This window comes from Amblyomma americanum, chromosome 2 (genome assembly GCF_052857255.1).
Source record: "Amblyomma americanum isolate KBUSLIRL-KWMA chromosome 2, ASM5285725v1, whole genome shotgun sequence".
NCBI classification, from domain to species: domain Eukaryota; kingdom Metazoa; phylum Arthropoda; class Arachnida; order Ixodida; family Ixodidae; genus Amblyomma; species Amblyomma americanum.
The window spans coordinates 173,872,122-174,160,479 of NC_135498.1; the positions used below are offsets into that span (position 1 = coordinate 173,872,122).

Sequence of the window (288,358 nt, forward strand, 5' to 3'; positions counted from 1 at the left end):
GGCGAGGTTCAGAACGTTGACGATCAAAGTGATGATAGACATCTTGCAATGAAATTGAGCGTGGGCACAAATCAGGGCTGGCACGTGAGAAGGACCTTCCACCTACAAATATGTGTGGATCAAGAGAGTCCCACATCATAGACTGTTAATGCAGCCTTTCAGGCTGCACTAGTAGACGGAACCGACTTCTATAATCCAAAGTGTATAAAAGCTTCAGCATATGCCTCCCTTCACTGAGTATGCCACATCTCGTGCTTTATCAGATAAGTAGAAATATTTAAACTATTCTCCAGAGGTGCGAAAAATATGAAAATTTTTTGAATAGCAAACTGAACAAAGTAGCCGCTCTGCATAGTGCATGTTCAAAATTATATGAAACTTTTTTTTCTGAATACTGTAAAAATATGCAAAAATATAAATCTAATATGCAGCCACCTCACATACCACACAATTGTAGTCCTTGCAAACAAGTATCCTCCATGAACGCTTTCAACACATTTCTCAGCCAAAGGGGCGAGCCCATACAACGCACAAAGTCTCAAGTGCACTGCTGAAATACTGGCATGACACACCATAGTTTTTACGCGATAGAGTATGCAGCTCGTTTGGTCTCAAAGGCGTCGGTTTGGTAGTAGTCGGCACCGCGTGTGGGAAACAATCGGAGGCTCCGTAAAAAAACCGTATCATGGTAATTTGTGGTTCTAGTGACTGATGATTGATTGGCGATGATAGGCGATGACGAGTGACGCAATCATCGTAAATATTTAGTTAATTAAAGAAATGAAAATTTAAAAAAGGGGGTTGAAAGGTGTCAGAATTCCCAGAATGAAAAATCAGTGCTTGATGATGCTAGTTACGAAAATATATATTCTTTAGTTGATCAATTAATTAATTGAAACAATTGAAAAATACGTTCAGCGGTGTCAAACTGTTCAAAATGGAAGGCCAATGTTTGCTGATGCTAAGCATCGGTAATGACATGGTCCTAATCAAAAAATCTTGTAAAACAATTCTTAACAGTCTCATCACCATCGGTTGATGCACCAAGCGGCATACGTTATCGCGTCAACTCATAAGCGCAGCATTGGCCGCCCGGTTGGTAGCGATCATGGAGAAAGGAAAGAACTCAAGAGACCTGGTTACGTCACATATTTTGATGCCAGCTACCCCCTGCGCCCCCCTACCCCCCTTCTACTATTCCCCTGTCTGAGCATGCTTGCGCATGCGCAGCAGACAGTACAGAAGACGACGCTGTTGCGCCCAGCGTTACTATTGGCTGCGCCGGCGGCCAAACTCTCCCAGTAGTCCTTGCAAAAGCGCGTGACTTCCGGCACATTTTCTGGCGTGCAGTTCGGATAGCGAGGGCCTCTCCTGAGTTGTCCTTCTTCCATGGTAGCGATAGTCTGCACTACCGGGTCCTCGGAGCGCAGCAGGGTCTCCAAGCCCTCCCAGGCCTTGAGGTGCTTTACGCCCCGCGGTGTACAATCCGCCGGGCCGTGAGGAAGGAGATGGAGAGCAGAACCCTCAGGTTCGAGATAGAGAGTACAGTCGAGCACAGACCTGTCCAGAGCGCTCGAACTCCGTGCCGTCTGCGCTCCGCTGTGCGCACAATGACGTCTATCGGCAGCGGCTGTATCGAGATTGTGCATGTTTTAGTGCCGTCTGAGCATCAGAAATGCGCTATGTAGATCGAAGCAGGCTCCGCCACTAGACGTCACTCTGCGCGCTGCGGAGCGGAGACGGCACGGAGTTCGAGCGCTCTGAACCGGTCTATGCACGACTGTACAGGATGAAATGAGGAAAAGCACCACTCGCCATTCACAACCTCACAAACATCCAGCTCCCCCCCTCCCCCCATGCCTCAAATCCACTCTCCGCTCACACAGATAGAATAAGTGAGCCGAATTTTTATTGCACATTTGAGATAGTGAACAGAAAGTGAAAAGGCAGCTATTCCATAGAAGGATAATGAGAACAATCGCACCCAATTTTCCTTTAGTAAAATCTGAGCGACCGCCGCGGTGGCTCAGTGGTTAGGGCGCTCGGCTACTGATCCGGAGTTCCCGGTTTCGAACCCGACCGCAGCGGCCGCGTTTTTATTTAGGCAAAACGCTAAGGCGCCCGTGTGCTGTGCGATGTCAGTGCACGTCAAAGATCCCCAGGTGGTCGAAATTATTCCGGAACCCTCTACTATGGCACCTCTTTCTTCCTTACCTATTTCACTTCCTCATTTATCCTCTCCCTTACGGCGCGCTTCCGGTGACCAACGATATATATGACAGAAACTGCACCATTTCCTTTCTCCAAAAACCGATTTCATTATTATTAGTAGTAATAGTAATAGTAGTGGTAGCGGTAGCGGTTTTGACGTCCGTTCGACAGTAGATTGGCGCAATAGAGGTAGAAAACCGGACTGACTGTTATTAAAGGCAGAATTGAAATCACAATTACCTCGGTGTTATCATGCAAAACGTGTGCAGGCGAACTAGTTGAGGGTAAACTGTATCTATATCGTTGCGTTTCAACCAAAGGAAACTTCTGTTTGCGAAATTTCATGCGTCCTATTACACCCGAAGCGCTTACTTTTAAAACAAGTTTTCAGTTTCAGTGCATACTGTATCGAGCATGTGAAGATATGCTAATGCATGCTTGAAAAATTCTGGGGCACTTACGTGGAGGAATGCGAAAGCATGTGTTTTGAGGAAAGGAAACGTTTTTGATGAAAGGGCGCAGTAGCTCTGAGATCACGACATCTCTGTGGACACCTAACACCGCGATATCACGGATTTTGAGTAGTAGTAGCAGTAAGTGGTTTTATTAAAATTATAATAAAAAGGTGGTGGTGGTGGTGGTGGTAGTGGTTTAGGGGACAAGAAGAGAGGATAGGGGGAGAAGTAATATACACAGACTATTTACACAATACGAAATGTGTCCAGGTTGTGCACGTGATTAGTTCATGATGGAGCAATGAAAACACACGCGCACAGCACTATGTTGACTACAACTGGAGTGGGGCGTCCAGTTGTTAATCATCCAAGTATATAGAACTCGCGACGCTCCCGTCGTTCCCCTCGCCACACGCAGCCAATGCGCCCGCGGAGGATCATTGCACGTTGTGACCGCGTAAGTGCGCGACAGCCGGTGATGCTCTCGATGAGCTCACCACCAGCGATGCTTGGGTTGCGGTGCTGCTTTCGGAGATGTTCGTGGATGACCGCACAGCACATCCTCCAGCGCAAGGGGCAGATCGCTGGGAGGTAGTGGATGTGCGGCGGTCGCGAGGTCGTGAGCTTCTTCCTTGCCGTCGATGCCGCAGTAACCGGGCACCCACTGTGCACGCACGGCGCATCCTCTCTGCGCGAGGCGCTCGATGCGCGAACGAATTTCCCGCACTAGTGGGGTCCTGCGGCCGTTGGATACCAGGCGGCTGAGGGCGGCGCGGGAGTCGCACAGCAAAGAGCACTCTTGGGCGGCGGAGGGCACAGGGTGAGCAGCAGGTCCAGCCCGAGCCGGATCCCCATCGACTCCACCGTAGAGGAGGAGCCCAGGAAGGTTGCGTGTTGCTGGCTGTGCAGTCGCAAGGCGGGGATGGTAGCCGCCGCGGCAAGGGAGCAGCTGTCGCGGGCCACTGAGCCGTCGTTTTACACGAGGAGATGGTCATGGAGCTCCTCGTGTATGAGCTCCTGCACAGCACAAAGGGGAGTGCTCCGCTTTCCCGCGATGCCGACGATTACCTCTGAGGCAGCAGGCCAGGTTGCGCAGGAGCCGTAGGGGGGTGGGCCTTGAGTCAATTTCTCATACTAGAGCAGCGCCGCGCCCATTCGTGAGCGCGGGTGCGAGTGCATACGCTGCAGCAGCGAGCCGCCGTCCGGTGAGCGGTGAAGCCGGTCGATGTGATCCAGAGCCCTGCGCGCTGCTTGAAGATCAAGTGGCAAGGCTCCTGCCAAGGTCAACGTTGCGGCGCACTGCAAGATTTGTAGCGGGAGCTACACTATGCTAATAATAATAATAATAATAATAATAATAATTGGTTTGGGGGGAAGGAAATGGCGCAGTATTTGTCTCATATCGTTGGGCACCTGAACCGTGCCGTAGGGGAAGGGATAAAGGAGGGAGTGAAATATGAAAGAGGTGCCGTAGTGGAGGGCTCCGGAATAATTTCGGCCACCTGGGGATCTTTAACGTGCACTGACATCGCACAGCACACGGGCGCCTTAGCGCTTTGCCTCCATAAAAACGCAGCCGCCGCGGTCGGGTTCGAACTAAAAAGGGGCTGCGGATCTTGTCAAGCCACAAAAGGCTTTTTGTTTCGCGGTCCTCAACATTGTAGCGTTGAAATAAATTGAATTGCATTGAATTTAATTGAACTACGGACCGGTAGCCGAGCGCCATAGTACTGAGCCACGGCGGCTGGTATGCACTAGACTACCAGTCGAGCCTTTCCGGTACACGTGGGAAGCCAGTTGTGCGCATGCGTTTTTACCATGGTACATGGGGGAGGCCAGTTTCGCGCATGCGCCGTGACCATGGCAACTGGGGACGAGGAAGGGGTGCGCCGCGCGCTTCGTCACCGCGGTCCGCCGCCCCATCCACCGCCGAAGCTTAATGTGACTTCACTCGGATGAGCTGTTGTGCGCATGCGCCGATACTATCGTAACCAAACAGACCCCACAGCTGCGCCGCGTTCGTCACCACCACATCGCCGCATGCCGCTCTATCACCCGAAAAACGAGATAATGAGCGCCAGAAGGCGAAGAGAGCAGCGGAGACACCAGAACAGAGAGAGGAGCGGCTTGCCAAACGGAGACGCCAGACTGCCGAGCGTAATAGACGGCGCATAGCCGCCGAGATGGAGCCTATGGGAGGCGTCAGTCAACGGGAACCACCCGAAGATAATGTAAAGGCCCGCCGTGTGACTGACCACACCATTCGAGTTTCCGAAATTGCATCTGCGACCCGGATATATGAAGCAGACTTTGTGAACAATCCATTTGGACACATGAGTAGTGTGTGCGAAAGACTGTCACCAAAAGGACTTGACACCATTGAGTAATCAAATGTAGGACACTTTGGGTTTGGCATTGCCAGATTGGTCGGATGAGACTGTGGCGAGTGTTTGTGGAACATGCAAGGGCTTTCTGGTCAAGCAGAAAATTCCACTCTACAGTGTAAAGGATGTCCCTCATTGGTAAACATACAGTGACAACAACAAACTCAGGCAGCGAAACGCGACTCCCGCTAGATTTATCCCGGCATAGCGGAGCTAATGCGCTGAAATTTTTTTGGCCAGACCTAGGCACACGCGGAGGGACTAGCGGTGCTGGAGCTCGAGTTTCTTCTGATGGAAGGGTTCTGAGGAAAGGGAACGTTTTTGAAGAAACGAATGGGCGCCGTAGCTCTGAGATCTATAATGTTAATAACTGATTTTTTGGGAAAGAGAATGGCGCAGTATCTCTCTCACATATCGGCTGACACCTGAACCACGCCATAAGGGAAGGGATAAAGGAGGGACTAGCAGATAAAATGGTGAAAGGTGCCGTAGTGGGCTCCGGAATATCGACCTTCTGGAGATCTTTGACGTGCACTGGCATCGCACAGCAAACGGGCGCCTTAGCGTTTCTTCTCCATCGAAACGCGGCCGCCACAGTCGCGTTCGGGCCCGGGTACTCCGGATCAGTGGGTGAGATCTAACTGAAAATTTAAAATTGGTGTTAGGGAAACGAAATTGCTCAGTATCTGTCTCGCATATCAGCGGACACATGAACCGCGCCGTAAGAGAAGGGATAAAGGATGGAGTGAAAGACAAAAGAAAGAGGTACTGTAGTGGAGGGCTCCGGAATAATTTCGACCGCCTGGGGATTTTTAACGTTCACTGACATTGCACAGCACACGAGCTCCTTAGTGTTTTCGCCTCCACCGAAACGGAGCCGGCTCGGTAAAGCTCGAACTCGGGGACACCAGATCAGTAGCTGAGCTTCCTAACCACTGAATCGCGGCGGCGGGTATGCGAGATTTCCTCATCTTTTACATTTTGCTTCCACATTTTGCGGACACCTTTTAACCGATGGATGGATGGAAAACTTTATTAAGGAGCAGGTTTGGACCCTTCAAGGTCTCAGGGAAACCGCACAGCCCTCAAATTACGCGCATGAGCCATGGCCACGTATGGTCATGGCTCTGGCACCATAACACTAATAGTTGAAAAGTTAACTATTCAGTAATAGCTAACCAGCCTACTAGCTAGCATGTCTTAGCTGTGTTCTGATGAACTACTCCGGTGGCTACACTATGTCAAAAAAGCGCTCTTCTAAATCAAAAAGCTTACTTTTCAAGAATTGTGTAGTCTTAGGTGAAACACCCTGTATATAAGCATGGCTTTCGGTAATTGCAGTCAGCTTGTAGAAAACGTCCAAAAAAACCTTCCTGTACTTGATAGAAATAATAGCATCAAGTCGTTTGAAAACTGAAAGGGAGCTCAGAGACTGAAAAATATCTGCCTCCATCGACACGCTTGAAAGACCGAACCGACTATCTCGCGAAGGAAATATCCGCAGCGCCCCGTTGGCTATAGTGAGTAATCAAGAATTGGTACGCTCCATTTGCCGCGTTACACCCCAGTCGTCGAACTCGCTTTATTTCATCAAAATCTACATCATCTTCAGCGGTCGGGGCTCTGGCGGCTCTGCTCAGTGATGGATGGTGCCGACCACGGACTGCGGTATTTTCCCTTCCGAGTGACGTTAAGCAACAGAGCGAATCAGTGCCGTCTCCTCTATGGCCCCCTGTACCACCGCATAAGTCGTCCATCTCCATGGCCGGCACGTCAGCACCGAACTACCGCTCTCCTGGGTCAGATGTGGCTGTGCCTATATCTCCTCTAATCTGCAAATCCGGTGAGCCCACCTAGGCGATTTTCCTCTATTCCCTTATACGTATACGTTTACCTTGGTTTGGCGCCCACTCCATTACCGCGCCTGATCGTCCGTTTTCTGCTCTCCGCATCGCATGTCCTGGAAATGTTCTTTTTCCGATTTTTATTTAGCTGGGACGTCATTGATTTCTGTTTGCTGAACTTTGTTCCCCGACACATTCTGATCCGTTCCTCTCTGTCACGGAACTCCGGAGAACACTCGGACCGAAAGAATGGACTTGGTGAGAGCTGTACCTACACAGACGCACATTTAATACACCCTACGTGGCGCAAACCCTAACACACAAAACTAAATAATCTAAAACAAAACAGAAAGACTACCAATACACAACGCACGGGAACACCCAGCCAACTACCGTTCTGCTTTCGTGCTCACGGTTTCAGGATGGTCAAGCGATGCATGGTAGACGGCGTCGAGGTGGCGTTCGAAGTGTTCAGGCTGACGTCGCTGGTAGCGTCGTTGACGGCGTCGTACGGGCTCCCGTTCCAAGTGCCTGTGGAGGTGCTGCTGGTGATGTTGGCGTTGTGGGCACCACGCAGGTGGGTGGCAACAGCGCTTGAGGCACCCCTAGCCGTAGCAGGTGGTAGGAGGTGGCTGCGTCAATCGACTCCCCGGAACGGGCCCAAGAACGGTAGGAAGTCCACGGTGCGACGCCGTAGAACTCGAGATCACCGTGGCAATAGCCGGCATTTCTCTCTTCCAGCCGAGGTGTTCCTGACCCGCCAGAACCTCCGATTCTCTGTTCTCCCCCACCTTCCCCCTGTGCCACGCTTTCCTTCGCGCTTTTATAACTTTGGCTTTGGTACACGTAATCCTTGTAGCCGTCGTCTTCGTCTTCTCTTCTACACCAATGATCTCCTCCCCCCTCACCAGATACTTCTTCATCTTCTTTATTCTTCAGTTAATACACGTCTTCTTATCGCCATCCTCGTCTTCTCCAAACCTTCGTTCATACTTCTATTTCAAACTACCTATTATATGCCACAAGAACCACCTCTCTCAAGAGTTTTTTCATAAAGAACTGCTCACGTCCTCACCTTAAAGCATTGCAGCCAACCGACCATCTTCTGTGGCGATTCTGGACCCAGCACACAACGCACCGCTGATGTGAAGCACACACCAAAAGCACACCACCGACACTGCACACCAAATTGCATTTACGCGGGCTCTGGAGCAGAACGCCGTCTCTTCGCCTCTTCAGTTTTTTTTCCAGATTTGCGACATTATAATGAAACCATTCTTTCTTTTTTGGTGACGGTGATGGAAGTGGACGGTGTGTAACATCAGTCCGGTCGGTCAGCCGCTGCCGCCCAGATGAAACGTCTTGGCCTCCCGAATGACGCAAGCAGCTAGGCCACCGTAGTGTACTCGGCCACCAGTGATGACTCTTCGGCTGACGACGGCTTCATCACAGTCATAAGCAAGAAGGCCAAATGGAGACTGCCCAAAGGTGAGGACTCGTCGTCGTCGAGTACGTCCAATCATTATGGAGCGAGGATCATCGGCACATACTGTCCTATTTGTGCGGGAGACTTCCACCGACAATCTCAACCACATCAATAGGCAAGCAACATCTGCGTTCCTGGAGGCCCGCGTCCCGAAAGCAATTAAAGATGTTAGGGTGAATCGTTTTAGGAATATCGTCGCCATTGTTGTCATGTACAGGAATGCGCTTCAGAGTTTGAGTAACATAAGAACGCTCGGCGGCACCAGCGTTCGTTCCCATGTCCATCTAGGCTGTGGCACTACAGCAGGCGTCATTTACGAGGTCGACGTAGCCATCCGTGACACTGATCTGCCCATTTTGATTCAACCAGCTGCCGACGGTGTATTCTATACTGCAAGCTCAGCGTCTTGGAAGGACAAAGTGCATCAAGTTGACTTTCCAAGGGGACTGCATTCCAACGTACACGAAGGTTGGACACTTTCGGCATGCACTTAGGCCTTTCGTCGCGAAGCCTCTCCAGTGCCGAAAATGTATGAAGATTGGACACGTAAGTAGCGTATGCAATTTCCCCATCGTGTGCCCACGATGTACTCAGCCACACAGCGGCGATTCTTGCCGGTCAACAGTCCTTACGTGTGCTTATTGCCGCGGCCCTCATGACGCTGCCTCAAAAGATTGTCCTCGCCTGAAAAGAGAAAGGGCCATACTCATACAAATAACAAGAGACAATTCCACACACAGAGAAGCTGCCGCTAAGTTGCGACGACGTCGTCGCCCTCGTCACAGACCTTCTGAAAGTGTAGCAAGCATTGCAAAGGATTGTTCAAAAATTTCCGCAACTTGTGCTCCCGCTCCGCATACTACTTTAAAAATTGGGAGCAATATGACTGGCAAGGCACGGGCGGTTCTCGCAGACGGGCCTGTGCCATACCTGCCTGAGCTACGCACACCCACAGTGACCAAGCAGGTATTGTGTACTCAGAGTCCCGAGACCATTGCTTATCAAGCACAAGTCGCAACTCCGGTCCAACACCGGGACCGCCAAGTGACTTGGCCATCGCTCCCGAAGCACCCAGCACCGCGCACCCAGTTTGTTGAGCCTACGGCTGGTCGGGTAGTAGGTCAGAAACCGGACCAGGTCGCAGACGAGCAAGTGATTTTAAGGATAAAGCCAATCGTGAATGCTCCGCGTGTGCTGCATTCCATCATGCACATGCCAGCTGCACAGAATGCACTTCAGATGCTGGATTTGTTGAATCCATTGCTTGCTGCTGTACATTAGGTGGCGCAACGCATCCTCCAGCTTCATCCTTCCGAGAAGTCCGATGCTTACGTTGTCATCAACATTATCAGCCTCAATGGCAAGCAGCCTTTCTTGACACTGAAACGTCTGCGCTACCTTGGGATGGAGGGCCCTCGATCTTTTCCACTCAGGTCGCAGCAGTCGGCAGCCCTCAAGGTGTGTAGGCTACAGCTACGGCGGCCTGTGACTTACCGTGCGTGTGTCAATACATGTCGTCCTTGGAACGGACCGCATTTCTTTACTTCTTATTTTTTATTACCCCCTATTCCCCCTCTCCCAGTGCAGGGTAGCCAACCGGAACATTTTACTGGTTACCCTCCTTGCCTTTCCTCTGCCCCTTCTCTCTCTCTCTCTTGCATGTACGCAACAGTAACAAACCACCGCCATTATGTGGGCGGTGTCCACAACACAGTCTCTTGTATAAGCACAACAACAATAACAACAAAAAGTTACATGCCAAATATAGTTAGAGCCATTTATCTGGCTCTGCTCATGAAGTCTCCTCCTACGTTATCTCGGCACTTAATATATTCCACCTGAAATGAGTATTCTTACAAGGCCAAACTCCATCTCAGGACTTTCCTATTGTTCATTTTGGTCTTGGCTAAGTATTCAAGCGGCTGATGATCCGGTTGGATTTTAAATCTCCCATACATATAAATGAGAAATTTCTTTACCGCCCACACCACCGCCAAGCATTCCTTTTCAACAGTGCAGTAGTTGCGTTCACTAGCCGACAATATTTTACTGGCAAAAAAAGACCGGATGTAGCATGCGATTCTCATCTTGCAAAAGAACGGCTCCTAATGCTCTGTGTGATGCATCAATACTAAGAGCAAATTCTTTATCCAAATTCGGAGCAAGAACGGGCGGCTTTGCAGTATGCCATTTTAACGTCACGAATGCGTATCTTATCCCATCCTACACTGTTGTTCCCACTGCACGTGGGCACCTCGGCTACATCATCTGCCTCCTCTACCACTACCGATCCTGCTACCATGGGTGCGTACCGTACGGGAAGTCTTTGTTCCTATTTTTTCAACATATTTTCATGGAAAACATTGTTGGTGTTACTGATCAATAATTCATAATCCATATCATTTTTCTTCTGCATCACAAGGTAAGGGCTTTTCCATTGCATTAGTAACTTATCGTGATCCGTGGGTAGCAGGATGAGAACCGTGTCGCCCAGATTCAAATTTCTGTGAGTGGCTTTCTTGTCATAGTAGCCCTCATAGCGTTCGCGTGCCCTTTCTATGCTTTGATGCGCAAGGCTGCATGTTTCCTCCAGCTTGTCCCTCAGCTAAAGAACGTAGGTGTATGTTGCCTTGAGATCTGATGCAATCTCTTTATTAACCCAGAGCTCGTTGAGTATTCTAAGTGGACCTCTAACGGTTCTTCCATACATCTCGAAGGGCGAGAAACCAAGACTCATTTGCGGTACCTCGCGGTAAGCGAACAAAAGAGCTGGGAGGTATATATCCCAATCAGTAGGTCTCTCCTGGCACATTTTCCTGATAATATTTTTGAGGGTACCGTTGAACCGCTATACAAGCTCATTAAACATGGGATGGTATGGCGTTGTTAGTAACTGCCTTACCGACAAAAGGCAGCTAACCCCCTTCGTTAGTTCTGACGTGAACTTAGAGCTCCGGTCAATCAAAATTTCTCTCGGGAATCCATAACGGAAACATCTCCACAAGACACTCCGCCACTTGGATACTGTCAATAGTCTTCTATGGAATAGCTTCCGAATAACGAGTGGCCACGTAAACCAGGGTAAGCACATGTCTATTGCCTCTGGCGGATATTTTAGAGATTGGCCCAACGATGTCAATAGCCAGTCTCTGAAACAGTAGGCCGATGACTAGCATCTTGCACAGAGGTACGGGGCCAACTTTTTCCTTCGGAACTGTGCGCTGGCAGACGTCACACGAGCGGGCAAAGCATTCGTCTCTTTTCTGGGCGATTCGTTTCCTTTTCATCTCGTTGCGCTGTCGATTCCAGGCCTCCTACAGCTTATCAGAATAGTCGCCGTCCATACTGTCGCCCCAACTGTGGTTGCGGTGCACGCCAGCTCTCCTTTTCAATCATGTGACATCTTACCACGCATGCGACGCAGCTGTCGAATCGAGCGGAGGCAAGCGCAACGACGAGGAACGCGGTGTCAAATGCTACCAAACGGCTGCGGCGGCGACCGGCGCGGTGTGACGTCATGCCAGATGGCGCGGCGTTCGCCCGAAGCACAGTAATCCTCCGCGGCGAGGCGCGCGTTGTGACGTCACGTGCCTCGATGGAGTACCGCCACGGCGAAATCGCGAGATTGCGGCCAATAGAGCTTTAGCTTTAAAAATTGAGGGCGGTTTAGTATTGCTAAGCACGAAATATTGTACGAAAGCACGGCTTTTTGCAGGTGGACACCATTACCCCGTACCAGACAGCGCGATCGAATGTATGCGAGCAGATTTCAGTGCAGAGTAGACTCACATCTACTCAATACTGAGTTTCATTCGACCCTCAGATCTACTCCTCCCTCAACAACTCGCCACTTACTACCACTCACCATCATCATGACAATAAAACTATATTATAAAACAAGTTAATTTGAAGCACGCTGGGTCCCGGGCCCTCGCACGGCCCCACTGTACTCAAAAGCATTCATGTTCCTGCGGTCCATAACGCTGGCCGCCCGGTCGGTAGCGATCATGGAGAAAGGAAAGAAATCAAGAGAGCCGGTTACGTCACATTCTTGAAGCCAGCTACCCCCTGCGCCACCCCCCCCCCCCCCCTCCTACTTGACCGCTGTCTCAGCACGCTTGCGCATGTGCAGCAGACAGTGCAGCAGACGACGCCGTTGCGCCCAGAGTTACTATTGGCTGCGCCGGTGGCCAAACACTCCCAGTAGTCCTTGCAAAAGCGCGTGACTTCCGGCACATTTTCTGGCGTGCAGTTCGGATAGCGAGGGCCTCTCCTGAGTTGTCCTTCTTCCATGGTAGCTATAGTCTGCACTACCGGGTCCTCGGAGCGCAGCAGGGTCTCCAAGTCCTCCCCGGTCTTGAGGTGCTCAATGCCCCGCGGGGGACGATCCACCGGGCCGTGAGAAAGCAGCTGGAGAGCAGAAGCGACAGGTTCGGCACAGAGAGTGCAGTCGTGCACAGACCTGTCCAGAGCACTAGAACTCCGTGCCGTCTGCGCTCCCCAGTGCGCACAATGACGTCTAGCGGCAGCGCCTGTTTAGAGATTGTGCATCATTGAGTGCCGTCTGAACATCAGAAAAGCGCTATGTAGATCGAACCAGTCGCCACCGCTAGACGTCACTCTGCGCGCCGACGGCACGGAGTTCAAGCGCTCTGGACAGGCCTGTGCACGACTGTACAGGATGAAATAAGGAAAAGCACCACTCGCCATTCACAACCCCACAAAGATCCAGCTCCATAGCTCAAATCCACTCTCCGCTCACACAGACAGCATAAGTGAGCCGAATTTTGAGTGCTCATATGAGGTCCTTAACAGAAAGTGATAAGGCAGCTATTCTATAAAGGGATAATGAGAACTATCTCGCCTTATTTTCATTTGTTAAGTAAAATCACATTGTTCGCCTTTTTGTGGTTTTGACGACCGTTTGACTGACCAAAAGAAGAAGTGACCGCCTGTTATTAAATGCAGGTTTAAAACACCACTACCTCGGTGTTATCATGCAAAACGTGTGCAGGCGAACTAGTTAAAGGTCAAGCTGGATGTATATTGTTGCGTTGCAACGAAAGGAAACTTCTGTTTGCGAAATTTCATGCGTTCTCTTACACCGAAGCGCTGATTTTTATTACAAGTTTTTAGTTTCAGCGCATGTTGTATCGAGCATGTGAAGATATGCTAACGCATGCTCAAAATATTCAGGGAAATTTACGTGGAGGAATGCGAAAGCTTGTGTTTTGAGGAAAAGGGCGCAGTACCTCTGAGATCTCGACATCTCGGTGGACACCTAACACCGCGAAAGCACGGGTTCTGAGTAGTAGTAGCAGTAGTGGTTTTTGAAGCGGAAAGCTTCTCAACTCTTGTCAACACAGCGCTTCGCGCGAGCCGGCGCATGTCGGAGCACGAGTGACGTCACGCATGGCGCAGGTGGCCGCCGCCGACTCCGTCGCCTGACCTTCCGCCGCTGTTTCTCTCTCTCTCGCTCCCTAGTCCCTACTGCGCATGCGCCACTAGTAGCACGAAGCCACAGGTGTTCCGCCGCTGCTCGCCTTTCCTCAAAATCCAACTTTCAATTTTAATTTTCTCTTTCTTCTTTCCCTCCCTCCTCTATCCCTTTCTTTACGTCGCGGTTCGGGTGTCCACCGAGATATGTGCGATGGTACTGTGCCATTTCCTTTCCTCAAAATCCAAACGAAATAAGTGAGCAGACCGCGTTTATATAAGAGTTCATTGGCATTGACAACTTTGCAAACGCCGTTCATTTTTGGAAAGGAAAGTCGCACAACCGGCTCCGCCGGTCAGTAGAGACCTCAATCTCGCTTTCATGTACAATGCGTTGGTGTCCAACTGCAAAAGATTGATTGGGTTCCGCACACTAGGCAGCGCGCCCTCACTGCCACCCTGGGATTAGCACGCGGTTAATGGTTGATATCGAGAGATTGATCACCGAATGAACGCTGCGGCCTAGCTATTGCTGCACTGCCGCATGTCAGCCACAATGCTGTCAGCGCTAATGCATTCAGGCAACCTGTCTCTTTCACCACCGCCGCATGTATCAAAGAAAGAATGAGGCGCCCGCATAACCAGAGAGCCAGTTATGCGCCCTTATTTTGCTCGAAACCGTCGCCGTCTAGAACATTGTCAATGCCAACGGCAATGAGCACAGTGAACGCCGACACCTTTTCGCTTTGTATATCCTTGATTAGCTGAGCTAATCCACATTATTTTTTTTAAATATTAAAAACGAAAAAAAAAAGATTTTTGCAAGCCGCGGCATCTGCCATCAACACTGAAGCACCTGAGCTGGGGCAGCGGAAAAAAAGGATAGCAGGCAGAACGAAGAAATCAAAAGGAAGAGGTGAAGGGACAAGAAGAAAGAGAGAGAGGTAATATACAAAGACTATTTACACAATATGAAATGTGTCCAGGTTCTGCGCGTGATTAGTTCATGATGGAGCAATGCAAATAGACGCGCACAGCACTATGTTGACTACAACTGGAGTGGGGCGTTCAGTTGTTAATCGTATAAGGTAGAAATCGCGACACTCCCGTGACGCTCCCGTTGTTCCCCGGGCAACACGCAGCCAATGCGCGCGCGGAGGGTCATTACACGTTGCGACCGCGTAAGTGCGCGACAGCCGGTGATGCTTTCGATGCGCTCACCACCTGCGATGCTTGGGTAGGGGTGCTGCTTTCGGAGATGGTCGTGGAAGACCGCACGCACGTCCTCCAGCGCAAGGGGCAGATCGCTGGGCAGACCGAACACTAATTCATAATTCATATCGTTTTTCTTCTGCGTCACAAGCTAAGAGCTTTTCCATTGCATCAGTAACTTATTATGATCCTTGGGTAGCAGGATGAGAACCGAGTCGCCCGGATTCAGATTTCTCTGAGTGGCTTTCTTGTCATAGTAGCGCTTATAGCGTTCGCACACCCTTTCCATGCTTTTATGTGCAAGCCTGCATGTTTCCTCCAACTTGTCCCGCAGCTAAAGAACGCATGTGTATGTTGTCTTGAGATCTGACGCAATCTCTTTATTGGGCCAGAGCTCCTTGATTATTATAAGTGGACCTCTAACGGTACTTCCATACAACATCCCGAAGGCCGAGGAACAAAGACTCATTTGTGGTACTTCGCGGTAAGCGAACAAAAGAGCTGTGAGGTATCTATCCCAATCAGTAGGTCTCTCCTGGCACATTTTTCTGATCATATTTTGAGGGTGCCGTTGAACCGCTATACAAGCCCATTAAACATGGGATAGTATGGCGTTGTTAGTAACTGCCTTACTGACAAAAGGCGGTTAACCTCCCTCATTAGTTCGAGCTCCGGTCAATCAAAATTTCCCTCTGTAAACCATGACGCCAACATCTCCAGAAGACCCTACGCCACTTGGATACTGTCAATAGTCTTCAACGGAATAGTGTCAGCCTTTGTAAGCACATATCTATTGCCTCTGGCGGATACTCGAGAGAATGGCCCAACAATGTCAATAGCCACTCTTTGAAACAGTAGGTCGATAGCTTGCATCTTGCCCAGAGGTACGGAACCAACACTTCCCTTCGGAACTGTGCGCCGGCACACGTCACACGAGCGAACAAAGCGTTTAACGTCACTCCGGATACCTGGCCAGAACTCCTTGGTGATTATAGACACCGTTTTGTGATCACCCAGGTGTCCGGCCATAATGGCGTCATTTCCTAAGCGTAACACTGTCAGCCGCATATCTTTCGGTAACACCAGCTGTTGGACCCGCCTTCCTGAGCTAAATATAGATTCCCTGTGCAGAAGACCGTTTACCAATTGATATTCGAATGAAGTACGACTCCTCTTTCTTTTCACTTTTTCCCCAACTCTTTCGAAGCAGGCTTTAAAGCTTGGGTTTTCTCTTTGCCTAATTGCAATTTCGCCCGGTGTTACGCTCAGACACATCTTAACGCGAGAACGGACGCTGCATTGCTCGGGCTATCACTTGAGCTCTTGTCTCCACTGCCGACGAAAAACTGGCTGCCTCATCACCTGCCTGAGCTGTCCTGGGCCTTTCCACTGTTGGGTGTTCCTCAACGTCAGGCATCTTCCACTCGAGATGGTGGTCCTCGACACTTCTTGCACACCTAATGTTTCCCAAGATGAGATCGTAGGTTGGTTGCTCTACGCATTCTGCCACTACCTGTCCACTATAATAAGGCATGGACACAGTAATCCTGGAATCAGAAAGGTACCTGACTGCTATCTACAAGAGTGACGGTCGACGCCTCCCCTGTAACATCCTCGTCCTTCACCAGGCTTTTCCGAACCTAAACTGTGTTGGTTCCGCTCTCTCAGATCCAATATAGGATGGTCCCCTATTTGCCCAACCACCACCGGCGTTGCTGCTTTCGACTTCGGTGTTCCACTCACCGCCTCATTTTCGAGCGTAGTTTGCTCTCCTTTTAGCTGTGGAATTTCAGGTGCCGTGACAAGTTCTACCCGAGAGTCGCAACGCTTGCCGCTCAGTCCTGCTTTCTATATCGGCACCCATCCACAGTATGTCCTCTCCTCTTGCAACCTTGGCACCAGTGTCTTTTGGGCGACGCTAATAGTACGACAGTCAACTGCACGGTGTCCCATCTTGCCAAAAAGGAATCACCTTACTGGGTCCTAGATACGCCACCATAGGTCTCTAGGTTTGTCGCATCTGTCTCGAAGACTTTTTAGCTCCCCCTTTGCCTTACTCATTTTTCTCAGCCCTTGAGCCTCTTGGCAATGGTCTGCAGTGCCGGCAAACTCTTCCAATGAACACAAATTTCTTTCAGGAATAGCGCCAGCTTTGGACTGCAGCATGCTTAAAACTGCTCTGTCGCCAGCTTGTTACGCACCCCTTCAAAACTCTTTTCTGCGTTTGACATATCAGGCTACCAGTCGAAATAATTGGTCAGCCTGCAGGGAAACACCGTAGTGGTTTCAGAATCCTCAGGTTTCGCTGTGCGAAATCTCTCGTGAAAACCCGTTGCCGTAAGCCTGAATCTTTGAGGAGTGCCTCCTTTACTTTCTCATAGTCCATGGACTCAGCGGCAGGCATCCTCCAAAACACATTCAGCGTCTCCCTGACTAAACACATTCTTAATGCCGTTGCCCATTCACTGCGCTCTCAAAGCTATCCGCTCGAATCGTTTCAGATATGCGCCCAAATCATCTCTTTTGTCATGAAAAGGAGCCCTCAGCTTTCTTGGACAAACTCTGGCCAGTCTTGGAGATTCTGTACCCGCTAAGGAACGCTGACCATAGTCCGTGATCTCCTCACAACCTCCCGCGATATGCGCCTGTTTTCACAAAAGAAGGAGGGAGATAAACTTTATTTTCACCGACCAATGTAGCAGTTGGTGTCGGGTTATAGCCCCGTCAAGTGGCCGTGAGCTTGAGGCGTTCGGCGACTTCTAGGGCTCATGTCATAACCCGGATCTCTGTGTCCAAGTCAGAACTCAGCAATGCGGCCTCCCACTGATCTGGATTCGAGAGCTGCCAACCTCGCGGAGGGGAGTCCTAAGGGCAAGCGCAGAGTATGTGGGATAGAGTGGCATGTTGACCGCATAGTTGACAGGCGGGAGAGTAGACCGCAGGGTATATGCGGGCATATATCGCGGGGATGGGGAAGGTGTTCGTTTGGAGTCGCCTCCGCGCAACCTCTTGGGGTTTGGTTAGAGAAATATGTGCGGGAAGATATAGAAGTCTACCTAAGCGGTAATGCATTTTTTATCATGAAATGTAACCATACGATCTCTCGCCGTCCGCAGGACAGGCGACAACACATCCCAGTCGACGAATCCTCGGGCATGATTGTGGGCCGCCTTGTTCCCTGGACGGGATGAGTGCGCATGGACTCAGATCAGCTGGATCGGGCGGAGTTGGTCCTTTGTGGAGCGAAGGAGAGATAGGGCGACGGAGGAGACCCGGAATTTGTCGAAATTACGAATCGCAGACTTAGAGTCGCTGAAGATGATTCCTGCAGAGGTGTAGACCATCGCCAAAGCTATGGCCGCCTCCCCGGTCTCTTCAGACGATCTCACGGGAATGGTGCACTCAACCAACGGCTGCCCCCAGTAGCTTACAACCGCGAGCGAAAAAGCATCGCGATCATGGTATTCGGTGGCGTCGACGTAGACCGCTGTCTGATCTGTTAGATACTTTTTATGCAGAGACTTAGCCCTGTCTTTGCGGCGAGCGACATGATACTCTGGGTGCATGTTTTTCGGGAGAGGGGTAACGATAAGGTTGCTGTGTATATGGGAGGGAAGCTGGGCCTTGTCGGCGTCTGTCGTTTCGAAGCTTATTCCAAGCTTGTCGAGTATGTGACGTCCCGTGAAGGTGTGGGTAAGACGCTCCTACTAAGCGGTGAGATGAGCTTCCGAGAGCTCCGTCACAGTATTGTGGACCCCTAATACCAGTAGTTTATACGTGGGGGTCCGGTGGGGGAGATGGAGAGCCGCCTTGTATGCCTGTCTAATAAGGCAGTCAACGCGGTCCTGTTTCTGGCAGCTAAGGTAGAGGTAAGGGAGGGTATATGCGAGGCGACTGATAAATGCCTGAACAAGACGTCGGGGGTCTGCCTCTCGCATGCCTTTATGTTTATTAGCAATGCGACGAATTTGACGAATGGTCTTCGAGACAGAAACTGTGAGTTTATCCAGAGTGTCGTTGTTTCTCCGACTGCTCTGGATTAGAAGCCCCAATACCCTAATGGCAGATACTTCGCGTATGGGTTGGCCACTAGCAGTAATGCAGATGGGAGGTTGGCCGTGGAGGCCGGGTTGACCTCGAATGAGCAGCATCTCGGACTTCTGAGGTGAGCACGAGATGTCGGCTCCGGCTACGTGGCGCTCAATGGCATCCACCGCTTGTTGAAGTGCGGATTCAACCTCAGCTTCGTTGCCTGCTGAAACCCAGAGGGCGATGTCGTCTGCGTATAAGGTACGGGATAGCCGGGGGATAGCGTATAATTTTGAAGGTAGCGTCAGGAAGGCGACATTGAAAAGAAAGAGGGAGAAAACGGATCCTTGGGGGTGTCATTGCTACCGATAGGTTATAGGGTCAAAGAGGAGAGAGCTCAAGCTAATTTCAACTGTACGACCAGAGAGGAAAGTGCGTATATACTCGTAGGAACGGAGACCAGGACTTAGTAGGGAGAGATTAGCGAGAATAGCTCCATGCGAGACATTGTCAAATCTTTTAATTAAGTCAAGCCCTAGAATAGCCTTTGTGCCTGCTCTGGTAGAGGGGCACACTATCTCTCTCTAGAGAGGGAACTGGCGAATAATGTCTTGCGTGGAGAGATTTGAGCAGAAGCGAATCATGTGGTGAGGTAGGAGATCATTATCTTCGCTTGAGAATGACGTGCTTCATCAGTTTCTTATCACAGGAAGTGAGAGAGATGGGGCGGAGGTGTCGAGAGGTATTCGTTTTCTTGGCTTCGGTATAAAAGTCACGCGTGCATATTTCCATGCTGCAGGGATTTCAACCTCTCTCCAGCAATCATTGATGAAGTCAGTGAGAGCCTCAATGGACGGGTCATCTAAGTTATGGAGAGTTGTTAGAAATGCCGCCCGGCCCGGCGCAGAGCTAGGGCGCCGCGGCGTGAAAGCGAATCTTACCTCAGCCTCCGAAATCTTCGCGTCGAGGGCAGGGTTGGCACCACCCTTGCAGCGGGGGAGGGGGGGAGGGGGGAGGGGGGGGAGAGAGTCCGCGGAAGTAGTATTGAGATACCGGACACGAAGTTCATCGAGAAGATCCTTGTCTGAGCCGGGGTGTTAATGGACTATGCGGTAAATGCTGTCTCGTTGGGATGTTTTGCAACCGTCCGGGTCTTAAAGGTATCGGAGAAGTTGCCAGGTGCGGTTAGCCCCAGCTAGCCACGCTGTTGTCACAAACTTGACCCCATTGCTGGGTAGCCAATGAGAGAGTGTGCGCATCATTTGTCTATCTGAGCTATTCGACGCGGAAGCGCTCCATTGTAGCTTTGTGTTTTCCTGTGGTTTTGCATGATTTCGCTGGCCTGCCATATGTGGAGGAGACGGCTGTCTGTACTGGATTGACCAACCTTGGCAGGTGATTCCTGAGTAGTAGCAGAGACGTATATCTGCCTGGAGATAGAAGATCGACTCGTCCAGGTTATTAATCCGGGTAGGGGCGTTCTGAGCACGTAGGGAACGAAACTTGTCCCAATCTGTGATTAGGCTCAGGCCACCTTTCCGACGGTACGAGGACGTGCTGAGGGTGGTCGCGAGAATATAGTGGTCTCTTCCAAAGGTATTTTCAGTGTTGAGCCACCGATCGATCAGCACGTTTTTGCAGAAGGTTAGATCAGGTGAAGTGTCAACAGACACGCTGTTTCCTACGCGGGTGGGAGTGTGAGGGTCAGTAACATGGGTGAAGCCGAGTTCCTGTGCCCGTAACCAAAGATTGTTACCCTTTCGGTTGGCGGCACGGTATCCCCAAACGGGGTGGTGGTCATTGAAATCTCCTACAATGAGGAGACCTGAATTGTGCGCGAGCTTGTTGACACGGGAAAGAAGGGGGTGAAGTCGCGTCTTTTGTCTTTTGGGGAGCTATAAAGGCTAAGCATGAACAGGTTTGGTCGCCCCTTTTACGAGGGAGGTGATCGAGCTAGACGCTTTCTACGCAAACGTCGTCTAAGGAGTGTTGGACGGCCGGCAGGTTGCGTTGAATCAAAATAGTTGTGTCGGAAGCGGTGACATCTAGGAGGGAGTATGGTTTATAGCCAGGCAGTTTCACTGGGCCATGAGGTTCCTGGAGCGCGATGATATCAGGGGGATCTCCGAATTTTGGACGTACTGCTGCAGGTTGCCTCGCTTGCGGCGAAACCCCTATGCAGTTTTATTGCCACACGTTAAGTAGGTGGCAGGGCGCCATGGTGAAGTGTGGTTGAAGCTAAGATGGATCTGGGGGCTGGAGCGAAAGGCAAGCGATCGTGTGGTTTAACCCTCCCGAACCATCACCTTGTTAAGATCATGTGGTTTAACCCGCGTCGTGGGGAGGGCGGCCGCTGCGTCTACCTTAGCTTCAAGACCTGTGATGCGTGTTTGGAATTGTTGCATGCGGGTGCTAAGTTGTTGGATTTTCTGCTGTATTTGTTGTTGGAACTGGTCCATTTGCTGTTGGATTTGTCGGGATTACTCAGAAAATTTCGCTTCGAGCTTAGCATTAATTTTAGCCTCTAATTTGTCTTCTAGGCAAGCCTCAAATTCCTCGAGGTAGGGAAAATTAACGGATCTTTCTGAGCGGGAGGTAGCTTTCCGCTTAGAGGGAGGACTCGAGGTAGTATCTTTTGGTTGCGGTGGAGTAGATGTGGGCGCCTGAGGCGAGGTGGTGGGAACAGGTTGTAGGGGCAGAGTAGGATTGTTTGAGATGATAGATCGGGTGCAAAGGGTGCACGCTTTAAAGAAGCGTTTTCTTGTTATAGTCTATAGTTGCTAGCTTTAAGGGCTGTTATTTCGTCGCGCAGGGCTTGCAGCTCTGAATCGCGAGACTGAGACTGCTGAGAGAGAAGCCGCGACTGCCCAGCTCACCTGATTTTTGACGGAGGACACTCGGCGAGAAAACCTGGCGTCCAGGGGTGAGAAGGACCGTGAGCGACTCCGACTGGAGCGCCGGTAAGAGGAGGAGGAGCGGTAGGAATCCATTTTTGCCGAGGTGTTCCCAGCCCCTTTGCGACGGGTCCGGGATCGGGAACGATGGGAGGCGAAGGCACTGTCTGAGTTCGCAGCGTGTTGCCGGCGTTGCAGTACGACAAGAGGAACATTGTAGCGGCGTTTACACTTGCAGGAACGAGTCTGGTGAGGACCAGAACCAACAACACAAGGGGGGGGGGGGGGGCTGGGGGGTTGCATTCATGGGCCTGGTCAGGGTCGCGAGCTCCGCAGTGAGGACACTTGGAGAGCTTGGGAGACGGGCAAACGTCCTATCGGAATCCCGTTTTGCGACAATTAAGGCAGGCTTCCACCTTGCTGTTGAAGATGTAGCAGCGCACAGCACTACCGGCGTAGGAGTCTTGGCGGGGGCCTTGGTCCCTGCGAAAGTGATGACAATAGATTGGGTCTTGCCAAAACGGCGGGCGTAGAGAATGCAGTTTACTGAATTCTGGGGTATCAAGTACTCCATGATTTCCTCCTGCGTCTCATCCACGTATTGGTGGTGAATGATACCTCGGGCGTATGCGCCTGATGGGACCAAATAGGTGGAAACTGGGTAGCTTCTAGGACCAAGGATGATTGCCTTAAGCTTCGTATAAGTGGTGACGCGGTCCCGGTTCAGGGTGCTAAAGGTAAGGGTATTGTGAACAAAATTTACCCGAAGGTGGTCCTCTGTGGTGTCGGATTATGTCAAACCAAGGCTTGAGGTGATTGCTCTGCGAAGAGCGTTCTCGCCCCAGGCACGCAGATTGAGGCCCCCGCTAAGGCGAATGATGACTTGAGAGTCTTCGAGAGGGAGACGTGGCAGTGGCGGAGCGCGGCGAGGCAGCTTACGCGACGAGGAGGGAGATGGCTGTTAGAATAACGCGCTTTGATGTGCGGGCGCGGAAGGCGACGCCGTCAGCGGTGGCTTGGGAGTGCGTTTCGAAGATGATGAAACTGCGGAGCCGCGTTCGTAGCAGTGGGCTACGTAGGTCCAGTCCGCGGGTATATACCCTTCAGGGGCTAGATCCTACCCCTTCACGGCGACAACGTCCATGCTTGCCGAAGCACTGGTCCCGGCTGTGAAGCGGACCTTATAGCCAGCGGCGGTAGGCTTAGCGAGGCTGGCGCTGGGCTCGGTGGAAAGAGGCGTCTATGTAGATCACAAAAACGAAGTGCCGGTCCCGAAAATGGGCTGGGAAGGTGCCGGGCACCTTCATGAACTTCGGGAGATAAAGTAAAATTCAGCGGAAGGTAAAAATTGAGGGAAAATAGGAAAAATGGCCGGACTCCATACGCACACGCATCAGTACAAGCCAGGAACGCCGACACCGTTTACACATAAGAAACTATCTCCCGTTCTATCGTCCTTCTCTCCCGTTCTTCTGCCTCGCGAGCTCTTTATCCTCCCGCTCTTCTGCCTCGCGAGCGTCTGCGCGTGCTTGCGCCCTTTCCTCTCACTGCCTATAAGCCTCCTCTTTCTGCCTCTTTTCCTCCTCGTAAGTCATAAAGACGCATCGCCTCTTCCTTGCCTAACCCTAGCTTGAGCGCCAGTTCTAAAATTTTTGCCATATCGATACTTTCTGCTGACGAGAGATCGCAAAAATCCGAGACAAAACAAAAAGAAACAAGGAAATTAATCCTGGCGCGGGCTCGCCACTTAACTTTGTCACGGATCCCTGGAAAACACTCGGACCGAAAGAATGGACTAGGCGACAGTTGTACCCACACAGACGCACATTTAATACACCCTACGTGAAACAAAAACTAGCACACAAAACTAACAATCCAAACACAAAACACAAAGACTACCAATAAACACGCCCGGGAACACCCAGTCTACTAGCGTTCGGCGTTCGTGCACCGAATGCAGCGTTGCATGGGTCCAGTAGCCGGCGTCGAGGTGGCGTTCGAAGTGCTCAGTCTGGCGTCACTGGCAGCGTCGTACGAGCTCCCGGTTTAAGTTTTCGCGTCCTGGGTTTCAGTTTGGTTATACTCGGATTGGATTTGGCCTTGTCTTTGTGCATCTATACTTTGGATTATCACGTGATTGTTCTATATAAGAAATTGGCTGTGGTTTAGCTCTCGTTAACCCTAGCTGAATTGCGAAAGCTTCGTTTCTTCGGCCCGTCGTCTGCGCAGCGTCTGATTCCGACTCTCTAGGGAACTGAAACCGGTGTCTTCCGCCGTTGAAGAGTCACCCCGGGACTTGGAACGACTTCTAGCCGCATCTTCGTTACGACGCTTCTCGAGTCGTGCGGCGCGTTCTTCTGGCGTCTCCTGAGCGCGTTTTCTCTTCCTCGCTTCGTTCTGTCGTTGTTGCGTCTCTTTCGCGCTCTCCATAACGACTACAATGCACTGAGTGCTGCTGCTGCTACTGCTGTTGCTGATAGGAAGAAAGAAAAGGAAAGTGCACGGGCCTGCCTACTGATTCAAGCCTAGCCACGCTCGCTGTCGCGTGCTGAAGGTAGGAGAGTTAAAGGATAGGAGAGCACAGATAGAAAGGCGCGTGCTAATATGCCCCGGGCTGATCATGGAGGCAGTGCAATACCGGGCCGACCGGTGCCAGAGTGCTTCAATCCTTCAAAAATAAGTTTAATATCTTGGGTCCAAGTACCCGCAGCAGATATTAAATCCGGTACAAGGCATCAGGTAATATCTACAATACACTGAGGCGGAGCGCATATACATATATACCCCCCGTGAGGCGACACCTCCTCTTCCTCTACCCCAGCAGAGCACATCTGGTGGAGCAAGCGTCGACGGCAGCGGCGTCGACGGCGGCACCTTCTGTTGGAGCGCGGCTACGGCGTTGTTAGGCAACGGCGACTGAATGTCGTTTGTCGGCCACGGCATACGGTATACGGCTGAAGTGAGCGACGAGCCGAAATGGCTCACTGGCTGGCCTTGTAAAGCTTTCACTTTAAAACCCATCCCGCCATGAATAAAACGTCATTAGTCATGTTTTGCTGAGCCTCGACTCACTTCTTTGGCGGCCCTCGAGGCCGACACCACATTGGCGATGAGTACGGGATCTGTTGGGCCCAGTGGCCTACCGTGAGTTGCCTGTCATAAGTTAGTTTAAAAGTAATGTGACAACGTCCCGTCGTCTTCAATTCTTTTCTCCACGGCCTATTTCTGGCTGCGAATTCAATTTCTTCCTCATGGGAGAACTTCGGCATCTACTTTCCTCCTCCTACATCGTCATCGAGGACCGGGCCGCTGCCAAAGAGGCGCGTTCGCCCGTAGTATTGAAGCTATGGAAAGCGAATGAGTGCGTTCATCACCGGCGTTTCTTAGACGGCGTTTCCTAGGGCGTTCGTGGAAATGAGCGGTTACGTTTCGAGACGCCTCGAGTTCAGCCGGTGGAGGAGGTCGCTAAGCCTAGCGCACCTACGTAGTTACCGCCATTGCGTGCAACCTGTTGCTGTGCAGACGAGGAGGAATAAATACCGTTGGCCGCCATTGTGTATAACCGGCAATCGTGAAGGCCGGGGGCTGCCAACGTTCATATTCAGTATTCAATGCGGAAGGAATGAAGAACCGCAAGTACGTTGTACTGGGTCAGCATTTTCGTTAGCAGCGATTCAGGAGGCCGCAGCCATTTTCATAACCGGCCATTGGAGGAGCCGGGAAGCTGCTGCCGTTTTCATGACCGGTCATTGAGAGTACGGGAGCCCGCTGCCATTTTTGTAACCGTTGAATTTAGGGACGGTTGTACTAGCTCTGAACAATATTATCAACGAAAAAAAAATTTCGAACGCGAGGCAAGTGTTCTCCAGCGTTCATGCGCCTGAGCCTTTAATTGAGAGACCGGAACGCTTGGCGATGCCTAGGGCACAATAAATACAGACATTTGAACTTTATTGGAACTTATCTTGTGGTTGTTCAGCATCACCTGAAAGCAAGAAGTCGTTGTTGATATACAATTTAGGGGACGAAGGGCGCAGAATTTATTTGGAACGTACTAAGACGCGACCGGAGATTGCGTCAATTCTAGCATAAGCGCCCGCAGAGACGGGAGACACTGCGCCGGATGTGTATCAGGCTGCAGTGACATTGCTTGCCCAAGAGTTTTCTTTGTTGACAAATTTGGTTGCAGAACGATGTAAATTTTACAACCGCGTGCAGCAGCCAGGTTAGTGGGTCACAGAATACATAGCCGCACTCCGAGATCTGGCGAACGCGTCCAATTTTCCGTTCGCAGATGAAGCAATGAGAGACAGGTTCGAGGCTGGCGTCTCATCGCTACGTGTTCGCGAACCTTTTGTTAAAAGAATCGAATATCTCCTTCTCTACAACTTTGAATAATACTTTGCAGTATGAGCAAAGGGCTCGCGACGCTCAAGAAGTCGCAGCACCAATACAAGAAGTTCGTTCACAGCGCCAAACAACGCCATCGTTACCACGAGATCCTCCGCAAATTCAAAAAGTTTCGTCTTTTCATCAAGCTCGTCCCCGACGTCAAGAAACCATGCCTCCGTTTCAAGACACCCGTTCTTCAAGACGTCCGGCGCAACAACGCATCGTAACATCATCTACGAGTAGACGCAACTACAGCAGTGTTGCTTTTCAATTGAACGCAACTTTTCCGACAATGTTCCGTCAATGAACGCGAACAGACGCAGAACGCGCAGCATGCCACACTGCTACTGCTACCAGTGTGGATCGGATCTCTATACTGTGTCATCTACATCTCCTGCACAGAGAAAAAAGTGTTTTCATTGTGGACGAGTTAAAAATTCAGTCAGTTTGCAATCGTCGTCGATCTTGGGGAGCGCGACAGCAGACGCAGCGATCGGACGCGTGGCACATCGGCTCCGTCGATTTTCGACTGGAACCGCGGCAATCTGATGTAACACCTATCAAACCTGTGCGACTGCATCTGTGAAGTCAGCAGGATCCTGGAGACACCGATCTGACCCAGGTACGCCCAATTTTCGGCCATTTCGAGCAACCCTCCGCATCACCACGTAGCGGTCGAGCTAAGCCTAACGGCTTCGGCTCCCCCGCCGCTGACTGCGGAGACGCCCGCCGGTCAACCGCTCAACATGGCTCTGCCTGAACAACGCGGATACGACCCCACGACTCTGTCGTGGTCGTCTGTCCCTGCAAGCCAACCAGAGGATGGCCCATCCACCATTTCGGCGCAGCAAGCTGCCCTTTTTCAAGTCGTTGAAAGCCGGCGCCGCCGCCGGCAAAACGCACGAGGAGCTGCACCGCCCAAGACTCCTCTCGACAAATCAGCAAAGGGAGACGCTCGCGCTCCGTCTTCTAAATGTCCACAAAAGTCATCTTCACCAGTCTCCAAGTGGACGCCGAAGCCGACGGTCAGGATGAACCCTGACGATTACGTGATCGTGCTGCGGCCACGCAGTACGGTCGCCCTCAAGACAGCATTCCAGCAAGGTGAGCTCGGCGCTGCCATTTCGGAACTCATCGGCAGACAGCATATGAATGCGATTACAATTTCTCCCAATTGGGAGCAAAACATTATCGTCTGCGGCACGCAGAACCCCGAGGTAGCTCAAAAGCTTCTGACGGACATCCAAATTACAACCAGCAAAGGATCGCTCCCGCTTCACGGACACCTCAAGCTCACCGGTGATGTGTGTCGTGGTGTGATTTCTGTGCATAACCTTGAAACCAGCGAATCCTTGAAACATAGTGTGCAGTGGCGCGGTGGTGATTTAGTCCATGTGCGCAAGCTGGGAAAATCGAATGTAGCTGTGTTGACTTTCGAGGGACGCAGCGTTCCGCGTTACGTCCATTATAATGCAGAACTGACTCCCGTCAAGGAGTATAAAAAAACGGTGCCAGCGTGCTACCGTTGCGGCACACTGGGGCACCGGGTGGACAACTGTCCCACCCCGGTCAAGGAAAGATGCGGCCTTTGTGGTCAAAACCTGGGGCTTGGTACTGAGGGGATGGCCCCCCACCTCTGCAATCCTATGTGCTTAATCTGCGGGGGCCCGCACCTCACCAGCTCCCGCGAATGCACCGCCAAATTCATCAAGCTGCCGCAGCCAGGGCCCAGGACGCCATCCAAGGGAGCCAATTCCGGCGCTAAACGGGGAGGGCGGCAGCAAAACAACCAGAAGACGCCACGACGTGGCGTGATGCCTCCCCCAGGCAAGACAGCAACGGTAACGCCACCACCCGGAGCAGCGGAGTTCCCAGCTCTCAGCGCTTCACATGGCGGCGCCGCCTGCAACCAACCCAAGGTAGGCAGCTGGGCGAGGGTCGCCTCCTCTTCTTCCCCTCCTCCCTCCTCCCCCACCAGCACCGCCGAGACGCAAGAACTCAAGCGCGAGCTCGCCCTTTTGCGAGCTCAAAACGAAAAACTAGCCAGCGAGCTTAACTCGCTCAAAGCCAAATTCCCTACTCCGCCCGCGTCGAGCGATGAGGAAGAAAATATCACAGACAGGGAGATTCCTACTAATGTGGAGAGTCGCGCCGCGGCCCTGGAGAGCCGGGTGACCGCAATTAAAACACAGTTGGCTGACCTCCCCCAAATTATCCACGATACCATTGCGCGTCAGGTGGAGAGTGTCATCGCACAGGTGACCCAAGCCGTAACTCACATTATCCAAAAATGGATAGAAGACAATCCGCGCGTCCTTAAAAGCGTAGGGCCCATCAGGGACGATAACCGCCCCTCCAAATTCAACAGAGTTATTCCCGATGAATTTGACTTCTCGGAAGACTCCTTTACGTCTGCGCCGGGCACTAGCGGACTGGGGAGTCTTAACAACGTAACCCCACCCTCTGCCTCCGACCATGGCCCCCAACCCTAAGTCGCGAGCAAGAGCAACTCAGCCGCTTACAATAACGCAGTGGAACTGCCGAGGTCTCAAGAACCGCACGAAGCGGACTCATCTCCGCATCTATCTTGAGACCTTTGAGTTTCTCGTCGCCGTGGTTGCCCTTCAGGAACCCGGCGCCGGTGCCAAACTCACAAACTACTCTACATTTCAACACAACCCGCAGACATGTATACTTGTTCACAAGCAGTATACTGCGCAGGAAGTCACGCTCCCCACAACACCGCCTTTCCCATACACGATGGTGTCCGTGCTGCCCCTAAAGCGGTCTGACCCACCTGTGCACATTCTAAACATTTACTGCCCACCTAAACTTAAGAACGTCACGTTCAATGAAATTTTCACCCAAGCAATGCAGGTGGCGGGAAGGGATCCCCTTCTGATCGTCGGCGACTTCAACGCCCCGAGCAGGCTATGGGGGTACCCCCGGGAGGACAGACGTGGGCGGAAGCTTGCGGAACTTCTTTCCACACTTGGACTTACTTTACACACTGATCCCGCCAACCCAACACGTGTCGGCAATTCGATTCAACGAGATACTTGCCCGGAGCTCACATTTACACGCAACATACGCCATGCCGACTGGCTGAATACAGAGGACACTCTGGGTAGTGATCACTGTATAATCATCACCACCATTTACATGCGTCCCCTGAAACGCCCACTAACACAAGCTCGTGTACCGGACTGGACGACTTTCCGCACATCTCTACCTATCGTAGATCCCCTCCAGTCGGGATACGACGCATGGTCCAAATCGCTCACGTCTACACTCACGCAACACGAGAAGCAGATACAGCTCACAGAAACACAAACGGACGTGGACAACCACTTGCTCCACCTTTGGTAGGCCCGCCGCAACCTCACCAAACGATGGAAGAAACAGAAACATAACAGACGCCTAAAGAAACGCATCCTCGAACTCACACAACAAGCAGCGGAATATGCTACTAAGCTAGCCGACACTAACTGGGTGGACCGGTGCAACGCGGCTGCGCGCCAGATGTCTGGCCGCAACACGTGGCGCCTATTCCGCGCTCTCATCGATCCAATACAAACACGCACGGGAACCCAACGCCACTTACATAGGGCATTGCACAACTTTACAGGAACGACAACACAGCTAGCGCACACGCTCAGGGATCAATACCTTTGCACCACTAAGAACCCCCGGCAGGCGGCGTACTCGTATGCAGGCGAAGAGAACACGGAGCTGGACAAGCCGTTCCAGCTCCACGACCTCCGGGCGGCCTTAAGCAAGATGAAGCGGGGCACTGCACCTGGGCGCGACAAGGTTACGGTCAAGCTTTTGGCCAACCTTCCCGACGCAGCCTACGCCGCGCTCCTCAAATACATCAATAGCATTTGGGACGGAGAGACTCCTCTCCCTCTCGATTGGAAATCGGCTCTCGTGACCTTCATTCCGAAGGCCGGCAAACCTATCGATGTGGAGAACCTTCGCCCCATCTCTCTGACGTCTTGTGTCGGCAAGCTGATGGAGACGATGGTGCGCGACAGACTCTCCGATTATCTCGAAACACAGCACATCTTCGCGGACACCATGTTCGGTTTTCGTCCTCACAAGTCAGCACAGGATATACTTCTGCAGCTCCACCACGACATTTTAGGTCCTGTCGAATGTCCCCACAACGACAAGGTGGTCCTGGCCTTGGATCTTAAAGGCGCATTCGACAACGTCAAACATGCAGTAATCCTGGACCACCTCAGTAACACCAACTGTGGCCACAAAACATTCCATTACATAAGTCAATTTCTTACAGACCGTCAAGCCTATATACGCATACAAGATGCGGAACACGGGCCATACACTATCGGCTCGAGGGGAACACCTCAAGGCGCGGTCTTGTCTCCCCTGCTCTTCAATTTGGCAATGCTTCGCCTTCCCTCCAAATTGTCTTCTCTGCCCGGGATACATCACGCTCTTTATGCGGATGACATTACAATCTGGGCCACGCAAGGGAACCTGGGCCACATGGAGTCCTGCCTGCAAGCAGCAGCGACCCTAGTCGACGACTACGCGGCCTACTGCGGACTCCAGTGCGCCCCAGCTAAATCAGAATTTGTGCACTTACGTCCCTCCCCTCGGGACACAACTCCGCTTCGCATCAGTCTCCCCTCGGGACCGATCCGGGAGGCCAAGGAGATCCGCGTCCTGGGCCTCTTCATACACCACCAACGCAGAGTCGACACCACCATAGCCAAACTTCGCACGGTGGGAGACCAGGTGGGCCTAATGGTCCGCCGGGTCTCAAACAAGCGGGGCGGATTACGAAGCAAGGATGCACTGCGGCTTGCCCATGCTTTCGTAACGAGTAGAATCCTCTACTCAACTCCCTACTTGCACCTGCGCAAACATGATGATGACCAACTGGAGGTCATCCTGCGGAAAGTCATCAAGCGGGCTCTCGATCTTCCGATCACCACGTCCAACCAGAGGCTTCTGGCCTTGGGCGTGGTGAACACATTTCGGGAGCTTCGAGAGGCCCACTTATGCAACCAATACACGCGTCTTGCACAGACCACGTCCGGTCGCCGCCTCTTGGACCGGCTACACATCAAACACGACTACCACATTGAGGAAAGGGAGAGAGTGCCAGAACCCTGGAGACGCGCCCTCCGGGTCCGACCCCTTCCCCGCAACATGTCCAGTGAAGACCATAGCGGTCGTCGCCAGGCGCGCGCGGAAGCGTTGGCGCGATACTATGGTAACCAAGAACATGTGTATTACGTAGACGTTGCCGGCCCACACCACGGGGGGTGGTACACGGCCGCAGTCGTACACAACACAAACACAGTTAACGGGCTCACTTTCAAAGCCTACAGCGCAACACACGCGGAGGAGATTGCCATTGCTCTGGCTCTCACGAATCCCAAGTCAAAACACATCATCACCGACTCGCGAGGGGCATGTCGGAACTACGAGTTGGGCTGGGCTCCCCCGCTTGCCTGGCGCATACTGGAATATAGCTGTCGATCTGAAGATCCAACTCCACGCAACCTGATTTGGGCCCCCGGTCACCAGGGCCTCCAGGGAAACGAACAGGCCGATCAGGCCGCCCGCGCACTCTCTCCCCGGGCTATCTCCCTGTCCTTGGAAGGGTACTCCCAATCAGACAATCTGGCCATTACATTCAAAGAAATCACCGATTACTACAAGGAGGAGCACCGGCGCTACCCGGCCCCTTGTAAGGGTCTCGATCGCGCTGACGAGCGCCTCCTCATCAAAATTCTCACTAACACTGTACTGTGCCCGGCGGTGCTTAAACACTTCAATACATCCTTTGATGGCACGTGCCGGTTCTGTGGGGAGGTGTCTGACACCTTCCACATGGTTTGGGCGTGTCAATCTAACCCATCTATCCCCCCCAACCCCAACCCCACCAGAGAGGACTGGGAGGCGGCCCTGCTCGGCTGTCAAGACCTGAAGAGCCAAAAGGCCTTGGTTCAACGGACGCGGGCGGCGTTGCTTGCCAATGGGGCCCCGGAATAGGGGCTCCACCTAGTACTGTGAGGGGAAAGGGCCAATAGGGTCCTACCCCAATCACCTTTCTGTAAAAAAAAATTTAATTGCTTATAAATGTCTTTCACCACCGTCGATCTTTTGTGAGAGCAGTAGAGGAGTACTCGCCTGAGGAAAATAATGAAACTGCTTTACATGTGGCGGAAGAAGAGACTACTACTCTTTATGTTACTCCTCATGGGGACGCACATCAGCAGATTACCTGGGAAGGCTCAGGGAATAGACAATTCATCCAAACCTTAATTATATCCCGTGAGTTCCAGTGTCTGACGTTACTAGTAGCCTTCAATGACGCTGCCCTAGCAGCAATTGTTGAGCATTCTTGAGTATTTAAGCTTGCCATGCAGTAAGACCTCTCATTATTTCTAAAAAAAATGGGCGGGGGGGAGAAGATATACTTCGGATGGGTATATTTCTTTGAGTGAAGTGTTCATTGTTCTTTCGGGGTGAGGTATGAGATGCTGTTTTCCGAATCAAAGCTTACATAGGAGTGAGCTAATTTCTGTGTTCATATATTTGTTCATGTTTTATTTGTATAACTTCGTATTCAAAATTTTCCATTCAATTTCAATTTTTCACCAATGTTTGCTTTTCCCTGAAGTGAGGGAGTATGTTGTGTCCTGAGTTTCAGTAACAGTTTGGTTATACTTGGATTGGATTTGGCCTTGTCTATGTGCATCTAAACTTTGGATTGTCACGTGATCGTTCTATATAAAAACCCATCCCGCCATGAATAAAACGTCATTCGTCATGTTTTGCTGAGTCTCGACTCACTTCAATGGCGGCCTTCCAGGCCGACACCGCACAAGTGCCCGTGGAAGTGGTGCTGGTGATCTTGGCGTTGTGGGCACCACCCGGATGGGTGGCAACAGCGCTGGAGGCACCCCTGGCCGTAACAGGTGGTTGCGTCATCCATTCATACCCTGGAACGGGTTCAGGAACGGCAGGAAGTCCACGGTGAGACGCCGTAGAACTCGAGATCAGCGGTGCAGTAGCCGGCGTTGCTCTCTTCCAGCCGAGGTGTTCCTGACCCGCCGGACCCTCCGCTTGTCTGTTCTTCCGCCCTGTGCCACGCTCTCCCTCGCGTTTTTATGATGATGTTGATGATGACGATGATAGGTAGGTAGGTAGGCCTCAAACAATGGTGGCACATACCCACTTCGGGGGAGTGGCCAAGGCACAGGCGGTTTGTTGCTGGGTACAGGAAAGTTTTGACGGGAAAAGGAGTGGTAATAGCATGCAGTCTGATAGATTGGAAGGCGCAAGGACAGGAGTACGGCTAACTTGGAGATAGAAGACGGGACAATGGCTTAATGTGCATAATAGTATACAATGCCTGCAATGTTTCAGTGTCCCGTGCCAGACGGTTTGCTCGAGCTTGCTGCTCCGGAGCCCGGCTCCCCAGGGGACCATAGGTTTCTTTATCTGTGATTCCATCAATATGCCCGGGAGAATCAGGGCATTTCCAGATGAGATGATCCTGGTTAGCTGTTATCCCGCATTTGTTATCCCTTTTCTATACGAGAAGGGAGGGGGACTTGCATGAACATTGCACATTTTATTCGCCGGAAAGAGCTTGGTAAGAAGTCGCGTTAAGTGAGCGGGAGTACATAGCCCTCGATGACTTTGTCGGCCCACTCCCCCGCCAGAACTTGCGTTCTGGGGTCAGAGCTAGCCAGCACGGCCTCCCACCGCTCGAGAGAAGGAGCGGTAACTAGGTCCCTCGGAGGTGGTTCTATTTTACAACCCTACAAGATGTGATCGTAGTTGGCCCGCTGGCCACAGCGTTTACAGTTCGTGTTTGCGGGATCGTAAAGAGAAGGTTGAAAAGCGCGCTCTTTAGAGATCGATGGTCCTTCCACTCTGCGGCGCTAGCGCCGCCTTTCTAAATGCAGTTGCCGCTACTCTCTGCAGATGGCGCCACATAAACAAGCCGAGCGCTTTGCCAGCATTTTGCCATTTGTGTTTTGATACTTCGTTCCGCTTTTTCCTCTCCCCCGTTTACAATGGACGGATGATCCCGCGCTGTTCCAGCCGCATCTCTCGCAGAGTGGTCGCCGGTGAGCGTAGCGACTGCATCCCTTGCTCGTAACCGTTCAGACCTTTCGGGTAACGCTGTTTCAGCGAGCAGAGGGCCTGTGCGACCCAGCACGTTCGTCTACAATCTTGGAGTAGCGGCCGCAGGGCAAGGTCCTCGGGAAGAACCGCTGCTCGGCGGCAACCACTGCTGTTGCTGCTGCGGACGTTCACATTTCGGCCGGCCGCCGATTGGCCTACACACTTTGGCGGGATCACGTTTGAAATCTCCACCACGATCAGCGGCGTCGCGCCAGACCGGGTAGCGGCGGTGGTGCTCCTGTGGGAAAAAAGAGCGGGCCCTGTGTTTTGCGCGTGATCGCCCTTGTGTTCGCCTCCGGGGATACCGTGGACAAGGCGCCGCCTCGGCCGGATTACGTGCGTGCGTTGTGGATTTGCGACCACAGGGCAGCTCGGCGTCGACGACCCATCGGTGAGTGCCGGTCTAGGCCTATTGTTAGCTCGGGGAAAATGCACGGCGCGCGTCTCACCCTCGCGCGGGATCGTCGTCGTGCCGGGCCGCGGCGAGCCGTTTTGCACGCCCGCTAAAAGCGAGGGCCCGTTTGTGTTGCGCTGTTCGTTGCCGGTCGTGCCTTTTTCCCTCTCAGTGCCGTACCGGCCGACGACGCTCCGTCGTGCCCTCATCCCGCGTCGGTGTTGCCCCCACGACGACGGCTTTCCGAAACAGGTCCGTGCGCTCCGTTCCTCTTTCGTCGTGAGCGAGCAGTGTTTACACTCAAGAGCGCCACGTTTGCCGGCGCACTGCGCTCGATCACGGCCTACTAATCGCTCCGGTTTGGCGCGTAGTACGCCTGCTCATCAGTGCAACGAGGTGATCCTGAGGCGGCCTGCGCGGAGTCGAGCCGAGGAGCCCCGGCCAATTTTATCGCCTCGTTCTCCGGCGGGATGCGATGGACTCGCTCGCTTCTGCCTCGTGTGCGCGCAGTAGTTTAATTTGGTGCTCGGGCGAGCGTGACAATGACATGGGGCGTGTGGGAATTGAAGTGCTGCAGTTACGGCCTTTGATAGCGGGCGCTTTTTCTTTTTTTTTTTTCTGCCAGCCGCTGCGGTCGCATCGCGGTTTTGCCTCGAGCATTGGCCTGTTCTCGGTCGACGAACTTCTTGCCGCTTCGTTTTCAGTTGGCTCGTTTGTCACTTTGCTGGCGCGCGCACTTGATTGTTTCGCCCTGGGCTTAATTTCGATCTGCGACAATGGTGCAGTGCGTGTGTGCGGTTGATTTAAATTTAAATGAGGCGAACGCAGACAGAGCTCTCATTATTTAGTTAAGTAAACAAAACATGGTTGCTTTCGTGTAACTTTTCATGCAACGTGCATCTGCAGTGTTTTCTTTTGTCGTACGAAATCTTTGGCTGTCTCTGGATTCCAACTTGCCAATTTTGAGATGCTTCGGCTCCCTTTGCTCCAACCCAAGAGAATCAGTTCAGCTTTTGTATTTTGCTCATGCCCATCTGTTAAAGACTGAAACAGCTTTCCTGTCACTTTGCATTGTTAATGGATCGTAATCATTTCATTTATATCATCAAACATTACCTTCAGTTACTAAGTGCTGTTCTTGTTCCCATCCCTTATGCAACAGTCTAGAACAGGGACCCGTCAGGTACCATAAACAAGTATGCTGGAATTTATGCACAGCTGTCCATATCTACGAATTTCTACAAATGTCTGGAAGGTCAAATATACATCCCACAAATTTAGAGCTGTAGGAATTCAAAAGCTGTTTCATCAGAAAGCTTTAAACTCCAAAAAGAGTGGTCAGTGTAGTTTACTGTACTTCTTATATAAAAAAAAAAGAATTGCCCTTCAAAAAAACATGCTACAGCTAAGCACGAAATTTATGATCACCTTTGTTTGGATTTATCAACTTAATGGAAGTCAGCTTTGTTTTACAAACATTGTGAGTGCCACTTTAGGAGGCTGCCTTCACCACAGCTGTAGTCCCCAAAATGAACAGGTGTGAGAAGGTAAGGTATGCATTGTGCCACCTGCAGTCTTCTCTTGCCTTTTTTTGAGGAACAGCACATCGAAGGCTAATGCTCCCTTGGCTTTTTGAATGCATTGCTTCATCTGTGGCTCGGGACTTGTAAACTGCAGAGCTTCTGCATTGTCCACTTGGCACAGATCCCAGAGGCTAGGTGACACCTCCACTCACTTAAAAATCGTGATCACTCAGTCCTTTTTGATGAAGGTCCTCATTAGTTTCAATAGATCTGAGTGGAATTTTCTTGGCACTATCGGCATATTTTGCTGCTACATGAACTTACATCAGCGATAACTGAAAAATAGTCATAGAAACTATTCTGACTAAAATCCTCACGTCTTCTTCTTTTGACCTCAAGCTATAGTAAGTGTCCCTTTAGTATCATGTGCTGTGTGCCATGAATGAAAGCAGAGTAGGTGCTCAGTCACCAAGGTTGGCTGCATTTCCCGCAGAAATAACTGCAGGCGCAGAGGAGAGTACAGGCATTTTTGCCCTCCTTTGGCTTTGTACATTATCGGTGTGCAGATATCAAAGTCATGCTGTGTATGGTAATTCACTTTCCTACACTGCAAGGCCTATTTTCAGGTAAAATTGTGCAAGGCCCGTATAATGCTCTTAGCTGCCTAATGTTAGTGGTAGCTATGGACAATTAAGAGGATGTTTCCAGAGTGATAAAATGCTCCACAACCTCTTTTCTAACCTTAAAATCTTTTGCCAAAAAAATGTTATTAGATCTTCATGTTAACTATTAGGGCCCAGTTTCATACTTTCTATAATTTTTAATTTATCCCAGTCGAGGGATGGATGCAGATTTTATATTAAAATGCATTATGGTTATAACATTTTATTCAGGGAAGAGAAGTCTTAAGTATTTATATACAGGATTGTGCTCGTCAAACTTCCTGCCGCTTCAATAATACACGCTGTTACTTTTGAGTTCTGTCCAGGTTGGCCTTAAATGTGTGCATGGACTACTGCTTAAAATTCAGTTCTTTAAACACAGTGCATTTGAAATAATATGGCACAGAGCTGCCTAATGAGTCCGAAAGGGAAAATTATACACTTGTTAAAGAGTGCTTGTGATGTGAATGTGTGCATAAAGTGCAGTTGAATACAGCCCTTTCCATATCATTTACTCCTCTTTTTTTTTGTCGACTGTTTCTAAACAAACCTCGCTCATTATTTCCTCTCTTTTCCTTCATGTGCGCCTTTACAGTGCAGAATATTTGGGCCATTTTTTATGTCCTTTACAGTTGAAATCTAGGTGGCAAATTTTAACGTCTAAATTTTTTCAATGGCAGTTTATCTCTGCATATTTAAATTACTATTAAAGAGCCAGTTTAGCATCATTGTTCTGTACTGCATAGAACAGTGGTAATTACTTAATCATCCACCAGGTAGAAATGAAGGTGTGGACGCTATACACGTCTGTCCGTGTTGAAGGAAAAACCCCAAGGTGGAGTAGATTGTGTCATAAGGAAGTAATTACTCTTTAGCATCCACCCAAGTGCAGCCATGTTGCTGGAAAGGAAAAATATGCAGATTTTGCGGAAACTTTGTAGTTAACAAAACTTTCTCCTGATCAAGGGTTCAAACTCAAGACCGCAACCTCACAGCACCGTCTCTCTACCAATTGAGCTAACGTGGATGGCTACCATATGGTAGGGCGAAAGCGAATTAACTGTGCTGGAACCCACTTGGAATTGTGGATCAATTTGACCTAGCCCTACAACACAGTAGCCATCCCTGTCAGCTCAGCTGTTAGTGTGAGACTGCCCTGGTGAAGTTGTGGTCCCGGGTTTGAATCCCATACCAGGACAAATTTTTCTTCAACTGTAAAGTTTCTGCGGAAGCTGTATTTCTTTCCTTTGAAGCCGTATGGCTGCCTCTGGGCGGGTGCTAATGAGTAATTACTGTCTTATTACAAGACATGTCTCAGAAAGCTTATAATTAATTTAAAAGTTGCATACATAATATTTTGTATGCGTAAGTATTTCTGGGTAGCATTTTATTTGAAAGGACATTTAGACGGAACAAGAAAGTAGTTGAAAAATATGGTTTCTCTTGATAGCTGAATGAATGCCACCCAGTTATAAACAGTAGTAGTTTTTTCTGCATAGACTGGACAGTCATAGTAGGGTTTTGAAAATTTTGTGAAACAATTTTTTTGTGCCGTTTTCATTTTTTGCCCCTGAAGTTATTATGACTGGTCATTTTTAGAATTATTTTGTGAAGAAAGGAATGATGCGCCAAACTTTTTTGCTAGAAGTGCTAGTGGCTCTTGTTCGTAAATAATAAAAAAAAGAAGGAGAGGGAGAGATGGGTGCTGGCCATGAAGACTGTCATGTATTTGCTAGAGACACCTGATCTGCTGCTGGCGCAAATTAACGATATAGGGTAGAAGATCGAGTGGCAGAATAAATATAAGAGGCATAGTAAGAAAGGATAACGGCGAGGATTATGTTTGCAAGTATATGCAATAATCGAATACACACGACATAAAACGAGCAAGGTGAAATGAAAATACCGTATATACTCGTCTATAAGCCACGCTATTTTTCATCAAACTTTCTCAGGTGTGGGTTATACACGAATCAGGCCTATAGCTACACATTAGCACGCTGTGGTGCCACTGTGACTACTGGGTTAGATAATTAAAACACTGGCAAAACATACGAACATGTTATTTCACCATTCATCGCCGCTTTCGCGCTAATCGCTGTCGGACGAGCTCAGCTCATCGGCACTCTTACCGTTGTCAGACGAGTTCGCCTCGTTGGCATGCTCCCAAAGCTGGTCACCCTGTGTGCCATCCATGGCGTTTGACAGCCCCGTGACTCTAAAACTCTTTTCAGATGCTGTCTACTGACAACGAACACCACGTGTGCAGAATCCAAGCGCACACTTGTTGGAGGAACGCTCGCTTCAGCCGCCCTGTCGGAGTTGTTCCATGGTTGCCCGCGTCCATCCACTCGATGTAGTACCGCCAAATTCCGTCTTGAATGGCGGCTTAATGCAATCATCGAACGGCTGCAGCACGCTTTTCAGGCCACTGGCCATTACGACCAAGTCTGTTCGGTAGTCTCCCAGCCGAGTCTTCACTCGGTCTGTTAGGTGCCCTCTAAAGCTGTCGAGCACAAGAAGGGCTTTGCGGCATAGTAGGCCGCCTGGTCGGTTCTGCCACACTGTTTTCAACCTGTCTATGAGCAATTCATCAGACATCCAACCTTTTCCTTGCACCTGGACTACGATACGTTGGGGCAACTTCTCTCTTGGCAGACTCTCTCTTAAAGACAACATAGGCTGGAAGCTTCCTTCTATCAGCGGTGATGCTAAGCATCACTGTGCACCGTTGCCACTCGGCGCCAGTAGTGCGCATGGAGACACTTTTTGCCTTTTGGCTTCCACCCTGCAAGTTTCAGGGGCATCGAACGAGACAGTGGTGTGATCAGCATTGCCTATCTGTGAGAGGTCGTACTCATGCTCCCTGCAAAGTGCGTTCACAAAGTGATGAAACTTCATTATTTGGTCCTCGTATTCGGCTGGAAGCTTCTGGCGCAACGTCGTTCGACGACGGATGGAGAATTAGTGCCGTTTCATAAAATGCGGAGGCCACCCGCTACTGGCTTAAAATCCGTAGGTCGAATGTTCGTGTGCTTAGCGATAGCGATTGCTTTCATGCGGATCATTTTTTTAGACACCATGAAGCCGTTGCTCCTACTAGTGTGAACTTACTTGGCAAGGTCTTCTTTAAGTTTTGGGAACTTGCTCTGTTTCCCACGGAAAGCCTGCCGGGTTTGGATAGTCGGGCGAGTTCTTGCGTTTGCGTACACCAGCGGCGAGCACAATTTCATCGACCTCAAACTTGTTCCCGGCCTCCTGTTCACCATGTTCCTCACCGTATTTTGCCACTTGGAAGTTTGAAGCCTGCAGTGTAGGACCGTCTGTGCTTGCCCATTGCTTTTTGTTCGTGTTCAAAAACACGCAGCCTGCGACATGACTGCACACACAACACAACAGATTCCGCAAGCAGTCCACATACTTCCCAATTAACGGATAACAAAGACCAAATGGCACTGGTCAAGGCAGCGTGAAAACCAGAAACAGAAAGCCGTGGAAACGTCGTGTTGCGCAACTATGATGATAATAGATGCGGTCTGGGAAAAACTATTTGGCGCCATTTTGTAGCACTTTGTGGGAACGACTAGACGTGTTTTCGGCGCGTTTTAATTTTTTTTTTCAAGTTTTTGCAGCCAGAAGGGGGGGGTGTGGGCTATACACGAGTATATGCGGTAATTTTCGCTAGGAACTAATTTTCTCGTGTTTTGTGAATTGTGTACGACTCGCAAAAATTGCTGTCTCGAATATTTGGGCTAAATGTTGAATTATAATTCGCAAAAAAAGTTTGAAAAAGAGTATGTTGTTGCAATTTTCAATATGTATTTGACAGAATTAACACTGCCAGGTGGAATTAATGCATACTCGGAGACAGTTCATAATGCATGGCATTTTGTATCCATTGTGCGCAGTGTCTCTATGCCCTTCAAGTTCACTGTACTCTTCAGTGAGTTATATGGTGTCAATGGGCCATCACGTGGGCTCTTAAATCTTACGTTACACCCACTACATTTTGTCCTTTCTTCTACGTTGTTTTGTATAAGCACAGCATAGCAGCGGGGAAGTCTCTCTCACATCAACAGGGGAGCGTGAAGGGAACTTTGTCACTTCTTATTTGTGAAATTTAATTCCTGCAAAATATTCTTAAGCTCCAACTTTAACTGCGTTAGCGTAGTTTTAAGCTTCTGAGAAATAAGTAATTTGCAGCAACTGCTTGCGTGCAAGTTCACTGTTCAGGGCAAGGGGTACAGCTGTCATGGCCTGTGCTCAGCAGTGTGACTTTTTTTGGAGGATTGTGTGCTGCATGACGAAGCCTCACATTTCCTACAGGAAATGGCTGATGGTTGAAAGTAACAGCAGCATTTTTTTTTTAACGACAAGGAGCAGGGCATGAGGGATACTTTGCTTTGTTTCTTTTTTTTTGCCTTTTACATATTTTTTCAACCCCGTATTTACTTTTGTATTCTGCAGGAGTTTTGCTAGTGTTTGGCTGGCCAATGCCAATGTGGTTTCGCTGGACCTCTTGCAGTGTTGTATGGCTGTATCATATCAGTGTGTTCGCGATGCCTGTCAGACTACAATTATGATACACAATGCCAACTACTCAACCTTGCTGCCTTAGCAAAAGCAATGTTTTCGGTTCACAAAAAATTTTTGGTGAAGAAAATACTGGAAAACAGCTGCTACAGTTGCATTTTGCATGTCCATAATCAGGCATTCACAGCAACTGATAATAGGCTTCGTACATTGTGTCAGTGTATTCGTCGCAACTGTAAGTTCTTGTACAAATGACGAGAAATGATTTGTCACATTTTAAGGCAGAATAATTTTCACGCCATTCCATATGAAGTAACAATTGTCAGATGAAAGTGTTACGTCTCCTTATTTTCCTTGCAAACTGTAATTATCATCCTGAATGCTGTGAGATATAAAGTGGCAGCAGAGCAGTGGTGTCAGGTAATGGATACTGTCCAGAAAAAATTCTTTTATTGTTGCTGTTGGAATATGCAGAGCAATGCTGCCTGCACTAAAATAATGGCGTTGCCCCGAAACTTTGCGCGTTTTTCCTCGTTTCCAGCTTGTCGCCTGTGGCACCCGGCCTTACTGTCTTGCCACGCTAGTCGCGACCCGAGCACTCTGTAGCGATCACAATTGCTCGCTGCATTTTCTCCGATCTTCTTGATGTGGTCGTCGGTGGCTTAGGTGCCTTGTCTGTAAACCTCGCTGCGTTTCAACTAATCCGTGTAGCGCGATGAAATATGTGTGCTTTTTTCCGTACTAACCCGAAAGAGAGCACGTATGCAGCGCAGGAAGTTCAGCTACAACACAATAATGTGTGCACTCGTGTCGTGTTGCAGTGCCTATACGGCACCCAATTCGAATCGTCTGTGCTGTATTGAATTTCCTTGCGCCTTCTTGTCTTTCATCGTTCTCAAAAGCGACGGCCAGGTAGTGGGCGATGTTTGCGTTTTTTTTCTTGCTCTGAGCGAGGAACAACGAAGAAGTTGACCTTTGGTGTGCGCCTGCGATAGCTTTAAGGCTGCAGTTCTGCTGACAATCCGGCGGCATTGGCAGCGTTCTGAGCGAACAATATCCGGAAAAGCAATGTACCTAGATCACGTGACCTTGTGGCATCATCATTACCTGCCCACCGGATTCGGAGCGAACTGACCACTGTAACAGGTAATGATTGGTTGCTTAGGAGGAGCAACCTGGGTTGCACAAGCCCCAGCTGTGGCGGCACCTACCATCGCAGGCCAGTGTCGCATCGATGAGGACTCCCAGGCATCTACGAAGTTGAGAATGACCAATTCCGCATATACGGGCATTAACAGTTTAATGCTATATTGTCATACTCTTAAGGCGGAGCTTAAGTGCCCCCTCCAATTTTGTTTGCGCAGTTACCTGTGTGATCATGACTTTTCCTTCGTTTTGTAATGCGATGCGGCATTGTCCTGTCTGTGATGACGAACTCACCATTGACCCTGATCATCAGGTTGTGCTAATTTAAAAGGTTATTACTGATCTTTTTGTTCATTAGGCAGCAAGTTAGCCCGATTTTTCAATATCACCTCTGTTGCACCTGACCGTTTGTTCCTAAATAGATTTTTTTTTTTCATTTCTGTCACATCATTTCCAGGAACTTTTCTAAGAGCGCAGGATACCGAAGACATAAATTCCACGCAGTTCTTCTCCCGAATGAAAACTGATTCCCTAGCTCTTTCTGCCTGTGCTGACGTTTGTGCAGCAGCAAAAGAAGCATTGATCGCAGAGAAAATTCAATATGAAAATCTTCCCGCCAGTCGATTCAAACTCGTGACATCCCCGCCAAAAAGGAGGGGTTGCCACCGTTCTTGAAATTGATGTCTGTAGCGCAGCCTCCGGGATCCGTGCGAGAAATTCGGCGTTGACGCACTTAGTTTACTTGCGCAATATGCCGCTGATGGCGACACTTGTGTGCTGTTCGTGTGTCTTTTCTAGCTTATCAAGCTTCCCTTTTCTGTGAGAGTGGTCTGTTTGGAATACCGTAGACTATACAGGCCAACTTGCACAGTATCCAAAAGTCTCCAATTTTAGGGCAGAAATGACCTCAAAATTTGTGCTTATGCAATGCACGTTGGTTGTTTTCTTGCATATTGAAGCCACCTGTGCATTTGGGATTGACCACTTGCAGTACATATATCAGGTGGATCCTATCCCACACACAGCTATTATTTGAGCGCTCAGATCAGCTATAGTCAGCTGTCATAGCTTTGCAGGATGAGCGCCTGCCTTTGTGGTGAGCCTTTATCGCATATTTCATCATCATCATCATCATCATCAGCCTTACTACACCCACTGCAGGGCAAAGGCCTCTCCCATGTCTCTCCAATTAACCCTATTATCGCATATTTATACCTCTTCTAACAATACATGCACCCGTTCATGAATGACTGTGAACTGCTCACTCACGCACCCACCGCTTTGGGCGGAAGCCACCGGAAGGAGGCCTTGTGAATGCACTTCCGCTGATGCAATGAGTTAGGCGTGGCAGCGACGGTTGACGATGTCGCTTATGCCCGCGATACCAGCGGCAAGGATGAGGCGAAAAAAAAAGGAAGGAGGGGGGGCCGAATAGTCGAGGCCAATGGTGGGCAAGGCATCCCTCCCCCATGCGTTCGCGCCGTTTCTATGCGGCTGTGATGGATCGACGGCCGCTTCCGCTTGTGCGTACGACAGGCGCAGGAAACACGCGCAGTTGGTCGCTGTCCGCGAAGCGACGACGGGACGGCGATGATGGCAGTCGCCTACTTTTGACGGCTCTGCCGGCGACGGGAACGCCCGCGGAAGTGTGCCTCGTTTTAACGTTAATTGGGTCAGAAAGCTAAACGTCGTGGTCTAACGTCATTCTAATCACTGCCACCTCGGTCGACCGAGTTTTCCCCATGGCGGCTCCCGGTTTTACGAAAACGTCCCTTGTAACGAAGCTGCTCTAAGCGTTTTTTTTTTTTCTCCCGTGTGGAAAGCGGTTTTCCCGCGCTCTGGTACGCGAGTCTCCTTTGCAACTGCATACAAGGGCTTGCGTGACGTTGAGCCCAGCACTTTTCTTTTTCTTTTTCCACTTGCCCCAGTACGCTTCTCACGCACTGCGTAACTTCCTCGGGTGCCTTCCTGGTCGACCCGCTCATGAGGCACCGGCTGCGTCTGCGTCGCCAGCAGCAATCAGCTGCCGTTGCAGCGTCCGATCATGGCGGACAGGCGTGCCATAGTAGCCGTTACGGCTGCGTGCTATCAAAACTGTATCCTATTCGCGTGCAGTTTGCGCTGGCATTCCGTACCACATACCGTGTGGTTGTGCATGCGTCTCGCGTCCGGTGAACGTTGCGGCGGCGTCGATGTGTGCTGCGCGTTCGCTGTGCTCTCGAAGACGGCTCAGCAAGGCTGCACTTCGGCGGTCACTGGTCCGCCAACAAAAGCGGGAAAGGGAGGCAAACAAAAGAGCCGCTTTTCTTTGCTCAGTTCACTGGATTAGCTGAAGCCCTTCACGAAAGGTTTCCATTGGTGTACTTCCAACGGGTGCTGTCCGCATTAATCGACCCAACATTATCTCAGTAACGTTTAGATTGACCGCCTGTGCAGTCGTCTTCGGTTACGAGACTGTCTTTGATCATAATGTCTAACAAGAACCTTTACCTTCAACCCTTTCTCAGGGGTGTAATTTGTGGCCCAGTATTTTTTTCCGATTTTCAGAACACTTTTCTTAGTCCAGGTGGATAATAATGGTTTTTGGGGAAAGAAAATGGCGCAGTATCTGTCTCATATATCGATGGACACCCGAACCGCGCCGTAAGGGAAGGGATAAAGGAGGGAGTGAAACAACAAAGGAAGAAAGAGGTGCCCGTAGTGGAGCGCTCCGGAATAATTTCGACTACCTGGCTAATCCAGGCGAACAGATCGCTCTGGCTGCTGTCGGAGAGGCAAACTCATCTCGCCTTGCTGGACTTTCTTCGACGGTTTGACTTCGCACTACGTGATCGTTGGCGTGACGATCAGCGCAGGTGACTGAACCGCAGGCGTCAACGGAGACCGAACACGCAACGATCGTCGCCTTGCTGCCTTCGGTGCCTCCATCATCGGGGTTTCGGCGCCCCTACGGCGGAGGATAAGAAACGCCCCGCTAAACAGCCGCATCACGAGCTATGAGCAGAGCTGGTTTTCGGCCCGTGCGCGTTAATAATAGTTAATGAATGCGGGCTCGTTTCGTGCGTGCAGTGCGCGATTGGGAGCGACTTCCGCGACTGCACCGGGAAGTGGCCGCGCGGTTTTTAGCACCGCAGCCGGTTTTGTCTTCACCCGAGTGGAGCGCTTGGTGCTGGGCCCTGCCGCGAGCATGTGTGCACGGTAATGTGGCGGCGTCTGTGGCACCGCGGATCCGTGTCGGCACGAGAAGTGCGCGTTGGTCGATTCGGTGCGTCTCAGCGAAATAAACCAGCACGAAGAACAACGGGGCACCGGAAATAAACGGCGGTGGTCGTACTCTGAATACTATAGCTGCTGATTGATGTTCGCCGAAAACTGCGCGAATGTAGACCTTTTCCCAGCCTATTTGATCGCGCGTACATTTTACAGCGATATAGCTGCCAGGCGCCTGTCCCTGGCTTTCTCTTCGGCGTGGTCGGCGTACCGGTTGGTGACATTGTCACATGACCTTAATGTCACGTGACCTTATATCACGGGATGCCCGTGTACTGTGCGATGTCAGTGCACGTTAACGAACCCCAGGTGGTCGAAATTTCCGGAGCCCTTCACTACGGCGTCTCTCATAGCCTGAGTCGCTTTGGTACGTTAAGCCCATATAAACCAAACCTTATATCAGGGTTAAACTGGGTCGCATAAGCCTACGGGTGGCTCTTTTCAACAGTCGCCTGCCAATGCAGGAGTGCATCACTTGACCACACTGCACCAGTGGGCCAGGGATATATCCCCAAAACTAAACGCCCAAACAGCTTTCGCGGACCATCGCGTTACACAGTCTTAACAGTCCTGTGAGTTTTTTTTTTTTTATTGTGTCGCATATGCATGTCCATTGATGATCAGCCAGTCGGAAAGCCGCAGCCCAGTCGTCCGCTGTCGTCGACGTCAGTCTCAGCGTCGCTGCGGCGTACAAAGTCAGCTCTCTGCTCTGTCATGCCGCTACTCGCGGCGCCGCTGAGGAAGGCCTCTTGGCCGTCGTGCAGGCCGAACCGGGCTGCAACGTGTGTACCATAACGACTGTGCCATGCTATCGCATGCACCGTCACAAGCGGACGCTCCCCCCCGCCGTTTGACAACCGCACGGCAACCACACTGTTCTGCTCAGACTTCATCGAAGAGTAATCAATAAACGCGACGAACTCGTGAGTACCCCCGTTGTCGTATCCGGGCTCAGGACAGCCTGGTGCCCCTTTCTGTTGTCGGCGGTCCTGGCTGCTGCTTTGGGCGTAGGGTATCTTGAGTCCAGCGGATCTCGCCGATGGCCCCATCCCCCACTCGGGCCCCCTCATGTTTGTTTCGCGGTAGCTTCCCTTTCCCTGTTACTGGTGGCAACCGGCTGCCCGTACAGGCCTCCACCAAAGCCACAGGCGCCAATTTCACTTCTGTCCCGTCGCCTTTGCCAGGAACGGCCAAGAGACGCACGGCGTTGGGCAAGCGCCGCTGCGGGGGCGCCTCGCATTGTCTCCCGCGTCGTCGCGCGCCGGGGACGCCACCAATCAGCTGGGCCCACCAAGCGTGAAGGACGACGGCGGGACGTTCCGCGGTGCCGCATCCACTGCCGGCCCGGCAGGCCTGCTTTCTCTCCCCTTTCCATTTCGTTCCTCCGATGAAAGTCGACTGGGAAGACAACGGAAAATGCAGATAATGCGGAAACTGAACGAGCAGGAAAAAACGGAAGAGCGCGGTCTACTCGAGGCGCGACGCCACCCACGCACGCGGTACAGTGCATGCACTCAATTTGCTCCGTGCTGGCACGCCCGCGATTTCGTTTGTGCTCCAACTTGCTCTGTTGCGAACCGCCTCCGGAATTCCGCCGCGCAGTATAGCGGATAGTGCTTTTCAATTAGCTGTGGTCGAAGTCGCGCAGTGTGAGTTTTGCGGACAAATCAGACTCAGTATCCTTCGCTTTATGAAGGTCACGAACGCAGTAAATCCTCTGTATGTGGTGGCTGTCTCGTTATAGGGATCGAACACATCTTACTGACCAAGGGGCTCAGGGCGTGTCATCTCTAGCTTTGCGGGGCTAAAAGTTCCAGTGTTCAGTTTTTGACTTACTCTCAGCCCAGTCACCAGAGATTATCCCCGAGTGACGGGCGGTCAGCACTGCGGCGGCTGTGTCATCATATGCTTTTCTCGGGCCGCATGGCTGTCATCCCAAGTGTCACTTGTTTCTGATGTGGTGCGACAGGGCAACGGAGTAAATTGAGGGCCATATGAAAACGATCAGGTTTACTGCGCGAGCTGTAAGCACAATACAAGCCCCCGCCCCCCCTCCATGCGCCAGTGCGATCTCGTGTTCTAGCGACCCGTCAGCAGTCGTAGAAGCATTTAGGACACCGTGTTACCGTTACCGGAGTACCGGGAGCCTGCCCACCGCCAATCCGCATGTGCTGATTGGCCCCAGTGCGGTAGGCGCGCGCGCAGCTGCCGGGTGCCTGGCGCCATCTATCGCTCTCGAGGCGATCTGCGCATGCGCACTGACGATTCCGGCAACGGTGACACAATGTGCTAAAAGTGTCTATTTGCCCCTATTGCGCCGTAGCTCGTCAGTCGATGCGACGGCGGTGCGTGAACGTGCTGTCGCGCAGTTCCTCGGGGAATGACTGCAGGTTGCACCGCCGGGTGTTTTGAGCGTATACACATACAGTAACCGTCAGGCATATAATTGGATAAGGCATAATTTTGTTTAAAATTCGCATGGACGATTTTTAGTGAGGTTGTGAGCAAAGGGGTGCAGGCTAGCAGCTTGGCTCGGCTCAGAAAACTGTACCGGTATGCATCTGTAATCTCAGCACGAGTTCCTCGGAAGCTGGTCCCTGTGAATGCAGCACTAACGCCAGCTTGCCATTAAATTCGCGGCATGTTTGATCATGTACTGGTGTTTTAGTTTTTCTCCGGTTCTCTCTCTGATACATTACTATGCACGCTTCTGCCGTTGAATCGTATCTCTACGAAATTGTCGTAGGCGCGCGGAGGCTGCTGTTGATAATAATTGGTTTTTGATGAAAGGAAATGGGGCAGTATCTGTCTCGTATATATCGTTGGACACCTGAACCGCGCCGGAAGGGAACGGATAAAGGAGGGAGTGAGAGAAGAAAGGAAGAGAGAGGTGCCGTAGTGGAGGGCTCCGGAATAATTTCGAACACTCGGGGATCTTTAACGTGCACTCACATCGCACAGCACACCGACCAGTGGCCGGCGGGAAGTGCATGTAACCTGTTTGTGGCGGAAGTTTCTTTGGGTCGGCTCTCGGTGTGCACCGACTAAAGTGTAACTCACGACGTGCGCTCACGTAGACGCATAGAGAGAGAGAGAGAAAAGGCCGAATCACTGACGTCACGAGCGGAGGTGCAAGTAATTTTAGTCTCCAGCATGGCAGAGCATGCACAGTAAAACGAGTGCGATCCCACCGTTAATGCGTGACACTCACGCTTTGATCGGTGCAGTGCAGTGCCTTGTGAGCGCAACACTGGCCGTCGGCGGTGCATCTGCGCTAATGACATCTCTTCGGGGTGCAACACCTTGCGGCTAGCGCTGAGTTCAGCACCGAAGTGCTCGCACGCAGGCGGGCATAGCGGCGGATCCGAGAGCGGCGGTTTAGCTTTAGCACATCAGATACGTGATTACGTGGGCGTATCCCAGATTGCAAGTTGCTTGCCGCGCATGCGCAGTGGCATTTGTGTTGGCACGAGGGGGCTCCCAGCTGCCACTGCGTGCGCGCGGCAGTTATGCAGTAATCCGCTTGGGGCATTGGACGGGCTCGGCCGGCCCGAACCGCGGACCGGGAAATTGTTGGTGCGCCGGGCATGGACCGGGCTTGAAGCAGCGGGTCCGAGAGCCCGTGTTCGGCTTTTGGCTTCGTATTGCACGGGGAAGTACTTCTTACCAGCGACAGGAATAAATCAGGGTTACGGTGCGGGCTCAGACTTAGTCTGTGTTTTCTTGTTTTTTTTTTTGTGTGTGTTTGCGACATTTCAGTTTTCCTCACACGAGAAAAATTACGAGCAGTACCGTATCTTTTTTTCCCCTGCTGCCCGGGACGTCTCGGGAATTAAGAAGTCAGCGGTAAAATCTCGCCAGAGAGTTCTTCGTTGGCACGGAATGATAGAAAGCTTACTGCGTCATTTGTGGAGCGATCTTAATCAGCGTCCCTCACGGCGCAATGTCCAGGTAACTTATCGCACGTGCACCTCCGGCCACGTTGAGCGACGCTGGACATGTGTCACTTTTCAATTAATGGCGAGCAGCACTGCGCTGCTGCTTCTGGTTCTGAGAGCAAAATCAAGAAGTCCATCTGGCGCTCACGGGGCTGTTGGAAAATGGCATTACTCTGTAGGGCAGCATTAAGTAATGAGACGGCATTTTGGTTATCGCCGGCCTTGCCTGAAGCCATTCTTTTATATAGAATGCTGTTTTATGTATAACATGCTCTTTTTGTCGACAGACGTTTCACCAAACTGCTTGCATTCGCGTCTGAAAAACGTCTGCCTGCCTCCTTTGCTTCTAACATTTTGTGGTCCCTTAGGTTCGTATTTATTCTCAGTGCATAACCTTTGTCCTTGGCTAACGTATAGCTACCCGAAGCTGTAAGGGTTAGCTGAACGTAAGGGTTAGCTGACCTGTGGCGCATCTTCCATAGCTAATAATAATAATAATAATAATAATAATAATAATAATAATAATAATAATTGGTTTTGGGGGGAACGGAAATGGTGCAGTATCTGTCTCATATATCGGCGGACACCTGAACCGCGCCGTGAGGGAAGGGATAAAGGAGGGAGTGAAAGAAGAAAGGAAGAGGTACCATAGTGGAGGGCTCCGGAATAATTTCGACTACCTGGGGATCTTTAACGTGCACTGACATCGCACAGCACACGGGCGCCTTAGCGTTTTGCCTCCATGAAAACGCAGCCGCCGCGGTCGGGTTCGAACCTGGGAAACTCTTCCATAGCTGCTCACGCATCTTTTGTGCGGTGTTACAAGTCTAAGCCACCGGTACGAGTAGAAAACTTTCGGCGTTTATAACTGCAGCTTGCACGCGTCGAACGTCCCTGGTTCTAACCTGGTCGAAAACTCACGTGAATGTTTAACATTCCTGCAGTGTATGCCGTTTGGGGAAACTGCTTCCGGGAAACAGTCTTTTATGCGCAATAAACCTGCTGAACCCGGGACGCTTTCATGCAGTCACGTGACGTGAGCGTTTCCCGTCGAGCAGCACACGCCGGTCACACACCTGTCGAATACCGGTGACCGACTTCAGTAGAGGCAGTAGTTGTCCCCATACTGCCGCGAGCTTCCTGTATTTTCCCGTAGCAGAATCGTCTGGTCGGTATGCATTCTCAGGCCTATGGGCAGTCTAGATCAATTTTCAAGAAAACGACTCGGCGAACATACCTCTTCTCTTCTTTTTTTTTCTCTCTTTGCGAAACCAGTTTCTTCAGTCGTTCATCGGAACTGGGCTCCTTTGCGAGCCCGTTTTGACTTGTTTTGTATGCGTCTACTTGCATGCAGTCAACAGTTCATCTCTTGCGCTGCTGCCGGGAAAGGGGCCCGGGTCATGCCTCTCGTTGGGCTTGGCGTACCGGGTCCTGGCTGAGTAAAAGGATAATTTAGCGGGCCCTTCGAGGCTGCTGGCCAGGGTCGCGCTTGATCTTTGCGCCTCGAGCCTCCATGGGCCTGGCCCTCAAAACGAGGGCCGTGCCGTTGCTCCAAATCCGCTATACCCCTACGTGAGGAGGTCTTGAAAAAAGCGTACACATAGTTTTAGCTTAACGGATACGTATACTAGCGTAGAGTTGTACAGTGGATGAGCCGCATGTCTACTGCGCATGCGCAAGCGCCACTTCCGCAGCGATGTGCAGGCACCGTGAGAACGACACGATCAATCAGCCTCAAATGCGAGATCGGGGCGGGGGGTGGGGTGGGGTGAGGGGTGATCATGGGCGGTAATAAGCGAGGCGCGAACAATGATCCCGCGTGATAACACACTCGTCGGCGCCGACGGCTGGCGGCGCGAAGAAAGTACGGGGAGAGCGAGAGCGTCGCGGGTCGAGAACGAGCGGCGAGGAACGTGAGTACGATCGACCGGCGCGGCCAACGACGCCTCTTGGAGGCGACGCGGAAGGGGGGAGGGCGAGACGCGAGACGCGGGCATGGAGGCAGGCACCCTAGCCGTGCGTGTCGTAGGTCTCCCTCGCGCCGGTAGGCGTGTTGACGATTGCAACGACGGTCCCCTTCCGCGCGCCCTGAACGATTGCTCCGCTCCAGCTGCGGCGCGCTTTGTGAGGCGCCCAGCTCCTGAGGAGGCGTTGCCGACACACGTGAGAGGGCGATCGGGTGGTGGCTCAAGCGCGCTTCGTGGTCACGTGAGGCCGCCGAGTTTCGTCCGCGGCCGGCCTGTTCGGTTTCCTGCGCTCTTTGACGAGCCTCCCAGTGAGAGATTTGGCCATCTGATGGACGGCGCTCCTTGTCTTGGCGGATACCATAGCAGGTGTCACCGCCTAGCTAAGCCACCATGGCCTAGCCGCTGCAGTTCCTCCCCCAGCACCTCTTTCTCTCGTCCTCCCTCCCTCCGTCATGCTTTCCCTCTTGGCGCGGTTTAATTAAGCGTCCAGTCAGGCAGTTACCGCGCCTCTCTTTGCTTTCCTCAAAACCAATCTTTCTGCATTCAAAATCCGTCAGTGTTGTGCGCTGCGGATGCCTATTGCTTTTAATAACAACAATAGTAATAATAGTGCCTTTATTCGCATCACAAATACACGATGCCGGAGGGCTGCAGTCAAAGCTGCCATATTGGCAGGTTGGCAAGGCCGCAGGTCTCCGCGCTTGCAGTCCACGTAACAATCAGCAAATGGCGTCAAATACATGCATAGAATCCGCTCTCAGTAGAATTCATGCGTACAAGGAAACGATACGAAACGCAGTCATATTTTATGGCACCGTCTTACAAAGTCCAGAAATACAAAGTACATACATGCAAATTGCGAAACGCAACATATCTAACAGAGTTTACAGTCACCATCAAAAGTATACTAATGGCCATATTAACAAATTAAGTTAACATAAACCCGCACAAAAGCTCGGCTCAAGCAAGGCAGCGTATAGTTCCGACAAGCATGTACAGCCGGAGACACACAAAGCGCATACTGCAATCAAGTTACGCCTAATTAAGTGGAACGTCAAGGATACTATTTTATTTCTTTTTTTTTTGTTTTCTGCGCACTGAACTAATTACGAAGTTCCCTGAAAGTAAGCTTCTAGACATTTTTTTTTTGGACAGGCGATAATCGCACCTTTTTGTTAGTTATTATAATGTATAGGTGAGATATAAACGCTCAGAGGGAGTACATGCATGCATTTGCAACGACGAGTAAAATCCTGTTGAGCAGAACATGAATTTTATGAAGATTGTTTTCCGCCGTAGTGGCCCGAGCTGAATTCCAGTAATTAAGTCTCGAACAAAACTAAGTAGCGCCATGTCATTACGCGGCAGTATATTTTCGTCGTAGATTCAAACCCCGACGTGCGCATTGAGGTGCACGTGCCACTGCCACATGGGTTTGTGTGTAGTGCTGCCCCGGCCTCCCTTGTAAATTGGAATGCTGTCAATTTGCTGTACCAAGCTCCGCGTCAATCATTCAGTCTGCCAACCTCGAGCGAACGGAGCCACATTCTTCGACCCACCGCCGCTGTTTTCAACCTCCAAGTGTTCCCCAATGTAGTAAAAAAAAAAAAAATGCCCTTAAAGCACTGAAGCTCTTGTTATCTTTTCCCGGCTGATGAGTAGTTATTGCCTGAATATGGCCCCGTACTATTGTTTATTACGCTGTCAGCACCTTTGCGCACTCGCTGCGGTCCCGCTTCCTTGGCATGAATGTAGAATAAGTAAGTGAAAAAAAAAATTAAGTGACCCCCTCCGGTATACGGTATACGGAGGATTCTCTATGCTCCGCTAGCTAGCTGCGGCAACTCATGTGAAGACTACCACGGGGTCCGTACTTTTCTTAGCCTCGTACAAAATGCGCACTATAGGGCACTTCGTACGCGTTTCTGCTTTCTGATTCCCCATTTCTCCTTCACCCTCCCTTCCTCCACCTCCATTGCTGCCTTTGGTTGAGACGCTTGAGCGCGTGCCCGGGCGTGCAGGCCTTGCAGCTATCGCTGTTACAGAAATGTTCAAAAACAAACAAACAAACAAGCTAATGAATAAATACATAGCATGCGTGTTGTCATTTGCAGGAGCACGCAAAGGCTGGCAGGAGTTGTCGCGTGCAGGTCTACGCAGGCAACCGTCATGCGAAAGCGGTCTAGCGGGGGCAGGGCTCACTGAGCAAGCGGGACGTGCAGAAAAACAAGTGTTGTCGTCGGCGAGACCGATTTGCCAGCGCGCGTCGTCGGCTCCTCGCAAGACTGATCTTGCGAAGGAAACGTGAAAGCGCGCTTTTTTTTTTCTGCCGCTGCCGCATCGGAATAAATGAGGCTAGTTTCCCGACGGGTCACACCAATGCAGAGTATAAGGCAGCCTAACATTGCGCATTTTCCTGGTGGGCCACTGAGGCAGAGGTGCGCGAAAGGTATGGACCTCCTGCATGTTTGTAAACAAACGAGGTGGCGCTGCAGTCGCTGGCGAGCTCGTTGTAGGCAAAGGGTGGGGGGTGGCGTCGCGGATAGGTGTTGAGCGCGGGTTTTCAAGGCTTGTAGGCGCGTTTCCAGTTTCTGCGAATCATAGCAATGGTCGATGCTTCCAACTTAGTAATTTGTTGAAGTACACGAGCTCGCGTTGGCCACGTGCGGCCTATAAAGAGAAATAGTTTGCCACTGTATTGTACATATGGTTAGTAGTAAACATGTAGAAAGTGTTCCTGCCGTTTATTTATGTGCTAGGCATTGAATAAAACAAGTTTTGACACTCTGCACTAGCCGGAATGATTTTACTTCGGGACAATAGTGAGAGGAAGTGCTGGCGTCGTTTCGTCGGAGCAGACATGCGCTCATCGTCTGCTGACATACGTACGTGTCGCGCTGCGCGAAAAGTGGGGACAGCGTCGTGTCCCTGGTCTCCTGTCTCGCTTAGCGCTGTTTTTAGCCGCATGACCGCGCACCAGCCAGGCCGACTTGTCCTCTTGTTAAGCTGGTCGATTTGGTGAAAATTTTTGATTTCTAGAATTATTTTCTTTCCTAGCCCTGAAGTCTAGTTTCGTGACGAAAAATTATAGCAAAATATTGAGTACAAATTTATAAATTACGCTTTTTAGAAGTGTGGTCATCAAAAATGGTGAGGTAATTTCTTTGATTTCAGTGCCGCATTTCTTTGACCAAAGCGAAAGCGAAGATGCCATAAACGAGGGAATAAACTTTAAGGTTCGTTTTGTGACCTCTCACATTTTCTGCGACTGGATCACTCACCTTCGTAATTCGCATGAAAATAAAATGATTCCATTTGTCGCAAACTATTCCTGAGACGTTGAGGAGCGTAATAAATCTCTCGATTTTTTTCCCTACACGTGCAGCACTGTGTTAGTTATTTCTTGTAAGAAACGTTTTCATGTAACTATGCATGCATGAGTACTGATCATATAGAAAAAGAACTAATCGCGTCATCGTACAGAACAGGGCTTTATGTACATGCTGGCATAAAAAAACTGCGCACTATCTACTCAATTATTTGAGACCTTGGGGGGACTTGACGACGGTGTTAATTATAATTACCCAGAACTGCACCAGGTATAGCTATAAATAAAAGGAATTACTGACACTAGCGTAGGGATTTCATATTTGCACCAAGTTTAGTTACATATCGCATGCATGAATAACGAAAACACTTTTCATTGCCGCGTCCCCTCTCAATCTTGCCACGTGTCTGTTAGTAGCACGGCTGCGGCTGCTTCTTTCCAAACAAGCTTCGCGATCATGTACTACCTCATGAAACATATTTCGTTTTTTTTTTTGGGTGGGGGGGGGGGGAAGGAAATGGCTCAGTATCTGTCTCGTATATCGGCGGACACCTGAACCGCGCCGTAAGGGAAGGGATAAACGAGGGAGTGAAAGAAGAAAGGAAGAGAGAGGTGCCCGAAGTGGAGGGCTCCGGAATAATTTCGACCACCTGGGGATCTTTAACGTGCACTGACATCGCACAGCACACGGGCGCCTTAGCGTTTTTCCTCTATAAAAACGCAGCCGCCTCGGTCGGGTTCGAACCCGGGAACTCATGAAACATGACACATGCATGATGCAATGAAAAAGCATATGGCGTTTAGCACACTTAAGGTACGCTATTCTAAGCACACCAACGCGACCGCGCAAGATTGACACAACTTACCAGACTTCTTTCTACTCGAATGAAATGATTACGTCGTCATATCAAGAAACAGTTTCAAGTAAATATTAAATGTCATAAAACGCGCCATTTAAACATGGTGTGCTATTAACAAAAAAACGCATTCCTTGGGGGCGAGTGAACCTGTCGGCGCCCCGTACACTCCGGCTCAAGGTGATAAGTACGTGTACAGCTGCATGTCTTTTTTTTTCCTTGAGCAATTATCAGCCTACTATACTGAAGTTCAGGTGAATTAACGCAGTAACTTGCATGCTATTAAGTGCATTGAGTGGCAGTGCCTATCGACTCCCAGACTTCGCGCTTTACTACCGTGGCCCAATGCCTGTTAGCCAGTTTCCGAATGCGGCATTTATGCGCGAGAAACCTATCGAGGCTGATTTAATATTTTTTATGCTACTGCGCGGATCCAGCAGTGACGCAGCTGGTCAATACATGCTGCTCCTGCGGTGCACAGGCCTGAAGCAGCCGCCGGTAGCTGCGGCAGCTGCGGTCGGCACGGGCAAGCGGAACCTGTTTTGCCTACCATGCGAAAGTCGCTGCTAACATCAGCGCCACCGCATCTTCGTGACGTCGCGGGGTGAAGGAGGTCCATACGCACAGCTAGCTTAACCTTTGCTTGTACAGTCGGACGCCATGTGCAGCCGTGGTTAAAAATGTTGTCGGGCCCTTACCCAAAAGGTGGAACGTTCATAAGAGGACACTGCCGACAAACTTAAGTTTGCCTGTATGCACAGAATACAACGACGCAGACGCTTCATTTAACTGAAGGCGGATGTTTTATCAAAAAATGCCTGGGACGTTGTCTCGTCTGGTCTTGCCATGTCCACTGTTTTATGTGCAAGGAAAGACGAGAAATAACATACGGATGTCTCCCTCACAGGCCTAATTGCCGAAGCAACCGCGGTGCGCCGGGCCCGTTTTTTTTTTTTCTACACGGATCTCGGAGTCTGGGCTGCACCGTCATTAACTTCAAAACGGGGGTGACGTCACGACTTTGAATAGAGTGAGCGAGAAATTTTTAAATCCAATCTTCGCGAAAATAAACGTGTTGTTTGCTGGTGGACAAACGTCTGAAAGAACCAGAAAATATATAATTTTTTTCTAAGAACGAAAATTTGAGTGTTTCTGTGAGAGGTGCGGACGAAGGTTATCCTCACCTCGCAGACACTTAGATCTTCAAGGGCACCACAGTGCACGGCTGAAAACGAAACTATGCGACCTTAAGGTTTATAATATATAAACACTGCTACCCATTGTTTTGGCCCAAGCAGGAGGGCCCTCATGTAAAACATGCGAAAGCAAGCAAGGCAGTATACGCTTCCACAGGGGCTCATTTTAAATGCGTCGTAAAGTAAGTGTTTCCGTTTTACGAGCCGTTGCCATAACGACATCTATAGCGTCTTCAGTGAGTTCGTGCACCTGAATCCATTCGTTGGAGGACTTGCGTAACTTTTACCGCCTCTTCAGCTGCTCTTTTTGCACGTGGTTGGCGCATTGCTCTGTGGCTGCTGCTGCTGGTGGCGGCGATGAGGGCGTTTCTCGCGTTCTGAACTCGCGGTCTTGCCATGGTCTCAAAAACGCCCTTCGCTCTTCTAGCTCTCTTTGCGAGTGCGCGGGAAAGCACAGCTATCAGTAGTAAGCAACTTGATGTAGGACACAAATTAAGCGTCCAGTAGGCCGGCAGCTGCATGCAGTGTAAACGGAAAGTGTTGTGTAGGGGTGTACTATTTTTTTTTATGAACTGAGTGGACTACGAAAGGTCCAGATTTGCTATCGAATCGAGTACGAATTGAATACAGATCGAAGGAACAAAGACATCCGAGCGCTGTATTGCGACCTATATAGCCGCAATGTAACCTTGACGTTGTTATTACTGCATGCCCTGTTCAACAGTCCAGTTGAGCAATTTTTCTGTCATCTTCAACTCGGTTTCGCGGATGCATTTTACCCAGGCTCCTCACTGCGCTCATTTTTCGCTACTAAGGGTGGGAAGAGCGTTCAGAAAAAAAAAATATTTTCTTCGCCGCCCTGTGTAAGCCTGTCACGAGACCTCGTCAGACGTCATACCAAATGCGCCTTTTGCCTCGGGACCTCGGCATACACTACGGTACCGTACAATTAAAAGTTTGTTGCGACCGTACGGCTAAACTCAGCATTGTTCTATTGCATTCTATTTTGTTCGATGCGACGAACATCGATGTTTACTTGAGGGATCTAACATAGATCCAGTATTTACCGCCAATATCACCGTGTGGTACGCTTAGTTTCTTAGTGCTGGTCAGGGCGAATGAATGTGTACATCACCACAATTCAGCAGATGAGAGGGAAGCGACTCAGCAGGGCTCAGTATTGCTATTCCCTAATGTCAAGTTCGGTGAACCAGATTTTATGCCTACCTGTTCGCGGGTTCGTGTCAGAATTTCCCAGAAAAAAAGAAAAGAAAGATAAAACGTCTTCCGCTACTCGTATTCGGGGTGTCGTCGTTGACTGTACGCCTCCCAGGCAGCTCCCTTTCGTACTGCTTCGACGCGTGCTGCGCGTGTCCGAGTGCACTGTCGCTAGTTGTGCCCAGCCGGCCGCCCCCGCTCCATCATCGGAGAGCGGCGGCTCCTCGACACATGCTCATCGCCTGCGCGGGCGGCCCGTGTCTGACTCGGGGGGAGCCCTGTTTGCTTTCCCCGTCTTGTGTCTGTCGCTGTGCAAACACGCGTCCACTGTGGCCCCTCGCGTGTGTGTACTTTGTAGTGTGTGCGTAATCCGGCCCAGCAGTGGCTGCGTGGCGTTGGCAGCGGCGTGGAACGGGACGCTGCTCATCGTCGATTCCTGCTCGTGCGCCGACGAGTGTGCCCGTGGAGCGCCGCCGTCGTCGACGCGTGAGCGCCTGAAACGGCACTCGTGGCCGATTTAACGTCACGCGGGAACGACTGCGGGCTTTATTTAAGCTTTGCCCGCGCGCTCGAGTTGTGGCACGCATTATGGCTGAAATTGGGGACGCTAAATTTGGTGTCCTGGTACACGCTGATGGTGAAGGTAAATAAGGCCGAATCGAAGGCCTGTTTACGCGGAATACAGAGGGAGGAACCGTAATCGGGCGCAGTCTAGCACACAGCCTCATGCAGGTGTTGCGCGGAAGAGCGAAGCCCGCCCTCGTGTTGGGGCGCACAGCTAAGCCGAGGCCGGAGCTGCAGCATCTAGGACGTTCGTTGGTGCAGCGGTGGGTCGAGTTGAAGGACTTCGGGCAATTCGACAGAAGGTGTGTCTTCCTAGTCGTGCGTGAGGATGCGGCTACGTCGAGCAGTAAGCTCCTAGGCGTTTTACAAGTTGCCGTTAACTTAAATAAAACCTTTTCGTGCTATATGGGCCACTGTGGTGCTTCGTTTCTGCGGCGCTTGTGCATGTGGTATGCTTTTCCTCGTTACGTTCTGTTATAATGCTCACTTCGTGCACAACGGCTCTTAACATACCACAATCGTAGCAATGCAAGACGAACCTCTTAGGGTAACTTCGCCTTCAGCTTGTGTGGCATATCCGGTTGCCGATAGCCTCAGACAGACGAAATGCGGAAAGGACAAAAGAAAAAAAAGGACACAAAAAGAAGGAAAAAGCTCCCGCTGTTGGCTTACAGAGGACGTTGAATAACTACGCGGTAGACAGGGAATCGGCAGCCGTCGAGTGTACAGGGTATACCTGATGCATGGTGCAGGAAGCGGCGGGAAGCCTGAGGCAGTTCACCGTGACTGCAGCGTCTTTTCTCACTGTACTTGCATGTTAGATAAACTGGGTCTACGTTCTCGCATGCTGTGCGACGCCAGTGCACGCGAAAGACCCCCGGGTGATTGAAATTAATCCGGAGCCCTCTGTCAAGTTTGGCATCCAGGAACTGGGCGGCGTAGAGGAAACGTCGAGAAACGTTTCTTGAGTGCAGTGCCGCAAGCAGGTGACATTCCGCGATGTGCCCGTACAAGCGGTCTTTTAAGGCCAGTCTATACAGCAAGTGGCAACAACACGTGTGCGTATATTTTTGCGCGCACCCAACACCCTCCTCCACAGCGGCATCCCTCGTATTCGGCCCGCCACTTATAAGTCCACGGTTACCCACGATGCGTGGTCACGTTAAAGCGTTGCGTGTAGTTACGAAGCTGCAGTGCTCCACTGAGCTGGTATGTCCCGTGTCTCCGTGACTCGCCAGCCGCATTCGTTCTGCGTGAGCAGCGCCGGCGGAGCGTTAATTCTCTGCGGCACGGCACCGCTGTGCGCGATGGGCCTCGCGGGTCGCGGGCGGAAGCGACGCGAGTCGCGCAGTTCGGGCCTCGGCGGGTGTACTCGCAGTCGGCTGGAAAGTTGGCATAGAACCCGGGAGTCGCGGAAGCAATGCTGGACGAGGCGTTCAGCTCAAAATGCGAATACGCAGTTAACGGAACTCCTACTTGCAAGCGAGTTGGCTCATAATTAATCGCAAGCAAACAGAAATGACCTTCACGGGTGATCAGGCAGCAGTGCACAGAGTGAGCTCAGCCGGACTCTCCGCCAGCTGAACACTCTGCGCACCTCCGAATTCTAGGTGGCGGAGAAAAGCGCTCGATGTTTTAGCTCATTCTTTTCGTTTTGCTGATGCCAGCAGAATTTGATATATATATACAAAATGACAATATATAACCTCATGTGTAACCTATAAGCAAGAATGCATAGCACCGACTTTAATGACGAGCTTCTTGCAGCGACGTGTCGACCACCGCCGTGGTGGCTCTATCCGCAGCGCTCGTTAGGCGTGGGCAGGCCTAACCTGCTTCGCATCGAAGCAGCAGGTGATCGTTCTTTTGAAATAGCCACTGCCTGTAATAAGATGCCTAATCCTGTTGCGGGTACGCTGTGAATGGGATACTCGCTCATTAAATTTAGAGTGCAGCTCATTTCCGCAACGCCTTTGGCAGAGTTAGGTTGGCTTCACCTCCAGACAGTGATGTGGCGTGAAAAACGAGTGCAATAGATCCAAGGCCACCCTCCAGCGCACCCCACCTTCACCTCGTCACACGCTTTCCCAGCGCTGTAGTGCGGCCAGCAAATGTCCACGGCCGCGCAAACGATCCGCCTCCGCGCGTGAAACATGATCGAAGAGTCTCGTTAGGAGGAACGCCACTTGCAGGCGCGGGATGCGCAGTTCCATGTATCGAACGACCAGCAAAAGCGGAGTTCGGTATGCTGCGCGGCTTTCTTCTACTTTTACGCAGGACTTTGTAGGAGATAATCTTTGTTCGATAAAGCCAATAATTAGAAACATCCGTGTTTGATATATCCAGACTCGCGTGTATCACTTATTAGTTATAATTTGTCTACTACTTCGTTGAGTGCGTGTGACGTCACTGTGTTCTGGTCGCACGTTGCAGTGACGTCATGGGTGATGTCAGTACATGGCGACGAATGAGCGTGCCGCGCTGCAGCAGTGTCATGTGGGACGCATGACGTCACTTCCAACGAAGTTAACGCCTCAGAATCGGAAAACGTGTCCTGCCCTTTAGAGCGCTGTAAAGGTGCGAAACAAATGAAACAGCCATTTGAAGTTACTAGGCAAAATGGCACCTGCTTCGATTCAGAGTGGGTCCCATGAAAATCCACCCACCCAACCATTATGCTGGCCTGGTCTGGGATGCCTTCGTCGGTTGCGCCTCATTGCTTTCTATCGCTCTCCGTTATGGCACGGGCGTGGCATAGCACACGGATGGTTTTGTATTTGTATTTGACGTCATGGAAATGCGGTCGCCGCGGCGGGACTCGAGCTCGCGGCCTATATACCTCGTGGTCCGAGTGCTAACGCCACTGAGGCATGCATTGCCGCGTATTAGTAGGGAGTGTTAGAATAGGGGGAGGGGCTCGCCGATTAGGGAGATAGGGGAATAGCGGGGCGTCAGTGTGTATGCGCCAAGCAGTAACCCGAGGCTCCCTCGTATCTCCAAAGCGCACATATCGTATGCTGGTAAAGGCTGTTTAGTGAACACAAATTATACACGCGCCGCTAATTAACGTTAAACGCTGGCCAATCCAATGGAGGCCGCAAAATAAAACTCCCGCCTCATTCTCTTGAATACGATTGCTCCCTCGAACCGTGTTGTTGTTCAGCTTTCTTTCTCCGTTCCGGCCTTTTGTCCCGTTTCAATTTGCGCCGAAGCACTTTGCGCCAGAGATGGAAGAGGCGTGTCCTCCTCTCCCGCGGGGCGTGCGCGGCCTGCCGGAACGCGGATTCCAATTAATCTCCTCCCTCGGAAGCTCCGGTCATTGTTTCTCAGCCTTCCTTCTGGGGGACTTCCGGGCGATCGTGACGACCGACGCCCGTGGACCGCTGCCCGGACGAACGCGAGGAGCACTCAGAAAAAGTGTGTGTGTGTGTGTGGGGGGGGGGGGGGGGTGCACTTCGGGCGTATAAGCCTTGCCTCCAATATCCGTGCGGTCCTGCGCACGACCAGCGGCCAGTGCGAGCACTGGACTTCTTCGGGGCACGGTTTAGGAGCAGTGATGTAAAAGCTCTCGCAGCGGTGAGGTCCGCGGAGGATAAGCGACGGAGCGGGGCCCGCCTTCCGCACACACTCGTCTTCCGCCCGCCTAGCTGGGTGGCGCGTCACTCTGGCTTGCTCAATACTCGGGTATACGGCGCTCGTAGCTGAGGCTGTTCGGAACAGAAAATGCTTGTGGGATGGTGTGGACACAGACGCAGGAAATGTTGCAGCGCTTAAAGAGGCCGCACCATTTCACGTCGGGAGTCTCTCCGTAACCGTTGGATCCTGCCGCCTGAACTCTCCGCGGTGGCTTCCGTGTGTTCCTGCGTGTCCTGCCTGCTGTTCGTGGACCGCTTGACCGCGACGGTACGTGTCTTTAACCGAGAGAAAAGGTCGAGGACAACCACGACGCTGTGGGATTTTGGACGAGTTATGATTCATAGTGTGCCATGTTGTCTCGTTGTGAACACCTCGCGGGTGGCATTGTGGACTCGAGGCATCTCCGCCTTGATTGCTGTTTCTCAAGTTGCTCGCAATCAAGTGCAATCAGGGGCGCGCCGCCGAGTTGTACGGGTGTGCTGTTCTCACGCGCTCGAGCCGACCACACGGGTCTGGTGGCGTTGCTACCCCTCCACTGCTGGTTAGGTGTGAGAGAGAGGGAAATGGTGAAGACCCCGGTGGTTACGGCGGTGCGTTACTCGTTGACCCGCTGGTGGACATTTTCTGGCGAGTCTATTTGTCTCAGTGACGCAGGAAACAAGGGCACACTGTTCAAGTTCATGGCTGGACTATAGAGGTTAAAAAAATGAAAAGACGCCCAAATTGTTTCTTGGCGTGTGTAGTTTCGTAGCCCAGGAGACGTCCTGAGGCCCCTGCACCTTTTCGGAACAGGCTTTTTTTTTGTAATATGCTCACACACGTCTGAAACCAAAAGTATTTTCTTTTTAATTTGGAGCCCAACGTTTCGAAGCCGGCTTGGCTCCTTCTTCAGGGGTGACTGTGAGTTGTGGCTAGAGTCTTTACGTATACATGGTGGCGGCCCGCTTGCCTTCTTTCGTCTTCCTGCACCTCCACCACGTATTAAGGACGCTAGACGCAGCCTCCAGTCACCCCTTAAGAAGGAGCCAAGCCGGCTTCGAAACGTTGGGCTTCAAGTTAAAAAAAGTTGCGGTTGGAAAGATGTCAGAGCTTACAAGTTATCAAATTTAGACAGGCAATTCTGCCGAAATGTTTAGTTTCCAGTTTTATTTTACGCTCGTTAAAATAAATGAAAGACAGAACGAAATGTTTTGGGAGCAACGTTTACCCCGCGTCGTTATTGGATTGCGCAGCTATCTACGCAGTGCCGGGCCTTCGGTCGGAGTGGGAGCACTTAACGGGCGTCGCTGCTCTTTTTTTTTTCTTTTTTGCGCGTCAGGAGGAGAGGGAGAGAGGGAGCGCAGCGTCCTGCGGTGTCCGCCGGCGCCAGCTCGGGACACGGGTGACCGTGGAAGCAGATCCGTGCCGCGGGGGGGCGTGAACGAGATGCGTCGCTTGCCTTAGGCAACTCAACGGGTGACAGCGCGTGCCTTCTCCCTTTGTTAGCGGGACTCTTCACGCATGCGGGGTGGGAGGGATGGAAACTATACCGGCGAGAAATTTGTTTACTCCGAGCACGTTAGGTTAGGTCCATCACCCAACTGCGCACACTGCAGAAGAAATGCCCCTCCCATGTTCCCCCAGTCTAGCCCAGTCCGGTGCCAGTCGCGGCCACCTTATCCCCTAAAACTTCCTAATCTTACCCGCCCACCTGGTTCTGTGGCGCCCCTGCTACGCTTCCAATTTTGGAACACGTTTCATTCATTCAAAAGACTGACGTTTATCTTACAATGGCGGAGAAAAATCTCGACGAGGAGGCACTGAATCGGGAGGAGTGACGTCCTTTAGTACAATTTTTGGTTGATCAGCATAAAGTATCGCAGACAGGAAAGTATATAGCAACTGCATCTTACCATACTCACGCATACGGGGCAGAAACGTGGAGGCTAACGAAAAGGGTTCAGCTTAAGTTAAGGACAACAGAGCGAGCGATGGAAAGGAAAATGATAGGTGTACCATTAAGAGACAGAAAGCGGGCACAGTTAATGATGATCTAGCTGTATTAAGAATAGGAAGTGGGCATGGATAGAGCGTGTAATGCAGAGAGGAGATATCCGATGGTTCCTTAGTAGCAGAGAGTTCAGGTGTCCGGACGAGATACTAGGAAGTTTGCGGAGGATACGGTGGCTGCAGCTGGCACAGGAACGGGTTATTGGAGGGATATAGGAGAGGCCTTAATTTTTATCCTACAGTGGGCGTAGTATGGCTGATGATGATGATTATGGTGATGGTGGCAGTGGTAGGCATACTGGGTTGCGAGTTGTCATGGTTTCTGGGTGCAGGAATAAGGCCAAAATGTTTGTTATCGGCTGCCGTTACAACAGCCGATTGGCCCTTTCTTTCGGCTTCAAGTGAGGTTGATGCCTACACCTATTTCGGAACGCTGAACTTGTTTGAGTTGGTTCCTGCATTCCATAGGTACAGGTGGGGACAAAAGTAAACGGAGCACGCTATCGCCTTCTAACACTTTTCACGCATTGCCTGATTGAAACTGGCAGCTAGGGCATGTGCAGGCTGGTAGTGTATACGTTAGTGCGCCTTCTCATGAACAAATAATGTTTCGTCACGTCCGTTATATGGAAGGCGTGATTTGACTTGCAACAGAATGGCGTGCTCCGTGTACTTATGTGCGCACCTGTAGAGCGCAAATGACGTGGCACAGTTGGGATGGCACAACGTGTTACCTTGACTGAGAATGTTGACACGTGCTTATTTAGCATTTTTGTTTCTTACGCTTGACATGTGTTCATTGTTTTTGCAGTGCTGGCCGACAGTGGGGTGTTTACTATACCGCCTGGTCAACCAGTAAAGATTTCAGTTGTGAGAGCGGTGTATTGTATCCTCCCTGCAGTTGTGGAGTATTAGTTTGGCGTGCTGAACTCTGGTATATTCGGCAGGTACCGAAAGGTCATTTGTTTCAGCTTGATTTCAGTTTGTGCCGGAGCTGTGAGAAGCCGTTTGGGGAAGTGTTTCTCGGGGTAGACGGCAGAGCGATAAAGGGGTGGCCATCTCGTGGTGCCCACTCTCTTGAGGCATCGAACCTTAGCTTCTTTTTTACCTTTCGAGGCCAGCCAAACTGTGTTGTCTCCGCACGACTCCACTGTGCGATGGACAAGATCCGCCTGAGGCGATTGCTTCTTCTAGCGGCAAAACTGTGACGCAGTTCACGCTGCAACGTGCTTGTCAGTGAAGTGGACAACACCTGAATGCCCTTCGAGCGAAGATGATTTAAATGGACGCCGAATGAGATCACACATACTTTGTAGTGATATGCAGGGAAACAATTTAAGTTTCCCACAAAACACAGCACGCACGAGGGTTTTCACGAGGGCGCGCACACACATTCCTCTCTGGTAGAATCTGTGCCGGTCACCCGTGGGTGGTGCGTAAGCATGCGTCCTCTGGCGGCGCACACCGGCATCGAGCGTGTGATTAGGGCCGCCGTGCGTATATACTACGGGGAAGTAGTGCGGCGACCGCGAGACCACTCCCCGCTCGTCGGTCCTGGCCGGCACGCGTGCGGTGCTCGTGTATTACGCGCGGTTGTGTGTGCGTGTATCCCCGTGTGTGCGCGTATACCCTCCGCGGCAGCCGGCACGGCCTCGCCTCTTGTAAACAGGCGCGGCGACGCAGGTGGTCGGGCACGAGGCGCGCACTGGCAGCTCGCTGGGGGGCACCACCGACGAACATCCATCGCGCGTCCCGGGGCGGCAACGTGTCCATTCCACGACCAAAGCAAAATGATCCTGCAGGGAGCCGCGCTGCAGTCCTCGCCGTTCCAGATGGGGACACGCAGGCCATTTTAGGCGACGGGTACGGTGGTGTCATGACGGCGCGATGTTACTCGGGAGGGCTTGCTTATGGCAGGTGCCCCCTCGTAGGAAGCCCCCAGAGAAAGCCCTCCAGCCAAGGGCTTTTACGGGTCTTCGTGACGTCGAAGTTGATCCCTTTACTCGTGCCAGTGTGGCATCCCTGGTGGCTCACAGGCACGTCACGTCATGAGGATCTGTAGACGCCGTCGGCTGGAAGGCCTCCTTTAAAGGGGCGACCTGTCCATCGGGTTCCTGAGTTCTATTCCAGTAGAGATCGCTAGACAAATCTTAGGTAACCAGGCATATACTTATCACATTCCACGTCAAAAGACATTGTTCCCCTCGGCATCATTTGGCAAATCTGACTGCACGGGCAGCCGGTGCGCAGATTGCGACAGACCAGCCGGCTCGCGCGAACTGTGTGCCGATACCCTCCAACGAGCTTTCCTTGCTGCAGGGTGTAGTATTACAGCGCCTCTGAATGCGGTTGCACGGCCGTCTTAGCCTGAAATATCCGCGTGATGTTTCCTTTTCGTGGGGCCTCAACAATCGCTCGCATTTCCAGAAGGCAGTGTGCGTGCGGATTCCATAGCGACGGCTGAAGCGACTGCGGGTCTTCGTTCCGATGAAATGTCGCGCTACATAAAGCGTCGGTAGCCGTTCTTGTCTGCTCGTGGTTCCACTTCCTTATGCATAAACTCCCAAAATATCGTGCAGGACAGCGTTTGCGTGGAGTATAGTAGGAATTGGCGGCCGGGAACGCCAGCCCGGAGGATGTGTCGCTGTATACCTGTTACGCGTGGACGACGCCACATCATTTTTTCGTGGCGCCCACTGGACTCGCCGTGGAGTGCCGTTACACCTGGCATTCAATTTTCCCCGCCCTGTTGTCCTGGAATGCGCTGTACCAGGGAGTGGCTAGTGTCGAGTTGCGGGCCCATCTAATAATAATAATAATTGGTTCAGGAGGGAAAGGAAATGGCGCAGTATCTGTCTCATATATCATATATATGTCTCATATATCCTCCGCGGGCGCATTGGCTGCGTGTGGCGAGGGGAACGACGGGAGCGTCGCGAGTTCTATATACTTGGATGATTAACAACTGGACGCCCCACTCCAGTTGTAGTCAACATAGTGCTGTGCGCGTGTGTTTTCATTGCTCCATCATGAACTAATCACGTGCACAACTTGGGCACATTTCGTATTGTGTAAATAGTCTGTGTATATTACTTCTCCCCCTATCCTCTCTTCTTGTCCCCTAAACCACTACCACCACCACCACCACCTTTTTATTATAATTTTAATAAAACCACTTACTGCTACTACTACTCAAAATCCGTGATATCGCGGTGTTAGGTGTCCACAGAGATGTCGTGATCTCAGAGCTACTGCGCCCTTTCATCAAAAACGTTTCCTTTCCTCAAAACACATGCTTTCGCATTCCTCCACGTAAGTGCCCCAGAATTTTTCAAGCATGCATTAGCATATCATCACATGCTCGATACAATATGCACTGAAACTGAAAACTTGTTTTAAAAGTAAGCGCTTCGGGTGTAATAGGACGCATGAAATTTCGCAAACAGAAGTTTCCTTTGGTTGAAACGCAACGATATAGATACAGTTTACCCTCAACTAGTTCGCCTGCACACGTTTTGCATGATAACACCGAGGTAATTGTGATTTCAATTATGCCTTTATTAACAGTCAGTCAGGTTTTCTACCTCTATTGCGCCAATCTACTGTCGAACGGACGTCAAAACCGCTACCGCTACCACTACTATTACTACTACTACTACTAATAATAATAATAATGAAATCGGTTTTTGGAGAAAGGAAATGGTGCAGTTTCTGTCTCATATATCGTTGGTCACCGGAAGCGCGCCGTAAGGGAAGGGTAAAGGAGGGAGTGAAAGAAGAAAGGAAGAGAGAGGTGCCGTAGTGGAGGGCTCCGGAACAATTTCGACCACCTGGGGATCTTTAACGTGCACTGACATCGCACAGCACACGGGCCCCTTAGCGTTTTTTTTATTTATAAGGCGCCCGTGTGCTGTGCGATGTCAGTGCACGTTAAAGATCCCCAGGGGGTCGAGATTATTCCCGACACCTTGAAGTGAACGCGAACACGGTAATTGAAGCGCGAACACAAGAGCACAGAAAATTAGCCGCTGGCCGAGCCATTAACATGCACTTCTGCCCAGCAGTCTACGCGCCATCGAAGTGAAGAATGTGCGCCAGTGTTATCCTCTCGCAACTAAAGCCTCGTTTGGCTGTTCGGGTTTCAATTGGGTTAGGGTTTTATTTGACGCTCGTGATGCATTAACGTCGCACTCGTTCGCTCGCTGCGACGCTGCTGCCCTCTGTGCGCGGTGAGGAGGAAGTGGGCGAACCTTTCCATTGCGAAGCGAAGCCCCGCATATAACGAACGCGCCCTTTGGTCGCGTTATGTGACTTTCGGGCACTTCCAATAACGGTTCAGGAAAGGCGTGGTGAACTGACCTGCAGGTACCCCCTGACACGCTTCGGCCGCCGGTGGCGCGCGTTGCTGTTCGAGTCATGCCGTCGAGCCAGTACTGCGGCCAACAAACACGCCCTGTGCACACCCCGTGAGCGCTTCTGTGTGGCTGCGCACTTTTCTGTAGCTTGCGGCGTAAGACGCGGCAACACTTGTGCAGTGTCTGCATAGCTGAGCAGCACAGAGGCACCGCCGTTCGATTCCCGAGCAGCTAGAACTCAGTTGTCGCCTTGACTTGTTCGCTACGTTCGTGACGGTCGTGCGCAGGTCCACACGGGACGGAGAGGCAAAGAGACACCGTATGGCTCAGTTTAAACAAACAGATATATTCAATAATTATACATGATTAAGATTCAGAGGCTGGGGCGTCCGAGCTTACGTGCCGACGACTTCATGGTGGCGAAGGAGTGGCTCCGGAGTTGGGCTCGAGCGGTTGCTGGCAGAAGCTGCACGCCGTCGGGCTTCGGCGCTGAAGGCCCTCTTGGCGAACGATGTCGTCCTGAGCGTCCCTCTTCCGTACTGCTTCTCGATTTTTATATCCTCTTCTCCACACTCCCTAGGGTGAGGACGCCCACGCCGGAGGGGAAGGAGGGGGGGCTAGGGCTTTCACTTGGGTGCACAAACATACCACCGCACTTATTGTCTCGCCCCCCTCACGTGTTGAGTCCGAGGGAAAGAAGGTTGTCTTCGCGGTAGCGCATAGCGTCGGCTGTGGTACGGCGCGCTCTGGCCCGCTGACAGTTCCCGCGGGTCACCGGCCTCCATTCTTCATCCATCAACTGACACTCGCTCCTCAAGGTAAGGCGCGCTCTGGATCGCTGACAGTTCCCTTGTCCTGGAATGTGCTCGGGAGGGCCGCCCCTGGAACCGCCACGCCAATTGGGGAGGATAAAGCCTGTTTCCTCGCGGCGGCGGCGGCGGGTCCGGTTGGGTCCGGTTGGGCTTAAACCCCTTCGTTCTGGTTGTCACTCTCAACGAGCATGGCTGGGTAATTGATGATGCCTGTCATCTGGGTCTCCGTCTACGCCGCGCCGTCGAACGTGGAACCTCGTAGCACACACAAGGAATGTACCTCGTAGCACACACAAGGAATGTACCTCGTAGCACACAAGGAATGTCACACTCGCTCACCCTCCAGAAGAATGTTCTCCGAACATTTGAGTCCCTGCAGCTCCCCTTGTCTTTCTGAATCGCCTCGCACAGTGCGTCCGACAAAACACTTTTCGCTGCACTCAACACCACTGCACAACACCATATGCCTCCGCTGTCATAACTGGCGTCTCCAGGGGCAGCACTGATCTTCTTTTACCGATAAACATGAAACTCAGCACCCAAGCCTCTCCTTTCTAGTCCAAACTGGACGAAATAAATTTACCACAGTTACAAAGGAGCTCCCACTTCTAGCACGATCACGGCACAGACAAAAATATAGATAACGAAAGGAAGTAGGGCAGGTTCTGCATGCGCTCCGCATGCTCTCCTGTGAAGGTGTTACTTAATGACAGAAAGGTTTAACTACTAACTCCGATAACTTAACACATACGCATATAGCAATGTTATGAGCTGCGGCATTACACAATTCTGACCAGTTCACAACTCCGCTCTGTTTACACCATTAGTCCGACTTAGCTCCGGAGTTGGGCTCGAGCGGTTGCTGGCAGAAGCTGCACGCCGTCGGGCTTCGGCGCTGAAGGCCCTCTTGGCGAACGATGTCGTCCTGAGCGTCCCTCTTCCGTACTGCTTCTCGATTTTTATATCCTCTTCTCCACACTCCCTAGGGTGAGGACGCCCACGCCGGAGGGGAAGGAGGGGGGGCTAGGGCTTTCACTTGGGCGCACAAACATACCACCGCACTTATTGTCTCGCCCCCCTCATGCGTTGAGTCCGAGGGAAAGAAGGTTGTCTTCGCGGTAGCGCATAGCGTCGGCTGTGGTACGGCGCGCTCTGGCCCGCTGACAGTTCCCGCGGGTCACCGGCCTCCATTCTTCATCCATCAACTGACACTCGCTCCTCAAGGTAAGGCGCGCTCTGGATCGCTGACAGTTCCCTTGTCCTGGAATGTGCTCGGGAGGGCCGCCCCTGGAACCGCCACGCCAATTGGGGAGGATAAAGCCTGTTTCCTCGCGGCGGCGGCGGCGGGTCCGGTTGGGCTTAAACCCCTTCGTTCTGGTTGTCACTCTCAACGAGCATGGCTGGGTAATTGATGATGCCTGTCATCTGGGTCTCCGTCTACGCCGCGCCGTCGAACGTGGAACCTCGTAGCACACACAAGGAATGTACCTCGTAGCACACAAGGAATGTCACACTGATGTCCTCACACCTCGTCAATGCCACTTTCAAAGAAGGTTGGCGCTGCCGTCCTGTTCCGCTACACGTTTGTTTGCATTAATTAACCGGGTTCTTGCATGTATTCAGTCTTCCCTTGCGATGCCTATTGGTATACTGCCAAAGTAGGGCGATGTCTATCTCTATTATTGCTTTTAAGTGTATACAGAAAAAAAAAGGTTTGGAAGGATAACGTCATGATTGGAAACATTTTGCCCGTGCAATTTTTTCTTATCGCATTTTATTTCTTGCGTTTCCCATGGCTGTCACCCACGGTGACATTTTTCGCAGTGTATAGCACATAAACCAGGGAAAAGGCATTGAGCATACCGAATCTTCAAGTGTGGCAAAAAAATATTTCTTTTAACAAAGTTTGCTCGTTGAGGACGGACGAAGGAGGCAGGGCCCGGGTAAACCTAGCCCCCTCCCGGTGCATGCGGTGTCCACGGCAATGGCACATCCCCTGTCGTCCTCGCGTCGATCTCTGCTGGCCCCTGCGTACACGCCGTGCATCGGCCCCTGTCGGCCGGCGCGCCCCTCACCGCCTGATGATGGCGCGATGCGGGAGCGCGCGCACATCCGCACATTAGCGCTGCCTCGCGGCCCCTAATTGGGTGCAGCACGCCGCGGTGTGTGCGGCGTCCGGAAGGCGGAAGCGCTTCGAGCACCGCGGCGACTGCTGCCAGCGCGGAGACCGGTGTGTAGTGTATATACGCTACATATGCGGCACGTGCGGATCGCGCGGCGCTGCGTGCGTCGGGACGGGGCCGCCGTGCTTCGCGCCTCACGCGAGCTGGGCCCGCTGTGGCACGGCAGGCGCCGTGGTGCGTTGCTTCGGGAATCGAACGCGGCAGTGGGTTGTTCTGGGTGTCGAGTAAAGCCTTCAGCTGCCACCTAGTATACCTTTCTTTTTTATTGACACCGACATAAATTAATGAAATGTTGGCGCCTCATTATGGTGCCGGCTACTCCTTTGCAGTGACGAAAAACACTTGAACTGGCGAAGTCAAGTAAAAGTGAAGCCGCCCACACCGCGATGTCAGCGCGCGCCCCAACAGCTGCCTCGTAGTCTGGAGCAAACACGCGAGGAGTGCATTGCGCATCCCGTGAGCGTGCCGTAATTCAGTGACGATCGCTGCCCCGGCGCAGAAGATGGGTGTCCAGGGGGCAGTAACCTGGAGAACTTCGCAAGAACTGATGGCGTCACCTCTAGCCTCATTGCATGCGATGTCGCTGATAATCGAGGGGGTTAAGCGCACAGCTGCCACGTATTATTTTGCAGCATCTGTGAGAGTCTGTCGCTGAAAGAACACTAAAAATAGAACGGGTTGCCTTTGAACCGATGACGCGAGTGACGCCGTCGTGGTTCGATTGACACTTGCGGCTTCGCAGCCGTGCGATTTCTGATCTGTGCGTCGTTGTCTCGGCACCTCGATATCGCGCGTCAGGAACCTCTCGCCGTTGGCGCTTTCGGGGCGCTTCACAGGCGTGATCTTCACTCGTCCTTTGCATCCGCTGGCGTTCGCGCGGCGACGTTCTTGCAGAGGTACTCTTGCCGTCCCGGCATCCATCGTCTGTGCCGAGGCAGCGATCGTCACTGAGTTACGGCACGCTCACGAGATGCGCGACACAGACCTCGCGTGCTCGCTGGGGATTACGCGGCAGCTGTTGGGGCGCGCGCCGACATCGCGATGTGGGCGGCTTCACTTTTGCTTGCCGGTGAGGTTGCGCCTGGCGTCCCATCGGCTGCTAGCCCTGCAAGAAAACCGATTAATAAACGGCATCGAGACATGTATGAGGTGTACAGTTGTGACGCACTCGTCTGCGCTGTATATGTCGTGTCTGCACCCTTGCTGCGTGTCGGTGCGAAGTGGTCCGTTTTTTTTTTCTTCTGGATCATGCATCGGGTGGCGCGCATTTCCGAGCCCTCTTTCGGCGTCCTTTCGCGAAGCCCCGCACGCGTGGTGCACGCAATTTTCATCCTTTCCCGCGCGCACAGGTGTGGCTTCTCGCGGGCCTCGGATGATGGGCAGCGTCGTCCGCTGGCCCTTACTTATTTACGTCGTCCCCCGGTGCAGGAGACCGGGGCGTCGTCCGCTGCCTTTCCGGAACCGCCCCGACGTATACTGAACGCGCCAGCGCTCGCGCATGTCTGCCAGCTTCCTGCGTCCGAGGGCCAGGATGGCTGAAAACGGGGGGCAAACAGAAAAAAAATGTTTGGGTTGCAGCTGGTGGGCCACTAAGAGCATACTTAAGAATCTCAGTAGCTTTTAACTAGCTGCTTGGCGAGCTGTTTTCATATATATATCTTTTTCTTCTAACTTGTAAGCTGTAACAATGTTCCCTTCTATCTGCACAACTTTGGTCCGCGCTTCGTTTCATTGTGATGCAATATAAATAGAGGTCTGTATGCTCTCCCACGCCCAGATTAACCGGCTGCGGGAGTCCGCGTTTGTTCTGCGCCGGATTTTTAATAATCATAATACGTCATCACAATGAGGGTTTCCTCACTGCTACTACATAATAGGCCTGCCGAAGCCGCGTTGGGCTTGAAGGTCAGAGCCAACAGGCAGCGTCCACAATGTGAAACGGGACACCACAGAATATGCGGAAACATTTTTAGCAATAACATACGAAACGAAATAGCACCAAAAGCAATTGAAAGTAAAAGGAAAGAAACCAGGTAACTTAGGCTGAAATGCAGTATGAGGAAGCATTCCTAATACACAAATACAGAGCAATGGTTATGATGTTACATAATACCTTTAATCCGTGGAATTTTATTTCGTCCTAATAGCCAGCGATTCCAATTTTTGTTGCCGTGCTCGCACACCGAGCGGTGTCTTTAAATCCACCGTAATGCACTCGATTCATTCCGCTCGTCTCTCGTGGAGTCTTCCTGAAAGGGGAGCAATTGACGGAATGCAGTAGGCAAATAACTACATGCAAGGCACGCTATATAGTCACATGTGCGTGCTGTACGAACATGCGGTCGGTTGGGATGGGTTGGCGACTCTCGCGAGTCCGAGAAGTTCACCCAGGAACTCTCACAAACGCAGCTTTGCCAGCCGTCCATGTTCAAGTCCCCGCAGATGGCGACGGGTGCGTCCTGTGAGCTCGCGATGCACGTGTCGGCCTTGCTGTGTAGTGCACAAAGGCATGGCCATTGACATGTTCGATGTCTTAGCCGATGAGTCGAATTCAGCCCGCAAATTGCTTTTTGTCTGTTCTGTTTCCTTTTGCTTCATCTTCCTCTGTCATCGATTTGGGGGATTTTTTTTTGTTCATTCAGCATCCGTCCTTCGTTTCTGCCCCTGCATGTTTCTTGCTTCTGTGCCGTGATTTTAAGGTGTGAGCCTTTAATGGCTCATGCTCGCTTCCATCCGTGACACTCTTCAACTTGATGATAAAAACTCTTTGTGCACGATTGGATTCGAACCACCATCCTTCCGTTCCGCAGCTGAGCGTGCTAGCGACTACGCTACTTCCTGCCAACGCGCATATAGTTCTTCTTGTCAAGGACGCTCGACAGTGTTTCCGGAAAGGCGTCGAATCAGACGGATGCCTCCCAAACGCCCTCCAGTGTCTCCAGCATTTAAGATCACACAAAGAATTGCGTACTTAATTCACATCTTAACCGCACATCAGTGACAGAAGCAGGGACACCGCGCTAAAGGCTTTAGCCTCATCGCACTTTAGGTCAGCAAAGTGCCCCCCTCAATTTTCACGCCATGAAGGCATCGCTTATATACGCACATTGTAGGCTAGCGAGTTTTCCAAGTGGATATATACGCCTTCTGTAAACATGCGCAGGTGAGTTTCGGCGCTATAGCCGAACTGTTTGAGGCTACACGCACGCTTCCTGTTGCGCACCCAATGGGCGTAGGTTGGAATCCCCGTCGGACAAAGACTTGATTCGGGTATATTTTATTTTCGGGAGTTTTGCAGCCTGGACGGACGTCGGATGGATGGTTATAGACAAGAAATGGAGGACACAGGGAGACGATAATGTAGGCGTCCAGCGCATTGGTGCGTTAGTACACAGGTATATGGCATTGCAGAACGGGGTTCAAGAATGGGTTCGGGTGTGTTGACGCACCATATTCCGAAACTCGGTGTGTGTAATGTGTCCCCGCACAGTCGTATCTATTACGCTGCTTTGGTGAGTAGTTTGTATGCAGTGCTTCCTGTTGTCAAGCGACAACTGCGGGCGCCATGACTGTACTGATTGCACCGCCGCATTTCCTTTGCCTCGGCTTGCATGCAAATCAGCGCGCATTGATCGAGGTTGTGCATTCCTAATCCGCGATGCCAAACCCTGGAATACGCTCCCAACGGCTTTATCGATGCTTCATCCTGTGGGCCTGATTTTGTAAGCGTGCTCCTTGGAGCCGAGACGTTAGATGTACGCGTCAGTGCGGGCAAACTGAACGTCCGGCACACGACTGCTGGCTTTTTGCGGTGTCAAACTTGAGAGAACTCCGATGGTGCCAAATCCCATTTTGTGGCGTAATTTGTCTCCCTGTGTGTGGCGCCTTGCAGATTGCGGACACAATACTCTGAATAGCCGGCGAACAGGCTCTTGTGTGTGTATGCCAAATGTCGCGTAATGAAGCTGCAGAGCGCGTAACGCTGCCTGGGCCGTTTTTTTTTTTCATATTTGTTCTCCTCTTTGGGCTTACCTAATGAAGCAAGGCGAAAGACCTCCGCGTCGTCGACCACTGAACAGCGAAGCGGCGCTTTGGAAGCGATGCCCTTTCGTCAGGCTACCGTCTGCGGCCTAAATTGGCGATTAGTACCGTGTGGTACCGGCACTCGTAGGCTTTGCAGCGCTCTGCCAGCGGCGACGACCGACGTGTGGGGGGCTGTGTACGAGGGTCCCCCTCCTTCACAGAGCATGCGGAGTTTGTGGACGGTCCGGGAATCACAGCTCGGGCTGCCGCGGCGATGTGTGTGGCGGCCGCTTAGCGCAAATGTCGGGTCTGTTTCGCCCCGGGGTGCTCGGTAGTTTATGCTCGAGGTGAAGGCACTAAACTGCTGCGAAAAAATCCTCGACCGAACCGAAACGAAGTACAACCCTGCGGCGAAGCGCGATGGAGCTTTAGTTTTAGTTCGTATACAGCAGAAGTTTCTCCCTTTCGACATTTTCCCGAGAGAAAAAAAAGAATATTGAAAGGAAGATGGCGCTGCGGAAGGAAAAAATTGCACCGGGAATGAGCATAAAATCAGCTTCTGCACAGAAAATGCGAGAACTAAGCATAATTACTCGAGGCATCGGGCTGGGCGCCGAGTGCTTGTGCATGCAGGCTCGATCACCGCGGTCTGTAATGCCTTGCCTGCGGCGCTTTCGTTCGGCTTCCCTCGAGAGGCTTAATTGTTGTCTAAAACGGACGTCGTTTAGGAACGAAAAGTGTAGTTGTGTTGAAGACATACTCTCGTATTCGCGTATGCATTTTCAGACCTCAATTTTGAGTTTCAGCCGGCGCATTTCGATGGAGGCGAAATGGAAAAAGTCACCCGTGTGCTGTGCGATGTTATTGCACGTTAAGGGACCCCGGTTGGTCTAAATTAATCCGCAGCCCTCGACTATTTCTCATATGTCGTGTGCATCTCTGCAACGCTATTATCCCATTTGTATGCCCAGGGAGCCTCAGTCAGTGGCCCCCGCCTTGGAAAGCTGTCAGCAGTTCGGTCAGCGTATTTCCTGGGACGCTGTCCTTGTTTCTCAGAACTAATGATATCTGCCACAGCAGCGTACGCGCCGCGGTGGCTCAGTGGTTAGGGCGCTCGGCTACTGATCCGGAGCTCCCGGGTTCGGACCCGACCGCGGTGGCTGCGTTTTTATGGAGGCAAAACGCTAAGGCGCCCGTGTGCTGTGCGATGTCAGTGCACGTTAAAGATCCCCAGGTGCCGAAATTATTCCGGAGCCCTACACTACGACACCGCTTTCTTCCTTTCTTCTTTCACTCCTTCCTTTATCCCTTCCCTTACGGCGCGGTACAAGTGTTCAACGATATACGAGACAGACACTGTGTTATTTGCTTTCCCCTAAAACCAATTATAATTATATACGCAGCAGCGTACGCAGCTCTGTCTGTCGCTGCCGTGCTCTTGTCATGGTCCCCCGGGACCGTCGTGGTGCGGCGGAGCGTCGGTGTAGTAAGGTTCGCCGCATTGTATGTTCTCTCACCAATGCTTATGCGCGGCCCGAAGAGCAATCGACCATCTTGAACCTCGCTAAAACGAAGTCGGGGCCTGGCGAGTACTTCGTTATAGCCCTAGCTTCGTTACAGCCCTTGCTTCGTTACAGCCCGTGTTGGCCGACCTTCCGAGGGAAATCGCATAACCTTCGATTATATCCATTATTTCGTTATTAGCCGTTTCGTTATAGCGAGGTTCGACTGTACTCACCAGTTCCCAATAACTGTGTCTCTATAAATGTTTTCGTCGTAACCACACTGGTGTGGTGTCGCTCAGTGAGAATGCGAGTGGCTGTGGGATATAAAAAAAAAATGAAGAACGCGGCCAGCTGCTGCTGTTGCCCAGCGAAAACTTCCGAGGGGACAGTATATCGCCGCCTAAAGTACGTGATGCAGTAACACGCCTTTACTTATTCGCCACACTGCGTTTTCTATGAGAACTTGATCATGACATAGTTGGTCGTAATGCCTACACAAGCGAAGACCGGAGACCCGCTCCTTTCCAGTAACTTCGACCTCAGGAACAAATATGACTGAGGGCCCGACAAGCACCGCATGTTTCAAAAGAAAAGACACATGCGGGAAGCACTTATCAGTGACTTGCTTTATTCTATTTCGAGATAAGTGAAAGTCTGCTTTGTCTTGGCATCTGTGGCGCTTTGCAAATCACGCTATTGTCGCTGTGAACCAGGATAGGGACACTGTACTGTAAGGGGTGTCAAAACTGAGTCATTTCGTACCGGCCGAAGTGGCCGCGGCTTTTGCTAGCTGGCCATTTGTTCTCGGGTCGGCCTCCTGCCCTGGCGGCTGTGCTTGGGGAGAAGATGCATAGTGCGAGACTACCGGTATTAGCTACCGCTGCACTGATATCAGCGGACGCTGAAAGACCCGAGGACTTCCAGATAACCTAGAGTTATTCTCTGCTGAGTGCCTCGTGGCTTGCAGTGTAGTTTTGCAACTCAAAAATATGTCGCCTGGACGTGCTGAGGACCTGAGATAGGGTGCAACGCACAATGCTTGTGCAACTGCAAAACAAGCTGCAGTACTACATCGTCAGAGATGTCATCGACGCTTGTCTCTGAAGGGCCGATATAGTGCAGCAAGGGTATCCGGAAAGGGCGTGATGGTGCCACATTTGATGTTCTTCTAAGTCATTTAAAAAAAGACAAGAAAGTGACAGAGAGAATTGGTCGCGACCACTGCTTTTCTGCTTGGAGCCATTTATGAGACAGATACTGCGCCATTTCCTTTCCCCCAAAACCAATTATTATTATTATTATTTAGAAATGAAAGAAAAGGAGCCATAGCCTCAGTAAATAATATTAGAAAAAAAAGAATTTTGTCGCGTTTGGCAACCCGATTGGCGCGTTTGCAACGAGGCGACTTATTCCTGCCGAAGCGGAAGCCCTACACAGCGTCTCCCATGCCTCGTGGGTGTTCGTGGTTGGACTCGGCGTAGGTCCCAGTGGGGCCCACCTGTTGCACCTGTCCGTGGCGGCAGAGACGTGCGGACGGCCAGCCACGCCCCCCGCATAGCGCGCGGCGTGTCCGCCCAGAGCGGCGGTGGTCACGCGTGACTACCGATGGCATGGACGGCGCCGCCGAGCTTTTGTCTCCGCCGAGAGCAAACAACACTCCTCGCAGCAGAAAGTGCGTGCGCTGCTGCTTTTGTGGGTGGTGTCTGTTCCTCCCCAGATGAACGTGACCCCCTCTCCCTCTTCCACCGTTGCTGCTCATGCACCTCAAGTCGTCGTGCCCGGCGCCGTTCTCTCACCCCCGTCCGTCTTTCGGCGGGGGTGCGCAACTCAGCTGTCCGTGTCAGGCGGGCGCGCTAAGAACGGCCGTTTTCGTGCCGTGTGTGTACAAGTAGCGTACCCCCTTCGGCCGAGCTTCTGTGTATACGTGTTCGCGCCGCCTCATGTGTGTATTGGCTTCGCCTTCGGCCGCGCGAGGCCGCGAAGAGTGAGACATGCGCCACGTGCTCGGCATTTCTCGCCGTGTGGTTCACAAACCCCCGATACGTTTGGCCGTTGCGCGGTGCCCAAGAAGAGCTTCTGGACGAGGTGGCCTCCGCCTCTTTTGCTCCCGTTTTTAACGCGACAGCGTTGAGGGGCTCGTGTCGCAAAAAAGCCAGTGTCGTCGGCGTCTGCCGTGAGCGAAAAATCCTCCTCCTCGCACTCCTCCTCCGCGTAATGTAAGCCACTGCCCCAACAGATAGCGCGCGACGGCAGCGCAAGGAAAGGGACGCCTGTCACATATTTCGGTAGACAACCCGGACCGCGCCGCAAGGGAAGGAAAATGAAATGAGAATTAGTTTTAAGGAAAGGAAGTGAGGCCTGCCTCACATATCTCCGTGAACACCCGAACCGCGCCGTAAGAAAAGGAAAATCAAAATGAAAATTGATTTTAAGGAAAGGAAGTGACGCGTGTGACAGATCTCTCGTTCGGGCGCAGTGGGGCCGCGCGGGCACGCAGGAATCACGCGGTGAGCGGCGAACAACGCAGCGCACATCCAAAGCGCGTGCACCACGAAGCTTGTGGCTTTCTGCCCGTTCGTTCGGCGCGGAAGCTATGCGGGCGTTGGTGGCATAGCGTCTGTCCAGAACAATGTGCCGACGAACTACGGCTGCAACTCGAGTCCCGCGCGTTTCTGCAAGGCGCCTGGCAGCGCTTCTACGTGGTTTTCCGCTCCGCGCGTCCGTTTCACCGTGCATAGCAGAGCGATTCGTCTAAGGGGCAAGGCGTCGCGCCGAACGGGCGATGGCGTTCCGTGGATTCCATGGCAGTGCTCCAACACGCTGTCGCTTTCCACTCTTAAAGGCGAAGGATAAGCGTCCTCCAATTTTTTTTTTTTGCGCTTCTGTTTCCTCCGATTCGTGGATGCGATTGTTCCCCATCATCGACGCTGGGGCTGTTGGGAGGTGCTGTATGAACGGGCGCATATTACATCACCAGGCGCGTCAACCCTTCTCCGCGACTGGCCGCCCTTTGCGGCAGCGACAGCCATCCGCTTGCCTGCTGGCAGTGGCATGGCTGTCGCGTGCGCAGCCGTCCGCTGCAGTACCGATGCTGCTTCCCTGTAATGACACAGCCGAAGATCGCTTCCCCACAGCGGCGCTGTCCTGTAGGCAATGTGGTCGCCTTTTCGGTCGCACTCTATTTTTCGCAGTTATGTAAGTTCATCGTCGGCACTCGACTGTATAGAGCACGCGTGGTTTACTGCGTCGAGTGCAGGGTGGCCGCTTACCTGCAGCGCACGAGCTGTGATGGAAAGTTCGCTTTACAGGCACGTACAGGCGCATGGGTTCGGAATTCGAGGGAGAAAATGCAGGGCAGCGTTTTTTTTTTTTTTCAGGTTAACATGGTGCGCTGCTGTCGGTGTGGAAGTACAGTATACGGAGGAGAACATAGAGACAACACGGACATGCAAAAAAGGCTTGTTCTCCATGTTCCCCGGTTCTTGTCCGCCCGCATCCGGAGTATTAGCGCACCACTGAAGGTACTTATGTAGGACCAAGTAGTCGCATTCGGTTCAATAAAGTCTCTTCCTGTGTTTCCGACGTGGGGCTGGATGTCGCAGCACACTTTCTGTGCGGAATGCGATGCGTGCTACCAGCTCCGTTATTGCGAGTGGTGTTGGCGACGACTGGCACTGCCGCATGGCGGAGGAATGGGCAACAGCCACACGAGCTGTTGTGGCCCAGCCGGTAACGAGTCTCGGTTCGAGCTCGGCAAAGGGCAGTGATGCCTCGTTTTCGTAGTGCGCCCGGCGTAGCCGACAGTGCTTATACGTACGGAACAATACACGCTGCGTAAAAGCGACATGTTCGCGACCATCGAGTAGCGCACGGAAGGCGGCCTTGCCCGATTACAAACGGGAGGCCAACACGTGCCCTTTGTCCCTATTTTTATTATGCAGCGCGTAAGTCGGATTAGCATAGGCCGCGGCGGGGACCGTTCAGTTCTGTCGGTGCACCTTCACTCTTTGGACGAGGTGTTTGTGACAAGAATGTTTCTTGAACATCCTCGCAAACGGTGGAAGACCAAGAGGTGTGCATACATATGGGCGGTCGTGCATTCATTCCGGGTATTTAGTGTTGGCTGTCGATGTTTATGGGCCCCGGAAAAATGCTTTGCAGCTCGAGTTGTTAATTGCACTGTTCGCCACTGTTCTCGGCCATCGTGAAGCGCTGCTGAGAACGACTATGTGCCGTGTGGATGCCGGGCCAACTTCCGGAACTGCTTTCGTGCCACAGCTTCCGCCGTGCTCCTTGCCGCGGAGCGTACTCCTTTGTCGCTAGAGGATGAGAATCTGTGGCAGATCGGGTCCTCCTCGGGCCGACTCGGCACCCCGCTCCGAATCTACCGGTGGAATTCGCCCAAAGTGATCGTTTCCGGATCGCACTGTTGCGTGCCGAAGATAAGTGGGAAGGAGGGGAAGCGAGGAGTATACGGCGTCTGCCGCCGAGATGGCCGTTGTCTGAGCGCCACAGCCTGCAGTGCGCTTATCTCTTATTGTAAATATTTTCGGGGTCCGCGGTGTTGCATAAAGGAGAGGAGGGGTCAGTGACGCGAAAATGCGCTAAAAAAGTTGAAATTTTAAATTGCCCCCACGAAATCAGTGACATCTGGAACGGTCCTGTGGAAAACGCATGGTAGGTGGCCCCGTTGGACGCTGCATTACTTTTTTGAAGTGGGCTGGTATTTTTGGCCATGCGTGGCGGCGGGCAGGCAGAGATGTCGCGTCAACCTTGCATTAGTGGTCACTGCCAGGCTGAAATGCTATACGTGGGTGCGTGAATGGTCAGCGGGCGTAGCCGTGCCCAAGGGCTGCGCTGTCTTCGCCCATCGTGCGGTTCCCGCCCGCCAGTGAGCGTGGTCGAATGCAGTCTGTCCGGCGGCGTTCGGGGGGGGGGGGGGGGGGGGGGGTCGCCCCCGGAGCGTGACGCCGTTTTGAGGACGGCCGTCGTCCCGCGTCATGTGTGTCCTCCATGTGCGGCCCATTGTAATGCAACGTGGTGCGCGCCCTTCACCCGGTTCCGCGCGCGCGCACACACAGGGAGGGTGTCGCCGGTGATGACACGAGCGTGCTTTGATCCGAGGATGGATGGAGCCGAGGTCGGCGCAGTGGGAAAGCTGCACGGTGTACGTAGTTATCCGCCATTGCCCCGTGCCAACCTTTTGTTTGCTGCGCGATGCGCATGCGTGGTTGGCGCGGCCGGCACTGGCTTTTGTGGTAAGACGACGGGGATCTTATAGTTCATCCGGTACCTTGGGCGGGTGTCCGAGGCCTTTATGAAGAAATGGGCGCCTAATAGGCTGCCAATGTCCGTGGAGAAGGCTAGAATGGTTAGAAAAGAAGCCACTTTTTGTGGGCTGCTGCTGAACTGCCAGCGGCATTGTTAAGAGCAAGCTTTATCCACGGATGGAAGTGATGCCATTTCGTCCTGGGCTGCTTCGGAGTAGTGCACTCCAAAAACAGATCGGTGTGCCGGTAATTCGCTTGTCCCATTTGCGCTCGTTTGATAATGGACGCTGCGTGCATTCCTGATAAGCATTATGAGAATCTGGGTGCAACGAACTGACCGCAAGACTACATGAAGAAACAAAAAAATCTCCGATAGCCAAAGGAAGCAGCCTGCCAGTATTGCCGGTCATCATGCCAGTGGCGCTGTGCATTGGCGAGGCCGGTGAGAGGGCGCGTGCTTTTTCTGTTTCGGTAGCTCTTTCCAGCCCTCATCTTCTCTTGGGCCACGCGTTTGGTGAGCGGCGCACTGTGCTCTGCTCATTGTTTGACGCTTCGATGCTTCAACGGCACCGCACTTGAGAGGGCGGATAACACCACTACGGCAATAGCCCCTGGCCGGCGCACATGTGTGTTTTACATCTCTCCTCGTTACAGTATGAACTAAAGATGTGTAGAATTGAACTGACTGCAGCATTCACATTTAGCGGCGACAGATTCGTCCGTGCAGAGATGAACGAGTAATGGTCGGTGTTTTGAGGGGCTGATGTTTATGGCATTTTGTTCTTTCTGGGTGGTAAGGACTCATGACTCATAAGGACTTCAAGGGACCCTTCAAGTCCCCGTTTTCCGCGCTGTAATTTTTCAAATATGTATCACCAACAGTAGCTAGCTTTTGAGAACTGCGTTGGCATAAGACCGACCAATTTAACTCTTTGCGAGACTAACTATATTGATACATTGTCTTCTAAAGGACAAATCGTTTGCCGCAAGATGTAAGTGCCGCAATTCGCCCAGTTTTATTCGCTTCTGGCTGAGAGTGTACAGCGGTATGCACTTGTTTTCTTCACCCTATTCGAATCCATCGTTTTGGTGCACTAATCTTTTTTTTTTCCGGATTGGTAGATAAACGAACCGACGAGAGGAGTGTTCTGCTGCGTGTGGAGGTATACGCGTGCGCATGTCGTTCCCTCACTTTTTCATTCTCCGTTTTCCCGCAAGCACACGTCACTGGTTGTTGTTTACCCGTGCGAAATTTCCTTAATTAAATGTCAATATCGACTGAAAGATTTTCGACTTTTTTTTTTTTTTGCCTGGCACCTTCCCGTCTTCCGTTGTTGTCATTCTTGTTGTGCCGGGCAGCTTCTGCAGCTCTGTCGGTTGTGTCTTATTTCATGGCCGAAAGTCCAGCCGCAGCCCCAGCAGAGAAGCCTGCTCTGCGCGCGCATTGGAGAGGCAGAGTCGGAAAGCGGCGTTGTCACCGGAGGAACTATATACAACACGTGTCTGTTTGCTGGTTGTGCGCGTCCGCTCTTGTGTGCAATGGAAACGAGCGAATGAACGAGGCTGACTCTGCGCGGTGCTTTCATATGCGCCGATGTCACTTCTGCCCGCTTCCGCGGCCTTGGGCGCAATGCAGGCTCACGCATATTGCGCAAATCACGCGGAGCCGGAAGCTGCAGGGGTGCCGCGCCGTCCGCGGTGGCAGTGTAATGGGAGCGCGATCACCGGCAGCGTTAAGGAACTCTGGCGATGGATGAGTCTGCGGTGCCTCCGAAAGGTGAGCGAAGAAGAAGGACGCTTTTTAATCTGCTGGTCCCGCCCAAGCAAGGAGAAGCGTGAGAATGGATGACGCTGACGGTCTCGGGGAAACTTAGGCAGTGCACAAGTTTGGGCTAGTTGGTGCAAATTCGTGATGACGTAAAACAGTGCTTACTAGACGAGACTCAAAAGAAGATGTCACCACACGCGCTGAGATAGAGCCTAGTGTACAAGAAATCAAGCAAAGCAGAAGTTTGGGCTATAGCTTTTCTGGCTTGCTCCAGTTATATAGTTTCTTTTACAGTAGGCTCTTCTCAACGCGTGTGGAGTCTTCCTCGCCAATCATTGTGTCGCGTCCAGTTCGTGCTGTTTTTCACCATTGTACTTAGCTTGCCTTTAAGAGTAGAACGCGATAGGGTTGTCGGGCCGCCGCCGCTTATTGGCAGCCACTATCGGCAGATGCGCGCGGAAAGGGGGATGGGGGGGGGGGGGGGGTGCCGGATCCGCGCGCTGACGGAGCAGGTGCCTACGATCTCCGCCTACAGTGCTCCTGGTGCTTCAACCCCTTGCCGCCCTTTATACAAAAATAAATAGGAGTATGCTCCGGCGCGTTTCGGCCTACCCGGGAGCTGTATACCATCCTCCTCATCCCACGATGCGCCGTCTCGGGCGTGCAGGAGGGCGCGCAATTTTTCCGCTTCGACGTACTACGACCCGCTATATTCACGCGAAACAAAGGGGCGCCATATGCAACGGCGGCGGCTGTGAAAAGCGCTGTCTCCTCCGGTATCTTCTCATTGCTGGCAGCGCGCACGAATGTCCCTCGGCCTCCGAGCGCTGCGCCTGCTTCGTCCAAAGCCACGGTGTGTGCTCGTCTCGTGAGGGACTCGTGCAGCACACCGTCGCGAGCGGCAGCGTCGGAGTGCTTGCGGTGCGGGGACACTGCATGGCGGCGGTCTGTCTCGCCTCCTCCCCCGGCGTCCCCGCTGCTCGTGGCGGGAACCTCTATTTCAGGCGACACGTTTTTAGATGCCGGCGGCACGGCGACAGCGGCATGCGGGCACGCACTGTCGGCGGCAGCTGCCTCGAGTTATATAAGGGAAAAACGAGAGGAATTCCCCGTCATGCATCCTCATCTTCCGGCGCTCTCGGGGCCTCATCCGGCCTTATACGGGCTTCGCGAGAAGCGCCTGCCGCTACTCCCGCGATACGTGCCCGAGGCTCGTTAGCCCCCGGTTCTCTCTCTGCTGGCGCCGCGGCGGCGGCTCCGCCACGCAGATCGGGCGACGGCATTGCCAGTGACAGGCTCTGGGTACATAGCCAGGAATGGCTCGCGTCCCCTTCTGACTCAGCGTCGGCGGCGTGTGCGTCCACAGGCGAGGGATGGAAGACGGGAGGGCTTATACGCCGCAGCCGAACGTTCAACTGTGCATCAAGTGGTCTCTAATTGCTGCGTTGATCATCGGCTTCCATTCCGTTTGCTCTGTTGGTTCCCGCTCGGCGTCACTGTATAGTCTTCGCTGCGACTTCACACCGTTGCCGATGTGCTGCGAGCGTGGAATTTGTTCCTCGGAACTGCCACTTGCCTCGCGAACAATTCGTTTGAGAGCTGTACGCATGCGTGTGCTGTGTGATAAATCACCACACGTTATAAACGACCCCAGGTGGTCGAACTTAATCTACGGCGTCTTTCATAGCCGACATGCACTTTCGGGACACTAACTGCCTACCAACGTACCATACTGGGTGTGATACGTATCTGAGAACCACCTCCCCCTTCCCGTCTTTTTCTGTTCATGACGAAATCTCTTGCAGTATAGTTCTGACGAGCATGCAACCTCCTCCTCCTTCTTGCCTGAAGAAATTGCTTTGGGCTCCTTGCGCAAAAATTCCTGGCTACGTCCCGTACCATACCGTTTCAGAGCAGCGCCCATTGCCTTTAGTGCATCTTCACTGCACGAGGGCGAACAGAAACAGTGGGTTGGTGCGAGACTCTCCCGAGCCTTTGCCGCAACCATGGCTGCCGGCCCCTTGTGACCATTTCGTCTTCTGGAATGCTCGGTCGTTCCAACTGAAAGACTGCCACAGCCTGAGGTGCCTGCTAAACCGTGAGGAAGCACCTCACTTAACGCCGGGTGTTCCGAGTACACAAGTCTGAAGCAAAGTTGTTCGCGAATAATACTAAAGTGCGGTGCTGAACCGTCGCAACTTTACAAAGCAAGTTCAGAAAGAGAACCTAAACGCTATTTATTTGCATTTATTGGCGCTAGACTCTGTATACCTCATGGATCGCTTCGCACTCGCACGCCACTCGGGGCTATGAACGAAGTGTTTTAAACAGAACAGCGCGCTCTTTCACAGGGACTACGAGGAAGACACGACACAGACGAGCGCTGTTCTGTTTAAGATGACTTACCAACTCGCCCAAGCATCCGTTTTAACGAACGAAGGATAATGTAGCGGTGGTCTCCCGAAAGAACACTTGGTGCTACGGCGTATAACTTTTCGAAATCTCTTTTCTCCGAAGTTTGCAATAGTCGTATACAACTCAAGAACGAATAAGCTTTTCCCCGCCCAGCCAATGGCCCAGGCCGATTCTCTCGGCCCTGCTAGCGTCACAATACAAAGAGCGGCGCCACAATGCAGAGAGAAGTCAATCTGGGAATATAGAGCGAAGGGGTTATCCCCTGTCATCCACCAGTCGCGGCTTTGTCACGCTAGCAGGGTCGTGAGAATCGGCTGACGCCATTGGCTGGAAGGGGGTCTTTTGACGGGGTAAAATTGCTGCGTTCTTGTGTTGTATCGGACTATATAGAAGCCGTGACGCATTTTTTCCTGAACGAATTGGCGGACATTTTGCCTTTTATTCGGAGCCACGTCCGTTGCGTCTGTACAAACACCGCCGCGTCTCTTACCTTCGCTCTCCTACACGTCGGCCGCTTTGGCACGCCTCCCTAAGGCTTCAGACAAAAAGCGCCGTACACAGCACTTTCTTCCTCGAAAGGCACCGCATAACGACTTCCGCGGCTAAAACTGGAGCTGCTGCCGCAGTGCGCTGCGGAGACTGGGCAGGCGAAAGCTGGGCCCGGGTCTCGAGTGCCATGTCGCGTCCGTGGCTTGCTTCCCCGTCCCTTGATTATTGGAAGCGGACTCCGAAACAATGCGCGTCGCCGTCGTATTTGGCGATATTGCTGCGCACAGTCTCGAAAATAGGTCGGTGCCTAGAAGCCTCATCAGAGTATATACACGGCCCGTTTGGGTGCACACGGACCCATCGTAGGCATGATTTGTGAACAATGCCATGCAGAAGGAGCGCAGTCCCCCTCCCACGCTCCGCTTGCATGCGGAATAATGACTGATGGAAGAAGAAAAAGAATGGCCGGCCGAATCGGGAGCCCGTAGGAGGGAAATGAAGGGGCCTTTCGCGGGCTGCGCCGTGCGATGGTTCCTCTTCCGCCGCTAATAATAGGGCCGCTGCCTACGAAATTACGCGCGGTCCTCTTGGTCCCATTAATCGCAGCTTCTCCTCTGCTTTGATGAGTCTCATGCCTTGAGACCTGGGTTTTCGCTATAACGGCTGCCATTTGGCCAATTGACCCCGCGGGCTGCAGTCGCAAGCATCTGCCAATAGCAAACAGCGCGTATGTTAGTGGACGCCATCGAAAAGGAAGGGGGGGGGGGGGGGGGGGAGGTCTGAGGTGCAGTGACTGTTTGCGGACCACCGGTACATTGAGGTGCACAGGGGCGAAGCCTGCTTTCGAGGGATGGCCGGTGCGCTGATTTACGGCGGCTGAGTAAGTACCATGACGCGCTGGTGTCTCATGCAGGACCGGTGTCTCGTGCCTCCTCCGCTCGAACGCAATGTCCGCGGAATGCACTCGCGCAGCTGTGTGGTATCTGCTGTCGGGTGCCCTGTTTTCAATGTTCCGTCCGCAGGCTTAACGTCGAAGGGATTTCTGTTACAGCCGCTCAGATATTCGGGCAGCGGACGCACGCGGAGAGAGCCTCTAATCTGTACTGTGCACTTTACAGTTGCGTTGCGTCCGAACACCGAATGCAGGGTCGTTGCTTGTTACGCATGAGCTTATGACTGTCTCTGAGTCGCGTACTTTGCTCTCATTCGTCACCTTTACAGGCATATTGCCATTATATGCATTGTTTCGGGGCCGAAAGGCTTTGCACACTTTATTGTAGCTGAGGGCAGTCCCGCTTACACTCTCCAGCGTCCACGTGTGTCAGGGAGTGGTCAGTGCCTGGAATGCACCCTGTTTACTCCGCAGGCGCTTTTATTTTCGCCCTAAGCCCGTAAAACAGGTGCCCAAAGCAGATGACCTCTGCGGCTGAGCAGACACACGCCTTCGGTACTAATGCTGGACCTTCTTTTTTGACCATGTGCTTGCATGTGACTGCGGAGCGCCCGCCCACGAGGAAGTGCCATAGCGTTTTTCTTCCTCTGGGGCGAAGAATAGCCAGCAGTATGAACTACCGCACCGCGCACTCATTCGCAAGGTCACCTTGGTTCACAGCAAGAGCGCGCCCGCTCAGGCATTTTGGCTCAGCTGCATGATGTGGTTCGGTGTGAAGCGGCTGGACGCGGTAACTTTGGGTTTTTCCAAACGGGGATGCCGGTGAGCTTTACTCGTACAGTTGTCGCTGTGGAAAAAAAACGAGCCCTACCGCGGCCTAATTTCCAGAAAATTCCTCTGTCAGTCTTGTCTGGTGCATTGTTCGATCTTATGGGGTTTAAAAAAATTGGGCACATAAATACGTTCTCCCCGCTTAACTGCGGCTGACACAGGTTGAAAACGCCAGATCCCACCCCGTGATCGCGTACGCTACCGAGCGCACATCTACCACGGCGGGCCGTGCTTGGACGGAACAAAGGAACGGCACATTGGCTGACACAAACAGGCATTTATTGCTGCAACAAAAATAACGCCAGCTAGCGACAAAATACGCAGAGGAATAGAGGCCGTCCAACTCACCAGCAAGGTTACGAGCGAATGTTCGCCCACTCTACGGCAAGGGATACTCCGAGGCCGGACGGGACGAGATACGGGAGTGAGTCTCCCCGCCGCTTCCTCGCCCCGCTGGCGAAGAGCGGAGCCGCGTGCGAAACGTCCGCTCGCGTCGACGATCCCAGCCGAAGAGGATGCTGCCTCGTACGCGCGCGCAGCAGTCACGCCATCCGTGACGCCCTCCCTTGTTAGTTAGGGAAACGAACTAGAAAGCTGGCCAGTAAGTTTGCCAGAGACGAGGAAGGAGAAAGAAAGAGCATTAAACGACAGGTTAAAAACGTCGAAGGTAAAAATTGGATAGATTCAATGTAAAAGAAGCTTAGTGTAGAACTATATCGATGCTGGAAAAGGCAGATCAGGAAGGAAACTTTTTATGATAACTCAAAAGAGGCATTGCCCTCCTCTTTGAAGGTTGGTAAGGGTGTCTTAGAACGCGAAGCTACAGAAAAAAATTTAACGAAAAAAATGACACATGTGCTGTGTATGGTAAATCTGTAGAAACAATAGAACACCTCATCCTAAAATGCGATGGTATCCATCCCGATGTCGATGCAGGCACAGTCACTCTTCCTGAGGCCTTAGGGTTTAGAGATAACAATAGTCATGTAAATAAATCTGTGGTAGAAATTAGCAAAAAGCGATTGGAGCATTGGTGGCACAAAAGCAGAGAGGTGACATAAGTTTTAAAGTGTAGGAGGACGTTTTTTTAAAGGAAATGGCGTATTGTATTAACAACATACAGCAGAGTAAACAAAAATAAAGGAAAAAAACAGCATAGTGGCAACAACCACTGCCCCGTTTCAAAGGGGATGCTCCTACCTTCCATCCATCCATCCAAAGGGTAGTTAACCAGGGAAAGTCACGTGGCGCCGTGGGAGGGTGCACCGCGGGAAAGCAAACCACAAAATGGAAGGCTGCGGTGCTGAGTCCCCGCAATCTTAACCACGTATTCCTCCGGCTGCCCGCTCGCGTTCCTGCATAGACTGTGTGCGACTATATAATATAGCGCCCTTCGTTTTCGGGGTTTTATTTTTTACTCAAATAAGGGGGGCGGGGGGAGGGGGGTAAAGGTGCGCGTATTGTCTGAGCTCATATATGCGTACAAATCTTGTTATTCAGCAAAAGCTTCCATAATTCGGTGTTTTCTCGCAGAAAAAGACGGTGCTTGTTTTTGTCCGGGACACAGGATGCTCTTTTTGTCGCTCAATATTCAATTTAAAGAAATGTAAGTGACAGCTTGCACCGTTTACCAAATAAGGTATTTTTTTTCTCATTTGCTTCAGTTATTTCGCCGAGGAGGTTGCCCTATCTCCTACGCAACGCTTCCATTATATAACTTCACTTTGTGCAGCCAGCAGTACACTGGGAAAACATTCATTCAACATCTCATACAACGACCATTTTCAACGCGCAAGGGCCCTCTAGCAGGCCGTTGTTTTAAGCGTGGGTAGCGCTTGGCACGACGACGCCACAAAACGTCTCGTCAGTGCACCTGTTCCGACCTCTCGTGCCTAAAATGTACCTTTCGAACTTATCCCCGACATGAGCCGCGGGGTGAAGAGGAAACGTTAAAAGAGGCTTAAAATCATCCGTTAACTTAAAACAGCCTTCTGCAATAACCGCAAAGCATACACGAATTATCTTACGTTATCTTCAGCTGGATTTTCTAGAAAGCGCATTTTCGGCTAGAAATCGGACCTAACCCGATTTTTGATCATTTTGTTGGGCGGGATGCAAGAATCGGGTAAATCCTGGTTTCAACCCAAAACGAAGCACCCTACATACACGGCATAGTACGGTGCGATAGCATGAGGACAGGGACCTTCATGAGTGCACGTTAGACAAAGAACTGCCCCCCCCCCACCCCCCCCCCCCCCACCCCCCCTGGCATTCGCCGCACTGTCCCGCAGAGACAGGCAGCGCTGAATATAGTCGGCGAATTTGCGGGATCACAGCCACGCCCGCCGTCGCGTAAACGCTGCCGGGAAGTTCGCTGTCGTACTCTGCTCGTCGGGGACGCACGCCATGGGCCGGGAGGCTGCTGCGCCACCGAAATACGTGAAATACTCGCATGCAGCCCGGCAGGCGTGGGAAACTGCGAGCCGCGCCGGAAGCTCGCCCCGGAAGGACGGGCCGGAAGTGCGCCGGCTGAACGGAGTAGCGTGCACGCCAGCGACCCACATTTGCCGCCGTACACCTTCCCCGGACTGCCAACATGTGTGCGCCACCGGGCGGCATGTGGCAGCAGGCGTTCAATCACGCCGTGCCTTGGACGTCGCTTCGGGTGGAAAGGTCGCCGGGGGAGGCTGGCGTCAGAGAAAGCCCTCAACGAAGGAGAAACGGAAAAGGACGGCTTGGGGGACAGACAGGGGGCTGAAGGCGCAACCACTGTTCGACCACTCGAACTAAAATCTCGTGACATATGGTGAGATGAAACGAATCGTTCGATTGTGTGGGATTTTTATCTTTGTGGTATGCGTTATGTATACCTTTCACGGGAGTTTTAGCGAAGCATTTGCAAATTCAGCGCCTTCTCCGTCCCAGGCTGTCGACTAGTTCCGTGTTTCTGACATTTCCTCGAGTGACGCCCTGCGGGTCCCATCAAAACGCAAGCAGGCTTAAAATTTCATGCCGATACCTGATTACCGTGTGTGTTGGCACTGCAACAGCTTCAGAAGCCTTGATGCCTCTACCGGAAGCCACGTCTCGTCCGGTCTTGTGAAGTCACTTCCCACTAGTCAAAGGGGGAATGTTTTGACCGACGACGCACTTTTTCCCCCATGCGTTTTTTTTTAACGCAGTTGCATTGATAAACACTTTTTCCGTCTGTGTTTTTGGCGGCTTCATCCCACATCAGGATAGCACATCCCTGAACGCGAGTCGGGCGTTGCCTGAGTTTGTGACAGCGCTGGCTGTCAGTGCGAATGTCCCGGTACAGAGTGTGTGTAGTCGTCGTCGCTGCCGTCGTCGAGGGGCATCCGTGCAGCTAATCGGATGGGGCGGGCAGCATAGCGGAAAGGGAAGAGCCCCGCCGCGCGACAGGGGCGCCATCACGTGACCACCGCGTGCACATTGCCCTCCCAAGACAAGCGGAGTAAAGGTTCCCGGGAAATGCGTCGTGATCGCGAGCAGAGTCTCATTATTTAATCGCCGCGGTGGCTCAGTGGTCAGGGCGCTCGGTTACTGATCCCGAGTACATGGGTTCGAACCCGACCTCGGCGGCCGCGTTTCGATGGAAGCCAAACGCAAGAGGCGCTCGAGTGCTGCTCGATGTCAGTGCACGTTAAGAACCCCAGGTGGTATAAATTATTCCAGAGCCCTCCACTACGGCACCTCTTTCGCTCTGTTTTTGTCCCCCCACCCCTCCCTTACGGCGTGGTTCGCGTGTCCACCGAGATATGTGAGGCAGCGACTGCGTCCTTTGCCTTCCTCAAAACTAGTTTTCAATTTTCCAATCTTTTTTCGTTCATTGGGACTCGCAGCACTTTCGCGAGCATATCTGGGCCCGCGAGTGCCCCCGATCTACCGCAAGTGCGCGGAGCGTGCGTCTGCGGGATTAGGCCGCGTTGGCCGAGTGCACCCAGAGAAGTGATTGTGGTAACTGCTGGCAGTTGCCCTGCAAGTGGCTTGTCATTTAGACGGCCGGCCTGCTGCCGGGCGTCTTTTCCTCTCAGCGCTGCTCAGCACCTTTCCCCTTTCTCTGCTAGTCTATAAATACGCGTCGCGAACGGCAATAAACGTTCTTGTTGACCGATGATTAGAGCACTCGTTCTGCGTGTGGATATACGATGCAACGGGGATCTGTAGGTGGCGTTTCCAAGGCGAGCAACGTTATCTTTAAGCCGCACGTATGTCGAAGTTCAAAATGGAGTACCGCTTGCCGGGAGCATAGAACCTGTCGACGGTTGTTATTTCCGAATGGGTGGATGGAAGGTAGCATTGAGCGCCCCCTTTGAAACGGGGTGGTGGGTGTTTCCACCATGTTGGCTTTTTTTTATATTTCTTTAATGGTGTAATAAATCGGTCTGTAACGTCGCCATTTCCTTTAAATACAGTTTTCAATCCTGCACTTCCAACCTTCTAACGTCTCGGCTATTGAGCCATCAATCTTCCAATCTCCTTTTGCTAACTCTCTACCGCAGTGGAAGCATCTGGTCGGCGCAAGTTGCCTGCCCAGCTGGGTCGCTCTCAAAATAGTCGCTGGGCGACATGAGCCGCCATCTGATTTAAGCGGTCTCTTCTTCCGTGTGAGCCAGTCATTTCATGCACGGAAGAATCGTCGAAGGAAAACGTCAGCATGTGGGATGTCAGAGTGATTGGGATCGGCTTTGTGGCCGCTGTATCCGTACAGCTTGCCCTCCTCGCTAATCATAGACAAAGGGGTTGGGGCGAGGCGTTGCGGCTACGGGATTCTTTAGAAAGCCTTACGAAAGCGTAGTCTCTGCGCAGTGCCGAAAGACACTCAGCCGTGTGCGCAACGACAAAACTATATCGAAACGTAATTTAAGCCAACTCTGCACCTCATCTCATTTAATTTCATTTATTGTTTTTTTGGTTCTAGAAATCGATGAGCTTAAAGTAGTCGAATGTGTGAAACTCGCGGGTAAAGCATGCGAACTCCTTTCGGTCTAGCGTTTGATATAGTGACGTAATCGCCGATTGAAATCAAGACGGAAATCAAGCTTCTCTGCAGCGCACAGCTCCGAGTCGGGGGCGCATCACGACGTCATCGAAAATACCAGTACATTTGCTACGCCCAAACCCTTGCTTTCAAGGGGGAAAGAAAATAACGCCACCGAAGGCGAAGGCATCGGAGTATTCTTTGGTAGCATCCGACTAGGCACGGCAGGGTGTGGTTGGCGGCAGCGTAAGCTTCAAATCTTGCCTTCCGTGGCTACACACCGAGCTTCTCCGCACTGCTCCGGTGCAATGGGGAGAAGCCTCAGAATTTAATCGTCGTTTATGTCACTATTCGAAGTGGTAGCGCAAAAACACTTGGCATGCTTTACCTGCAGCCTGTGTAGATTTGAATCCTTGAATTGTGCGGAATTCTCTAAAAGTGTTGCGGTTGCCCTTTGAGGGCCCGAAGGCATTACGTAAAGGCGGAGGAGGGGCTTATTGGTCTGCAAAAGCGAAGTGCGCCCAAAACCATGCCTAAAAATATGCATAAGAGTAGAAAAAAGTAACAAAAGCAGCAGGCATGACAATAGCCGTAGTATCGAAATCAAGAAAATGAGCCCAGAACACAAATGCCCAGCGTTAATAATTAACCACAGGCGATTTTTTACCGGAAGTTTTGGTCTCTATCAGCACCAGCGCTGAAGTGCACCTTGACGTCCCCAACTGGCCAACCTGGACTACTCCATTCCCGATGACGTCGGCGGCAAGTATTGATTGTTCATGTGAACAACCATTCGGTTCGGTGACGTCAGAATAATTGTGGCAAGTGCACCTTGACCTCACTAGATGCAGGTGGAAATGCCGAGTGAAACGAGCTGTTGGGCCAGTTGGTCGCTCTCTTGTGTCATGTAACACAGGGACGAACGCTTCTCTCGTGATCGTGTTTCTTCGCGGCAGTTATACAGGAATGCTGAGCGTCATTAAATTGTGTTCCACCCGACGCTTGCAACTGAAACTTTCTGCAAGTTGTTGCCAATTACGCCCACGTAACAAGCCGCGCCGTTTGTTTGCGTCCGAAATGTTGTGTTGGTACCCCTTTCACAGCGGCGCACCTCCTGGCTTCCATCCATTGAACGGCCGCTCCATGTCCACGTGCCTCTTGCCTTCTCAGCACTTCTGATCATTGGGGCGATCTCTGGCATCTTTGAGCGCTGCGACCAGTGGTTTCTTTGGAGGTTCCCGAGGGTTATAATGATATTAAAGCCATGGCACGTGCATGCTGCATTGCAGTACGTCAATGTAATCCGGTGTTTCCAGCAGCGAAGCACGGGCGGCGTTCCACTGGGATGTGTTTGCTGCGGTGTTTCACTGCTCCATGCAAGAGGCGCGTAGCCAGAAATTTTTTCGGGGGGTGCCCAGGGCAACTTTATTATTAGAGGGAATGGGGGAGGGGGGGTTGGCTGCTGGGTGGTACATCTCCAAAAGTTTACAACTGTCTTTTGATAGAATCGAAAGGGGGGAGGGCGTGAGCTGTGTTTCGAGAGGGGGTGGGGAGGCTCGCTCCTACCCCCTCCCCTCTTGGATACGTGCCTGCCATGCAATGAGCAGAGATGCGTGTTTCGTCCCGACGTACTGCTCTGTAGTGGAAATGCAAAAAATCTGCGCATTGCTTTGTCTCCTCTTCTCCTACCTCCCTCGTTATGCTTTGTTAGTGTGGGCCGTGCTGGGAGGAGTGTGTGTGTACCAGGAGGCGTACAGGAGTGAGGCGGGCATAGCACGCGACAACGCAGCGGCAGGCTGCCCATTCAGTTGGCTACACGCGCGTAGCTGGCCTGTCTCTGCCCTGCGGATCGAGGGCCTGTCTCCACTCTTTTCTTGCTGTTATCTCGGCTCTTCCCGGGAAAGCGGCCGTTCCGTGGCCACCGTGCGCAGCCGTCGCGTGCCTAGCATCTGCGCCCCGATCGAAGAGGCGGGGGGCAGCAGTCTGCCGCGTCTAGCCGCTGCGGCTGCGCGCTTTTTTGGAGGGTGCCGCTGCTGCCTTGCTCGGGCGTGGCGTCGGGGTTTCTTGGCCTCGCTGCGCTGTGCTTTCGTGTGCCCCTACCGCTGCGAAAGTGTACGGTCGCGCATTGGTCGACTCGAGTGGCTTGGCTTCGCTGTTTCTACCGTCGTCTGTTTCGTTTACGTTGATGGATTGATTGTACCTCGTGAAAGTTTATTTCTTAAAGACGATTCGGTAGGCGGTCTAGAAGAATACGCGCATCCCAAAGGCTGGCCTCGTCGTTGTCTCCTCTAGCCCGTGCCATCAAATCAAATCAATATTTATTCGTCTTTGTTTGGCACATGATTTTTTCCTGTCCAAACTAAGCACAGAGTGGTTGTTCAGGCAGTACGGTGAATCACCGAATGTGTACAAAAAATTACACACAAACAATGAAATCAGGCACACTAGTACATGCGTATTATGCAAACAATTATGTATACATATTGAGCAAATAGAAATACAACTGGAAAAAAGACAACCAAAAATGAACAGAGGACATCGATTAACAGCTTGAAATGAGCCATTTCTAAACAAATCTGAAGCAAAACAGGGAAAGTAGAATACCGCATGCGAGAGGCCTGTCTGTGGCGTTTCCGCTTTCAAACTCCGACGTTGGACCACAACGAAAGCATTAAGTGGCGCCAGGTGCACTCGACGGAGCAAGCTAGGCCAGGCCCCCCCAGGAGGTTCGTGATATGTGAGAAAGTGGCTGTGAAACGAGATACCATGTTTTGCTACGTTGTAAAGATCCTCCCAGGAGTATAGCTTATCGTATTTGTGCCATAGGGATTTACGGAGATGGGTAAAAGTGCGAATCTTCATGCTGGACCCGGCTGGACGATTGTTCGCCTAGAGGTAGGCATAACGATCTGTGAAAGGCCCGCTATTGCACCTAATAGGGGCCTATTTTGAAGCTCAATAAATGGTGAAATATCCGCCGCTTAGTTCCCTAGAAGCACCTACTCTAACAGTAGTACTCGGAACCAGAGTAAATCCACGAGCTCGGTGGTGTCCACCACCCGCCTCATCTGGAACGCCATGCCCTGTGTTCATTCAGCTACGGCTGGTAGGCATTCTTCGCCGAAATGCACGACGGATATGCAGGGAAGCAGGAGACAGACGCATTGCTCGCACTTTTTCTTGCCCCTTTCTCTCGGTAGCTTGGCTCTCTAACCGCACTGCCCTGGGCTGGCGGTGAAACTTTGAAAGCCAAGTGAATCTAAGTACTTGAGCGGTCTCGTTTACCTCAGTGTGGCGCAAGTTGTCAGTACTCATTCATACACTTCTCAGATTTGCTAGCTGCCATGGGCTGTAGTTTGGGCCCGTAACCAGACCGAACGGACGTTTCTTTGCGGCGAGTTCACGGTGCGGTTGGCGCTGAGCTTTTGGGTCAGGGAGAAAGCGATGCGATGGGACGGCAGTCGAAGAACGTGTTCCACGCCCCTCCGCGATGGGTGGCGGTGCTGCCGAAGGCTTCGACGCATGGGCAAATTTTTTCCGTCACGTCTCACTTTTTTCTTCCATTGTTTTGCGCGAAGAAATGAGTGAGGGAACTCGGGCGTACCAGTATTGGCAAACAGAGCACACGCATAGCTCGTCCTTTTCGATACGATTCGACGCCACGATTATCACGTAATCGTAGTGAATTAACGTTCTTGCGGCCTGGTTGGTTCGTTTCAGCAAAGAGATACTACTGCGCGAGTAAGGGTGGCGTTTTCGCTCCCGTGTCTCCTGTCCTGTCTTAATCGCGAAGTCCTACCTTATAGCGTAATCAGTCGCGCTTTTGAACATTGGGAAACCATACGCTTCACTCGGCGTAACGTCGGGCGCAGCTGCGCGGTACGCTGTTCCGAGAGAGGCGGGGCTCCCTGCTCGTCCGCGCCTTTCTTTCTCACCCCTTCGCTCTGTCTGTGCGTCGCAGGCAATTCTCGCTTCAGCCCATGACGCTAAGCGCCGTCGATCACGGAAGCGACTCAATCGATCTCACGGGCCTCCGAAGGCCCGCTTTGTGTCTACGTGCAGCACTGGTGCTTGTCTCGTTGTGTCTTTGTCGTTTCTTTTTTTTTTTCCTGGCTAGCCATTCGCTTTTTGCCGGGGTCCCCTTGCATTTGGCATGAAGGACGAGCCCTGATCGCAGGACGTCCTGTTCAGACCGTAGAAAACACCCGGGAAACGATGAGTTGCAGATTCAGCTGTTATGCGGCAGTCCTCTGTTACTGATGCATTTGAGACATTAATGCGGTTTGCTGGTCGCCGAAAAGAAAGCGCAATATTTCCGTCACATGGGTTCATGCGCATGTACTGTAGTGATAAATATGAGAGGAACGAAGTTTTTGCCTTTATTTATTGATTTCTGGACCGATATGCGTGCAAACCAGTTTTGTTTTTTTTTGTGACGAGTTTTCGTATTGCCGTAAAATTTCCAAAAGTAATTCTTCGATGTAGTGGAGAAATAACCAGTAAATTCGCAGTTTTGTACAAAAAGCTTGTCCCCTCCCCTTTTGTACACGAGCCACTACTGCACTGTGTGGTGCGCAATGCAGCGCATTTGGCTGCTGGAGAATGTTCCGATCGCGGACGGATGCATTGTATTACGGAACTGCGGTATCAGGCCATTACGCAACACTTCATTATCCGTGCGAGCTGCATCGGCTCTTGGTTTCGCCGTTATTTCTTTCCTTCCCCCCCGGGCGTTTGTGCAGAAGCCTCTGTCTGAGCTGCCACTCGCGCCTTGGCTGCTATTGGGCTGTGAGGTGGCTCTAAGGAACTGTATGCAGCTATCTGGAGCAATCGTCGATGCTTCCGTTTCTTTTTTTTTTTCCATCACTTCATTCTTTGCTTGTAGGTTTCCTTTCGTGATGCTTTACCGGCTGCACATTTCCTTCCGCTATAAGGAGGGTGAGCGAGAGAGAGAAAAGATCTCCGTCTCCATCTCAAATTTAACAGATTCGCGCATGCGATAATAAAAATTGCAGCCTACAGCATATATATACGCATGAAGACCGCGGTCCTCTTTAGTTCTCGGCTGGAAGGGGAAGGAGCGCTTTCCCCCCGCCTCGCAGTACCCTGGCTTCGCGTCGGTAATTTACTTGCCTCTTTGCGCTCGGCATCTCTATTCAGCGGCAGAGCGCGTCTCCCTTTTAAGGGGGGGCTTTGGGCACGTGCGTGGTCTGTCAAATCCGCGCTCGACGCGCCGCGGTCTGAGCTGTCGGCCCCATTTTTTCGCCGCCGTTCCGACGCTCTGTGGCGACGACCCGGGCGCAGAAAATAACCGCGTCGCGCGCGGGCTTCTAGCAAAGACGCCGCGCTCCCTTTGATGGCCCTCTTCTGCCGCCGTCCATCTTTTCCCCCCCATTGTGCTCGAGCGCGAGAGAATGCGCACTCCGGTCTCGCCGGAAAAAGGCGGCGTTTCTGGCGGCTTCTGCGGTCGGAGACGCTGGAGTGCGAAGCGCCGGATCGCAAGGTCGGCCATCGCCACTTCTGCTCAATGGGGGCCCGCAGCGAAGGCGAGAGCGACCACTTTGTAGGCGAGGCGCTCGTTGGCGGCGATAATACGCTGCCGCGAGCGGAGTGTGTGTGCCGCAGCCGCCACCCTGACCGAGTTGGGAACAACATATAACGGGGCAGTCTGGCTGCGGATCCCCCTAACCCGAGACGGCCATTGTTCACTACACACACACGCCTGCTTTTCTGACCGGGCTCCCCGGAATGTTCGCCCCACAATGGCCGCCGGGGAACGCGCAGTGCTGCCGCGGCAAGAAACAGCGCGTAGGAGCAACGCTCCGGAGAAGAGGCAGAGAAGTGCCTGGCATCTAACCGAGCTTGATTGCTATGATCGCGGAGTATGCGTGCTAGCAGCATCTGGAACGTCGCCATGTAGCGGCCTCAGATGTATGAGGGCCAGGCGTTGTCGACGGCTTACGACCAAGACGCTTGCCGTCAATTTGCGCTTTGGCACGACGCTTTGCGAATTCGCTGCTTGCTGCAATCAAGTGCGTACGCTCAAGAAGCAACGATAGAGCTTACCCCTACCGGCGTGTGTAGCATTGCGCTCCGTTGTTGAGCGTTTATCGCTAGTTCACCGTTTGAACTCCCGGCGAATGCAAAGAGGCGATTTGGTCGCAGGGGCGGATTTACGGGTCATTCTTGGAGGACGCGGTTTGGGGCGAGGGTCCCGACGTGAGTGGTGCGTTTCTTGGACTTATTTGGCCGGAAAATGGGGCTCGGCATGGTTTTCCTGTGTAAAATTCCTCGCTTTTGTGGGGGGGGGGGGGGGGGGGGAATATAGGTTTCTCCAGCTTGCTCGAGCAAACCAGTGTTGTGCTTCTTCTAATCGTCGTTCCCTGCATGTTTCTTTTCTCGCTTAGTTTTGCGATGGGAATAAGAACAATAATCGATTCTCATTTTGAAAGCAAAGGGAGGGTGGCACCAAATTTGGGTCGCATGAAGTTCTCCCCGCACTACATCATTTAGCGCGTGACGAGCCCTGCGATGGAACTCACCCGGCCGCCCGGGAAGGTCATTCGCATGCCAGATAATAATAATAATAATAATAATAATAATAATAATAATAATAATAATTGGTTTTTGGGAAAAGGAAATGGCGCAGTATCTGTCTCATATATCGTTGGACACTAAAACCACGCCGTAAGAGAAGGGATAAATGACTTCCGCTTCATCATTCCGCTGGAAGCGTCGGCAAAAGCAGAAGGCAGCAGATCGTTCGTTTTAACTAGGCAAAATTCGTAGAAGCACACTCAGCAGTCCAACCCGATTTCGGCATTGAATATTGTTGAGCAGCTGACGCGACCCTTCTACATCTGGGTGACATTTATTCAGGGTGTGTTGCGAGACAGTTTTATTACTTACAATCCATAATTCGTACGCGGGCGACCAATGCGCAAGTGATCCTTACGTCGGTTAAAACGAATGTTCGGATGTTTGCATGATTTATATATCGTCGCCATGTGGTGGAGTTCGCTCGTGTTCATTCACTTCATTCGTGTATCTCCACATTTGTGTGCAGGGGGCCGAGGAAAAGGCTGCATGGCGGCAGCTTGAGGAGTCCTGGACCCCATTTTGCATGCACCTGCACCTGGAGTGCACACTCGCGCAACTTCTAAGGCAGTGACACAAGGTGGGCTTTACATTTATGAAGGCGGGAACTTGGACTAGTTGGAAAGCGTTTGAAATCATTCTGCTAGGGCTTTGTGAGCACAGGAGACAAAGAGCGTTTGTCCTATGTGTTTGTGTTTTGTCTCGTGTGTTCACTAAGCGCCAGCAGAATGATTTAAATGGCTTTACGTTGCACCGCTTAGTGCAGAAAGCATGGCTGAGAGTTACGGAAAGAACGCGAAGTATAGCAAGGCAGTACTTGACGATAAAACACTGCCCATATACAAATGCAAACGCAGGAGGGATCTGAAGAAGCAGGTTCCTGGTGACGCCTCTGAAGAGGAAAGGGTAATTACCAGCGTGGTTTAGGGAATAGGGCTCGCAAAGCCACTGAGCAACGTGGCTCTGCCTGAACGGGTCTCATCCCCAAATGGAGGCTTCTCAGATGTCTTCGTTCACGACACTGGAATGGACCGCAAGTGGTGACGCTGCCGGTAGAGACGCTTTCGGGTGCTTACACGAGCTGTAAGAGAGCACCTTTGGGAAGCAGGACTCTCCGCGTTTCCCCCTTTGCGTCGGAATGTTTCGTGAATTTTTCGGGACCATTCGCCGCTTCCTCCGGCGACTTGTTCCAGGGCGGCCACTGACGACACCCGGGGCGAAGGCATGCGACAAAGTGACCATCGCAGGACGCCGCTGTGCACGTGACGAAACCGGTGGGCCCATCGCGCCGCTGCAGCCGGCCCTCGTCTTGCGCGTCGCGCAGGAAGACGCTCGTTGCGACCGTCTCTCGCGATCGCCGCCGTCCGTCCGTCCGTGACGCGTTTGTCACTCTCGCGGTGAGCAGCAGAACGAGGGGCGCTGTCGGCATCTCGTCGCGCGGCGCGGCTTCATGATTATGGCGCGTTCACACTTGGACATTCGGCGGCGAGAGGAAGCGGAATCCGCGGCCGCCGAAATGCTGTCTCGTTCACACATCCCGGCCACCGCATCGCCGCTCATCGTGTGTGTGTCGTCTGCTCACGGCGTTCACAGATGTGGCAAGAGGTTAATCGATGCTGTCTACATACCAAAACCTTATGCACGCTTGCGTACGCTAAATGCAGCTATTTTGTCGGACGTTACGACATTTCTAACATTCTCACTTTTTAAACACCCAGTGGCGCCATCTGGCGGTTAGGACAGGAACCATTGTTGTCAACAACTCGACGCCCCTCTTAAGCCTAAAAGGCGAAGAATCGTCACCCGAAATAAAAATTAAAGCAAATTTATCGCTCCAACGTTTTATGGGCGAGATAAGACAAAGCGAAAGACCGCTGGCTCTTTTATGGCCTGTGAACGTGCTGAAAAATGCAGTAACAGCGACGAATCCAGACCGCGGCGGCTGCGTTTTTATGGAGGAAAAACGCTAAGGCGCCCGTGTGCTGTGCGATGTCAGTGCACGTTAAAGATCCCCAGGTGGTAGAAATTATTCCGGAGCCCTCCGCTACGGCACCTCCTTCTTCCTTTCTTCTTTCACTCCCTCCCTTATCCCTTCCCTTACGGCGCGGTTCAGGTGTCCAACGATATATGAGACAGATAGTGCGCCATTTCCTTTCCCCCAAAACCAATTAAAAAAAAAAAAATCTAGTCCGAAGCGAGGCGTCCTGCATCGAAGGGCGCCGCTATGTTTGTTGCCGCGGGTACTCGCCTTCCTATTGGCTGACGAGATTCGGCGGATATTTTTCCGGCGGCAGAATTCGGTCCTGGACCGATCGGCCTTTCTGCTGGGTATTTCGGCGGAATCTCTGCCGCGGAAGCGGATTGCGCTCGCTCTCGCCGCCGAATGTCCAAGTGTGAACGCGCCATTAGGCTCCTGTGCGGGAGCCGGTGCTGTACCGACGCGTAGGCACGGCATAGACACGGCACAGGCACGCTGTCGCCCAACGTTTGCGCATATGCAGCGGGCGGACTGTGAACCGCTGTTGTGCATGACCGGCGAACTACATATAAAGGGTTCAGTCGCGATCAGTCGGGATTGCAGTGCTGGAAGCCCCTCTATGGAAACTCGTCCAAGAAGCCCAGCACGCCCTGACTGATTGGAAAACGTTTTTGCAATCCCTTTATAGGTCGGCTCTATTCGTGGCATCTGTGCTGACGCGCGGCTCAGCTGTAGGACGCATACTCATGCAATGTGACGGGCGCGGGTTTGGCGTACGTACAGCGCGCATCTTCAGCAGCGTAGGCCGGAACAGGTGTCCCGATTGAACATGCCGCGTTGCCTTTGGCCGTGGCTCCGTGTCGGCCAGAATGGCGGACGATGTGGCTTGAGGACATACTCCCCGTTGCCAAAGGTCGCGTTCTCCGTGGTCCATTCTTCAGGTACACGCGAGGTAGAACTGCATCGATTCACGTCTCGGGTGCGACGTCCGACAGCCACTTGTGTGCGTCGCAAGCAGCACAAAGCAGGTGTTGGGGCGGGAAAGAGAGAGGGGGAAGGCTTTGTGTATCGCGGGCGTTGCTTTCTTCTCGTCACGTCCTTTCTCTCTCTCAAGCGGCCAAGAAACCGCGCGCGCGCGTTCGCCCCGAAACCGGGCTAAGCAAACTCGCGGGCCGAGAAAAACGCTCCTGGTCCGAGCAGCGGCGCCGGTGTGCGCTATACGACGGTGCAGGTACGCGCACCTTTTCTTTTGCGGCCGACAAGGGGCCTTCTAACGGGGCCGATTTTCGGGGCCCATTATACGCGCTATATATACGCGCTTGGGGCGCAACTGGTATGCCCGGCTAGAGAAAGCGGCGCTCAACGTCGGGTTGGGAAGTGTGGGACCGTGCGCACCTACTAACGCGGGTCTGCGCGACCTTGCTAGCGCTGTGACGTCACCGGCGCCCTTGTTCGTCTGCGACAGCGTTGTGCCATCTCGTTTTGAGGGGAGTCACTTTGACCCCATGACCTCGGCTGCGCCCCAGACTCTTTATTATGGCGCCTGGCGAGCGACAGGCAGCCCTTGCCGACTGCGCGACTGCAGACGCCACGAGCACGCGAGAGTGCTGTAGTGCAGTGAAGCCAATCGGGGCGAGCGCAGCGATCCAGTTGTGCGGCGAGTTTAGCCGTCTTCATCTTTGTCTTTCTGGAAGGGGAAACAGTGAAAGTGGCGTTGGTTCGCTGCATGGATTCCTGCTTGGTCTGAGTAACGCCTCCAGTGGGAGTTATTTCGTGGCCCTCGGGTACTTGTAGTGGTCAGGGGGCTATAAGGCGCGACACTTGGGACGTTCTTTTCACTGTCTCTCCTGCTTTAGAGTCTTGTTACTATGCTTTCAGGTGAGGCTGTGCAGCTCCTCCTCACGAAGACTTTCGGTCATGTCGGCTGCCGAAGTCTCCTTGCTCGAGCCCCTCGAGCAGGGCGTACTGTCGCCGAGACGAGGTCACTACTGCGACTTTGCTGCCTTGCGGAAAGGTCTTCGAATGTGCTCACCGACGGTCGCCAGTGTTTACCGCGACATTCCTGGGCGATTCTTTCCTCGTAGGGTGTTCGTAGCCCTCTTGCGTTCAGCGTTCGTCGTGACTGCAGCACGCATGGTCGCGGGGCAGAGCTCCGTCGCGCTGTGCATGCATTCGCGGTCGTTTTCTCCGCAGCCACTTGGCTCGCGTTGCTCTTCGGTCGAAGCATCGCCTTGCTGCCTCCGTAGCCTGGAATTTCGATGGCGACCCACATATCTGCCTCCGTCGTGCATGTGGCGCACAACGCTGGGAATAATGGCGGGGCAGCGTGTAGCGCACTCCGCCCTCGCAGGCACGCCGGTGCGCCTGTTGTTCAAGCATGCCCCGAAGATTGCCTCGGCAGAGCGACGCCTATTCGCGCGCGATTACACGATGCCAGCGGATAAAATGCCTCACCGACCGCTGGGTGCTGGTACGCACGAGAGAGCGAGGCTGGAAATGATAGCACTGGTTGCAGCACCATCTAGTTTCGCGATAACCTAGCCTGCACTGAGGGGAGGCGACAGCGGCGCCGAAATGAGCGTCCCCATACCACGTTGAGGGTCGCGCACGCATGCCCAGCTGGCTCGGCTCATGTTGATTGCGGCGCGGTGCACTCGGCCGCGGCATCTTTAAGATCACCGCTCTGTGGCACTGTGTCCAGCGGCATGCACTGCATGTCGACACTGCGGTAACCAAAGCGTCGGGAGTCTAAAATCGGTGAAGGAAATAGGCGTTTGTGCAACCGTTCACTGCGAATTCTGCTCCGAGGTTTGTTATTGTCAAGCTTCGAAGAGTATTGGACCGTGGATTGGTGTGGAAGCCGGCAGATGTGCACACGACACGGGCATTCGGGTCTGGTTGCAGCGGCAGCTGGGGCGGCCATGCGCACAGCGGCTTCTCCTGGAAGACCCCCTGCGCATGCGCCGTGAAGGTTCCCCGCTGTGGCTCTGCAGTAAGTCCGTGCAGGAGGGAATTTCGCAAGCGGCTGCGCTTTGTGGTCGCTCTCTTACGCGATCTATAGATAGGTGCATAACTTACAGAGCAGTCTGCATTCAGCAGCAGCCGAGTTTGTCCATTGCAGTCGATGTCCATTTCTGTGGTAATCTGCGCTCATCCTTGGTTTCGATGAGTAGCAGCCCTGTTGTCTGAATTTTATTTCGTCATCAGCGCACCTTTCTGCCAACCCTGAGACGTGCGTGGATTTGGCCGTCGTTGCACATCTTTGTTCTTTTCGTCTTGCAGTAGTGCTCCAGCTGCTCCATTTGCACCATTCTGATACATTTACGTTTTGCTGCTCCAGGCTGCTCCAAAAGCGGCAACTTCATCAATATTGCGCCTTAGCTGCGCCAAAAAGAAGACGCGGTCATTGGAAAGCGAATATTTTTGGAACCATTCGGCTTTCAGTTGGCATCCTACTAAAACGTTTCCGCTGTTAGCTATCCACTGGCGCTGGTGGGCAGGCTTGTGGTAGAATTTAGCAGCCAGTTCATTGGCACACATGGAGGAACGAAGGAACTCGGGAGAGGTGGTTTAGTCTCATTGTTTGAAGCCGGCTCGCCCCCCCCCCCCCCCCCCCCCACCCCCTACTTGCACGCCGTCTCAACGTGCTTGCGCATGCACAGCAGGCATTGGAGCTGATAACGCCGCTGCGCTCAGCCTTACTATTGGCTGCGCCTTCGGCCAAAGACTCCCAATAGTCCTTGCGAAAGCGCATGACTTCCTGCAAATTTTTTGGTGTGCAGCCTGGATAGCGAGAGCCTCTCCTGAGTTTTCCTTCCTCCATGTTCGCGCATCATGTCGGTTGCATCGAAACATTGCATCGTGCCAGTCAACCCTGAAGAACAAAAGCTTGGAGCAGGTCCAACGAGGTCAAGCTTTGTTGGAACAAGGGAATTTCAGCCTTGCTGATTCACTTTGCGAGCCTGATGAATTTGTAAAAAGATACCAAGAAGCGTTGAGTGCGAACACGAAAAAAAGAATGGTTCAAGTGAACGTGTCCATTGGACTTTTATTCAGGCATGCTTGGCTGAACTTGCGTGCAAGACAGTGCCAGCATTAAAAAAATGCCACTATTTTTGTGAGCACTTTTCTTTTTCTTGCTAGCTACATATAGCTGAACCTGATCTTGTTAGTAACAAACTATTCTGGGTGACTCCTTTATTCTATTCGTGCTGCTCCCTGGTTGCTCCAGAATTATCGTTCTGATACAAAGGAGCTCCAGAATGAATATTTTTCTGCTCCAGAAATTGCTCTAGAACTTGAAATGGCTGGACCACCACTGGTCATGGATTTCTCCTCCTCACTCCTTTCCGGCAGCGGCGTAACTGCTGTGTCCACAACTACTCACAGAACAGCTGCTCGTTTCCCTCGGGAACTCTCGGAAACCAAGGCGTTTTATCCCGTGGCTGTGCGCCTGTGCGCCTCACGCGGACACTGTATAATCTGAGCACATCCCCAGACTGGGGTCCTATACTGCGTCAGGTCGGCGATCATCGTGTTGTCGAAATAATCGAGAGTTGTTCCTTTCACACATCGGCGATACCCACACGACTCGGACCGCTCATAGTTTAGTGAACCTCTCCCAGTGAAATGTTTCAGGGCTGCTGTCGATTGGTCCGTTCCGTGGGTCGCTGGTCCCCGTAGCCGCCTTAATTTTTCGTTTTTCTCCGCGTTTTGGCAACATTTTCGGATACTTTCTTCCGCCTTTCTGTCGAGCAGCACCGTCGTGCATTTATGTGTAACGTTTCGTATGGTGTTCGCATCCAACTGGTGATTTCCCTGAGCTGGCTCGAGCGCATAAGTGGAGGCGGTAGGGGAGGCTCGGTAGGGGGCGAGAGCGAGGACGCTTCGTGGAACCAGCCTTGCACCCAGCCAGGCCGCAGCTGTTCATCAAGTCCCGACGGCCGTGTCGTCTCTCTCTGAGTAGTCCTGTCTGGAACCGCGGTGTGCTCCGCGCGCGCCCAGCCTTCTCCGAAATTCCCTGCTCTCGCCGGTTCCGAGGGCGCGGCGAGCTCGTATTTCACCCCCAGCTCGAATGCATCCCTTTTTGTTTGTTTGGCATGTGGGGCTGGTGGTGCGGAGGATGCCTTTTTCGAGGGTAGAGTAAGCCGACTTTCCGTGGTTGACGAAAGATGCGCCCTATTTCCTGCGCCCGTTGCATGAAGCCCGAGGAACGGTTGGGCTCACCAGCTTGAGATTGTTCCTTGGTTGAGTTGTTCGGACCGCGTCCCGTTCGCCGACATGTGTTGCCGGTACGTGGCGCTGGCGGGGTCCGATCATACACGCAGCCACGACCACTAGTGGTATACCAAAGAGGCGCCTTAATGCTCTGTAGAGTCAACTACTTATGGCTTGATGCGCACACTGTGGTATAGATGGGGCATTGTCGTACCGTGTTCAACCGACAGCGTCAACTGTGGCCGTTGCATAGGCGTTTAAGGGTTCATTATTGCACTCGTTCCAGGATTGTGGGCAGCAGAGTTGGGCAGAGAATGACGCACTGCGCTGAGTGTCCGTTGAACGAAGCTCGCAGCGCACGGATGGCGCGGAGTGTCCCGTGCGCGCACCATAGAACCTTCGCGGACCATACCTGTCGTCACCGAAGATCTCCGGCAGGTTCCCTATCTGTCAAAGCCCTTTCGTCGTTTTCAGCCCTGTTAATTCAATCAGGGCACATACCAGTACCTTCCTCTAGTCTCCAACCGCCGATGTGTATGATCACTGCGCGCGAAATCTTGGTCTGATCTGCAACCTGAGGCGGATTTATGTCTTTTTAGCCGAGGCGGGGGGTCTCTGCCCTGGGAGAGAAATGAAATCCTTTTAAATTCGTCCCTGTTTACAGCACGATGAGATTTGTGCTTGTTACTCTTGGGTGCCGATGAATAATTACGCCCTTATTACAAATCTACTTCATTTTGGGGGACTCCCGTAAACATTTGACCAACGATTACATTACAGCAGTTGGTGGGCAGGGGCACCTGTGAGCAGAGGTGGGCAACCACATGAGCTTTCGACCTCATGAGGTCGACCTCAACCTCAAAACGACCTCAACCTCACATCGTGAGGTGAGGTAGTGGTGAGGTCGGCGACGGCTCGAAATTTTGTGAGTGAGGTCAGCAAATCAGACCTCAACCTCAAGCGTGAGTTTGAGGTTGAGTGAGGTCGAAATGTTGAGGTCGAGACTTTTTGCAGTTGCCACGTCTTGCTCCGACGAGTGCCGCTTCCGAAGCTGAGTTGCAGGGCACCGCCGCAATGTTCATGCAGTGATGACGCTTGGTGCTCGGTTTCCCTTGTTTGGACAACCGGATGCCACAGTTCCCTCTTAGCTACCGGTGCTGCGCCGTAATGTCCGTTCAGTCCGAGCCTACAGGAAGACGCACCCCTCTGGTGTTCCCGGGAGGAGTGTTACTGTCACAGCACGCCACTCTCCCTCCCCCTTGTTCGGCTGGCGTAGCACCCGGCGCCCTGCTGGTCGGCTCGAACTCCCGGGAGCGCGCAAAGCACGTAACTCACGTTGACCCGCAGTAGCTTTGATTGATGCCGCAAACAAATAAGTTCAGTCCAACAACCATGCTATAAATTCGTCGCAGTGCAGATGGCCCAAAGCAAGACTGCTTCGTGTTCATGCTCGTTTCTGGCACTGACGTCATGGCTCTTGCCTTGCAGTCCAATAAAGGCGATCCTGCTGTACATTACAAGCTGGATTAGCAGAAACTGGAGAAACTGGAACTAATCATGCGCACAACCTGGACACATTTCTTATTGTGTAAATAGTTTGTACATATTACTTCTCCCCCTATCCTCTCTTACTGTCCCCTCACCTCTTTCATTTCATTTCTCCATTCTGCCTGCTATCCTTTATATCAGCTGCCCCAGCTCAGGTGCTTCAGTATCGATGGCAGATGCTGGGGCTAGGAAAAATCTTTTCCTTCCTTTTTACTATTTAATAAAAACCACTACCACCACCGCTATGCCGGATAGAGCTAGAAAATGAAATATACTGATATGCGTCTGCATATCCATCGCATTGGAAACTACATCGAAGAGTATCGTGAATATCTCCCCCTCCTCCGAATTTTTGGTAGATGGTGTAGAAGGGCTGCGTTTGTCAATTCCTTGTTCGTGCGTGAATGAGCGAGATGCTTCCAATACGAACAAGTATAAACGAAGCAGGTTGCCAAGTACTGGCACATATAAAGTACTCACCGACGTAAATTGTGGTAGCCGCATATGGGACACCCCTGCCCGCAGGCCATCTACTCTCTGAGGGTTCATCCCAGAGTATAAGCTTCTCCTGTTGCGTGCACATCAATAGTGTCTGCACACACCTTATTAAATAATATCATCATTTTGGCTGTCTTATCTCACAGGATTCTCAGAATTGTTTTTAAGAGAAAAACTTCTTAATCGTTCTTTGTTTTGTTTTTCGTTAGTTTTCTGAGGTCGAGCAGCCGACCTCAACCTCACAATCTGAGGCTTAGGTGAGGTTGAGTGAGGTCAGCAGTGGCCTCAGGAAAAGTGAGGTGAGGGCGTCTAAGAAGACCTCAACCTCAACTGAAGAGGTTGAGGTTGAGTGAGGTCGGCAAATTCTTTTTGAGGTTGTGGTGAGGTCCAGATTTTTGAGGTCAGATGCCCACCTCTGCCTTGAGGTACACGACGTCACTGGAAGAACACAGGAAGACGGAAAGAGCGCTCTTTAGTTTGCGCTCTTTCCGTCTTCCTGTGTGTGTCTGTTATGCGTGCGCAACTCGTCGTTAAGAATGAGCCCCCAATTTAGGAACGCAAAACGTTCACCTTCTGGAACAGCGTGCCCTGCGGGCGCAGAGAATGGACACTGCGCAATTGTCTCCTGTAATTGAGGTGGGCCCTTGTAGTGGGCGCCCAGATAGCTCGGGGCAGAGGATTTCTTCGCCGACGAACGGTGCGAAACTTTCCCCGCTCTGCAGTTCGGTTTTGTTTATGTGACGCTCATGCGCCATCGACGGCTGGATGTGGTTTTCGTATACCACGAGGAGAACTAGCGGCGCCTGTTTGCGAACACAGCGATAACGCGACGCAAAACGCTGACGCGCGAGGCAGGCCGTGCACTGCGAGGGTGCCTGTGATTTTCGTGGCCCACAAGAGCGAGCCATTGTTCGCGCGCACACTGCGGGCGCTTGTGTTTTGCGGGCTGCCTGTCGGCGCCCCGTGTGCGGCCCCTCATCGCGCTTGATCGGCGGCTGTGCGGTCGTGCCGTGGCCCGCGGCTGTCGTCTTTAAAAACGGTACATAGCCGGTGTTGCGGCTAGAGGCATTGACACAACTCACTTTTAATTCTTTTCTGCGCGGAAGGCTTCCCTGCCTGTAGGCGGGAGTCGATAGTGCGCAGAAAAGGTGCCTGCAGCCATTGTTTCTGCGAGTTTATTTTTACAGAAATCAACTAGAAGTCGCGTCTTCTCCTGCCGCCTAACGGAGTACTGGGACAGGTGATATAGCATGTCTGTTCTGTTTGGATGCACTGGACGTGCCAGTTCCGTAAACCTTCGTGGTAGTACGCGCCTGTGGGTAGTGCCGGTCCAGTCCACGCGCAGCTTGGCATCGGCTTCTTTCAAAGCAAACAATCTAGGGCGGGCCTGCTCGTCTGCTCCCCATGGCGTGGCCATCAAATCACGCCCAGCTGTACGCTGCCGTTATCAACAGCCGTCAACAGCCACAACCGCGTGAAGAAATTTCGCTTAAATTTAGCCATCAATTAAAACTATATGAAACCGTCGTTTTTCTGCACTGCTGCCCGCGCGGGTCGACCTATCTGCCCAGGTTTACAACCAAGACGTCACGAACAGTTGCCTGCTTCGTCCTTTCACTAAGGAACTGCCACCGCTTCGCCAAAAGGGACAGTCCTATATCTTCGACTTATATGAGTGACCGTCGCCATCTTGCTGGAGCTGCTCTTCGGAGAGTGCAAGGCAGGAAAAAACTGCGGTTCCACTGTAGGCGCTCACTTTTGCAAAACGAATACGAGAGAGTCCGCGAGCCCGTGCGGAACTGAAAATAATAATAATAAAAAAGAAACGATTGCGAAAGTGCTGCATTGTGTGAAGTAGGCGGCCCTATTTGAACCAGTTATTTCTTGCACTTTTTTTCCTTCAAAGCACAAACGACAGAAGCATTGTTTTTCTGTGTTAATTTCTCGCTTTGGCTTGGGTGCGACCCCCCGTTAACTGAGCCTGGTACCAACATGGCTTTAAAAAAAAAAGCCAGTCGTTGTGGCGTGTACACTCCTTCTCTTGTCCATTGTCTTTTGTGACTGGTTTTTTTTTTCAAGTTACTATGAACCAACTGGCCCGCATTTCAACCCTTCTGCGAACTATTCACTTCAAGAAGGCGCTTCGTACAGCTTTGCAGGCATATTCCGCGCGTTTCCTGTTCCCGTAAGTGTTTGCAGTAACATGGAACAAAAAAAAGTTACGGTGCCCTCTTCAAGTTCGCACGTGCTGCGAAGGCGAAAGCAGCCTGTGACATCATAAAGGCCTTTGAGCTAAAGGACTTTACCTTGAAGCTGTTGGGCCTAAAGTCATTTCACCTAAAGGCCTTTTACCTAAAGGCTCTTACGATAGAGGCCTTTTACACTCGGCAGTGTGGCTTCCATCTAAAGGCTTTTACCCTGAAAGCGTTTACGATAAAGACCTTTAACCCGCCGCGGTGGCTCAGTGGTTAGGGCGCTCGACTACTGATCCGGGGTACCCGGGTTCGAACCCGACCGCGGCGGCTGCGTTTTTATGGAGGAAAAACGCTAAGGCGCCCGTGTGTTGTACGATGTCAGTGCACGTTAAAGATCCCCAGGTGGTCGAAATTCTTCCGGAGCCCTTCACTACGGCACCTCTTCTTCCTTTCTTTCACTCCCTCCTTTATCCCTTCCCTTACGGCGCGGTTCAGGTGTCCAACGATATATGAGACAGATACTGCGGCATTTCCTTTCCCCCCAAAAAAACAATTATTATTATTATAAAGATCTTTATCACTGTCATTAATATGACTCTCATCATTATTTAATAACGTCCTTACCACTAACGCTCTCATTAACTGTCACTATTACTAGCCACTTCTGTCTCGTCTAATGTCTTGGCTTAATTGCCTATGGTCACCCATATTGCTGCCTTATGGTCTGCTGCTAACGTCATGTGAGACCATTGTGACGTCATTAGGGTTTTCGGACCACTGCTGCTGGACAGGGTTTCGTCGCCGATGAGGCATATAATATTTTCGCATTAAAATTGATGCGACGGTTAAGCCGTCGTAACACGAAATTGCCGACAGCCTTTGCGCAGCAGGAATGTATGGTGGGGTCGGCGTTGCGAAACGCCTCCTTCAGCGTGGAGCGGCTGTTGGGTTCAGAGGGTCGAGCAGAGTGCTCGTCCCTGCGCGTCATTGTCGTATCGCTCGATCTCCTCGAGTGCTCGTTCCCGAACACCTGTATATTTATTTATAGCCGCCGCGGTGACCGAGTGGTTATGGCGCTCAGCTGCTGGCCCGAAAGACGGCGGTTCGATCCCGACCGCGGCGGTCGAATTTCGATGGAGGCGAAATTCTAGAGGCCCGTGTACTGTGTGATGTCAGTGCACGTTAAAGAACCCCAGGTGGTCGAAATTCCCAGAGCCCTTCACTACGGCGTCTCTCATAGCCTTAGTCGCTTTGGGACGTTAAACCCCCATAAACTAAACTAAACTAAACCTGTATATTTATCGAATAAATGCTTTTCACCACCACCAGCGGCTCTCCTGCTTGAAGTTCCCCTGGAGTGGTGCTGCTGAGATGTGCCATACATTGTTGTATGTACGATGGACACTGCTCGGCATGAGTGCCTCGCTTACGCATTCAACAAATCAGCACAGCGCCGGCAGCACCACGTCGTGGGTACTGCAGCGCTAGTGATATGTTATGAGGAAAGGAAACGCGCACTAGCTTTTCACTTTCGGCGGTGGACGAAGAGATCAGCCTTGGTGTAGGGGAGGGGACAAAGAAAGCAATGGTGGAGGAGGAGGTTAAACTTTATTTTCGTCGACCAAGGTAGCAGTTGGTGTGGGGATATAGCCCCATCAAGTGGCCAGAGCCCGCGGCGTTCGGCGACTTCTAGGGCTCTTGTCACAACCCGGATCTGTGTGTCCGAGTCGGAACTGAGCAATGCGGCCTCCCACTGGCCTGGATTCGAGAGCTGCAAACCTCGCGGAGGGGAGTTCTAAGGGCAAGCGCAGAGTATGTGGGATAAAGTGACATGTTGGCCACATTGTTGGCAGGAGGGAGAGTAGACCCCAAGGTATATGCGGGCATATATCGCGGGGTTGGGGAAGGTGTTCGTTTGGAGTCGCCTCCACGCAACCTCTTGTGGTTTGGTGAGAGAAATATGTGCGGGGGGATATAGAAGTCCACCTAAGCGGTAGTGCATGGTTATGTCATGAAATACGATCTAGCACTGGAGAAAGGAAGAGAGAGGCGTCTCATAGCGGAGGGCTGCGGATAAATTTCAATCACTTCGTATGTGATTCCTTAACTGCGTGTTCACATCTGGACTTGTGCAAAAACGAATGCAGTCGGCTACTGATGGGGATCTGTTTGCGCGCTCTGACATTTCACAGCAAACAAGCGTCTTGCTTCCATTGACTCGCGTCCACTGCGGCTGCGGTTTACTTAATCCTGCGTGCTCGAGCTGAGCAGCTGAACTTGCTAACTGCATAGCCGTCGCGGCGGGTGCCCACTGAAGCGCTTTGCTAGGTGGCCTTTATGTGCCATCTGGCAAAGGAGAATTGGTTCTGGCTGAAGTGAACTGCACACTAAACAAATTCTCACCCTTACGGGCGCAAATCAGCTGTCCCCGGACGAACATCCTTCTGGGGGCTAAAAAGGGTGCAGAGATCAGCACCGTTCAGGAAGGGTGCACAGCATGAAAGTTTAGAGGGTGCGCATCAGGCCAAGGGTTTTGCTTCATGGGTGGATCAATGTGGAGCACCCTTCCAACATGCAGCATTCGTAGAGGTGTTATGGAAAAGTAGTACCCTTTAATGAGGGTGCAACCATTACATCCTGTAAAGTATCATTAAGTGCGCCCTTCTTTAGGGGTGGTGATCTCAGCACCCTTTTTTAGCACCGAACAATTGGAAAAGGGTGTTCGTTTGGGGACAGCTGATTTACACCCTAAAGGGTGAGAAATTATTTAGTGGTTGGAGTGCAGCTCTGCTGTATGCCCAAGGCTAGCTTTGCACGGGACCAGTCGAATGGTACGCAGTGTCCCGTGTGACACGAGACAGCGTGCAACGCGTATGCGAACCAGTGCAGATTCGTGTCGGGCGGCCGTGGTGCCAGAGGTGCCCCATAGGCAGCCAGCCAGCTCGTCCGTTCAGCGTGCTTGTGTTTCTAAGGCGTGCATGATTAAGCAGCGCGCCTCAGTGGAGGAGGAGCAGTGTGCCCAAACCACGAAGAGCGCGTGCTGGCAGAGTGTCAACGGCCGGTGCATTGTTGCAAGCAGAGAGCTAGACGAGTGAACCCGCGGCTTTCTCCCCCGAAATAAACCTCGGCCCCTGCATCATGCTCGCGGAATCTCCGACGAGGCACGGTGATGCATGAAGCGAGAGTGCTTGCGCGTTGCTGTGGCCGCTCTCCGGAGTCTTGTCTATTGAGGTGGCGGTATATCACTATTATTAAAAGGAACTTTGCAATGGCGACGGCGTCGTCGGTGTAGTCGCGCATACTCCCGCGTTCACCTGCTCGCCTGCTATGGTGCGGCCAGCGGCAGACGCCGGTCGAAGACCTGTTCTCGTGGCACTAGTACAGAAAGACTATACGGCGAGGACTCTTCTGCTATAGGCGCCGCTCGCTGCTGGTTGTTCGGTAGCCGCTGTTCCTCTTCGGTCAGTTTTAAATATTTGTGAATACTCGAGAGAATACGGGAAGTTCATGTCGGTTTGTGGAACAGCTTGGTGCCAGTGCGCATACGCATTGTTTTGCGCATGCGCACTTGCGCCCCGCTTATGCCCCTAACCGATATGGAGTCCCCGTATTCTAAGACTCGTTGATGCTGGATCCTTCACCGGCGGGCCCACTGGTGACATGGCGCCCTCATGCTGTGTTGTCCGTTTGGCTCATTTCCTAAGGCGAGAGGTTTTTGTATCAATGTGACTGCCGGGCGAGCGGGTTATCCCTACCGCCAGTCCAGCATTCGGCGAAAAGGACCTGAAGAATCTCGAGATTGGTTTCCGGAGACATCCGTCGTTGCTGAGCGCCGTGTTGCTGAGGCAGCATTGTGCCCTTGCAAGTCGCAGCACCGAGAGCTGTGCAGCTGAGCGCCGCTCTTGATGCTTCGATGGTTAGGTTTGTCGCCGCGTCCCATTCTTCGGGGTTGCCGCGTGCAGCTGTGCACTTGCTTTGCCGGACACCGGCCGATCTCTGATCCGTATACGCTGTACGCCCAGTGTGTCGTTTAATCATTGCGGCTGTGTTATTGTTTCAGGCAGCGCAGCTGCTGCGCCACTCTCCCAGATGAGCTTGCACGACCGGATCGGGGCCGTTCCGTGTCATCCGCGTCAGCCCCCACGCGTGGGGCATTTGTCGTCCCATGTGTTTCCCTTTTGTTTGCGGCAGCTGCTGGGAGTGGATCGCACGCGCCGGGAATGCACTCACCGCGTGGCCAGCCACGGGTTAGCGTTTGGCCTGTCAGCGTCGCGGTGCTGGCCGGTTTGTCTTCCCGTCGCCGTATTTTTGTGCCGCTAGCGCACGTCGCGTAATATGATTAGCAGCTCGGTCTGTGGAATGGCTTCTCGGGCGTCGCCGAAGGGGTTCCAGTGTTACAGGCTCAGCTGTCTGCCATTTCGTATATACCCGTTTCTGACGCGACCAGCAAAAATAGTCAGCGCGCTGCTAGTACGGCTTCCTTTCTGGCTCGGAAGACGTCTTTCGGGGAACCTGCGCTGCCAAGGTGGCACTGCAATTGTTCCATTCGGTGTCTCAAAACTGCTTTTGTCGGCCCCTTGGGCCGCTGCAAACGCGAGAACACATTCTGCGCGATTAGAAACCCGCGTTTGGCTGACAGCATTCATTGCCTAGCTTCTCTCGGCGTAGCCCAGATAGCTGACGCACGGCACGTGCGCCTTCGACAGAGCGCGGAGGAGGCTCACGCCAATAAGCGCCTGAAGGTGGCGCGGAAAAGAACTAAGAGTACTGCCCAAAACTGCTTGCTCTTCTCGCTAGGCAGTGTGTTATGGCGCTGCAATCGGCACCGCAAACTTAAGTTCCCCATACCGTCGAAGGGAATGCATATCAGCTTCCGTCTGTGTGTCCCCGATCAAGTGAGAAATACTGCACAAGTGCGCGTAGTGATGTGTGTACTAATTCGCATGAACACTGCTTCTTTTTTTTTTCTTGGCGCTTTAGGTTTCCGCATTATGCATGCCCATGAGTCTTAGGATGTAGTTTCGTCTTTTCTGTCTCAGGGGAGGTCTGTTGTTTTTCTTGCCGTGATGGTCTTTTTGGAATGTTTTTTTTTTCACGATTCGCTCTGGTACGCCTATGGGTGTCTTATGTGGAGTGAGCTGTGCTAGGTTATGCATTAATGGTGAGGACACCTGTCAAATGCATTTTCTACGTACTGTTTCTCTGTTGCGCCGGGTTTTCTTTACTATGAATTAACTAGCCCGGACCAACGCCAGTCTGCTATTGGATCAAACTTTGTATCTTCAGCCCATTGCTTTTTTCACCCCTCTTTTTTTTTTAATGTCGCAGCATTACTTGTTCCATTACGAGAAAAGTCGGTGGCGTGTGCGTATTCGCTGATGAAAGAGAAAATCCCAGCGATGGTAAAAATCGAGCGGCCGTATGGCGCACACACCAAACCGAGCACCGCCACTTCTGACAGTCCTATACATGTCATTCGTAGGTATACACTCGCTGCTGGCCGACCTCAATCTGGCACCAGTTTTCCCGACATTCGAACCAAAGCTGTGACGCAGCCGTTTGTCGTGCTGCGTCTCGGGTGGTGTCATACGATTTCTCGTTGCATGTAACTTGCATGGGCTAGTCACGTTTGAGGCTAGATTGGGACAGGGATTCGAACCGATGACGTATGTACCTTTAGTTGCAGGCCTTCCTAGATTTTTTATCAATTGTAATGCAACCGTTCGTCGTACAGCGTTCCGGGTGGTGTCATACGCGCGTCTGTATGTATGTGCGTGCGTGCGTGTGTGTGGGGGGGGGGTTGTTGGGTGGGGGGGGGGTGTCAGTGCACTCGGGAACACTAATGCTCTCGCTTTCCCACGCGTAGGCAGCCTTGACTGTCTGTGCCAGATTTTTATTGCGTTTGTATTTTATTAATCGAAATATATGCCATTAATTTCTGGTTGTCTATTTACCTTTGAGCGTAACATTTCGGGAGTATATCGCGAGGTCATTCAAAAGAAAATACACTCAGATCGAGTTCATCGACACTGACCAATTTTATGTTCTCAAGTAGTTCAGAGGCAGCCTCACAGCAGCTGACATTGATCCCAAAGTACAGTCGCATTTTCCTAACGTATAGCTCCATCTGTCGATACGCAACGCCTCCTCACCTCGGAAGCTGCGACACACAGCGTCATTCCTTTTGCAAAGCTCCTCACGGACGTCGCTCTTCGAATTGTGACTCGTGCATTTCTTCGGAAAGGTGTTCATATATTGTCGTGCCATCTGTACACAGCAGTGAGCGACAGGGATATCGATAGTTGCGGCGCTGTGTAGCTGTACCCGCTTACTGTTCAACTCGTGCAGGAGGAGAATTCGGACGTGCTGCTTCGGACTGTTAGCTTCCCAAGACTTAGCTGAACCGGTGCCTGCCGGCAATTTGGTCGGCGGCGATCTTTGCCTTTTGTGAGCGCTACAGCCTTGGTAGAGGGGGCAGGCGTACATTGCGGATCGTACCCTCTCCCACCCTCATGGCCTCTCGTCTTTTACCCACTCTCTTGTCGCCCTTCTTTCGAAGCTCACTGCCGATCTTGCCCTCGGACACCAGGCGCCGTGCTCTGCATGTAGCCTCTGTCGTTGCGGCCTCACGGCGTCACACACGATGGCCATTGGGCACGCTTGCGCGAGCCGGCCCGTCTTCCCCGCCGTTTTCCGCATCGCGCTTCGAAGTCCACCTTTGCTCTTTTTTTTTCTTCTGTTTACCTGAAGGGACATTGACTTCCCACCCAAACTTTCTCTTCTTGGCCACCTAGTGAAGCGGGAAACTACGGTTCGCTTCCTTCAACTTGTTTCAACATCGCGCCATGGTCTGCCAATTTCAGCCAGACCATCACGAAGTGCGTCGCATTCTTTTTTTGTATATCGAGACGGTCGCCTCTTGCTTTTCGCGCCATGCACCTTGTAAGGCAGAGAGCAACGTTCGGTTTCGGAGCGCTAACAACCTGCATAGCACGTGGAATTGTTCGTGCTGTGTTAGTGCTGTTGACGTCTCATGAGGTGCGTACAGTGCTGTGCAAGCATAATAAACGGGCACGAAACGGAACCCGCGCCTTCTGTGCAGCAAAACATTGTACGTGCGACCTTGTTCTGCCCCGCCAACGCCCTCTACACTGATTGGTTTAGCCACGGCGCTGTAGGGCTGCATTCCACGAGCAGCGAAAACCCGTGCACGACCTTATTTCGACGGGGCCAGGAATTGCAGTTCGCCACCACTGCGGAGTTGTTCGCATTTGGTGTGTTTTCTTCGCAGTGTGGTGAATAGGCCCCTCATTGCTGTTGTCATGAATTCATCGCAGTGCGGTGAATTCGCCCCTCATTGCTGTTGTTGTCATGAGTTCATCGGGCTGCTAAACTTGGCCGTCGGTTTCCGGGGATATCTAGGGGGCACTACCTGTGCATAAGTAGTGTATGCCACTCGCGGCTGAGTGGTTTGCGGCTCGTCCTGTGTCCCTCTATATATGTTTCCTGCAAGCAGGAGTGCCGTGGAATGAATCGAGCACACTTGACATGCCTCCCGATAAGAGCGGTCACCTCCTTTCCTGCCTGGATGGACAGCATGCAGGCACTGCCGCAAGTGGCGCGGTGCTGAAGTCCAACCGAAGGCGAAGCAGTATACGCTGTGCTTTATCTCCGGACAGTACATCTCTCCGTGCAATTGCCAGCCACAAATCAGGACTCTTGGCCAGCCATTATGGCAATTTGGTGACACCCGTGCCGCGGTTTCTGCGCGGTACCGCTATTTCGGTGCTAATTTGGCGGCGAGGGTCAGCGGGACGCTTGCATAATTTTCCGATTTCGCTGGGGGCGCTGTTTGTATGCGAGCTCGTTTCCATCAGCCGGCGGCCGCTTGCAGTTTTAACGGAGTGCGTATGCAAACGAAGCTCCGAGGGGCGCCATTGTTCGGACGACGCCCCATGCATGCCGGGCCCAGACTTTCCTTGGTCGCCGACGATTAAGCGACCTCGCGCCGTGGTGCAGAGCGCTGAGATGGCATCTGTGCATACGCGGAGGCCGCCTCGGCTTGGCTTGGCTCTGGACGCTGGCCATGCTTCTTATTGTCATTGGAAAGAGCGGGTTGGGAGTTAACCAAAGGAGACGGGTAATGGTCGACTGCACTCGCGAAGCCGTGTGAACCAGGGCCAAGCTGTTCTCACGCATAGACAAAGTGGCCGATAGCTGGACCCGCACCTTGTGGACACCCCGTAATCGCATCTTGGCGGCCGGGCGGTTCTGGGAGCGTTTGCTTTTTTAAACTCGCCCATCTAAGAGTACGTGTCGGCAGTTTAATCTGGCTCGTATAGCGTGAAAAAGGACCATCCGTGTTTGTCCCCGCCGAGGGGATCGCGTGGGCGCGTTCATCGTTGTTTGCGTGTATACACCGAGTCGCTGGGGCTTGTGGGATTATTTTGGGAAGACCTTGCAATACGTGTCTTGCGTCGCTCATCGCAACCGGAGACATCGATCGCGTATGCTGCTCGCGCGGTCTTCCTGGCCTGTGTCTCCGGGCTGTAATCGCGTCGTGGCCGAGTGGGTGCACTCGACCGTGCAGCCCGTCCAGTGCGGTAATATCTGCTGCGTCATTCCGACCTCCACCACTGTCGAAGCCTTAAAAGATACACCGCTTTCTGATCACAGAGAGGCCACTCTCGCCGAAAACGGAGCTATTATAGGCTAGAAAATGCAAAAATAATGAAATACAGGTGCCGCCATCACACGTTTGTCGGCACTGGTTTCAGGTGCGGATCCCGGAGGCTGCGCTACACCGTCGTTTACTTCGAGAACGGTGGGAACCCCTCCTTTTCGGCGGGGACGTCACGAGTTTGAATCGGCTGGCGGGAAGATTTTTAAATCGAATTTCCTCTCCGATGAGTGCTTCTTTTGCTGCTGCACAAATGTCACCACAGACAGAAAGAGCTAGGGAATCAATTTTCACTCGGGACAAGAACTGCGTGGCGTTGATGGCCTCAGTGTCCATTTAAGCAACGTGAGCATTTTAACGGTTTGTATCTGCGGAGACAGGCGCTCAGTGGACGTGGGATATGCGAGTAACCGTTGAAGTGAAGCCCTCTGCACGTGATAGTTGCGAGACGGTCCAGCTAAGAAGGGAATCCTATTACTTGTCACTTTTCAACATCGCTCCGAAAATGCATGTGCTACGCAGCTTTTCAAAAAAAAAAAATGTTGCAGACGAGTGACTGAAGATGTTTTATTATTGAAACGCAAGTTTACGGAGCCGTATTTTGTACCGTGTCATTTCCGTTTCCTCTTCTTTGGTCCTCTGTAACTGGTCGTGAGTTTCTGGTAACGTTGGCTGTGGCGGGAGACACCAGTAAATGAATGGTGACCGGAAGAGAGGAACCGGAAACGGAACTGCAAAATACGGCTCCGGGAGCGGGCTTCAGGCACGGCGAGTGCTATCCTCGCTAGGCATGCGTATCATGCATACCTGCCGTTTCTTCCGAATTTTCTGTAAAATGTACGAATTTGGACCTGTGTTAAGATTTCAAAAATATTGCCTCAAATTTTACGGAAAATATTTTTTTTTCGGAAAACATTTGAAATTACATAAACACACCGTTCCCGGTAGTGCCTTGCGTCGCTACGAGAGATGAATATGTCATCTGTGAAATTCGTTATACAGTAAAACGTAGTTGATTCGACCCAACTGAATAAATGTTTATTCCTCCTCTTCAATCCCCGTTAATTCGTATGATCCGGACTGCCCACAGAGTCCCAGCAAATTCCCGTGTATGAATTTGGCCCCGGGAGCTCGTTTATTCGGACGGCCAAGGGCTGGCTGGCTGGCTCCCGAAGTTGTGCCGTGTTGCGGTATGACCTGCTGGACAAACCGATCGCCCAGATAACCTTGCCCAGGCCTGAATGCATGTTACATTACTTCCGGCGCCCCTCTGACATGCGCGTAACTGCAGGTGTTTTGACCATCGGCATGGATTTCGGTGATAGGCCGATAGAGTCTCTGGCCGCTTATAGTTCCGTTTTCAGAGCTTCGTCGCCAGCCTGGAGCGGCGGCGGCGCTTATCAGTCAGCCAGCTGACCTACACGCCGTTTAGAATGACGACTTCGTTGTCGCGGACATTTTTTTTTTTGTTTTTTGCCGAAGGCGTCTTAATTGCCACTCCGCCAAGGCTCTGAAGCCAAAGCGCGCTTTCATCGATTACGTTCGCGTGAAACTCACGTTCTCCCAGCGCGCCGAAATCCCGCGGTCGTCACGTGCTGTTCGCCGTTTGTGCGGTTCCTCGTTCACGTGCCACGGCAGGTGTGAAGAAGCTCCAGCGCTGTCGCGTCGTGCACTAAAACGCACGTTTTTGTTTAAGTAAAATGGGCTGGCTACCCCCGGTCGCGACGGCTTTGCGATTTTGAAAGCCTTCAGTTTGGCAGGTATGCGTATTCACTGTTTGCACATGAGGTGCCCTTTATAGGTGGCGTCAGTAAACAAAGAGCGGATTTCTCGAAGCTCTCTGCGCGCAAAAGCAGTCCGTGAATGACCTCCGGCCTCTGGCCACACACCCTGGGGCTCACTTCGGGTGCAGGAACAGTGGGCGCGGTGGAACCACTTACAGGCAGTTAATTATCACAGGCGAGGTGCTTCAGTATGGACTTCCGGTATTGCTGGCGCCAGCTTTGATTTCCAGCTCAGTTCCGACAAACTCTGATGCGGAGTACAGGTTAGTTGATGTTATAGATGCCGACAACGTGGTTACCGTGATCGCACTGCTTGCACGCGTCGAGCACGTCGTTCTCGTCCGGCTGAGTACAGTGGCGCATTTAGTTGGCCACAGCCTAACGCCGTGAAACGAACTTCGTACATTTCGAAAATACTTACTGCGACGTCTTTCGTAACTGGTAGTTCGTGTCGTATCCGGGAGGTGTGTTGATTCTGCATTTTTTTCCTTCCTTTCGGTTCGGGAAGTCGGTTTAAGTATTATTCGGCGCAGTAAGCGCTCTCCCTCCAATGGGACAGGTAGAACCTATAGCATCGCGCGAATTAAACATCGACTGCTTATTGACAGCTAAAAAAACAAGCACAGGATTTGCAAATATATGAATTGCTGCTTGCTTCATGGAGACATCCTGTCTTGCGAAGCAAATGTAGAGGGCGTCTGTGCAAGCTGGCCGCACTCTGCATCTGGCCATGTTCGTCGCCTTCTGTGCAAGTCACACTGCCTAGGCTAAGTATAGTGTTGCGGTCTAGTTCGGGTCTATATAGGTGGAGTATTCGAGGTGTTGTTCGTCTCTGTGACTCGATTCTAGATTGCCCCCTCTTCTGGAGCTCTGCGTCGTGGTACTGCCGCTTGGAGGAACATGCTTACTGAACAATTGACGCCTGTGTACACTACTTCCCTTAACGGTAAATCTTTCATGCCCATGAATTATCACGCCTCCGCGCCTCATCACTATTTTATGCAGACGGTCGTACAGTCCGCCTTCTATAACGTTGCTCTAGGCACCCTCAATTCGCAGTAGTCCGCTGCTGCCTGTTTCCAAGAGATGCCACCTTCACCGAGAAAATACTGATGATGCACTGCACTTTGTGGAACATGCAGTATGCTCCCGTTCGAAACGAGAAATGTCGGGAGGGGATTGTTGCCGACACGGAAGCCATGCATCTGGCCTTCGCCTCTTCACTGCCCTGCGCACATTCTATCAGCTGCTGCTATCAGTGCTATTTATTGCCGCCAGTGGCGGTCGCCGCCACCATCGCGGTGTTGCGCGGCGGAAAAACGGCGTCCTCTTCACGCTGCCTGCATCTGGCGACGGGGCTTGGGTTTGCTCCCATAGAAGGCGCGTATCCGTCCGTACGCGGCCCCGCCACACGCTGTCCCCTCTTGCGAAGAGATCTTATCAGCCTCGCAAGGGAGAAATGTGCGTCCTGGCGGCGGTTATTTTCGCCTCAATTTTCAGGGCCGTTCATCGGTCTCCATGGGGTCTGAAAAGGAGGCTCTTCTTCCCGCGATGCTGTCACTGTTCTCCCATTTCTGTCTGTCGCTTTCTGCCGCCTTCAGTGTAATGCTCTTCGCATCTTTTCTGTCAGCCTCTGCTCTCTTTGCTTGATCTTCGACTGGCGCTGATGCCGCGATCTGGGGAAGAACCGGATTCGCGGTGCCCCGAGGACCTGGCTTTCGGTACCGTTCGGGTGCAAAAATAACTTCCTCCATCCATGTCGGGTGGAGGTATAGGCGGGGCCGTTTGACGGGCCCTTGGTTCGCTCTTTGAAAGGGTCTCTAAGAAGCAGGGCGTGCACTGGGCTGACTGTTGCGGCGGTCAGCGCTTGCGTTGTGTCTATAGACAGTAGAGAGTTATAGCATATCAATACCGTGTTTAGGTTACCGTTTACCGTGTTACCGGACACCGGACTTTCCGGTTAGCGCGGCGCACGCAAGAAGACGTTTTAGCCTATCGGTTCTCCCGTAACGAGTTACCGTAAGGCTAAAACAACTGATGATGATTTCAGATGCCCAGCTCTTACTGCAAACAAAAATACGGATGCATTGCAATCATTTCTATGAAGTGAGACGCTACATGCACTTTAATAATCTTTTTTTCTGCATACAAAGACGTACCGATTGCACTTCAGCTAACAGCCGACTCAGCGGCTTTTCAAATGTGCCCGTGAAGCTAGACACCTTTGCCTACCTTGGCCAGTAGACAATTTCACTACGTAGATCTCATTAAGCTTGCATACGCAGCGCACGTTGCGTTGCGAGTGCTGTAAAAAAGAGCAACTCGACACCTGTTGGCCGTGCCACATCCTCGCTTTTTTAAGTGTTTGGATGTGAACACTGTGGTGCCATCTAGTGACAGTGAGTTAAAGCGCGCCAACTCCGGGCTGGAGAAACTTTTTATTTTCTGCAATTACTGATGAATATAGCACTGGAATTACCAGTCATTTTTTTCTAGGAAAAAATCATGAAAATGAAGAGAAATGTTAAATCGGGCACGAAACTGAAGAGCTGCAGTGTAGTCGTTGATATTTGGCAATGTACACGACATATAGTCTGGCTTAACTGCTCAAAAATCGGCAAATAATCTCAAAAACATGGCCTAGTTGTTACTCAAACCTCAACGTACGAGTGAGAGTTTGCAAATTAAAAGCGAATGCCTTCATGTATAGCGAGAAATGGCGCCGAAGAACGCGGCGGCGGTGCTGTATTTGGTCCGAAGCGGCCGTGCAGGGCGCCGCCATGTTTGTTTAGAAGCGAACGCTAACTCTCCGCAACGCTAAAAGGGATTCCGTAAAGTGTTTGCGGACCGGTAAGTGGCGGCGCATGCGCAGACGTCGCTTGCCGGGCCCGGTAAACGGTAACGTAAACACGGTAACGATATGCTATAACTCTCTAGTTTTAGCTTTGCGTACGCAACGGCTTAACGTACGCTAGGATTTTGCGGGGACGGTAGTGCGCAAGCGCAAGCCTTGCGTCCTGCGTGCATACGCTAGCCAGCGGACTTTGTGTTGCGGAGCTTGCGTGGCTTGCGTACGCTAACGTTGACAAGATGGCGGCACCCTGCTCGCCCGCTTCGGAATAAATACATGTCGCCGCTGCATTCTCCGACGCAATAGTTCGCTCGAGTGGTAGCGGTTCGCTTTTATTTCCCCTACTCATGCCCACACGTAGCGGTATAAGTGATAACTAGCCCCTGTTTTTCATATAATTTGGCGATTTTCAAGCTCCTAGGCCGAACTAAATGCAGTGTGTTTTCCTCGTAGCAGCGACACCTGGCGAAGCAGTTTTCTAGTTTTTAACCAGTTCTTACATTTTCATCGGTTTGCATAGTTTTTCTCCTCGGAACAAAAAAGGCTCCCAATGCACTCACACTAGTTATCAGTAACAATGGATGAAATTATCTTCAACCGAGCGTTGATGTGCTTTGACGTCTTGTCACTAGATGGCGCTACGTGCGCCTGAGGGACGGTACCGCTCGGCCAGCTAAAACTATACTTTGGAGCGGACAGCGTAACGCACGCATCGCCGTAGCGTTTTGCGTATGCAAGCACTTGCGTACGCACAGCTAAGACTGTCTTATATCAGCAAAGGCTCTCTGCAGGACGAAACGCTATCGCGTTCACCACCTCCAGCAGACTCTTGCCTGTGCCACTCGCGGCCGTATGTTTTATGAACTCAGCTCCCTACCTCAGCCCGCTGTCGCGCCAGTGGCAGATTGGAAGCGTTATTTGTGCTGCCGAACAGGCTGTCCGGGAACAGCGGATTTCGGCCGCGGGAACGCTTTTTGCTGGGAGGTGAAAGGCGACCATCTGCTGTGTGAGCGCACGTTGAATAACCTCAGGTGGTCGAAATGCGGAACTCCACTACTACGTCCCTCGTAGACCATGTGTGCAACATGCAGCCCTTAAATTCCACGTACCATATATACTTGGCTCTCTGCCTCCTCCGGCTGCGTCTCTCCACTCGGTTCTAGTTGCGTGTCGTGCATATTGACGCCGTAATAGCCTAGAGTTTGTTATATGTAATCCGTGCTGCTCTTTTCTCATTCCTGAGAAGAAGGCTGAGGCTTTTTATTTGATTGGTTGGGAGCGTCAGAATCCCTGCCCAGCCAAGGATAGCCGTCTGACCGTCTCTGGGGCTTTTACCATTAGCTATTTACAGATTTATTCTCTGTTTTTTACTAGGCAGTTCAATATTTTAGGTCATCTACACCATCAACGATTTTTCATGTTCCTAAACATTCTACAGAAAACCAATTCTATACCTTGAGCTTGGCGCATGATGGCCTCAGCTGCCTATGTGCCATAAAACCCAACACAACGCAACACACTCTTTTCCTGTATGCTCAAAAGAGGCAACCCACGTATTTGGCTTGCAGACTGAAGACGGCAGTCTTCGCTCCTGTAGGCAACCGAACAAGGCCGTTCGTGCTCGCGTGCGGATGTTTTTTTTTTCGTTGTTCGTCTTCTCTGTCGTTTACGTGTTCCTGGTCGCATTACGCATGCGTGACACTTTGCTTTCTGTTTGTTTTCCCGCGCTTGTCTCCGAACTCCGATGACAAGGCAACTGTGGTGTGAGCAGCACGGACAACACTCCCACTTACCTGCATGGCTATCCCGGGCCTACTTTCGGTGCAGTGCCACCGGCCTCGTGCGAGCAACGTCTTGGCTTCAACGCATGGAAATCTGAGACCCACATCGACAGTTATCGACGCGCCGGCGCACAAGCTACGCCTGGATAAGCTGTGACGTCAACGCGTGTATAAAACGTGTATAAAACGTGACGACTGACCGGACATTTCACAAGGCAGCTGTGGTGTGAGCAATACGGAAAACACTCCCACTTACCTGTCTATCCCGGTTCTATACTTTCTGTGCAGGTTGATGCTTTGAAAATTGTGACGTAACCGCTCGTTCTGTACTTTAAAGCTGCCGCGCCACTGCTGTCATTTTTGCATGAAATTGTCGTTGAAACCGCATTCCTCGCGCAATCATGCCAAATAAGGATTCGCTAAGCGCGTTTGAAGATCTGAAGAATGAAATTAAAGGTGACTTGAAAGCTTTCATAGATTCCCTTGAGTGGGACATCCGCTCTGAACTCAGAGACATAAAAAGCAGCCTAAACTTTATAAGCGAGAAGTACGATGAAATGAAAGATGACCTTAAGAAGTCACTTGATGAAAATGAGCATCTGAGAAAGACGAATAAAAAATTACAAGAGCGATGTGACTGGCTAACAGCTCAAACTAAGATGTTCGAGGCACGCTTGGTGCAATGTGAGCAATATACAAGAAATGCTGATTTAGAAATTAAAAGTATACCCGTTGAACCGGGCGAGGACCTAGCTGAAATCATGGGAAAAATTAGTAACGTCATTGGCGAAGAAATCTCGGCCTCTGACCTTGATCCATGCCATCGCGTTCCTGTGTATGGAAACCCTTCTGCATTTGACGTTGTTGCCCAGTTCGTCCTCCGCAAAAAAACGTGATGCAGTCTTTGTAAAAGCGAGAAGCAATAGGAACCTTTTTTGTAAACAACTTGGTTTCAAGGAAAATACAGAGGTGTATATTAATGAGCATTTATGCCCTGATCGCAAGCGTTTGCTAGCACTGGCAATCACTAAGAAAACTGAGACAGGATGTAAATTTGTTTTGGTCTGTGGAGGTCAAGTCTACGCACGGAAAATGGAAACGAGCAAAGTACTAAAGATTATGACCACCGAGGACGTGAACAAAATGACCTAAGTCTGTGCTCTAAATCGATGGTCCCTCTTGAACATGGACAAGTATCATTTGTTCGCTCCGGTAGCCTTAAACAAGGTTGCCGACGAACCGAGTGTGAATATTTTTCATTTGAATTGCCGATCGGTGAACAATAAGAACGATGAAATACAGTCACTTTTCTACTCTTTTTAACTTTTGAAGTCGTAATGTTTACAGAAACCTGGTACCACGACTATTTAATTTTAGACAGCTATACGAATTTTGCCCTGAATAGACCAAGCCTCAAAGGTGGCGGCGTTTCAATCCAAGTTTTGAATACTCGCACAGTTGCAGAGGTAAAACAGTTCACTTTATCTACTGCCGACTTTGAAGTGCAAACTGTTGAGCATGATCGTGAAGTATGCACTGTATTGTACCGCCCCCCCCTTCCCCCCCACCCCCCGGACGGTAGTTTCGAGAAATGCCTTGATATGCTTGAAAGTCTCTTTGATTATGTGTCCACCAATCGACATTCACTGGTCTTAGCGGGCGACGTGAACATTGACATGCTAAGCGTCTGGACCCGACAAACAGAAATTATTTCACTGTTTGATGCTTACGGGCTTTCGAACCTTATCAATGCTCCCACTGGCATAACCTGCACTACATCCTTCTCTCTAGACATCATCGTTACTAACTTCGAAGTTTCCAATACTTTCGCTTTCATTCATGCTTCAAGGTCCAATTCTGCCCGGCTAACAGCTTGCAATAGCTGTCAGCGCATAGATATGATAACCGTGAAACGCTTCCGAGCTGATATCAATGTGTGCAGCTAGATGGAAAGAAAAATGGTAGGTGTAACGTTAAGAGATCGGAAGCGGGCAGAGTGGGTGAGGGAACAAACACGGGTTAATGACATCCTAGTCGAAATCAAGAGAAAGAAATGGGCTTGGGCAGGGCATGTAATGCGAAGGCAAGATAACCGCTGGATGATGATGATGAGATGGGATGACGTGATGCGCTCGAAAGACGCGAATTATGCATATAGCATCCTGATTGATAAAATAAAGGTTGTGTACGATAAATGTTTCTTGGTTCAGCGTCCTCACAAAGAAAAAACCTAAAAATCCCTGGATAACGCAGGACCTACTGCGCAAAATGAAGGTTAAAGAAAAGCTGTTTGCACAGTTCATTAAATCCCGTGACCCATCAAAGCTACAGAAATTTGAGAAATACCGGAATTCTCTTAACCGAGATCTGAAATCCGCGAAGTTTAATTACTACAACAGCGCTTTCTCCTCCATGTCTGGTAAAAATATGAGCGCGAAATGGTGCCAACTTAATAAACTATTAAACCAGAATCCCAAAGCTCCTGTCACCTCAGTAATGAAAGACGGCATAGTCATTAGCGGAGACGATCTCTCAAATGCATTTAATCAACATTTTTCGACCATCAAAAAAACAATGCTCTCTTCCACCGCACCGAATGCCGGTTACGCTTTGCGAACACCCAACTGTTGCTGAGTCTATATTCCTTTTCCCCACAACTGAAGCTGAAGTCGTAGCAGTTTTTAGTAACCTAAAATGTAGCAATGCAGAGGACAAAGATGGATTCCGCATAAAACCTTTCAAGTTTATTATTGACTTACTTGCTGCTTCGTTAACTCACATTTACAACGTTGCTCTCGCTACTGGGGTCTTTCCGAGAGAAATGCAACTCGTAAAAGTTATTGCCATTCATAAAAGAGTCAAATTTACCAAATTACAGGCCCATCTCGATCCTGTCTGTGTTATCGAAGGGTTTAGAAAAAATTACGTGTTCTAGAATAACTAAATTTTTAGATAAGCATGCTGTCCTCTCGGACGAACAGTTTGGCTTTAGACCTAAAAAATCGACAGAGATAGCTTTGATTAAACAAAAAGAACTAATAATTCAAAGCTTTGAGAAGAAATGTCTGGTCCTTGGCATTTATGTCGATTTTTCAAAAGCATTTGACTTGCTCAACCATAATCTGCTGCTACATAAACTGGAATGCTATGGAATTAGGGGAGCCACTTTGTCTCTGCTAAAGTCATACTTAGCTCATGGCATGCAAATGATTGCTCACAGTAACAAGTTGTCGAGCTTTGAGCCACTTCTCTCTGGTGTTCCCCAGGGCAGCATTATGGGGCCCTTATTATTCCTTGTTTACATCAATGACACCTTTTTTACCCCTGCCGTTGACCTTGTAGGCTTTTCGGATGATGTTACAGCACTATTGTCAAGTAGCACAGAAGCCGAATTATTTTCGCGAGCCAATAACTTCCTGGAGTATCTTCACGAGTGGTCAAGAAATAACAATCTGAAAGTGAATTCTGATAAGGCGAAGGCCGTTGAATTCCGAACAAGAAACAAAACTCTTCACGCCCTATCACTAGGAAGCAAAATCATTGCAATCGTGCCAAACATAAAATGCTTAGGAGTAATCTTCTCAGAGTGTCTCACCTGGGACGAGCAGGTCAATCATGCTCGGAAACAACTAAATCGCTTCAACGGTCTTATTTGCCAACATAGAGACACACTTCCGTCTCAAGTAAACTATACGAAAAAATCGTCACCAAACGAATTCAACAACATCTAGAAGGCAAGAGGCTATACCCAGACAGCATGTATGACTTCAGGGCGAACCTCTCGACGCAAGACGTCGTCCTGCAACTCAAGGAAGAGGTCCTCGAAACAATGCCCAAAGCTGGCGAAAACATAGTCATGGCTCTCGACATAAAAGGAGCCTTCGACAATTTTAGCTATGCAGCCATAATGGAGGGGCTGAACAACATCAATTGCGGAAGAAGGATCCACGATTACGTGAAGGACTTCCTGACCAACCGAGCAGCCACAGTGTGACTGGGGGAGCTGCGAAGCGATGTCTTCACCACTCCAAGCAAAGGCACGCCCCAAGGCTCGGTAATCTCGCCCATACTCTTTTGTGGCGATGATCGGCCTGCCAAGGAAACTCGGCGAAATCCAAGGCATTGAACACGCGATGTACGCAGACGACATCACGATTTGGGTGACACAAGGGTCCCTGGAAGAAAAACAAGAGAGGCTACAGGAGGCGGCAAACTGTGTACAAGAGTACGTAAAGAAGAGAGGACTAGCCTGCTCTACGGAGAAATCCGAACTCTTGAGAGTAGGAAGGCACCCCACCAAGGCAGCACTCGAGGTGAAGCTGGAGGGGCAAAACATCCCAGAAAGGGACACGATAAGAATTTTGAGATTGTGGCTGCAGGGGAGCAGAAAATGTAGCCACACGATTTGCCTGCTCAACAAGGCAGCGGCGCGGGTGAGTCGCATGATACTCAGTCTCCCAATGGAGATACGGGATGAAAAGACGACACGCTGAAACTCGTCAGAAGCCTAATAGTCAGCCGGGTGACCTACTCGCTCCCGTACCACCCCATGAACAAGGGTGAAAGGGAACAAGTAGAAACAATCCTAAGGAAGGCCTACAATACGGCACTCCACCTACCGAAGAACACACCGAACGAAAAGCTGCTACAGCTGGGGATCAGCAACACCTTCAGCGAGCTGGTGGAAGCGCAGCTTGGAGCACAAATAGTTAAGACACGGCCACAGAAAGAGCGCTCCTGACGAGGTTAGGTCGAGACATGAGTGGACGCCTCGATCGATACGCCGACGTACCCGACGACTTTCGTAAGACCCTCCAGGTCAGCCGTATACCGAAAAACATGAGTCCAAATCGCCACGCGGCCAGGAGACAGGCGCTGGCAGATTACGTAGAACGGCATCTAGCCAAGCTCGAAAACACGGTGTACACGGACGCAACATTATACCCGTGGAACAGGAATTCAACATGCATTAGAACAACAGCCGTAGTGGTAGACAACACAGTCAAGCGGCTTACCTGCGCAACCACCGGAAGCTACACGGTAGCTTAGGCGGAGGAGGTCGCCGTGGCGCTGGCGGCGGCTGAAGGCTACCGGAAAAACAAGTCACTATACATCCTTACGGACTCAAAGGAAACATGCAGAAACTACACGAAAGGTAGAATCTGCAGAGCCGCCCTAAATATCCTCCGTAAAGTAGGGCATCTCAAACACAACACAACCCACAGGATAGTCTGGATTCCAGCACACACGGGAATAGAGGGTAACGAAAAGGCGGATAGCTTAACTCGCGAGATCACGTACCGAGTTGAGCAGCCACAAACCCTGGGTCACCACTATACCGTTGAGATCGGATATTCGGAGATATTGAATTTTCACAGAGGAAGGATTAGATACTCTCCTCCGCATAAGTCTCTAACACAGCAAGAAGCAGCTAGTTGGCGGAGGCTGCAAACGGGAACTTTCTTTAACTTACACATCCTACACAAAATGTATCCTACACAATTCAGGGACCCATGCCCGTGGTGCGGGGCAACCCCCACGCTATACCATATCACCTGGGAGTGCGAACGCAACTACGCATTCCACCAACACAAAACCCCGAGAGCGGAGCAATGGGAGAGCCGGCTCACCAGCTGCGAGCTCACTGCCCAAAGGGCACTAATGCAGCACGCAAGCGAAGCAGCTAGGATCAGTGGAGCCCTGGAATAGGGGCCCAACCTTGCTGAAAGAGGTCAAGCGTCGACAGCGATGAAGACCGAACCGCCAATCTCTTATGAGACCTCAATAAAGTTTTTTTTCTCTCTCTCAAGTAAAGGTCCTTATTTATCAAGCATTCTTTCCCCCATCACTGACATACTGTCTCACAGTTTGGAGAACGACGATCCAGCACTACATATCCAAACTAATAACAGCACAAAAGCGGGCAGTTAGACTAATAGCAAACGTATCGTGGCATACCCAAACGCATCAATACTTCATTAAATTTGGCATTCTAAAGATTACTTCTTTGTTTCCTTTCAGATTTCTATCAATGTACAAAACTGCGGTTATTACTAACAATGAAACCACTCTATAGCTTCTGAAAATATCTCGCTATTCAACAGTGTATGATACCCGCTCTCATTTTCCTTGGTCATTGCCTCTGTCGCACCAAATACGATATGTAGTCATTGTCTTTTATTCTTTCAAAATACCTGAACATTATAGAAAATAACATATCGCTAAGAGGTATCACAGTGAAGAGCCTAAAAACCATTTTGTACCTGTTTGAAGACCTTTAGCTTGAACTTGCTCTGAGCTGTAAATAAGATTATAACGCGGGTAAATTCTGCTTATGTTGTACACTTGGATGATGTAGTGCTTTTGTTTTGTAGTATTTACGTTGCTTTTTGTTTTGATTGTGATGCTAAATGTTGAAATGTTGTATTTAATTCATGTTGATACTTTAGTTTTTGTTTCGACTGCCTCACCTGTAGCTGTCTTGTGAAAAACAGGCAATACGCTGCCTCGGCAATGTGGGCGTAGGGTGCCTCTCAAGCTGCATTCAAGCAGCCTTTTTCCCTGCGTCCTCTCTCTCCCAGTGATACCTGTACCACTAAGAGCGAGAAATAAATTTCAACTGCCTCTGCAGTGGTGCATTTGCGAGCGCGTATAACATGCCTCTGTTCACGGCGCCCGTTTGCACAACAGCTCGACGGGCGTCGTGCGCGTTCTCCGTCGGGGAGACGCCCTTCGTGTCCGGCGTCCGTCGCCGAATCGTGACCCAAGCGGCGCCTAGGTGTCCGCGCGGCTCTCGCGTCCGTCGATTCCGTGCGGCGCCCGGCCTTGGGGACTCGGCGGGCGTGAATCGCCGTGCTTGTACGGCAGCACACGATGCGTGCCCTTGGTTCGGAGTTGACCGTGCTCCGCCGTTGGCGCCGTGACCCACTGCTCAGCGGAGGCCAAGGACGGGGGTTCGCTCCGCCGAGAGGACGGAGCCGCGCGACTGCGCGAAACTCGTGCGGTGGTGTTCCGCGAGCGACCTAGTGGACAGTAGTACTGCGACGCGCGTACTTAATGTGGGCCGGTGTGGCGCCAGCGATGCATTTTTGAAAGCTGGTCTGTGCGGGAGGGAACGTGAGCAAAACGGGGCGCCTGGAGAGCAGAGGCCTGGCACCGTTTCGTGCGGGCACGACTGTAGTGCAAAAACAGCTCATTTTAGTCGCGTGTTTTCTTCGTTCAATTGATTCGTTCAACATTAGGATACATGGTTCACCGCGTAATGTTCGCCTACGACCACTATAATTTTTAACTGAATTCTTTCTCTCATGCTTTTTCGGTTTCATCAACCGAACGATGGCTGTGACGGAGTTTGCATGTTTAAGTCATGTGAGGCTCTAAGAACTAAAATATAATCTGATACGTTTTTTTTTAATTTATAACGCTTAAGCCAGCCTGCTTCAAGATTTGGAATGACAAAAAACGATGTCATCGGCAATTATATAGCGATTTTTTTTCATGGCTCACTTGACCTAAACACCAGCTACACGTCACACACATCGTTTGGCTGATGAAACCGAAACATCGTCACGAAGAAATTATAAATTATCTAGCGGTCGCAGGCGAATAGCATGCGTGGTGTATTTATACTGACGTCTAACGCTTCATTTGAAAGAAGAAAACACACAATCAAAAGTTTGGTGTCTATACTCCTTTAACTTTCTGCGCAGATACCGTGTCCCAAGCAGCGTTTGCATGTGTGCGACAGAAGCGCATCGGGGCGCACTGGCACATCGGCCGCTGGTGCAAGCCACTATTTACGTAACGTCGTACCGAATCGTTCGCGATCGTGGTTGGTGCCGCCCTGCGTCGCCGCTGGAAGTTAGGGCGATGCGGCCAGATGCGGCTTGACTATGCCTGGCCTCCTCCACTTCAGGCTACAGCGATTTCCGGTCTCTCGCCGGCTTCGCCGAATCGTCCGGCCGGTACGCCAGAAATGCCTTTTTTTTACCACTGCATCGGGACCCCCAACTCCCCACTCGCTTCGATGCGGCGTGATTTCTGGTTTACATGACTTTTTCGAGGGCGCAGTCACGTCTCGATCTACTTCCTGCTGGAGCAGCGACTTCCTAGCGATGCAGTCCGCTTACACGCCGTCTACGAGAGAGAAACCCGTCTCGCAGCGACTGTGTCACAGCCGTGTAAACCTCGCTTTAGTATTGGCTTATCTCGAGCGTCGCTGACCAGCTGGCTCATCCATACATTCCAGCCCTCGGTCGACACCAAATGGTCGGTCTTTTCAGCGACTCTGATTCCAGGGTGCCAACCATTCGTGAACGCGGTGTGCTTCGCGTTAACACCATTTTACATCGTTCGCCTCGCTGGCGCTGCCGTCCACGATGGGGCGTGGTGGCGGTCACCCTGTCCCCCTGGCCGCCCCCAGACTGTGCCTAAACGAGGGGCCGTGAGAGTTGGAGTCGTCGCGAGTTGGCCCGCTGCGGCGCGTAATGCAAGTACCACAAGAGAGAGAATGGCCAGTATTTCACATCAGGACGGCTCCGACGAGTTTTAACCAGGGCTTCCTGGTGCGCGCGTACAAGCTACGGCGGTTCAGTGAACCAATTTGGCTTTGAAATAGCGTGTTTTTGAGCAGCGGTTCTTGTAAGAAATGACTGGGGGGTGTCACCATCATCAGCCCAACCCGTCCGCCGGCCACTTTCTGCTGTCCCCTTTCCAGGATTTTAAAAGAGCGATAAATACGTTCTCCCCGCTTAACCGCGGCTGACACCGTTCATAACTGCCAGACCCCACCCCGTGATCGCGTACGCTACCGAGCGCACTCCGACCACGGCGGACCTTGCTGTGGAAGAACAAAGGAACGACACACTGGATGACACCAACAGGCATTTATTGCTACAGCAACAAGGTACGCTGAGGAATAGAGGCCGTCCGACTCCCCAGCAAGGTTACGAGCGAATGTTCGTCCACGCTAGGGCAAGGGATAGATGCTCCGCGGCCGAACGGGACGAGATGCGGGAGAACGTTCCTCCTGACGAGGCGTCGCTGGCGGTGCGCCACGGGCGATACGTCCGCTACCATTGAGAATCCCAGCCCAAGAGGATGTGCCCTCCTGCTCGCGCAGCAATCACGCCGTCTGTGGCGCTCGTCGTTAAGACGCCGGCGCCCTCCCTTGCTAGTTAAGGCAACTAACCAGAGAGAGTTACTTGGCGCGCCCTTCCTCGAGGCGAAGCGGTGGGAGGGTGCACCGCAAGAAAGCAAACCAAAGGGGACGTCGGGGGTGGGGGGGGGGGGGGGAGTCCCCGCATCCCCCCAACCTTAAATAGACCCAAGCGCCTGAAAGTACATGCTATGGAGGAGTCTCCTGGTCTTCATGCACTTCAGGCAGGTCTTGCAGCGGAGGTCACGCCGACAGTTCCACGCAGACTTCCGCGTTGTTCCGAAGGCGGCGTGAAGGCCTCCGCTGGGACTCGCATTGCCGTGGACTCCGTGTTCGCAGGCCCGCGAAGAGAAGGCCGGTTTGAAAACTGCAGGCCAGGATTTTGTAGTCGCCAGGGCAACAGCAGCCGGAGGTGACTGCTGACTGGTCTCGCCACAGCTGCTCCGGATCGATGCGGCCGAGAGGATGCAGGCCGCTCCGTCGCAGCAGGCGGCACCGAGACGATGTGCACTGGACAGCAAGCCTGGGTGGCTCCACTGGATCTGCAAAATTGCATAAATGCTCTCGGCGTGCCTTTAACATAGGCCACAGGAGGGGAAATGGCGCCTGCAAGGGCCTCGTGGCACAATGCTTAACTCCCTAGCAAAACCTGTCGCGTGGCTGTGCAAACGCAAAATTCGATTGAACAAAGCCCCTTTTTGAGTTGAACGAGACTGCTCAGTTCTTGCGAGGTTACAACAATGACTGGGCAGCAAACTGCGTCCCTCCCAACACCACGTTCCGGTGGTCATGTCTCGTGACGTGGTGCAGACAGCTGCGAAAAGCCTTAGGCTTAACTGCCACTGACGATTACCGTGAACAAAGAAAAGACCCGAAAAGGCTTACGTGCGCGCAGCCGCGAGGAGACATCAGCTCTGTGGGGCGGTCCTACCCCGCTTACTGCACGAAGCAGCTTCTGAGCGGTCAGCGCCCGCCGTATCGGAAGGTGTCGGAGCACCCGGTGCGGGGCTCAGTACCAGCGAGCTCGTAGCGGCACCCGTAGCCCCAAGCTCCCGCAGCTGCGACTCCCAGAGTCGAAACAGAGAAAAAACATGTACAGAAAACTTGGACCACCCACGCGACTTCTGTACTCACTCGCTTCGGGCTCGGCAACTCCGCAGGCGCCAGGCCTCGCGCTCCTTCGATGCGGACCATGTGGTTCTCGTGCTGAAGAAACTGCAGGGAACACTCGACGAAAAACGTGCTGAGCATGCCGAAAAGTTCAAACATGCTGCAGCGCAATGCTTCTCGCACTCAAGAAAGCATGCTGCAGGTACTAGCGATCAAAATTCATGCTAGACCTGGCACTTGCCATGCGCCGGCAAAGAGCGTTCCTCAGATCGGACAGTCCTCCAAAGTTCCAAGAGCAAGCCCCACGTTGGGCTGCCAGATGTAGGGTTTTAATTGTGCGGATAAATACGTTCTTACCATTTAATCGCGGCTGCGACATCGTTCAAAAGCGTCAGACCCCACCCCGTGATCGCGTACGCTACCGATCGTACGCCGACCACGGCGGGCCTTGCTCTGAGGGAACAAAGTGACTACGCTCTGGCTGACCCAAACAGGCATTTATTGCTACAGCAACAATAACGCCAACTAGCAAAAAAAAAATTACGGAAGAGACTTTGTCGAGAATAAAGTGTGAAACGGCGGAAGCCTGACACCATTGCCAATGGCAATTTGTTGCGTCGGAAACACCACGGAGGTACACTACTCGTGCACTGTTATGTGAATGTTGAAACACCACGGAGGCACACAACTCCTGCACTGTTATGTGAATGTTTTTTCCTGGACTCTGTGGTGTCGGACGCGCCTCGCCGCCCTGATGCATGCGACGTATACGCTCAGCCTCTCTTGAGCGCCGCTTGCGTTCAGCGGCTGCCGCTTAGCGTGTTGGGTGACTCTGGTTTGGCGAGATGAGGCATCCTTCCCACAAGATGCCGCAAGGTAAACTGCCGCCACCACCGCTGCCACACCACACCCTAGCAGACGGTCGCCACGCGCGCCTCGCGGCAGTGACGTCAGGCCACACAGCTCCCAATCAGGAAGCCACCTTAAGCGCCTGAAGACAGTGACGTCAGGGCGCACCGTCAAAAACACTGCCGCCACGCGTGCCGATGTGATGGGTCATACCGCGCGGCACCGAACCACCCCTGCACTTGACGACAGTGACGTCACGCACGCGAGCCAATCAGGAGGTGCACACGTGCGCCGCCTAGCGGCAGTAACGTCACGACGCAGAGGAGACCAATAAGGAGGCCGGAAAGCTGTGACAGTTTCTGCTAACTGCAGATGACCTTGACAATGAGCCATTAAAGGCTTCCGCCTTAAAACACGCTATGGAATCGAGGTCGTTCGACTCACCAGCAAGGTTACGGGCGAACGTTCGTCCACGCTAAAGCAAGGGATATACTCCGAGTCTGGACGGGACGAGATGCGAGAGAACGTTCCTCCCCACGTGGCCTCACCCCGCTGGCGGAGGGCGGAGCGCGGCGAGCGATACACCCGCTCCCGACGAGCGTAATAAAGAGGATGTGCCCTCCCGCGCGCGCGCAGCTATCACGTCGTCTGTGGCGCTCGTGTCGCTGCGATGCCGGCACCCTCCTTTGTTAGTTAAGGTAGCTAACCAGGGAGAGTTACGTGGTGCGCCCCTCCTCTAGGCGAAGCTGTGGGAGGGTGCACCGCGGGAAAGCAAACCAAAGGGGACGTCGTGGGGGAAAGTCCCCACACCTTCTACACGTGCCTTTCCTTAGAAATCAGTTCGTTACCCTTAATCGACCTTGTGTTGGTGGTGTCGAAATCAATTGTGCGTGTGTTATCAGTCAGGGGATCCCCTGCAGTACTTTCAGCTCAGTTGTCCGCAGTTGCTGCCGCGAATTATTCTTAAGGTGCGAGGGGGGGGGGGGGGGGGGGCAGGTTTTCGTTCTGAACTAAGATCTTTTTGGAAGCCGGGCGTGCGGGCTCGTGGTCCTTGCGGCGACACCAGTGGAAACGGTGAGGTTTATGTGAAAGGCCCAGCCATTCGACTGCGTTAGAAAAATGGCCTCCTTTCTTTTGTGCTCTCTATTATACGATGCATGTGCACTATTTTCTTTCTGCACTCATCTCTTCCATCTAGCAAAAAAGAATGCATGCAGCGCCTTTCTTTTCGTTATACCATCATCCTCATTACAGAGAAACGAAATGTGTAAAATGTCGCTTACGTGTATAGTTTTTATTTATTTCAACCTCAAAGGCCCCATTAAAGAGGTATTATATGAGGGAGTGAAATTCAGGGCACATGGTTGATTCCATGGATTTTTTGAATGATGATGGGTCGGAGTGAAGTTCGACGGTGTTGGGCAAGTCATTCCAGTCCTTTGCAGTGCGGACAAAAAATGATGACAGGTGAGCACTAGTCCGGGCAGGGGGAGGGTAAACGACCTTCTGGTGGTTCGTGCGGCTGGAGATGCGGTGGGCAGGGCTGATAATAGACTTGATCATGGGGTGATAGTAAAGTTTATGAAAAATGCATAGTCTTGCAATAGTACGGCGGCCTGCTAAGTTTGTAAGATGAGCATTACGTTTTAGTTCAGTGACACTTACATGATAGGAATAGGCCGAGTGGATGAATCTTAATAATGAGTCGTGTGAAACGATTAACGCATTTGTATCAAATTTTGTGTGCAAGGGTGTTCGCCGCATGCTAAAGACGAAGTGGCAGCGCGTTAGTTCTAAGCGAAGTAGATAGCAGCAGTGGGCTTAGCGGTTTGAGCTTCCGCCTTGCATGCGTGAGGTGTAGGGTTCGATCCCCAGTGCCGCGCGGTACGCACCGGTGGTACAATGGACACAAACTTTCCCCAAGCCTGGTGCTTAGGGATAAGAAAATGAAAAAAATTAAAAAACGCGTAAAAGAAAATGCTGTGCGTGATAGCGCTCTTTGGCGAAAGCTACAAAATTTATTTCGCCAGTTCTAGGCAAAATGCAATAAACTCGTCTGAATCAAGCAGTTGAAGACCGTGCCGAAAGTCCAGGCTGATCAATGCCGTTTGTTTCGCTTGTACCCATTGCACGGCACTTCCCAGAAAGTTCGCCCTAGAATCGTCGCCATTAGTAGACATCACAGCCGCAGCTGCTGCCGGCGCCCCTATCTTCATTTGCATGGTCTCGACGATAGAGTCCGTATTTCTTTCTTCTTCCTTCGCAGCGCGCCACGAGACAAGCACAACAGCCGCGTCGTGCCGCGCGCAGAAGGCGTGGGCGTCCGTGGAGCTGTCCCCGAATGACCTCCAAGAAGTGTCCGCGTTTCCACCCAGAAACGGGCTTCGCGACGCATATATGCGCCCGCTCTGCTTGCCCGGTGTTATTCGTATAAACAAACGACGCTGCTGGTCACAATAGGAGGGGCCCTAAAAGGCTTTCGGCTGCCGGACTCTCGGTACGCTCTTTTTCCCGCCTTCATCGCCTGCTTGAAATATCGGGCGAAGAGTATTTCAAACTTCACTGCAAAGCGGTGAAACACTATAGCGGGCACCGCAAATGCGTCTGAAGGCTTCCACTTCGCATAGCACTGGACTGAATCAGAAACACGAAAAGTGGGGAAAGCGATGCCGTGTTTTTTGCGGAGAACGTGAAGATGGCTGCCTGTGATGCGGACCGCGCTGCGGCAGCCGCGTAGAAGGACAGGATCGGCCGATAGGCGGCGCTAGTGCGCTGTAAGTTCGACGTTTTCTTTTTGGTGGCCCATGAATAATTCGCACCGGACACGGCTGTAATGAGGTCGCCGCGTTGATTAGCTTAGAATGCAGCGCCCAGCGGGACACCGAAGCAACACAAATGAATGGCGTTGCATTTGGTTCATTTCAGGTAAGATCGTGTCAGGGTATAATGATCAACGACTTTAATCTACCTTATGTGTCAGTGCTTGATGACTGGAAATAACGGACTTGCGACCAGTTTCACTCAGAAAAGTGTCGAAATAGAATCTTTTGACGCGCGTGCTCTTCTTACTCACAGTGGTCGTTTTTTTGTTTTATGGAACTGAAATGTATGGTCTCGTCGATTTCAAATATTTGTCAAACTTTGCACCCAAGTTTTACAGCGATATCTCCTAGGCGCCCGTCCCTGTCTTCCGCGTCATCGGCGTAACCAGCGGGTGCGTTACCATGTTTACCATCCATGGTTACCATGGCAACCAGGGTATGATTATCATCCCTCATGACACCACGTAGGATGTGTTAAGGCCTTTATTAATGATGTGCGTGTGTTTGCGTCTGGTCGTCTGATAGCACCTTATGTCGCGGTCAACCTGGGTCGCATAAGCCCACGGGTGACTGTAGAATAGCCGCCTGTCAAAACTAAATGCCTACACAGATATTGCTGAATCTCGCGTTACGTAGTCATAACCGTCCTGTGAGTTTATTGTTCTTTTTTTTCCTAACTTTGGAGATGTTTGTCCTTGAAAAAGGAATAAACGTACCATATACAGTTTACACTGCGTTCAACAGAAACTTATCCTCTAAACAATGCAAAATTCAGGTGCGTATATTTATAATTTTTTGCGCACATACTTTAAGAAATCGCAGAGCAAAAAAGTTTTTACAATTAAAAAATTCGGTGCTATTCTAATTCGTCCAACTATATACTACGTTATATGAATATTCGTAAGGATTGATAGACATTTATATTGCATTAAGGCAGTTGCTACACAAAGTTGCGAATTACCTATATGCTGAACGTTTATTGGAATACAGCGAGGTGTTCGGATTTTCTGGGGGGAAAACAGCGTGGGAGAATGGGTTCTTGACCCCGCCCCTTTCAGGGAAAACAAGTTAGACATGGCGCTGTTTTACGAAGCTGCTCTACACCATTAAAATCAAACAAAAATTGTTATCACAGATTTGACAGTGACCACCCGCGCCAAGACTGAATGCCAAAGAGGGCACGCACTTTTAAACACCATTCTTTTAACTTACAGAAGCTAACGGCTTCATTTTAATCCGGAAATATGCGATATTCGCCGTTCAGCGTCTTGGCTGAAGCATGCAGTTACCATACTTACGGGTGATCTAATTGGCGTTTTGTGAGATTTATGTTGTGTTATTTGGTGCTTGCCGAGTCCTCTCACTCCCTCGAATTCTTTGCACGTCCGGCGGCACTAATTAACTGTCTGGTATACTGGCAAGCTCGCCGTTTTCAAGCTACTGAAGCAGTCACCTGTTATTTAAATGGTTGGCGGCTCTGTCGCCCTCATGATGTGCACGCTCCATGTCTTTTATGGTGGCACGATATGTAGGCGTGTGTGTGAAGTCACGGCGTAAGGCGGCACTGATAATGACGAAACAGAGAGTCCTAACAAGATGCTTGCATGGAGTGGCAAGAGTCAATCAGAACTCTGAACTGGCCCGCCCACCTGCGGACGAGACGAACGCCAGTACTGAACTGCCAGAAAGGCTCGATCGGGGTCTGAAAAAGAAGGAAGGAAAGTCTGCCTCTTTGACTGTAGCGCTCCAGTCGGGATAGCACGCGTCTGTGAATGTCGGATTTTTAAATTTAAATTACTTTTGTGAGACAAGGCGGCAGCCTACAGGGGGTAAAACAAAGCCTCAATTGCTGGAATTCGTGTGCGCTACTTACTGCATACACGGGGGGGAGAGGAAAGGTGGGGTGGTGTCGCTTTCAGTGCTCCCTGAAGGGAGGTTCACACTTGAGAGTAGCAGAGGTTGCGCAACTGTTTTGGTCGAAAAGCGACAGTCGCGGGCCAGTCGCTCGCTGCTCGATTTTGCAGCCTCGCGACTGCGAGTCGCAAACCGCTCAACCAACCAGCGAGCGAGCCGAGCTTTCGGCAACGACGCCGCTCGCGGGTGCGCCGAGCTGCCGTAGTCGTCACTAAGCCTAGCCGGTTTCACATCGATGCCGCAGCTGAGGGCGTTTCGGAACTAACCAGCGCTGCTACTTTCGTTACGGCTTTATTGTGACCCCGTCTCATGATAATATAAAAATATGCTCGATTTCCGCGACGCCTTCAACAGCGGAGAAAGACGCCAGGCGATCGAGCCGCTTTGTGCAACAGCAGCAAAGCATGCAGCTATGAGAGGAAATTTGCTTGTATCCAGTAGCTTGGTATTGGTCAACGACCCTCAAAACTGATTCATTTTTGAATTTCGACTTCCCAGAGCATGCATGGTATGAACGCGAACAAACAACATACAAGCGCATTTTTCTGATGCTATAGGAGGTATTCACGTGACGTCATCCGCAAGGGGCGCTAGTGGCCGGCGCGGCATTCGCCACGTTGGTGGTCGCGCGCGCGGCAGCCGCAGCATTTACCTCGCTTATGATGTGTGAAATGTGAGTGTATTTAGTGTCTCGCCGCAAATCATTTCTGTCCGACCGGTAACACCGTGTGACTGAGTGGATACGCCGTGAACTGCGCGTAGCAGAAAAGAGCGGGCACGCTGAAAATGTTACACTTTGTGAAAACGTCGACGCGTAGGAATGTGCAGGTGCCGGCGTGGTGTGCGACGTACTACAAGACAGCTGTCGTGCGTTGAATTCATCCATATTAAGGTCTGCCTTCTGCACGGCGTAATTTTGCCGACAAGTCGAGGAATTAAAGCATGCAAATCTATGAGAGTGTGCAATTCCTTAACAAGTGGTCGACCCGGGCCCCACATCCGTGCTGAGGGTGCCGACGGCCGAAGTGCCGTTTTTCACCTAGGTGAGTAGTTAAACGTGTCTGTTTGTTTAGCTAGCTTAACTTGTCATCTCTGTCTTCTGAAAGTGACATGCTACTACTGAATGTAGCGGAATCGCTGCACATCGCGTTGCTGCGAACCGGCCTACAGATTCCAGGTCTTGTGCACTGGAAGCAACGCTACGTTTCTACAATAAAACCTGCAAAACATTCTTGTTATGTCAGCCATTCGTGCTGCGAGTGCATGACAGTATTTGCTCGACCATTTTATCGCGTAAATAAAGCAGCTATGACGCAATATGAGTTTTTGCTGAAACAATGAGGCTTCGGCAGTTCGCGGACTACAGCCTCTGGAAATATGATTTTCTGCAGCGTCAGTTTAGGAATATGGGTAATCAATCGTGTGCTGTGTTATCCACCATGTGTCCTGCATGAGTAGCTGACAGTTATGAACTGATATTAAAAGCGGCAAGTCGTGTACATTCTTGCGTGCAATGCAGCCGGCCAGTTTTGCTGCCGAGTTGCGGCACGCAGCTCGGTTAAATTACGGCACAGAATTCTGCTGCAAACTTGATGCACAATAAGCGTTCCACAAAGAAAAGTGGACGTTGTCGCATTTAACAACGTGCAAAGATGTTACGGTTCACTAACAATTCAGGCCGGATACCTCACGGCGTACCGTGACACTGCGCGAGCTTTCGTGAAACGACCGCAAACATGGCGCGTCTGCCGCGGCGACGCTCGCGCCGTCTGGTAGCGCGGCCTCAGTGAATACCTCCTATAGCGGCCGGCATCCAGGCTGGCTGGCAGGCCGGTTGTATGGCCGAGGTGCACATTGCCGCTATATCTTCCTCTTCGCTCAGGTCGTCGCAGCCCATTGATAATATCGAGGGACCAGAGCACTTTCGAGGGCCAAGCGCGAGCGCAGGAGACGCGGCCAAAGCAGACGAAACTCTCGAAAGCGCGCGAACGGCGTCATTCCCTAGAGTTCTCATTTCAAACGAGAATCAAACGAGAAGGCGACCCACAGGTCTCCTTTGGAAGTGTGAACATCGGTGTTGTCGAACTGCGGTGTAGTCGCAGGCGACTGCTGGTCGCGCGACCTCTGCGACTCTCAAGTGTGAATGAGCCCGAAGTCTGAGGCACGGCACATCCGGTGTTGCAACAGGGCCGGCGGCTGCGAGCGCAGTAAGTATACGTGGCCAGGAATTTGGCGTGAAGGGATCACCGTCGTCACCAGCATCGCACGATGAGGCAGGAGCGTCGTATTATACCCGTACAAAGTATTAAAACCTTCTATCCCGGCCATGAATGTACTTTGTTCTCCGTTTTCTGAGGCGTAAATGGCAATGCCCTCGCGTATGTGCAACGCGCTTTTCACGGTAGTCCCGGCTGTACAAGTCGCGTCGTGCGTTAAGTCATTGCTTTTATTTTGAGCGCTTCACATACATCTTTCACTCATTCAGCTGTTCCGCTGAAAGCATCTGCCCACATTTGATGCACGCGTAAAAAAGAAAAATGGTTTCCTCACATCTACCATGTGTGTCGAGCCTTGCAGAACGGTTTGTTTAGAGGCTTTTTATCTGCTACGCCAACAAAATTATGGAACATTTTTTTAATGCTTGACAATAGTCATATTAAGTGTAGTATATGCACCCAGTAGAAATAATATCGAAAATATTTTCCTTTAATCGTTGTCTGAAGATTCTGTTCTGTGTATTCTTGAACATTGCTGAATTGATTGCGTAAAAACATGTCGGTGAATTTTGTATTATTTAGTAGGTGAGTTTGCGCAGAAAGCAGCGCATATGTTTGTGGTTGGTTATATTTCCAGTTATTTTTAATAATGAAGACATTTAAAGTTATCAAACATTGTGTGCCAAGCTTGAGAAATCTGAGAAAAATAATGAGTTTAAGAAGTGGACTAGACTAATTTCACGCTCGGTGCGGCTATATATATTTGTTCTGAAGTCGCTGCGGTGGCTCAGCGGTTATGACGCTCGGCTGCTGACTCCAGAGACGCGGTTTCGACCCCGGCCGCGGGTCGCATTTCGATGGAGGCGCAATACTAGAGGCCCGTGCGATATCAGTGCACCTTGAAGAACCCCAGGTGGTAGAAATTGCCGGAGCCCTTCACTACGGCGTCCATAATATAGTCTGAGTCGATTTGGGACGTTAAACCCCATAAACCAACCATAGATTTGGTTTGGTTTATATGGGTTTAACGTCCCAAAGCGACTCAGGCTATGAGAGACGCCGTAGTGAATGGCTCCGGAGATTTCGACCACCTGGTGTTCTTTAACGTGCACTGACATCGGACAGTACACGGGCCTCTAGAACTTCGCCTCCATCGAAATTCGACCGCCGCGGCCGGGATCGAAACCGCGTCTTTCGGGCCAGCAGCCGAGCGCCATAACCACTCAGCCACCGCGGCGGCTACCAACCATAAATTTGATCTGAAATTTTCAGGCACGTCAGCGCAATAGGTTTCCAGTTTTGATAACAATACTTTGCAAAAACAGGCGTGCCCGTAGGCGCGAGACTCTGCTCCTAGCTACCATCAAAAATTTTTTTCTACTAGTAGATGTTTTCCTCTCTGCAAATTTTTTTGCATATCCGTACTCCTCCCTCGGGCAATCGCATTGTTGCATTGCCGGCTGCATTTTCCAAATCGAAACGGGGCACGAAACTGCGCTCTAGAACCCATTTTGCTGAGTAAATCTCCTCAAGTTGAGGACGCCGCTTTGCTCGCCTGTTGTATGGTCTTCAAACCAGAAGCGATTTGGGGCACGATTGCAGTCTTGCCAGAGCGCAAAGCGTTCGTCAAAACCGCCCATGCAGTACGCACGTACAAATGCGACGTGTAACAATCGAGCCGATGCGCTTTATCAGGCCGAATTCGGACGTGAAACACGCTCGTGCAATTATTCCTCGGTCGTGCAGCGAACCATGCCCTTGCAACTGGTTGACGGACGCGCTTGTATTAGGGCACTTTACCTGTAAACATAAATCGCCCCGTAGCAAACGACGGAGCCATTACAATTTACGAAGAGCCATGCACGAAGATGTGTCCCAGGCGAGGATCGGGTTCGTCGCTGCTTGGGCCGACGGCTATCCGCCACTGCTGCCATTTGCGGCGTTAACGCGCCTGGAGGAGCGCGCACGTCTGTAAGAATAGCACTGGTTTAGTGTGTGGCGCTATGCAGGCTTACGAGTGCGTGCACACGTGGGCTGCAATTTCCATCCGTTCCGCGGGCTTCGTTATAGGTCGGGACTTTGGCTTAGCTGGCTAGAGTTTTTCGCTGCCCGTCATCGTGGAAGACTTCTCGCCGGCGGTTCTGCCGAGTGCCAGCACACTTTCCCACTGCTCCGTCCGTGGCGTAATCCGAGAGACTTAGGCGGTACCGCGCAACTGCCACGTGCTCCGCGTGCTCTGTGGTGACGACGGATTCTTACGAACAGGGTTGCGGGGAAAATTGCGGCGCAGATCTCTCTGCGTAGTATACGTGACGCGCAACGATCACTGTTATCACGACGCTGCTACGGAGAGAACGCGGCTGCGAGGAAAAAAGTTGGGGCCGTCGGTCGTGCCCCCCCCGCCCATCGCTGGCGAAAAACTGGAGCGTCCTGTAGAGAACTTTGTCTCGCGGAGCTAGATGACCCGCACCTTCTCTGGCATGCTTTCCCGCGTGTGCTGTACGGATCCGCGCCCGTTCCGAGATAAGCGGACGCGGCGGAGGATGGGGCCCCCGAGCGAGAAGCCGCGCTATCTATCGGTCGACCCCGCAGCAGCATCGGCGGCCGCGCCGCTCCCCGGTGAACGAGTTCTCTCGGAGCGCGGCTGGACGCGGCGAAAACAAAAATAAACTCCGGGTTTGGCCGGCAGCCTCCCCAAGGTTGGCGCTAGAAGACATAAACGCCCCCCGAGAACAAGCAAATAACGACCGTTTCGAAAAGTAAACGATAACAAAGAAACCCAGCGGGGCGTCGCGCCGGCGCTGCCGACGGCCAGCGGCGGGAGCGGCTCCCGTGCGCCGCGTCGCCAGTGGCGGTCGTATCGTCTTTGGTATCGTCGGCGCGACGCCCCGTCCCAAGACGACGCTTCCGCACGCGCGGTCTCCGCAATATCCGCCCTTCCTCTCCTGTTTCTCCGTGCCGTGCTCGAGAGCAGCGCTGCTCTCTGTCGCGGGTTCTGGGCTTCTGGATCAGGGCCGCCGACCGGTCCTCTCGGCGGCGCTTCATTATTCTCTCTTAGCGGAGCCCGTCGTCTTTAAAAGACAAAAAAAACCACGCTTCGCTCTTCTGTAGCCGGTCTGCGCTTCTCCGCGTGCTGGAAGGCCTCGACCGACACGGCATATTCGACACGCGATTCACGTGACTACTCGCCCGAAAAGGGAAAAAAAAGAATAAAAGCGGAAAATAATGTTCCCGAGTACAAGGCTGAACTATGTCGAGTGAATCTATTACCACTGGAGGATGTTACGTACGCTGACCGGCGATCCAAAGAGGTGTCCGGCCTTGCTCCGGAAAGAGCGTATTCGGGTTGCCGGCCACGCAGTCTTGTACGTCTGAACCGCAACCTAGCCGGGCTGCCAATAAGTTGAGAATGCAGGCACCACGGTAGCCACTACTGAAGCCCAAATCCGCAGGCTTTTCGGCTGAAAGAAGTATAGAACAGGTGCCTGATGTCCAAAACTAGGTGTCGTCAGTGAAATAGGCTAAAGTTCGATGTCTTCGTACAACCATCAAAAGAAATGATGCATGATTGATTTTCATGTTAGTCAAGCACACACAGACCTTAGGCTCCTGTAAGTAGGGTACAATTAATGACGTTCTTCGGCGCTCGGACTTCCGTGACCCCAGATGACACTATAATACTGTTGATGTACAGGGTCGTGCACTCTTTGTGCCAACACGCGAGCGCGTGACCGCTATCTTTTAGAGGTCCACTCCGTGCTACACAGCCGCTCATAGCAGTAAAATGGCGCAGGAGAAGATGGAGACCGGCATGTGGTGCCTCGCGTCATCCGTCACTTCGCTTCGATGTGCGGCAGTGTCGGACGCAGTGGCCCTCCAAAGAGCGGGGTCATGCGCTCGCGTGTTCGCACTAAGAGTGGACGACCCTTGTACATAAGCGATGAGTGCGGTGATGTTTTGTAGCGAGAGCTACACTGGGCTACCAGTCGAACATTTCGCGGTACATGGGAGAGGACAGTTGTGCGCATGCGCCGTTACCATGGCAACCGAAGAGGTGCGCTTCGCCGCGGCCGCGCGCCCGCTCCACCGTCATAGCTGAGCATGACGTCACGCGGATGAGCAGTTGTGCGCATGCGCTGATACCATGGTGACCAGAGAGACCCCACAGCTACGCCGCGTTCTTCGTCGCCGCCTCGCCGCACGCCGCTCTATTATCATCCGCTCTATCATCATTCGCATGCGCAGCATTGCGTATAAAAGGCGGAGATGTAATGGGCGTCCGTATCGCAACGTTTGGCATGCATGCAGGGAAAGAGAGTCCAGCCGCTGCTAAACGGCGGTATGGACAAGAGAAGATTAACTCTTCCGATCCTCAGGTTGTCGCCTGGCAGCTAGGTTGAACCAAATAAGAACGCTGGAGTCTGTGTGTACGTGAAACAAGGTATCACCGCTGTCAGATATCTCCCTTCGATTGCGGTGAATTAATGGTGAAGCCTGCTGTGTTCGGCTTCTGGAAAGCAGCATTATCATCCAAGGAGTCTACGTGGCACCGGGAACATCTGTCAAGCAGATGATTGATGTGGTTGCCACGTGTATACCAGCCTACGGCACGGTTTCAGTTTTTTCTGACTTTGGGTGATTGCAATAGGAAACAGGACTCTTTTAGTCAGTGTTTGAAAGAAAAGTTCGACTTTAATTGAGCTTCGGACCCTCACGTCCAGACTACACAATGGGGAACTACTGTATAGCTTTTATACTAAAAAGGCTCTACCTAATCGAGATACTGTACCGACAAAATTGAGGCCGCTGCATGCTACTTCACAGATCATCGGGTAGTCTTCGTCTCTGTCAAGAAATGAATAAAAGATATGTATACACAATGCCTCTCATTGCTAAACATACAGGGACCCCAACAAGCTCAGCCAGGGAAAGGTACCTCTCGCTACATATATCCTGGCATAGCCGAGCTTAGCCACTGCCAATTTTTTTCTCAAGACACAGTTTGCCGTTCAGCTAAGGAGCAACTTTTGAGATGTTCGCAGGGAGTGGTACATTATTAAGCATTTTGAAACTAATCTTGCTCGTTTTTTTTTTTTTTTTGCTGTACTGAAGTATATGCCGACGCAAAGCCAAAATTTTCTGAGAATATTCACTGTAAGGGGCGAAGCGAGCAAATTTGCTTACCTCTCTCCACTACCGACATGCATATTTGAGCTCGGCCCTTTTCCCTATACTTTGTGAGAAAGAACCGAGCCTGTCAGCCTTGTGTCACTGTCTGCTTTCCGACCATTTCAGATTCTGCAGTCGTGTGACAAAGCTGCAACATTGAAAACAGGCTTCTGCCATGATTGTAAACCAGACTTCTGCCATCATTGTAAAGCAGGCTGAAGTTGTGAAGTCAAATACAAACGCTTCGTGAAGGGAGGCGTGCTGTTACTGTAGATGTGAAGCCTTGTTTGTGGGGGAATTGGGTAACACTGCCCCCAAGGCATGCTTCACTCAAGTGATCAAGTGACTGTGGTGGCTGTCGGGTACCGTGACTGAGGCTGGACTTGCTGGGCTTACATGTGATGACTTTTGCTCTGTTTTAGTATGATGGAACTTACTCAAAAAGAACAAAAAATGAAGCATTCTGGCCCATACCACTCCGGTAAGATGAGCCGCAACTAACTGTACAGATAAAGCAAATAAATAAACAAATAATAGCAAAGAATTTCAAAGAATTTCACATACAATAAAATGAAATAATAAAAAGGAGTGCTGCATAATGCGGAGTCAAACCCATCCGGATGGTACTCAACACAGTATTTGAAAAGATAAAGAGTAATGAATGACGGCACGGTTATCTTGCTCGGCTGGCTATTGACATTAAATTGGCAAAATATAGGAGATGCCGGTGAGTGTCGTAGGCTGGCAGATGTCCGAGCTCTTGTGTGTTTGTGTGCAGGAAGGAGGCTGCGCCATTATGGGCCCCCCGTGAAGGAGCAGCGGGCCCACCATGTCGGGCTCTTCTTCATCGTCCTCAGCGCGGCCCCCTGGCCGGTCCACCCTGGCGCGCTCCAAGAGCCTGCGCCTGCCCAGGCCCACCGTCCAGCCTCAAGTCAGTGCATGGGAGCCTCTGCTGCGTCTCTTAATTGCATGCGCTGACCGTTTGCTTAATGGGAGCTTGGTTGAGAAGTTGAGAGAGAGAGGGCTTATCAACGGGAAAGGCAGAGAGGTTTTCCGGAAAAATGAATATCTGTCCTGCTACTCTGAAGCTTTATAATTTTAATGGTTTATGGGGGTTTAACGCCCCAAAGCGACTCAGGCTACAAGGGACGCCGTAGTGAAGGGCTCCAGAAATTTCTACCACCTGGGGTTCTTCAACGTGCGCTGACATCGCACAGTACACGGGCTACTAGCATTTCGCCTCCATCGAAATTTGACTGCCGCGGCGGGGATCTAACCGGCGTCTTTCAGGTGACCATCCGCGTGCCATAACCACTGTGCCACCGCGGCGGCTCGTTAAAATTTTAGAATTTTTAGGAAGGGGGCCAGATGGGTAATGGACCTTGTAGATTTCACTCCTAATCCGCCAACACAGATTAGACATTCTAGATTAATTTGAGCGTCTGTGTGCGTTCATGCACATTACATGTTTCGTCTACACTAGAAAACGTTTTATTGATGCGTATATAAGACGCGTTTTTTTCTTTTTCACAATTAGCATTGATACTTACCGCATGTCAAAGTGCATTTGCATGGTGTATGTGTGCACGGATGCAAGCCGTGTGTGCATCGCATGGGTATAGCAGCAGCGCAAGTGCACGTTGTACCAGTCAGAACACGCACCTGCTGCAGGCCCCGTAGGCTTGCGTGCAGTCTGACATGTACACTGCTGTTTTCAAAATGGGAGGCACACCCTGTCGCGAGCGTGACGGGGAGTGCCTCCCCTTTGTACACAGCTGCGTAGGCAGCCCTGGTCGGCACGTGCTTGCATGAGTTCCCGTTCATATTATTGTGTGTTTTGAACTGCGAACTTTTTCTCCACTTTTAGCGAAATTCCTTCATTGACCAATACGAACACTTTGATCGTAGTCCAAATTGATCTTTTACACTTCGGTGCTGTAATTGTTTTTTTTTTCTATATCACGCCTTCAAGTATTATAGAGCGGATGAATTAGTCCTTTACGATGACAATCACTGCGTTGTTAATTTTTCTCTCGCGCATTATGTCTCCTGTAAAGCTGGCAATTCCGCGGCCAGATCGCAAATTTAATGCCATTTTCAGCAGGCTACTTTTTGCCTAATTTGATGCCATTTTCCCTGCACACTGTCACAAGGTGAAAACAAGTGTCATTCGTGGTTGATGACATTGACGCAAGTAGTATTGACGGCGGCGGTAGTGGCAGTGGTTTTTTAACGAAAATATTAAGTCCGCAGCGGGTGGAAGATAGGAAGGATGAATCAAAGGCAGAAGGAATAGGACTTAAGGATAGGGTATAGAGGTACTGTTTACGCATTTGTACTATGTAAGGTAATACAGGATGTATACTACGTCCGCTGCTATGTACCAGAGTGGTGCTGTTGAACACTCTCAAGTTTAGGTTACTCGCGACAAAAATCCTCCCAAAAGTAGAATATTGGACTGCCGCCGTCGTAGCTGAGTTGGTAGAGCACCGTATGGGATATTCGAAGTTCGTGGGCTCGGATTCCACCGTTTGTTTTTCCTTCTACTTCCGAATCAATTTTATTTCAGCCCTAAAATGATTACACTATTATTTTTCCCTTTATGAGCACACAAATAAGGAAAATATAGAAATATTTCCCCATGCTTTCATCGGTCTCAGTTACGGTTGGCTTCCTTTATGTATGTTGTCATAACGAGCCCCTCATTTCCCTGCCACGTTTCACGTAGCACACTTGCACAAACAGAATAACACATCGATGTCTGTTCACACAGGTGTAAGCTCGAGAGCTGAAGCACGCGTGCGCGATACGAATGAAACGCTTCGTCTTAAATATTACTGGAGAGTTGAAAATATTGCTATGTGGCAGCCGAAGAATGAGATGCGATGAACAGAGAGATGATCTTCAATTGCCGCTGGCCTATAGCGCAAGCGCTCCATCCCGCAACACTGCTAGCTTCGTCTTCTTCGTCGCAGGATATTGACCGCTATCTCAAGGTGCGTGTTACAAGCACTGCAGTTGCGAACGAATTTATTGAGAAAAGCTGCTAAAATCTGATGCAAGCTGAACGCGAGCAAGTCCCAAACAAACAGGAAACAAAAACTTTGCTGCTGATAAATGTATACAAAGACTGCAGGTGGCCATTGCTTGACAGTGCAATCGAATGCTATATTGCGATAGCTGCTTCGTGAAAAGAAAAGCAATGGTTACTCTTCAAACGAGGACGTCCGTTATGCTGAAAAAGTACTGAGCACATGAGCTCGTAGCGAACGGCTGCAGCACGTAGGGCTCAGGCACGCTCCTTCGTGGCGTGCTTATGGGCGGTAAACATATACATAGGACAAGGGTAAGCGATGGGAAAATCGCGCGTATTTATTTTTAGGATAATATTGTTGCCGGGAGCTCTCCACAAGCAATTGTGGAATGCAGAGAGGTACTCTACGACCTGAGGCTTTCAAAGTGCTCACACACACACACTCTCAGCGTCGTCGTCTTCAAGGGCACGGATAGTCACTTTGTTTTTCCCGCAGAGAAGTCACCGTCCCGGTGAGTGTGTGGCGGGCGAGGTCGAGAGGGAATGGTATGGCTTAAAGCGGGCAACGTGCACTATTTCGGAAGGTGATGTCGCGGAGGATGTCTTGGGATGGTGCGGTACAATCTGGTAGGTCACGTCGGTCATTTGGCGTAAAAGAAGACGGAAAGGGCCCATGTGCAGAAGTTTAGCGCACAAGGCCACACGACGGGACGGGAGCCAGAGGAGGACAAGGGAGCCGGGAGGGTAGTGCACATCACGGTGAACACTGTCGTAGCGGTGTTTGAAAGGCAGGCAGTCGGTGACGAGCAACCTGGCGGGCCGCATCGGCTCGGGCAATGGCATCGCGAGCTTAAGTAGTGACGGAGTCGGTGGCGGCAGGCAGTAACGTATGCAAGAGTAGTAATGGGTCTCGTCTAAAAAGAACATAGAAGGGCGGCCACCCGGCGGTATCAGGACGTGAAGAGTTATAAGCGAATGTCACAAATGGTAGGCTGATGGCGATACGCCGTAGAGAATTGGTGTCGAACGGAGCACGGCGTATTTTGTCAACCACTCGGGAGCATAGGTGGGCGTCTGACCTCAAAAATCTGGACCGCACCTCAACCTCAAAAAGAATTCGCTGACCTCACTCAACCTCAACCTCATCAGTTGAGGTTGAGGTCTCCTTAGACACCCTCACCTCACTTTTCCTGAGGCCACTGCTGACCTCACTCAACCTCACCTCAACCTCAAATTGTGACGTTGAGGTCGGCTGCTTGGCCTCAGAAAACTAACGAAAAACAAAACAAAAAGCATTAAGAAGTTCTTCAGCTAAAAACAATTCTGAGCATTCCTGTGAGACAGGAAAGCCAAAATCATGATGGTATTATTTAATAAGGTGTGTACAGACAATATTGATGTGCACGCAATAGGAGAAGCTTATAATCTGGGATTAACCCTCAGAGAGTATATGGCCTGCAGGCAGGGGTGTTCCATACGCGGTTACCAGCAGTACGTCGGTGAGTACCTTGTGTGTCAATATCCGGCAACCTGTTTTGTGTATACTTGTTCGTATTGGAAGCGTCGCGCTCATTCACGCACGAACCAAACGGCAATTGACAAGCACAGCCCTTCTACACCATCAACCAGAAATTGGGAGGAGGGGGAGTTATTCATGATACTCATCGATGTACTTTCCAATGCCTCGGTTATGCAGACGCATATCAGTGTATTTGGATTTTCTAGCTCTATCCGGCATAGCGAGAATGCTCTTTTCAGTCCTGTGTATGTTGCCTTCGAAAACACTTAACAAGCTTTGACACTGTAGTACACCAACAGAGCCATGTTGTATTTATGTCTGTGTAGATGCGAGCGGCTTCTTTTATTAATGCGAAAGCATTAGATGGCTCACTTTCAAACTCATATCCGCAAAAAAGTATCCGCAAGAAACGGCGCCATGAGAGGTCACGAGCCGACGAGTCATGCGACGAATATAATGACGTCACATAATTAGCCAAGGCTAATTAATATAATTGGGTAATGCTAAGACTAATAGGTATTATTAGTGATGACATAATATGAGTGTGACGTCATACCACAGGGTGTCTACCGACCGGGAAAACCGGGAATGCCGGGAATTGTCAGGGATTTTTAAGACGCCGGGAAAAGTCAGGGAATTGTCAGGGATATTACTAAAAAGATTGCAGAGTCAGGGAAAATAACGTATGCTGGCGCGCTCGTACCAGTAGCGGCAGTCGCGGTCAGGCGCGGATTTGAGTACAGTGAAGGGCGGCCGCGGCGCATGATACGTACGCCGTGGCCTCCGCGATCCGCCGTAAGCGCTTGCAGGTACGTGTCACTGATACAAGGTGGCGCGCGCTACCACTCATAACGCAGAACTAGCTCAGAATCGTACAGCCGTTGTTCATCTATACTTCCAGAGGCGCGTGTATAGCGCAAATAGCACTCCATTCGTTCGTTAGTTTTCGCGTCTCCCCATGATCGCAACTAGTCACGCGCACCTGTCTCTACCGCGTGCATTTCGGTCTTCAGGTTGAAATTTCCTTTGTGTTGTGCTCCTCAACTGAAGATATTTGTGGAAGTGCTCATGTCACTGTCGAAGAAATGCTCCTTCAACCTTAATTGGACAAACCCAGAAATCTCCGCACATGCAACATGGATTAGACCCGTGCCAAATGACCCAAATAGTGCTCGCTGCACCATGTGCTGCAAGAAGTTCTCCCAGGGCGATTACTAGTCATGTTGAGAGTAAGAAGCATCAAGCTGCTATGAAATCTCTGCAAAGCGTTTCCCAGACCCGAGTCGTCTCATTTTTCGAGACTGCGACAAATGCGGGCTCGCCTTCCGCGGTACCAGCGGGCATTTCGTTCGGAGGTTGCAATAGTGGTCGTAGTGCTGCGGCGGTGCTTCTAACTACTGCCACAGGAGCACTTAGCCCTTCTCTGATGACGTCAGTGCGAAGCTTTCAATTGAAGAACGAAGTTACAAAGGCCGAGATCATGTGGTGCTTGAACACTATAATGACCCATGGATCTTTTCGATCAGCGGCAGCCTCTGCCTCGCTCTTTCCTTTGATGTTCCCCACTTGTGAGATCGCTACCAAAATGCAACTTGGAAAAGACAAAGTGGGATACACCATTTGTCATGGTATTGGACCATACTTTCAAGAGAAGTTGCTGTCAAGCCTGTCTAGCGTTCCTTATCTGGTGATTGCATTTGATGAGTCGCTCAACAAAGTCACTCAGAAAGAACAGATGGATGTACTGATCAGGTACTGGGACCAAACTGATGCCACTGTGAAAACGCGCTACCTAACTTCGTGTTTCTTGGGGCACACCTGCGCAGAAGATTTGAGTGTTGCTTTTAGGAAAGCCACAGAAGGCATTAAGCAAATGAAGGTTTTACAAGTGTCGATGGACGGGCCAAACGTCAACCTAAAGTTTTTGAGGTCTCTCAAGGAAGAACTTAGAGAAGCTGACAACAGTCACCAGATCCTGGACATTGGGAGCTGTAGACTCCACATTGTCAATGGCGCATTTAAAACAGGCCACTCTGCGACGCACTGGGATCTGGTAGCATTTCTTCGTGGGAGCTATAATCTCTTCAAGTGTGCGCCAGCACGTTGCGCAGACTACACTCGCTACACGGGCAGTGTTGTGTTCCCGTTGAAGTTCTGCCCAGTAAGGTGGCTCGAGAATAGGAAGGTGATCTCGAGAGCGCTTGACATTATTCCGAACTTACTGAAATATGTGGAATGCTCCAAGGAAGCAAAAAAGTCGCCAGCGTGCGCTAGCTTCAGCACTGTTGAAAAGGCAGTAGGTGACAGGATGCTGCCTGTGAAATTGGCTTTTATGCTGTCAATTGCTGAAGAACTCGAGCCATTTCTGGCTGAATTTCAGACGGACAAGCCCATGCTGCCGTTCGTTGCTCCTGCTCTGGATCGCCTGTTACGGTCATTGCTTGGTAGAATCATCCGAAAAGAGATCCTCCAAGCTACCAACACGTCCTCCAAGCTGCTTAGGATTGACTTGGAGAACCCAGATAACATGGTTTCTGCTGCTGCATTCGACATTGGGTTTGCTGCGAAAAATGTGTTTCGCAAGATCCCAAAACCGTCGCAACTGACTGTGCTCAGCTTCAAAAAAGACTGTACTTCCTTCGTGAAGAGGTGTTCACAAAAGGTGATGGAAAGGTCACCTTTGCAATACAAGTTGACCAGAGGTGCAAGCTGCTTGGACCCTGCTAGTGCGTTGTCCCCAGAGGCTGGTGCTAAAAAACTGCATGGCACTGGAGGTGCTAACGGAGCACCAGTGGATGACTGGCTTGGAAGCTGAGCGTACCCACCGTTCCTATGTCGAGGTATGCTCATTGAGCTCGGTACAGGTGGCATTGAGGAGCTTTGACAGAAAGGAACAGAGGCTGGATGCAGTCTGGTTTGAGTTGTGTTCACGGGACCATAAAGAGCTATTTTTGTTCGTCAAGCTAATTCTTTGCATGTCTCATGGCAATGCAGTTGTGGAACGAGGATTTTCTGTAAACAAAGAATGCCTTGTCGAAAACCTCAAAGAAGAGTCGCTGATTGCACAGAGAGTGGTGTATGATGCAGTTTCAGCTGTTGGAGGGGTTGCCAAAATTGATGTTACAAACACAATGATGCAAATGGTTTGCGGTACCAACGCCCGATGGAAGGAGGAGTTGCAAAGAAAGAGGCAAGAGAGATTGGATGCATCAGATGCTGAAAGGAAGAAGAGAGTGGCTGCTCTTGTCAAGGAGCTTCAACACAAGAAGCAAAAGCTCATCAGCGATGCACAGTTGCAGGCTTCTCGTCTTGAGGAAGAAATTATCTCCCTGAAACATGCCTGAAACAACTAGTCAATGATATTTTACCTTCTTCAATAGTGGATAAGTGGTTTTATGCACCTGAATAAAATATTTTGCTTTGAGTGCAATGTCTACCTGTGCGATATATTGCGTTTTAATAGCAGTGGTCTAAATTATTTTCCAGGACGTGGGTCATGGAATTTTATGGAAATGGTCAGGGAAAACCTGGAAAAGTCAGGGAATTTGAAAATAACAATTTGGTAGACACCATGTACCAGCTCACATGACAGCGATGTAATGTGCCATCAAACCTAGTCACGTGACGGCGCTGTAATATGACATCGCACCTACTCACGTGACGATGTAATTTCTCGTCATACCAGGCCCTCATCCACCCCATTTCAAGATCTATATGGATCCCACATTACTACACATACGCGCATGACGCATTACAAAGAGGGCCCACAACCCGGCCCACATTAAGAAAACTCGGATTGTCCAGTAGGTAAACGCGCCAGTTCTCATGTATATCATACTGCAAATATCATGCAACGACACATGCCTTTGACTCTCGAGATGATGGTGATGATGATGATGCTAACAATGTATCCTTATGAACTCGGGGAAATCTGATATACTGCTGCCAAATTAAATGTTGCCAAAATATTGATTAAATATTGTACATTACCCAGCAACCGAAGACAAATATTGTGCGGGAAAATAGGAATACCTGCAGCTAATAATTAAGGATGATAATGTTGATGTTCCTGGGAGGTCAAGATCCTCCCCCGTTTCCGCCACTCCTCTCCAGGTGGCGATGTTAATGGTTCCGAAATCGTGGTAATTCTCCGATGACTCGGTGAACCCGCGGCATTTTGAAAGAAAGGGCTAGATTACGTCTACGAACACTATTCCAATTATTAAAATCATAAGGGTCAAAACAATTAAATGCATAGAATGGGCAGCGTGAACCGCTCTCTCTATCAGTATCACCACGGCTCTCCACTCAAGTTTCCCCGCAGCGAAATCTTTTTCCTAGCATGAACACGAAGCAGTCTTGCTTGGGGCCATCCGCGCTGCGACGAATTTATTGCGTGGTTGTTGGACTGAACTTATTTGTTTGCGGCATCAAACAAAGCTACCGTGGGTCAACGTGAGTTGCGTGCTTTGCGCGTCCCCGGGGGTTTGAGCCGACCGGCAGGCATCCGGGGGCTACGCCAGCAGGGCAAGGGGGAGGGAGAGTGGCGTGTTGTGACAGTAGCACTCCTTCCGGGAAGACCAGAGGGGTGCGTCTTCCTGTAGGCTCGGACTGAACGGACATTACGGCGCAGCACCGGAAGCTAAGAGGGAACTGCAGCAACCGGTTGTCCAAACAGGGGAAACCGAACACCAAGCATCATTGCATGAACATTGCTGCGGTGCGGTGCGCTGCAACTCAGCTTCGGAAGCGGCACTCGTCGGAGTAAGACGTGGCAACTGCAAAAAGTCTCGACCTCAAAATTTCGACCTCACTGAAGGACGACCTCACTCAACCACAAACTCACGTGTGAGGTTGAAGTCTGATTTGCTGACCTCACAAAATTTCGAGCTGTCACCGACCTCACCTCTACCTCACCTCACGACGTGAGGTTGAGGTCACTTTGAAGTTGAGGTCCACCTCATGAGGTCGCCCACCTCTGCTCGGGAGAGGAAGCAGCGGCCACCGTCGGCGCCATGTTGTAGTAGGACGGTGTGCAGAAGGAAGTCAGCCACGTCACTAGCGCAGCTGGTCCGGAGGGCGCGCGTGATCGCGTACCGTGTGGCATATTCGGTGGCGACGGCGATCCGTTTGGTCTCGACGGTGGACATCGGGAAGGGCCGTATTGGCTGCAAGTGTTTGGGAGGCAGAACCGAGGGCTTCTTTCGACGTTGACAGCGCTCGCAAATAGCCACAGAGCGTTGGACGGAGCGGTAGTGGCGAGGCCAGATGAAACGTTGAGGAACGCAGGCGTACGTGCGAGCGACACCAAGATAACTAGCCATCAGAGCATCATGAAATTGTTCGAGGATGGCAGAACGCAGGTGTTGGGGGACAACAAGCAAGAGCTCAGCGCCATCAGGGCTCATATTGCGGCGGTAGAGTGTGCTCCCGTCGACGAACACGGCAAGGGAAAGGTCAGGGCGGTCGGCATTGAGACGGTCGATGATAGAGGGTAAGTTGGGATCCAGGCGCTGTTCGTCGGCAGTGTGCACTTGAGAGGGCCGAGATAGACTAGACACAGGCATCAGAGTCATAGTCTGTGGAGGAAGGAGGATCGACGGGACAAGCAGTCTGCATCTTGATGAAGCCGACTGGGTTTGTGCACTCTTGCAAGCGCAACATCCAACGCCCAAGGCGGCCAGTAGGGTCCTTGAGGGAATAGAGCCAACCCAAAGCATGGTGGTCGGTAAGAACAGGGAACGCTCGTCCAAACAAGTAAGGGCGGAATTTCGCAGTGGTCCGAACGACGGCTAGGCACTCCCGCTGTGTGATGGAATTCAGTGCCAACTCCAAGGGCCCTTTCAGGGCGTACGTGCCCAACGTCGGCGCACTTGGCGTACGCCGGAACGGGCGTTGAAGAGAGGCATGCATCTCCATGTTCATGATGCTGGCTCGCTTCCCCTCTCGAGCCAACAAAGAGAATTTCAAGCTGTGAAGAGGAGGGGTTGGGGGCGATGATAGGACAACTTAAACCACGAAGAAAAGTTCGGAGAACCTGAAAGAGCTTCAAGCCATGAAGAAAAGAGTCACCGAGAGCCTTGTGATCCTCCGATTGTTGTAAACCGGACCCCCCGCTTCCGACCCATACCCATACGCTAGCGCCCGTGCGCCGGTGCCGATATCTAGCACGGTCAGATATCGGCACCTCGCCGAGGTTTGCTGGCGTCTCTTGCAGTGCGCATGCCCAGACAAGTTCTCGCGTACGCCACGAGCGCCAACGCTTGGCACTTAATTCTTCTACGGTGAAAAAAGGAGGCGGTTGGCATAGGCAGTCATGCAGTGGTGGCCGCGTTGCCGCTGCGAAAGGATGGCGCCAATCCCATGGCTGCTGGCGTCTGTGCGAAGTTATGTAGGGGCGGAAGGATCGAAGTGCAGAAAGACTGGTGAGTTGTTGAGGACAGCAGTGAGGCTTGAAACAGCGTCGGCGTGCTCCGGGCCCCAAGAGGAGGGAACGTCTTTCTTCAACAGATGTGTGAGAGGGTAGGCGAATCCAGCATGTCACTCGCCGCACGGGGAGAGGCACTGACAGCTCGAAATTTTTTCGGAATCGGGATGAAGCTTGCAGCATTAATCAAATGGCCTAAGACTTTAACTTAGTGGTGACCAAAACTGCATTTCTTTGAGTTAAGCTGAAGTCTGGCGTGGCGGAAGAGCGCAAGGAAGGACGAATGTCGAAGCAGGTGGCTGTCAAATGTGGGCTAGAAAACAATCACGTCGTCCAAGTAGCATAGACAAGTTGTCTACTTAAAGCCGCGCAGCACCGAGTCCATCATGCGTTCAAATGTGGCAGGGTGTTGCAAAGGCCGAAATGCATTACTGGCAGAGACAATCCGGGGTGAAGAAAGCGGTCTTCTCACGTTCCCTTTCGTTGACAGAAATTTGCCAGTAGCTGCTACAAAGGTCGATGGAGGAAAAAAAGTAGCAGGCTCCGTGTAAACAATCCAGGGCATCATCAATTCGCGGGAGGATAGACATCCTTCTTGGTGACGTTGTTCAGTTGCCGACGGTAGACGCAAAAGCGCCAACTCTGATCTTTCTTCTGAACGAGCACGACAGGGGATGCCCAGGGGCTTATCGAAGGCTCGACATTGTCTTTGGCAAGCATCTTGTTGACCTCCAGCTGGATGACGAGGCGCTCAGATGGAGATACACGGTACAGCCTCCGGTGTGTAGGACTGACATCGCTGGTGTCAGTCCGGTGAGTCACAATGGACGTTTGGCCCAGAGGTCGAGCTCCAAAGTAACAATGTCACTATAGTGACACCAAAAGGTGGCGAAGATATTCAGCATACTTGGGGCTCAGACCTTGCGCAATCATCCCGGAAATAGGAGTTCGACCAGAGATGGGTGGCGGAGGGGCGTCAGTGGGTGGATCAGGTGTTAGTGCAGAAACGGTGCAGTCGGTCACAGACGTCAAATAATCAAGCGAAATGACTTCGTGAAGAACTTGAGATGACAGGCTGAAGTTGAGGGCAGGAAGGTAATGCTATTCTGGGTGACGCGCACGACTAGGTGCAGGAGAATGACATTATGGTGTAGAACAACATCGGCAAGAGGTCAAGCGACGTAGTCGCCATCAGGAGCAGGTTGAAAAGGCTACATAGGGAGGTAGACAGCAGAGTCAGGGGGCAGGTGAGCGAACTCCATGGAGGAGCTAAGGCGGGTACGGCTGGAGGAGGCGTCTGAGCATAGGTGCAAGTCTAGTCGAAGAAGGCCGCTGGAGCAGTCGATAAGGGTAGAGCTGGCTGTTAAGAAGAGCAAACACCGAGGATCACGTCGTGAGGGCACTGGTGAAGGACGGCGAACAGAACCGGGATGTGATGACCGGCAATGGTTACTCGAGCAGTACACATTCCAGTAACGGCAGCAGTACTGCCATTGGCGACCCTAACAGTGGACGAAGCGCCAGGGGTCATCACTTTCTTGAGGTGACGGTGAAGACATGAGCTGAGTACGGATACTTGGGCACCAGTGGCAGGTAGGGCTGGGACAGGGACGTGATCCACTAAGATGTCAAGAATATTACAGGGACAAGCAGTGATCAGCTGAGGATTTGCAGCCCGGGACATCAATGTAGCGTCACCTCCGGGAACTGCATCGGCTAGTTTCCCGAGAAGCGGTCGGCGGAAGATGGGGAGGAGCTGCGACGAGGAAGATGAGAACGAGAACGGCGAGTTTGCGGAGAGGGTGAGCGGCTGGACCCATGAACAGGCCGAGCGGTCTCGGAGCGGTGTGTCTCAGAGACATAGCCAGAAGAGAAACAGCGGGGCTCATAGTCTGCACGACGATCAACGTAGGAGAATTGCCGGGGATGAGAGTACCAATGGCTGCGGCAGTGGCGAGAGGTGTGACCGATCCGCGAGCACGTGAAGTAGATAGGCCGATCGTCAGGGGTGCGCCACTCCGCAGTATTGCGGTACTGGTAACGGGTCATGAAGGTGCTGTTGGGCATAGCCGTAGCAACCACAGGAGTGAGAGGGCTTGAACTCAGGATCTCCAGAGTGCGACTAGAGGGCATGCCCATGTTTGCAACCTTTTGTCGAACAACGGCAAGTTCTCCGACAGAAGTGATGTGGAGGCAGTGGGAGTCAGGGCCTGTAGTTCACATCGCACGATCTGAGTGAAGTGTCAGCGCTCAAAGGCTGCCGTAGGGTCGCTAGATCCTCGCACGAGGAACTGGCAGCTGTGTTTGGTAAGCGGTCAAAACAGTGTGCAATTCTCCGGTGTTTTACCTGTTAGAATCGCCAGCACACCTGTAGGACGGAATCAACCGTGGAGCAGTCTTTACAGAGAAGAAGGTTGAAGGCGTCGTCAGCAATGCCTTTTAGTATGTACCCCACCATATCTGCCTCGGACATTTCTTGATCAACTTTTCTGCACAAGCCAAGACGTCCTGAATATAGGAAATGTTGTATTCCGTAGACGTTTGGGTGCAAGCAGCAAGTTCCTTCTTCTCACTGTCCAACAGGCTTCCAAAACAAGTCTCAGAGCTTCTGTTTGCATATGTCCCAGGATGCAAGATCTTCGTGGGTTTTGAACCATATGCGTGCAATTCCGGCAAGGCACAAGCATGAGCATAGTGTCAGACCTGCTATGCTTGCTGACACGCTCATAAAGCGAGATCCAGTCCTCGATATATCCACGTCGTTGGTGCCGCAGATGGTGCCCGGGTCGCGGGGGTGGGCCACGACAGTCGGTGATGTTGGCGTGGATGGAGCCGCTTCGGTAGTCATCGCGATGGTACCGAGGTGACGGCGTAGATCCAGCTTGTGGGCATTGTGGGTGATGACGTTACCTAGCACCTCACACCAAATGTTGAGGGGAGGTCTCCACAAACAGTTGTGCACACAGAGAGGTATTCTACGACCCGAGGCTTTGAGAACACACACGCTCTCAACGTCGTCATCTTCAAGAGCACCGATAGTCACTTTGTTGTCAGCAAGTAACAATATAATCATTGTGCTGCGAATAAGACTTTTAAAGATGTGATGTTAGCTTTGATTTGATTTTTATTCTCGTTAACTCGAAGTCGTACAAACAAAGACGGGGATCGAGATGGTAGATTGAGATGGGCTAGAAAAGAGATGGTCTCTTCCACGCCACTGTTGTATCACAGGGGTCGTAGAAAGAAAAATGCATATTAGTGGGGTTTTTATATTACAGGTGTACCGAAATCTTCAGTCTACCGTTCGGGCATTGTAAAAATTTAAGCCTCTCGTCTAGCTTTTTTGTGCCACGGAATGTGTTATTCACAGGCCGAACACCGAATTATGATGAAAGGAGGCTTCTGCAGCAACACAACAGAGCAGGAAGCACGGGAGGAGACTGCGTGACCGCGCTTGATGCCGATGGCACCAGTGGCTGCCACCATTACTGCGGCCGACACGACGCAACACCACGCCGCTTCCCAAAGGAGTAAATAAAAAAAGAAAATGGAGAGGGGTGGAGGGAAGCGGGCGCTCTTTCCCTGCACGTTCCGTCTCAATCGTACTGGCTGTCGTTTCGCGTCTCCTCCGTGATTTCTGCTAGATTTCTGCTAGATTTCTGCTAACTTCGAATCCGAAGCGGTGCGTGTCGTCAGCAGGCACCGGATTCGAGCGAAGAGCGGTGCTGAGGTTCGTGCATTTGCATTACGGTGGCCTGCTCTTTGGCTAGCGGTGTCATCTGCATTCGCTAGGGAATGCGAAATTTTCGCTTGCGAAATGGATGACTGGTCTCCAACGTGGATTTTTATGGGCGTTGAAGGGAGCGCTGGAAAGCCGTATCTTCATGACACAGAAATTAGTTGGACTTTTACTCGTTGTTGCATTATTGGTTGTGAAGCAACTGGAATAGTTTTGAAAATTTATGCAGGTCGTTTAAATTAAAAGCACGCATCTTCTTGAATTGAAAGAGATAAGGCCTGCCAGGAATAATAATGGAAGCACGAGAATTGGTAGCAATTCTTGTAAACTTTATTTTTGTAGACTAATATCTTGGGCACAGTTATTTTAATAACGTAACTCACATACACTTTGATTTAATCCTTGCATTACAGAATGTTGTAATCAGGCACTGTAAAGTGGCCATGTACCATCAGTATGTATGAAACTCAATAGGATAACTGAAATGTGAACACAAGAACACAAAAATATGAGCTTTTGCTGAAGAAGTATAGGCTGGGTACTTTGAAACTTCCACGCAATTGTCTTTGCACCACCCAAGAGAAGATTAAGTGCACTAGTATTCATTCTCCTTCAGCTAAAATCTTTTCGCTTTTTTTCTTCCATTTTTATTGTCTTGTTCGCATTTCATTTGACGCTGACTGCACTTTCTGACTGGTGGAATGACATCAGTGGTTGCCATCGGGGGGACATGGCACAGTGTATTTTTCTGGAAAAACGCAACAAGATAACTCACGTAACGAACAAAGAGCGGCAGCTTCGGCCGCAACACAGCAGGCAACATCTCTTCCACGTTCCCTCATGACTCCTGAGGACAGAGCGCTGGCTTTGGGATGCTGCGGGAAACGCAGTGTTCATGACAAGACATTACCCACGTAGTCCTCACGGGTCAGTTTCGCCGCACTGTAAAGCCCACAAGGAGCCCAAATGCCATTGCAAACTGACTGCACTAAAATGGGACTACGCTGCAGGAGACAGTACATAAGATAGTTGGTGACTCCGAGAGCCAATTGATGGACAAAATTGGGGAAATTTGCAGGTGGGCACAGATGGCGCAGGGCAAGGTTAATGCATGAAGACAAATGAGAGGCACCTTTTGTCAAGCAGTGCGTGTAAGCTGGATAATGATGTGTTACTGATGATTGTTCCTAAAAGGTGCCGTGTTTATATTCGCTTTCACAAATAAATCAGGTTTTGGGTTGCTATGTTGCTCCTGCTTTGCTACCTCATGGAACTGGAAATGTAGCAAGTTGTAAGACGTGTGCTGGGGATACTTTTGTGTGTTTTGGAACAGATGATTGGTGTTTTTAACATTAGACTGCATTTTAAAAGCATTTTTACAAAATTTGTACCATGGGAGGTTCCCTGCCATTGGAGGCCGCTGATAGACCAGAGTGAGCTTTACATATTCCTTGCAAAATTGTCCTCAGGATTAGCACTGCATAAAAACTCTTGTTGGGCCATCACCTACAAACATCCACTGTACCCTCGGGGTGTTGAGGAGCAGCACCACACTGGATGATTTCAAAAGAATAATAAATGGACATTTTTCAACATGTCAGTAATTGTAGGCACCACTGCATCTTCCTAATGTCTAAAAATGATTTCTTGTCTAAAAATGATGTCATGCTACTTGAAGCTGTAAATTCTCCTGTTTTATCATGTGGCTTAATAACCTGCCCAGCGGCAGTGTTTTATTTCTTTTTTCACATGTCAGTGTCGGCCAGCTTTTCTTTTTATGCTTGACAGCCAACATTAAGCAATTTGCTGTTTTGGCCTTCTTGCAACAGTCCAAGGATGACTCAGCACAGCCAGAGGCCGGCTGCCAACTACGGCGCCACGGCAGTATGCGAGTGATCAGTGGTCCAGGGCCTGCAGCTATGAGTGCCTCGTACCATGGCTCCCTGCAGCCACAGCCGGAGCCACAGCCGGTGCGCAAGCCGCAGCAGGAGCCACAGCCCACGCGCAAACTTCCTCCGCCACTGCCCGGTCGCAGCAGGCCTCGGGCAGAGCCGAAGCCTGCTTCCACAGGTGTGTGATGGGCTCTCTCGTGTGCGCAGTTGTGAAATTTTCTTGTGAGGCCAAAGAGCAGTTTATGAGTCACAGCATAGTGGTAGCTGTAAAGCTCGTACTTTGGATTGTAGCTTCATGGACTGACATGGAAGGTCTGCAGTTGAAACCTGCTGTGTAAGCTGAGCAAAAAATATGTATTGCTAGGGCAAGAAGTCAAAGAAACGTCAGTGTAACACCCTTGTGTGGTTTTTTTTGAAGGCCATTTATTTTGTCATTATTGCTGTGAAGTCGTATGATCGGTGCTGCACTGTTTTACTTGACTGTTCGCTCTTCTTCCACCTCTTTGTGTGCATTCTTCACAGGCACAGAGTTGTTTCATGTGGAGACATTTTCTTTCTCTTTACTATCTTGTTTGGCAGTAAAAAATGCCAATGCTTAAGCTTAAAACATTGCCTGAATTAAGGAAATCGCTGGAGTTCGGCATGCTGCACCATCCTTGAAAATTGAGCTGCGGAAACAGTTTTGAGGTGAAATCAAGGGATTTGCTACAGTGTGAGAAAAATCTGCTTGCCTGCTGGAGGGGATTGCTAAGCCTGCACTTTTTTTCTGCGTTATCGCACAAAATTTTTGGCAGGTGAGCATGCGAGTTTTTTTTCATGCCCTCTATGGTAAACGGCAATGGCACTGATTCACCCTGTTGTACACCACAGCCCCTGCCACTCCAGCGGCAAGTAGTGCACCCCCTATTGGCCGAAGCAGCCCTGACAGAGACGAAGAGGAAGCCATTGGGGTGTCCTCCCTGAAAGACCACTTTGCCCGCCTTGTCCAGGAACATGACCGCCTGCAGGTGGGTGTGTATGTCTGTTTGCTTGCTTGCTTCTCAGGTTTGCACAGTGTTCAAGGGGAAGTCTCTGTTGGACCTGCAGGTGCAGCTGGATTAAAAGGATCTTCCAGCATTGTATTTCACGTTTGAAGTTCTATGTTTTTTCAGCTGCTGATAGCCTGCGAAAACTGTCAGATGTTCACAGAGACCCTCCGCCTAAATAGGTGTCTCTACCCCCCGCCACATAAGAAACTTTCCCCGGAGGACTCCTACCACCTAAGACTCATCCAAACACTTAATTTCCGCAATCTTCAGCGCCTACACCGCATTCACCCAACATTATACGCAGATACATGTCCTTGGTGTGGCGAAATTCCCACATTCACGCACATTACATGGACATGCTCAGATAAACCGAACCACTTAAAGCCGCACAACGTGGTGCTGGAGCAGTGGGAGGTGACGCTGGCCAGCGGCACCCTGGAAGACCAGAAGGCGCTAGTCGCCATCGCCAAAGCGTCGGCGGAAGCCACTGGAGTCTTGGACTGAGGACCCCACCCACAATCCGCTCCGGTCTTCTTTTACAATTAAATGGTTATTCTCTCTCTCTCATTGAATGTGAAACTTCATTTGAGACACTCTCAGACCTGTTGACTGGTGCATTACAAGTGAGTTGCTGTGCTGCATGTCACTGCGAAAAACTGCTGAAAGAAACTACTGTGACACAGCAGCAGGTGCACGGCTTGATCCCTGTCTCCAGGTATCCACTGGTTTTCCAATAAGTACAAGCTGACCACTGACCTGGTGCTTCCCGGTCTAAAACCACTACAGAAAAAGTTTTGTTGTCATAACAGATTTTTTGTAGTATTTTTGTCCTTTATCTCATACCAACGGAAAATTCTGCAGTAACAACAGTGCCACAGAAAAATCTGTCATTACATTAGAAATGAGAAAATATTGTCATATTTTGACACAATTTTATCATTTGTTTTTTACTGGGTTACGCTTCTCTGTGGTAAAATGCTTAGAAAAAAGACCCTTTTACCCAACCTTGTGCAGAACAAACACATTGGCCATGGTGGTGCCATTTGGCCAAGCTGCTCATACAAAGCCAATCGTCATTGTGGTTCAGAAGTTACAATGCACCTTCTAACGCAGCTGAGCAAAAACGAGTAGAATAAAGAGCATGCCGGGCTGCGCACTATGATGCCAAACACACCAGAGAATGCGAAAATACTCAATCTAAGTGTGTACACAGCATCACTGTGACATGTCAATGTGACATGTCAGGCTGATCTTTTTGCAAGCTCTCCGAAGGTTCAAGACACTGCCCCTGTTTGCATTCGAGGAAATGCTGTTACAACACACTCCTTCTGTTGTTCTATGTTAATCACAAGAGGCCTTTGGTGTGAAGTTATATTCTTGCCACTTTTTAATTGATTAGTAACTTCTCTTTTAGTCTCGATGTTTGACTAAAGGATGCCTTTCTGGGTTGCAGTTGCTATCGATGGCTTAGCCATTCAAGAAATTCCCACAAAGTTTCAGTCTGGTCAGCAGAACAGAAAGTGAGAAATTTTAAGTTTACTCAAGTGTTGGCGACGGGCCTCCTGAAAAACTGCCTACAAGACGCACTTTTCAGAGCACACTTGGGACACTCAACCAGAAGTCCAGAGCTAATCATGAAGCGAGTACTTTTAATGGAAGTGTGTATTTTTTTCCTTTTAAATTAATGCATGTCAGCACAGCATCTCATTTTATTTGGTTCAGAATGATTGGAACAGATGAATTAGATTGGCAATCAAGATGTGTTAATTGTTAATCATTTGTTATTCAGAAATATGCTTGATCGACATATTCGGCTAGTGAGATAACCACAAAAGTGCTGCTCTGTCTTGCAGTATTATGAAATACTTGCTCTAAAAAAAGTTTGGTGCTCTGTATAAAAGAGGTTGTGCATGAGCAAGTTATGACCATGTAAAACTCTGAATCTTTTGAATGATATATTGAAAGGAGAATTGATTTTGAAGCAAACTTTGGGAATTTTTGAAAATTTGAAAATAGCAGTTCTTCAATTGTTCTGGTAGAGAATAACAAGGACATTATTGTAGCACGCATTCTGGAATGTGACTATTTTTGAAATTCATCTGCGAGCTTATGTTATGCAATTTTTGTTGTTTTTTGTACTAAAAGATAATTTCGATGTGTAGTCATACCATAAAAAGAAAGTGTGCTTTTCCAGCGGAAAAATTTTCTCTTTAACAGCCTTAAATTGGCAGATTCATTACACAGCTGAGTACTGGAGGCCAGTGTAAACATTTGTTTCATAAACAAGGAAATTTTTAAAAATTTTCCAAATTACATTTTGTTTAGCTAGGTACGCTCAGTTCCACATTCCAGCATTCTTTAATCCCTTGAAGGCTGCACAAAAATAACAAAACAATGCAGAAGTGCATACTGCATTAATGGCCCCTGCATAGCAAAATGCCTTTGTCCTAAGGGCCTAAGTTGGGTGCAGCACTCTGGATGCCTAAAGAGCACCTGACAAACAGCAGCCGTGCACTGTTGCATTTCATTCACCGTCGCGGTGGTAGTGCATGTCAGATGTGGTGCACCTGCCAAACAGTGGCTTCACAGAGCTGCTGTGAAATTCTTCTATTGGGACTGCTGCACATGGAAGAAGCGTGCAGCAAAGATGAATGGCATTAACCTTACCCCAGAAGTTTCCAGCGCTGCACGTAATTTCTAGCCCAAAAACAAGCTGGGCTATCATGGTGAAGGGGTTTTTGCTGGGCAGAGATGCCAGCTTCTACAGTTTTGCAAAGTGTCCTCACTAGTACCCCCAAATTTTAATTGAAATCTGTCGAGTGGCTCGCGTTTTCAGCTTTTAACACCCCATTTCCCGCAACAATTGCTAAGTGGCCACAAATTTAGAATACGAGTTGGATAACATATAGCGCAACATGCCGATTTGGCTTTCAAAAATTTGAGAATAATTGAAACCCCTGATGACTACTTGTGCAAACATGGCAGCCAAGATGAGTGTTAACAATGGACGAAGGAAAGCTCAGGAGAAGTTTTTGCAATCCGAGCTGCGTGCCAAAAAGTGTGCCAGAAGTCTCGTGCTTTCGCAAAGACTACCGGGAGCCTTTGGCCAACGATGGATCCAATATTAGCGTTGGGCACAGTGGTGTCTTGTGCTGCATTGTCTGTTGCACATGTGCAAGCGCACTAAGGCGGCAACCATGTAGCGGGAGTGGGGTGGGAGAGGTGGGGGGGGCGGGGGGGGGGGGGGGGGGGGGGGGTTCATGTCCAGCTTCAAAAAATGTGACATAATGGCCTCTTCTAAATTCTTTTCTTCCTCCATGATGTTAACTGAGGTTCAGAACTTGGAGGCTATGATATGTCATACTGGGGCTAACATGTTCAAATGATGCATTATTTTTTTCTTTCCCTCTTGCGGAATCGACTGGAGAGCTTGCTTTCCTGAAGTGTACTAACAGTGCATTCCGCTTCACCCTAAACTCTTCTTTACACATGATTCAATTATTCCTTCAAGAAAAACACCCAACTTTTTAATGACAATTTGTTTATTGTTGCGTACGTCTCCTTTAAGTGAACAGCTGACACAAGCCCAGAATTTTATGCTGTCTGCACAGTGCACCACTTTGCAGTTGTTGAATTTTGGTAGCAATTTGGGCCTGTTTTTACTGTTAATTGAAAGCCACTTGTGGCTGTGTAATACCTATATTTCGCCTTAAATTTCTGTCTTCCTGAGATCATCCACTGTCAGTCTCTGTCCCTCTTCGGCCTCAGATGCCTTTGCGCCAATAAAGATCCATTCATAATCATCATTTTTCCTTTTTGCCGCAGGCAACCATGGGGGATCAACGTTACTTGTGGCAGGCTTTGTGGCAGTGTTCGGTTGATATTTAACAGGCCTGCCTTACATGAGGGACATCTGGCACATTGTCATGGTTGGTGCACCCAAAGCGCTTCAGGTTATCGCTAGTAACCACCAAGCTTCTAGAGTGCGGAGACCTCAGCGGGAATGGTTCAGTGCACCACTTGGTGTTGGATTTACCAAGTACCTTGGGTTCATTTCGGTAGGCATATGGTTCACTGGCTCAGAATCATGCTCGTGGGCTCATGTGAGAGTGCATGTGGTTGTGCAGGTGAAGTACGGCCGCCTGCGTGCTCACCTGGTTGAGCGGGAGTGTCGCCAGGAGCAGCCTTCAGGGGGAAAAGGAGCTGCGGGTCCCCTGGCACCCATCCCCGAGGATGAGGCGGACTCCCCCGACGGAGAGCTGCCCCCGTATGTGCGCGAGTCCCCCCTCCTAATGGGCCTGCACCTGGAGGCTCAGAGGCTGCAGCAGGAGCTGCGCAGGGCACAGCGTGCTTACTGGGACCTGGTGGGTGCCCCCTCTCCCTCTGGCCTTCTCTCCACTATTGGTTGGTGAACCAATCACTTTCAGAATGCATTTTGACTAGCCCGATTGGCTGTCCTTTCAGTGAGCCACCAGTTGCTCAACATCAGTGCAGCTGACTGCCCACTAAAAGAAAAATGGCATGCTGCCCATGGCTCTGTGGCACCACACTCGTGCTCTACATCACCGTGTTTCTGCTGGAACTGCTAGGAGCAAGAGCAGTGTACAGTAGAACCTCGTTAATTCCACCACCAGTAATTCTGAATGCTGGCAGGGTCGTGGCCAATGGCCACATGAGTAGTATGTGGCGTTAGACATTTGGAAGCAGCTGGGCACACATCAGGTAATTCAAACGGGCCCCTGACATGCGGAGCTGTGTAGCGGTGAATCCAGCACAAGTGATTATGCAGGTTGCCTTCCTCAAGCCTTAACTGCGTGTTGCAGTCTTGACCACACACCTGTGATGCACGTGGAACAGCAGATGGTCGACCACTCTTGGGGGGACCTCATTGCCAGAATATGGACCGGCCACATAGTTTCGGTCTCGCTTTCTTGAGCTTCGCACCGGTCCAATGGCTGCGCATCGGCCAGCCAACCGAGGACTGCTGTGCATCAACTTTAGAGCCAACTGGTGCATTAGTGGCATTTCTTCTTCCTTTTAGTAGACGCCTCACAAATTTGGCTACGGTGCATGTTTCAGCCTCCTCCGTCTGGGGATTCCTTTGTTCTTCCAGTGCACCGAAACTGTGCACCGCTTGCTCGTCACGTGCTCTTCGCAGTTTGTGGGGCAGAGCCTGTCCGCAGGCCACGGCGCTGCAAGTAATGAGACTCCTCTGCTGCTGCATCATGTCACAAAGGAGGCCATGGAATACTCGACTATTTTCAGACGTCTTTAGTATTGTTGCAGCTGTTGGGCTTTGATATTCTTGACAATTTATACTGAGTAGCACATTTGATGCAGCTGCGGAAAATCATCATTTCCGTATAGTTTTCATCTTTAAAGCAGATGAACTCACCCTCCCCCAAGTTTTCACAAACAAAACCCCCGACCAGGACGAATTTTTCCTTAACTACGAAGTTTCTGAGAAAGCTGTATAGCTTTCCTTTGTAGTTGTATGGCTGTGCTTGGGTGTATGCCAGTGAGTAATTTCTCTCTTATTTAGTGTCCACTGACATATATTCACAGTCAGAAGATTTCAGAAAAGAAATAAATAGGTGGGCAGCAAAACAAATGGAATCAATATAGATAAAACTGCCTTGAAGGAACCTGCTCTGCAAGGTGTGTATCTAGACAGAAAACCATGAAAAGGAAAATGCCCATTGTTCGAGCATTTCCTCACAGTGCAAAGCTGCCGTGGTTCACAAAATGTTTTTTGTTTTGAGTACTTCCCAGTCGATTTCATCAATGAAACTTCGGGATAGCATAAAAAATGGAGGCATATAAGCGGATACAACAATTTTCAGAACAGCAATTTTTTGGCTATTTTTGGTGATTTCAAAGCTCCTTCCTCCCTTAAGAACTGTAGGGACCCCTTGTTTTCGGTAAGGACATCAATTTTGAATTGACCGCCATGAAGATTTTTAAATCCATTTGTCTTGGCAATAAACACATCTTTTGCTGCAGTACGAGCGTTACTATACCCAGAAAGAGGCACAGAGAATCAATTTTTGCTGAGCGCGGTAATTATTTACACGATTGTAAGTCGACCTATTTTTCAAAATTTGAAAATCCGAGGTGGGGGAGGGTCGACTTCTAATCGAACCAAAGCATCGCACCATAAATGAAAACTAGACAAACGAGATATCGGGCATGCTACAGCGTGGTTACATTTCTACTGCGCGGCTCTGTCGCATCGTTCTTGTTGCTGGCCTTGAGCATCTGCTATGTCAATGCGCAGAACCAACATCCCCACTCCGCGCGCAGCGGCCGAAGGTGGCTGTCGATAAGCAGCAAACGGGCACCAGCCCATTCCCCACACGTGGCCTCATATTGTGGCTGCTGATAAACGGCGGTGGCGCGATAACGCATTCGCATTCTACTCTTAATAGGCATTGTCTAAGTGTTTTTTGTTTACTTTCAATCACGCACTCGGCACTCAAGGGAGCGTCAGTGTATATGATGGAACAGCCGCTGCTGCAATTGAGGTGGCACCGCCATTCGGAACCGCAGCGGCGCCGGGGAGTGTCGGTATATTTGATGGAACAGCCGCTGTTGCAATCGAGGCGGCACTGCCACTCGGAACCGCAGCGGTGCCAGGGAGAGTCGGTAGCTGACGGAAGAGCTGACGCCGCTCACGCGTAGTTTCTCTTAAGGCGCGCTCACACTAGCGGGAAGCGTCCCGCGCCGGCACAGCGTCAACGTCGACGCTGCCTCGCAGCTCCTCAGAATGACGCTCACACTGCGCGCGTTTTCTCGCTGCGGTTGTCTTGGAATGTGGAGAGAGCAGGCACTGAGGGAGGACCCGAACGAGCAGAAAGAGAAGGGGATAGTCACGTGACACTAGAGAAGACTGGAAAGCGCACCCTGCTAGCTCCCCTCCCGTCGCCCTGGCAAAGCAGCCGCCGAGTGCCAGGCCGGCCGGACGGACGCGCGCAGCCTCCGCCTCCGCCGACGGGGTCACTGAACTGGGACCGACGTCACGGTTCACGGTCGGCGCCCATTGGCTGTTCTGGTCACCGGCACGGGAAAAATAGGTACCGAACCCATCGCTCCGCGGGACGGCTGAGCAGGCTGTCCGCGGGAGAAAAACTGGCTTGCGCGGGAAGCGGCACGCGGAAAACGTCCAGCGTTGCACGTTTTCCCGCTAATGTGAGCGCGCCTTTAGGTTCTGACACATTTGACTACTGCCGGCCGCGTTTCAAATGTTTTTAATGTAGTGCTTCATCCGTTGTCATTCAAGATGGCTGCCATTCTTTACGTCGAAGAAATAGAATAACTGCACGCCAGGTCGCAAGTTCGACGTTTGCAACGGGTGGTATAGGTGTGGCAGCTGCAGCGAGGCAAAATTTTCAGTTGTTCCACGCGATGTCATGATGCAGCTGTTTGCGAATTACGGAATTTGGCTGTGCGATGACGTTAGAACGACGCGCTGTGGGACCGCAGCAGCGATCACGACGGCAGCGCTAATGAGGACGATGGCGCAAGTGTGGGCAAATAGTCCAGCGACTAATACATTTTCATTTTGGAATGTGCCCACGGGCGCGCCCGCGCGCAGCAGCGGATAGCGGCTGGCAATAAGCGTAGGCCGCAGGATAGTGTTATCGCGTTCTGTTTTTAAAGGCCAAGTGTAAACGATCTCCAAGTTTTTTTTTTTTCAGAAATGTGTTGTGATGTGTGTTCCTTAAAGGCTGCTCTATCTCAGATTGATGCTGATGGGAAGCACTTACAAATTTGTTTCCTGGAGTCCCATTCCTTGGGTGCATCCAGTGCACATGCACTGAATCGCACTGAAATTGGTACTCCTAAGAAGTGATCATTCAGGAATACGTTGCTAGGTGTCTTTTGGAATTGAATATTTAGCAGAAGAAATGGATGTGCAAAACATGGAAAATAATGACTGGACAGCCTTCAGAATATTTGTTGCTTATGCCATGGAGCAAATATTAAACCTGCCATTGTTTTGGAAAAGCATTGATAGTATTCAGTCAGTTTACCTGATTGAAACTGTAGTTAGTGGTGAAAATATGGGATGAATCTAATAGGGTTTCTGCACATGCATGGCAATTACCCAATTCTTTGCGTCTTGGATGCAGGTTCTGGGCAGTGACAGCGGAGACGACTCAGCGGAGGTGGTGGTGGACCTGCTGTCGCAGCTCGAGAAGAGGGACACCGGTGGGTGCATACAGCGGACGCGGCTGAAGCACTGGTTCAGCATTTATACGCTGAAGACGCACATGGGTGCACCAGATGTGTGCTTAGGTTGCAGATGCATTGTGGGTGGTACACAAGTACTCTCACACCTCTTCATTCATTTGCTGACCGCTCTGTCTGAATCAGATAAGGAGGTGCACCGGGTTAATTGCAGGTGTTGGCTGGCTCCACTGCCTGACACAGGCCTATATGGATGCATGAATTTCTAGGGCGCCCCCTTTGTGGTCTGTGGAGCCATCGCTTAAGCGTCAAATTATATAGGGTCCATGTCGACGTGGCATTTTCAGTGACTAGCAATCCTTGTCTAACACTTGTCGTGTTGTGAAATTGCGTAAAAGGGAATAAAGTGCTCAATTTTTATGCAGAGACAGTAAAAGCTCCTTAGTTAAAACTTGAAGGGACTGGAAAAATGTTGAATGATCGAATGACTCCGAAAAAACTGACAAGATTCATTGCATCACGGTAAATCTTTTTGCTAAAAAGACTGCACAGTGATTGCCTGCTTTTGAAATGGGCACAGTGCGACAGTGGCTGTTTTTCACATTTCCATCGATACTTTATTGCGTGCATACTGCCGGGAGCATCGAAGCAGAACAGCTGCAAAATGATAAGGGTCCCTCTCGGCATCTTTCACGGTAGATTACAGAAGCGGTGGAGCCCCCTCACAAGCACTCGCGTAGCATGTGAGAACGCTTCACTGCATGAACAGTGGGTGGCACGTGACAAATATGCAGTTTTGGCACCCTCACTGGATTGGAAGAATCACGTTGATGGAAGCGAGAGAAATGCGCAGTGGTGCCAGTCAGCGTCCGAAACAGTGCTACACGCAGCTGCGCTTGGTTGGCTGGCTGGCTGATGCCGATTGCTGCGGGCTTCTGCGAAGCTCAGAAGAGTGAAACAGAAACTATGGTACCATGCTCAGAAACGGCATTGAGAGTTTTTTCACCCCGCCTGCTTTGTGCGCACATCACAGGTGCGTGAAACTTTGCAGCATGGAATTCAGGTTTGAGTAGGGCTATCTTGGTGATCACTTGCCATGCCAGTCATAACTGGATGCGGCTTCTTTTCAGGAGCCCATTTGAATAAACAGCGCGAGGCCTATAGCATCCGAATCAGCGAGTGTCCGATGCCATAGACCTGCATGGACGCTGGCCAGGACTGCACTGGCAGTAAAAAATATATGCAGATTTGGGAATTGAGGCGAGTTGTATTAACGGGCTTTTACTACAAACATTACTTCTCATGCTGACGATTCAGGCAAGCACATGATCAGCAGCGGGAAACCCTGTTTTGATGTTGCTCTGTGTTTTTTTTATTCTGCTGGGCACTGAAAGAATGTAGGAGGCAGTGCCCCTGCAAACGCACAACTATGGCAACCAATCACAAATACCTACCTCAACTACAGCTGCTCTCTACATGACAGGCCTAGCGACCATGGCACAAAGAAACCCTGCATAGACTTGCACTGGAGCATTGCTGGCGTGGGTGGCACCCAATGCGTCGGCCAATGCTCCAGCAGGGAAGACCGTACGACTGTCTCAGGTGGCATTCTTGGAGCTCATAGCCAATCGACAACGTTTTTTTTTTTCTAAAAGTGTGTGTCATGCCACGTGCAGGTGCCTTGTTTTTCTTTTTTCATTCTTTTAATCTCAGGCAAATTTGCAGCATGTTGGTAATTGCTGTGGGCTGGCTTCTATCTGTGAAGAGCGGTGTAAGCCAGGGGCTCCGAAATCGAATTAACCATTGTGGATACCAGTGTGTTTGAATTATTGGGAGTTTTCCTCCATTAAGAGGCAGTAGTTAAGAAACAGTCAAGTGCTGCAAAACTGCCTGCACAGTTCAGCGGGCTTCTCACTGCCACGCTACTAACACACGCCCTTTGACCCCTTTTCTACTCCTCACTTTACTTTTACTGGCTTTCCTTTCTCAGCAACCCGCGCCGCCTTCTTTGTACGTTCATAGCCAGCTTTGCCTCACGGGCTCGGAGTCATCAAAAAGTTGGCTTCTCCCAGCGGCCCTCGAACTTGGTGGTGAAGCCACCTCAAAGAGCGCAATCGGTATCGGCCTCATGATCCTAGAATTCATGCTTACTGTGATGTCATCATTCCGCGGGAAGTACATCGCCACAGCCATACGCTCTTTACTATAGCCATTTCTTCCAAAAAAATATTTACTGTAACCGAAAAGAAATGTATAGTCGTCTATGGAAGGCGAAACGGGACCGCAGCTTCACTTTACTATATCCGAAATTTACTGTAACTGACTTCTGCTGTATATTAAATTATCGTATGTTCGCACAAACCTAATATTAGTGCATTGTTGTAATTTTTTTTTATGCTTTGTCCCTTTGTATTTAGTCACCACTGAGAAGCCACCGAGACATGCGACTGCCGCTGCACTCGAGCTCTTTGTGTGCCCCCAAGTTCGGCTTGCTTGTGTATTTGCACATTTGCTGCTGGTGGCCATCCAAATCCGTCGAGACTTTGAACGTAGTTGCCATCAAATCATGTTATCTAGGAACACATTATTCGCAAGAAAAACTGACTGGTTGGCTCGTTCTTACTGCGCCAAATTTTGAGCCCATTCACTGGGGATATCGTACAAGCCGTGAGCATATCGAAGAGGTTCTGCTGTATATAGACAGCAGGAAAAGTGTTACAATGAATTCAAAGTAAACGCACAGTGAGAAGCACCCAATGCTGCCTGTTTTCAAGTGTGCAACTTCTTAATGGACAAGGCTAGGCAGTTTGATGCATTGCCCTGCTTTCAATGCTGCTGTACAAACATGTTCCAGCAATGCATGGTCAAGACCTTTCAAGCTGTCTTGGCGCCTTCTTGCATCTTCTTGCGGCATCTTGCTCACAAAAGAACTCCATTTCTGTCTCTCTTCTCTCTTGCGCTTGCAGAGCTGTCCCGCGCACGAGGCCGCTGTGACCGGCTTGCAGAGGCTCTGGCGCAGAGCGAGCGGGAGGTGGCGGCCTGCCGGGATGCCCTGCACGACTACCAGCTGCAGATGGAGGCCCAGCGGGCCACCCACGAGGGCCTGCGTGCACGCCTCCATGACCTGCAGGTGGGTAGCAAGAGATTCATCTGCAAGGGAACCTGCTTCTTCGACAAAATTGTTCTGTTAGTGGTGCCAAGTTCTTGGTTTGTACAGCCTCGGCCTGCCACTTTTGTTGGCTCTCTTGGTTAGCCTAGTTGGCCGATCAACTGCCTTATTGTGGCAATGCTCCGACAGATGCAGGAGGACGTGGTGTTGCTATGCCAAAAGCCAGTACATGTAACAGGTTGCTAGAAAAATAAGGGGAACAATTAAGCTCTGCCTTATTAACCGTATGATGTGACAGTGTTAATGGCCATTTGCTACGGTCTTTTTTCATTGCTACCTGTCTATAATTTCACACACTAATTAGCATACATCAGTAGGCATACTACACCATGTGATACACCACAAGACACTAGATCTTTTTTTAACCAAGTCGAACAAAAGTGCCACAGGGGCCTGGGGGTAGTGTGGCTGACTTGCAACCCAAGTGTCATTGGTTCAATTCCCGGTTAATTACCCAATTTTCTTCAAACCAGAATTAATTTACTTTGCCATTCTTACATGTTATAATGATGTCTGAGTCATATTGCAACCTTATATTTACAATTGATCTCGTTTTAATCATTTCCCTTCTACAGCTCAGCGTGTGATGACATCACCTCTTGACTAATCCCAATTTCTCCGCTGAGTGGGAGACTAACTCTGTCATGTAAAATACATGTGGCTATGTTTATCCGAAGCCTCGTTGCAGCCAGCAAAGGCAGAGCTGGGCAGCGCTTGCGTGCTTGCATAGGGCTGAATCTTGCTTTGTTAAATCCACGCACTCTGCCTGAGCAGATTTCAGTAAGCCGCACTGGGCTGCTGGCATGGATTGGCCCTGTTGAGTACAACCTCATCACTATCCCCTTCAGGCACTGTGTGTGCACTTGCACACTCTTTGGATATTATCATATTCCAGTGTTAAATGTTTAATGTGTAGAAATGTGAGCTGTGTAATAAAGTACCGAAATGTGCAAATTTGTGTGCATAACAATATCGAACCAGGCATACAAATTGACTGCAAAAAATAATTTTTAAGATTGATCAGTCTGCATTTTTCAGTACCTTTGGTATAGCCCTATCAGTGCGGATTTTAGTTTGTTCGTTTTGCAAGTGTGAGTGCTTTACCGTGTTTAGGGCTGTAAGGGCTGCATGGGTGTAAGGGCTGCACTTTTTTTTATTCTGATGAGGAACGGTTCCGAAAAATTTTTTTCAGCAACAGTGGAGAGCCCCGGTTACGTGTCCACCTTTTATGCAGTGGCAAACATTTTTATGACAGTTTAATGCAGTCGCAGACAATCCTTCAAATAGAGTAAAAGCTCGTTAATTCGAACAGAGGTCCTGGCCCCGGCACAGCCCCGTGTATTTCAGTGGGGGAAAACTCCTGATAATTCGAACAAGTTGCCATCCGCTACAGTTATTTGAACTAGGAGCCACTAGCTGACACCGCTCCTCGTAGATAGCGTAGCGAGTAAAACATGCTCCAAATTTACCAGAGATGTAAAACAATGTAAAAGAGAAAAAGCCGAGTACACAAGGCTCACGGAGCCTGCGTTCCGGTGGATGCCGTAGCAGGTTTTCGTTGCTGGAACTCTCGCCCGCACTGCTGATGCTGCGGCGCGAGCCGTTCCAGATTTTCACTGTGCCACGGTCGCTGGGTCGTGATCACGTGGTGTAAACAACGTAATATGGCGGTTCGGGGTTCGGGTGATGACGGCTTTTGTTGGTGCCGCGAGCGCGAGCTACGTGGACAGCAGCGTGGAGACATTAGAGCCCTTGAGTGTCACCGATGTAATTGAGGCTGCATGCTCCCAGCAGACGTCGCAGGGCTCACGTGCGGTGAGAACAGCTGACAGTGATGAGTCCAACGGCGGCGGCGAGACTATGCTACCGCCAAGTGCACGTGAAGTAGCATCGGCGCTCGATGTTCAATGAGAACTCTGACGTTGCGCAGGAGCTTTGGGCAAGTTGCAGATGATGCTCATGGAGTCTCGGCAGAAGAAACGCGAGGAAATGCACTTCGCTGATTACCTACTTTTAATTTTGATGGCCCTTCGTAAATAAACATGTTTTGGAGCATAAATAGCGTCATATATTCCAGCACTAAAGGTCGCTGCTCACGCGAATGCATTCCAGTACTTGTTTTTGGCACATAACTGGCCGATCAATTTATTTCATTTGCCAACAGAACCAGATGAATTTAATTATCAGAATATGCCCGCCACAAACATGTAGTAGTGCCTAGCTCACAATAGCGAGTCTAGATGCGAGTGCTTCGGGTTCTGCCCGTGCGGCGGGGCGCTATAACCGCTCATTCTAGCGCCCATTCAATAATTCGAACTTCGCTTATTTCAAACAATTTTCCGGTCCCCTTCGAGTTCGAATTAACAAGCTTTTACTGTATTACAAAATGCATTGAAAGTATGGGCAATGCAACGCGTGCCAGACAACCGGCGCAAGTTAACCGCTGGGAGTAAAACAGGTTGCTAGAGCACTTTACTTGCAAACATCACTTGATATTAAGATCTTCCCGAGACCCACCGCTCAACTGACAGTAATGGCGGCTTGAACGACAGTTTGGAAGCGGTGCGCTAAGCGTTCAATCCATGGACGCCAGTGGGAGGTGCCCTTCATCTGGCCTGCTTTCCCACGTGCTTTGCTGTCGAAGGCCTTGTGGAAATCAATCATGTCTTTACTTAAATATGAACCTATTGTGTGATGGCAAACTGGTGAAAAGGTTAGTTCTTTTCTGATAACTGTGGCTAGATTCAAAGCACCTTGAGTGCGACTGCGATGCAAAGCATGCTAGTCCCAGCGACACAGGCCAGACGGCACACTACTACGACGCGTATTGTGCCGGCTGTGTGTCCCTGCAAGGAAACACTTTGCAAGCATAGGTGCATGCCATTCTGGCTTTAGCGCAGCGTAGCGTTTCGTTCTTTCTGGCGTGAATGCCCCATGCACAAGACGAGTTAGGGGCGCTGAGGCAACGTTGCACATATTCAACGTTTCAGGCAGTGTTCAGCGTGTGGGACAACACGTCGTGGCCATTTGTGGTCCATGATCATGGACATTAATTTCGAAAAGTGTTATACAGGTACAATGGAGCCCAGTAATAGCAAACCAGACTGTAATGTACATGGATTGTGTTCGTTGTTTCCAAGGTTCATAGCAAGTGGACTTCCTATTTTACAGCCGGTAATGCGAAATCTGATGAAACTCGTGTTTATTTCCTAGAAAAGTTCGTTATGCACTTCAGCTTGTTCAAAGGAAGCCATATCGTGGCGCTTTCCAAGCTTTCCACAGTGGTCGTACGTGTGTTCCTTGCCAGGGCCCGAGGCGCTAACAAGCCACTTTAAGAGCATGGTATAATTAATTGCGGTTAAAGTATTCATGGCATCTGGTGGCAGATCGGCCTCCTCATCATTATCATTGGCATTCTGAGAGTTGGAAAGTGCTCATACTTTGTATACAATGGCTCTATCTATGTATGGCTTTGTGATGCCAGTGTCATGGTCCGCACCAGCGAAGTCATCCCACGCAATATTATGTCTGGACATCTGTGCATCAAAAATGCGTTGCTGCATATAGATGTACGTGTAATCACTTAGATGTTCAACAGCATCCTCGATTGTTCCTTAGCCCATAAACGATACTTTAATTCCCGATGCACTCCACAGTCAGGCCCATCCACATGGTTGCAGTCATTTCCACAATGCACAACGAAGATCTCTGAACCGGAACACGCCACCTGTCATGTCGATGGCTAACAGCATGTGCTAGGTGATGCATCGATGATAGGACATGCTGAGTATGCGAACGACGCCCGTGTCCAGTGGCTGGATCTTGCACTTAGCGTCCGATAGCAACTACAGTCGGGGAAGGCAACACGTGGTGCATCGCAATGTTCTCAAGCACGAGCAGGAGCTCGTATTTTTTTTTTTTTTTTGGTATGTCATGATCGAACTCGACAAGCCGCTCAGTGAGCAAATGATGAGCAACACCCATCGCCCCATTCAAACTTGTGCCTGATTGCATGCTGGTCAAATAAAAACGAAAAGTCATGTGTTATCCAGGCATAGTCTTGTTGTCCCCAATGGCTTTAAGTTACGCAGTTTATAGGTTCTGATAATAGGCGAGAATTGTATTGAATGAAAGGGACGACTTCAGAACAACACACATGGGCTGCAGCTTTGCCCATTCTCCTGTACTCCTGTTTCCGTGTGCACTGCATCCTTTCTCGTAGCGACCGAAAATGGTAGAAGCTCTGGTGCTAGCTTGTTTTCTCTGCCAGTGGTTCGGGGCTTTATGATACTAATACTGATGTGCCGTCTGGGGCTTCTTGTTATTTGGCAATCTGTGAGCGTGCAGCAGCACAGCAGCTGTCGGTCATTGTCAGTGCATTGGTTTCAAAGCCTTAGCGTTCATACACATGCGCTTTGGTTGCACGCTGGAAGTCGATTCTAAGGGCAAAAACCAAGTTGAGCAATATTACAGGTATCAGATGCTGCAACTTGTGAAGACGCTATGATGTTCGGCAGTGAGTTCAGATGGCTAGGAAATTTTGCGACTTGAGAATGTTTGTGAGGTTTGGGTACTTTGAATGGCAGAAGCACAGTACACTTTGAATTGAAGTTTCGAATATTTGCCCGCCCTTATTGGTAACGCGTGTGGTGCTGCTGAATAGTCGTGTGCAATGTGTGTTTTGATGCTAGGTGGTGTGACTTGTGCAATTGCCGCGTGTGTGTGCAGGTTCAGCTGGGTGAGGCACGCGAAGGCTGCGAGTTCCTGCAGGCGGAGCGAGCCACCCTGGCTGAGGCTCAGGTGGAGTCAGAGGCTGAGATGCGGCGCCTGCGTGGGCTCCTCGAGGCAGCCTTGGAGACCTCGCGGGTCCTGTACCAGCGCTGCGCCAAGCTGTTTGCCAAGTGCCAGCAGAAGAAGTGGGTAACCCTTTCTCAAATGTCTTACATGCTGCCAGGGTGCCCTTTCTTGATGAGCATATTGCACAAAAAAATGAGCCGAGGCTGACGCAGTGATCAAATATCGAGCGTTAACACACCTAACGTCCACCTAACATAGGTCACCGGTTCGAACCTCTGCGGCAAGCTAGACTAACTTAACGAGTAAGTTTATGCTGCACGAAATGCAGAATCGTTTCACGCCAGCCGGGAGATTCTGCGGCAAACGGTTGGCCCACAATTGCAGTGGTCTTTTTCAGATTAAGTCATCTGCCATTTCGAGCACCAAGTTTGTATTTTAGATATGGCGGTGTTTAAAACTGCCTGGTCGTTCGCATTACGCATTTCATGATACAGGACGCAGTCGTCTGCGAAAAGCCTGATCTTGACGCGTACATCACTGACGATATCGTTTATGAAAATCAGAAAGAATAGCGGACCTAAAACTGAGGCTTGTGAAATGCCTGAGTGCACGTTTGCGGAGGAAAAAGCTGCATCATTGACTTGAACACATTGCTTCCGTAAAGACAGGTATTCTGGAATCCAGTTAATTAAGGTGTTGTTCCTTAGTATGGGTCTTAGTTTCAGCAGTAATTTGGAGTGAGAGAGGCAGTCAAATGCTTTTTCGAAATCGAGGAATATTATGTCAGCTTGGCCTTGCCTGTCTAAAGCTGCTGCTAAATCATGAACTGTTTCTATGAGCAAAGTTATGGTGGAAAACCTTCGTCTAAACCCATGTTGTCTGGTATCAATTAATGCGTTGTCATTCAGAAAGACTGCTATGAAACTGAGGACAGTGCTTTGAGCTGTGGAAAGTGAAATGATAGGGGTAAGGTAAAAAGAAAGGAAGACAGCTGAGTGGATGGATGGAATTCCAGGGGAAGACATCCTAGCTGAAATCAAGAAGAAATGGATGCAAAAGCAATATAACCGATGGTCACTGAGGGTAACGGAGTGGATTCCAAGAGAAAGCGAGTCTTGCTGAGAAAGGAAAAAGACAGGTGGGTGGATGATGTGAGGAAGTTTGCTGGGGGAAAGTGGCTGCCACAGCTGACACAGAACGGTTAATTTGAGGGACATGGGAGATGCCTCTGTCCCGCAGTGAGCATAGTTAGCTTGCTGGTAGTGGTACTGCTCCAACTATTACTGTGAGCTCTGCCAGTCTTTTTAGTCATGTCAGTAGGCTTTCATGCCACCTTTTGTTTTTTTTTCAGCCTGCGCCTCTCCCAGCTGGAGTCTCAGCTGGAGTCCCAGCGGCCCACGGTGGAGGCTGGGGCCAGCAGTGGGCAAGCCCTGGCACAGCTGTCAGCCAAGCTGCAGGCTTTCCTCAAGACAAGTGTTCTGTTTGCAGCGTCGCATTTACAGCTGGACTCAGAGGTACGTGCAACTTCCTTTTACTGTGCACGCTCCAATGTGGCACACTTGAATTGGTTTCACTTTTTTTTTATTTTTGCAGATTTAGCTGTATGGAGGACATTCTTTGGCTTAAGCTACAAGTCATCACTGTCGGCTTAGTACAGTAAACCCGCATTAATTGAAGCTCGCCTGTCTTTGAACCTAATTTCAAGTTGAAAGGCTTTCATGTCCAACAGTAAGCTTCAGTAGATACTATGTTTTTGTTGTCTTGAAATTGTTCTCTGATGGGATTTAAAACCTGGCTCGTGAAAAAAATGGGGGCATACAGCTGGTTGGAGCCATTCTGTACTGAACGATACTAGCTACAGCCACACTGCCTCCAGTTCTGCTTTGAAGCTGGGAGAAGTCACAAGAGAGGTGCAAGGACATAGCCTGTTTTCTGTGGCAACATTAGTGTGCCACATTTAGAGAGGGGACAAGCTGGAAGGGCAAATGGCTTCGACCCTAATCCCCCATCCCACCACAGGTATTGGTGCTGTTTGAGTCATGTTAGAGATCAAAGTTGCTGCTGCTGCCTTCACATTATCATCATGGTCGCATATTCAAAATAGCTGACAAAGTATGCTCTTTGCCAGCCATTTCTTGTGCTGCTTTGCTCCAGACAGGACTCCTTGTATTATACAGTAGAACGCCGCTGTTACGTTCCTCACTGCTGCGTTTTCCCGGCTGTTACGTTGTTTTCGTCCGGTCCCGGCATAGCTCCCATAGGATCCAATGTATTGGCTACCCCGCTGTTACGTTGTAGCTGTGAAAGCGTTCCTGCATGATACGTCGCAACCTGGCACCCCGAACCCGTCCGGGCAACGCGCGCTAACTGCCATTTTGACGAGTCTTGGCCAAACTTGGCTACGGAATTGGCTACAAGACTATGGCCTCCGAGATCACCCCCTTGTACGCGTGTGGGTAATCTCGGAGGCCATAAAAAGCCGCACGCGAGTTGGAGAGATTGCCACTAGATGGCCACTGCCTCGTCAGCCGAAGCGAGTAAAACCCGCGGGCCCGCAGCAATCCAGTCTTTCTTGTTTGTGCGGTTCAACCCATTCGAGTCGCCCGTGTCCTTCCGTCAACAGCTACGCTGCCTACGCCTCGTCAGGCCTCGCTAATCCAGTCTTTCTTGTTTGTGCGGTTCAACCCATCAGAGTCGTCGGTGTCCTCCCGTCAACACCTACGCTGCCTACGCCTCGTCGGGCCTCGCTACGCCGCAAGCGATTTGTCGTCCTTTGATGGCGTCGCGCAAGCACAAGGCGCTTTCCTCGAGGAAAAGCTGGATGTTCTCAACGCAGTCGACAGGCAGCCAGCGCGGAAAAGAGTCGACATCGCCAAGGGTCTTGGTCTGCCACCCTCGACGCTTAACAGCATCGTCTCCAAGCGTGCCGAGATACAAGGGAATGCCGCTTCAGCGTGGACTGCAGTGAGCGCGTCAACTGCACAGCACTGCTTCGCGCGGTGTGGCTTTCGCATGGACGGCGGAGAGGAGACTGCCACAGAAGCTGAAGAGACAGAAGCAACCTCTCATGATCAAGAGCTGAGTGAAGCTTTGAATGCGCTGGGTGCCACGGGAGTCACGTATGACGACCACGTCGCCGTGGATGCTGCTGTCGTGACGTCCGAGTGTCAGAGTATCGCCGAGATCGTTGCAGACTCGGTCGCGAGTGAAGCCTCAGACTGTGATGACGACGAGGAGCATGAGCCGCATGATTCCGGGGAGTTGGCGGACCCGAGCTTTGGAGAAGCCGTCGCGGCTCTGGACCTCCTCCGCAGGTACGTCGCACCTCAAAGCGACGCTGAGAGCAATGCGGCTTTCCAGGCCATCGAGAAATGCGTGGTGTTTTCCAGCGAGCGGAAAAAACGGCAATCGACCATTCTCGATTTTATTAAGACCTAAGCTCACTTGATGTCGAAATAAATTGTTTCAAGGCAAAGCTGCACTGTTTTCATTAATTTTCGGACCTTTCCTCACTGTTGCGTTTTCCCGGCTGTTACGTTTTTTTTTCGTGGTCCGGTGAAAAACGTATGAACGGGGTTCCACTGTAATTAAGTACTGTTTGGATTGCCAATCAATTGCTGGTCAAACTGTAGTTGGACAGTAAACTTGAATTTTTGCAGCACATGGCAGAGTTTTGATATTTATTTTCTACCGAAACTCTCTTTGTCCCGAAATATTTCTTGCTTTTTACAACCTCTGTTTTTCCTTGTGCTCAATGCAGGTTCTGGACGAAATCATGGACGACCTGGAAGGGTCGGGCGATGAGCACTCGCCTTCCGTCGCCCTCCCACCGCGCAAGGACCGTGCTGGACTCGCCATTCCACTGCCGCCGCTGGACGGCGCAGCCACCTTTGCCAACGGTGATTCCGAGCCAGACTCGAGCTACGGCACGCCCGTCGACGAGCTCCCACCTAACGTCTCTCCTGAGCACAGCTCCCTCGTGCAGGCCATCCTCCAGGCAGCCGCTGTCTCTCGGATGCCAGGGCAGCCGGATGATGGCAGAGACCGGCTCGCCAGTGCACCTCTCGTCGTCGAGCATCATTCGGCCGTCAATGGTGGCAGCGAGATCGGTGAGAAACTGGCCGAGAGGAGGAGCTCGTGTGTTGTGGAACACACCTTTGTGGAGTGCAACGGTGTGGTGGCTGCCAATGGTGGTGAGGGTAGTGGTGGCAGGCTCAGGGAAAGAATGGCGACGGGGCAATTCCCAACTGGTGGTGCAGTGTCCACAGCCGAAGGACCTGAACCCGGTGAAGCTCATCGAGTATTGGGGGCTGCCATCGCGTCCAGACCCAATGGCTTCCACATTGACGACAGCGCAGCACTCTTCAGGTGAGGCACTTGCATTATTTCAGTGGCCAGGCTGTTTAAAAGGATACCGAGGATAAATAACAGTTGGCCTGTCTCGATAGCGTACCGCATTCTAATTGCAAAGGGACTGCTTTCTCTGAAAACTGAGATTTTGTAAGCTGGAAAAGAGCAAAAAAGAAAATGCAAGTGTTGCCATTACTGGCTAATTTCTGCGTTCTGATTGCTGATTACTTCAGCATTTTGGCTGAAGTAAACTGCGTGCATCGACACTGAATTTCGGGCCGGGATTCCAGAGGCTACACTACCGTATTTACTCACATAATGCTCGCACTCGCGTAATGCTCGCACCCCCCACATTGGCTATCAAAAATTTGAAAATTTTTTTTCCCCGCATAATCATCGCACCCCCAAAATTACTGCCGCGAGCCGTCTGCTTGTCGTAGCGATCGCCATCTATTGACTGCGGCCACAACTAACTGCCATGGTTGGGCACTTGTGCTACTAGGTGGCGGTACTGTGCTATCATCCGCTGCCACCGCCGTTACCGCTCATTGACTCACCTCCGCTACGCCATTTTGCGAAGGTGTCTCCAGCTCTCCGGTGTCTCGTAGGCCTCGTTTGCCTTGTTTGCGTGTTGCACCGTGCTCTTTGTGCCGCTTCGCCATGGGACGCTACGCAAGCTACGCAGCTGCTTTTAAGCTAAAAGCTATTGAGTATGCGTTGGAACATGGCAACCGCGCCGCCAGCAGACACTTCGGCGTCAACGAGTTTTGCGTCCGGTATTGGAGACGGCAGCACGACGAACTCAAGACGAATGGTAAGACGCGCCGGGCCTTCCGTGGACCGAAGACTGGGAAATTTCCTGCCGTCGAATCCTCTTTATTGGAATCTATGAAGGCTCGACAAGCGGATGGGTGTGCTGTGTTGATTGATTTGATACGGAACCAGGCGCTCGTAATCGCAAGAAAGGAGGGCATCCGGGTGCAAGACTTCCGCGCTAGTAACGAGTGGGCCACACGATTTATGCGGCGCAATGGGCTCTCGCTCAGGAGGCGAACGACGCTTTGCCAGCGCCTGCCCGCAGCCTATGAAGCGAAAATAGTGGACTTCCATCGATTCGTTATCAGGATCCGGCAGGAGAAAAACTTCTTGCTCTCCCAGATAGGGAACGCGGACCAAACTCCGCTGAATTTCGATATGCCCAGCAGCAGGACAGTCAAACAGACAGGCGCTCGGACTGTGCACGTCAGGACTACAGGTTCCGAAAAACAGAGGTGCACGGTCATGCTAGGCGTGACGGCGGACGGGCGGAAGCTCCCACCGTACGTCATTTTCAAGCGGAAGACCCTCCCGAATGGAAAGCTCCCCCCTGGTATACACGTGCGCGTTCAAGAAAAGGGGTGGATGACCGCGGACCTTATGGTGGACTGAGTGAAGACTGTGTGGGGGTGACGACCGGGAGCGCTTCTTTTTCCGTCGCTCCTCGTGCTTGATAGCTTTCGGGCCATCTTCAAGAGTCGGTTCGGGCGAAGTTCAAGGAACTGCGCACGGACCTGGCTGTTATACCCGGCGGCCTCACATCAATGCTACAGCCTCTTGACGTATCTTTGAACAAGCCATTTAAAGATAACGTCCGGAGGCTGTACGCAGAATGGATGGCCGAAGGTGAACATGCTCTGATGCCGGGCGCCAAGGTCAAAAGACCGTCCATGGAGCTGCTGTGCAGCTGGGTATCAGAGGCATGGGGGATGATTGATGTAAACATGGTGGCCAGAAGCTTCAAGAAAACAGGAATTTCTGACGCCCTGGATACGACCGAGGAACACCTGGTATGGGACGACGAAGAAGCATCGGAAGATGAAGAAACCATCGATTCCAGTGTCGACACGGACTCTGATGAAGAGTAGAATTGCCTGCAGGACGTATGCAACGCGAGTTGTGACGGGGAGGTTGCGCGCGGAAAATAAAGTGCTTTAGCAGCTTGAGCTTATGTTCACCCTGTACTTCCATAACAAAGGTAAGTTACGCTTAAAAGTAATGTTTTCGTTATATTTACAATTGCGGACCTGACAATCCTGATCTTGCACCCATTCATCTTTACATTTAACACTCCGAAACATTTGCTTGAAAATTTTCCCCGCATAATTATCGCACCCCCAAACTTCGCGTTGATTTTCAGGGAAAAAAAAGTGCGAGGATTACACGAGTAAATACGGTACATCTACATAGCACTAAGGACTCGGGAGGGTACACCACACTAAGGACATCACAAGTCAAGTTGACTGTCACAAGTCAGTTTTCTCACCAGTAAATGTGCCTTTTGCTGCTGGACAAAGGTCACATAGTGAAGAGCCAGAGCATCATTTTTTACAGAGAACAATAATTGTTTGGAGTTGTTTGTGTTGCACCTCTAGGACGGTTACCGTATTTACTTGATTATATCATACTGGCCATTTTTTATTTGCAGCAGAAGTGGAAAGTCACCTGGCACAATAATTTAATCAATGTATATTGATTCACTTATTTATATGAAAATTGAGCCAAGGCAGACTTTCATCAGGGGTACTCATTTCAGCCGGAAAAGTGCTTTTCTGCCTGAATTTTCAGCTGGAGTGATGTTTTCCAGCAGTAAATGGAGTAGATTCAAGATAGAGCTATTCCAGCTGCAAAAAAAAAAAAGCCATTCCAGTTGGACACTATCTGTGGTTCAGTAATTTAGCTGGAAACAGATGTCGTTCCAGCTCGGATTGAAGGGTTTACAGCTGGAAGGGCATGAGAATCCAGCTGGAAATGGCATCTGTTTTTTACCTAATTATGAATGATGAAATGATTTTTTCCTTGTTTCTGCTGTGGTGGCTCAGCGGCTTTGGCATTGGGCTGCTGATCCCAAAGTAGCGGAATCTAAGCAAGCCACGGTGGCTGCATTTCGGTAGAGGCGAGATTCAGAAATGTCCATCTGCTGTGCAATGTGAGTGCACCTTAAAGAATCCCAGGTGGCCAAAGTTTATTTTACCGGAGGCCTCTACTACATCCCTCTTCGCACACATGTCACTTCGGGACGTCACACCCCACATACCATTACCACAATTTACCCAACAGCGAGCACTCTTGAACCAGTAGTAGACCCAGCTATGTCCAGACCATATGGACTGTAGGGGATGCTCTCCCAAAAGGACTGACTGTTTGTAGTCTCATGATTCAAGTGGATCCGGGAGGATTACGGCCGTGCTGAGAATGGCCTCTTTCTACCAGTTGGGGGGCCTGATCAGAGCCAGCAATATTTTCTGGTCCAAACTCACAGAGTGGACAGAGAGAGCTACTCTTTCAGTGCACTGCTTTGGTTACTCCTCATATGGGCTCCCTTGCAGTTAATACTCATGGAAGTTTAAGCTAGAGCTGCCGGCAACCTAGCTAGAGTGGTGTTCACTGCCCATGCCGTGTGTTCGTGTGCAGTGGGGAATCCGTTTGCAGATGGGAGCAGTATGGGCGTGAGAGCTATTGCATCATGACCACCAGCACTGTCGACTGGTTGTGTCCGTAGCACGACAAAGGCCTGTCCTGTTTAAATGTAGCTGGAGAGTAATTAGCTTCATTATCATCAGATGGGAGTGTGTCCGAAGGTATGGCTGAGCAATGCAAACACGGAGTGCAGCAGAGCCTCGTTTATGCATATTCTGAAAGAATGCGAGGAAAAAGCTGATTGTCCTGGAAAGCACGACTCAGAACCCCTTAACATTTCGAAAAATGGAACTCGAGTAGAAAGGCAATTACTGACTCTAACACTTTCCATAAAGGTCGGTCAGGCATATATTCACATTTATATTGTTCTTAGTGTTAAAGAAAGGTCGCAACCTATCCACTCCTTTGACAGCAAAAGCGAAAGTACCGGGGGTATTTTCATTGTCTTCATCAACGTTTTCAAACGTTTCACCCCCCTGCGCTCATGTATTTTGGAGAAGCGATATTGGCAGTTGTACACCTGTGCTTGGCTCGCTGCTACGTTGCCAAATCTATGTTTGTTACTAAAGCCCATCTTAAGAATCAGAATTTGACGAAATGACGATCATAGTTACTGGGGAATTATATTATCCAGGAACTTATTAACTAGAAGAAAATATTGACAGATGATTACAGTGGTCGATAATGTGAAATTTGAACATGGCTCTTTACACACCACCTGCCACGGTTGGCAGGTGGCGTATTACACTGCTAGCCACCCTCTGGGATCTTCCTGTGACAACCACCTTCCAGATGTCCATTGCCCCGCTCTCACCGTGGCAGGTGGCATTTTGCTCTGCAACTAGCCACAGCTGTCAGGTGGCGTGTGACGCCGCTGTAGTGAAATCAGATGATCGCAAACAAATATGGCACTTGGGTGCCAAAATCGCTTTTCACATAAAATTCAAGACTTTTGTCCCCTATAGTACAAAGGGTCTCTCATCCACACTGTTGTACTAGTGCAGTCTTTGAATGCTTGGGTATGCTTTGCAGCTTCCACACCAGTGCCAACAAATTATGAGAAGATAATCATAATCCGGTGTCTAGAAATGCACCATGTCGCTTGGGTATGCGCTACCCTCAAACCATGCCACTCTCCTCTGACAGGCCCAACCATTGCCTTGCCAACGGCGTCCTCAGTGGTGCTGGTCCTTCTGAAAATGGTGCCCTCAGCAGTGCGTCATCTGGAAGCCAGCAGCAACTGCAGGGGGCCGGGGACGATGACGCGGCCCAGTCATCGGTCGCCGGCAAGCCCGTGGGCACGGTGCCGCCCTTCCGCACGGTGATGGCGACTGACGGCAGCAAGCTGACCGGCAGCGTTGGCGTCACGGCCGGCAGTGGTAGCGGCAGCAGCCACGAACGGGCTGTGGCCGAGCTGGCATCCCTGTCGGGCAAGCTGGTGCGCATTCATTCGCTCATGCAGGCGCGCGTCCAGGAACGGCTGCGCACCGACCATGAGCAGATGTGAGTATAGTGGGCTGGTCATTTCCGCATTGGCACCCACAATGGTGTTGTAATGGCTATAGTGTTCTGCTGCTGAGTGCTACATCACGGGTTCAGCTGTGGCCACATTTCAACGAAGGCGAAATGAAAAGCGCTAGCATGAGAGCTTATGAACTGCAAGCGAGAGCTGCGCAGTTTAGTAAGTAAACAAACAGTGAATTGAGGGGCACTTATAGAAAATGAGGAGAGACTGCTTGGAATTTTCGATGTCGTTTTGAAGTTGCCAGTGCCAGATGCCGAGAAGGCAGAGTTTCGCACTTTAGTTATGTTGGCTTCCCCTCTTAATGCCGTCTGAACACAACAGTGGTGAACCAAGTGATACCTGCGGATGGCTTGCCCACATAGCAAGGGTGTCATGGGTGCGTCAGCCCGAAAGCAACTGCATACAGTAAGCGCTGCCACTTTTGCCCTCTCCGTAGCATCGCACGATTACTGCAAGGCTGCAACCGTCCATGCTACTACTTCCATGGCATGTCATGGGTATTACAGATGCCTATGGGGCAAACATGTACTGATTGGCCAGCCCGCATGGCTACTGACCTTCCATGCCACTCTATTTTCCGTGGTGCTGTCAGCGCATATGAGAGAGAGCCCGAACCATACCATGGTGCAAATGCTTGCCACACCGATCCCAACCCATTCATGTAGTGCTGTGCGCTGAAGCCTGCTGCTTGTCGTCAGGGTGGATACAGCTTAGTGCTGGCGAATTTGATATGTTCGTTTTACATCCAACTGAATTTAATGTGCTGTAGTCTCCCGTTAAGACTAACTTGGTTAAAACGAATTCTCGGACAGGATCAACAATGTGAGACCATTTGGTTGGCTTCCGATAGGACTTTGAGTGTGCAAAAAAATCTGCTTAAGACTTAACTGTTTCGCATCTCCATCAGTTAAGGCGAACTTTCGCAGGGACCGCGAACCACGGTGACTCAGTTTAGCGGCAAGAAAAAAAAATAAAATGCTTCTACGCCAGGTTTGGTTTTGGTTTATTGGTGTTTAACGTCCCAAAGCAACTCGGGCTATGAGGGACGCTGTAGTGAATGGCTCCGGAAATTTGGACCACCTGGGGTTCCTTCACGTGCACTGAGATCGCACAGTACACAGGCAGGCCTCTAGAATTTCGCCTCCGTGAAAATTCGACCGCCGTGGCCGGGATCGAACCAGCGTCTTTCGGGTCAGCAGCCGAGTGCCATAACCACTGAGCCACCGCGGTGGCTCTTCTACACTAGAAAGTGCAACCCCCATTAGACGGCTTCTGCGCACCTTCAAGTAAAACTGTGTGGAAGCTGTCTTGTGAGCAAGCTTTCTTGCCAGTGCATAAAAGGCAGGGCACCATTGCACCTGTCGGGTCTCGGCACCGCACATGCGACGCATGCCGTGCATTGCCCCCAACAGACTATAAGGAGCGCATAAGCAATGTACAGCTGCTCGTTTTCTTGAGGCGTAAAAACTCCGGGGTCGTATTTCCAGCTGATGCAGTGTTGCAACACGTGTTATCGCAGCTCAGAGATGGCGAGATGGCGGCGTTGTGCGCATCGCCTGTGGCAGACTGAAAGGCACTTGGTGTGCCTACTTGTGGGGTTGGTAAGAGCTAACAGAAGGTGCCCTGGTGGGCACCTTCGAAGTAATCGGAACTGGATGGAAAGCAAAAATCAGAAACATGCACATGAATAGCAGCCCTTGTTGGATACAGTGAGAAAAAGGAGATGATGAAAAAAAAAACACCAATGCCATTTTTAAGCAGGATAACGTGGGCTTGTTTCTGCTGTCTTCATCTCACTTCATGCATATTCCAATATATGGTCTGTTTGCAATTATTCTCGCTTTGAAAGGCTATTGTATTCATAGTTTTCATACAGTATATCAACACACATAGCATGGTCGCATATCCTTTTTAGTGGCACTTCTGTTAAGACAAACTTCTGATAAGACGAAACAGATTTTCTGGTCCATTCAAGTTTGTTTAAAGGGACCCTACTGTATAAAGTACTGGTTAGATGTGCTTCTTAAATAGATTTTGTAAGATGCAAGTGTGCCTGATAAGGCTATTTGGTGGTTCGGGGTGATGAAAGATGGAAGACAGCGCAACTTTTTAGACAAAAACTAGATGAAGAGTAAACACCACTGTGCTGAAACACCAGCACGATAGTTCAATACAGAGTTCAATACAGTCAACGATTCGTTATCTCCGTGTTTGAGATATCAAGGTTGCTCTAGCCTACTTTCTATGCAGTCCAACAAATGCAGTATTGAACATAGATGAAATAAGAACGGTTGCATGGAATGAGGCCTGGTGAAAAGACTAAGAACTGAGGTGGTGCAGGACAGCACGCAGTTTACTTTTGATTGTCCAGAATGAGCTGAGAAAGTTGGAGTTGTCTGTCTCCATGTGTATTTGGCAAAGTGCAGAGTGGAATGCCTGTGGCCTGTATTCTGCATGGCCAAATACTGCCAGTGTTAGCAGGTGTTGTGCCTGCACCACTGCTCTGTAAATCCCTGTGCAGTACTTTTTCTCTGTTGTATACTTGGGAGTAGCGGTTGCATTGTCCTAGAACGGAAGGTGTCCGGGATAGAAGTGCCCTTGATTGACGCAGTGAGGAGCTGAAGCAGAACCTGGACACGGTGTGTTGCCAGAAGGCCCAGTGTGGCCTGGAGGCTGGGGAGCTGCGCCGCCAACGGGACCAGGCATGCGAGCGGGCACAGCGGCTTGAGCAGCAGATGGCCACCCTCCAGGATGGCCACGCCCGGGAGGTGGAGCTCCTCTTCCAGCAGATGGGTGACCTGAAGGAGAAGAACCGGTGCCTGGCTGCTGTCAACCAGGAGCAGGGTCGCCAGCTGCAGGAGGAGCTGTCACGGCGGGGCTTCTCCTCTGAGGCGGATGCCATCTGCGCCAAGCTGCAGTTGCGCCAAGAGGTGGAGCGCCTGCGTGAAGAGCTGCTCCTTAGAGAGGAGCAGTTGCGTGCCCTGGCCGCCAAGTTTGGCAGGTTCCGCAAGGCCTACGAGGACAACTACCAACGGGCAACAGACGACATCGACAAGCTCGACACCATGCTGGAGCGTGTCATCGAGGTGCGTGGAGCCAGGAAGAGATAGGGGAGGCCCCAGCTATTTGAAGTGCAGTACATAAAGCGGGGCAGAAACCGCATCCTTTTTCACGAAGGAGCAATGCTGAGTCAGCAGCTGCCAGAATTGCACATTGGAGCAGAGCCAGGTTGAGTTTTTCAGCATTCTCTAGAAACCCTGAGCTGTGCTTGTAGTCTCCGGACAACTTTTGCTTTCTGAAGCTCATTTTGTTCAGTTGGAAAGCATTTCATATCCCATAAACGGGCTTTTCAGAGCCTACAGTTGATTTTGCCAAAAAACCCTTGCATTGGACATTTAACCTTGATCAGGTTGTCATGCAGCCTCATGGTTCTCTTCTGAGTTTCAAAAAGAAAACAACTATGCCAACATTTTGACAGCAAGTGGTGACACATTGCTTTGCACGCCTCGAACAGTGATCATTTATTGATATAAGTCACATTCTGAACAATTGAAGAGCATCAGGCGATTTGCTCGCTGAAGTGTAACTACCAAACCAAATATACATATTTACTGACGTTTTGAACCCACTCCCCACTTTGTAAATGATAATTAACTTTTTTCTTTTAACCTCGCATGAAAAAGTGTGCACCTGACTGTCAGGGCCAGTGTTCAGCTTGTTCACTTTCTCTTGTGATTGGGCGCCGCTGTCGACAGTCGCGAAATCATCGGATTGCGTCGTCATACAGCAAACACCTTTTGAAGTGGACGATGCTTAACACCAGCCATATACGAATGCGAGCAACACTGAGACAGAACTTGTAGACCGTACGTTTTTGTTCATGGATGGATGGACGAATGGACGTGCGAGAGAGAGCGGACAGGCGGGCGAGTGAGCGGCCGGCTGGTGGCCAGGTGGCCGACCAGCCCAGCAAGTGAGCGGATGGTCAGGCGAGCAGACAGGCAGACGAGCGGCCGGCTGTTCAGGTGAGTGAGCGAACGAGCAGGCGGGCAGCCGAGTGGCCAGGCAAGCAAGTGAGCAGCCAGCTGGGCGAGTGAGCGGCAGAGGAAGCAAGCAGCCAGGCGGGCGAGAGAGCATAAGGATGGGTGAGCGGGCAAATGGGCAGATGAGTGGGCGAGTCAGCATAAGGATGAGCAGACATGAAATTTTGTATGGTATGAAATTTTGGCTAACAAAAAGATCTGTTGAAACTTTCTTTCCCCCGTAATGAACCCTCTCCCTCAGTTAAGGTCAGCTTTCCTGAAAAAGAAAAAAAAACGTGGCTTCATTATGGAGTAAGTACGGTATACTGATCGAATGCTGTTTGACAAATAAAGTTGTTGAAAATTACAGCAGCCAGCTTTTTGCTTCTTCAAAAACCAGCCTTTTCAATCGAATCGAGTATGAAATACTTTAGTACTATTATTCGTAATAAGGGAGTAATTACTCATTGGCATTGGTTGATGTCATTGAGTTATTATTTACACGTTTATAAGTCGACTCGAATGTAAGTCGACCCCCCAAATTACATTTCCGAGAAATGAAAAACCTTCCGAGGTTGTTAAAGTTTGGCCTTGAATAGTTGAATGCAATAGCATTATCCACCGGCCACTGTTTATCACCAGCTGCTATCGGCTGCCACACGCGGGCGTGCCCATGGGCACATTCCAAAATGAAAATGCATTAGTCAGTGGACTACTCGTCCACACTCACTAGCGCTGCCGTCGTGGTCGCTACTGTGGTCCCACAGCCTGTCGTTCTAACATTGTCGTCCAGCAAAATCCCGCACTTCGCAAACAGCCACATCACGACATCGCATGGAACAGCTGAAAATTTTCCTCGCTGCAGCTGCCACACCTGTATCACCTATTCCAAACATCGAACTTGCAGCCCGGTGCATGGCTGTTCGTTTCTTCGGCGTAAAAAATGGCAGCCATTTTGAATGTAGCCTTGAACGAGCGGTGGTCGCTTGCCGAAGCTGGAGCACAAATGATGACTGACGAAGCACTATATTGAAAGCTTGTAAAACGCGGCCGGTAGTAGCCAAATGCGTCGGAACCAAAGAGAAACTACGCGTGAATGGCGGCGGCTCTTCCATTGGCTACCGACACTCCCCGGCACCGCTGACGTACCGAGGGGGGGTGCCGCCTCGATTGGAACAGCGGCCCTTCCATCAGCTATCAACGCTCCCTTGAGCGCTGAGTGCGCATTTGAAAGTAAAAAGAAAACTTGGATGCTAGAGCTTTCCTTAAAACGCGATTACGTTATCCGGCAGCAACCGCAGTCAACAGCCACGTGTGGGGTGCCAGTTTGCTGCTTATCGATAGCGCCATCGGCCGCCGCCTACGCGCGGAGAAGCGATGCCAGTTCTGCGCGTTGGCATAGCAGCTACTTAAGGCCAGCACCAAGAGAGATACGACGGAGCCACACAGTAAAAGTGCAACCACGCTGTGGCATGCCCGATATCTCGTTTGTCTCGCCTTTACTTATATTTCGATGTTTTTGTTTCGATTGCGAGTCGAGCCGCCCACTTCAGATTTTCAAATTAAAAAAAATAAGCCAACTTACAATCGCGTAAATATGGTACTCTCTTATTACAAATTTACTGCACCTTGGGGGCTTCCCCTAAAAACATTTGACCAATGCTGTTCCCACTTCGAGTTATTTATCAGTTTGCTCTCGCCCTACCACAAGCTTGCCGTCCCGGTTAACTCAGTTGGTAGAGTGACTGCTCCAGTGAAGCGGTGGTCCCGGGTTCGAACCCCGGACCAGGACGAATTTTTCCTTAACTGCGAAGTTTCTGAGAAAGCTGTTTGCTTTCCTTTGTAGCCGTATGGCTGCGCTTGGGTGGATGCCAACGAGTAATTACTCCCTTACTACAAATTTACTCCACCTTGGGGGCTTCCCCTAAAAACATTTCACCAACATGCTTCCATGTCAAGCAAATGAACTCCTGTCACAAGCTCCTGCTCATGTTTTGTGTGCATTTCACACCACCCTGGTGCTTTGCTGCTGACATTTTCAGACGCTGGAAGCAGAGCTCGACGTGGTGTCTGGCTGCCCCGCGCTCATGCAGCTGCTGCACAACCTCCGTGGTGGAGGTGCTGCAGGAGAAGAGGCCACATCTGCGAGTGGCACACCCCAGAGTCCACCATCTGGTGGCAGCCTCATCAACCGGAAGACGCCTACTGCACTCTAGTACCATTCTGTCACGGAAGCTGTAGGTATGGGCTTTGCTCCAGTGCTGCTCAGTACCGTGTGTACTCGATTCTAAGCCAACGTCCAAAAGTTAAATGGACACTAAAGGGGTAAACTGAGTTAAGCTAGACTTATAGGTTAGCCTCACATGCTTGCAGATATGTAATTTTTATTGTAAACAAACGTGGTACAAGCCAGGAAATTGGATACAGTTAAGTCTGGATGAACGAACCTCCATGTAGCAAAATCCTCAATGTTACGAAGTTTCTCAGTTCCCCAAAGCTGCCCCCATTGAGGCATATGTACAGCCGCCGACCGATTTTTCGGACGTGGCGGGACCCGGAAAATGGTCCGAATAATCTAACAGTGCAAAAAATCCATAAATTAAAAAAAAAACTTTTCTGCGGAAAACTGCCTTTCAAAATCGTGAAAATCGCTGCTCCCCATATTTCGCCTTCAAGCGATAATATTGGACTGTATCACACGCCGCGGTAGCTCAGTGGTTAGGGCGCTCAACTACTGATCCGGAGTTCCCGGGTTCGAGCCCGACCACGGTGGCTGCGTTTTTGTGGAGGAAAAACGGTAAGGCACCCCTGTGCTTTGCGGTGTTGGTGCATGTTAAAGATCCCCAGGTGGTCGAAATTATTCCGGAGCCCTCCACTATGGCACCTCTTTTTTCTTTTCTTCTTCACTCCCTCTTTTATCCCTTCCCTTACGGCATGGTTCAGGTGTCCAATGATATATGAGACAGATACTGTGCCATTTCCTTTCCTCCAAAAAAACCAATTATTGGACTGTATCTGAGCCATAGTCATGCTTTCGTCATGTCCGCACCATCTCACATCACGATACCACACAGTGTGACGTGGCTGCAAGTCGTGCTGCAAACGAAAGCACTCGCTGCGCGAAGTATGAACAGTCGGTTAGCACGGGGCAGCGACAATCACGAAGACCGAGAGGTAACCCACGGGAAGACGTCAGCGGAAGCAAGCGCCTTCTAATGCACTCTCCCTTCCCCCTTCTACCATGTTTGCTGCCCCGCACCACAGGTGACGTCGTCCAAGCCGCGGCTGTACCGTTTTCAGTGCTACCGCACGCTCCTTGTAGGCCATCTCGATGGCAACGGAGAGCGTCGCATTATCTCGAATGGCAATGATAGAGAACAAATAGCCAAGTTTATCCAAGCCAGTCCTTCTGATTCACTCCGTCAGTGTATTAACTATGCTGTCAGCGCCCACCAATTCCCTTTTAATCCAAGATGGTATCTTTCACGGTGGCGGAGAACGGGCTGGCTGTGACAGCGATGCCCGCTTCTGCCTATATTAGGCCAAAATAACGAACTTTCGGTTGAAAAACCCATCTCCACAGTATTGTTGGCACTATCAGTCGTGAAAATGTACTAGTTACTATCAGGTGCACGACAGTTCCTCAGCAAAGTCCAAAGTATCGCGCAAGTTCAGATTATTGGACCCCGAAAAATCGGTTGGCTACCGTTCATGTAACGAAGGTGTTGCAGCAGCCGACTTGGCCAAATCACTTGAAAGTTTCATGAAAATAAAAAGCAAACCACCACGAGAGGAATGTCTACGTTTGCAACGAGCGGACCCATTTGACAACAGACTGGGCTCTATGGCATACACAGCAGTCTCCACAGCTTTCGCTTTTGTAGCGTCTTGCCGCATGGCACCACAACAGTTAATGCGCAAAAGCAGCACAAAACAACGGGCTATCACAAAGAAGACATAGTACGAGCAGTGCACTTCGATCACCACTGCCATGCGATTCAGGCACCAACAGCAGACATGTGCCAGGAGTGGGGACGATGGAGAGCACCGGTAATGCAAGGTAATGAGTCGGTTTCGGAGGGCAAGATCAGACAGGCTAAATGAGCGATAAGCACACAGAAAGAGGCAGGTGCTTCTGACTCCACCGCGCACCCAACTCTCCCCACCCCACCGGCTTTAGACGGTTTAGACGGTGGTGGCTGCTACTGCACTCACATTTTTCATTTCATTTCATTTATTAATACCCTCAGGGCCGTTTGGCATTACAGAGGGGAGTGATTAAAATGATAACACATTAAACAAAAGCAAGCAATGCAACAAAAAATAAAATCAACGGGATCATGAAATATCTGATTTTAAGTCATCATCATCAGCCTGACTATGGCCACTGCAGGGCATCTCCCCGAATAACCCTGTCCTTTGCCAGGTGTGGCCACCGTACGCCCACAAAAATTCTTAAACTCATCCGCCCACCTAACCCTCTGCCACCCCCTGCTATGCTTGCCTACTCTTGGAATCCACTTCGTTATCTCCTTAAGAGCCAGTGGTTTTCTTGCCTTTGCAGTACATGCCCTGCCCAAGCCCATTTCTTCCTCTTGATTTCGACTAGGCGGTCAACATGCGTTTGTTCCCTCACCCATTCTGCTCTTTTCCTGTCTCTTAAAGTTGCACCTAGCATTTTTCTTTCCATAACTCGCTGCATTGTCTTTACCTTAAGCTGAACTCTTTGATATTGAGTAAGTGACCTTTCATGTCAGCGTTTGCTGGTCTATTCCATCTACATTGATTTTTCAGTAGTTATTTGCGAATAGTGATTTGTTGGTTCGAAGTGAATTTGAAGCGAATATTTTGAATAATTAGGCACACAGGAAAGGCTGAGTGACACAATAGGCGTTTTCAAAATTAATTTTCTATCACAAAAAGCGATTGCACAAAATGAAAGGAAGAGTGCATTAAAGCTTTGTCAAGCTGACTGAAGCTGTCTCCACTTTCTGCACAAATGGCCGTCTGAAATTGGGTGGAGTCGACCTACATGTGGTGCCAACGTATTTGTGGGGCGGGAGAGCAACTTGTGGGACCTCCGACTGCTGCTGTTTATTGCGATTGAGTCGTTGTGCAGCCGTTGCTTTTAAGCAGTGACTGCGCGGACGCCTGCTAGGTATATGCGCCGCAGTCACAGCATCCAGGGCCGTCAGGCATTGGAAAGGGGCACCCATCTCAGTGTGTCTTGTTGCTAGCTCCCCTTCGTGCTTATGTTGTCGCGCTTGGTTAGTGACTTTGATGAGAAAAGTGTCTGCGGCAGATGCAGTCTGCTAAGACTTGTCCTGCCAAAGCACGAGTGCAACCATCTGGCAGGTGCAGATCTGGGCACGACGCTTGCACCTGCTCGTGTCTCCTGCCATATGCATGTGCAGACCGTTCCGGCGTACACTCATGCGTATATGCCTGAGAAGTTAAAATGTTTAGTTGAATATTAAAGTATTTGATATTCGATGCGATCCGAATGTTTGGTATTCGAAATCTCGGAAGTATTCTTCTCAATCGAATAATGTTTCTGGCACGTCGGCGGTCATTGGGGTATGTGCGACTCCTTTGACTTCTGCCGGGCGAGGCTTAGCTGGCTGCAGCTGCCACAGCCGCTCTTCTCTGCGTGAAATTCGCTAATCAAGCCCGATGGCACGTGCTCAAGACACATGGAGACCGGTGCCCCTTTCCGACGCCTGACACGGGGTGGCACTGGGTGCTCGGTGTGTACACCTAGCAAGTTCCATGGAGTCACCACTTAAAAGCAACAGCTACACAATGATGCATTCTCAATTAAGACCAGAATTTGGAGATCCCACAAATAGGTCCCACACCCCACAAATATGTCTGCTTAGCATTAGGTTGGCCCCTCGAATTTCCATTGGCCATTTTTGCAGTCGACACAGCTTCAGTGAGTGTGACAAAGCTTCAAACTGCTCTTTTTTTTTTTTCATGTGATGGCCTTGTATGTTTGAAAAATGCAGTACAGTAGACTCCAAGGGACCATGAAGACTGTTCATCTTATAAGAAATTCGTCTAATCAGGAGTGCTTCTAAAAATGATATTCGAGTATGCAGTGTGTGTCCAAATACTTCGTATATGTGAACAAAGCAATGAAACGGTCTTTTAAGAAAAAAATATGCAACATAAGTATTTGTTGCACTACTAGTGGTCTGCTACACATTGACTGGCCTAGTAAGGCATCAGGCAGTGTTGACTGTTGCCCAGTCTGTTATTTTTTTGTGTGTCTGTCGTGAAAATGGTCTGGCTGCTACAAATGCAGACATCTCACTTAACCTTCTGAGATATCCTTCAGTGCCCTCACGTTGTTCGAAGATGTGCATTAAGGGGGGACGCGGGTCTTAGGGACCAAAAAATCGCGAAAAAATCGACTTTTCAATTTGGTCATAGTTTGATAAGTCTCATCATTTTCCATCTTAATTTCAAGTTTCATGGCTGAATACCGCGCAGTTTACGAGAAATCGACTCGCAAAGATGCAATTTTGACAAGGGAGCTCGCGAAAATAGGTTAGGAAATGCCCGTTTTGCGTCGCGCGTCACGTCAAAAATGGCCGGCGCAGCTAGGTGACTTTGGACTCGCTTGAAAGAGCAACGCCTAAGCTTTCTTTCCCGCCAGAACGAAAGGTCTACTGCGATTGGTCGCCGAGAAAAAGACAGAAAACAAAATATAAAATGCGGCAATGCTATTGGCTGTTGGACACCACGTGGCGAAATTCAAACGCTTCATTGGCCGGCGCCATTTTTTTGAAGGCTCCGCGCTTGTCCTGCGATGCCATTTTGAAAAAGACCGCCGTGGCTTGAAACCGTATCGGAAGTTCGCAGCGTGCATAAGTTTGGGGGAAAAACGTAAAAAAGGCCGCAGAAAGTAAGCGGAAGACGCAAGTTTGTCGGCAGTGACGTCAGCCAGTAGCAGCGGAGTACCTGATCGCCTGAGCGTGAACCGGCGGATGACGCGACCTTGGCAGCCGTTCTGGCGTTCATTCCGAGCACGGTGCATATCGCGGCTGCAGAGGATGACGGAGAGCCGGAGGTTGGTTTTACTTAAAAGTAATCGGAAGAGGGATAAGGGAATAACGAGGCACAGCAGTGCAATTCGGCGGTCGTGATAAGCGCTTGTTTACCAGCATCGGCATCCGCCTTCGACACGGAGCAAATTGCGGGCTCGGGCGAGATTGGCAGCAGCGGGTCAGATTAGACACATTTCTGCCCAGCGCTGATCGTGAGGATTGCGAAGCACGCTGATGATAAAATCGCCAGTTTGGCAGCAATTTCCGCAACCTAGCGCAAGATGTGGACGCTAGCAAACGAGCATGTAGACGCCAACCCTCCATTGCCTGCGGAGCTACCGATGTGGTTGTAGATTTGGTGGCGATCGACAGACTGCTTCACAATACAGTGTGCACCCTCGAAATCTTTTTTGCAGCTTGCTAAGCGGCGGCAACGGCAAAAATGTGATTCAGACTATTCACTATGCGCCTTCTAAGCTGTTTGTTTTGGAAAATTAAGCACTGTAATGTGCTTACACAGCTTCAGAATGTATGATTTCGTTTTTTGCATTTTTCTCAGTTTCATTTTCTGCACCACCCTACACACTGCTGACAAGCTTTTCCCGGCTTTGGTTCGCGCGATTTTCACCATTCTTGTTTTATTTGAAAGCTGAATAATTGGACCTTGCAATAAAACCACTAACAGCACTCTTAATAAACTGTGAAAATACTAAACGGCATTAATAAAAATCACTTTTTTCCTTGCCACTTTTTTGTGAACTTCAAAGCATTGTAACTTTGGTTACAGAAGGGCTAGTACACCGAAAGTACCCTTATTGCAAGCATTAATAACAGTAGAATCCACTGGAATAAAAATTATTTGAATCTGAGTAGCCAATTTTTTCATAAAGTTGTCAGAATAATTTTACTTAAATTCTTGAATTAATAACAAACGACATAATTACACAAAAATGGACACCATATTTGAAATCAGCACACTAACATACATAATAGCCGAAGTTTTCATTATGCTAAGTCCAATATTAAAAAATTTTTCTCTAAGACCCTCTTTCCCCCTTAAAGTGTCCAGGCAAGCGTCAGCTGCATCACAGGTCACCAGTGGAGATTCAGGCGCAACGTCCATGCTGTCATCGTCAGCAGCAGTTTCCGATGATGGGTTGAGAACCTCTTCAATTAAGGCTCCCAGTGTGTCAGCCCTGCACGTTTGCACACCTTCATCAATGCTGACATACGTACTCATATCAACAGAGACACCTTTACTGCTCAGCGTAGAAACAATGCTTCTCTCCTCCAAGTTCACAGTGAAGTTCTCACTCATAGTATCATTCTGCGCTGAGCAGTCACTAGGCGCAACAAACCCCGCATGGCTGAAGGCATTGGCAATGGTCGCTTCATTAACCTGCTTCCAGGCACTGTCAGTAAGTGGACAGCACTTAGCAGGTTCACTGTGTGGCCTTTACTAATCTCCATGCAAATTAGCATCTTCTGCAACAGAGAGTGCCAGTACTGCCTCTTCAAGCTGCTTATCACTCCCTGGTCCATGGGCTGCAGCTTCGCTGTTGTATTTGCTGGTAGAAATTCCAGACGGATGGCAGAAAGTCCAGTGATGTGACCATGTTCAGTTCAGTTCAGTTTTATTCCTTAAAGGCCCCCATTTCAGGGGGTGTTACATAAGGGGTGGGATTACATTTGTAGTGAGGAAAACAAACAGCGATGGTAATTTAACATTGAAGGTGATCTGTTACGCTTTCTTGAAAAGCAGATGTTGAAGCGATGGCGACGATGTCATGGGGTAGGCCGTTCCAGTCCGTGGCTGCTCGAAGAAACAACGAAGCTGAAAACGCAGTAGTGCGTAATAGTGGGCGGGCAACTTGAAGGGGATGACTGGTGCGGTGAGATATGCGTGATGCGGCGGCGATATACGGTGCTTGATTGAGAGAAGAATAAAAGAATTTGTGATAAAGGGTGAGGCTAGCAATTTCGACGACGAAAAGAGAGGGGTGGCAGTCCGGATGTAGCTTTCAAGGATGAGACACTGACGTCATATGAGTATGAGGAATGAATGAATCGGGCAGCACGATTCTGCACAGCTTCCAATGCGGTGATTAGATATGCTTGTTGTGGGCTCCAGATGGGGGATGCATATTCTAATTTGGGTCTTATAAGTGATTTATACGCGAGCAATTTAACATTTGGTGGGGCAAGACGAAGGTGACGTTTTAGAAAACCGAGTGTTTTGTTTGATGCTGAAATGATGTTACCAATATGAACCTGCCATGATAGATTAGAAGAGAGGGTGACTCCTAGATATTTATATGATTGTACTTGCTCAATCTGTGTGTTAGAAATTGAATAATGAAAGAGATATGGATTGTGACGACGAGTGAAGGACATGAGTTTACATTTAGTAGGATTGAGGGACATTAGCCAGTTATCACACCAATTTAGTACGTTGTTAAGCTCTGTCTGAAGAGTGTATTGATCGTGACAGTTATTAATGGTGCGGTAAATAACACAATCATCTGCAAAAATTCGAATACTACAGGAAACATGCAGGGGCAAGTCGTTAATATATATTAAGAATAGGAGGGGACCGAGGACAGAACCTTGTGGGACCCCTGAAGTAACCGGGAGAGATGTAGACAGATGGCCTTTAAGATAGACTGACTGAGAACGGTTAGTTAGGAATTCTTCAATCCATTTGAGAGTATTAGGGGGCAGGTTCAGCTTTGAGAGTTTTAGTAATAGCCGGCGGTGGGGAACCTTGTCAAAAGCTTTGGCGAAATCAAGAAAGAGGGTGTCTGTCTGCATATTACGGTCTAGATTAGCTTGTAAGTCGTGAAGGAAAAGCGCTAGTTGGGTTTCGCAAGAGAGGCCCTTACGAAACTCATGTTGTGAGGGGTGAAAGAAATGGTTTCGGTCCAAGAAGTTTACGATTTGTGAGTAGATGACATGTTCCATGATTTTACAAGGCACACTAGTCAATGAAATGGGGCGGTAATTCAAGGGCGAGTCTCTGTTACCTGATTTGTAGACTGGAACGACCTTCCCCATTTTCCAATCAAGAGGCAAAATTCCTGAGGAGAGTGACTGTGAGAAAATGAGACATAAATATGATGCACAAATTGATTCCACGTTTTTCAATAGTTTTGAATTAATCAGGTCCATGCCAGCTGATGATGAAAGTTTCATATTACGAATTATGGATGAAATGCCTTCTTCGACGAACGTGACTGCCGGCATGGGGGTTTCTAAGTTAAAGGGTGGTAATTGTGAAAGTGCGTTGGGTTCGGTAGTGAACACAGATGTGAATGCATGGTTAAATATTTCTGCGCAATCATGGTCAGTCACTGCTTCATGTGAATCATTCGTCAGTTTAATATCGGGAGGATGTGTTGGGTTTAAAACTTGCCAGAATTGCTTGGGGTTTCTTATAAGTAAGTTTGGTAAGTCATTGTGATAAAATGAGTACTTGGCGTTACGAACAGAAAGTAGGTATGATTTTTCGGCCTCGAAGTATTTTCCCCATGCGGCAGGTGTCGTTTCGTTTGGCGGTACGAAACAATCGTTTCTTTTTGTTTTCGAGTCGTTTTAAGTGCTGGGTAAACCATGGTTTATTGCGATTAGTATGAAAGGTAATCCTTGGTACGAACATATTAGTGAGATGATTGAATTTGTTCTTGAATATCAGCCAGTTTTCACGAATTGAGCGAGTGTGAAATGCGGATACGTATTCAGGAAAAAAGGTGTTAAGTTCTTCAGTTATTGCATTATAGTTACCCTTACCGTAGAGGTGTATCGTTTTATCGGATGTCTGTTTTTGAGTCGAGGTAAATGAGAATAAAGCGTGCATGACTTCGTGATCGCTGATTTCAGGAAGGTAACTGATGGATGATACATTCTCGGGGCTGTTTGTTAGTATCAGGTCGCGTGTGTCCAGGACAGTTAACAACAAACAGAACTTTTCTGTCTCTGGAAGCGGTGATCCATCTCCTGAAGCCACCGCTCGAAGAGCGCTTGCGTCATCCATACCTTCGAATCAGCCATGTACGTGACTTGGAGCATTTTTATGTTTTTAAAGCAGCGAGGTGCTTTAGATTTCTCAATCACCAGCAACCTTAGCTTGTCAGTCCTAGTCACATTCGTGCCCACAAGGACCATTACCCGAAGCTTGCTGTGCTTTCCCACCACGCAGTTATCACCAGCAGATGCGAGCATTTTGTTTGGAAGCAGCTGGTAGAATAGTGCAGTTTTGTCCACATTGTAATATCTTGAGGGTCATCTTCTTCCATGAGGTCATTCAGGTTGTTCTACCTCCAATCGCTGCAGGCCGTTTCGTCCACTGCAGCGGCCTCGCCAACAACACAATGAAAGGCTAGTCCATGCCTTCTCCGAAAACGGTCAAGCCAGCCATTGCTGCACGCAAACTCTACATTCAGCCGCAGCGCAATTTCTTCTGCTTTTGCAAGCTGGTTCCAGATAAGAATCAAGACGGAGATGTGCGCTCAACGATGCAGTCAAGCGCATGACGGCCTATAATGACGATTCTGCAGACGGCTCGGACTCGACTCTGCGCGTATGACCCGCTGCCGCAAGTACAAGGCAGCTCGCCTGGCCTGTTTTTCCGCACGCTTCATTGATGAAGGTTTGGTTTGATTAATGGGGTTTAACATCCCAAAGTGACTCGGGCTATGAGGGACGCCGCAGTGGAGGGCTCCGGATAATTTCGACCACCTGGGACTCTTTAATGTTCACTGACATCGCACAGTACACGAGCCTCTAGGATTTTGCCTCTATCGAAATGCAACCGCCGCGGCCAGGATCGAACTTGCGGGGTCAGCAGCTGAGCACCATAACCACTGAGCCACCACAGCGGCTTGTTGAAAAAGGCATTACGGAAAGAAACTGTACGGTCATACCAGCATGAAATTATTGTTGAGGCGTTAACAAGATTAGACGTTTCTGTGATCACCAACAGCTAGTTTGAAAGCGCACTGTGGCTTCAGTGCCGAAGACGTTAGGCCTAGCCAGACCGAGCAAACCGTGAGCCAGCAACGTGCTGCCACCCGGTGGGACGCACATCACTACAGAAACCGCGCTGCCAGCTCATTCGCGCCGCACACAAGCATTGTGTTTTTGTTTGCTTTTTGATGTGAATTCCAAGCATAGACGCTGCTGCCTGTTGCTGCGGGGTGACGGCGATTCTAGAGGAAGTCTGAACAGAAAGACATATGGCACTGGCATGGTCATACTGCACACCACAAAACGTCTTCGAAGGGTCAGAGCAGTTATTTCTGATGCATCGCCCAAATCATCCTTTATTTCCTTTCAACCAAAGTTTCAATCAGAGCCAGAGTAGTGGACGCTCTATTGCGCAAATGTATCACTTGTGTGAGAATCTCTATTATGCAACACCCTGATTATGCGATGGTCTCGCACGGTCCCATAAAAGTCGTATAATCGAAGTTCTACTGTATATGGGCATTAACTCAATAATGCTGTCGTGTCATTCCTTTAAGCTGAAGCTTAAGTGTCCCCTCCAGGTTTTTCTTTTTGGATTTTGAAGGTGAGTCGTACCAAATGAAGTATCTATTCAGGCAGCCTATAATCCGTCCCCTTTTTTATCGCTTATATTTTTCTCTGAATATTTCAAATTGGCTCCAAATTGGCAGTTTTTTTGGGGGGGAGAAAAGAAGTGCATTTATTGCACGAGTAAATATGGTAAACGCAGTCAAAATGATGGCAGCTTCCTGTGCTTCCCACAGCTATGGCTGCAGATATAGTAACAGCTACAGTCCTGTCTTGTGGTGGAGTGTTGTGAAGGCACTACTTGCATGCTATTTTTCTTGTTTTGATAAGTTGTCATCATGCTCTATGAATTATTTTTATGTCCTCAAATCTAAGCTGACCTAAGAGTTTCGTATCTCATGTTCTTAAATCTATTGGTCTAGATTCGAATAAGTACAGTATGCATTGTAAGACGTTTTATTGGTGAGAAATTTTCCTTTCGTTGGTCGTAGCTGTGTGGCCATGGAAGATATTGGCTCTGACCATCAGTAGCAAATTTCACAGTTCGAGACAAATATTCCTGTATAGGGGTGTGGATCGGGAAGGTTTAAAGAGAGCATTGCACAGATTACAAAGCATGTAGCAACATGGTTGCAACTGACAATTGAAGGCTCTTTTTTTTTTTTTGAAGAACACATAAATGGCATACTTTAAAACTGCAGGGGACTGTACACAGGAGAACCTTATTAATTCCAAGTCTGTCAGACGCAGAGTCTGCCAGTATAGCACACGCACTATCTAATTCTCTGGAATGGAAGAGAAATTAGGAAATAAATCTGCAGAACTTTGCCGCACACATAATATTTACACAGCGGGAGCTCATTGGGGAGGCAAGGACATGACATCAGAGACTGGCAAAACTCATTTCCCTCCGCCACCTCATATGTCCACAGCCAAACAACTGGCCTGTTTCTGTAGATTGCTTATGAAAATGGCTGTTGATGTCAACACCTGCATCTCATTTTTTCGCTTCGTTTAGCTTATGAAAGCTTCGTTTTCAGTGAAAGTAGCCTCTTTGTAACCTTAGGTTATTGGTTAACGGCAGCTTATCAGTATCCCTCAAGAGTAAAGTATACAACAGCTGTATCTTACTGGTACTTGCCTGTAAGGCAGAAACATAAGAGGCTAACAAAAAGGGTTGGGCTTTCAGAGGTGAAATTCAGAGAGATGACGGGTTTCAGAGATGAAATTTTTTAATTTTTGCCGTAGTGTGAAGAAATTAGGCATGCTTATTGGAAAGTACTCTAAATGATTAAATACAAATTTTCACTTATATACCGTAAAAACCGGACTATAGGTCGGACCGGAATATAGGTCGACCCCCTAACTAACCAATTCTAAAAATGAAAAAGATCTTTTTCAATGGGAAAAGTACCGAATGGGAAAGTCCTTACTTTGAAACAAATGCGACTAGAGAGGTTGCACAATGGTGACAGTATTTAATTTCATTTAAATGCTGCTTGTATGTACAGCCGGCAAATTTTTTAACAATATCGCGCACCAATCGGCCCGCGTGTGTGTTTCTGGCACAGGCAAGTACGGCGCCGTAGAGCAAAGCCCTCCTCTTGCTGAATCGCCGCAACCAGGATGGCGAGCCTTTGAATTGCACCCTCGTGAGTCTAGAGGCACGCGCGATCTCTGCCGCTTTCACGCGGATGCATTCGGCAGTCACAGGCAGCGATCTTGCTCGCAGCGCAACGTTTCCTTCCTATTCTCGATACACTACGGTCTGCCCACGAAATGATGTTTTCTTCTGGTTGCTGCAAGCTGTAATACGCAGCTTCTGCCTCCGCCAGTACTGAATGCTCTTTTTGGATACTCCAAATTCGCGCTGTGCGGCCAGGTTCCCGTGAGCTTCCTCGTACTCAATCGTGTTTTTCTTGAAGGCGACGGTAAATTGCCGTTAGCTTCCGCTATGCATCTACTGAAACGCAAAATGGCGGCACTGCTGCTGATGGCGATGGTGATGGAGGCTGTTGACTTCAGCCACCCATTGTTGCAAGACTTCCGTATTTTTTCCGCCAATGACCGGAATATAAGACGGGGGTCGACTTTTCACCATAGTTTTTTGAAAAAAAAGTTCGACCTATATTCCGGTTTTTACGGTACCTTCAGTAGTTCTGACATTTAATATCTTTATTTGCTTCATTGCTTTACCAAAGTTCTAGAAAGCTTGGCATGAAAACAAAACGTTTTAGAAGCCTAGAGTTGCTCTTAAATTTTAACTAAAGGAATGGCTCATGCTGTGACATTCTCCAAATATTTTTGTCAACGTGATTGTTTCGTACACAGAGCATTAATCAGTGCTTACATTGTGCACCCATTATTGTCATGTCAAAGTAGTTGCAAAGTAAAAAAACTGAGTACAAAAATATACGAACGTCACTGCAGAAAGAATTTATCAAGAAATAAGATGCAACTGACAGTGTGAAAATTCATCAAGCAATTGTTGTGCTACGCTTCCCGCAAACAGAACAGTCGGGTCAAAAAACACTTCCGAGAAAACTGGCATTTTCATGGATGTTTCAGCCAGCTTTTTGCTACTAACGGTCTCAAAACCATTTTTTAAAGTCACTTCTGGGTTGGTTTCAGGGAAAATTTTTTTGGCGTGTGATTAAAAAAACCTTATAGATATGAAATCTGATATATTCTAAAATTAAATTTTTTTTCAAGATTTGCACGATTTGATAGCTGCGTCCCCCCCTTAAACCTTCTATTTTCTGAGAAATAATAGAACTAATTGAAGTGAAACCTAATAGGGTAACACATTCAAATCACAATGAGACCACTTTCATGGAAAATGGAGCTTTAATAATTTGAAAGAGTTAAACACAAGTGACACCATCAGTCGAATTTCGCATGTGAATGCATGCACCAACACCAATTCTTTGGTGCAAAAACCCAGAGGCTACTGTACACTGCCACGGACTTGAAAATGGTGGGAGCCCATCCTTCTGCATAAGGACATCAAGAGCTTGAGTGGACTGGCGGAACGATATTTAAATTGAATTTTCTCCACCATAAATGCATCTTTTGCGGCCGGAGCAATGTCAACGTAAACAGAAAAATCCGGAGACTCAATTTTATTGACAACAATAATTGGAGGGAGTTCATCCTCAGCGTACATTTAAACTAAGGACCGTGAAGCCAGCTATGGAAAGGTGAAAAATGATAGGTCCATAAGTTAAGAGACAAGAAGAAGGCAGAGTGGGTAAACAAATAAACGCAGGTTAGTGACACTCTTGTTAAAATCAAGAAGAAATTGGCTCGGGCAAGGCTAAACAACTGATGGCCGTTATGGGTAACGGATTGGATACCAAAGAAGGCAAGCGCAGCGGGGGCCAGCAAAAACTCAGATGGGTGGATGAGATTGAAAGACTATAGACACCATATTTTTTCTTGTGCATTTTATTCTTTCAAATGATGCATTAGGCATTGGTATACATGGAGCACCCCGTTATATTTGCCTACGACTGCTAAATAATTTATAATAGAATTTCTTCTTGATGCTGTTTCGATTTCATCAACTGAAGTATGGCCATGACGTGTAGTTGAACTTTAGGTTACATGGGACACAAAAAAAACTGCAATCGAACTGCTGATATATCGTTTGTTATGATTCTAGCTCTTGAAGCAGGCTGGTTTAAGTGCTGCAGTTAGTTAAAACTACGTATCAGCATTTATAATGTATTGTTCTGTGCCTCATGGTAACCTAAAGTTTGGTTGATGAAACCGAAACAGCATGAGAAGAAATTCAGTTACAAATTATTTAGTGGTCTTAGGCAATTACCATGTGGGGATCCATGTATTTTAATGTCTAATGCATCACTTTAAAGAAGAAAAAATTCAATAAAATTAGGTGTCTGTAGTCATTTAATATGTTTGCTGGTGGCCGCAGCTGGCACGTGAGAAGGTTAATTAGAGACTTGGGAGAGGCCTTTCTTCCACAGTGGACTTAGGCTGATGATGGGGAATCTATTAATATTGGCCAACTTATTCTCCTCGGTGTCTCTTTAACTGCTGCTTCTTTTGCCACATGCCACATCATGCACTGTTCCTCAAGCTGACCTCATTCTTCACGTTATGCAGGTCATGCGTTCCATGAGCCAAGCGGCAGCTGTTTTGTTCCAGCCAACCTTCGCAGCATTCAGCGCCGCTGCCTGCAGTGCACCCAAGGCTGGCTGCTGAGCACTTCAGCTGAAACCGTGTCCGCGCATAAGCGTCCAGCACTGTAGCAGTGCGACCTGACTGCTGCAGAGAACTGCCACCCACATTTTTTTTTGTGCCACTGACTGATCAACAGTTTTTGGAGTGTTGTTGCACAAGCGAGCTGGTAACGCCACAGCTTTGTATGTTTTTTGTTTATTTCCTTCAATGCCTGACATGTAAATGCGTGTTTTACATCTTGTCTTGCTTAGCTGCAGTTTTAAATATGCCACTCTTTCATATAGTTCTGTGAAAAAGTATTGCTTTTCCTAATCTTTGGCTGCTTCATTTTCGATGCAGCCCATCTTCGTAGGTGTGTCTATGTATGCGCACAACCATACACTTATTTACGAATGAATCTCTGTGTTCAACAACCATGTTTGCATTTGTCAGTCTAAACGCGAATGTGGGCTGACGTAGTGAAAGGAAATGTGTGCTTGAAAAGGGGATAATGCAAGGCAAAGCAGTCCGAGAGATCCTAATTTATTGCTTTACAATTCCGACTACATTCCGCACACTGTTTCAGAACCAAGCACCACTGCTGTGTTCTCAAGGCTCCCCTCATCTCTCTTTTTGGAGATAACTTAGCCCAATTTTTAGTTTTAGCTCGTTTATTCCATCTTTTTCGCCATGTCTCAACATTCTGACCTTCCAATCTGCGTGGAGCTTGACATTTCACGCTGCATGCATGAGTATACACAAAATTAACGACTTGCTGCCATTAAGAATCAGAAGTGATGTGGCCAACACAGTGTTGTCATCTGTGTTTGCTTTTGTGGTCTGTACAGTATTGACGAGAAACAAACTGTAAACATCTAAGCATGCTGTGAAGAAATGTGCTGCGAAGTGACGTGTTAGTTATGGTTGAAGGTCTTGTTCAAGATTTGTTGGTTTGGGGTTGTCAGCATGCTCAGCTCCCCTTCCACTTCACTAAGTGCAGCAGCACTCGTCTTGCGAAATTGACTCGTTTGTTGATACACTGCATTCTTTATGCTTCTAGGCCGCAACTTAATTTCTGTTTGCTGTAATCTTTGTATACCATTCCTGTTTATTTTTTATTTAGTCTTTTAAGACCTTAGTGTAGTGTACAGCTGTTGCTAGAGTTGATGACTTGTACCTCTCCAGTCATGCCACTAAGGTGACCATTTAAGTTTCATGCACAGTCCTTGCAAAGAATTTGGGAGCAGCTGATGAGAGCACTGCTGTTTGATGATCTGGAAGGGGAGCTCGGACTGGCAACTGTCGTGTTAGTGTTTTATAAGGAGGACTGGCATTTAGTGACTGTTGCATGCGTCTTCTATCGTTTGTTGTGTGGTCACGTTTCCCTCCCGTTATGTTGTTGCAACTGCCATTTTCGTTGGGGACATTTCCTTTCAAAGTGCGCGGCAGTATTGATAAGTGTGAGGAGGCTTTGCGACAGTTGATTGTGATGAATCCACCATTTTTGAATTTTTTCAGGCGATGAGATGCGTCGCTTTGAATGATGTTGAAGGAGAAGTTGCTTGGCACCTGCAGCATCTTTCTATTCTTGGCTCTTCTGTGTCATGCGAGCACTATTCTGGAGACAAAAACAACCCAAGGAAGCAAAGTTAATTGTTGAGGTGAATTGGATAAGTGAATGGTTATTTTTCCTTGTGGCACCTGCATTATGTCCTCAAAGTTGTACTTACATCTTTTTTGAACCCAAAATGATTAGCTTTATGGGTGATCACTTCCCCACTTACTAACGTCCTTTGTTTATGGGACACCTTCCTACCTCTGGTTACTCTGTATACTCCAACAGCGTGTGGACTCTCTGTAAAACTTTCTAAGTTATAGTATGTTCAGGGTTGTCAGCATCTGCTGATGCTTTCTGGACACTTTTGTGCTTTTAGAGTGATTTTTTTTGCATACAAATTATGAATAAATGGATTAAGTAATTCCCTAAACTTGAAGAGAAAATGGCAACAGTATAAAGCCCTAATGGTGCGATGTTAATGCATTGTTAATGTAAATCTCTCCTGTACCAGTGCTGCGGCACTAATGCATGTATGCTGGCACCAAGCATATATTACTCAGGTTGGTGACGTCATTTGCACCTTAGGCCTGCTTGCCAAAAAAAGGCTCAGGAGGAAAAGTGCTAGGCTGTTGCTCTAAGCAGGTGGAAGCGCCAAATCATGGCTTGGCACTCCTGTTGTGAAACTGTCTGAATAGCTGATGTTGGGGCAGCCTATTATGACTTCATTACTAGTTGGCAGAGAAAAAAAGGAAGGTATTTTATACATCCAGCATTTTCTAGACAGTCTGCAATGGAGCCCTCTTCACTGGTGTCTCTTGAAATGCTGGACTCTTTGGCTGTCTGCTCTCTGCCTGGGCTTTACTGTAGTGATCCTCCTCAAGCTATACCAAAGAACCCACAGGACTGTTGCTTTAGCTGCTGTCCTGTGCTGCGCATGGCTACCTGTATATGAGATTAAACTGTGCTCACAAATGCTGGCATTGTGCTCAAGAGATAAGAAATTTCTTTAATGAAAAATAAGCAGGTAGGGAGCGAGGGCATTCAAGGCATTGGTTCCCTGATGGCTAGCTGCTTCAGCAACACTGTCAACATTCAAGACATGACTGCGTTTGAACGCTGAACACACAGATGGCAACAAGTGGCATCTAGACACTTTCGTGCACCATGAGTAGCGACGGTCTACCTGACCATGTGAGGGCCCAGTAAGTGTGTGGTTGCTGATGGCGGCCCTTGGTTGGATTTGTGGGTCGGCTGTGGCATGCAAGCTCTGCAGGTGGGATGCACTGAGCGCCTCATCTGCTCCAACTGTATTATTTTACATGTGTGCATAAGGAGCAAATTTACGTTAAAGCAGTTAGGCTTTTTTTTTATTTAGTGCCAAAGTATGAGGCTGCATGTTGAAGCTGAGCTCTGGTTCTTGTAAATAAATATGACAAATCACCCACTGTGTCTTGCCTATTTTGCTGTCTGCAGTTGCATTAATGGTGAGCATCTTCTGCAATAAGAAGTCCAGTGGGTTGTGTGTGGGCTTTGGAGGTATATGTGGGCACTGTCGGTATCGTCTGTCAGCTATCACTCACATTTTCGTTCAAGGGCTGTACATTGATTCTCCAAGCAGTTGGTGCTAAGTTTTGAGGGTAGACAAATGGCAAAGTTTTTGAGGTGGGCCAACTGCCAAATTTTGGGGATCCTTTGACATTTTAAATTAACTGCTCTCTGCCAACTGCCAAATTTTTGTAGCTATTCGGAACGTAAAATTGCTGTGGGTTCACGTGACCCGGATGACGTCACCTCAAGATTGATTTATCGGAATTTCGTCACGGAGAAACCGGGTGTTTTTTCAAGAGAACGTATATGATATCGCATTTAAAAATGCTGCTATAAATTGAAAATTTCTTGAACGGAAATTGCGCAGTAACTGTTTCGCATCTCAGTGGACACCGAAACTGTGCCGTAAGAGGAGATAAAGGAGGGCACAAAAAAAGGAGGAAAGGTGCCGTAGTGGCTCGCATCTGAAGCTTTTAGTCGGCTTTGGTGAATGTTAGGCGGAAGCCATACTAGCCCCGATACGGGAAAAGCTAGCGGCGAGTGCATGTTAGTGTGTGTGTACTCGCAGGTGGTAGAGAAAACCCCACCGATGGCAAGAAAATAGGGCGACGTCTCCAAGCAGGATGCGCAGAGCGTCTAGCACTGCAATTTCAGGCACATACACACACACACACTCCGTTTTTCCGCCCTTATATACCCCCCACTTGTAGACTTAAATGTGGCACCAGTTTTCCAGTCATGTGTACCAAAATTGTGACGCAACCGTTCGTCATACAGCGTTCCGGGGGATGGCATGGCATTTTACATAGCATGTAGCTTACATATTTGCTAGTGAAGTTGGAGGGTACTTACAAGCATTTGAATCGGCGAGATATGCTCCTTCAGTGTATGCCTTCCCAACTGTACCTCCTCCCTGAAGGCGCTGTATAGGTGTCGACCGAGATGTGAGTTATTGCGCCATTTCCTTTCCTCGAAAACCAATTTTTGCATTAAAATTGTGAGGCAACCGTTCGTCGGACACAGTTGCAGGTGTTGTCATACGATTTCTCGTTGCATTGGCATACCTTTCTTAAGTTGGAGGCTAGCTCGCGACAGGTATTGGAAGTGTTTTAAAACGAAAGCTTTACTGGCCGCGAGCTCGCGATTTTGCCGTGGCGGTGCTCTGAGGAGGCACGTGACGTCACAACACATGCGGAGCCAAACCGGTCTGGTCGGCGGCGGCTGGCGCGCTCTGCGCGAAGTAGGGTCATGCTCCAAGTTTCCGCCAGTGCGTCAGAGCCGCCGAACACGCCGGCGGTCAAGCGCAGTTGGAGTATACAGCGTCTTGCTTTGGCCGACGTGACGTCGCCGTGCAGCGTGCGCGTTATGCCGCAGTACAAACGAGCCTTAACAGAGCCTGCGCTTAACCGCTAACCAACGTATTCGGTGGCGGCATCTATGGGAGCCACAAACCCCCCACACACCCACTGAATAAAAGAAAAAAAAGCCTATGCCGAGGCTCGGAATCGAACCAAGGCCTTTGGCGTTTGATGCGGAGACGCTAGCACTCTGCCACGACGGTTTTTTTTTTCTTTATTGCATAGAAATAGTGCAGAAAAGAAAAGTCTAAGCACGCTTACACCACAAAACACCAGGTCACCGTACCCCTGCAAGACCCCTCCTTTTAAAACATCAAAGGTCTGTGAGGCACACACGTGCATCCAGAGAGGGTAGCCAGCTAGGTGGCTTTTATAGGGCATATACTCCCCGCACCACAGCCACGACGGCTCAAGCGTTAACCATGAATAAAAGCGCATCTAGTGAATGCACTCTTCCAATGCAGAAGTCTCTGTGCTTTCGCTACGTATATCCTGGCCTAACAGAGCTAGGCCATCAGCAATTTTTTTATCTAAAAAAATTTTTTCCATCCATCCAAGTGCAGTCATAGAACCCTAGCCACTCAGCCATTGCGGCGGGTGGTACTCTCTAATTTGCTTTGTGTAAGCGGGTCCAAGATTTTTTCTCTACTTTTCTACAGACGTTTCATAATGCTACAAGAGGTGTCGCCATCTTTTGTCCCATTATCAAGTTGCCAACATCCGCCTTCTGGCCGCTGCCGGCGCTCTATCTACGTATCCCAGCGTGTAAGGAACTCGCAAAGAAAGTAACGTGAGCATGAACTCGGGGCAACGTGCTACCATGGCCAAAAAATGTTCGGTCAGACTTTGTCAAAAGATGCGAGGCCCATATTTGATGATAGACATGTACCACCGGAAGCACGCTTAACACGAACGTTCGAGAGTGCATCCTGCATTGACATTAGAGCCGCTGAGAGCTGGGTAAAATTGAAAAATTGGTTTGTGGGGAAAGGAAACGGCGCAGTATGTCTCAAATATCGGCGGACACCTTAACCGTGCCGTTAGTAGTAGTGGTAGTGGTTTATTAAAACAATAAAAAGGAAGGAAAAGATTTTTGCCAGCCCCGGCATCTGCCATCGATACTGAAGCACCTGAGCTGGGGCAGCCGAAATACATGGTAGCAGGCAGAATGGAGAAATGGAATGAAAGAGATCAGGGGACAGGAAGAGAGGATGGGGGCAGAGGTAATATACACAAAAACTATTTGCACAATAAGGATTATGTACAGGTTGCGCGAGTGAATAGTTCATGATGAAGCAAAGCGCCGTAAGGGAAGTGGTATAAAGGAGGGAATAAGAGAAGAAATTAATAGGTGCCTTAGTGGAGGGCTCCAGCATAATTTTAACCGCCTGGGTATCTTTAACATGCACTGACATCGCACAGCACACGGGCGCCTTGGCGTTTCGCCTCCATCGGAACGCGGCCGCCGCGGTCGGGTTCGAACCCGGGTACTCCAGATCAGTATAGCCGAGCGCCTAACCATGCACTGAGCCACCGCAGCGGGAGCTGAGAGCTGGGTATGCGTTCGTCTAGAGAGACGTTAGTCAGCCTTGCTCAGCCCCCTTGCGGGAACCGGAAGCAAGCGGTGACGTTTACAGCAGTCGTCAATAATTTCGTGGAACCGCAGAAGCGGTTGCCTAGCATGCTCTGAGCCAGAAGAGCTGGGGTGAGGTGCCCGGTGGGTAAGCTCTCGGGCGGCCGCGTCAGCGGTCTCATTACTCTCAGACCCTGGTGGCCAGGTGCCTAATGACGCGTTTGGGGCTGAGGTTGGCATACCGAGAAGCCTGCAGAGCAATACTCTAATGTGTCCCGCAATCGCCAAACAATTTGATCCTCAATTCGACGGGCAGTGCCCACACTTAGCAACTACTATATCGTCTTCCATTTCTCTTTTTGCCGATGACTGTTATTTACCGCGAAATTAATGATGATAATGATGTATCTGTTCTTCAGTCAGATATTAACAAGGTACTGGATTGGTGCAACCTGTCGAATATGAAGCTAAACATTGCTAAATGCAACCATTTGCCCATTTCTCGTCCATCTACTGCACACACTACCTACTGCACTAATGACATCACTCTTGAATCTGTGTCGTCTTATAAATATCTGGGTGTTCACGTCTCTTCTAACCTGTCTTGGAAAAGCTCGTAATGATTACATTATAAATAACGCCAACCGCATCCTTGGATACCTTCGCAGAAATTTTTCATGTGCACCGAGTTCATTAAAACTATTACTAAAGCATTGGACCGCTCTAAATTAGAATATTCCTAATCGGTGTTGAACCCTGGGGTTGAATCTCTCATTTCTTTCTTAGAATCAGTTCAAAACTGCGGTTGTAGTTTCATACTTTCCAGCTATCATCGTACAAGTAGAGTAACTGCCATGAAAGCTAACCTTTCCCTGCCGCTTCTTTCCCATTATGTGCTTTTCACAAAATTTATCATAATCATTATCTTAACGAGAAGTTCTTAAAAAGACCACCGTACATTTCAGCACGCATTGATCACCGCCACAAAGTTGGATCCCTCCTTGTCGCACCAGATGTTTTCACAAGATGTTTTCACAATACCAACGCATTGCCTCCGCGATGAATCTGTTGATGCAGATGTGCTTGCCCAACGTAAACTCTCGGACTTACTCCTGGCACAATCAAGGGCGCTGGTATAAAGCGAATGTGGCGTAAAGCTATATGAGTTCCCTTAATTCCCACCACCTAGTAGATGCTACAGGAGGTAGGCATTCCCAACTGGACAACAGTGAATAACCAATACTACTGCAGCTTCGCTCTCGAACGTGTGCTATTAGGCACTTCAGCAAAGCAAGCGTGTGCTCAGGAACTGCTCTTGTTGAAACGGACAAGCAAGCATCTCCTGCTCCACTCATAGGAACACCGGCATACGAAATGACAACAGCACAACAGAGCACACTGGCTCATTCTTAAGTTGTCAACAAGAGCTGTTGTGAAGTTTTGCGACTTAAAACACACCCATAACAGGCGCATGTTTCCCTGTAATTTTGGAGCATGCATCAAGGAACTAAACATTTATGACATTTAGCATTTCTCCGCACCACCTGAAACTACTCCTCGTCCTCAAGCATTCTTTCAGACAACATGAGATGTCCAAGAACAATGCAGGCAATTAAGTCTCATTCCTACTACCACTAGGTTCATCGTTCAGACTCCTTTAATGCCTGACCTCATGATACGTTATCTTCTCGCCAGTTACCCTCGTTCTGAACTCCAAGCAGCGCAGGGATGAAGGCAGACGCTATGACAGTAAATATTAGCACCTAGATAGGGGCAACTGGGGCTTAGAAGCGGACCCTTCCTCCACATCCGTGCCGGAGTGATGGATGGCTACTGCGTGAGGTCTGGGGCAGTTTTTGAAAACGGTTCGTTTGTCCAGCTGCGTACATAGCTGACTGAGAGCGTTATCCATCTTGACCCAAATAATGATAAAGAGCATGAGGAAGCTGCAGGTTTCTCGTTAAATTGACGATGAAATTGAGGCATAAAGGGGATGTTAGCGTGCACTATGGCAAAAATGTTCTTTGATTCTTAGCTTGTATTTTTACATACAAAGCGGTCCTAATAAGCCCCTGCTTTATTCCAGAGGTGTGTAGTGTCCGAAGACAAAGGCCTATCAAAACAACCGAGAGATTACCGAAACCCAAGAGGTTTGCAAAACGCCGTAAAGTGTCGGGAGTGGTGAATGCTCCTACAAAAAATGATTAGCTGGCGCCATCTCGTGGCTTACGAAATAAACAGTTGCGGCCGCGAGTCCTCCCTGAGCACGCTACCCCGTATTCCAGTGCACTATAGTTGTAATGAGAAGATGCATTTTTTCTTCTCGAAGCCTACAAGACACTGTTTAGCTTCCTGAGAGCGACTGGCTTGAGGAATCAGTTGTTGTTGTTGTTGTTAGCCTATCAAAAGATGGCACATACCCACACTGGGGGATCGGCCAAGAATCGGGTGGCTATTCACCTGAACGCAGTTAACAAAAAGGAAAAGCACGTGGGAGCGCAACACCGGTGAATTTTTCGTCACGAACAGAAAAGGGATGAGTGTTTTGATTGTAAGAGTAATAATAGAGAGGGATTAAATATTAATGATTTAGTCAAAATGTAATAATTGATAGAAAAGAAAAGGTTGGAACACTTAGCAAGGCAGTCGATGAGATTCCATCATGAAATTTAGAACAGCGGTACAAACAGATCTGTGGCTGAACCCAAATGTGGTGGCGCCGAATGATAGCAAGAGCGGGCTGCTCAAACTAAGGCCAAGATGCTGCAAGGGCTCCTCCAGCAACCGTTTTCTCAGAGAGTTGAATCGGCGACAATACAGCCAAAAATGTTCAATAGATTCAGGCTCACGGCAAAATGCACAAAGGGGAGAGAGCGCCAAACCCGACTTGTGTAAATAGAAATTTAGAGGGGGGATGCGGCAGCGCAGCCTCGTCAGTGATACTTCAAGCTGCCGAGAGCAACAAATTTTCCTGTTCCAATAATATTTAAGGTGCTCATAATCCGCCGATGTTAAAAGTGATGTGTCTTGCGTGCTTAAAAACGCACGTCGCCGAAATCTAGATGCTGTAATATAGGCTGTAGCCGGGATGATTGGCAACACGGGGCCGCTGAGGGAAGCCTTTGCGAGATTATCAGCAATCTCATTTACTGTCACACTGCTGTGACCGGGAACCCATACTAAATGAACAAGGCTCAAATGCGGAGGAAGTAGGGATAAGAAAGTTGATAAAATGGGACCGTCAACATGTGCAGCGAGGGACGAACACAAAGATAAAGAATCAGTAATTACTGCAACAGCTGTAATAGAGGGGTCTAGCTTGCGTAGAGCAAGTACAACTGCTAGAAGCTCTGCTTGAAAAATATGGGTGAAATCTGGAAGGCGCAGAGAAAAAGACCAGTCTAAATGCGAGCAAAATATTCCCACACCTGCTTTTTCATTGCATTGCGATGCATCAGTGGCTATTGCTATATCTGTAGGTAGCTAGGGTCCTCAGATGATCTTCTAGAAGACAATTTAGAATACTCGGTGGCAAAAGTTTTGCATTTTTGGGGAATATGTCGTCGAAAACAATGTGGATAGCGGGCCCATTGCGAAGCGCAGGAAGGATGTCATAAATGTTTACATCTAAAGGCTGAAGTAATCTTTGCACAAACACTACCTGAGGGGAATTGAAACGAGACCAGGGGACACCAAAAAAGGAGGTCGGCTGAGAACAGAAAATGCTTTGGGAACGGTGGAAATGGGATTCATAGATCCTGAAGTAAGTTTGCACAGTTAAAAATTGAAGTCGTGATAAGAGAGACGGAATGCGGGCTTCAAGGTACAGCACATTGATAGCCACAAATTTTGGAAGGCCGAGGCACATGCGAAGTGCTTCCCTCTCTAAAAGGACGAGAGGGCGAAGTTTATATGTAGCCGAGCCTGAAAACAACACTGATCCAAATTCTAAAATTGGCCTGACATACATTATGTAGATCATTAATAGCGCATCTCTGCGCATGCCGTACCGGTGATGACATAATCTCCGTAACATACCCACGGCACGAGCCCCTTTCGCCGCGACATGGTCAATGTGAGGTCGCCAGGTGAGTTTGTTGTCATAAATGACCCCTCGGTATTTTAGGGATTGAACCTGCGGTATTATTTTTAACTGGCAAGTGAGAGAGACCACTACAGGAGTGAATAGAGGGAAAACAAGAGTGGCGCACTTGCCAACATTTAACTTCAGGTGTAATGCGCTGAACCAGTGCTCAAGTGTATGCAAATATGACTTCAACAGACCATACAGAGAATGTATATCCGGCGCAGCAGCAAAAAACGCAATGTCGTCCGCATAGACGTAAGTGAGTACATGGCGGTGGAGAGGAATTGAGCTTAACAGAATATTAAAGAGCACAGGAGAAAGAACAGCTCCTTGCGGTACACCTCGCGTTTGTCTGTACCTCTCTGAATGAACACCTTATGGACGCAAAAGAATTCTCTGTTATGAAGAAATGCAGATATCGATGCAACTATATAATCTGGAAATTGAAGAGACTGTAGCCTATGTATCAGGATGGAGTGTTCTACACTGTCGTAAGCTTTGGCGACATCTAACGTAACCAAAGCCGCGACCAGGCGTTGACGACGAGCAAGGAGAATTCTGCTCTCAAGATCAGCATGTACATTCCATATCGAACACCGTGGCCGGAAACCGAGTTGGCACGGGCTGAGTATACTTTTGCGGTCTACAATGGCTGACACCCGAATTAGTAACACCCTTTCTATCAACTTTACCACGTTTGATGTTAAAGAAATTGGCCTAATATTATCCAATTCATAGCCTCCACCCTGATTTTTAAGTAAAGGGATCACCTTGGACAGCTTCCACTCAGAAGGTATCCAAGCGTGTTTGAGAGAGTAGTTTACTAGGTGCAATAAGGAGTTGGGAGACTCTTCAAATAGAATCTTGAGCATCTTTGTGGTAACACCATCAGGACCAGGAGCAGCAGCTGGCAATCTCTGGACAACTTGTGAAAGCTCTGATAGATTTACTTGTGAGGCATTATAATTTGGCACGACTGGTGCAAACAACAATGGTCGCAAAGGTAGTAAAGACGAGAATTGCTTTTGCAGGCCTGTGGCTATTAATTCAACCGCCTGGATAGCTTCTACAGGTGACATAACTAATGGCTGAAAATTATGAGAGGACATGAGCTGTTTCCTAGACCGTAGAAAACCGAATAGTGCACGTCGGTTGCCCGCCTTTGAAAGATAATCGAAGTGTTCTGAGTCATATTTTTCCTTTGCGCGAGAAACTGTGCGTTTAAAGGTGGCTGCAATAAATTTATAATCACTCCGGTTATTCGGACATTGTTTATGAAGAAGCTTTTTCCATGCTGCCTTCCTCCGCCTGTAATCTCTTGTACAGTCCGCATTCCGCCAGTTAGAATTCCCTTTTGTTGGCCTCACCAGGAACTCCGACTTTTTACGGCTTTCCTCAATAGCCAGACATATGCTTGCTGACTGGTGGACCTCAGCGATGTTAGACACTGGAGCAAGGGCAGAGCGCAACGCCGTCTGAAATCTGTCATAATTTACATGTGACCGCAACTGAGAAGACGCTGGAGTAACACGACATATGATATCAAAATGAATAGGTATATGATCACTTGAGGTGCCGCTATCAACTGTCGACCAATTCGTTACGCCAATTCCAGGACTAATGAACGTGAGATCTAAAACAGATTGAGTGTGTGAGCGAAGATAAGTGGCCGATCCTGAATTTAAGCACATCAGGTTGTGATCAGAAACCCAGTCCCAAAGGCGCTTGCCTCATGTATTAGTCCTAAAACCCCAAGACACATGGTGAGAATTGAAGTCCCCAGCCACGAGAACTGGGTTTTTACAGTTTACGAGTAAAAAGTCCAGAGGTCTAACATCCTGGACTCCATTGGGGAAATAACAATTTGCTATTGATAATGGAGAGCACCCAGGAAGTACAAAGTCTATTGCCAAAATCTCACAGTCGGGAGACATTTGTTGAAAAGATACCACAACCGTGTGGCAAAATTTTGAAGAGACTAAAGTTAGTAAACCCCCGCCTCTTGACTGGCGGTCTAGGCGAAATGAACGGTAATTTTTGATACGAAAATGTTTGTCGGTTGAAAGCCACGTTTCTTGCAGAATTATGACATCCGGATTAAGCTGAATAGAAAGGCAGTGTAAATCTGTGGAAGCGGAAAGAATAGAGCGACAGTTCCACTGCAGAACTCGCAACGACGCTATGGTTGCGAAAGTCTGGCAGCAGCAACTGCCTGCTCCAAAATGGTATCCTTGGGTTTAGTGCCAAGCTGCTGCTTCTTTGATTTGGGCTAGGTGCCCAGAGAAGACAACGAATGAGACATGGGGGACCCACTGCGCTTAAGAAGCCGCGCATCAGGCTCCACCATCTCGGAATCATACATTATATCAACATCCCTCGAAGTACCCGAGGTAGGTACAGCGTAAGGGTCAGAAGTTTGTTCCTGGGGTTGTGATGCTACTGGAATTGGAGACCGGATAAGAGGAGAGGGAATTGCTGTCGAAAGAGGTGCCAAACTATCCTGCACGGCATGTGTAATCTGAGTCGCTAGAACATTTGTAAGGCACTCCGACACACTTGCGACAATCTTTCTACCATTTTAGACATCGAAGCCTCCACAGCAGCCGCAATTGCCTGGGACAGCGTTGAGTCTAACATGACACCTTGCCGAGCGGTCACACCGGCATAACCGTGGGCACGTTCTTTGACCTCTGAAATAGCGTCACGGCGCGAACAGCGTTTCCTGTCAATTATTTCCAGAATTTGAATTTCCTGAGCTCGAGAGGGACAATTTGAGTAGTTTGCAGAGTGAGCACCACCGCAAAGGCAACACTTCTCATTCTTCTCAGTGCAGGTGCTCGTTGAATGACCATCCCCACAGTTGCAACACCTCAAGTTGGATTTGCAACCGCCAGCGCTATGTCCATAGCGCCAGCAGTGTTTACACTGCAGAGGCCGAGATGATAATAGGTCTACCCGAAAAATTAGAGGCCATGCCTTGATTTCAGAGGGGCAGGAAGTGCTGGCAAAGGTAGCAATCACTGATTCAGTGGGCATCCGCACGTTGTTTACATCCCGGCTACAGCGGTGCACAGCAACAACACCTGCAGCCGACAGAAGCTCAAGAGTCTCTGCCGGAGACAGGGAAGAGTCTACGCCTCGCACAATAGCTTTCGTGCGCGCCAGATGTGAAGGGATGAAGGAGCTTACCCGAAGGGAGGCAAAGGATGAGGAGTTTAGTAAATCTCTTACACAGGCGAGGTCTGGCGATCTGCACAGAATCCCGCCGCGTCCAAACTGGCGAACTTCTGAGATTGACTCATAATGAGAAGTCGCCGACTGGAGAGCAGCCCGAACAGCACCAGGGTTGTTCATCTTGATAGCACCACCATCCTTAGGCACCAGCGCGACAGGGATACTGCCGACACCACTGCGCAAAAAAACTTCCAACGGTAGGAGATCAGTGGACAGAGAAGCCGACCAGAGGGAACTCCCCTGGCCGGGAGACTGGGTGGACATAGCCCGGGCTTACTGCCTTACCGCGCAAAGACGCAGAGAGAAAATGCCACAATCAGCCACCCGAAACTTAGCCGATCGTTCCCAGCAGAGCAGAGCCGTCGGGGCAGCGATGAACACGACGAACGCCACTGTGTAGCCAACCAGAACACCGGTCTGATTAATTGTTGTTGTTGTTGTTGTTGTTGTTGTTGTTGTTGTTGTTGGCCTCACACAATGGCACATACCCACAAGGGGGATTGGCCATAACCAGGCGGTGACTATTTAAATGACCACTTGCATGTGGCAAGCATGGGATGACCTACCAAAATTTGGATTGCACAGTTTTCGTAGCCGAGGTGGTTGCAGGAGGTTAGGGGGGGTCATACAAACTAAAATTTAGGCAAAGAAGGGGTAGGGATTACTATAAGTGGTTGTAAAAACCGAAATACAGAATCCTCCTAATCGATGAGTAGCGACGGCAAAAAAGAAGAAAGTGCTCTATTGTTTCCGGCTCCGCACAATACGGACACAATGGGGAGATCGCCAGACCAGGCCTGTATAGGTAAAAATTTAGTTACGGCACTCGGCAACGAAGCCTCATGAAGGAAACTTCAAGATTGCGCGATCGCCAGACTGAGCTTCTCCATGGGAATAGTAGGTGCTGGAAGTCGTCCAAGGAAGTAAGCGCTGATGCGCCCAATTCGTTCATTACAGTGTACCGTCGAAAGCGTGCCGCCGTGATGTAAGCAGTTGGAAGCGGGTCAACAATCGGTCCACTCAGGGCTGCCTTCGCTAAAGCATCAGCTGATTCATTTAATAGAAGACCCCTGTGCCCAGGAACCCAAAGAAATCGAATTGATGTGATGTGTGGAGGGATCAGGAATTTTAGAATCCGAAAGAGCTGCGATTCAGTGGACGCCGAGAGGGAAGTGCATAAAGATAACGAGTCCGTAATTATTATTACTGCTGATAAAGAAATTGGTACCTTGCGCAGAGCGAGAACCACTGCTAGAAACTCAGCCAGATAGATAGGAGTGAAATCTTGGAGACGGAGATAAAAAGACCAGTCAAGGGACTGGGAGTAAATACCTACACCTGCCTTTTCTGCACACACCGAGCCATCAGTCGCAATTGCAACATGTGAGCTGAAGGTCGACACATAATCCTGCAACATACCATTTAACCATGAGAAAGGCAGTAATTTTGCATTACGTGGATAAATGTCATCGTAGATGATAGACACATTTGCAGGGATGGACCGCACCGGAACAATTTCAGGTATTCGCACGTTGAGTGGGCTCAGCAAAGATTAAACGAAACAGATTTGGGGAGTTTGAAGGCGAGACCATCCGACTGGGTGAACTCCGCTCGCTGCCCTAGGAAGATCAACTCGGATGTATGCTGCTCCGAGTCGCAAAACTTTAAAAACGTTTGTACTGTCAAAAGGCGAAACCTTGCAGTAAGAGACGGCACCCGCGCTTCCAGATACAATGAAGCTGTTTCACTACAGCTGCACTGATTTATTCCCGGCGAATATGCACGTTTTTTGTATTACCCCAGACTAATGTTTAAGTAAACCAGAGCCCCTTATTTATGTAAACCACGAGTATGAGGAGAACGACGACGAAGATGGACTTAGACGAGGAAGAAGACCTGCTCGCGCCCTCGAGCCTACCATTGCGAGAGGTCTTATTAATACGTGCCTTGTTCGACACTTTGCCTGCCCTTCGGCCTCCTTTGTGTTGTCTCCATTCCCCTGGCCTTCTCTATGCGCCACCACGAAGAACGACCTCAGGGGCGGCGAAGCTTTGGGGAGTCGCGCTTGCCGTGCCCAGTCAGCGCTCCGAATTATACACCAAGCCCCATCGCCACAGTGCCTGCGTTCGCGTCGTGCTGCTGTCCACCGCCGGATGCGCCATCTTACTCGGGGTCAGTGGCATGGTCTACACTGCCAGGATGCATGCCGAGCCCATTACGAACGACTCTCACCAGCCTTGGCTCGAGAGACGCGCCCAGCTCGCTAAGTCCATCACGGCCGACGATGGGTGCCGGTCGCAGCTTTGCCAGTGGAACAGGGACTACATCCTCCGAGCCGCCGACGTGACTAAAGACCCGTGCGACGACTTTTACGCCCACGCTTGCAACGCCCAGCGCTGGTTCCGAATGGGTAGCGCGTTGACCAGGCCTTTCGCGGAACTTTCCACCACGCACCTGATGGTCGACATTGAACGGTTCTTTCGCTATTATGTCCAGCTGAAGGGAGAGCCAACCGAAGACAACTTCCTGTCGCGGATGATGTCGATCTACGACGCCTGCCGCAACGACACGGTCCCGAGGGCGAACATCTCGGCTGAGCTCAGAGACATCTTCGAGGTGATCGGGTTGCCCAGTGCGCTGCCCATTCAGGAAATAGCCCAAGGACAGCTGGCGCATGTGGTAGCCGCCGGAGACCGACATATGGCTCTGCATCCGTTGTTCAAGGTCAGGGTGCTGCTTCGAAGGGAATCGAGTGGAGTCGGTGGCTTCGACATTGTGTTGTCGGCTCCGGACACGCTGTACCGTCGCTTTCTCACAAACTTCGTCGACTCAACCGATTCGATGTACGCTGACTTCGTGGCCAAGACACTTAGTCTCTGCACCATGGCGAACACCCGTTCAGCGGCAAGAAAGATAATGCAGCTCGAAAAAAGATTGGAGAGTTTCATGCTGGCCTCGGATGAAGAGCTCATGATGCCTCCCCGAGAGAAGTACGTGTCGCTGGACGAACTATTTTTCACTGACACCTGGGACTGGCCAACCTACTTCAACTCCCTGATCGCCAATGCCAATGGTAGCATCGGAAACGACACGAAGGTCGTTGTGATGGACGCCATATTTTTCCGAAACTTCGGCACAGTGCTTGGAGGTGCCTGGGACGCCATTGTCACGAACTACATGGCCTACAAGGCCGTAGTCGAACTTGCGCCTGTGCTGGGACAAGACGCGGAATACCTGCTCCAGTTCACTCACAGCTACGACGTCCCAGACCTTGGCGAGCGGCAGGCAGCCTGCCTGACGCTAATGGAGAAATTGTTTAGATACGGTACTGGCATCGTTGCCAAGCTTACGCTGGGCAAGGAGTTTGCCACCATGCCGCGAAGCCACATGGACTTACAACTGGGGCATTTGTTCAACGCGTCCATGCACCTGGTCGCCGGCTTGATCGATTCTGGCCGCTCCTGGTTCGACGCCTTCGACAAGGACACGGCGTCGCGAAAATTACGTGCCATGCGATTCGAGTTCGGAGCCCAGTGCAATCTGGTGGAGTACGAGCTCTACCGGCGGAATTCAGTGCAGCTGAATATGACATCCCCATGGCCACTGAAAAATGACGATGGAAAGCACACTGACCACCTGTGGCCTGAACATCCACTCCCGCGCATTGTGTTCGACCTTTACTCTGTGGCTTCGGCTGCATACTGGGACGTCTGGGGCAGTTCAACGTCGCGTGCGTACGATAACCGTTACACTCTTACGGCTTTCCGGCCAGGTTATGAGCTACAGCACACCGGCAACCTTTTGGTTGTGCCGCACGCAACGGTGGCGTTTCTTAGTCAGCTCAGCAACCTCATCCATCCTGTCACGTACGGTGTAGTGGCGGCTAACATGATACGCGGCCTCTTAGAGGCGCTCGCCAGGAGTGGCTCTTCGGTGGACGCCGAGCTTCGCTCCCGCCTCTGGTGGAGCATCGGAAGCTTGGAGGCGTACGAAAACATCAGTACGTGCATCGAATCCCAGCACCAGCCGTATCTTGTTGAAGGCGCTAGGATGCGAACCCTGGAACTGGACTTCCTGGACAATGCAATGGCGTACCCGCTGTTCCGGCTGTACAGAGATGCCGTGACAAGATACGCTGGCGCCAACATGACTGCACCCAGCGGTGTGCGGGCTGCTCCCGACTCACTGACGCTGGACCAAATGTTTTTTTACAACTTCGCGACTGCCCACTGCGACTTCAGGGACGAAGAGTTGTGGAAGCAGCAGCGGAAGTTCCATATTACGCCTGCTCCGTGGCGCGTTAACGTGCCGCTCATGAACCTGCCCGCTTTTGCGGATGCCTTCGGATGCAAACGTGGCTCCCGCATGAACCCAGCTAAAAGGTGCAACGTGTGGAAGTAAAAAAAAAAACAGCCATCTCGCTTGACACTCCAGCTCCGGCCATTCGTTTCTGAAGAATAAAATTATAGGACTGACTTAGATGTTCCGCATGTGATGTGGACAGGCGATAACATGGGCTATCTGGTGCTGCCACGGGGTACACAGAATGCATAAGATGGAGAACAGGTGACCGGCAGGAATGATTACATGACCATGTGCGGAGCCATGTGATCAATTTCTCCCCATACTTTAGAAGCTATTTGAATTTGCACCTTGCTACATGCGAATATTCCGAATGAAACAGGTAACTTTTCGCCAAATGGTTTAAATAATGTTCGCCAATAAGTTAAAATAAAATTATCGCCTTAATGTTAATTTTTTTGTGTTTTGCGGTAATTTTGGCTCATGGTCGGACCACATTTATTCGTTGCTTGGGCCAACGCCTCTTATGCTGTCAATATTGAGCCTCATTTACGAGGTGCTTCGGTGAAGCCCGCCACTAGTTATTAACACTAGCTTTTTTTTCAGGAAAAGGCGCTTTTAGCGGCTAAGTAATACCAAGTTTGGCGCACAAAAGAAAATAGGTGAATCACATTAACTGGTAAAGCGATTAGTTAAATTCGTGCAGTTAACTTTTTAACTATCACCTATGAGCGCCTGATAGCAATTACAGATTCGTAGCCGGCCGTTAGTTGCAGCCATAGCAGTGTTTAGGATTTCGGAAACGTGATTACCCTTACCCCATTGACACTACAAATATTGGCCATTTCTCGAGTCATTCGAAAACCATGCGCTTTGCGACGGCGCGAAATAGAGTCCCTCAAACTGCGTCAGATGGTAGTACACGTACAACGTTACAATTTCTGCCCCGCAAAAAGGGAAGAGAATCGCAGAAGACTGTCAAGTGGTACGTGTGGTAGGTATGACGCGATTTGATGAACGTCGCTCTGCGCTCTCCGCAGAAGCACGGCTTTCGAATGGCTCGAGGTAAGGCCCCAATTTATTGAGTCTCAGCAGCACGGGTAATCTCGTTTACGCAAGCATAAAGTCTAATATGGCTATATTACTAGCGGCCAGCTACAAACATCCAATTACAATAAGGCGCCTATCGGTAAATTTAAACAGTTAACAATCAGAATTTAGTTAATCGCTTTACTAATTAACACGATTTTCCTATTTTCTGGAGTCCGTGAATGCTGGTATTACCATGCGGCAAAAAGCGTCTCCTACCTGAAAAAGAAGCTATTTTTAAAAATTAGTGGTAGGCTTCCTTGAAACAGCTGATATGCTTCTACATATGTCATCTCGGGTGTCATGATAGTGGACCATGATGAGCGGATCACTTCTTCCTGCAGCATTTCGCCATGTCTGCAAACGGTGGAAATGACATTTGTAGGAGTATGACATGTACAGTGGCGCTAGTGCGGCGGGTGCCGCCGAAGAAGTTGCGGACGTAAGAGCGCTGTAGTTAAAACGCCTAGGAATGCAACGTCATATGCACTAGGGAGCGCGCTCCACTGGCTCCGTGCCATGAATATCAGGAATATGAAATAAATCAATTTGGGCTGCGGCCGTCACCCACATCAGCTGGAGGTGTTTTGTTCTCTAATGTTCGCGCCCCCTCAAACGTCTCCGGCCTCTCCGACGAGAACACCGGTGGCGCCACGCATCCATCCGCAGCAGCACAGCCCTCCGAAACGTAATGAGTTAGCTGGCCTTGCGCTCAAAGACAGTCGCACGGCGAGCACTTGTCCCGCCGGCCGAACTCGATTCTTCGACAGCCGCTACGTTCGCATCATCTGTACACCTCAAATGACTGATTTATTGCAGTGGGGTACCAGGTTAAATGTTGTAAATGCATCTGCACATAAAGCATCGAGTGATTTATCATCGTGTCATACGTTATTTGTAGCAGAATACGGCTTTCTAAGATCTGTCTCTGGATGTGAATTTGAATACCAACGCTCCGCTTCTACTCCGGGACGGCTCCGGTGGCAGGAAGCACCAACACGATCTCCCTGTTTTCTAGATTTAAGGCTAAAGGCAGTCGTTGTTGGCAGGAAAGGCTTTCTGTAATAAAAGATAATATACTTTGGAGAGCTATCAATTGATGGGTTAAGAAGAAACTGCGTAGTAGGTAGGTCGGTAGGCCTCAACCTATGCTGGCACATACCCACGGCGGGGGGGGGGGGGGGGGGGGGCAAGACACAGGCGGGTAATTGCTGGATACAGGAACGTTTTGACGGGAAAAGGAGTATAGTAATAGATTGTGGGCTGACAGTTTGGAAGACGCAAGGACAGGGGTCCTGTTCACTTGGAAGTCGAAGACGGGACAATGGCTTAATGTGCATAATAGTATACGATGCCTGTAATGTTTCAATGCCGTACTAACTGAGAGCGGGAAAAAGAAATTAGAATGGGAGTCGCTGCGTTTCTTGAAGGAAATTTCGCACAGCAGAGCGAACACTCCTGTCGTTTCGTCCAAGCAAAGAAGCGCCAATGGAAAGAACAACCGCAGAGGACACAGGCAATTCCAGTTGATGAAATGGAATTTGCAAAAGACGCTTCCTCAAATGAGAGAAGCGGCGGCAGAACAGCAGGAGGTGATCTACTGTCTCAGGTTCGGCACAAAAAGGCCTCCATTAAATAAAATACCGTTGATGGATGTACACCAGCCCGCGAAAAAACGTGCACTATGTCTGTTGACAGAACTAGTTATCTTCATGTGGTGATTATTTTAACACGTATTTATTTGTTTTCAATCTTTTTTTTTTAATGAAGAGAGATTTGGTCTTCTGCCTCTGGATTGAAAAGGTGCGGCTGTAAAGACTTGATTTCACCAATGTCTCTTTCTTTGAGAAGCAAACCAGTCGTTTTTTTTTTTCGGAAGGCGTGACTGCCGGGTTAGCAAAGCTTTCTTATCACCTTCTCAGGAGGAGACTGGCAGTGTAGATGGCCACGTGCAGAATTTCACTCACGTCTGAGGCCGCAGTGCGCACAAGTGTCAAACGGCTTTCCTTCTACGGCCCCGTAATCTAGATAGCTTTGTCAATTTGCTTTTGTGTGCGCACTTTTGCTTGGCTGTAGAGGGTTTTTCACCAGACTTCACAAAATATTGAATAATAAGCGTCTTAAGAGCGCTTTTCTCAGTGTACATTGTCATCAGTGTAGTCATCAGCGTATAGCTAGGAGGTGCTGAGTAGCACCCTAGTTAACTAATATTGAATAGTTAACTTTTAACTAATAATTTTTGGCGTCTTAATTATTGAGAGGCGTGTAGCCCACCGTAAGTGATGTCGATATCAGTGTTTAGAATTTCGAAAACGCAGTTAGCCTCGGCGCTATGGCCTAACAAATTTTGGCTGCTTCGACGAATTACATGCACTGGAGAGGTTGCTTTGCCTGCAAGCTTCTCGAAAGCGCGTGTGTTTTGACCCGACGTAGCCAAACTTTGTTAGGCCATAGCGCCGAAGGTAACCGCGTTTTCTAAATTCTATTAACTGATGTGGATATCACTTACGGTAGGCTACACGCCTCTCGGTAATTAAGGAGCCTTCCACTTATAGTTAAAAAGTTATAGTTAAACTATTCTATATTAATTAACCAGCCTGCTAGTTAGCATCTCTTTGTGCTCAAAGTTTGTGCTCAAAAATATTCGCATTGTTGTGCCCGGGCAGCGATTTCTACGCGACGTCAAGCCTAAATTTTTTCGCACCGAGCTACAGCAAATAGTCGCTGGCACCGGATCCACTCCAACCTACGTGTCGTGGGTTTACGGCTGTGTGCGCGATTTCGGACTCTGTTCCGTTTTGTTCACACCACGGTCCATCTTTCCAGCGGCGCAAAGAACGCGACCGGCGCCGCGGCCTGTTCTCACTCCACAGCTCCGATGGCACCTCCTAATAAACTGCCGCCAAACGGCCCTTCGACCTTCGGAGGTCCATCCTGACCTTCTCCCAAGGCTACCTCTCGCGGCGATGATGGGGGACCTGGGGAGCCTTTGCTCTATTCATGCAGGGCGCCACCAACATGTATCAGCTCTCTCTCGCCCGCAACCCAGAAGTTATAACCTTTTGGACATAAAGCTCTTCTGTCTTTACGGAACTTCGCATCTCTGTTTCCTCGGGCCCTACACCAACCCAGAGGCGCCAAGGTCGCTAACATGCGCTAGTTTGCATTCGTGAGGATTATAATCTGCTCATTAGTATGGGGCACAACTATATAAACCAGTCTGATGAAAGTAGCCGTTCTTGAAAAAAAAATGGGCCCTCAGAATGGTTCACAACCTCTCAAAATAAACACCCAATAAAAAACTTATTTTTTAGGCACAAGATTATTATCGTTTTCAACCTCTATTCTTATTCACTATTCTTCACCTACACAATACAAGAAAGAAGATTATTCTAATAATATATATATATATATATATATATATATATATATATATATATATATATATATATATATATATAGAGAGAGAGAGAGAGAGAGAGAGAGAGTGAGACTATTATTCACCTACAAAATACAAGAAAGAAGATGCACAAGCAGTATATCTGACTTAGCCGTGATTAAATTTGTTTACTGCACTCATCCACGCCGTCACAAAGCACAATGCGTAGTACGTCAAGTGAGAAGGAACCATGGGCTCCAAATGGTAGCATTTTTACTTCCATCACTGCTTAATAAATTATTAGATACAAATATTGACATAAGGAGCATAAGGTGCCCTAACTTCCTTTACTACATTCTCCTTGAAGCCTCCGTTTCATATTCTATTCATTAGGCATCTGTTAACATTTATGTGTCGAATAATTGTTTTGTAAGCTTGTTCTCGCTTGCTGTTATTGGTGTTATTTCGCAGTTCTATAATCGTTTTTCTTTTGTTTGCTGTAATTGTTGTTGCGACTGTTGTTTCGACTCTGCCTGCACGGCACTCAAAATTTTGCATTTGTTTTCTTATCTCGTATTTAATATGCTTAGTTTCAACTTTCTGTTGGCTATCGTGACAAAGGTGCCGTTGCTTCCACTGCTCGCTTGCTCTACAGAGGGTGGGAACTTTGTCCAGCATTAATTACTGTTATTCCTATCCCCTTCATCAATGATGGTGACGGAAATAAATAATAATTATTATTCTCGTTAAAAGAAAAAGAATGCGAAGTAAAATAAGGTAACACTGCGAAAAGACAAGCTCTCGGGTACCGCTTGAAAAGGCCTGCGAATGGTAGCCTCGGGAGAGAGGAGGCTCATTAAGGACACAAAATCTGTAAGCACAAAATAAACGCAGCCAGTAGTATAGGACGACGTATGAGGACAAGAGAGGCCCTGAGAGAAAATGAACGTGCTCTCAGTGTTGCTTGGAGCGTAAAACTGCGTTCAATAGTATTCGTTTTTTTTCGTTTTAATATATTTAATCAGTACTTCATTACTCGGCGCTAATTCGCGATTCTGGATTATCACTTTTATGTTAGTCAACGTCATTTAATGTGTGCACGACAGGAACGAAAGGTTCTTACAATTATTGTAAGTGGCCAGTGGCCCAATCAGTGGCAGCACGGAAGAAGAAAAAAAAACGCTTCTGATTGCATCATTGAGGCAAGGTACATGGACGCGACTACCACGGATGAAGCTCCCGCCAGGAATACCCGCAGCAGTTCATTGTTTGTGGCAGACATCGCGCCGATCGACACTACTGCCTCACAAGGGACACGGTTCACGCATGGAGGAGAGGAAGACGTCGCTGCTTTCCCGGCATCGACTGCGGTACGTGGGAAGTGTGGCCTGAACGACGCGTTCGCCACGCTCATCTCTTGCGATTCGCGGTACTCGTGATATGTATGTACTGTGTGCTCGGTAGAGTTAGAAACAGAGACACGCGCCCGTAGTTTTGTCGTGGACCACTTGAGATTTGCTGCCACATGACAATTATTTTCCACTATGCTCGTGGAAAATATGCCGCCTAATTTTATTTCCTTCGGTATGCTGTCTTTAGTATACTTTATCGGCTTTCCCGCACCGGCCAACGCTGCGTGAGATTGCAAGAGGTAGCAGCAAACGGTTTCTCGTGGAGACTGCGCGTGACGCCGTTGTAACGTGAAAGGAAGCACGAAATGCGCCCTTGTCGCGTAAACCAGAGAGGAAGAAGAGCTGTGGTTCTCTAGCTCCGCTTGACGGTCATCTAACCTAGATACACCCCGTTGGATGGTTCATTTTCCTATGTGGAAGGATGACTTTTCGCTTGGATGTATGCGAACCAGCGCACTTTCCCTTAAGAGGGCACTGCTTGGTTTGCGGTGTGAAACACCCAGTGTAGCATGCACCTGACGCTGCAGGCCTTTATTTGATGGTGCTTCGGCTTTGGCCAACGTCAATTCGGCAATTCTCTTCACGTTCGCTCTTTGTACATCGAGATTTGTGGGCCTCAATATACGTTAACCAGAAACTGTCGCAATGCCCACCGAGGCAAAGAGAACCCAAGGTCGCCAACACAAGAAAGCGCGGGCTGAGAGAAATGTTGACTGCATCGCTGCATAGTTTATACTACGAGGAGTCGTTCCTCGGCAAACAGTGTCGCTGCTTTCCCGGTCTCTTAAACATAGTAATCCGCACGCTGTTCTTTATTGTGCGCGGTTGTGTGTAACGGCGTCGCTCATCTCCGCACGCTTGCAGGCGAGTGCCTGCAGATTATCGATAGCACCGGACAAGAAGCCGGCTACGCAAGAGCCGATTTCAGCGGCGGAGTCGCCATTGGTCGAAAAAGAAGCTCCAGTGCTGCTCCACCGACAGGCGGCCCGGGCTCCGGCTGAGTCTCCTACGCCGTGGGTGCCAGTGGACTATCGGGTACGCTTTTTGTTATGGGCTGCACTTTGTTTTTAAACTAAACGTAGGCCAAATGATCCTGCTGTGAAATGGTGGAACTTTGGTATAAGGGCGCGAACATTAACTAGTTGTTTAAGCAAAGCTTTCACTCGTGTTGTGTATATGTGAATACCAGTGGGCGCACTCCACTTAGACGGCAAGCAGTCGCAGTATGGCAGGCGTGTGAGGCTTTCTATCATCCTTGCTGTCGAGTATGACTTGGATGATGTCCTGGTACAACCTTTTTTTTTTATGCGCCGCGTAACTTCGGCACAAGAAACAAGACTGCGACAGGACGGCTTCAAATTCTCTAATTAGAATCGACGTCATTATTGCTGTTTAAAACATTCCGCTCTCTGGAAAGGGTGATTTAAGGCTGGAAAATTATTAACACACCCCGTCAGCGGACTGGCCACTGATTTGCTTCACTCAGCTGGTTCTGCCGGAAATTATCGACTGATTAAAAAAAATATAGTGAAAAAAAAAACGGCACACTCGGCGTGCGGTCTGCTGTCGTGTTTTTTCGGTTATATTGTTACGTGGCGGCCAGCCGAAGAATGAGGCGTGATGAACGATGGCAGAGAGACGATTTAATGGCCGATGGCCTAGCACGAGTGCTCCGTCCCGTGCCACTGCCAGCTTCGTCTTCTTCGTCACACTACCTGGGGCCACCGAGCGATTGTCCCGATCAGAGAGACATACAAGAGCGAAATGGTGATGGGCATGAGAGAATGGTAGTACATAATGATAAATTGGTGAAGTGCTAGGGCCGTAGGCTTGGTCAAAGAAGATAATTCGGGCGCTGGCCCCCGATTGTATGGCTCCTTGGTTGTCTCTTTGTGTATATAATTCCCTTCTGAGAAACACACACACACACACACACACACACACACACACACACACACACACACACACACACACACACACACACACACACACACACACACACACACACACACACACACACACACACACACACACACACACACACACACACACACACACACACACACACACACACACACACACACACACACACACACACACACACACACACACACACACACACACACACACACACACACACACACACACACACACACACACACACACACACACACACACACACACACACACACACACACACACACACACACACACACACACACACACACACACACACACACACACACACACACACACACACACACACACACACACACACACACACACACACACACACACACACACACACACACACACACACACACACACACACACACACACACACACACACACACACACACACACACACACACACACACACACACACACACACACACACACACACACACACACACACACACACACACACACACACACACACACACACACACACACACACACACACACACACACACACACACACACACACACACACACACACACACACACACACACACACACACACACACACACACACACACACACACACACACACACACACACACACACACACACACACACACACACACACACACACACACACACACACACACACACACACACACACACACACACACACACACACACACACACACACACACACACACACACACACACACACACACACACACACACACACACACACACACACACACACACACACACACACACACACACACACACACACACACACACACACACACACACACACACACACACACACACACACACACACACACACACACACACACACACACACACACACACACACACACACGAGGCCGAACTTGCGACTGTATTTTCAGAAACGATAGACCGCCTTAAGAAGAAGAAATGGAGCAAGCGTACAACATCCAGAGCATCCCGTGTGGGAAAAAAGAGCGCGCACATAGGTACAGCATATATTGCATCAAGGATATATAGGTACAAGCAGTGCCATATCAGAACTTAGCGGAATATCATAGAAACCAGGAACAAGAAAAGGGGGTTATCTATTGCGAAGAAAATCAATTCAGTGTAAAGACCGACGAGTACCATTTCTTTGTGAAGTACGTTCAACACCACCATTCACCGGTGTTCTTAAACAGAAGCGGGATAAAGAGAAAAGGTAGCCCGAAATTTGTAGCGTACTGAATGATAGAGTATTGATATTTTTTTCCTATCGGTACAATCAAACCCTTGACGACTGCTGCGTTTGCACCGCCGTTTGGACAAAAGGAAAGGCCATTTTCCTTCATCCAACAAACCCTCATATGCTCAGCTACGGCTTGATAATGACAGGGAATCCCCGCCTCCGCAGGCTTTTCAGTGCCTTTCGGACTGTGTCATTTGATAGAACACCTAGGAACCATTGACAGCCATCCAGAAACGCCCGTATTCACAGCAAACACACGTAAAATCGACCTTGACGTTCCAGAAATCTGGAAGCGTAGCACTGGCCATTATACGGTTCCCATCCATTGTTCCCCGCAGATAGAGGCCGGTGGCGGTCGCGCTTCCGGCTGGAGCCTGTCTCGGGTGTGCCTAGGCGTCTGCGCAGTGGCGCTGTTCGTGCTGTCGGCGCTGATCGCCGGCACGCTGGCGGTGCACACCGTGAGACGCGTGGAACTCGTCAGCCGGCTGCTGCAGGAGATCATCAACGAGACCAGGGTGCACAGCCCGGAGGGGACCACGCCGACCTCCGCGACCACGACGTCGCCCGCTCTTGGGCGCGGAGATGTGATCGATGAGGTGGTCACTGCTGGAAACCCAGCAGGAGACGACGGCGCCCAACAGAACGGCACCCGCTCGTTCCTGCGGGGACGCCGCGAGTGAAACAACGGCGTAATGTCACTTCCATTGTGTCCGAAAGGTTATTGGTTGGCAGACCTCAGTGCGTATTCGACAGGCCCACTGCAGGTCTTCTAGGCGATCGGCCTGCCTTAATAAATTGCGGCGCCGGATATGTTGTTAGAAGCGGTTACGTAGCTACGTCCGACTGCGTTTTATTATGGAAGGGCGGCACTGTTGAAGTCATTAAAATGAGTAGAGGTGGCAAGATAACACATGTAGGACTACGTGTGCTTAGTAAATGTTAAGAAACCAGCTGCCAAGATTGTTAAATGCATCGCATAAGGAAAGCGTAGAACCTGAGAACATTACTTCAAGAAACTTCGTGATCACTTTAGTAATTAGAAAAAAAAGCACAACAAAACAATATCACTTGTTCTCTCTTGTACTTTTTAAGTTTTATTTTTTGTTGACAACTGTTGCAGTTGCAGGGGCCTTCGCCCTTGTCAAGCTGCCATTATGACAGCTTTTTCTACAGGCCTCCGGCATCATGTATGCGTGATGCGAATAATGTTTTTATTATTATATTATTATTAGACCTATAGGGCCTTGTTTTTCATTGTTTTATCATTCACTAGTGCACCCAACCTACCATTTCTTCGGTGTTTACTTCGTTCTCACTCTGTTGTTGGCGTATCAATAGAAATCAACGCCTAAATTTAAAACACGATTGAGAGGGCTGATATACCGCCGAACCAGACAGCGAATCATGTGGCTTGTCTTCATATTCGGTAGGAGTTCTTTACTTGGCGGAAATAAAGGACCACTGAGAAAGTACAATGGAACAAAGACGGAATCAGCTTTTTAAAGCCCTCACGAGCTGGTCGAAGCACTCTTGGTCCTAAGAAAAAGTAATAAAAATTTTACTCAGTCGAACATTCTTAATTTTCTTAACCGGAAATTCAAAAAATCTTGACTGACCGTGAAAAGAGGAAACGTGTCGTTAGTTTTCCCCAGCTATGCATTGTATGCCAATTTTTTTTTGTCTTGGCTCTATTTGCGTGAAGCATGTACAAAACTGCTAAGTGTTTAATAAACAGACCTCACATTTGCTGCCTTAAGCGTTACTTCTACTTAGATCGCTCCAAAACTTTGGATTCGGACAATCGAAGACCCAACACGAACGCATAACCTATCACCCGGTATTTCCTTGCGCGCGTCAGTTCCGTCACACTCCTGACGAATTCGTGTACTTGCCAACAGCGAATTCTCCTTTCTTTTTTTCAACTCTGGCAGTGCACAAGGAGTACGACAATGTGAAGGGAAACAGAGTCAGACTTAGGGTCCCTTTTCCCACGTTCCGAACCACGATAAAAACAATGCATAGCCCCCGCTTTAACCCCCTCGGAACCGCAACAACAACAAAGCACAGATCTGGTCTTCGAGGCTTCGAATAATATTGTCACGAAGTAGGCGAAGCTGGCAGTTGCGCTGGACGGAGCGCTCGCGCTAGGCCAGCGGGCATTAAAACTTTGTGCTATTAAGCCTCAGGAGATCATAATCATCAAATCTCTCTGCCATCGTTCATGACATCCCATTCTTCGCCTGGGTGCCAGGTAAAAACACTTGACAAAATTGCGGGGTATCATCGGCATCCTGGTCCGGGAGCCTCGGCGTCCTGCGCCAGCCGTGATGGTCGGCTGCGAGTTCCTTGCCCTCGCCGCCCGGCCGTGTCCAAGCCTTTCAGACCCGAAAAAACCTCGCCGTTGCTCCTCCCGCCCTCACCTCCCAACACGACGATCTGGAACCGACGCAATGATCAGACCTCTCGACCTCACCGACCAGAGACGCTGCTCACACGTGAAGACACCGTTCGGCGCGTCCAAGGGCATGGGCCGCCGGCTCCTTACGACCTGTGGCCCGGGTGCTTAATGGACCAGGACTCATTCGCTCGTCTCTTTCGACGTGGCGGCCAGCACTTCACCACTTCGTCATTACTGTTCTACCATCCTCGCGAGCCCATCACCATTCCGCACGCCTCTTTGTCAAAGATGGGGCGATCGCTCGGCGGTCCCGGGTAGTGCCACGAAGAAGGCGAAGCTGGTAGTGGCGCGGAACGCTCGCGCTAGGCCGGCGGCCATTAAATAATCGCTTTTGGATCGTTCATCGCGTCTCATTACTCGGCTGGCCGCAACGTAACAATACTATCGCCCTTTTAGAGGCAAAAGCTTCATTATGCTAGGTAAAGCAGCTCTTCGCGTGCCACTCAATTTTACCTCATTTATCTTGAACCGAGGGGAAACCACGTGACAGCTATGACGTCACTGAGCCGCCGCCGCCGAAACCGTGCGCTCGCCTCTGTTTCTATAGGCAGCCGGTCGTGCTATAGACCTCCTGCATGTTTGTAAACAAACGAGGTGGCGCTGCAGTCGCTAGCGAGCTCGTGGTAGGCAAAAGGTCGGGGAGTGGCGTCGCGGATAGGTGTTGAGCGCGGGTTTTCAAGGCTTGCAGGCGCGTTTCCAGTTTCTGCGAATCATAGCAATGGTCGATGCTTCCAACTTAGTAATTTGTTGAAGTACACGAGCTCGCGTTGGCCACGTGCGGCCTGTAAAGAGAAATAGTTTGCCCCTGTATTGTATATATGGTTAGTAGTAAACATGTAGAAAGCGTTCCTGCCGTTTATTTATGCGCTAGGCATTGAATAATACAAGTTTTGACACTCTGCACTAGCCGGAATGATTTTACTTCGGGACAATAGTGACGGGAAGTGCTGGCCTTGTTTCGTCGGAGCAGACATGCGCTCATCGTCTGCTGACATACGTACGTGTCGCGCTGCGCGAAAAGTGGGGACAGCGTCGTGTCCCTGATCTCCTGTCTCGCTTAGCGCTGTTTTTAGCCGCATGACCACGCACCAGCCAGGCCGACTTGTCCTCTTGTTAAGCTGGTCGATTTGGTGAAAATTTTTGATTTCTAGAATTATTTTCTTTCCTAGCCCTGAAGTCTAGTTTCGTGACGAAAAATTATAGCAAAATATTGAGTACAAATTTATAAATTACGCTATTTAGAAGGGCGGTCGTAAAAAATTGTGAGGTAATTCCTTTGATTTCAGTGCCGCATTTCTTTGACCAAAGGGAAAGCGAAGATGCCATAAACGAGGGAATAAACTTTAAGGTTCGTTTTGTGACCTCTCCCATTTTCTGCGACTGGATCACTCACCTTCGTAATTCGCATGAAAATCAAACGATTCCATTTGTCGCAAACTATTCCTGAGACGTTGAGGAGCGTAATAAATCTCGATTTTTTTCCCCGCACGTGCAGTACTGTGTTAGTTATTTCTTGTAAGAAACGTTTTCATGTAACTATGCATGCATAAGTACTAATCATATAGAAAAACAACTAATCGCGTCATCGTACAGAACAGGGCTTTATGTACATGCTGGCATAAAAAAAACTGCTATTAAAGAATTAAGTTGGGCTAGTTGGTGCTATTGATTCACAGACTAGCGTCTGTCCTGTGTGTTTCTGCTCTCTGTCCTTTGTGTTTATTAACGCTAGTAATATGTCGCCGTCTGTGAAAAAAACTGCGCACTATCTACTATATTATTTGAGACCTTGGGGGGGACTTGACGACGGTGTTAATTAGAATTACCCAGAATTGCACCAGGTATAGCTATAAATAAAAGGAATTACTGAAACTAGCGTAGGAATTTCATATTTGCACCAAGTTTAGTTACATATCGCATGCATGAATAACGAAAACACTTTTCATTGCCGCGTCCCCTCTCAATCTCGCCACGTGTCTGTTAGTAGCACGCCTGCGGCTGCTTCTTTCCAAACGAGCTTCGCGATTATGTACTACCTCATGAAACATGACGCATGCATGATGCAATGAAAAAGCATATGGCGTTTAGCACACCTAAGGTACGCTATTCTAAGCACACCAACGCGACCGCGCAAGATTGACACAACTTACCAGACTTGTTTCTACTCGAATGAAATAATTACGTCGTCATATCAAGAAACAGTTTCAAGTAATTATTATATGTCATAAAACGCGCCATTAAACATGCTGTGCTATTAACAAAAAAACGCATTCCTTAGGGGCGAGTGAACCTGTCGGCGCCCCGTGCACTCCGGCTGAAGGTGATAAGTGCGTGTGCAGCTGCATATGTCTTTTTTTTTCCTTGAGCAATTATCAGCCTACTACCCTGAAGTTCAGGTGAATGAACGCAGTAACTTGCATGCTATTAAGTGCATAGAGTGGCAGTGCCTATCGATTCCCAGACTTCGCGCTTTACTACCGTGGCCCAATGCATGTTAGCCAGTTTCCGAATGCGGCATTTATGCGCGAGAAACCTATCGAGGCTAATTTAATATTTTTTATGCTACTACGCGGATCCAGCAGTGACGCAGCTAGTCAATACATGCTGCTTCTGCAGTGCACAGGCTTGCAGCAGCCGCCGGTAGCTGCGGCAGCTGCGGTAGGCACGGGCAAGCAGAACCTGTTTTGCCTACCATGCGAAAGTCGCTGCTAACATCAGCGCCACCGCATCTTCGTGACGTCGCGGGGTGAAGGAGGTCCATAGGCTGTCTGTGTTCATTATGTTCATTGCCGTTGGAGTTGACAGCGTTGTAGACTCCGATGATTTTGAGGAAAGGAAGGGCGCATAACTGGTTCCCTGAGTCAGTGGACGCCTCAATGGCGCTTTGAGCTACGTGGCGGTGGTGAGAGAGAGAGAGAGATGTGGCCCGCATGCATTAGCGCTGACAACGTTAGTGCAGACACGCGGCACCGCAGCGTTTATAGGGTGACGAAAGTTGGTTTTTGGGGAAAGGAAATGGCGCGGTATCTGTCTCACATATCGGCGGACAACGAACCTCTCGCGATCAATCATTATTATAAATGCCCCCTTATAGGGTGGCAGGGTAGGCGTGTTGCCTATCCAGAGTGCAGAACGCGCTCAACGTTACAGACGCCAAGCGGCGTCTATTTGCCCGACAGACCGCAGCTTTCGCTCTCTAACCAGGTTCAACAGTTTTTAAACAGCAGCTAATTTTTGCACAAGGGCCAAGACGGTAACCCTGAAAACAGTGTTCCCTTCCTTGATCTGCGCTATTTGCGAAGGTTTGCACATTATCGTATCGGGCTGCCTTCCTCCCCTTTAGACAAAAGTAACAAGGTATGTCTCACAATCGTAAGTGCGTTATCGTACCTATAAATTCCGGGTGTTTCATCTAAGGTACTCTGCATATTTTGAAAATGCGCGTTTGGGTTTGAGGAGAACCTTTTTTTTGTCAAAACATTGTCAGCAGTGTTATTGCGCATCAGAATACAGTCGAGACGTGCTAAATAGTAGGCTGGTTAGCCAATGTTGAATAGCAAACTTTCTAACTCTTAATATTAGTATCGTTATTTATTGAAAAGCGTGTAGCCCGCCGTATGTAATATCCAAATCAGTTTTTGTAATTTCGAAAACGTTGTTACCCTCGGCGCTGTGGCCCAACACATTTTGGCTAGTTATACGAATCACGTGGACTGCAGGGGTGCTTTGCCTGCAAGCTTTTGATAAGCACGTGTATTTTGCCGCTATGTAATCTAATTTCTTGGGCCACAGCGCCGATGGTAATGGCGTTTTCGAAATTCGAAAAACTTATCCGGACATTACTAACGGTGGGATACATGCCACTAAATAAATGACGAGACTAACAGCAATATTTAAAAAAGTTATTTAGCATTTGTTAACCCACGTTCTAGTTTGCACATCCTAGCTGTACCAAGATGCGCTACACCACCGACAATGCTGTGCCGAAAAAAAGAGCTCTTTTAGCTCAAAAAGACTCCTTTTAAAAAAGCCAGAACGCCTTAGGTTAGACACCCAGTATAGTGTTCTTTCTAAGGTTTATTCCAGGCGGCAAGTGGCTTCCTAACTCAGAGGCGGAGCATACGGCGAGAAAAGCAGTGCAGCGCCGGTGATAACGTAGCTATGCTACAATTCTGATCGGAGAAAAGGAGAGTGCGAGAGCCATAGGCTATATAGATATCAAGGTGTATGGGTGTGAAATCACAAGCGCTTTTTGAGAATGGGGGGTGGCTGAAGTATTAGGGGGCAATAAATAAAGGCTTTTTCACCTTGGAACGGACATGTAGTTCAGGCGAGTTAAAAGTCGAATGCTCCATTTCCTGGCGTCACTCTCCTTAAATTTCCAATCTCGCGATCTCTGCTTATCGACCACTGCCTACACTGTAAACAAGAGACACTAGCCCACAGTTGAGCAGCCAAATAGCTTAACTTGAACCTCAGAAAAGCAACGTCGCTTCTTCTTCGCCCCACATTGAAGGTAAGCCCGATAAGAATATGTTCAAGTCTGAAATCGCGAAGATAGCAGAGCCTTTCAAAGCGCGGTGAATGTTCTAAAGCCGTGCTTCAAACCAATGGCGCAGGTGAAAACTGTTAGATTCATGATTCCGTGAATTTCGGGAAAGTGCAGTTAACAGATCCCCATTTATGGCCTACTTTCGAGGGGGGGGGGGGGGAGGTGAGAAGCGTTTTTTATTAGGAAGTATGACTGGGCGACCGGTCTTTGTGGGCGGGGTCCCAAGTCCAGTGCTACGACAGCTCCCGCCATACTGCGCGGCCACGCGATCAGCTGTTGCTAAGTGTTCAACTAGACCTTGGCACAGCAGCTTCCGATGAGGAGGAAGTGGGGTGCGGCATAGGTGGTACCCGTGGTGGGGGAGGGGGCTGTGTTGTACACTCTCACGTAAGGTAGTATAGAGTGTGTTGGGCGTTGTTCCACAATGGAACCGACCTATGTCGTAGCGCCCGCTGTTGCTTGGGGTAGTTGAGACCATCACCCTCCATTCGCACTTTCACTTAATTCTACTTTTCCCTTCCCCTTTCCCCAGTGTGGAGTAGCAGGCCAGAGTCATCTTACCGCTGGGTGACCTCTCCACCTTTCCTCTCATTAAATTACTTTCTGTTTCTTGTGGTGGAAAGGTTCGTCGTTGCAATCTGTTGCACGTGTGGATCGCGTGGGATTTCGCACTGATATATAACTTCGCACCTTGCAGGAACGTTGTTCTTGCCTTACGAAGCGCAGAACGTTCCGCAGGATTTTGTGCGTATAGTTAATGGCTGGAGCTATATTTAAAACGTACAAGAGCATGAGTGGCTGAGCTGGCGCTAGGCTCCTTCAGAAACTTATCACAAATACGCTTTTACCTTGTGAAGCCATAAATTTTAACTCCGGTCCCCCGATTTCCTATAGCCCGCATGCGAATTGCGCCAATTGCTGCAGTGAGACACTATGCACCCTTTTGTGACAATGCTTTATCTTGTAGGGAGTTGTAACTACACAACTCGATGTACCCCCCCCCCCCCCCTTCCACCGTCAAGACTATGCACCCAAAGGGGCTTGCTTGCGAGGCCTTCAGCGTGCCTGGTTATGCATACTCAGCGGCCGTAATAAATGGCTTCGAGTCCTGAATCCTCCCAAGCTTTGACTTGATAGATATTTTATAGGCAGCCCCACTATAACCAGCCTAGAAGCGAACACCTTGGGATATATACTTCTGACGACGGCTGTACATTTCAGTCTGAGTTCGATGCGAGGTTCGTGGAGTCCTTACTAGCCAGGCTGTTACTAAGAACAATGAAAATTAGGTTGCACTCGACGCCGCGTACTTCTTCATTTAACTTATCTCGTTCCGTCCAAATGGAGTCTCCGGAGGTTCTCAGCGCTATCGCAACCTGCATTGCAGAGTACTCACTAAAAGACTTGCATATAAGCCATGTGAATCTCATGTGCTAGTGTGTCAGCGACAGACGCTGTCCGCGAGCAAGTAGGTGCACTGGTGAATGACACTGCGCCCTTCCGGACACCTGAATTCGAATAAAATACTATCCCAGAGGTAATATTTCCTTCTTCCACAGAAGAAATTCCTTGGTGCTGCCAAAGCTAAGAAAAAGGAAGTACATGGAAGTTTTTTTGCGCAAATGGTGCCGAGACCTTCGCAAAACAAGACGATTAGTCAAGGTCCTCAATATCACTAGCGAAGATAATCTGAACAAAATGACTGTCGCAGGAGCATACATTTCTGAAACCCGGGCTCTAGCCCAGATAGCCTAAAACCGAAAATGTCTGCACAGAACACATGCAACTACCATGATCATGCAGTTTGTATAAATAACCTAAGGATGCCCACAAGCGATTCGCGGTATTTCGCCTGACAACGCGCAGTATACGGAACAAGCAATATGAGATACGGGACTTATTAGAATCACTGAATATCGGATTTGATGTATTGCTAATCAAGTAAGTATCTCTCGATAGATAATCGTCCTTATTTGGAGAATAATGCGAACAACGGGTTAGTGCGGTACTGCGCCAGAGGACCCGGTGTGGCTGTCTAAGTTAAGCAGCCAGCAAAGTAAGATGTAAATCAGGAATTCTCTCTAATAAATAGCCATCTGAATGTATAATGAACCATCTAGAAACGGTTTTTGTCGTGGCGATTTAGGGGCCTTCAACAGGCAACAAACTAGATTTCTTTAACATCCTGAACGAGACACTTCCTTACCTAAACAGTCCAGGTTCTCCGTTTGCGGTAATGGCTGACATAAATATCAACATGTTATCTGATGATGTTCCTTGCAGAAAGCTGAATGAGTGCGTGGCTTCGTTTTCGTGTGGAAATGCGACCACAAAAGCTATAAGGCTAACAGCACAAACTGCAACATTGCTTGACATTTGTGTCAAGAATATGCCTGACATTGTCGCTGGACTGTAATCACTAGAGATAAGCGATTATCTACCGAGTATGTTTCATTGCGAGCTCATACAGAAGCCGTAAAGTGCAGGGGAAAATTTGTTATCCTGCTAGTGTGGCGAAGAGAAAGACGAAGCGCGATCGCCTCGTGCGAAGGACGCTGCTGCTGGAGGACCTGCCTGTTTTCGTGCTCTAGCTATCACCTGTTCTCGTCGCCGGCCTCTGTGTCAAGCAAGCCGTGACATTTGGTGGAGGTGCTGGGTGTCGATTTCAGGACCGAGCATTGCACAAGTTTCGCACCCTTGTCGAAGTTTCGCTCTTGTACTATACGAGTAAGATCCAAATCGAGCGTGAATCCTGAATCATTTTCGTTACCGCGAAATATGCAAAGAAACAAAAAATTCGTAACTCACGCATCCCTCCCCGCTTGTTAAAAACGATAACAAATAAAAAAAATGTGTTATCAGGCTTTTGCAAACTATCGGGACTTTCACCTCTTTCAGGAAATACAGAAATGAAGACAACAGCGAGATTAGGAAGCAAGGCTCACCTATTATAAAGAACTGTTCGCAAGCTGATGTTTTTAACCTCGGCCCAAATTTTTATGGGATTACTTCTTATTCTGGAATAAGAACCGATCCCAGAAAGATTGTGCCAAGGTTAAAAACATCAGCTGTGGGAATCAAAGTCCAGTTGTTAGCATTGTAATACTATCAGGGTTGGTAAGCGGGACGGAAGCCGCGTCTGCACTGAATGTACTGAAGAGATCAGCGCGAATATAGAACACACTGAAGGTCTTGTGTTACACGAGCATCATGTTGTAATCACGATAAATACGACCGCAGTTACTCCACGTGAAGTAGAACGAATGATAAGCAAAATAAGCAACAATGTTGCTGCTGATTTAGACAACATAAAGCCTGTATAACATGACGGCATAAGCATAAAGTCTAGATATCAAACAAGACATAATTGATAATTTCAAGCATAGACACTATACACCTGGTTTCTTGACTTCAAGAAATATCGATTCTGTGTCTGACAACATTCTCTTATCTATATAAAATACGTAGGGGCGTGCAGAATTGTTCTACATTTAATACACACTTATACGACCGGTATCAGCATGTTAACGTTAATCAAGGTACATGTTCATATGCTCAAGTAAAGGAAGGTGTTGCCCTGGTGTCTATTATAATTTGAAGGCATATTCGAAAGCCACTTTACTTTTGTGATAGTCAGGTTGCAATTAGTGTGAGACTAAAAAGAGCAATAATAAAAACTGAGATATTTTCTTGCGCAGCGGAGCACAAGGAGTAAAGCAAAGATTTATATAAAGACACAGCATAAAAGGTAAATGTCAAACATGCACAATATCTTCACAGGATAACCAACATACAGACAAGCTCCCTGAACACGTTGAAGCCTTTTATCCTTTCTGAACGCGCAGCTACTCTTTCTAACTTGAGTAGAGTAATCCTTATTAAATAGATGTGGCACAATGATCCATCCACGAGTGGGAGGGAATAGGAACATTGAGATTACATTTGAAGGTCAATTCCTGCCTAACGTGCAGATTTCCACAAAGAGAGCAGCGTGGGTCGGGCCAAAGCGTCGTTTCTATGTGCACTGCAAGCACTGAATGTGGTGACATGTCTTCTAAGGTGTTTTCTCCTGATGTTTTGGTAGCCAGGGCGGAGCCACATCTGTTGCACAGTTGGGCGGGCGGCCATGTTGCTCTTCCCGCACGCTACTTTGGCCGCATGTTCAGCGGCGTTATTCGTGCGCGTCTTGAGCGTTCTGCCGGTCGTCTGTTTCGGCCTCGGGAAGCTCGGGATGCCTGGCTCTCTTATGGGACAGCCATTGAGCAGTCACATCTGCCGTGAGTGCGTATTCCGCGCAGCCTTATGAATGAGAACTTGAGCTTGGCGGGGAAGCTCAAGGGTCAGCACCGCTGGGGCACGTCGTCTTTCTTGTCTCGCCGCGCTGACACGTGCAGCCCGGTCGAGGTCATTCGGTGCTGGTAGGACTGAGTGTGCCGAGACAGAGCGGTCATAGCTTACTATCTCGCTTGCGAACGCGTACGCGGACTCGTTGCCGAACCGCCCACGTGTCCCGGTACCAAGTTCACTGTCAGCTCTAAGCTATGGTCTCGATAGTGTACGTTTCTCTTTCTTTCTCATGCGTTCTCAGTTGCGTTTGAGCACGCGTAAGGGGCCTCCCTCCTACTTGCTCGTGCTCTTGTCCAGGCTTGCACGTGCCCGTAGTCTCCGCGTTCGTTTTTTTCGTGTGTGATATTCTCTGTTTGTGGTTGACTCGTCGTGTGAAGAAAATATCCACAAACATGCTTGTCCCAAAGCTAAAGTCCTCATTCCTTGCGTATACAACCTGACCGACCTCATATGGAACACGTTACACAGCACATATCATTGGAAAGGATATGCATTAGAAAAATGTGCTTGCGCCGAGAGCAGGCGAGGATTCTAAGTAGACATGCTGTACACGCTTCATGGCTGCTGACACGCGAGAGCTTATAAGTAAGGTAACGAAAAGAGTACACAAAAGCTCCTTTAGTGAAAACCTTCCTTATTTTATGTATTGTTATGAACAAGATAAAAGCATTGAAAAGCACGTATGCATTCCTGCAGTGATGTTATCCAGGCGTTGCACGTATTAAACCGCAAATTCGTCAAAATTTAGAGCAGGGCATGTTGTTATGCTTTTCACAACAAAACTTTATTGTAAGCCATAAACCGACGATCGAACAACATGTGCTTTCAGCGTCTTGTATTCCGTAACCGCTAATCAAACTTCTCTCGTGTTTGAGCGTAATTGGCAACATTTATAATATTTTGTTTAAAGAGCACATCACCTGCAATATCTGTTATTGTCATCACTATTACTGAAGATGCCTTTTATCCTCGCTACATGCCACTTAGATGATGTCCCCGATGTTAATTAGCGGATGCTTAGCTTTCAGCATTGCATATTACTACTACCTATGCATCGTCAGTAGGTTTTAATGCAGATATCTGTGAGAACAACTACGTGTACGTACGTCAGTCGTCAACCGCTGGGGCCGCCGTAAACTGGCTGCAACGCCAATTCGTCTTAACTGTCCACGATCCCACCTCAAGAAAGCTGAACAGTTGCAATTATGTGTTTTACGATCGACCAGCTGGGGACTAGCTCAGGCTAAAAAAACAAGTGACTCAGACAACAGGACTGATTAAACCTATTGCTCCCAATACTAGAAAAGCCTATTCATATATAGCGTGGCTTCTATCAATGGTGTTGTGCAACCACGCCTCATTTATCAAGCGCAGTTACAACATTCAACCAGGGTTCAACGAGATCGTGTCGAAGCCGTGAGTCTGGAGACTATGGGGGCCATCACTTGCCTTTGTCGTATCACCCAGAATGTTACTTTGCAAGTCAGTTCAGAACAGTACAGAAACTATAATGACAGCGACGCGACGCACGATAGGCTAGAGGCCAGTCATTCACACTCAACAATAGCACCCATGACTTAAGCTTCATCGCACTCCTTACTGGTGCAGTGGCTGCGCGATTAAGCCTAGCTTGCTTGAATTTTAGACTACTAAGCGGAGGCCATTGGTTGCTTTTTCGAGGGAAAGAAATGGCACAGTAATTGTCTCATATAGCTCGATGGACACCCGAACCGCGCCGTAAGTGAAGGGAGGAAAGCTGGAGTGAAAGAAGAAATAGAGAAATAGGCACCGTAGTGGAGGTCTCCGGCGTAATTTCGAGCACCTGGGGATCTATATCGTGCACTGATATCGCAGAGCAGACTGACGCCTTTGCGTTTCGCCTCCCTTGGAACGCTGCCACCGCGAGCAGGATCGAACCCGGGTACTCCGGCTGAGTAGCCGAGCGCCATAACCACTGAGCACCGCGGCGGGTGGAGCCAACCCAATGAAATTCGTTGCCTAACGAAGAATCATGCGGCAACCAAATTCATTGCCCAAGGTAAAATTATGCGGCCTAGTCTCTTCGCGACCACATTTTTGAGCAAGGTTCCCAGCAGCGCCATGTATCGACCGTTGTCTGTGCGGCTGTCAGCGTCTAGGTTAGCGAAATCATCATCATCATCATCAGCCTGACTTCGCCCACTGCCGGGCCTTTGTCTCTCCAATTAGCCCTGTCCATTGGCAGCTGCGCCCACTGTATCCCCGCAAACTTAACCTTATCCGCCCAGCTAACGTTCTGCCGTACCCTGCTACGCTTGCCTTCTCTTGGAATCCACTCCGTTATCCTTAAGGACCAGCGGTTATCTTGCCTTCGCATTACATGTCCAGCCCATTTAATTCTCTTGATTTAGACTTGGATGTCATAAAACCTGCGTTTGTCCCTTCCCCCCCCCCCTCAATCCGCCCAATTCCGGTCTCTAAACGTTACACTTGGAATTTTTCTTTCCATATAGCCTGCTGCGCTGTCCTTAGCTTAAGCCAACATTTTTAGATAAGGGCAGTTGCAGAACTTGCCTCGGGATACGGCCCCACTTCAGTTGCCGCTTTCATTTCATGGAGACGCAAGCGCCATCTCTTGGGTTTTGACATTACCAAGTTAGTTTTCTTGGTTTTCTCTTCGCAGCCGCTACGGAAATTGTCTGCGCTTGGTCACGTGGACACTTTGCTGCATAACTGGTCTACGCAGGCTGGCGCCTCGCATCGTCTGCGCCAGGCTCGGCTGCTTCAAGCCGCGTTCGTCTACGTATTTAAAAGTTTGCGTACGCTGTGCGCCTGCGGTACGAGTGGCGAGGATGCTCAGGGTAGAGCTTTTGTCTGTAGATCTCGGCCGAAACTTACAGCCCTTCTTTCCGCGGTAGCACGCGGCAAAATAACCCAGCAAACACAAAACCTCCTCAAAATCTCCCAGAAATATCCCATCAGGACATTTGAAATGTCTCCAGGAGGTTCTCATTTTTCCCGGAGACATCCAAAAAAACGTCCCCACAACTAGCCGAGTCCAAAAAGTTGTACGTCCCAGGGACAGCCCCAAAAGGTTAATGCTAGATTTCTCGGCTCTGGTTCAATAAAATTATTTCTTCTTTTTCATGGAGACTTCAGGCATCTAAGCGCACATATGTGCCAAATTTATGGCATATGCTTACGTTACAGGTGGTGTAATACATCTGTCAACTCGCGTGAATGCTTGCTGGCTAAGCCATTCAGACTTACCTGTTTGCATGAAATGTGCTTTAACAAGGTGAAAATTTGGGCTGGTAGGTGCATGATCTTGTGACGGGAGCAGCGCAGCACGAGACAAAGAGAGAGGCGGGACACGACGCTGAATAACAACCAGATTTTTAATGCACGTTCGTCTCGCTCGTATAAGAAGGAAAAGAAAGAAGCACGAAAAACGCATACTTCATGCGTCAGCATATTTTAGATGGCGTTTCGTGACGGCGAAATTGATTATCTGCGTGCGTTGTCGTAACCTTTTACCATGAGTACATCTTATTCGTTTGTCATGCTTCTGTCCTTTTCTTATTGCACGAGCGAGATGTATATATTCGATCGAACGTGGATTAAAAATCTGGTTGTTAGTCACCGTTGATTCCCGCCTCTCTCTTCTTTGTTTCGTGCTGCGCTGCTCCCGCCACATGAACATGAAATGTGCTAGAACTTTACACACAAAGGAAATATTAATTCAAAAATCGACCGATCCCGCCCATATAACAGGAAATAGCAGCGAAATACAGATGTAATTTCAGTTTATTAGATGTGCTCTTTGCATTTAAATGAGTACAAACAGGAGACACATACGTATTCACCATTAACCCACAATGTACAGAGCACTACGACACCAGCAAATAATAATGGCCAAAAGTTTCTCTAGCTCTGAGAAATCTGGAAAAAATGGAGCAATAAAAACATAATACAGACTGAAAGTTAATGCACCTTAAGCAAACATTCTAAAGGGTACATAAGCATATATGCACACGCAAAAGCAAACGCATGTAAAGAGCAACCTGGGTGCCAAAAGAAAATACGATATGGGCGGACGATACAGACACGCGGTTTCAGGTTACGGATATTCTGCAGGGTGAAACCTCCCTCTCGCTTTGCCGCTCGCACGAGCCTCGGAGTAATCTTGAGCGTGTTATCAAAACAGGAAAAGAAAATAAATTATATGAGGCGAAAATAGAAAACGAGCATATACCACATACCTTGGCGACGTTCCCAACAGAAACCCGGGGATGAAATAAAATGCTGCAACTATATATATGAGTTCAACGCAGCCTTCTGTCTTGCGCCTTCTCACGGCACAGCGAACGCTCAAACATACGCGTTACATCCTCGTTACACCCCGTTTTATTTTTTTGTGACTAAGTGTGGGGATAAGACTGCTTGGAGCTTGGTGGAAAGGGGGGACGTCTTGAGGTAGGAGCCCTGGCTCGCCGCACCCATGGTACAGCAGACCACGCGTGCGGAACAATTCGGCGTGGGAGGCGAGATCAAGGTGATCAAGGCACAAGTAATCCGGTGGGGGTGGGTTGGGAGTCAGCGACGCGAACACAACACAAACTATACCGCTGAGACAGGACGACAATGTAGGTAGAGCAGGTTAATCCATGGGCACTCGCAGCAAGAGTCTGGTGGGCTTCCGAAGATCTATCCCGCCTATGACCGCAGTGGACGCCACGCTGCCACCAACAACACGCCACAGTCGTCGGAGGCGCTGAGGGATGCAGAGTGCGCGCTAGGAGTCGCCCATTGCCTTGAAATCCGCTGCCGCGAACGACGCCTTTAAGAGCGCCATTATGGTGTAGGGCCGTGAAGCTGTGCAAAAGACTTTTGAAGCGCCGCTGCACCGGTTCCAAAAGGAACTATGTGGGCACGCCGAGGTGCGCGGAAAACCTGCCATGAATCCGCAGCGACTAAGTTCACGACAGCCCCGTGATGAGAGCAAGTGCTGCTGCGCGCTGGGGCTTGCGCGCGAGCGGCTAGGGGCTGCGCGAATACGTGTGCGCAAGATGGCTTCCGTCCAGCGAGGAAGCCGGGCGAGCGACGTGAGGCCCATTACTGCGCCTCTGCTAGACAGCAGCGCAACGAGGACTGCTGGTAGTTGGAGCTGCCTGCAGGGACCGCCGCACCGTGCTGAAGTTGCAAACACTATTGAAGACGGGCACGTTGGTGACCGCCGCTCTCGGCGATGCGATGAAAAGGCAGACCGCCGTCGCCTGCCTGCCTGCAGCATGGTGCCTACGGCCCACGAGAGAGAGGCGGGGTGAACTGCGCTTCCTTCGGCTGCTCGAACAAAACTGTCTGATCTCTCAAAATGCGAGTGCAAGCGCAAAATCTTCTCTCCCCGTAGCTTTTGGCGCGCTAGAGAGAGAAAAGAGAGCGAGGAGTCAATTTGTATTTTTTTGTTGAAAAGCATTGGTCCCAAAAACGTTCTTCCAGGTACCTTTCTGGGACCAAAATGCTATGATTTGTTTTTGTTTCTGCTTAACACCTTCGAAAAAACGTTTCTAGGACATTAGTGGGCGCACTTTCCTTTTGCTTGTGTTTCTATGTCCTGCCTCTACGGCCTGGAAATGTTCGATAAATGTTGTACTGGGACAGGGACATTCCATCCTTTCTGGGCGCTCCTGGGGAGGTACGTTGTTTGCTGGGAAGAGAAATACGACGTGCCGCTTACCTCGTCGTAGTTTGGGTTCCTCACGTGTGTACTATGTGGTCGTGCAAAATAGACTGTAAACTTTACTCTGTTGATTAGATCACTAAAAGTTGATTGTCTGTTAAAAAACCTGACAAAATCCTAAGGAGACACTCTGCTTTTCCTTTATTTTTCTTGCAGCATACGCATTTTAATTTTTTTCTTCAGCCACTATCGCTGGTTTAATGCGCCGAGATGAAAATATAATCGTCCTGGTGGTTTAGGCATTTTCTATAAGTAATCTGACCGATACTGGGAACACAAAATCTTTACTTCTTGAATGCGTGATAATCTTTTTCCAACGTGTCTTCAACGTGCCCGGCAAAGGTTATGGTTATAAATGCTACTAAGCGGTCTTGTTTCATTAATACAAAAGAGATAAAGGCGCAACTTACATTTTTGTAAGCAGACGACGCGCCCATCCCAAAGCTAGCGCAGCGCCACCGCCAAAGCGGCTACTGTTTTGGTTTCGCTGTGATCCACGGCGCGTCGCCACTGTTTTCCAACCGCCCTTATCTAAAAACGTTGCTTTAGGCTGAGCCCTTTTCGTTAACAGCAATAAACTGCCCATGCAAAGCTGTTCTTGATTATATATCGCTGCAAATCTGCGCAGTGTTTGTTCGTTCATTCCTCAAAGCTGCCGTGAAGCCGCTTTATCGTTTCTTTGTTGCGATGGAAGACGCGACCAGATTTATCTCGATAGATCGCATCCAGTAAGAGCTGATTCTACATTGTTCCAGAATATTCTAGTAATTTTGAACGCTTGGACTCACAAGTTCGCTATCAGCTCTAAATTTAGCACGGCCGACAGCGGCGGGCATTCGGCTCGACGACCGCCGAGCACAGTTTTTGCTACGCCGCCGCCGAGTGATTCAGTCCACAGTGGGCGCAAGGCAGCCCAAATAAAGAGCTTTGTCTGGACACCATTTCCGCAGCTTTTCTGCTCTCCGGACTGCAGTCACCGCTTTGTGACATCTGGTGGAGGTGCTAGGTGGACTTCCATGTTCCGGACGCCCCCTTCAAGTGCGGTGAGGCAGGCCATTATGTTTGTCACTGCCCGTGCCGACGTATCGGTTGACGTGGATTTGCGGTTGACGCACCACGACCAGGCTTCGGCCAACGTCCGCAAGGAATCGACGAGTACCTGCGCCGAGAGGAGTACTCGCTGAACCGGCTTTCGCGCTCACCATCGCCGTCAGCTTTGCGCTTTGCGTCGCCACGTCGCAGCTACGCAGTCACGGTACGAGGAAGGTCTCCCATCACACGTAGGGAGAACAAAAGACCGCAACGCCTGGACGTGAGGTTGCTCCCGAGCGAAACACTGGAGATCCTTCAACGACCATGCCGCGGGAAGACTCCGCCCCAAGCACGTTGTCGCCGCATACAATGACAACTTGACCACGACGCGAACCGCCTTCAAAACGACACCGCTACTGAGAAAAGCTTCGATGACACGTTCTATCCACGATTCCCATGCCCTACAAAACCGTGACCGTACGCCCAGTACGGCGTGCAACGCAAGAGCCAGGACGTCCGACTCAGAAGTAGTTATCGACGGCCGGAAAGTTGCCGCTCTAGTCGACACAGGAGCTGAAAACTCGGCGATGAATTGAAAATTCGCCGCGCAGCTGAGGAAAGTCACGATCGCTTGGAACTGCAAATAAATTCGGACCGCAGAGGGCCACCTCATTACGCGATCAGGACGATGCACAGCGCGAGTGACTGCCCAAGGACACACCTATATCCTGCGACCTTCGTTGTGCTACGGTAATGTTCCCGCGAAGTGATCTTGGGCACAGATATATTTAATGAGCATCAGGCGATGATCGACCTGCGATCCAAGCTGATCAGGTTTTCGACGAACGAGGCCATACTCTCGGCGGGAACTCTGTAAAACCACGTTGCCCTGAGTGTTCCGGAGGAAGAAGTGAGCGTCCCTTCCCGTTCAAGGATGATCGTGAACGTAGGCGCCACGAAAGCCTTCAACGCTGAAGCCATCATAAAGATGAACATGCAGTTGCTTCTAGATCGAGGAATCGGCGTCGGAAGAGGCATCGCATATTTCCACAATGGCCAGGCCGAAGTACAGCTGACTATATTCAACAAAGAACACTGGCACATTAACCGAGGAACGACAATTGCTTTCTTCGACGAAATATTCGACGTACGAGACTCCTTCGCCCTCTCCGACCCATCCTCAGAAGCTTCGCCTGACCAAGAGAACTCGCGCACTTCCGACATCAACCCAGCCCTGCCCCGGAACAGACAAGACCAGATCCGCAGACTGCTTCGAAGCTACAGCGAGTGTTTTGCGTCATCGCCGAAGGTCCGACAAATGACAATTGACAAGCATCGCATTATTACCGACCAGCACGCCCGACCTCTCCGTCAAAGCCCCTACCGTGTGTCGTCGCGAGAACGAAAAGCCATCAGGTACCAATGGAAGAAATGCTTCGCGAAGACGCCATCCAGCCTTCAAACAGCCCTTGGGCGGCACCGGTTGTTCTAGTGAGAAAGACCGCGCACTTCGATTTTGCCTTGGTTACCGCCGCTTGAACAACATAACAAAGAAGGACGTCTACCCCCTCCCCCGCGTCAATGACACACTGGACCAGCTCTGCAACGCCAGGTATTTCTCCTCAATGGACCTCAAGAGCGGCTGCTGGCAAATTGAGGTCGATGAAAGAGATCGCGAGAAGACCGCATTCATGGCTCCGGATGGCCGCTTCGAGTTCAGGGTGATGCCATTTGGTCTCTGTTCAGCACCAGCGACGTTTAAGCGATAATGGATACAGTGCTGGCAGTCCTGAAGTGGCAGATTTGTCTGGTATATTTTAATGACGTCGCTGTATTCGCCTCGAACTTTGAAGAGCCCTTCAAAGGACTTTGAACATTACTAGTTGCCACCTGGCCTAACCTTGAAAGTAGAGAAGTGCCACTTTGCCTATGAAGAGCGGCTGTTTCTATGCGACATCGTTAGCAAGGAGGGAGTAGGCCCAGACCGGCAGAAAACAGCTGCTACTGAACACTTTCCACCGCCGGCGGATAAGAAAGCAGCGCGCAGATTCCTCGGACTGCGGGCATATTACCGACGGTTTGTGAAAAACTTTTCGCACTTCGCCGTGCCCCTTACCCAACTGACGGAGGCAGACGAGCCATTTTAATGGGAAGTACCGCAAACAGAAGCCTTCAAAGAACTTCAGTGTCGTTTACAGTCCCCATCAATCCTTGCGCATTTTGCCGAAAACGCCGATACTGAAGTTCATATCGACGCAAGCAGCGTTAGCCTAGGCGCTGTCCTCATTAAAAAAACGACGGACTGGAGAAAGTAATCGCTTACGCTAGCCGTTCCCTTGCCAAGGCCGATGCTAACTATTCGACCACTGAGAAGGAGTGCTTTGCCAACATCTGGGCTACGTCGAAATTCCGCCCCAACCGGTACGGACGACCGTTCAAGGTGGTCAGCGATCACCACGCGCTGTGCTGGCTTGCCAATTTGAAGGACCCCTCTGACCACCTCGCTCGATGGTCCTGGGCCTCCACGAGTTAGACGTCACCGTTGTTTAGAAGTCCGGACGCAAGCACTCTGACTCCGATTGCCTTTCATGAGGCTCTGTAGATGCACCGCCGCCGGACGACGATGAGGACTCTTTCCTGGGGCCCATCAGTCCCAGCTCTTTTGCACAGCAGCAACGCTCAGACCCCGACCTAAAACGCCTCATCGAGCACTTGGAAGGCAAGGCTTCTCAACCCCAGGCCTCCTTCAAGTGAGGAGTGTGTTCCTTCTGTGTACAGAACGATGTCCTCGTGAATAAGTACTTCGCAGCGAACGAAACACCCTTCCTCCTTGTTGTACCTGCTTGTCTCCGCGAAGAAGTTCTAGGGGCTTTACAGGACAAGCAGACAGCGGGACATCTCGGATTTTCTCCCAACCTCCGCCGCATTCAAGACAAGTATTACTGGCCCCGACTGTCGACAGACGTCGCACATTATGTGAAAACCTGCCGAGATTGGCAGTGACGAAAGACCCCTCCCACACGACCAGTAGGATTTCTGAACCCCATTGAACCCTCCTCAAGGCCCTTTCAGCAGATCGGCATGGACCTGCTTTGCCCTTTCTCAAAGTCAACGTCTGAAATTAAGTGGATCATCGTAGAGTCCGTCTACCTGACCCGCTACGCCGAGGCAAAAGCCGTACCGAACGAAAGAGCAGCGGAAGTCGCTAAATTTTTCGTGGAGTGCATTCTTCTGCGATATGGCGTCCCCGATCTGGTCATCACAGACAGAGGAACAGCATTCACGGCCGAACTAACGCAAGCCATCCAGCGTTACAGCCAACCCAGGCACCGGAGGACAAGTGCATACCATCCGCAGACCAACGAACCGACCGAGCGCCTGAACAAAACCATCGCCGTTATGCTCGCCATGTATGTTGGTGCCGAACACAAGACCTGGGTCGTCATTCTGCCTTACGTCGTCTTCACCTAGAACACCGCAGTGTAGGTGACCACCCAGATGACGCCTTTTAGGCTCGTCCATGGCAGAGTGGCCACGACCATGCTATACGCCATGCTTCCTGAGGATCCATAGCGCACACAATGAGGGGACACAACACGAGCGCTAAACTTCCACTGAATGAACTTTATTTGGCCCTGACAGCCTTCTAATGATCACGTAAGGTACAGATATAGCCTACTAACAATGATTATCTTGTCAAAGTCATCATGTGTCAAGGAAAGAGATAAAAAAGAACAATAAAAACCACCAATCAGTGAGCAAGTTTCACACTATCGCCCACTCCTTGAATCTAAGAAAGCTATGTCTTTCCTTGATAATAAGCCGAAGTATCACTGATACAATTTTTCAATCCCTCTTTTTCCATTGCTACAGCTTCAATTATTTCCCTTGTTTTCTGATCGCTATTTTTTCCTAATACTGAACACTCCTAGAAGTTAGTCGTGCACTTGTGACTACGGCAGTCACGAGCCAAATTACTTGGCCCCTGATCTCTAACATTTCTGTGTTGCTCACTGAGTCGGTTATTCAGGCACCGGCCTGTCTGCCCTATATACAACTTGCCACATGAAAGCGGCAACCTGTATATAACGTTATAGGTGCAAGTTACAAAGGGGTTCTGATGACATACAGAGCAGGTATTCCTATCCTGCTTGTCTGGACATGTGTTCTTACACATGCGGGATAACTTTTCTGGGGCTGACATGCAAGTTTTAATACCAATTTTCTCAGCAATCTTTTTGAGGCCAAAGGGTAACTTGGAACGTGTATATTTCCAGCTGTAAAAGCAAACGCGATGTACTTGAGCACTACAAATTCGAATAAAAACTTTGAGGTGCAGAATATGCCTTGATTAGACTGCAGAAAAATCCTGTTTTAGAATTTCTAAAGTGAAATAGCGGGCGGCATAGATATTAGTCGAAGCCAGGACATGAGCAGATAAATTCGCTGCTATAGATGTGCTTGCAAAGGCTGCAATCAACTCATTATTCCACAACACGCAATACTTTGTTAGTCGCTTTACGCCATTCACTAACACACGGTGCTATTAGATATAAATTTTCTTAAGCTCCCGATATTATATTGTGCCTTACTGTTATATTTCTTTATGGCAGCCACTGTTAATGCTGTCCATATGCCATTGTTCTCAAGTTATCAATCATGCAGGCTGCTTGTGCTGGCTGCTGCATGAAATCGGAATGTACTCTTTGCCTAAAAGCCTCCACGAAACGCGAGCTAAGTGCATATATATGCTGTCAGCCGGCAGTTCAAGACCACAGTTGCTGACGTAGGAGGCAGGCTAACGTCGTCTCAAAGGTGGTGTCGAAACCAGGCGATCACTGATAGAAATGGTTCTTCAGTCTCGAAATCAACGTTCCCGTGTCCCGGAAACTTGTCCCCGATTGTACAATCTGCGACACCCTTCCCTAGAGCGCTACATCTGCGCTCACCAGAGGGCAAAAAGTTGAACTGCAGAGGCCACCACGTTTTTCGGGTAAAATTCTCCCTAAACAGGTGTAAGGTTCGTTTGTTTTTGCCGCGAAATTTTTTTTTCTGTGTGGATACACAGAAAATGAAAACTTTGAACAAAACAATTGCTCTACAGTTGGAATGTCACTTCGTTAGCAGCTGTGCTTAGACATCAGTGCTCTTTTTGAACAGTATTCTGCGTTCTTTTATTAAATACAAATGTGTGGAATGTCTGACCCGGTTTGACTGTAGAATTTATGACGCTCGTCAGACCTGCCTCGTGAAGCCTGAGTTTTAAATGTAGAAACACCTTGACATCTGACCGATGTATGTTGCCACATAAACTCGAGCAGCGATTCGATATGGACTACATGGCGGAAAAAAAAGCGTGCAGAGATAGACCAAAGACTGCTCATTCACGGGTACTGCTGTATGCGATTAATGTTAGTCTTAATCTTCATCCTCATCACCATCATCAGCTTGCAGGATAAATGTCCTCTCCTATTCTTTTCCAATTAACTCTGTCCTGTGGCAGCCGCGGCCACTGCAGTACTGATCTTAAGCCTCAGAAACCTGGGACACAGGTCCAGCGATCGAACAGATGGTTTAATATAATGACAGTTTTCGACTTTATGAACGTTCCCCCTTTGTTGGAAATTACTTTCTGCGTTATAATTGAACGCATGTCTTGCAAAATAGATGTGAGCGACTACATGTATTCATATAGCTCACAATGATCAGACGTGCTTGATCGCGCGCTGAGAAGACGAAGAAGAAACTGAGAAACGTTTCCTTCCCCGCGCAAATGCTTCATTGGCATTCTACCCTATACCTTGGCCAATCCCCCCCACGTGGGTATGTGCCATATTACTTGAGGAGAAGAAGAAGAAGAAGAAGAAGAGAGCGCGATCATTCCAGCTTCTACGGGCGTCGTCGAAACTGCTGGAAATAGCACTCGCAACGGACGGGAAAGGCTCTCAGCGATGGGGAAACAGAAGAGAGGCGGGCGGCCATCAACCAAGCAGCAGCATTCGCACAGCGGGTTGGCCCCTGTTGCATTTGGGTTGCAAGCCCCAAGGGTAGCGTTGGCCTGGCGGCCTGGGGCAAAGCTGGAAACATCCGAAGGTCCCGGCAAAGGATGAGTCGACTGGCAACAGAACAACTTGTTTATTCTGGCATCGCAAAAGAGCAGCCGGTCAGGGCGACCACGTTACTCGAAGGAAGAAATCGAAGTCTCTCCCTCGGCGTCCGGGGCAGCGGCGTTTTTTATACCCTCGGAGTCGAGGGCAAGAGGGAACGGCTTGGGAAGAGGCGCCCGATACGGCGACGCTTCAACATGTCCAGACGTGACGGGCGCGTCCGCCAGGCCGGCGCCGGTCAGACCTCCTCGCCTCCCAGTTGGGGAGCTCCTCTCCCCGGCTGCCGCGCTTTGACAAGCGTGGGCACCAACATGCACACACACACACACACGCACGCACGACGACACGTGGCACTGAAACCTGCCTGGACGCGCTTGGCGGGAGGCGTTGCGGCAGCGCTGAACGGGTCCAAATGACCGCCGCTTTGAACGAAGCCCCGGCGTCCGTTGCATGCGCGCCGGCTATACCGCGCGTTGTAGGCGAAACGTAACAGACCGCCCCGCCGGGAGAAGGAGATCCCGATGGTCAGGGGACTGCATCCGCTGTCCAGAGGGATGTCGCTCGATGATGCTCATAATCGAAACCGGTCGTCCCTCGACGTTGCTTGAGCGCAGCGCACAGAGAAGGCCTCGTTCTCAGGTTCAGGTTCACACAGGGCACTGCAAAGTGACTTCGGGAGAGTTGCCATTTTTGTGCTCGTTCCCAGCAAGCGTTAGAACTACACTGAAACGCAACCGCTCAGTCAGCAAGCACGAGACAACCCTTACTAAGCTCTGCCAGGCTCTTTCCCCTTTTATACTACTGCCTAGTTCCTTACAGTAGTCAAGCAGCACTCAGAACGCGTCCACTAATTGGAAAATTGCACTAGAAAGCACATAATCACTTTGAAATACTAAACAAAAGCAATATGTTAAAAATCCTGCCTCAGGAAGAAAACATCAGTAACGAACAACTTTGAGGCGGATTCCTACGTTAGGGGCTTCGACTTAAGCCATCGGCGTTACCGTTGAGACTCCCCTTTTTGTAACGCACCTCAAAGGAATATTGTTGCAAAGCGAGGCTCCAGCGCAGGAGGCGGCCATTTTTGGGAGAGATGGTCTGCAGCCATTGGAGAGGGCAGTGATCCGTCTCAATGATAAACCTCGAGCCGGCTAGGTAGCATGACAATTTCTGAACGGCCCACACGAGACACGCACACTCTTTCTCGGTGGCGCTGTACGCTTGCTCACGACAGGTCAGCTTACGACTAGCATACAGGACGGGGTGTTCCACTTCTCCATTGTCCCTTTGGCACAGTACAACGCCCATGCCTCGCTCACTAGCATCGCACTGAACAACGAACCCTTTTGTGTAGTCTGGCGATCGTAGCACAGGCTGGCTTGTTAGGGCGCTCTTTAGGGCGCTAAAAGCTCTTTCCTTTGTCTCGCCCCAGACGACTGTTTGGGGCTCTGTTTTTCTTAGAGCATCCGTCAGGGGAGCCGCGATATCGGAGTACCTGGGGATGTACCTCTTGATAGTAGCCGGCGACACCTAAGAACGACCGAATATCGGTCTTCGTGCGCGGTTGCGGGAAGTCTCGCACAGCGGCCACCTTTATTTCAGAGGGGCGGCGACGACCCTGTCCAATCACGTGACCGAGGTAGACAACCTCGGCCTGTGCTAATTGGCACTTGGGAGCCTTGACTGTCAAGCCCGCTTCGCGCAGGCGGGTTAGCACTGCCCGCAAGTGTGCCATATGCTCAGACCAGGATGCGGAGAATATCGCTACGTCGTCTAAATACGGTAAAGCGAATTCTTCCTGTCCCCGCAACACTTTGTCCATGAGGCTTGAAAAGCAGTATGGCGCGTTCTTCAAACCAAAACTCAAAACTTTAGGACGGAATGTCCCCATTGGTGAAATGAACGCCGCATACCTACTAGCCTCTTCTGTAAGTGGAACCTGCCAATAACCCCAGAAGAGGTCTAGGGTGGAAATAAACTGAGCGCTACTAACTTTCTCAAGGCGCTCCTCGATGTTAGGGATCGGATAAATTTGATCCTTGGTAATGGAATTAAGCCTGCGGTAGTCGACGCAAGGACGAGGTTCCTTGCCCGGTACCTCAACTAAAATCAAAGGGGAGGTATAATCACTCTCACCCGCCTCAATAACACCGAGCTGTAGCATTTTCTTTACCTTCGCCTCCATAATATCGCGCTGGCGGGGTGACACCCGGTACGCCTTGGATCGTACTGGCTCCGGGGAGGTAAGTTCTATATCATGAGTAAGGACAGAAGTCCTACCAGGCCTCTCAGAGAACTGACCTTGAAACTCTTGTAAGAGTTGGTGTAGTTCGGTTTTCTGCTCAGGCGACAGCGGTGCTTTAATGATTGTCACTAATGACCTGATCAGTGTCTTCCCTGTTCGTCACTGAGCTTAGTCCCGGAAGCTCGACCGGAAGCTCTTCTAACTTTCCCGTGTCGGGCATTTCCTCTCCAGTACCTGGTGCCTTCAACGCTACAGGCTCAATTTGATCCAGTTCTGACGTGCTCGGAATATCAGCTTGCTGCGCCTCCGACCCTTTTTCATTGTTCGACAACGTCGGCCCCGCAACTACCGCCTTTGCAGCGAGCTCCCGAACTCTCGATCTGGTTAAGGCCTGAACGCTAGCCTCACCAAACAAAAGCCCCTTCTCGCGCAGGAGGTGATCGGACCTGTTCGAAAATAGGTACGGGTACTGGGGGGGGGGGGGCAGCCTAGATGACACTACGGCCTCCGTCTCAATTGCTCCGAAAGGTCCTTCAATAACCACTTTTGCTACGGGCAGACACACGCTGTGAGCTTCCACTGCTTGCTTGATCCATGCGCACTCGCCCGTGAACATATCGGGTTCTACGTAAGAGGTGTGAACTACATCCATTGTAGCTGCGGAATCACGAAGCACTCGGCACTCTTTCCCGTTCACGAGGAAGTCTCGCATGTAAGGCTCGAGAAGCTTCATGTTCTCGTCAGTGCTACATAATGACAAACACACGACTTCTCTTTTTGTTTCTGGACACTGCGCTGAAAAGTGACCCGGCTTCTGGCACGTATAACACACGCGCGCTTGCCTCCTCTCGAACCGCTTTCTGCGTTCGGCTTCGGCTGCCGCCGTCTCCTTACGTTCGGTCGGACTGCTTTCACTCGCATCCGCACTACGCGTGTCCCCCCTTGCTCTCATGGGTGTGAACTTCGGCCTCTCAGACTTGGAGCCAAATTCACCCTTTTGACCGTCCTTAGCTCCGCGAGCCCGACGCGTCACAAACTCCTCGGCTAGCTCGGCGGCTTTAGCCACTGTACTAACGTCTGGCCTATCCAAGACCCTGTACCGCACGTTCTCAGGTAACCGACTATAAAACTGTTCCAGCCCGAAACACTGCAGAATTTTCTCGTGGTCACCAAACGCTTTCTCTTCTTTGAGCCACTCCTGCATGTTTGACATAAGCCTGTAGGCAAACTCTGTATATGACTCATTTCTGCCTTTTTCATTTTCCCGAAACTTCCGACGGAACGCCTCCGCTGACAGCCTGTACTTTTTTAGCAGACTCGATTTCACTTGGTCGAAATCCTCTGCCTCCTCTCTCTTCAAGCGAGCGACTACGTCAGCCGCCTCGCCGGGTAACAAAGTGAGCAAGCGCTGTGGCCACGTTTCCCGAGAGAACCCCTGCTTCTCGCACGTTCGCTCAAAGTTAACCAGGAACAAACCAATGTCCTCTCCAAGCTTAAACGGCCGCATCAGGTCAGTCATTTTGAACGATACTCGTTCTCCTGCACCGTGTGCCTGACTTCCATTACGAGCGCGTTCCATCTCTACCTCGAGACGCTTCATTTCCAAAGCGCGCTCTTCTTTCTCTTTTTGCTCTTTACGTTCGCGCTCGTCTTTCTCTTTTTGCTCTTTACGTTCGCGCTCGTCTTTCTCTTTTTGCTCCCTCTCCTCAATGGTCTCAAGGCATTCCGACAGCTCGTCATCCTCAGCCTCCAACTCAAGAATCGCCCTTAGCAGTTCTGGTTTTCTGAGTTTGTCTGAGACATCAAGACCCAACTCTCTTGCAAGCTCCAGCAATTTCGGTTTGCGCAACGACTTCAAATCCATGGCTGCTCCGAATGCTGCTTTCTCTACTGCCTACTATTGTCTTGCCGCAAACTAACCCGGCAGCAACGACAACCACAATTACCAGCTCTGTTTCTGACACTAACAAAAGCCTGGCAAAACTCAGAAGAAGAAAGTCCCGCACTCACCAAACCTCGCAGCCAAGAATTCAGCGCAGTCGTTCCGCTGCAGGCAACCAGTCATCACACAGGGCTCGTTGCACTGCTCCCGGATGGTCGTTGTGCTGCTCAGCATACAGTTGACCGCATATCTTCGCTGCTGGCCTCCGTTGTCGGGATCCCACCGCTGCCACCAGTTGTTGCATTTGGGTTGCAAGCCCCAAGGGTAGCGTTGGCCTGGCGGCCTGGGGCAAAGCTGGAAACATCCGAAGGTCCCGGCAAAGGATGAGTCGACTGGCAACAGAACAACTTGTTTATTCTGGCATCGCAAAAGAGCAGCCGGTCAGGGCGACCACGTTACTCGAAGGAAGAAATCGAAGTCTCTCCCTCGGCGTCCGGGGCAGCGGCGTTTTTTATACCCTCGGAGTCGAGGGCAAGAGGGAACGGCTTGGGAAGAGGCGCCCGATACGGCGACGCTTCAACATGTCCAGACGTGACGGGCGCGTCCGCCAGGCCGGCGCCGGTCAGACCTCCTCGCCTCCCAGTTGGGGAGCTCCTCTCCCCGGCTGCCGCGCTTTGACAAGCGTGGGCACCAACATGCACACACACACACACGCACGCACGACGACACGTGGCACTGAAACCTGCCTGGACGCGCTTGGCGGGAGGCGTTGCGGCAGCGCTGAACGGGTCCAAATGACCGCCGCTTTGAACGAAGCCCCGGCGTCCGTTGCATCCGCGCCGGCTATACCGCGCGTTGTAGGCGAAACGTAACACCCCGCTGGTTTCACCTGATCGCCGGCCACACCCCGCACCGACAGCGCCGCACTCAGGGCCCGGCAGCGCCGTGCGGGGAATTTTCTCACCGGTCGAGCACTCGGGCCCCACGTCCGCCTCCAGAGCGGTGACATCCCAGTCCCCAACATGGCGCCGGCCGTCGCACAGTGCTGGCCACCACAGCGGCTTGTACAGGTGCGCATTGTATATATCGGCAGGCCCATATATCTGGCAGGCACCGGAAACGGGCACAGTAAGTGAGGCAACAAACACTGAGTAATGACGTCATAGTCGAAATCAAGAGGGGCGTTGCATACCCTACGCAAGAGGCTTGGGTGGGGTATGTTATGCGTAGGCAAGATAACTGCAGGACCTTTATGGTAACGGAGTGGATTCCAAGAGGAGGCAGGGGTAATATCAGGCGACAGAAAGTTAGGAGTGCGGATGAGATTAAGAAGTCAGCGGGGATACGGTGGCCGCGTGGTAAATTCGAAAGACATAGGGGAGGCTTTTGCCCGACAGTGAGCACAGTCCGGCTGATGAGGATTATGAAGATGATATGTATTTTCATCTGCTATAAAATACAATATATCATTACTATTCCCCTCATGACCAGCTGCCTTTGAATAGCAACATCATGGACCTTCCCGCACTTGTGTTCTTGACCACAACATACTCGTACACAGTGAATATTATCCGTGTGACCGATCTGAAATGCATGCGGTAGGGTAGCTAGCGGGCGGCGTTGCGATCAGACTAAGCGTGTCTATGACTTTAGTTTATTCTGTTGCTTTTGTCATGATGGAAGTTACGGCACGATGAGTGGACAGTTGATATAACGCTTATATTACAGTGTGAAAGAGAATGCCAAATAAAAAAGCACCGGCGCAGGTATAAAAAGGTAAAAAGGGAAAAAGTGTGTTCTACACATGTGCCCGCGCCCGTTCGCCGACCTCTTGTTCTGATCCGATCAATGAAGACAGAGATTGCTTATACTCGTTGTCGCTGTCGCTGATCCAGCTCATGCAGCTCTCGTCAAGTACACCACGGCGGGATACGGAATCGAGATATTTAAATGGCGTCCGATATGAAGGGGGGCAGTCGACTTCACATTCTCTATTTGTCACATTGCAAAGCACGCGCTAGTCCTCTATGAGAAGTCTCGTTACAAGACACTTTACGCGGGTGATATCTGAGGCTATCTCCAAAGCCAGCCCATCATACAGCCAATCAGGACAAGCCAAGCTCATCATACGAAGAAATGCGGTTAGTGGAAGAATCTTTTCCCCCATCGTGGCTTCCGGACCTGCTTCAACGGAGCCTGGCAATGTGCAGCTACCACAGCTACCGGTTCTCGTTGCGCTCGGAGGAGACTCAGCGCAGTCACAATAAGGCCTCCGCAGCGGTGCTCGTGTTCTTCCTGGTCTTCATGACTCTGCTCATCATGGCCACCGTGGTGCTGGCTCTGCTGCTCAGTCGGAAGCCGGGAGCGCCCAGCCGCCAGCCGCGCTTCGTCTCGCCCACCAGGATGGGCGTCTTCCACGGCTGGATCGCCATCTCCGGCGCCCGCCACTGCAACAACGTCACCAGGTGGGCGCACAACGGCCTTCCGTTTGTCGCGGGAGGGGAGGCATTGGTGCTCGAACTGTAGATGCACTACATATCCTTAGCAACGGTTTCACATTCGCCACAGTGTCTGTAGTGCCTACAAGCCGCGGCGAATAGGCCTATATACTTGCAGCCCTTCTCCGGCAACTTTCCTGGGCGCCGTATCTGCAGGCTGCCTGGGACCACAAAGCGCATGTGGTTCTTTTGAGCACAGGACAAATGACGAGACTACCATCGGCATACTACATTTGCAGCAGATGTTGGGCACTGATCGCATTGTTCGGATTGCATAGGTAGATTAGTGAAGTGCGTGAGCTAACAGATACGCCTAAGCTCAAGCATTTTTATAGTATGTGGTAGGTTGCTGTTTGCAACGTTATTTATCAGTGTTGCGTGAGACGTGCTTAGATTGAAGTACTGGGTAGGCATTCTAAGCCTTATAAATCGATATGTGCATGCTGTCAGTTTTATAGTATCGAGAAGCAACGAAAAATAAATCTGGCTGCTCTCTTGGAGTAAATTTGCAGGCAACGAAACTAAGAGAGTGACAGAGAAATATTGAAATCAACATGAAATGACGTGGAGAAGATCCACATAATGTTTCTAGCGTGACCACATAGAAATGTTGGCCAAATTGCCCAATTTGCACAATCATAGGATTAATTGGCGGAAGGATGCTTCGCATTTTGCATAACCAGTCCATACAGCAAGGGACGCATTGGGAAAAAGTGCGCGCGGTACTAGAACAGAACAAACACATTGAGAGGCTAGAACACCATGTTTTTAATAAAACTTGAGAACAACGATATGCTGCTCCTGTAGGGAACAGGTTCCGAACAAAACGATCTCACCCCAGAATATCGGTGTCATTTACCGTTTTATATAATTTCTTGTGTCGAGCTGATTATAAAATGCCTGGCTTGAATGTTAATGCCGTTGTTTATTGAGACTGCGTTTGCTAAAGCTTTCTCGCGTTTCATCGCGCTTGGCACATTACATTTTGAGCGGTTCCCACTCACCTGAAGTGCATCCAAACAGTGTTGAAGATCCATGTGGTCACGGATGCGGTCGCTTGAATCCGGACACGCAGGAAGATGTTCGGCAAAGGTGGCACCATAGGCGACGCCGCGGTTGCCACCATCCTGTGCGTGTGCGTGGCCATGCCCCACAGGTGCGGACTTGGGGGCGGATTCGTAGCCACCTATTACAACCGGTGAGTAAGCTTAGGGAGACTGACACGCTGTGCAGACAAAACACAGATGTTTCACGAACGCAGTATGTAGCCTCTCCATTGCATGTACTGTCGGGGCAAAAGTAACTGATGTTCCCTTCAGGTTCTCAACGGTGCTGCACTATATGATAGAATGGGATGGAAGCTAGGAGCGTCGTCTTTGAACGGGGCGATGGCGGTTTCCACCATGCTCAGCCTTTTTTCCTTTATTTTTGATTAACTGTGCTGCACGTTATTAAAAATCGTTATTTTCTTTAAATACGTCTTCCTTTACTTTTAACCTTTGTCACCTCTCTGCTTATGAGCCAGCAATCTTCCAATCGCTTTTTGCTAATTTCCACCACAGGCTTGTTTACCTGACTATTGTTATCTCTAAACCCTAGGGCCTCAGGAAGAGTGGCTGTGCCTACATCGACATCGGGATGGATACCATCACATTTTTGTACGAGGTCTTCTATTGTTTTTGTCGGATTTACCAAACACAGCGCATGTGTCGTCTCCTTCGTTAAATTTCTTTTTATAGCTGCGCGTTCTAAGAGGTCCTGACCTAGCTTCAAAGCATAGGGCAATGTCTCTTGAGTTATCATAAAACGCTTCCGTCCTGTTCAGCTATTTCCAATATCGATATAGTTCTATACTATGCTTTTGTTCATTGAATTTATCCAATTTTTACCTTCCACGTTTTTAACCTGTCGTTTAACGCTCTATCCTTCTCCGGCCTCATGTCTGGCATACTTAGTGGTCAGCTTCCTAGTTCTTTTCCGCCAATATGAGTCAACGCTTTTTCAGAATAGGTATCTAAATACCTTAGCTGCCCACCTGTTATCGTCAAATTTCCTCAGGCGTTCTTCGTATAGTATTTTACTCTGAGCTTCCCGTGCTTCGAAAGATGCCCAGCCCATATCCCCCTGTACTGCCTTCTTTGTGCTTTTCCCGTGAGCACCTAGTGCTAAACTTCCAACAGCTCTCTGATTTGCTTCTAATCTCGACTGAATTTCTGCCCTTAAGCACGGAACCGCATTCCCAAAAGTAAGCCCCGCCACCATTATCCCTTTCCGAATACCTCTCAGTATACTTCATATTTGTTGAACGCCCACCATGCCCTTAGTTTCATTATCGCGGCATTTCTTTGCCCTTTTGCTATGTGAGACTGCTCGAGCTTTTCCGTGTACATCTGCCTTTCGTTTACCCATACCTCATATATTTTTTATTCGGCCACTCGGGGTATTTCATGGCCTTGTATTGTAAGCTCCTGATCAGATGTATCGTTGAAAATCATTACAGCGGACTTAGCTGCGCTAAAACTGGAAACTAGACTGTCTCCTTCATCTCCACAGGAACTTACAGCAAATCTTCCTGGCTTGCGGCTAACAATACAATATCTTCCGCATACATTAAACTCGGTAATCGTTGCTCAACAACCTTTGCGCCTAATCTTTACAACAAATAATAACCTAGATTGATTTCTTGTAGCCTTCTTTCCATACTCAGGATATAAATCATGAACAGCAGCGGTGATAGAGGACAACCTCAATTGCCTTAATCCTTTGTGTACCTCGACAGTTGTCATACACCTAATTCCTTCCCATGTTATTTCAACTTTGATTTTTAGATATATTTCTTGTAAAAATCAATTACCTCATGACCGATACCTTCATCTTTTATTATGTTCGACAGGAGTTCCCTGTTCACGTTGTCGTATGCATCGCTTATGTCCAGGAAGGCTAAATACAGAGGTCTGTTTTCCGCCTTAGCTATTTCTATGCGCTGGGAAGGCTTTAATCTAAACGTCTACCACTCCTGAACCTGTTCTGAAGTTCTCCGAGTATTATATTACTTTCTACCCATGACTGCCTTTTCAATTTTACCGCCGCCTTCGCCATCCTGCATATAACTGATGTTATATACAGGATATTATATACAGCGCACGTTTTTCTATTCTTATCAAGGAAACGTAGTTCTTTATCAGACAGAGCTATTGAGCTATTGACAGCTCTGTCTGATAAAGAACTATGTTTCCTTGATGACAACAGAAAAACGTGCGCAGTTGGTCTTGTGCCACTGTAGACCTGTGCTCAGGAATTGTCATTTTCGTCAATCTGTTTTGTGTATGTCTTTTCATTTGAGATTGCTTGCCACTGTATTTAAGTAGTGGAAATCGCCTCAATAAACCAGTTGTAAGTTCAGCGCCGTGTCTGTGCACTCGTCACGTCCTTTGACCCCTGCGGTGCTGAAAAACCATGTCACACCAACTTGCCCAAGCTTCCACAGTGTCAGCATTCATGTGCCGGTCTCGACAGCAGGAGTGCACAGTCTGGCGGTGACCGCATGCAATGCTGTGCGGTTTCGTAATTTTGAGGGGGGTCATTTATTTTTGTCAACGACAATACATTTAATTCAAGCTGGGTACCGGTTCTTTCCTTGTACAATGATATGAAGTTCTATTTTATTTTTCTGGCGAATATGTTTTTTCTATGAAAGTTTGTTCTTGTGCTTAGTTTATGGTCACGTAAGCTTTGCTGGTTCCGTAGATTTATAACTACCTAAGCTAGGACTTCCAGCGTTTAATGCACGCTTGACGTTTCTCAAAGGTGCAACATTAGACGTTTTTAGCATACCGGAGACGTATACCGGTTTACCGGACCCCTCTTGCGCACGCGCAGTGGCTCCCCTCACCCCAACAAAGCCACTGCGCATGAGGAAGAGGGGTTGGGTAAACCGGTATACGTCTCCCGTAGTACGTCTCCGGTAGGCTAAAAGATGTTTTTAGCGTACCGTTGACGTACTACCGGAGACGTATACCGGATTACCGGACCCCCCTTGAGCACGCGCAGCGGCTCCCCCTCACCCCAACAATGCCTCTGCGCATGCGCGAGTGGGGTCTGGTAAACCGGTATACGTCTCCGGTAGTACGTCTCCGGTACGCTAAAAACGTCTAAAAACGCCTATTGTCCCCAAAACGTACCCTGAAAGAACAGAGGTGTAACCACTTCGATGCGAGTTCGTCGAAGAACACTTCATTCCGCATAACGAAGCACATATGCTGCTCTCTCTGACTTGTTTTGCTTTGGTCCCAGAGTACCCATACGTAAACAGAGTAATGCCTGTTTCACATGCAAGCGAACCGCTCGCGAACTCCGCCGCGGCGGCGAGTACACCCTCTCTCAAGCGGCGGAGAAAGCCCCAGCGGCTGGAGCGGCGAGGTTCGGGCAAGTTGGAAATTTTCGCGGCGGCGACGCGGCAGCACCGCATCTCAACCAATGACGGCCCGGCGTTGCCACGCGAGTTTGTACGCCGCACGTACGAACTTTTGTTTAAAAAATAAATTGTATAAAGTGCTGTTTAATGCTTAAAACGCAAGAATTATATTTATGTAAAGAAACTGTGAAAAGAATTGACAAAATAATGTTTTTATATTACGCTTTTTTTTTGTGTTTGCAGGCCAACAAAACTGGTTGCAGGCCACCAAAACCGGTTGCAGGCGCATATCTTTTGCCAGCAACGTTGGTTTTCGCAGCGGTGGGAAACGCGCAGCGGCGATGCATGTGAAACGAAAGCTCGCGAACCGCTTCGCAGCGCCGCGCCGCTGTTCGCTCTGTTCGCCAATTCGCTTGCATGTGAACCGCCCTTAAGTCCTACAGCTCGTCAGGCGTCCCTCTCGAATAGTGACACCCCCCACCCTCTCACTCCCCGCTCTTCTTTCACTGCAGCTGCAGCTGCGCCCGCACCGCGCTCTTCGCAGCCGTTATGTGGTTACATAAAAGCAGAAACATTACTTATGTGCTTACATAAAAGCAGAAACGTTACTTATATTCGCTAATGTCTGCTACTGCCGCTAAAGATGAGGATGCATGCTCTTACTATCTTTCAAAGCGCACTGTGGTAACAGAATGCGAGTTGCGAATTACGCAGTGATGCGGAATGGTAGCTAAATTTTAGTTTTTTGCTTCCGCAGGTCGGCGAGGAATGCGACGGCTGTCGTGGTTAGACCTAGGGCTCCCGGCGCTGCGCAGATTACTATGTACCGCGATAATGACAACGCGTCACTAGTAGGTGAGCATGCAGATCAACTGGACTGTCCTTTTTGCACTGTATGCGCTGCGAAGCAATGGGAAGGCAATTACTATGAGCATAGGCAGATCAGAGCCCTCCAATGCTTTTTTCTGGTAATGAAATTTCTCAGCCATGCTATGGCAGAGCTTCATAAGCTGTACCAACATACCAAGGTGGGCGAGATGGTATGGATTTTTAAAAATGATAACATCTCAAAACATTATGGAGAAGGCAAAGTAAAAGACAAGTTATTTGGACGAGTTATGTGCACTGGAGAGGTTGCTTTGCCTTCAAGCTTCTCGAAAGCGCATGTAGTTTGGCGCCATATAAGCAAAATTTGTGGGGCCATAGCGCCGAAGGTTAACCGCGTTCTCGGAAATTTAAAAAAACTCATGCAGATATTAATTACGGTGGGCTGCACGCCTCTCCATTATTTATGAGCCTAACATTAATAGTAACAAGTTACCTGATCATTACTAGTAAACGGTGGCTGAGTGGTTATGGCGCTCGGCGGCTGGCCCAAAATACGCGGGTTTCGATCCCGGCCGCGGCGGTCGAATTTTGGTAGAGGTGAAATTCTAGAGGCCCGTGTACTGTGCGATGTCAGTGCACGTTAAAGAACCCCCGGTGGTCGAAGTTTCCGGAGCCCTTCACTACGGCGTCTCTCATAGCCTGAGTCGCTTTGAGACGTTTAACCCATGTTAGCCAAACCAATATTAGTAAACCAGCCCACTTGTTGTTAGGACGTCTTAGCTGCATTCTGATGTACTACACCGCGGACAATGCTGTGCCAGAAAAACCGCTCTTATAACTCAAAGAGCCTATTAAAAATTGTGTAAAGTCCTAGGTGAAAGATCCTGTATTGATACTCAAAGTTTATTTCTCCGCACACATTAAAGTGGGAAAAGGGGGCACTGGGCAAAAAGCGGCGTAATGGAGCTTGAGGTAGCACCCAGTGCCCCAAGAATACATTGGCAGCAGTGTGTTTCGCGAACATCAGAGTTAAGGTAAGCTTAATATCCCCATTAAAACGAAGAAAGAAAAAGGACAACATTATAACCCTTATCGCATACACAACAAAAGAAATGCACATAAATAATAGGAACAACTTACATTGCAATACACCAAACCTATTTACAATGGTGCCACAATAGACTCGAAGTGCCCATGACAGATAATAACTGATTCTTTGAGATGTCTTGTATACATATATTATTTCCTGCCAATATGTTAAGGTAATTTCCTAAGTTATAGGAAAAGGACTGTTTACGATTTGAGGTAGGGCAAAAGGGTAGAAGCCGGGGCAAAATACATCGTGTATTCTACAGTTGTGTGTATTGATGGAGATTAAAGGCTGCAAGCAACAGAGTATTATTTGTTTTAACTGCATGTCTGTATGCACACATTAATTTGAACGGGTGCAATATATCAACAGACAAAATACCATATTGCTTAAAGTAAGGAAACGCATGGGAATGCCATGGCACATTTTCAATCGATCTTACAGCACGTTTTTGTGCAACTAATCTCTTGTGTTTGTTATGCTTTGTTGTGGTACCACAGACACTTATGCAATAGGTAATAAAATAGGAAGTAAGTATGCATTATAGGTAAGAATCTTTATCTTGTTGGAAGTGTGTATCTATGCCGACACAGGACACCATTGGCTCTGTTCATTTTCTTGCTGATAGTGTTTATATGCTTTACCCAACTCATGGTTTCCGTGAGCCCCACACCGAGGCATTTTATAGTGTCTACAACTTCAATTCTAGCGTTACCCAGCATGAGATCAAAATTCATGGAGATAGGCTTGTTCTTTGGACGAAAGATAATTGCATCAGTTTTCCTAGCATTTACTCTTAAACAATTCTTTCCCGACCATTCGCGCAAATGATCTAAAAATTGGTTTCCATACAACAAAAGACCTCTTTCATTATCACCGGGCAAAAGCATTGTGAGATCGTCGGCGTAAGCTATTAAAGTCACATGTAAGAACATGTAAAATATATCGTTAATATAGAGATTGAAGAGTAAGGAGCCTAAAATGCTGCCCTGTGAGACTTCAGAAAAAAACAGGCTTGAATGTTGGCGATGTGCACTCATTGACAACCATTTGCATGCGGTTTTCTACGTAGGATTCAATTAAGCATACGCCTATTCCTCTGATTCCATAATGGATTAGCTTATGCAGTACCAGACGATGACGGACTAAGTCAAATGTCTTTGTTTAATAATACACTTTCTGAGAACAATTTTTTGGGCCCCAAAAGAGTCTATGATCAGCTCATTTTGTTTATAGACTTACTGAATAATTCAATATTGAATATTTATAGATTTATTGAATAAGGGAAAGCATTTCACTCTGTGGATACCTCAGCAGTCATGTAGGCAGTCTGTAATCAGGGTGTTGAAGAGACGTGAAAATACTGGACGATATCCATAACGACTGCACAACTACCATGGTCCTTCATAAAGTCACAGTAAAATGCCAATCAGGGTGTCAGACAGGCAGACATTATCTCGCCAGTACTATTCACATCCTGTTTACAGGAGGTGTTCCTAGGCTTGGATGTCCATGTTCCGGGGAAGGGAGCGAACCTTTAGCGTCTGGCGGATTGCGTCCGGTATGCTCGCAGTACGATTCTCGAATTCCGCAGTTCCGCCTAGCCCCAGTCGGCTAAGGAGCGAGCGCCCCGTAGGAGTCTGCTGGAGCCTAGCTAACTCCGTGACCAGTTGGGCTTCTTTGATCTCTTCGAAGGTGTTGTGAATTCCAAGAGCCAATAGTTTTTCGTTGGAGGTGTTCATTGGTAGATGCAGGGCTGTCTTGTAAGCTTTGCGGAGTGAAACTTAGGTTAACTTAGGTTTCCCAGCGTATTACAATATTACCCGTTTGATTTTTCCTTTCGGTCGTAGTCTAAATACGTATTTTCAACACCGGATCCCGCGCTAATTTATAGAGCTTTCCTTTGTTTCTTGAGGAAGAAAATCTGTCACGCTTTTTCTTGGAGCGAGGTGGTTGCGATAACTTTGCGAAACATGCGGCGTGTAGGGTCACTTTCAGCCAGCCGCCGCGGTGGCCCAGCGTCTGTGGTGCTCGGCTGCTCACCCGAAATACGGAGTTTCCATGTCGGACGCGACGGTCGTATTTCGATGGAGGTGACATGTGAACCAGCCCCGCGTGAGTGAGTGCCAAGCACAAGGTGTTGTACTCATACCATAGCACCGATTTGGCACTGATTTGGCGATGAACGATTTGGAATTGCTTTTGGAGGGCCTCGACGGCATCCGAGAAAAAAAACACTGCCGCGGTCACTTAGCAGTTCTTTCGGGACGCAGTGGCGAAGAACAAGACTGTAGAATGAAGCGAGCGACATCATTGGCGGTAGCAGATTTGAGAGCCGACGTTTCAACGTAACGTGATAGGTGGTCAACGGCCTCGATGAGCCAGCGATTGTTAGGCGAAGTACTTGGAAGCGGGCCCCAAAGATCAATGCCGACGCGGTCAAAGGGTCGGCCAGGGCAAGGTAACGGCTGCAAAGGAGCGGCGGCGGAGTGGGGAGGTTTCTTGCGACGTTGGCAGGTGGTGGATGACCGAATGTCCTGACGTATGTAGCGGTACATACCTCGAAAGTAATATCGCAGACGAAAGCCAGCATATGTTTTCAGTACACTGGCGTGGCCGCATTGTGGATCGGCGCAGAAGCGCAGATCGGAAAGAAGCACAGATGGCAGCACGGAGGTTTCGAGAGATCACCAACAGCCACTTCCACCTGTCGGAAAGGTAGTTACGGCGGTATAAGAGAACATCAAGAACGGCGAAATGGTGGGCTTGGCGGCGAAGGGTCCGGGACGAAGAATGCGGTGAGGGATTGTTCAGGAAGGTGAGCAGCGAGGTGATTCAAGGATCCTTCAGTTGTTCGGAGAGCATATCAGGGACTTCGAACGACGAGAAATTTTAGGTACAGATGAGGGCAGAGGGTGAATCGCGCGCGAGCGATGAAGGAGAAAGGGCGTCGGCGTCCGAATGCTTCCGCCCAGAGTGATGAATGACGTGAATATCAAACTACTGGGGACGTAAAGCCCAGCGGGCGAGTCGGCCGGAAGGATCTTTGAGAGAGGATAACCAGCAGAGGGCATGATGGTCTGTGACGACATAGAAGGACCGTCCGTAAATGTAATGTCGGAACTTGGCAATCGCCCAAATGATGGCGAGACATTATTTTTCTGTGACAGAATAGTGCGATTCTGCCTTGGTGAGGGCGCGGCTGGCGTAAGCGACAACATATTCCGGATACCCGGGCTTCCGCTGGGCAAGAACGGCGCCCAAGCCCACACTGCTCGCGTCAGTGTGAATTTCTATCGGACAGGCGGGATCAAAACGGCGAAGGATTGGGGGGGGGGGGGGGGAGACCAGCAGGTGACGTGAAGTGCTGAACGCGGTATCGCTGGCTGGGGACCAAGACGAGAGGTTCAGGCTGCCGGCAAGAATCTTCGTAAAAGGGGCGATGAGACAGGAGAAATTGCGGCTAAAGCGGCGAAAATATGAGCATAAGCCTATGAAACCGCGAAGTTCTTTTAAAGAGGTCAGTTTGAAGAAGTCAGCGACGGCGCAAAGTTTGGCTGGACCAGGAAGAACGCCCTCCTTGGAGACGACATGGCCGAATATTGTCAGTTGCGTAGCACCGAAGTAACATTTCTTCAAGTTGAGCTGTAGCCCGGCGTCAGCAAGGCACGTGAGTACGCGCTGAAGGCGCTGCAGAATGGAAGGAAAATCTTTGGAAAAAACGAGAATGTCATCCTGGTAACATTGACATGTTTCCCATTTGAGGCTGCTGAGAATATTATCCATCATTCTCTCGAACGTTGCTGGAGCATAGCAGAGGCCGAGTGGCATCACATTGATTTCATACAAGCCGTCTGGGGTGAATAAAGTGGTTTTCGGCCGTTCAGAGGCAGCCATAAGCACTTGCCAGTAGCCGGAGCGCAATTCGAGAGATTAAAAATACTCCGCTCCCTGCAAGCAATCCAGTGAGTCGTCGATTCGCTGTAGAGGATAAACACCCATGCGAGTGATCTTATTTTTTCGTCACCAGGACAAAAGGAGAGGCTCAAGGGCTCTGAGAGGGCTGTATAATGCCGCACTGAAGCATGTCGTCAACATTGTCATGGATGACGCGGCACTCACTAACACCGCGCTCACAACACCTATGCTCACAACAAAGCACAAGGTGTTGTACTATGCAATATCAGTGCACGTAAAAAAAAACCATGGTAGTGCAAATTACCTGAGCCGTCCATTACCGCGTCCCCCGTATCCCGGGGTTGTTTTGAGGGTTAAATCCTATAAAAAATTTCCACACGATGGCAATTTTTTTGAGCCCATTCTTCCGACCGTCCTTCAACAAATCTGTTATCCGACGTGCTTTTCCCTTTGCATTGGTTCTCGTACTTTTTTTGTTTGCTCTTGCTTTACTGGAGGGAATGACAATTGCCGTGCACTGCCGCCACATATATTGACGTCCTCATTGCACTGGGCTTTGTAAACACTTGTGCAGATATCTTTGGCAAGTACTCATAAGTGGCTCTACTATGGAATGAGAGCATTGCAAATTTGTAATTTTGAACCAAAATAATTCGTAGCTCTGAAGGAAAGAGCAGTTCCCGCTTTTTTTTCAAATAACTTTCTCGCAGAGGAAAAAAAAGAAGGAAATGTGGTACCATTCAGGCAGAAAACTGTTTCGTCGTAAACAAAAAAGGATTTTGTCGAGATCAATTTAAAAACTCAACATTTACCACAACATACTGAAGAAGAAAATGAATCTAGTAAGGAAAAAAAAATGCGTCAGATATATATAGGTTTCGTTGTTTTAGAATGTTCTCGACGTTCACAACAGAAAAAGCGCGAAAATTTAAATGAACCTGAGACCTTATTGCAGGCGTTGAATGAAATCCGGAGAATATTAAAGAGGTGTTCTTAAAAAAATCAACTGAGATCATATAATCAGGAATCAAGGGCACCTAATATCTGCGCTTCGTTTTTAGGCGGTCGTCCAGAATCGCCTCCGGCTCTCATCGTCGTTGTTTGAAATAAATACAGGGGGCATTGAGGGAACTTACGTACATGCGAGTAATGCGAAAGCACTCTAATTCTCTTCCCATATATTTCATTATTATTGGAACAGTATTTCAAATCTGTTCAAATTCTATTCTAATTCTAACTTTCATTCTTATTACACTCTATTTCCTTTCACTTTTATTCAATTTTCCACCAATGATCGCATAATTGATATTTTGTCATCAAATGCCCAACAATTCCGGACAAAAGCATTTTGAACCCGAAAGAGCTTGTAAACGCAATTTTTTGATATATTGTACGAAGCCCTCCCTATAACAATAAATAATCGACAGATTTCCATCTGGCATACTTGCATTGCGCTATTTGGAGATGCCGATGGCGCTGTCAGTTTCAAGAGTTCTTCGCAACACAGAAGATGTCGCGAAGTCTGCAACGCGGGCACCCGGGGTTTGCTTGAGTAAAACACGTTTTTGGGCAAGTTGGTAACATTCTTGATTCATATTGCAGCGAAGAAGCACACACACACAGAGAAGGAACACGCTCATCACCAGTATTGTTCACTCTACGTGCAGTGCCAGATACATCGCCGTATGCCTCGGAAAAGGCAGGATTCCGGAAGAAGTGAGTGCCCTATTCGGCCTTGTTAGACCCTCGTGCGGGCATGTTAAACGTGCCTGCAAAATTTTACGATCTGAGCTTTGGCGTCAGGTGCGACTTTACCAGGATTGGTTATCCGTAAGTTGTTATGCTCTGAATTCGAAGTGGCTCGCGGTATGCAAACTAGGCCATTACAAACGCCTCACAGGACGGCTGACCGAGCAGTGGTGGAAGTACTGGCTTGGGCTGGCCCTCAGGAAACCGGAGGAGTACAGGACAAGAAATGAAGCCCTCAAGCCTCGTGACTCACAGACATGTTCAACGTCCAGCTCAAGCCTCACGGTGTTGGGCGGTGTAGACGTGCCGAAGGATATACACAGGCTACTCAGCAAAGGACCTAAGTACGGACTACCTCCCACGGTACCTATTCAAGACCTGGCTGCCCTGAATCGTCGCATTGCCAAGAAAGCGCATGTGGAGCAACAGGAGAGGTGCTTGCTTGAAGGTGTTGACTGCCTCCAAAAAACAGCTGGTGTGTCAAGGGATAGGAGCCTAACAACTTCCTTGCAGAGGGTGGTGACACACTTTGTTGATAATGAGTTGTCGCTTTTACAAGCTGACAAAGAAGGAGGCTTTGTGGTGTTGCCAAAAGGCCTTTTCCATGAAAAAGCCCTTCAAGCGGTTTAAAAGAATTTCACCCTTATAAAGCGTCGTGCTACTACTGCAAAACAAAAGATAGCAGACTTCTGCAAGGATGTTGGGAATGATACTTTGTGTACGCGAGTCACTAAGTCTAAAGGTAATGCTTTGAATGTTTTCTTTAGTGCTAAGACGCACAAACCCGGGGTCCCTTTCCGCACTATTGTAAGTGAAAAAGGCTCTTGGCAGTTACATGTTAGCCAGTTTCTGCAAAAATCTTTAAAACAACTTACTGCTCACGATCCGTTCCTTGTCAAAAATTCTGGAGATGTAGTTAATTTTCTCAAGAACGACCGCAACATCGGCTTTGCTTTCTCTGTCGATGTAGAGGATCTGTTTTATTCCATACCTCACCAAAAAAAGCAGCGTTCGTCCGTGTTTTTTGCGTGTTCCTTATCTGTGTGTGTGTGCTTCTTCGCTGCAATATGAATAAAGGGGTTTGCTTCCTGATGACCGGTGTTATACGGCTGCACGTTCTCTCATATTTCTTTTGGCTGATCTTCTTGAATAGTCAGCGCTGATTTCCGGAAACGCGTTTGCACTCGTGCTGCGTCTCAACAAATATTGGCCACTTCCCACGAAACGTAGGGCGTCTTGGAGAATTTTGGAAACGCTTCGGACTCTTCGGGAGCTCACGTGACGTGACCTCAACTGAACCTTGATATCTCAGCCGTCCTTCTACGGCTGGAATCGAGACAAAACTTGTTTAAAAAAAGATATGCAATAAATTATCTGTCGGTACTGGGCGAACACAACGCAACACTGGAAACACAAAATAGAAGACATTGCGATTTTATATGCAGCGGCAAATAAAATAAATTTCCTTTCTTTTTTCAAATAATGATAATTGGCTTTTTTTAGGGGGGGGGGGGGGGGGAGGAAATGGCGCAGTATCTGTCTCATATATCGTTGGACACCTGAACCGCGCCGTAAGGGAAGGGATAAAGGAGGGAGTGAAAGAAGAAAGGAAGAAAGAGGTGCCGTAGTGGAGGGCTCCGGAATAATTTCGACCACCTGGGGATCTTTAACGTGCACTGACATCGCACAGCACACGGGCGCCTTAGCGTTTTTCCTCCATAAAGACGCAGCCGCCGCGGTCGGGTTCGAACCCGGGAACAACGGATCAGTAGTCGAGCGCCCTAACCACTGAGCCACCGCGGCGGGTCTTTTTTCAAATACAAAACAGGGAAGAATACAAAATTATGGAATTTTGAACTTTTTATAAAAGTTAAGTTCTCATAGGGATTCAAAACAATTTTCTAAGTTGTACAGAAGACAAAGAAGCCGATAAAAATGTTTCTGAGATTAAGACACGTATTGCATGTCGGGAAAAATTCTAATTGTCAAGCTGATGCGTTTTTCTAAACACGTTTTGTACTATAACAAAACATCTACAAACAAACGAACATACCAGCTATGCATTCTAAGCGATTAAACACCGCCAGATTTGCGCACGGTAGAACAATTGTGAAAAAAAATAACTAAGAAACTCTACTTTTTTTTGCTTGAAATCCAGAGTTCTTCAAGGCCTCAAGTTTAGACCTTGCGATGGTGTTGGCAAGGTGGAAGAGACGGTGCTGTGACTTCCACAGCAGGAAAACAGGAATTTAACGACGCGCCATTCTTAATTCGAGGGCTTTCTTTGACTGACTTACTGATTGTATTGTTAAATATGCGAATTTCTTCGTTTATAGCTGTTATTAGCGGACAATGGGCGTAAGGGATAAAATCGCTCGCTTGTAAAGAACGTTTCTATAAGGCCAGCAAGTTTTATACAACCCGATAGAGAATTCACACTTAGGCTTAGGCGAGTGACCGTCAGTCAAAAATACCAACAATACCCAAGCTTGACTCTAGTAAACAGCGACCTTCAGCCTAAATTCCATAAGGCAGGAATCTTGGGCTCTTGAGTAAACACGGCATGTTAGCGACAGGACAGGTTTTGCAGTACGGCAGCAATCTTCCTTTCCAGTCCAGGTAGAAAGCGTCGGAACAAGAACCAGTCACCAAAAAACAGACGTCCTTGGTTCAAGGTTATAACAGTTGCTACCATTTTTGTCACCTCTACGAACACGCTTGCTGAGCTCGGGGACTGCGAGACATGGCGAGCATCATGTTGGAAATCGCTTCCCGGCAGACTTACCGCTTTGCAGCTCAATAACTAAGAAATGTTGCGATCATTGTGTTGTTGCGGAACTCGAAGTAGCAGTATCATGAATAGCAGTAGGAGAAAGAATGCTGATGATGATGATGAGTATAGATTTTTATGGGGCAAGGGCCTCTATGGCCAAAGAGCGCAATGGCACAAGGTATTTTCGATTACTCAAGGTGGGGTCAAAGACCCATTTTTCAAGCATTTCACCCCTTACCCATTCTGTCACCGGTGCGTACCAGGCGGCACTGGGGATCGAACCCCGCACCTTCCGCATGCGAGGCGGATGCTCAACCACTCGGCCACCACTGCGGAGCACTAATTGGTCGTCAACTGCCAAAACTGTTCCATTGCGCATCATTTGATTCATAGCCTTTTTTTCAAAGTCATTCGATCATCAGCGGAGTGGGGAAATCCGCAGCGCTCGTCCTTGTTGCTGCTGTATTCCCCCTTCCCCTCTCAGAGAAATGAAATCGCCGAAAGCATTCGAATACATTTTATTGATATGCAAACGCCATTTGCATTGCGATTCGTACTGAAGTTCAACCATGTTGTTTTCAACGTCCAGCCGGCTTGCGGTTTCCAGGACGCTGTTTCTTTTTGAAGCTGTACATCACGAATAAAATATGCTCGATGCCAACAACGCCCCAATACATTTTAAGGCACAATCAAGGAGCATTTAAAAGGCAAAGGCGGGCTAGTTGGTGGTAAACAGGGGAGTGAATATTGCAACCGCGCAAAACGACGAGGGACGCGTTGTGTCTTGTGCATTCTTCTCTTCGTCCCTCGTCGTTTTGCGCGGTTGCAATATGCGCTCCCCCGATCAAGTAACAGTTGACACAGAGCAAGAGCGTTCGAATATACTAGCTGGAGATATTTCCCCCGGCGGTATTCTTGCTGCAAAATTCAACGATGTTTACAACCAGTGATATAATTAAATAGTATATAGGCTAACAATGACATCCCCGGACGAGTACTACTATTCCGGATAAAATTAGTGAACCCCCTCTAAGACCAAATCGTGCCGTACTGCATGCGGCCGCCGTCTGAAGATTTACTCCAGTTGTGGAAGCAGGAGTGCATCATTAGGTGGCGCCCGCGTGCGGTACGGCACTGTTTGGACCTTTGAGGAGTGGTCAGAGTCTTTTGTCCCCGATAATTCATATATATATATATATATATATATATATATATATATATATATATATATATATATATATATATATATATATATATATTTATAAATTTAGTGCGGATGTAGTTTTCGTGCTATAATTCTTTGCCTGGCTTAACTTCTGCTGCTTTTTTATTTCTTGAAGTAGTAGTGCATCTGTGTTCTAAGAACCCGCAAAAGGCATTAGCTTCGTGCTTACGCGACAGGATGCGACGCCATATCGCTTGTCGGGAGGAAAAACGAAGTAGCCC

At 49.9% G+C, this 288,358-nt stretch overlaps 3 protein-coding genes, 1 non-coding gene and 1 pseudogene across 7 annotated transcripts in view; 4 read left to right on the forward strand and 1 right to left on the reverse strand.

Moving 5' to 3' along the window:
* Positions 1–34,385: 34,385 nt before the first annotated feature.
* Positions 34,386–216,704, forward strand: LOC144122006 (uncharacterized). 4 transcript variants are annotated; one of them, XM_077655504.1, is made up of 15 exons: positions 34,386–34,912; positions 101,354–101,464; positions 151,432–151,584; positions 167,202–167,442; positions 168,135–168,271; positions 172,420–172,656; positions 176,425–176,503; positions 179,449–179,612; positions 184,380–184,567; positions 185,800–185,962; positions 188,209–188,816; positions 193,401–193,757; positions 196,391–196,865; positions 199,844–200,042; positions 214,511–216,704. In XM_077655504.1, exons 3-14 carry the CDS (start codon positions 151,483–151,485, stop codon positions 200,015–200,017), a joined length of 2,925 nt encoding a protein of 974 aa, XP_077511630.1. In that variant the 5' UTR covers positions 34,386–34,912; positions 101,354–101,464; positions 151,432–151,482; the 3' UTR covers positions 200,018–200,042; positions 214,511–216,704. The 4 variants fall into 4 exon arrangements, with proteins under 4 accessions (XP_077511630.1, XP_077511632.1, XP_077511631.1 ...); XM_077655506.1 differs by having other exon boundaries at positions 199,844–200,038; XM_077655505.1 differs by lacking the exon at positions 101,354–101,464.
* LOC144119284 (uncharacterized) lies at positions 156,275–158,136 on the forward strand (annotated as a pseudogene).
* On the forward strand, positions 199,520–199,593 carry TRNAT-AGU (transfer RNA threonine (anticodon AGU)). The gene has a single exon. It is a non-coding gene; the product is annotated as a tRNA-Thr (tRNA).
* A 13,420-nt stretch (positions 216,705–230,124) lies between the features above and the next one.
* LOC144120239 (neprilysin-2-like) lies at positions 230,125–232,326 on the forward strand. The gene has a single exon (XM_077652640.1). It carries the CDS (start codon positions 230,125–230,127, stop codon positions 232,324–232,326), a length of 2,202 nt encoding a protein of 733 aa, XP_077508766.1.
* A 39,496-nt stretch (positions 232,327–271,822) lies between these two features.
* LOC144122007 (lactosylceramide 4-alpha-galactosyltransferase-like) overlaps positions 271,823–288,358 on the reverse strand; it is a 96,029-nt gene continuing 79,493 nt past the window's right edge. The window contains exons 2-3 of the mRNA XM_077655509.1: positions 273,145–273,326; positions 271,823–272,089 (exon numbers count right to left, since the gene is read on the reverse strand). Coding sequence (XP_077511635.1) covers positions 271,901–272,089; positions 273,145–273,326 — 371 coding nt within the window. The 3' untranslated portion in view covers positions 271,823–271,900. The remainder of the gene's footprint in view (positions 272,090–273,144; positions 273,327–288,358) is intronic.

Coding starts and splice junctions, on each gene's coding strand:
- LOC144120239 (XM_077652640.1), top strand. CDS start 230,125: ATGCATGCCGAGCCCATTACGAACGACTCTCACCAGCCTTGGCTCGAG.
- LOC144122006 (XM_077655504.1), top strand. CDS start 151,483: ATGTCGGGCTCTTCTTCATCGTCCTCAGCGCGGCCCCCTGGCCGGTCC. Junction 167,443..168,134: donor GCCGAAGCCTGCTTCCACAG/GTGTGTGATGGG, acceptor TGTACACCACAG/CCCCTGCCACTCCAGCGGCA. Junction 172,657..176,424: donor AGCGTGCTTACTGGGACCTG/GTGGGTGCCCCC, acceptor TCTTGGATGCAG/GTTCTGGGCAGTGACAGCGG.